At 41.4% G+C, this 288358-nt stretch overlaps 2 protein-coding genes and 1 long non-coding RNA gene across 16 annotated transcripts in view; 1 reads left to right on the top strand and 2 right to left on the bottom strand.

Annotated features, from left to right (window-relative positions):
* Positions 1 to 92590: 92590 nt before the first annotated feature.
* Positions 92591 to 202120, bottom strand: QKI (QKI, KH domain containing RNA binding). 13 transcript variants are annotated; one of them, XM_028723849.2, is made up of 10 exons: positions 201028 to 202113; positions 165634 to 165776; positions 150705 to 150821; positions 136500 to 136643; positions 110985 to 111072; positions 104088 to 104111; positions 103503 to 103775; positions 100179 to 100253; positions 98751 to 98793; positions 92591 to 95639 (listed from the first exon to the last, which is right to left on the bottom strand). In XM_028723849.2, exons 1-9 carry the CDS (start codon positions 201167 to 201169, stop codon positions 98762 to 98764), a joined length of 1038 nt encoding a protein of 345 aa, XP_028579682.1. In that variant the 5' UTR covers positions 201170 to 202113; the 3' UTR covers positions 92591 to 95639; positions 98751 to 98761. The 13 variants fall into 13 exon arrangements, 9 of the variants coding, with proteins under 9 accessions (XP_028579682.1, XP_028579685.1, XP_028579683.1 ...); XR_013392209.1 differs by lacking the exon at positions 104088 to 104111 and having other exon boundaries at positions 100179 to 101010; positions 103503 to 103799; positions 201028 to 202108; XM_028723852.2 differs by lacking the exon at positions 104088 to 104111 and having other exon boundaries at positions 201028 to 202112.
* A 133-nt stretch (positions 202121 to 202253) lies between these two features.
* Positions 202254 to 213640, top strand: LOC114594317 (uncharacterized). Its single transcript, XR_003705954.2, has 2 exons — positions 202254 to 204018; positions 212653 to 213640. It is a non-coding gene; the product is annotated as an uncharacterized LOC114594317 (long non-coding RNA).
* A 45142-nt stretch (positions 213641 to 258782) lies between these two features.
* PACRG (parkin coregulated) overlaps positions 258783 to 288358 on the bottom strand; it is a 223735-nt gene continuing 194159 nt past the window's right edge. For both annotated transcript variants that reach the window (XM_028723846.2, XM_028723844.2), the window contains one exon: positions 258783 to 259106. In XM_028723846.2, the coding sequence (XP_028579679.1) occupies positions 258946 to 259106 (161 nt within the window). In that variant the 3' untranslated portion in view covers positions 258783 to 258945. The remainder of the gene's footprint in view (positions 259107 to 288358) is intronic.

Here is a 288358-nt window from a genome sequence, read left to right on the forward strand (position 1 = left end):
CCATCCATAGTTCTTCAGGCACTCTGTCCACCAAATCTAAATCCTTAAACCTGTTCCTCACTTCCACTGTGTATTCATAAGGGATTTGACTTAGATTGTATCTTACCGGCCCAGTGGTTTTTCCTACTTTCTTCAGTTTAAGCTTGAATTTTGCTATAAGAAGCTGATGATCTGAGCCACAGTCAGCTCCAGGTCTTGTTTTTGCTGACTGTATAGAGCTTCTCCATCTTTGGCTGCAGAGAATATAATCAATCTGATTTCGATGCTGCCCATCTGGTGATGTCCATGTGTAGAGTCGTCTCTTGTGTTGTTGGAAAAGAGTGTTTGTGATGACCAGCTTGTTCTCTTGGCAGAACTCTATTAGCCTTTGCCCTGCTTTGTTTTGAACTCCAAGGCCAAACTTGCCAGTTGTTCCTTTTATCTCTTGACTCCCTACTTTAGCATTCCAATCCCCTATAATGAGAAGAACATCCTTCTTTGGTGTCACTTCTATAAGGTCTTGTAAGTCTTCATAGAATTGGTCAATTTGGGAGCCAGTGTGGTGTAGTGGTTAAGAGTGGTAGACTTGTAATCTGGTGAACTAGGTTTGCGTCTCCGCTCCTCCACATGCAGCTGCTGGGTGACCTTGGGCTAGTCACACTTCTTTCAGCCCCACTCACCTCACAGAGTGTTTGTTGTGGGGGAGGAAGGGAAAGGAGATTGTGAGCCGCTTTGAGACTCCTTCGGGTAGTGATAAAGCGGGATATCAAATCCAAACTCTTCTTCTTATTTTTCCCTTTTCAGGTTGTTCTTGTGATTCGTTTGTTTATGCAAAAAGGAATCATCTGTTTAAGCCAATGAAGTGAGGGAGGAATGCAGGAGGGGAAACATTAGTCAAAGAAGCAGCAAATAGAATTGGGGCTCAGCTAGATTGGTAAAGAAAAAGCGATTTATATGTGTTGTATATGCAATATAGCATTGTGCCACAAGATGGTGCTATGGAGTTCCATTTTTCTCTACCTGTTTTCCCTGTTTAAATTTACAACACGTTTAACTGAAACGCTTCTTTGATGTGCGCTGATCCAGCCTTGGCTGAAGCTGCAGATTCAGTTGTATAGATAAGAGAACCCATTATTTCTTTCTTGGGTAAAAGTCTTTTGGATATTTAAAGCAGAAGGTGTATTATGGAATCTTAAAGTTAAAGCTGATTAGCAAGAAATGTAGTCCATTGGACCACTCGTTGAATCTAGGGGGCCTGGATTCAAATCCTACCAACCACAAGTTTGTAGTGCGACTTTGGCTAATTCTCACTTTGAGGATAAATGTCTACACATAACATGACTAACAGACTGTTATCTTTAGATGTTCCATGGTGATTTCTGGCACTAAGTTTGATCCCCACAGATGCATATTCCTGCATTTCAGGGGGTTGGACTAGATGATCCTAAGGGATTCAAATTCCACGATTCCATGATTCTACTATGCATGATTTATTAAATATTACTATACTGCTTACGGGGAGAGAAATCTCCAAGCAGTTTACAACAGTAAAAATACACATTAAAGCATACTTGTGTGCATGTCAATGGATCAACATTAGCATGTCACCAGTAACACAGATGAAGCTGTTTTTTGGCCGCTTACTCTCAGTGCCAGTTTAGCAGTACTGCTGCAATCATGTGTACACATCAGTGAAAAAGGCTTAGTTCATAACTACATGCTCATCACTTTATGTCTGTCATGTCAAGTGGTTGTTTACTTGAATGAAAAGCCATCACAGATCAAATACCAGAGATAAAACGTTCATCATGTTGTCTTGCATCACCTCTAATGCAATGCTTCTCAGCGGACACAGTTCTCACATTCAGCAGCTGTTCAACCAAGCATAAAACAAAGTAAAAATAAAGGAATGGGAAATCAAGTTTTACAATGCATGTGTGAACTAATTCATGCTGCTAGTAACATGCTTGTTAGATACGTTAATATTTTATTTCAGCTTGATGCCCTTTCTGGCAAGGCCATCTAATGTCAACCAACAGCACTTCTGCATCCTCTTCAGACCTTGAAAAAGCCCACAGCTTCACACTCTGGGTAGAATTTGCTCCTATTATTATGGTCCCTTCCAAAGTTCACTTAGTCCCTTTTTGCCCCTTGCCAGACCAGTCAGCTGGAACCTTTATATATTGAGTTTCTCTTTTCATGCCTTACAGCTGAGCCCAACTGTTCAAGGCACATGGGATTGTCAACTAACCAGGGATCAAAAGAACCTGGATAGGATTTCAGTTTCTTTTGCCCTTGCGGAAGCACTCCAGGATATACCGAAGGGGAAAGGTTAGGGGTGGGGATCCTTGGGAAGTTTTGCTCCTGTGAAAATATGGTTTTTAGGAGCATAGGAACAACAGAAGCTTCCCTCTACTGTGTGAGTCTCTTGATCTGTCTAGATCCGTATTGTCTACATTGACTGACAGCACCTGTCCAAGATTACATGGAGGCATCTCTCCCAGCCCTTCCTAGACACACCAGGAATGGAACCTGGGTCCTTCTGCATGTAGATGCTCTACCACTGAGTAGTAGCAGCAGCAGCAGTTCTGCCTTTTGTCCCTGATGAGACTCAAGGCAGCTTCCAGATAAAAAGGACATGGGTGGCACTGTGATCTAAACCACTGAGCCTCTTGGGCTTGCCGATTAGAAGGTCAGTGGTTCAAATCCCTGCAACGGGATGAATTCCCATTGCTCTTCCCAGCTCCTGCCAACCTAGCAGTTCGAAAGCATGCCAGTGCAAGTAGATAAATAGGTACTGCTGTGGCGGGAAGGTAAATGGTGTTCCTGTGCGCTCTGGTTTCTGTCACAGTGTTCCGTTGCACCAGAAGCAGTTTAGTCATGCTGGCCACATGAACTGGAAAGCTGTCTGTGGACAAATGCCGGCTCCCTCAGCCTGTAAAGTGAGATGAGTGCCGCAACCCCAGAGTCATCCGCAACTGGACTTAACTGTCAGGAGTCCTTTACCTTTGCCTATACCGATTTAGATGGTCCGGCTCTCTGCTGTCTTCACTGATCCACTGTGATTCTCCAGGGTCTCTAAGAGGTATGCCATCACATCTAGCTTGGTTCATAGATCCAAAAACAATAGACAACACTGAGTCTAACCCCCATGTGTGTGTGTGTGGAGAGAGAGAGAGAGAGAGAGAGAGAGAGAGAGAGAGAGATCACTTTGACTTATATAAAAGTAGGGACGTTTTTCTTTAGATGAATGCCTGCTAAGTAAATACCAGGAATGGTGATGGTGGAGAAAAGAAAACAAGTACTGAAAGTACTCAGCCCTGCAATTAACTATGCAGGAGCACACAATTTGTAAAATATAGTGGTGAAAAGCATGACGGTGCACAAATGTCTCAGCGGATTTCACACTGCACACAACACCAACATATGCAAGGCCAGGCTTTCGCTTCTGGTAGTGAATGTAAAATGAGAAAATGGAAAGTCATTTGCTCCCCCACTACTCCCTCTTCCTCAAACAACTCCTAGCTGTCATGTACAGTAACTGGCAATCCCAAAACCTGAGTAGCAAATTAATTAGGACTGAACACGATCTGGACTTTAATTCAGGTATAATGTTTAAAGCACTGCGTCAACACACTTTCAGCCAAAACGAATTTGTAAGTCCTAAGTGACTGTGCAAAGTGGAAGCACAAATGGTGGGTATTTTTGGCCATTTTATATTGCTGAGATTTATTTATTGGACTTATTGGACATTTGTCATCTCTTTCCTTCATATGCTGTTCACTGCTTGGCCTTTGGGCTAAAAAGTGGTATCTAAAGTAAACATAACATTCTGGTGGGTAAAGCTGGAAGCAGTGGGGTAGAGATTCTTCTAGGAAATTCAACCTGATTCACAAAGCACACTCATCATCTGTTATTTGCATTGCCTTTGAATACTACTTCAAGGCAACCTGTTTATTGAGCATTCATCCTGATTTCCTTGCAGAGAGATTAGATAACGTTTGCTCTTTCAGGAGTATTCATTCTGTTTTGCTTGTGGGGAGTAGCTGGGGAAATCCAGCCCGATGGGCGGGATATAAATAAGTTGTTGTTGTTGTTGTTGTTACATGACATTACATCAGTGCAAGTGTTACCCCTCACTTTCTAGTGCATTTACCCATCACTTCTGTTATTGCAAAAACTCTAATCTTTTGGGAAAGGGGGCTTATTGCACAGGAACTCCCAATCAACTATACTTGCTCCATCTGAATTTGCCTGTATGTTATCCCACCATCAGTGGCGTAGCGTGGGTTGTCAGCACCCAGGGCAAGGCAAGTAATTTGCACCCCCTAACCCGTGGATTTGCGCCCCTTAACCCGTGGATTTGTGCCCGCTAACCCATGGATTTGCGCACCCTAACCCTAACCCCCAGATGTTGCGCCCGGTGCGGCCGGCCCCCCCTGCACCCCCCACGCTACGCCACTGCCCACCATTAAACAGTGAAAGTATAGAAGTGCCCCATCTGTGCACCTGAGAAGTTAGTCTGTAAATGGATTGCTGCAAAATTGATCTAAGGGATGTAGGATGTGTACCAGGATGTTAATTGCCCCCAGGTTTTTTTCAAGGGTCTTGCATATATCCTGTAGTTTGAGAAATCTCCAAAGACTCATGTAAATTCAGGGGGTGGGGTGGAGAGTTTCCTTTAAAGGGCCAAAAGAAAAGTGGGGTTTGGCTTCAACTTTAAAAGCAGTCTCAGGGCAGATTACACACACTTTAAGACAGCCAATACAGTTATATAACATTTATCATCACTAAGGCAACAATTTATTTATTTTTTAAAGAAAACCTAAATAGCAATCAAGGCAAAAAGAAAAAAGAAAATTAGCAATCAAGGTCAACAACAATGCTGCAATAGAATTATCCAAACTTGCCCTTACTTTAACGAATGCCTGATTTATGAGGAATAATATTCCAAGGTGTCACTCAGGGAATTAGTCACAAGGGTGACTCAGAAAAGGCAATTCTGATTTTTGAAAAAATAAGTTGGCATCTGAGCAGAGTATGACTAAGGCCAGTCTCCCAGCCCTTTATCCTTTCCTCCTGTTTCGTCTGATAAGTAAAACCTGGGCGGCTTGAGGCATTTTTATAATTAAAATATATTACAGGGTGGGGTTGAGACTCAGTAAATCCAGCAGACAGCCTCTCTAAGGCTGCCAACCTAAGAACAGTTTCTTCAGAGTGGCAAGAAGGTCTCACCTTTCCTGGCAAAAGTGATAAGTGACTAGAAAGTTTGGTTGAAATGAATGTGGAATAACATGACAAGAATGAACAATTCAGACACCAAGAGATTATTATACTGTCAAAAGGATTTGGGCTGCATGCACACCATATATTCAATGTACATTGAAAGCACATGACTTCCTCCAAATAATCCTGGGAACTTAGTTTGTTAAGGGTGCTGGAAATTGCAGCTTTGTGAGGGGTAAACTCCAGCTACCAGAATTCTTTGTGGGAAGGCTTCCTCTTCCTCTTTAGTCTCAGGGTTATTTTATTTATTTTACTCTCTCCCTCCAACTGTGCAATACCATGAGACTAATGAGCTCTGGGCGTTGATGAGTGTATTAGCTTCAATTGCACACTACTTGGCTCTTCCTTAATTTCTGGAGTTTGGTGGGAATGCAAGAGTCATCAAAATGCTCCTGATGCTCAAATATATTGCCATAGATCTGGGGTACCAGAGGCTGATAGTGAATGGTAAAAAAAACTAATGAACAGTAGTATTAAGATATTTCTGGGTTAGCTGATGCAAACCCATATGGTTGGGCTAGCTAACTGCAGAGCCATTGAGGAACAATGGGGAGTCAGGTATTGGGCCATTAAGTGCAATTGTCGATGCAAACAGCTGTCCTTCCCCCCTGCTCCAAGGAGTGGACACAGACAGGAGATTTGGGAGGCTGCCAAGGCGAAGGTGTGTGATGTAACAGGGGAAATGTGTTTCCATTTAAAAGCAGAAAGATTTTGGAGAACACGGAGGGCCCACTTAGCAAAGATTCTTGGGAAGGAGAAAGGAGGAGCCAGAACTCCAGGCAGAGGCCATGCATGGCAGAACCATCTTGACAAACTGGGACAGAGGCACTGCACACAGAGGTGTGCAGGAGATATAATGCTGTGAACTCTATTCCTTCACCTAGACCCAGGTGTATACATGTGTAAAATAAACCATATATCTTTAAACACTACAGTCTCAGACGTGCCTGAATTTCAAATGCAAACACGACTCTAGGTAAGTGCCTGGAACCCCCTGGAATCCTGCAACCACTGGGCAGAGATTGGGGGTGGCTCACAACCTATGTAACAATACCATACTAAAGACATTTAGTAAACGGGTAAGTCAGAGAGCAAAATGCATGCGATTCAGAAAAGAAAATATAGTTAAATCACATATTTCCATACTGTAAAGTGACTTGGCTAGCGATGTAACTTGCATGCATTTTAAATTCCATTTTTTCATTTACAGAGTATTTTGGAAACGAAATAGAATCTGTCCTGAGCACTTGAGCTGATTGCCTGTAGTAAATGCAATACAATATCCTAAACTGATCAGGGATGAGGCATGTTAGCCATGCAGAATTAGAATCTCAGCCCTAGAAAGGCTTTTCTGTTTTTGCAGTGAGTAGATTAAACTTCTACTACCAGAACTGCTGTTCATTTCCAAGCATTAAATTCACTTAATATAAAATTATATATTAAAAAAGCAAATAAACCCCATAATGCAGAATTGATAGAGCATACAAATGTAATGATACTCGTCATAAAGCATTTGCAGTCTCTGAGTTGCAGCCCAATCCTATTCCTGTCTTGCAATCTTTTCAATTATGATAAATCAGAAAGCATTGTTTGGCTTGAGTCAATCACTGGTTCCGAGGATGAATTGCCTTTGATTTGCCGAGTTTCAATTGCAGGGGGGGAAAGCTTCAAAGCAAACCATAAAAGTAAAATAAAAATCCACAACGTATATAGTGAGTTCCATCCAGAAACACTGGCATTTCTTCAATTATAAATAGATATAGAGAGATATATACTGAAGTGTATAATCTGAAGCACAGGTGCATATCAACATATTTTTGGGAAGCATATTGGCTCTGATCTTGCTTACAGCATGTCATGGTCTGGATATCCAGAAAGCCTCCTTAAGATCTCATTACTGCTGCCTCTTAGCAGTCCATAACCCAATTAGGACAAAAGGAGGGTTCACTCTTCGGGCACAAAGACTGCAATTCCCAGCTCTGCCTCCAACACTTCGCACCACCAGCCCCACACCTGATGTTAGCACACCTGCTGGCCACACACCATGATGGCCATGCATTCCACAACAGGGTGTAGGGATCGTTTTAGGGATCCTTTTATCCTGTGAGCCACCCAGAGACCTGCAGGTATAGGGCATTATATAAATTCAGTTAACAATAACAAGCAGCAACAACAACAATATATACAGGGAACCTATGAGGCGCTTCACACATCTCTCTCCCCCCCCCCCCCAATGCATGGCCACTGTCACGTGGCAGATTTTAGACTCTGGACTTGGATTTTAGACTCTGGATGTGGGTGGCGCTGTGGTCTAAACCACTGAGCCTCTTGGGCTTGGAACTGGAAAGTCGGCAGTTTGAATCCTCACGACAGAGTGAGTTCCCATTGCTGTGTGTCAGCTCCTGCCCACCTAGCAGTTTGAAAACACACAAGTGCAAAGTAGATAAATAGGCACTGCTGCGGCGGGAAGGTAAATGGTGTTTCCGTGCACTCTGCTTTCAGTCATGGTGTTTCATTGCGCCAGAAGCGGTTTAGTCCTGCTGGCCACATGACCTGGAAAGCTGTCCGTGGACAAACGCCAGTTCCCTTGGCCTGAAAGCGAGATGAGCGCCGCAACCCCATAGTCGCCTTTGACTGGACTTAACCGTCCAGAGGTTCTTTCTTTTTTACCCTTAGACTCTGGACTTAATGGGCGCATGCCCCACCCCTTGCATGAGCCCATTAAATCCAGTGTCTAAAATCTGCCAAGTGCTACACTGAGTCCAAGCTAAGGAGACAGAAACCTGGCCATAGAACAAAGCCTTGTCCCACATTCGGCTTATTGAAAGGAAGCTTTAATTAAGGGCTTTTAATATATCCGAAGCTGCAACCCAGCCAGAGAAGGAGCAGTGTTAAAGGAGCACAGAAGGATCACAGGGAAATTGCTGAATGATTTTTTATTTTGCTGCAGAAGGTATTATAGTAGAGAGATCAACTCCTGAACCATTCTCCCCTGCCCACCAAGTGATTCTGAATAACTAGGTCAAACAAAGGTGACAAAGGCCAAAATATTAGAAGTAACTGACACAGGGAAAGTAAGCTACGATGGCTGAATGGCATTTACCCAAGAGTTCTAAAAAGATCTAAAATGTTAAATTGTTGAACTTTTAAATATAAGGTGTGAATATGTAAATCAGATTCCTTCCCAGGAGACTGGCAGATAGCCATCCTAACACCTTTCTTTAAAAGACCTCGGGAACTTAGGCAATTAAGGACTTGCCAAGGTAAATTGATGCAAAAATATTATTGAGGCTTTTAGGCCTCTTTTGGATGGTGCCGGCAAGCAAGTAGATGAGGGTGATCCACTATATACTTGTGTTAGGGAAACGCCGAAGACCATTGTAATTTCAAGGAGTTAGATGACATGTCTCTTTCCTTTTACAGCCCCCGGTTTAAAGTTTGCCAATTCACACTAGTACTTGTTTTCCACACACCTGTGTCAGGAGCATCCTGGGTCTCCTGTTCTAAGTGCTGATTGGCTAGTGGGGAGGATACCCAGTTGCAGTGAATTGGGTTGGAGACTCTCAGCTGCTCCGCATTCCTACTGAGTCATTCCTGGTGTCCCGGGCTGTTCATGAGTGTTGCCTGCTAACCAGGTGCAGACAATCAAGTCAATCAAAGCTGGCTATAAAAGTTGTAGGTTGAAGGGGCTCAGAGAGCATCTTCACAGGTTGAGGTACCAGATGCTGTCAGGCTGTTGGCCGGGGTCTCCTGCTGCTCTACCTGGACAGCTGAAGGGGAGATTGTGTGTGATTTCTGTCTGGTATGCAATAATTTGTGTTTTGTATGCCTGCTGCTATCTGTTAACCTTATACAAATAAAGCATTACTTATTCTTCATCCACTGGTGTGCTTATTGGCTCCAGATCCAGAAAGAGCCCTGTCCTTGGCAGAACAACTTGGATTTCCAAAATTCTAACTTGTGGAACTGTGAGAATAAGGAATGGAGATGAAGGGCATGATTTGGGAGGGGGAAGGATAACAAGTTACAATTTTAGACCAATAAAGTATGTGAAGAGGCCCCAAAGTGCTAACATTCCATACAGGGAATCTGTACTACAGAGGGAGGAAAGAGCCCAACACTACCCAAAATGCAATTCATGCTTTGACTGGACTTAACCATCCAGGGGTCCTTTACCTTGTTTACCTTAATTAGCAATTGCAAGAATGGCTTTTTAGAAGGAAAGTTAAAGACAAGGAGCATTGATCCTGATTGGCGCTCTGGCATTGTGGAGAGAGGGCTTTAAGTTGGACTCCTCTAGAGTCCAAAATTTCAGGCCCTTCTTGCTGTGCTCCAAATCGCAAAAATGATTCACCAAGGGAACTTGCAATCTGCTGTCTATAATTAATCTTTTGTGTTGCAGATTTTATCTCAGCAGCCCTTGTAGTCATTCTGACATAAATCAATTTACTAGGACTTTTAACGGCAGAAGACAATTCCCTTCATACCATATTAACCATTTTTTTAATGCAGTATTATAAGTTGTCTATTGGATTGGCCAATAGAATTTTGACTTCATATGGTTCGAGCAAAGACTACAATAGCCACATGGAAAATGCCAAATACCCTTTTCCATTTAATTGTGGAATATCTCAGAGCTGATGGGAGCTTTTCTCTCGATGCAAACAGCAGTTCTAATCAGGAACACAGTGGGAGAAAGGGATTACTGTTAAGTATAACTCTTTAATTGACACTGAAATGGAGAATGGCTAAATGTGTATTGCCAACCACACTTGATCTTAGCCAAAAGGCCGAGAAGCGATCTTACACTTTAATAACTGTTTATTATTGTCTGTGTATTTTAGGTCTATGGACCACAATAAAGCGCTGTGTGTGTGTGTGTGTGTGTGTGTGTGTGTGTGTGTGTGTATTGCTAACATTTAGGGTTTTTCCATGTCAACATACTAAAGGACTCTAAGCTCCTAGGTGGGTTGATAATTAACTGTTGTTGTTCTCTGCTCTAATATTGAATGTTTACCTTTGATCATTTAACAAAGGTAACCAGTTGCAAAGCTCCATTTTGAAAGGGGATTGCCTTTAGTCTTTGTTCTCAGGCATTAGTGGGAGTAACATGCCTCTCCTTGGGTCTGGAATGCTTGTTGAGAGAGAGAGAGAGAGAGAGAGAGAGAGAGAGAGAGAGAGAGAGAGCTAACATAACGCGCTCTGACTAGAAGTTATTTCAGCAGTGCCAACTTGGCCCCATGTGGTTCTCATGTGCCTTGCGCCACCATGATGTGTCCAGTTGCTTCAAGCTATGCAATATTAATATTTGCAATAGAGGAAACCTGTACAAACACACATGCTATGATACTGATCTGACACAGCCCTTCCATGCCAGTAACCAATGCATGAACTATTGTGGCAAGGCTTTCCTGGTCCAGAAATGGCTGTAGTTATGGAACCAGCCACAGTTGCTCAAAGGTACTTCTAGCCACGGAGACTACCTGAGCCTCCAGTGACAGCTTTAGATCCAGAAGCAGCTCCTTCAGGAGGAGTGCAACCCCATCCAGGGTAGGCAGCTGACCCGTCTCTAAGACATGGGAACTCCTCACCCACAGTGCCAGGATTCAAGCTCAGCTTGCTTTTCCTCATCCATATCACCATTGTGCCCAGGCAATGGCTCAGGGATTGCAAGGCCTCTCCTGATTCAGATGTTATGGAGAAATAGAGCTGAGTGTCATCAGTAGACTGTTGACATCTTGCTCTGAAACCCCAAATGACCACTCTCAACTGCTTCATGTTGATATTAAATAGCACTGGAGATAAAATAGTCCCCTTCAGCGGCCTATAATGTAGCCATCAGGGGGCCTAAAGGCCCTTCTCAGTGCTACTCCCTGGACTCTGTCACAAAGGTAGGAGCGGAACCACTGTAATAGTGTCCCCAAATCAGCCCTGAGTGCTCGCAGGAAGAACAGATCCTGAAGCTGAGGCTCCAAAACTTTGGCCACCTCATGAGAAGAGGAGACTCCCTGGAAAAGACCCTGGTGTTGGGAAAGATTGAGGGCACAAGGAGAAGGGGATGACAGAGGACGAGATGGTTGGACAGTGTTCTCGAAGCTACCAGCATGAATTTGACCAAACTGCGGGAGGCAGTGGAAGACAGGAGTGCCTGGCGTGCTCTGGTCCATGGGGTCACGAAGAGTCAGACACAACTAAACGACTAAACAACAATGCCAGTCCAGGAGAATACCATGGTCAAGGGCATCAAAAGCCAACAAGAGATCAGGAAGCAGGAGCCAGGTTGCACTCCCCCTGTCCTGCTCTCTGCAAAGGCCAGTGCTATCCAGGCCAATTCAGTTCTGTGGCCAGGCTTGAACCCAGATTGGAATGGATCTAAATAGCAGAATTGGTTGCAGGGTGTGGCTAGTCGCAGTGTGGGTGCAGTGCCCACAACATTTTCTCTATTTCACGAATGTGTGCCCACAAACCCAAAAAGGTTGACAGCACTGTCCTAGGGTGTGGAGAGCAGAAGAAGTTACACCTGCTGGCTTTGTTCTGTGAGGAAGGCTCCCAGGAAAGGAAGCAAAACTAAAGCAGGCTTCATTCCGTGCAGTTTGCACAGGCTGGAAGTCCTTGTGGCAATACCCATCAATTTAACTTTTGGATGCCTGGCCACCAGCCAGTGAGTGCTCAAGTTCCATATGCTCAGCAAACAGCCCAACAGCCACTATGCAATCCTATTGTCAGGCTAGATAGATAAAATACAGCACAATTCTTTTCAAGCCGGATTCCTTGGACGTGCTGTGTGACATTGACAAGTCACCTTCTAAAATTAGCACACTCCGATAATGAGTCTATATCCTTCTGCTAACAATGTTAAATCTCCGGACATAGCTGAGCAATCTGGCTATCCTTCAGTCACCTAGCCAAGTGTCTGGCCACAGCTTTTTCTCCAGTGGTGAGTGCCAAAGGAGAAAAGTGTTAGGGAAAGAAGACTTCAAGAACAAAGTGCAATTATGAGGTCTTTTTTTAAAGATGACTGAATGAATTGTTTGAACAACTTGCAATGGGAACTGGAGTAAGGGAGAGAGAGGAAGCTCACCAAGAGGCGGGAACAGATTTGCATATAATTTGCATATTCTAATTTATATGAATATATGCAGATTTAGACATTATTGCTATAAATTAAATCATAACAGAATACATCTCCCTAGAGTGGGGAAGACTACGGCCAAGTGACATATGTACCTCATTCTGTTATCCAGGTGTTAACTGTTGATGTGTAACTTTAAAGCACTTCCTTTTTATGGTTCTTCATAAGCAACAAGGAGATCATCTATCCTGGACGTGGTCCTCACCAACCGGGAGGAACTGAATGACAAAGGGAAAGTACTGGGAACCTTGGGTGGAAGAGGTCATGTCCTCTTGGGTTTCATTATACAGATGCAAGGGAAAGCTGAGTATCGTCTGGACATGCACTCTGGAAATGCATTGCTGATTTTAGTCTTGATGGTAGTGACTACCATGACTGATTGATAGGCTTTTGCTCCATGATTATGTCTTATCCCCTATCCACATTGGTGGCCACCACTACATCTTGTGGAAGCAAATTCACTGTGTGAAGTACTTGTCTGTCCTGAATCTGCCAGCATTCAGCTTTCTTGGATGTCCCCAAGTTCTAGTACTGTGAGAGAAAAACTGTTCTCTCTCAATTTTCTTCACAGCATGCATCATTTTATACAGCACCATCATATCCCCACTTACTCATCTTTTTCTGAACTAACCCCGCCCCCCCACAAGCTGCAAACTTTCCTCTTAGGGGAACATAATACATACACAGAGGTAGGGACCCATGGATTGCTCCCATGATGGAGCTTGGGAGGTATCTGTGCAAATGCAATGCAAACTAAATAATGTACCACAAAAACGTGCATGGATAAACCTGTGTCTCATTTCCACATTCTTCTCATTCCTGTTCTGGCCATTAGTGCTTCCATCTTTCAGAAGAATAATGCAAATCCAGTTTCCTCCTCTGCCCTCCCCGCAACCCCTGCAAAAATCACAATAAGCCTTTCCTCACTCCCCTGTTACGAGAACAAAGATGGTGAAATATTAGCAATTTCACACATGCCTTCCCATGTGCTCTGGAGGTAGGCTGGTGTCACAAACAGTTCCATCTGGTTCCGACGGCTGTCCAGGGCTCCTGACGCAGAAAGGCCACGCTTGTTTCACAAACCTCCTCCGAGGCCCGCAGGCTGCCAATGTTCGTGTTGGGGCTGCTTGCATGACCAGTGCAGTCGGTACAGGTGTTGTCACAGCCACTCAAACATTTGAGTCCCAGACCCAAAGCATCTGCATTGCACCTTCCAGGTCATTCAAATCATTGTTTTGTAGCCATTTGCTTAAAGATACCTATAAGCTGGTATTTCCAGGGCTGCATTCTGCACAGCTACTTTAACCAGTGACAGAAACACCCATCAAACAGCCTTCTAACACTGATTGGGAGCCGCCCAGAGTGGCTGGGGAAACTCAGCCAGATGGGCGGGGTATAAATAATAAATTATTATTATTATTATTATTATTATTATTATTATTATTATTTATTATTATTTTAGTGACTTGATCACAGCTGAGATATAGATTAGATTAAAAATAGATGCAATTAATTAACTAAAGCAGCACATTTGTGTTCTTCTCCAACTGACACTTCTAAGATGGGGTTTGCTCTTTGCCTGCCTTATTCCTCTGCTTGGAGGCCCCTATCCTGCTCCTCATAGACGTGCAGCCCAAGTCTATGCACTGAGTTGTGGCTAATGGAACTGAGGAGCCTTCACTCCCAAGTAGGTGTGCAACTAGATAATGGCAGTGGGCCCCCTTCAGGGACACGGGCTTCAGCAGATGCCCAGCAATGCCTACTGTTGATGCTGGCCCTTGGGGAAGGCCAGTAGGCTCAGGAGTAGAACATCCCAAGATCAATACAGTGGTACCTCGGGTTAAGTACTTAATTCGTTCCGGAAGTCCGTACTTAACCTGAAACTGTTCTTAACCTGAAGCACCACTTTAGCTAATGGGGCCTCCTGCTGCTGCCGCGCCGCCGGAGCACGATTTCTGTTCTCATCCTGAAGCAAAGTTCTTAACCTGAAGCACTATTTCTGGGTTAGTGGAGTCTGTAACCTGAAGCGTCTGTAACCTGAAGCGTCTGTAACCCGAGGTACTACTGTACGTAGCATCTCTAGGCAAGGCTAGAACTGTCCTCTCTCTTGTAAAGATTGGTTTGCATTAGCTTCCTTCCCAATCCTACAGTTCAGATGCCAACTTCAGTGAGGCATATTTTTATTCAATGTCAACAATTTAAATTGTTAAATTAAACTCCCAGGTACATATATTTTCAAAACTTGTTAGTTTTGTATTTTTCAAATTGCCAATGTGTGTCATCTCTTGTCAGTTCTGTTTGACTTGATTCTTCTGGCACCCTCTAAAAAACAAATGGTTTTTTAGGTATGGATATCTGTTTATTATCTTCTGCTGTGAATCAGAAGATAATAAACAGATATCCATACCTGTGATATCAGGTATGGATATCTGTTTATTATCTTCTGCTGTGAAGACTGACACAAGCAATTGGTTCAGCTCCTCTGCAATTTCTGTTTCTTCCATGATCATTTCTCACCTTTGTCCAATAACCTCCTGAGCTGATTCCTTTGCTTAAATGTGTTTTTATTGTGTGTCTTAAGGTTTCTAACAACATGCTCCTCAAAGCCATACCTTGTTGAATATTGCAGAGTATATTCGGACTTTCTGGAAGTATCTGGTTGCAAGCTGACATGATGACCAAGAACAAATCGCTGCCCGCTAGTAACTTGGTTACTTAGAGGTTTATTATTTACAGCAGACTCACAAGTTACTATACACAGGATACAGACATGGATCTTAACTCTCTCACTGAACTCAACTTCAGCTAACTCCAAATAGACCGACCAACCACACAGAAGTCATGAGTCATCCTGCCTATATGGGTAACCTCGACCAATAGCAGAGTTGTATCCTCGGCCAACTCACTAATTGCTTCTGTGAGAAAGCTGGATCAAAGCACGTAGGCAAAATCCCAACATACCTATCTGCCTTATTATTGACTTACATTTTGCAGAATTTGTGCTTTTCATATTTTCCTGATTCGTGAAGGGCTTTTAAATGGAAATATTGCCTTTCAAAGCTTCCCTGTCTGAGTTTGTGGACCACACCAGTGTCCTCTTGGTCATTTGTCTATACCCTTCCTAATCTGAGGTGTAGATTCTATTTGTGCTTCTATTGTTGTGCTTTCAAATAATCTCCAAGCATCCTGAAGAGGCATGACCCTCTTGACACTCTCTTTCAACTTCCTTTTAACCATGCCTCTTATCTTTGAGAAGTTTACTCTTTTGAAATTTAATGTGATCTCTTTGGGCCTTCCAGGTGACTTAACACTCACATGCATGTTCAGTTTGACAGCACAGCAGTCACTGTTCCCAAATACTTCATTGCTTATGCTGTGTATCAGGTCTTCGGTACTACACAGTATTAAGCAGGAGCTTGTGTCCCTGCCAGTCAACTCTTTGGCTAACTGATTTCTCAGTGGAGAGACATAAATGGGTCCTTGAGAGAATAAATTGTGCAAAAAGTGGTCACTGGGTGCTGGTAAAAAGCCTGGTTCTAATGTGACTTTCTTTATGTGACTCCCATTTCCATGGAGTGTTGATGTGCAGAGTCATTCTAGGACAGGAAGAATTGTTAGAATCTGCAGAAGGAACTTCCTGGAACGTTCTGGAATTCTGTAGCAATTTTAGTAAATTAGAGCCACATGGTTCATAGATGTTTTCCCAGACTTGGGACCATCTCATGATGGAATACATATGTAAACATGTTGGATGAGTGGCTTAGCTATCAGAACAGCTCCTCAGTATGGATGAACTCGTAAGAGTTCATCCATACTTCACTTGTCCCATGTCTGGAAAGCAGAGGTCTGAGAGGTATTCTGCTTGTCCTGTGCTTTCTAGGCAAAGGTCTGAGTGGTTTTCCTTTTGCCACATCACTTTCCCTGGGGAAACATGTTCTTTATTGCTGAATTGGAGCAAACATCAATCCACAGAAAACCCAGTTGATGTTTGCTCTGATTTAGAGGTACAGAGCAGCAGGACAAGTGCAGACAAGACTTAAGAATAGCAACTGAGATGCCAACCTATCAGCAAACTAGTCCATCCTCAAAGTCATTCATACAATGTGTTTGTTCTTAGAGTTGTTACTCCATAACTGTAAAAGGTCCTAAAGGATGTTGGCCAGATGCCCTCTTGATTATTTTTTTCTTGTACTGTACAGCTCCTAATATGCAAATAAAAATGAATTTCTAGTAACTGCTTGCCCAAAGAATTAAGGGTTGTTCACTCATTTGGCTGATATGGATTCACTAAACATGGAAAACAGGACTATGTTTGCTGCTTTTAATCCCAACATTGCTGTTTCCCCCAGCCATGACCCCACAGTTATCACCTCTGTGTGGTGTAGTTGTACACAGATAAAGCCCTCCACGCACCTGGGATCCCTGGGGGCATTCAGAAGTCCAGATTTCCCAGAGGAGCCTTGCCCACATTCACCAGCTCTGTCAGTCTGCAAGGGGGGAGATGTCTGTTTACAGGCATGGTTTGATTCCAAACCATGGCTGCAAGTGGACAAAAACAGGGCTTGCTGCCTGCTCCAGCCAGCTGATTGGCATTAACAACCAGCGCCTTTGAACTATACAGTAGCACTTTAATTGACTCCATGGACATAGAACAAATGCAGCATCCTGGAATCAATACAGTGTTTCTGTCCATGAACTGCTTGGTTTTATTTTTAAATAGTGTAGACTGACACGTAATTATCCTTCCCTGCCCTTTGGAGTCATAGGTTACACTGATTTCTGAAGGACAGCACTGATAACCAGCTGCGCCTCATGCAACCATCACACAGAGATGTATGTTAAAGTCACCTTGAATGGAGGTTAACGTACTGCATGGTGACAGTCTAGGCTACGGGCCTTAGTAACCTGGCTGTCTTTCTCCCAGAAATTAGGTTGCTGTGACACCTTTTTTTGGCGGCAATTCTGCTTCTTGTGCAGACTTCATATACACTAAGCTATGTTTCTAGTAATTATTCTCTCTTCTGTTCAAACAAATAATCCATTTTGGAATCAGAATAGCTGCACAAATTTATTACTAATGTGGCTTGGTTCAATTTGGTTTTAAATCCTATCCCCATCCCCATGTTAAATAAGAGGGACAAAGGATAGATATCTAGTAGTACAAGCTGCATTATTGTAGTATTCCCACTGACTACCCTCCCTGCTACACTCACAGGCACAGTGTATTAGCTGAACTGACAACAGCTAGGCACAAGCAGGAAGGAATAAGAGAAACATCTGTCTTTCCAATCCAGTGGTTGCAAATATACTTCCTGTATTTTTCAGAGTCCGTCAAGCAGTGTACAGCCAGAGTTTTGATTTGCTGAGAACTCCTGCTTGAAGTTACATTCTGCCGTGGTCTTATTTTTCACACTGGACCTGGTTCCTAGAATTATTTCTTGCCTCATATAGCAAACCGCCCTCTGTTCTCCAAGTTACCAAAAGCATATTTTCCCATGTATCTTAAGCCTGATTTCTGCAAAACTAAAAAAAAAAACTGGCTCAATGTTTTTTTAAAAAAGTTAATTGCACCTAATCAAGGCATCATATTACTGAGGGCCTTCAACCAAAAAGCAACATATAAACAAACAGGAACATAAACTGTTCCTGTTCAAACTGTATCTTAACTGAGAAAAAGTAACAAGACGTGGTAGGTTCCTTTTTATCAAATACTGTGTATGTCTTGATAACTGGAGAGAGATGAGAAGAAAGGATGGGAGAAGCTGCTACATTTCCTCCATGTATTTTTGCCACATAAATGCCAGACCAGAATGCAAAAGTAGGAGATAGTGAGCTGAAAGGTTCCAACTATGTGGAAGGTAGGAGGATAGACCAGGCTGTCTGCCAGGCCATTTTGTAGATGGTGGTGTCATTTAGGCATGAAAAAGACCACCAGAAAACAGGCTTGGCTGAAGGATGAACCCACAAGCATAAGAGGAGGAGGAAGCAGAATTTTGTTGGAGAAAGATGGAGCAAGGCCATGGTCCTAAAGAAAGCAAGGGCATATTTAAAGGAAAACATTGTAGCTACATAGGCTTCCACTCTACTGTGAGAATAATAAGGAGGATATCTCCTTATCCTCCATCCAACAAATCCACATCATTTGCTGTTGGTCTAGAACTGCCTCTCCTCTCTTTCCTGAACACAAAACAATGAAATAGTTGTCCGTATTCAGCCTGATGGGCTTGAGCTGCCACATACTAGTGTTGTCATTGGGTAAAGGTAAAGGTACCCCTGCCCGTACGGGCCAGTCTTGACAGACTCTAGGATTGTGCTCCCATCTCACTCAAGAGGCCGGGGGCCAGCGCTGTCCGGAGACACTTCCGGGTCACGTGGCCAGCGTGACAAAGCTGCATCTGGCGAGCCAGCGCAGCACACGGAAACGCCGTTTACCTTCCTGCCAGTAAGCGGTCCCTATTTATCTACTTGCACCCGAGGGCGCTTTCGAACTGCTAGGTTGGCAGGCGCTGGGACTGAACAACGGGAGCGCACCCTGCCACGGGGATTCGAACCGCCAACCTTTCAATCGGCAAGCCCTAGGCGCTGAGGCTTTTACCCACAGCGCCACCTGCGTCCCTGTTGTTATTGGGTAGCTTCAACTAATTAGTCCTGTCAGCAGGAGCACTACACAAGGAGCTGGTGCAATGGAGCTTTCTCCCAACACACACCCCAAAATTGGCTATGGGAGAAACCCCAGGAGAGTGGGCTTGTTCTAAATGGCTAGGCAAAATGCTTGCACTGAATCAGAAGATCGCAGCACTGAAGTCCTCCTGTTATGCTTGTGGCCGTGCTTTGTGAAACGCCCGTGCCATTCATGCACATCCACATTCAAAGTACAGTGGTACCTCAGGTTACATACGCTTCAGGTTACATACGGTTCAGGTTACAGACTCTGCCAACCCAGAAATAGTACCTCGGGTTAAGAACTTTGCTTCAGGATGAGAATAGAAATCGTTGTCTGGTGGTGCGGCGGCAGCGGAAGGCCTCATTAGCTAAAGTGGTGCTTCAGGTGAAGAACAGTTTCAGGTTAAGAACGGACCTCCGGAACAAATTAAGTACTTAATCCGAGGTACCACTGTAGCTACATTAATGGAATATGTGAGTTCAGCTACCTTGAAACTGGCTACACCATGTACATAATATGACCACCCAACATATGCATGATCACAGCAGAGGTGGATTTAGAGGGGTGCAACCAATTTGCCCACACTGGGCACTAAACTGCAACTGCACTGCACCAATGACAAACAATGGAAGGTGAGGGGCAGGGGGGTTGCCAGTTTTGGCCTTGCCCAGGGTGCTACTGAAATTTCAACGCCCAAAGTCTGCCACTGATAATGGACAGCTTGCATTTGGGGGTAGTGAACCTTGCCTTCGGACCCTGGTGGGATCGTTAAGGCTACTGTTACTGACTGTTCCAGTTAGTTGAAGGAGAAAACTGGAGACCTCACCTTTCTTCTTCTTATAATCAAGTTCATGTTGTGGAAGCGCATGTTTTGTGACAGGCTAGAACTCAGCACGAGGTCAAGCGCTCTCAATTGCACACAGACCTGCCAAAAGAGATCAGAAGGAGATGTAGAAAAACCTGCCTGACAGCAACATTCCTCTCTGATTGTGATAAGACACTCTTCCCCACGGGGCAAGCGAGAGGCTCGGCTAGCTCCCTGTGAGCACTTACCGGCAGCCCTGGAGGAAGCAGGCCTGTAAACACAAAACAGATGCCCCTCACCAGAGACCTCAAGGATTTGCTGTCCCTCCCTGACTCCATGCCTTTTCCTCCTGGGAGTCCAATTCCTCCGCAACTGGCAGCAGGCTGTTGGAAAGGCCCACCTGTCAGAACTAATTGTGCAGCAGACACTGCTGTTATTTGAGGCTGCCGTGGCTTCGGGGATCTGCACGGAACTAAAGGGCATTCAGCAGTGTTTGAAGAAGGAGATAGTGGATCTTTTTTCATTTCTATGATAATGTACAATTGTGGCAAGTTTTCTATCGCGCTGCATAATCTCTATAACCAGTTTTCATTATTAGTCTATACAGCATCCCAGGCCTGTCCTCCTCTATTCACCTAGACTCTCAGGAAATGTTAAAGCTGTTCACAGCAGCATCTCTTACTTCGTTCATGCTTAGCCAGCCTTTGACACATTTGTTTGCTTGGCTCTCTGTCATTTCCCAGTGCTCACCTTATGCTACAGATTGCCACTGTGTGATTTTGCAAGGGATATGCAATGCAGATTGCCACAAACTATGTGAATCGGACCTGCTCGCTGATGGCACCTACCGGTATATACTGGGAGCAAGGGGGCCATGCTACTTCACTGCTCCTCATAGGAATATAAGAGCCTGCCTAATTCTTAGATCATTGCTCTGTCTAGTTCAGTGTGGTCTACATTGACTAGCAATGGCTCCTCTGAGTTTCAGAAGGTGAACTTTCTCAGCCATACCTGGAGAAGTCAGAGACTGAACCTGGGATTTTCTGCATGCAAAGCCGATGCTCTACTTCTCTCATTTCCCTATTTACCTTTCCTGCCCAACCAGATTGATAGGGGTGCCTGTTTATTTCAGTACTCCAGATAGGATCTGTCCACCAATAAGTAACAACATTTTGTATGGGGTTTTTTTATTATAAAAATTAAAACATGTATGGCCTGCCCTTCATTGACTTGTAGGTCACGGTAGGGTACAGTATCAAATAACTTACCAAAGAAAAAGAGTAAAACCAAACCAACTGGCATTCATTGGAGAAATATATGAAATAAAGCTGGAGTCAGAGCCAGTTATATGCACTTAAACTATGTTGCAGCCATATTCTGAATGGGGGGCCGGAATTACCAGTTCTGTATGCTCCTACTTTTACAAGGATTTTATTTGAAAAATGTGAGAAGGTAATCACAAGCCCATCTAAGGAAGAACTATTACAAAAATTCTGGGAGCAGACAAGAATTATTAAATTGTGTTCAAGAACAATACAAATTACAAGACGAATATGCAGAAATGGTGAAATTCAGTGGGTCTGCTGATTGTGACTAAAGTGGGGTCTCACTCTGTGTGAAGCTATATAATAATTTATTTTTTAAAAAATTGAACACACTAGCAAAGGTAACAAAAACAGTCACACAGAAGGCTAAAACAGTCATTAAATACCTTAAAAGTCTGATTAGGGAAGTATGTCTCCATAATAATGTTGGCACCCAACATACCTGAAAGGAGAGGCCATTCCGCAAATGGGAGGCCATCACAGAAAAGGTTATGACTCACGTCCCCAGCAAATATGCCTTCTCTAAATTTCAGTTACTTTTCTTTACACCTGGTTATGCTGTGACTGTTATCCTCATGTTGGTTTAAGTACATACGTGTATTTTTTAAAAAAATCACTGGGGTTTTAAAAATTGGAAAATCAAGTAATAAGTCGTATCAACACACAATAAATGAATATATTTATATGCTACTTCATAAACAAAATCCCTAAAAGACAAGAGGAACCTATTCTTGAGAAAGTTAAAAATAGATGCGATTTTTTCCTCTGTCATCTGTTACCTAGATGTAACACAATTCTTTACTAGACTATAACCAAGAGACTAAGGGAATAGGTAGTCCACAGGGATACTGAGCAGAGTTTGTTTTGTTTTGTTTTTTACATTTAACTTCACGAGAGAGAGAAAATATCAGTGTAAAAGGAAAGAGCCCCACACTCCTCAGAGAAAGAACAGAATAGATGGATCCAATCTAGCACTAAGCCAGGGCACTGTTGGTGAAAGGATTACTGCTAGCACAATGGGAGTGAGACACATTCTACCACCCAGAATATCAGTTTTGACATGAATGCTGGATATTACAATATTAATGCGGTGGCAGTGGTGTCGCAATGGAGGGTGGGGAGGCAGCGTGCCCCCGGTGCCATGTCTGGGGGGGTGACAAGGCACCCTGCGGGGGCTCGTGGGGGCGCAAGCAGCCATCATGCAGCGCATGTGGAGGATCCTCCATTTGCAGCTGCAACTGCAAGTGGAGGATCCCGGCACCGGCAGCAAACCACTATGTACAGCGCATGTGCAGCGTCACACACATGCGCTGTATGTAATGGCGCTGCACATGCGCTGTACATAGCAGTTTGCTGCCAGCGCCACTTGAACGCTGTACGGACAGCGGTGGGATGCCTCCATCACTGCTACAGCCACATGTAGAGGATCCTCCATTCACGGCTGTAGCGTTGATGGAGGGATCCCGGAAGGGTCCATATGGCACTGGAGCAGTGGCACCGGCAAAGCGCTATGTACAGCGCATGTGCAGCATCACTACATACAGCACATGTGTCATACGTAGTGGCGCCACACATGCGCCCTACATAGCAATGCCCCACCCCGGGTGTCACGATGCCTTCATCCGCCCCTGTGTGGTGGTAGGGGTTAAATAGATTTTTAACTAGGATTGTGTGTACATTTGCAAACTGGCATTTCTATGGAGAAGATTTCTTCCAGAATTGGTAGTGGCCATTTCTGAATTTTGGGGAATCCTTCCCCAAGAGAAGACAGTCCTGTTCAAGATCTGCCCATACCTATTAAACCTCTCCTCAAAAATATCCAGGAATCTTTCCCCCTCTTTTTCCAGCAGCGCAATGCAGACAGTTGGCAAAAATATTTAACTAAGAACACTTTCAGAGACTTTAAATAGTTGTAGAGCTACAAGAGTAATTTAGACGGAGCAAAAAAAGAAGAGGAAGTGCTTTATAGGTTAATTAAACACCAAGCATTAAGGCACATCCCACCCATGATTAGCCATATTATAGATATGGACTTATTACATGACTGTTAAACTTGGTGTTTAGCAGATAACTTTCTTATTAGAAAGAGATTAAAAGCCTATTTGAGAGCCTTCATTTTTAAATGTCACCATTCCAATTTTACTAGAGTTCTTGCTGTGCTTAATGCCAACAGAGTGTATTTAAAGTAATAACAAATAAGCCATCAGCTGGAGCAACCATTGTAATGCTTGTTTCACGTAACACAACCCACACAGATCATTCCAGTGCTTTGCTGCTACAACAGCGATGGGGAACCTCAGGCCCAGAGCACATGCAGCCCTCAAAACCTCTATCCGGAGAAGAAACGCACCAACAACTTTACCTCATCAATATTCCAGCTCATCTGGATCTCCCCCCTCAGCTATAGACACCCAACTACTCAGACCAACTACTACACCCACCATTGCTTCAAAAACATACAGGCAGCAAACAGAACTGAGCGCCAGAACCTCACAAATCATACAACTAAGAGGATTGATTCAGCAGCAGCAGCAGCATCCTTTTAAATCGGTCTGCCCAGGTGTTTCAAATTGGCCGCAGCTGGCTTCAATTCTTCCCCTGTGAGGTCAGCCATGACAAAGTAAGTGCCCAGGCCGGCAGGGCTCTTGGTGGGCAGATGGATTAGCCCCACATCAATTTTCACACATATTTTCCTACTTAATGAAAGGCTGTGTGCCATTTGCAATCATTCCACTTCTCTGAGATTCCAGGGGTGCTGTGCTTTCTGAGGTGTGGTTTCCTTTGCAAGGAGGCCACAGGGAGCTTATTGTGTTTAGTAATGTTTGAGTTGATATGATTGTGCAGGTTGATTGTAAGTGGAGAAACAGCCTAGGGGTGGCTAATCTCCTTTGGTCAGAGGACTACATTCACCATTGGCATCCAGGGGTCAAATGCCACCCCACACCCCTTCTCCAGTCCAACCCCCTCCCCATGGCTACTAGCCACAATGACTATCTGAATATTGGTATCTTGGAATCACAGGTGGGGAGAGTGCTGTTGGACTCATGTCCATCTTGCAGGCTTCCCCACAGACTTCTGGGCAGCCACTGGTCAGAATGCTGAACCAAATGGGCCATTGGCCTAATCCAACAGGATGATGATGATGATGATGATGATGATTTTATTGAATTTATATACCACCCTATACTCAGGGGGTCTCATGGCGGTTCACAGAATAAAATCAAGATATAAAACCACAAAATACATAATAAAAATAAAAACAACAACCCAATAGCCCCCCCCCAGCACATTTTAAAATTGCATAGGATGTAAATCAGATCAACCAAAGGCCTGGTTAAAAAGGAAGGTTTTTGCCTGGCGCCTAAAGGTATATAATGAAGGTGCCAGGTGAACCTCCCTAGGGAGAGCATTCCATAGACGGGGAGCCACTGCAGAGAAGGCCTGTTCTTGTGTTGCCACCCTCCAGACCTCTCGAGTAGGAGGGACACAAAGGAGAGGCCTCAGTAGATGATCTCAGGGTCCAGGTAGGTTCATATGGTAAGAGGCGGTCCTTAAGATACCACGGTCCTGAGCTGTTTAAGGCTTTATAAGTCAAAACCGGCACTCATCTTATGTTCTGACAATTTGTAAGAAAAGTAAAGGGAGGCGCCTCGGTGATATTTTGTTCACCCTTTGGCTCAGACTGATTGCCATCGGTGAGACAGGAAAAGAATTTCATTGCTAAAACAGGTTGGCTAGCAGGGGCTACCTTCCACTTGTTGTAACTCTTTCTTGATTCATTTGGATTTTGCATGTTTGCACCTGTTCCCTACCTGTGACAAACTGCAGCCTGGGCTGTGTTGTTTGATGGGGTGAGGGGCTGGCAGATGAATAGTTCTGCCTTGCATAAGCACCTTGGAGTATCTAGCCTCATGTCCCTCTGTGCTTCTGAACTCTATTATTTTAATACAGCAATAAGCAATGAAAAAAATGTGACTTTCAAATGTGCCAAACTTCACCTCTGCCTGCTGGAAAAGCTGAACCTTGTGGCTAAATTTAGGCTGGGCCAGTTTATTCAAAGGCAGTGCCCATGAGGGGTTAAAACACTTGCTGTAAGCAAAGGAGGGTTTTTTGGGGGGCGGGGGATGCAATTGGAGGCCCTGGAATAAGGAAGCAATGGGAACAACAGTTCCTGAAGAGGAAATGGGACTTGCTCATTTGTTTGTTTATTGTTTCAGCAGTTTGTCTGATGTGTCTCATGTACTATCTGCATTCCCCAGCCTCCCACCCAGTTAATTATACAAGGGAAGTTCTGCTTCCTGCAGGGACCTCCTGGGTACTCTCCCATTGTTCACAGAGTTGACGCAGAAGACTGTGACCGTAAAAAGGGCTGTTCGTTTATGAGGCTGTGAGAAACACTCCAGAGATTTCAAGCTCCGTGAATAGAACAGATGGTCTTATTGGCAAAGGCAAATTTCTAGACTAGTGATGCATCTAATAGGGTTCACCCCAAGAAAATCCCAATAAAAACATAAGGAGTTCAGATATATATCAGGTTGTGTTTTGTGTCTGCTTCCCCCCCCCCCCTCTTCCTTCTCGAAAACAAACCTTGTACTGTGTTTACTTCTGGGCACCATATTTGAAACAGAATGTTGACAAACTGGAACGGATTCAGGAGTGAGCAAGGGTCTCCAAGATAAATCTGGAGAGAAAATGGAAATACTGACTTAACGAAAAGTTTCTGAACGGTGTTTAAAATGAGGAACAGCAATTGTTCATCTTTCTACAGAAGATGTTTCATTCTATTCCCATAGAACCACCCACAGGGCAAGGCAGGCCAGTTGTCGAAGTGTCAAGGAAGTCTCCTAGTGAACAGCTTGCTCTGACAAGGATGGAAGTGCATTGAGGCCTTTTAAGTTTCTACTTAATCCATCTCTTTTAGACTCCCCCGCCCTCGCCTTTTGGAGCACTAGAGTATCTTAAAGGGACCACTTTATGGCCTGAAGGTGGGGACTTCTCACAAGTTTCAGTGAAATAATAAACCATAGCATATAAATGAAAATAGAATAAATAATAATTCATGTAATTCACTTTTGAACATGAGATAGGAACACATAATAGATCCCCCCCCTCTATATATGAGTGTGTATAGACATAGTGCAGATATTTTTTCCTGCTTCTCCCTGCTTTTATCCATCTAATGACACAAATGCATGCTAGTTCATGCTGCTGATTTCCACTCTCTCTTAGCTTCCTCTCACCCTGCTTCAGAAAGGCTTTCTGCTTTAAAGACAACAACAGTCAGTTGCTTGACATATTCATCCAGTTTAATATTCATTTGGCACTTTAAAAAGGAGGAGAAGCCAATCTGCATGAGGTTGTTTTGTTTTTTGTAACTTGGAACACAGCCTTAGATGGGCAAGTGAGTGACATCATGATTGTCACATGGGACAACAAGTTAGCAGAGTCATCTTCTGCTGGAAACAGGAAGAAGTGGTTGCTTCTAAGTTCAATTGTCTGGGTAAGGACATGTGTCAGGCCAAAAAAGGATGAATATAGCTCTATAGCAGGCTCACTATTTCAGTCATCCTTGGCTAAATACACACTGTATTTTTCCTGTTCTTTTAAGGTAAGGAGGAAAGTGAAAAGTTATTAAAAGGGAACACTTTTCAAGAGTCTGAACATGCATGTAGATCACTGTGTGAAGATACTCATTTGGAATAATATATACCCTCGTGCTGTCCATGGCGCTCTGTTAGAGTGAATTAATACTAACCACCTTTGTACATCAACCCCATAATCTTGCCAGGAAACAGGTAGCGATGGCCACTGGCATGGCTGGCTTTAAAAGAGGACTATGCAAATTATGCATTTTGGGGAAATTGCAGAGAACAACTGCCTGAGAAAACCACCATCATGAGCATGGTATCTCCCCTGCTAGGATTAGACAGATTCATGGAAGATAAGGCTATGGTGTACCCATGCTGATGGAGGCAATATGCCACTGAATGCCAGCAGCTGGGGAGAGTGCTGATGCACACGGGTCATGTTTGTGGGCTTCACATTGTCATTGGGTTGAACAGCATCTTGGACGAGATGAGCCTCTGGAGGGTGGTTCTTGCGTTGTTAACTGAGCAGCCCCTTCCTAAATAGGGTCTGCTGCTTATATTTCCTTCTTAGAATCTGGTGCTCATGAACTCCCTACAAGAGCCTTGTGACCAGTAGTTTAGGAATCTGACACTTTAATAGGAACATATCTGAAGATTTCAGGGTCTGAGCAGGGTTGAGAATTTGCTTGTTTACTTTGTATAGAGGTGGGATCTTGAGTTTACACAGCTGCATCCTTCTTCCTCACTCCATACGCTCCAAATATTTCCCAGGAATCTGATTCCTGGGCCACATTTGTGGCACACACAGCCCCCCAACACAGAACAGACGAGCAGTTCAAACACAGCATGCTGTTGCATCTCAGTTCTCATGCAAAATCAACATCTACGACTGCTTTAGATTCCATTCAGGCCCTGTAGCAATTGACAATTAGGGGGTCTGGGAACTAGCACTATTTCCTCCTATCCCAATTCCAAAACCGATCTCTCCTTCTGAATGTATTTCTGCATTTCTGTAATATCAGTGTTCTGTCAGTATCCCTTTCAGTAGCAAACATCGGTAATTTGTTACTTTTAATCAGTCCCTTTTGCTATTTCCTAGCAAACACATTCAGCAGATGAGCATCTGTCAAGGCTCACCGTGACGCAGGAGCCAAAATAAATGAAAGAGATGCAGTGTCTGTGTGGGGAAACAGCTCCCCTGCCCCTGGCCTCAAAGAAAGGGAAAGAAAGCAGGAAAAATCTGCAAAGGAAGGAAATCCAAAGAGCACTCCCAGCTGGACTGTGAAAAGTGTGCAGGAAAGCACACAGCCCACTTTGCCTACCAGCCTCAGACTTGAAATAGTAACTTTGTAAAGGGTGGGACTAACTGAAAGAAAAGCGAAGGGAGAGTTTGTCCCACAAAAAGGCTGTTGCATTTATTCAAGTGAGGACAATGGGGATTTTTGACAGGGGATTTGGTTTTGCATTTGGACAGGAGGTAGAACCAGATGAACTTTGGTCTTTCCTAACTTTCTTCATGTTGTGTTGACAGACTTGCCCATCCCTTCTCGCCCCCTTCACACACGTTTCAATGCCGAAACCAGCTATTGTTAATTTCCTGTCACAAAGTATAACCTATTCATAAATCCCTTTGATGTTACCAATGTCATAATCATAATTGATTGCATGCAATGTTAGGGGAGGGGTAGTACCTCTGGTGGGGGGCATGTTGTACTCCTTCTGGGGTAGTTTGCCCACCTTCGGTCCCCACCCTGCACTGAGCTCTCACCTGTGACTCCTTGATGTTGTAAGCATGGGACAGTGGCCATACCCTGGGAAATGGCCTTGACTGGCTGACTAAACCAGGTGAAGGGTACCCAATGGGTCTCAAACCTTCGGTGAGTTAGGGGTTTGTCCTGAATGTGAAGATTCTAGGCTTAGAAAGGAGCTCCCCACATTGTACAGTACAGTCAATACACTCCTGTGTATCTTCCATAAAAAGTGACTTCTTTTTTTAAAAAAATATCATTCTTTTCTATCAGTAGCCTTTTAAAATGAAAAAGCAGATTAAAAAGTCATAAATTATCAAAATCAGAAGAAGAAAATAAGAAAAACCCTGCTGAATCGAGAAAAGGCTCATCTAGTCCAGCATCCTGTTCTCACAGTGACCGACTATGGGAAGCCTATGGGAAGCCTGCAAGATAGACATGAGTGTATCAGCACTCCCTCCTCCTGCAGTTCCCAGGAATATTCAGAGGTATACTGCCTCCAACATGGCGAGTAGAGCATAGCTATTTGCTGTTATTAGGGACGAGGGTGGCACTGTGGTCTAAACCACTGAGCCTCTTGGGCTTGCTGATCGGAAGGTTGGCAGTTTGAATCCCTGTGACAGAGTGAGCTCCCGTTGCTCTGCCCCAGCTCCTGCCAACCTAGCAGTTCGAAAGCATGCCAGTGCAAGTAGATAAATAGGTATTGCTGTGGTGGGAAGGTAAACAGCATTTTCATGTGCTCTGGCGTCTGTCAAGGTGTTTTGTTGTGGCAGAAGCGGTTTAGTCATGCTGGCCACATGACCTGGAAAGCTGTCTGCGGACAAACACCAGCTCCTTTGCCCTGAAAGCAAGATGAGTTCTGCAACCCCATCATCGCCTTTGAGTGGACTTAACCGTCCAGGGGTCCTTTACCTTATTTTCCGTCATTAGCCACATCCTCCATGAATCTGTCTAATCCTCTTTTTAAAGTATTACAAGCTGGTGGCCATCACTGCTTCTTGTATGAGCAAATTTCATTATTCAACTATGCACTGTATGAAGAAGCACTAGGGCAGTTTTATTTTCAATCCCTTTCCTAATGACCCTGAGCGTGGGACTCACCTTGTGCTGCGTTGCACAAGCTCTCCAGTCCTAACAACTTTGTTTTCCCTTTTCCCCACCCAGCATTTTTGTCAACACAAATCCTCAGAAAGGAATTTAACAACGCCAAGAATCGTTGCTTTGGGAAACAGAGCGTGTACGCTTAACCTGGCCCAACCCAACATGTGTGTGTTCAAACGGGTAGATCAGTCCTGATTTGTTACAGATGTTTCATCCAAACCGTACATAGAAGGATAATGAAAGGAAATAGGGAGTAAACAGAGTTGTGATAAATTATAGAACCACAATTAAGTCAGTCCTGTATGCAAATGCTTAACCATGGAAACAACATAGAATATCTAGTTGTCACAGCATGTCAGGAGCTCAGGTCCAAAGACTTGCACGTACTAAAGAAGGCAAACAGGTAGCAGGCAGGTGGTACTCCGGCAGGAAAGAAGGCTGGAGACAAATGGAGAGGGAAGCAGTCAAGTAATCTGAAAGGTAACTGTTGCTGAGAGAGGGTGTGGAGTAGCTCTTTGAGCAGGTGTAGGAAAACTTCTAGGGCTCTCTATCTGGTCCATGTGATTTTCCTCAAGCCACTCCCCTCTCCCCTTGCCACACCCCTCACTGGTCCCACTTCCCACCCTCCTCAAGCCGTTTGGCCTGGCTAGAACTCTGATAGTACTTCTAGCTTACCTAGGTGGGGGACAAATTAAAAAAAAATTTCTCCTTTGAGATCCCTTCAAGGTTGAAATCCAATATACTACAGTGTTCCAGAATCAATCTGTTTGAGCCAAAATTAGCAGTGCTTTTTAATCTCAAAAATGACTTTAAAAGTGAATATAGTCACATTAATTCATTCAGATTATTAAACCCAAATGTAAAGGTTAAATTGGCTCCCCTCCACTTCATTAAGATGATTTGTGTTAGAGTGCTCTGTACTAAACTTTGTACTTTAACAAATTCTAGCAAGTCACAAAAAATTGCAGTGTTTGTGTGGGCAGAGACGATTGGAGAGTAAAGGGGTTTGCAACATCTATCAAGGCAAAGAATATCACACAGCTTCTTAAATCCCCCTTTGTACCTTTCTGCACCAGATTCTTTGAACCCATCTAATGATTCTCAAGGCCAATCCCCTTTTAAAGTGCTGGCGTCTCCTCATCTCCTGTTGAAGATTTTGTGCTTCCCATCCCCATCAGCTGCTTCCAGTCCCAGGTCCTCCTTTCCAGAAGCATCTGTTAGGCCTGAAATCCTTCTCTCTGCTCCTTTCAATCATCTCTGTAACATGTAGATCTGCCATATTATGTGGACTGGATTGTGTTGGCACTTTTCTCATGCAAGTGGTCCCAGTGGAAGACCATTTCTCTCATTCTTCAAATCTTTAATGTCGTTGAAGGGCTCAGTGGCTACAGATGGCACGTTCCTTACCTTCTATCCTCCATGGCATCCCCAAGGACAGGCATCCCCAAACTCAGCCCTAGGAGGACACAGTTACTATGATCTGAACAGGTGTCCTATCTAATAGCACTGGTATTAAGAACACTGCAATGCCCCCCTAACCTAGGAGGTATGGCGTGCTGGAAGTGCAGCAGCAGGAATCATTCAGTGTGCAACTTAAAGGCTAATTCCGTTAGTGTTAAAGTCATCTAAAGAGGGGGAAGGGTGGAGTTGTTGCTTAACAACCAAGAAGAGTGGCATGACCTTCACTGAGGTAGCATGTCTTCTGAATGGCTGTGTAGTTCTGAGGAAATCTTCTTTTGTATCATTGGTCAAATGTCCTCATGCTATGTACAAGGCCTGATCTAAGATCTACGAAAGAGAAAGCCTCTCAGTTCTTCTAAAATTATACATTGTTTTCGATCAATTTGTCTGTTAAGTGTTATCAAGACCTTTTTGGGCTCCATCTGTGTTATTTAAGTGACCTTGCTAACATTGAGTAGTTCCTCCCTGCCTTGATGAGAATAGTCACTCTTAAGGATAGGCATGGTCTATCAGTTTCTCCCTATCGTTCTCTATAGAGCACTCTCACCCCATTAGGACACACAGAAGCTGGTGCAGCAACAGGATCAAAACACTAGATTTCTTTGCGCAATGACCCATGGCTGACTCCTGCCCTTTTCCTGTGCCTCAATCACCTTCTAGTCCATCTATCCCAAGGTGCTTCCACCACAACCAAGAAAACAGCAAAAGTGTGCAAAAGTATTTCAGAGACCAGCGCAAAGAAGCTGGGCAGTGAGATGTGCTGCTTGGGTTTCAGCCAAAGGTTGAGTTGAATGGAGAAAACTAATGCCTGCCACTGTGTTTGGAGGTATTTATAGAAGAGGTTCCTTTGTGTATTATTATCCATAGGGTGGAACAACAATATATACACAGATTAGAACTGCTCCAGCACATGCTCACAAGCTTGACAAATCCCAAGCTGTGTTCTCACATGGCCAAAAATGTCTGCATTGGATTACGATCAAAGGAGTTCCAAACCAACTGAGAAGGTCAAAAGGAGGGGGGGGGGATAGTTTCCACTTTCCAACATGGTTTGTATTCAGGTTTCATTCATGAATGTCCCAAATATGCTTGGCCTCTCTGTACCCGCCGGAGCATTTTGTTTTGGAGAACAGAGTGGCCCTCTCAGCTTCACGCTAACTCCGTTTGAATTGTGTTTTTCATCCTATCCATTGAAAATGACATTCAGTTTTCGGAGTGCGAAAACCAGACAGAGAGAGAACACAGGGGAGGGATCAGGAATTAAGAAAAACCCTTGGAGTTATTTCAATTAATCTGGGTACTGAAGACCCCTAGGGAACTGCTCCTCTTAGAACTACTGAACTAGAACAGAGCATCTCAGGGGCTCAATGGCACATTAAAATAGCAGCCACACAGCAAAAGCCTTTTTCCTTCCCGGCTCATTCATCCTCACAAATGCACTGCAGCTGCGGGTGCCTTTTAGCTGCGAACAGGAGTTTAACCTGACAAATTTGATCAAAATGTGCGTTTGTGCCTTGGCAGAGGGAACACACACATAGGCCATTCCAGCCTCAAACACGCAATAATTCATGGAGCAGAAACACCTCTCCAGGCCTGGCAGTGGTATTCCAAACTGGAGGGATGTCAAAGTTATGTATTCTTTATGCACGGAGGGGGTTGTATTAGTATTATTCTTTTACATCTGGGCCAAATGTTTAAAAAGTAAGTTCTTTAAAAAGAAAAGGAAGGAAGGAAGGAAGGAAGGAAGGAAGGAAGGAAGGAAGGAAGGAAGGAAATATACGCAGCACTACAGTAAAACCCAGGAGGGTGGATTTGACTTGGATATTTTGACCCATCTTTTCCTCAACGGCTCAGGGCAGAGAATCAAAATTAGGAACATGTTAAAGAGAGCAAAAGCAGCCTGTTCAACAGATTCCTAATGTATTGCTTTTTTATTTGCAATGTTTATATGCTGCCATTTTGTCTGACCATGGGTCTCCAAGGCAATGGACAATCAGAGAAAATTAAAATACAATAAATATAAGACCTGGTTCTTTTGCTGTGATTCCTCCCTTGCAGGGGGTTTAACTCGATGACCCTTTGGGTCCCTTCCAACTCTACAACTATATGATCCTGCACATGTACACATACATGGCAGTGGTGACTGAGAGGGTGTCTCTGGTGTGATTTGTTTTATTTAAGGCTTCTTCAGGGGTTGCTGAATGAGATCATGGTGAGCCCCGCAGCTTAGGAAGGGGAGAAGAGCCAATATCAGGAAGGAGCTTTGCTTCATCTTGCAGGAAGGTGTCTAGGCCTCACCAACTCCAACCCCTTGCCTGGGCATACTTACTCAGACATGGCTTCAGTGGGCCTTATTCTCAGCTAAATGTGCATATAGCCATTGTGCCATGCAATCCCACTCAGAATGAGCTGCACTGAGTTCAAGGGGCCTTCCTCCTGGATGAATGTATTTAGGACTGCAGCCTTAAACTGTGCTTTACAAAGGAGAAGGCTGACTGAGATCAGAATGAGGATGGTGGGGCAATGCCCCATTTGCCGTAAAAGACCAGCCTCTAATGACTGTGAGCAACACACATGGAGCTTTTGAAGAGAGCGCTTGACAATTTTGAAGGAAGGACAACACAGGGGGATGGCATTAAAAGAAAAGAAAAGCAAATGCCGTTTTTAATGGAAATCCACTGGCCAAAACAAGGAACTGACAATGCAAACAGAATCCATCCTGTGGGTATAGCGCTTGCCTCATCTTTCGGCCTGCTATCTTAACTCCTCATCATTGCCTGGAGCAAGAGCGTTGGGCTGTTTCACTGACATCAAGGCATCCCCTTGCATACTTGGCTTCCAACCTCCAGAGCATTGAGAAAGAGCCTAGAAGGCAACTTGCCAAGCTCAAGAGATCAGAGAAGCTAATCTATGGGTTTGCTTCGGCGGCAGGACTGTTAATTTCGGTGAGCGATATAGTAACTGATGCTTTACAATTAATTTTTGTTTCACCTGCCAAGCTTTGCTGGGGGATTTTATTTTACAAAATCTATAAGCAGGGAACATTGGCATTTCCTTTTGTACTACAGACATGAAAGAATTAAAGGATTCAAGATTGCAAAGCTTTTCATGAATAATTTAAGCAGCCCTTGCCACATATATTCACTTTGCTAGAGGTGGAAACAGACAACCACGAACCGTGCAATAACCGCTTAAAAACACACACCAAACCAGCCCTTTGCGCATGGCTCTGTCGCTGCATTGAGAGATAATCCTCTGTAGCCTTTAGCACCATCGTGGCCACATTTATTCCCAGAGCCCCCTTCTCCATTCCAGCCAAGGAAAAACAGCCAAGAAGGATGCACAGAGGCACCAAACACATTACAGTGGTGCCTCAGGTTAAGAACTTAATTCGTTCTGGAGGGCCGTTCTTAAGCTGAAACTGTTCTTAACCTGAGGTACCACTTTAGCTAATGGGGCCTCCCACTGCTGCCGCTGCGCCACCGCTGCGCAGTTTCTGTTCTCATCCTGAAGCAAAGTTCGTAACCCGAGGTACTATTTCTGGGTTAGCGAAGTCTGTAACCTGAGGTACCACTGTATAGCACAGTAACTGTAGCTAGGCTGTATCTGTACTGTTGCAGAACCACGGAGAGAGTGTCAGCAAAAGGCATTCTGCTACCCGGGGCCATCTTTACCCAGGGGTGCAAGGGGTGCGGGGCACCCGGGCACCAAATTCTGGGGGGCACAAGGCGCCTGCCACTGAAGCCGCCTAAGCTCTTAACTATCTACCTGTTATGAAATAATAATTTTGATCAAGCTAGAAAAACAAAATACATATATATCTAGGTACTGCATTACCAAAATGTATACCTACTGTTTCACTAAAGGACTTTCAACTTTGTGCACTCATTTATGAAAGAAGTGCTGCACCAGCAGCGGCGCTTGTTACTCACAACAGCGACGCTTGATAGACTCAACCACAGCGCTTGTCATTAACTCTTGAAATTAACTCTTACATCAAAATATTATGTTACGTATTGTATTGTGCGGCAATGGGGTCAGTGGCACCTTTGACACAACTGGTGTTTCTCCTAAGTAGGTGCCTAAACAATACTTATAAGTTGAAGGGTGGTGGTGTTGTACACTTAAGTATAAGTGTATTGTGAATAAATGAGCAAATAAAAAAGTTTGTTTCTTTTCCCTCCCTTCTTTTGTAAACAAGAGATAAAGCGTAAGCATGGTGTCTGACATAAGCATAATAAAAGTTAATTGGGGGCCAAATTAAATTTGGGGGCACTGGGCAGATCTTTGCACCCCGATGGTGCATATGCTAAAGGCAGAGCTGCTGCTACCTGCAATGGAGCCCAAATTATGAGTCCCTTCCCCTGGGCCAAAACTTCAAAAAAAAAAAAATTGCAACACCATTCAGACACCAGTTTGTGCTTTCACCTACTTCCCTCTCCATGGTGGTGCCTGAAGCAGGTTGCTTCATCCTGCTGCTCAGTATGGCCAGAGGAAAATGTACCCCTTTTCTACATATGGTAACAATGCAGCCTGAAATATATGAACAAGGTGGATATATCCTATAGATATGATTGCTGAGGAAACTACTTTGATGATATCCATGCGGCAAGATGTCGGCTTCAGACCACACTCTGCCGCATTGTCCCTCCTTCAGCAGATTCAATATTCACCCTGATCCTTCCCAGATCCATTAGATCTGCAGTGCCTGGACATGGAGACAAGTTCTGGAATCAGAAAGGCCTTGTTGTTGTTGTTCCCTTCATCTGATGATCTCAGGGTGCTTCACGAGGTCTTCTAGTGCTACAAGGCTAGGGAGGGAGTTGCTGCTCAGCACAGAGTAGCAACAAAATCTGCCAAATAAGACGACTGAATTTTTCAAAACTTAGGAATGTGTTGACATCAGCCTTTTGACTCAAACCAGTATTTATGCCAAGCTAGACATGTAAGAATGAAAATGTTTCAGAATTTTCACATTTTTTGATATACAGATTACAGGATTAGCTCAAACCGTTGCATAAAATCAATGGGCACAAGCCAGCGAAAGTGAATAGCTTTCAACTATTGATTTCAACAGGGACAATTTAAGCACTTGCTTAACGCTCCTGTTAAAAACAAGGGGGTGCAACTGGCTGGATTGTGCCCTTTTAAAAAAGGAACATTTCAAACAGAACTTACTATTTGTCTGCAAAATGATTCTCAATTAAAATTTGAACTAATCCTGTAATTAAAGCATTACTTAAACTGAAATTCCAGCCTAACCTCCAGTCGTGTTCATGGGTGGCTGCAAGATACAGAGAAGTGGGTGGGTCCAAAGAAAACTGAACACTCTGCATTGCCATAAAAGGGATGAAAGAGAAAGATGCAGTGCATGCAACCTAAAGAATTTATCATGTAGTTGTTAAGTAAGATTCTTGTGCGTATTCACTTCGGACTATCCATCTGCAAAGGAAACTGGAGGAGAGAGCAGGTTTGGACAAAATGCTTCGCGTCACATAAAGGCTCCCAGGAACCAAGCCCATCCGTACACGATGTCTGAAGAGAGTGCAAGCACAGTAGATCAGCACAATGTAGACATAACAAATCCAGTAAAACGATATTGCTTTCTTTTGTTACTGTTCTTTCTCACTGCCAGCTTAATATGATAGGTTATGGCACTTGTCTATGTGGGAGCTGGAGAGAAAATCTGTCACTTGGGCTTAAATGTCAGCTCCATTTTTATTTATTTTTATGACTACAGGGATATCTTTTTAACTCTTTCTGTGACAAAGTGAGATAGTGTTGCATTCTGCACCTCAGGCAGGTTCTCACTGTTTGGAGGCTCATGCCTGTGTTATAATCCAACCCATTTTTGCTTAGCTACTTCATTCATTCCAGTAATCTCAGGAAGACAAAGAGGGTTTGCTGACCCTTGAGACATTCTATAGACCTGGTAGCAATGCGCCTCCATAGGACATGGCAGTCCAGAGTGGTGTAAGAGCACTTCATCAATCCCAAAGGCAGCCAAGAGGCTGAGTTTGCTTCCCACTTGTGTAAAATCTGGACTTCAAAGAAAAGCAAGTGGCTGGCATATGCACTGCGTATATACCATGTTGTTTTGCATCAACTGCTTCTTTCTGTCTCTCTTGGAAAGAGCTGTGAATGTTTAGCTCAAAGGGGGAAAGACCACCGAGATGCAGAGCAATAGCCATCTGAAGGGATGCCGCATAAATGGAGTAAATTTGTTTTCTGTGGTTCCAGAAGGTAGCACCTGAAATAACACGTTCAAATTGCAAGATGGGGAATTTGAAGTGTGTTTTTCATAGGTACTATGAACATCACACCCTCTGGTCATTTATATTCCCCTTCCCCCAGATCAGCCCACTCAGAGAGAGGGGTCAGAAAGAGAGAAAGACTCTTCCAACCTCCACTCTAGGAACGTTTTAAGTAACCACCCTCACTACCTCATGACCAAGGGGGCAGTGAGGTAGGGACTCAGAGGCTTCATGGGTGTCAGGGAAAGACCTCAAGAATGCCATAGCATCCACAAGCACCACATTTCCACCGGGTCTATAGAATGTCTCAAGGGCCAGGAAACCCTCTTTGTCTTCACATAGCATCCATTAGCACCACCGTAGGGGCACTCAAGAATCTAACTCAAATTGAAAAATGAAGGATTCTGAAGCAGGTTGGGTTCTGTAGCTATACACTGCTCTTCCCTGTTCACACTTTAAGGAATCAAATCCTCTCTCCTTTATATTAGAGACCAACAGGCCTTGGGTGGTTACACAAGGAATCAGTATACCATTTGACCTTCTCTCATGCTATGTGTGTGTATTCATAATGCAGGGTAGAAATTTCCATGTCCATTGAGGCCTTCACATTACAAATTTCAGCCAAAACCAAATTCATTTGGTCTTGTGAAGTCTAACTAACCACACAATCCCACAAGGGCAGTGTTTTTCTTTAGGGGGGTACTCAAGAGTATGCAGTACCGGCACCTCTTTTTTTGTTGTTGTTAAAAAAGTGTGGCACTTACTGTAACAACTTCATGGTGAGTACCAGCACCTATTTTTCCAGGGGGAAAGCACTGCACAAGGGTATATGCCTGAGTACACAAGTGGCTGCAATTGCAGAAGTGGCTCATATTGTTTCACTGCTTCCCATGCCATATCTTGCAAGGAGAGCCCTGGTCACAGAAGGATTGGATCACAGTGCAGTGTCTGGTCTATTTTGTCTCATCTGCTGGAACCTTTGAGAATCCGAGTGAAGGGCTGTATGGAGAAACTGACGAAACTCATCTCTGTATGTAGCATTACTGGGAGAGCCAGGTAAAGAAAGAAGAAGAAAATAGAGACAATTTTTCTCTCTAATCTCTTTCACTTACAGTAGTCTTAAGTGTCACTTGCAACAATAGAAAGTAAACAGTTTTCTCACAGTAATGTGATTTTTCAAGTGAAGAGAGTTCTTTTAAAGCTTAACCCATAGATCACAAATCCAGACTAACAATGGTGCTTTGCAACATTTCCCCATTTAGCAAAGACAGGGCCACAGAGGTTAACACACTGCTGCAGTTTTTAAAAAGGAAAAGAAAGAAATGGGGACCATTCTAAGAATAGAAAGAACAAGTATTGGGTTGGAGAACAGCCATGGGTTTTGGGGGGGGGGGGGCTAAACAAAGTCTAAGTCCAAATCTTACCCCCAACCTTAGCACTTGTGGCTTCCTTTACAGAGCTTCCATCCCCAGGGTTCCCTGAGAGGGGGAATTGATTTTAAAATCACTCTGAGCTCTGTAGCTCTGAGGGGAATGGGAGCCTTGTAACCACTCTTATTTGGGGGAAGCCATGGCTCTTTAAAGTAATGTCATAGTGCTTTAAATGTATGGTGTGAACATGTCCATGGTGTGTATACGACTTACCAAAATAGTGGTGGGAGCACACTAAAAGCAAAGTAAACATGAGTGTGTACACAACCTAACTGAATGTAATGCATGACACATGACCCTCTCCATTACAAATCACACTAGACTCCAATGCATGGCTGGGGTACTGCATATTTGTAGTATTGTTATTATTTCATCTATGGATCACTTCCTATGAAGCATCTCAACACAATTTCACAATACAGTAAAAAAAATTATAAAACAATTGCCTATATAAAAACAGTTAAAACTGCATGTATAAATTCAATTAAAGCAATTACATATATAAAAACATTTATTTTATTATTTTTACAATATTGAAAGTATCTGTTGTGGAAGGTTCTAGTGTAACTATTTTGTTGTTCTGCAAGCTTGTTTGTTTGTTTTTAACTTTTAGGAAGTTTGTTTTTACATGGTACAATCTATTCTATGACCTCAGCCTTCTGCCACCTCATTTCCATCTCATTAGCCTTTGCTTGTCCTCAATGAAGTAATCATGTCACCAATTCCAGTTATATAATGACATCAGTTTCTTTCCTAGGCAGAAGAAGAGCTTTTTTGGAAAACAGAAAAGGACACCTGGCAGCAGCCAATCAGGGCCACAAAGATGTTCCGTTCTAGAATTCCACCAATACCAGAATGTGCAGAAGGACCACACTTGCTCTCCAGCAACAGTTTTGCACACACAAATAAAAAAACACTGGGGATATTTTTCACAGGGGGAGCCAATGTTCATGAAAAGCACCCTTACCCGTTTCATCCCAGCCTTAAAGAAGAAGAATCCTGGAATAATATCCTTCCTTAAAGCATCATATTCTCAGTTTGCCATCATATCTTAGCTTGTGTGGTAACCCCTCCAGGTGTATTTCTGAATAAAAGACAGCATTATACAATCCATAGCTCCCAGAGGAAGGGAGAGAATCGTTTCCTTCCATTCTTTCTTGGATGCCCTACTTTGCCATATAATAGCAATAATCAGTATCGCTTTGTGATATATTCAGAGCAGCTTTAGAGATTGATTAAGAGCTTCAGCTTCACTTCAGCTTTAATCAAAGCTAGCAGATGTTTATTGCTTTTGTGTACTACAAATCAATAGAGCTTATGCCTTACATATACCTTTAAAATAGTTTTCTATACACCACAAGCCCCGCAAAGCTGCAAGCAGCAATTACAGTGTGCAATTATGTCGTATAGAACCAGTGGAGAGTAGTTATTACCCGCCTGCTAAAAATAATGGCACTTGCTCACATTACTTTTCAGATGTAACTAGTTTCTAGTTGCTTATTTGTCACAGGTTCCAGGCATAAAAATAAATGCAGTTCTTTGCAGTTTTGTACCTACAGAGACACAGGATGCATTGGCCAATATGCCGCTTCCCGCCATGTAGAAGCTAAGTATGAACGCAGAAAATTTGCTAGGCAGGATCTTATCAAGGCTATCATCTACAGAATTGTCTCCAAAGGGATCGCAGTGCCAGAAAGAAAATGACAATTATCTTCCCCCCAAAAAGAGAGAGGCAGTTTGGGGATTCTTTGCTTACACTGGAAGCTCCTGCAAATGCAGTATTAGGCAGCTAAAGATTGACTTATTCCCTGAAACACAAGTGCTTGTATCCATTACACACTTGTTAACTTACAGAATAGGGGTATTGACCAGAGGACTGCCAAGGGCCAATTTAGACATTACAAGTGTTCAATAGGGCTGCAAGTAGGGTCACCATGTTTCTGTTTGCAAACCTCCTGCACTTCTAAACTGCTGCATGCCAGGCAGAAATTAAGCGTTTACTATTCCTTCCATGGAGTTGCAACAATGGGTGTAGCATCACCTATTAAATTTCTACCTGAAGTGCGGCCATTACTGAAAATTAGATGTCACAAGCTGGAAGAGGCTTCCTCTGTGTTCATATAGCCATCTCCTTGTCTTTCATCTTTGAAATCTTGTTGGGGTTTTTTTCTCTGCTTTGGCAATCCCTAAGCTAAGAACCCATAGATCTACCAGTCAGAGTGGGGTGCAAAAGACCGTCAAAATTAAAGGACAGGGTTCCTCTGCATACTTTCAGTACTGAACAGAGCTCTCGGCATTTATTCCCAGTTTGCTTTATTCATCTCAGCTGTATAGGTGGGGGAAAGTCATTTTCTTATTGCTTTTATTAAACAGTTGGGAGTCAGGAACCCTCACTGATCTACTACAAATCACCCAGAGGTCTACCAATTGATCCCAATTGACCTTCTGCCCACCCTTGCCCCAAGCTTGCCACAGAAGATGCTAGGCTGCCACTTTCAGATTGCATTGCGTATACAGGTTGCACATCACTGCAAAGCATTCTGGGATACTGTTCTTCAAGCACACAATTTTTCACTGATGCCACCATCGCAATGAGCACTTGAGTGGTTTGTTTTGTTGGGCTGGGCTAGCCTTGATGTGATCTCTAAGTATGCTAGAATCCTGTCACCTCTCTTTGCAATAATTACCTACTATTCCCAGCTGTCTATGCCAACTTGGAGGAAAATCATATGTACACATGAATAATAGGGATGGGAGTCTATATATTTATTATTGGTTTAAGGGGGGGAGAGAGAAAACTCGCATACATAGAAGGGAAGGAACAATTTCAGGGGTAGTTTTTCCTAGGAGATGGTTAGGATATCATCAATGAGAGGAAAGCAGCAGGAGAATTTAGGAGAGGAAAATGAAAATAGAATTGAATAAATATTGACTGTATGGCTAGGTATGGCCACAGATTTATTTTCTGAATTAGGCTGAACATATAATATATAAATGGTTACAGAAGCATTTGCTGAAATTTCTGGTGACAGCCAGCTTGAAATGTACCAAATAGTAGGCTGCACCATCTAAAAATGAGAAGTGGAAATTACTATATCAGTGAAGATGACAGCATAGTGAAAAGCAGCTATGAACTTCCAGTCTATTTGTACAGTCTAGGTTCCTGTACATACCATTCAAAAATAAAAACTGGTATATTTAACGTTTGTAATGGGTTATTTCAGGGTGGGGGAGAGAAAATGTTGGAATATTGCATTGTTTTGTGTGTGTGTGTGTGTGTGTGTGAGAGAGAGAGAGAGAGAGAGAGAGAGAGAGAGAGAGAGAGATCCAGCAATTTATATCTCTATATTTATACCTTCAGAAAGAAATGGAGGCAGAGAGAGAGGGACTGGGGTTGTATGTAGCTAAAATCAGAATAGGCCTACTGAAATTCATAGGCATGCCGAACTTTAAATACAAATCGGTCAACTCTTGAGTAAAAGTTAGGTAGGCACACCTATGTGTGTTGCAGGCTGTTTCATTACAAAATTGGAAAATTCAGTTTTCCTTTTCTGTTCCTGTGCAGTTTCTTTTTCATGTCACTGACCACTGGAAGCATTCTTAGAGAGTCTAAAAGCAGAAACAGTCTTTGATGCTCCTTGCTTACAATATGCAGATAAGGCATTCTTATTAACTCAGTTTCAGGGTTGTTGCTGGGGTTTTTCCTTCATAGGTATAAGTGCTGGGATGTTATTTGCAAACAGGCAAGGTAATTACCATCCAGCAGGGTCCAATTGTTTTCAATTAAAAGCCTAAATGAAGTCTTTAGGTTTTAATACCATTGTGGCCATCTGCTTTCACTGAGGTTCATCACTCAACCTGTGAGCAAAAGCGAAGGCCATATCTGAATGCTGCTTAATTAGAAAGGCAACTCTTTGCTTTAACTTTGGCCCAGGATTTGTTTTTAAGTTGAAGCAAAACTAACAGGGAGTGGTGTTTTGTCCAACACTCAGAAGGAAGAAGGTTCAATTCCAGGTTCAATTCAGTTTTATTCTTACTTTGCAAGAGAAATCCAGCCCAACAATAAGGAAGTGATTTCCACTTTCCCTGTTTCCAATTTGCACCTTTCCCCATTCTGGGAAAGATAATAATAATAATAATAATAATAATAATAATAATAATAATAATAATAATACAGTGTAATGTCAAAAGTCCAGCACTATCAACAAGAAGCCTGCCCAACCATTGCTATTTCAGGGCATACTGGGAAAATTAAAATGGCAGAAGTTTTCCCAGACACCATCCATTAAAGCCACCACTAGGTAAACAGGCAGGCTGAAGAGCCAAAGCAGACACCAGTGTTGGTGAGGTCAAGGCAGACATCAACACCAGTGGGCCCTGCCAGAGTGCTGAGGGCCCAGCAACTACCCCTGGGTGCAGGAGTTGGACCTATAAGAAGCTCAGAATCAGAAGCTTTGGATTTTTTCAGACAGTGAATCAGTTATTTCATACAGAGGAGAGGAATGAACTTACATTTACTGGGATGGAACGGGGGGGGGGGAATCTAATAAATAAGAATGGCTAATATTATCTAGAGTCTAACTCATGTAATGAAATTACACTGAACTCTTCAGTAGCGCCACATGATCCTAAAGTCTGCCTGGCAGCTACTTGGAAGACAGCATTTAGCCTGATAGCATTTTGTGGAATAAACTACTCTGAGAATTGTAGTTCTGTGAGGGGAGCAAGGAGAGAAGGCTTTTCATGGATAGCGTAGATGGGGCCTCAGTAGAAGGCAGCTTCCCATGTCCCTGTGCCAAGATTTGGCAAGATTTGGCAGAGCTGATTTATATGTACAGATGTGAATTTAGAAGTAATCACTAGAGTCTAAAAGAAAAAAAAGCAGTGCATTTCTCCACAGTGAAGAAGACTGACTCACTCTGCTACCTGTTGGGGGCAACTTTTCTTATGATTTTTTATCTTTAAATCAGGCTTGGCTGGGACAGCCCTTTAAATCGAAGGCTCCTTCTAATCATAGAACTGGAGAGCTGGAAGGGATCCAGAGGTCATCTTGTCCAGTGGAAGCCCTTCCAAAAGTAATTTCAGATATGTGGCATCCTACATATGGAAAAGTTTGAAGGGAATTGCTTTGCAATATTGTGACTTCATAGCAGGGGTGTGCACAGAACACTCCAGCAGCTGCAATTCCACTAGGCAAATTTGCTTTGTGCTTGAAAAATGCTTGCATGTGCGCGCGCACACACACACACACACACACACACACACATCTTGTCACTGAGATAATATCAGTATAAAAAGAGACAAGGTCAAACGTTTTGTTTTCATTGGCTTGGGTTTAAGGTACAAATCCTGCATAACCTGTTTTCATTTTCTTCAAATTATTACTACACACTGACCTGACCATAGAATGCAAAAGCTAAGAAATGATTACTACTACCACACACACACACACACACACACAGAGAGAGAGAGAGAGAGAGAGAGAGAGAGAGAGAGAGATTGAGATTGAGCTAAATCATGGGTAGGCAAACTAAGGCTCGGGGCCCGAATCCAGCCCAATCGCCTTCTAAATCCAGCCTGCACAGTCCGGGAATCAGTGTGTTTTTACATGAGTAGAATGTGTGCTTTTATTTAAAATGCATCTCTGGGTTATTTGTGGGCCATAGGAATTCGTTCATTTTTTCCCTAAGATATAGTCCGGGCCCCCCACAAGGTCTGAGGGACAGTGGACTGGCCCCCTGCTGAAAAAGTTTGCTTGACCCCTGAGCTAAATGCATTGAGAGTACTTTGAATAGTGAAAACATCCCCTAACCATTGCAAATAGAGCCCAATTTATTTCCATATCAGTTGCTTCTAAAACGAAAGATAACCTATGTCCTAAATACATAATTACACACCAGACTCCAGCAGTCACCCTGGGAGAAGCATTCAAGTCTAACCAATATGCATTTTGAAAAACAAGTCCAAACAAGTGTTGAGCAAATATTCCTTGCATGATGCAAGCTTTGGAAGAGTGCCTTCATACTGTTTCACATTTATTTATTTAAGAACAGCATTTCAAAAAATCTTTGCCCAGTTCTTTTTCTTTTTAAAAAGATATCATACTGAAAACTTGCAGTCCAGTCCCTTGGACATAAATCCCATTAAGCTAAACGAAGCAAACTCTCAGAACTGCGTATAGGATTGTAACCCAAGTTAAGTACTACAGTCCCCACTCATTTTAATGGATGAGCTTTGTATTTGCATAACTCTCTCCTATCAATATTAGTGATGACTTAAAAGTGCTGGTGTTTGGCTTTTTGTGGTTAATAATGCAGTAGATAAACAGGAACAGTTCTAGGCATAAGCTTCAATAAGCGTGTTAAACAAATGATAACTCAGGTGTGCTCTGAAGACTGCTTCCTCTTATGAGACCCTCCTTGACCATTAGATTATCTGGGGTGGGGTTTTCAGGTTGCCTTCCTTGGACTGAGCAAGGCCAGCATTCACAAGAAGCAGGAGACTTTTAGTGGTGGCACCTTTCTTGTGGAATGCCTACCACATTAGCCCCCTTCACACCTTACTTGTGTGAGAAGGGCACCATGCAACTACTGAAGACCAGGACTGCATCCCTGACCTACCCCTTGGTATAAGGCAATTTCCTATGTTTCAGTTTAAAAAAAAAAAAAGGTTTAGAACACTCCTGACTTAAACCACAAACCTCCACATTTTTAGTCTGAATTGCATTCAATAGAATTTACTCAGTAAGTCTATTTAGGATTGCAACCCTAATTATGGGCTCTACCTAATTATGCACCAGCATGGTCCACCAGTACAACAGGACTTCAGTTTCCTGTCCTCCCCCCACAAATCTGCTTTGGAGGGGCCCCTAATCCCCCCATAGCTGATTTTGAGGGTGCACAGGGATGGGGAGCTGGAAGGAAGATGAAGCTCTATCACATGCATGGAAATCCACTCTGCTAGTGGAGCTGCGGCAATGGATACAATCCTACCAGGGTATATATAGAATAATAGATACTTAAAATTCTGTATTGTAAATACCAAGTCGCTTCCCTATTTTAAAGGTGTACAAAATTTCGTTTCATTCCTAGCTCGCATGGCTGACTCTTGGGGTGAGCCTCGACCAGCTGTAAGGTTTAGCCTAGTGGCACCTCTGGCACCCAGCACACCTCCCTTTTGCTTACGGCATAATTTAATCTGGATTATGTGAGCTAATTGGATGATACGGACTAATTGGATTAGTGGAGTACCTAGCAAATCACATTAGAAATTGTTAACATTCTTCCATTTCTCAGCAGGAGGAACAGCTACTAACTGGGCTTCCTGGAAATATCTGCAGTCTGATTATTTTTGGGAAATGATACCGTTTAAATCATGTGTTGCCACCAACACCACGAGGACTCTGAACCAAGCAAGGCTTGCCTATTGCTGGGCATGAAATGGGACTCATGGAGCTGAGGAGCTGACTGGGCCGGAGCCTAACCGTTTAATAGTTGCATGCAATGTGTTCCGCAAATGGAAAGATACTCCAGAAATGGAAGAGTCTAAACAGGTTTTCCAATATCAGATTGTGAGTTTCACAATTGGACTTTGAGGAGAGAATATTCAAAAATATTTTAAATGTTTTGCTTATTGGATATTTCATGTTTAAATCTTCCAGTTACAGTGCAAATCTATACATGCCTACTCAGAAGCAATTTCCATCATAAGGAACATTGGAAGTGGCCTTGTATTGAGTCAGTCTCTTGGTCCATCTGGCTCTGCATGGCCAACACTGACTGGCAGCAGGTTTTTGATAGGGGGTCTCTCCTAGCCCTTTCTGGAGATGCCAGGGATTGAACCTGGAACCTTCTGCATGCAAAGGAAGTGCTCTACCCCTGAGCTATGACCCTTCCCTGAATGGGACATTCGAATGGGATTACTCTCAGTTAAGCGGGTTTAGAAGATTTCTGGGATTGTACTGACGAGGAGGAGGAATGGTGGAGCTCTCCCACTCCCCTTCTCCTGTAGCTTCCAGAGAGGATGAAGGCAGTCTTGAGTTACAGTAAAGCTTTGAGGATGATAGCAGCTCAGAGACAGGCAAACAGCAGAGTGTTAGGAGGAGGAGGAAGGGAGGCAGAGCAACCAGCTGACACATCACTAGAGAGCATAACCGATCCGCCTTCTCCCAAAACGTGGCGTTCGTTAAGGGTGCTAGAACAAAGAACACAGAGACAATTGTCCACGGACAGATGCCGTAGAAGCAGGTGTTCTTGCTAGAGAGGGAAGGGGGAGGAGCTCAGTGCGAGCAACTCCATTATGGAGGAATGACAGGAATTCTTTGTCTTTTACTGTGATGCCTGAATAAATCATACGTAAGAACTTTCTTGTTTCCTCCCTGCCTTTTGGTGCCATTGGGGGAAAGGAGAGGATTCCTCAAGCCTGACAGAATAGTGTAATCTAAACCACACATTGAAAGGCGACTGAGGGTCAATAGGAAGCAACGTTAAGTGCTGCTCCAGAGCAGTGTCAGATGTTTGAAGGCAGGATGACACTTACACCATCAGAAGTCCTCTGCTCCACAAGCTGGTGAAAAGTTCCACCAGTGCAGATGTTCTGCCAATGGAGCGGAAGGGAAAGGAGTGCAGCGGGATCATGGCAGAGGCAGGCATGGATTCACTGCATCCAATAGCCCTTCATGGTTTATATTGTTACAAGCCCCCCATTCTAGTGCCTGCTCTGGAACTGGTTTCCTTGAATTGAAAGTTACTGGGACTTATGGCCTTAAGGTTTTCATTACACATTTGTCTACCCCAGGCATAGGCAACCTCGGCCGTGCAGACGTTTTTGGGACTACAATTCCCAGCATCCTTGACCACTGGTCCTGTAAACGAGGGATCATGGGAGTTGTAGTCCCAAAACATCTGGAGGACCAAGGTTGCCTATGCCTGGTCTACACTGAGCATAACATGGAAAGTTCATTGCTTTAGCACATCCTACTCTCCCATTAGGTTTCTAAGGGTTGCCAATGCCACAGTAGTCTATTGTTCTCTTTCACACAACAGATACCTTGATGGCATCATCTACTGCCAAGAGAGGGGAGAAGACAAGGACATGACCCTTTCCAGAAGTGTCTACAGTCATTTAGTTTCTATATACAGGTAGGTAGCCATGTTGGTCTGCCGTAGTCAAAACAAAACAAAATAAATAAAATAAAAAATTAAATTAAATTAAAAAATTCCTTCCAGTAGCACCTTAGAGACCAACTAAGTTAGTTATTGGTATGAGCTTTCGTGTGCATGCAAGTTTCTATAGCAACTCATCACCCGTACCTGACCCTCTCTTTAGTTTTACAAAAGCCTAGTCTCCCAACAAAAGGGAATCTGCCAAGCGTCTCCGTCCCATTTGACCTATTGGGCAGTCTCTTTTCATGGTCAGGGCTATAGGGTTGGCAGGGGGCCCCCCAGAAACTGATTTAGTCCAACCTTGGTCTCATTACAATATTTTAGAGCATAGGTGAGTGTCAAAGCTCATCTTTGCAGCAAGTTGTCTAAGCCAGGACTTGTTTTCATTTTGCATTCCAAACTCCACACAAATGTGATTGGCAATGTTTTATATAATCACCTATCTTTGAAGCAATGCTGCTGTACTGCAGCAAATCTTTTCTTCTTCTTTGCTGAAACATGCAGATAATAAGCAAGTGAAAAAGAAGATACTCCCCCAAACTAGTTGTGATTCTTTCTTGTCTCTTTTTGGTAAATAGCCTGCAATTTACAAAAGAAAAAGAAAAAGTAAGCAGGTAACAAAGAAATACAGCAGTACAATACAAACTCCCTGATGCCTGTGCTGGATCACAGATGGTTACCTGCTTTTCTTTGAAATGTGTGTATTTTTTTCCTTGTGAAACTCTTAGGTTCCATTATTATTAGGCTTTGCCATTTTATATAGAATCCAACATAACAGGATTGACAATACTAGCAAAGCCCAGACCTTGGAATATACAAAATGAATAATGGGGGAGAAATGATATTGGTTTATCAGTTTATATTTGTCTACAGTAGTAGTAATAAAATATCTATCTTATTGCTACCTGCAACAGTAGAATGGTGTCCTTTTGTGCTCTTGGTTATAGACTATTTCAGTGAATAGCAATAAAGCCAAAATAGACATCAGAATGCTTAAGCCCCATTTTTCTTCTCTCTCCCTCTTTTAAAAAAGTATGTTTACAGCTTTTCTCTCTTTATTCTTGTGGACATTGCAGCATTTCCTTTCAGAATAAGGCCATTGCAAAGGAGAGGGGAAAACCTGGTTAGCTCTGGTTAATAGATGATTATTGAAATTAGATGGCTCTGATGGGCACATCTCAAAATAGACATTCTAGAGCTGGCAATTCTAGAAAGAGGGCACCACAGTGATCAAAGGGCTGGGGCCACTCCCCTTGGAGGAAAGTTTCAATGTCTGAGGCCTTTTGGTTCAGAAAAAATGCAAGTAAGTGGGTGCATAATGGAGGTAAGATTATTCACAGTGGTTAAAGTAGCTAGAGAGATTTTTTCCCCCTCTTTCATAATACTAGAACCTGGAGTCGTCCAATGAAACAAAAGTGAGTTCTCAGAAGGTATGTATTGTTAATATACTGTGCCTAAAATTATACCTAAAGAACAGGAAGCTTTGCCTACCAGAGTCCAAGGTAACATTCCTGCTCCTCATAAACAGCCTTCATACTGGGGTTTATTAGAATGGATTCATTGGAAGTGGGCAGGTATCACAGGTGTATCATAGAGGAGACACCAAGCCTGCAGCTTGTATTAGGTGCCAAGGAACCCAGTTAAGAAAATACAAAAGATTATGCAGCACCAGTAAGGACAAAAGAAGTGAATGGGGGAAATTATTGGTTGGTGGGACAATTTAGTTTTGAAAACTAGAAAATGATCCTTGGTCACTGATTGTGAATATGTATTTGTTCATTCCCATGGAGTGACCGAGTTGCATTGAAGAACACTTAGAGTATGGAAATGTCACTGGATTACTATAATGCATTGTGCACAGGGCTGCCTTGAAAACAGTTTAGAAACATAATTCGATCTACAATAGAGCAGCGAAATTGCTAGCAGTACATGAGCATATAATGCCACTGCTTTATCATCTGCATTGGCTTCTAGTCATGTAATATGTTGGTTTAAAATCCTAAATAATTTGGGGCCTAGTTACCCAAAGAATCACTTCTATTGCAGGACAGCTTGAGTTCAAGTAATGCTGCAAGGAATAAATGTGTCACCTGACGTCATGGTGACATCATGTGACTGGCAAGTGTGGGGCCCCACCAACTTTTCAAATGCCAACTGATGGGGGTGCTAAGGATCCATCTACACTACAGGCTGAAAAGTTTCAGCACCCCTTCTGTAAGCATTTCTGGATATACGGACCCAGTCCTTTTTTTCTAAAAAAAAAAAAAATATTTAGGGGTGCTCTCATTTTCCTATTCATATTGAAAAACTGTCCCTCAATGAGGCCAAACTTAGAATCACAAAATGTTTAGGGGTATGCCTAGAGCAAAGGGGTGCAGGGGTGCGGTCCGCCCCAGGTGTCATCCTTGAAGGGGATGACAAAATGGCAGACCGCGTGGGTCGGCACTTACTGCGGGGCCTGGTCTGCAGTGCACCCGAGCCATGTGCCTCTCCTGGGCGTCCACCAGGCAGGCTCCATGGGCAGCTCGCTGCGCTGCCCCTTGCCCCTGTCGCTCTGGGTGTCGGAGCAGCTAGCTACGCCCCTGTGCATACACCTGCGTACCCCCATAAAAAAGCACTGTATGGGCCACATCCACAAATTACATTAAAAGCATTCTTATGTAGTCTTGGCTTCGTCCAAATATCCTGGGACCTGTAGTTTATAAATATGCTGAGCATTGTTAGGAGACCCCTGTTCCCCACACAGAGCTACAATCTAGAGGAGTTTAAAAATCAATCCTTCTTCCCAAAAAACTCTGAGAATTATAGCTCTGTGAGGGGAATAGGGGTTTGTAACAATGTTCAGCATCCTTAGCAAACTACAGTTCCCAGGATGCTTTGGGGGAGAACCATGACTTAAAAAGGTATCAGAATGCTTTAAGCATAAGGGGTGGGTGTAACCAGAGTTCACTCAATTAAAAAATACTTTCGTAGGAATGTACCTTAGAAATAAAGACATTGTGGTTGTTTTGCTCACATGAAAGCAGTTTAGTACATCTTTGCAAATAACAACATATACTATATCAAAAATGCTAAAACTCTGGTTCCAGCAAATTACACAGCTAGTTAAATCTTAATTTCAATAATGCTCTAAAGCACCACTAATAAATCTTTGAGCTCTTGCCTTCGTTTCATACACAGAACACCAAATAAGATGCAGCGTAATATGGAATTTGTAAGTCTATTATTTTTCTGTTTGAGCTTAACCATGGCACCAAACAAATGCTACTGCCCCCATCATTTCCAGTCCCTTCCTTGGTGGCACAGAACTATCAAGCAAGCTCCATGTCATCTGAAAGTCAAGCTCTGCTCTCATTTCCATGCATGTAGAAGCTTGGTGCAACTGGAATCTGCTTTTAGAAGAGTTACACAACTTCATAATCGTATAAACAAGCACGGAATATAGCCCCACAGGTTGTAAATCTGAACTTCAGCATACAACCATGAAAGGAAAAAGCCAGGAAATTGTTTTCACAATCAGCCTGGTTCTTGGGAAAGCATCTAGTATAAATATTTTAGTGCAATAATAAATGGAGGAGCATTTGTAGAAGAAACCTTGCAGAATGCATATTACCTTCTTCCTTTAAAAAAACAAACCACTGGTGGCTTTTAGCAACATTCTCCTATTTCACAGCAAGGCGTTTGGGAGTTGCATAGGTCCCTTGCAATATTTGACCTAACTGACAACAGGCACTCGCCATCTTTGGGAATGTGCCACCAGAGCTCCATTCCATTCTTTCATTTGGCGCTTTGTGTGGCAAATATACCACATTCAAAGGCCAAGCGATTCGGAAGCAGATGCCATAAATAATTTAAGTTGCAATCCTATACTAACCCAGGCATAAATCCCATCAAACTCAACGAGGCTGACTTCCTGACAGACATATCTACCCTTGTGCTGTGCCAGATGTGCTCTTCATGGCCTGTTTCCTCCTCCTAATTTCCAGGCAGGTTCTCTGGATGTCCGAACATCAGAACAAAATGAGATATTTGATCCTGGGAGGCGTTCAGGAAACTGAACTGGCAGGATCCATTAGAGGGAAGATGGGGAACTTCAGGCTTGGACATCTCTGTCTGGCACTTGCAACTCTCCTCATACTGTGCTGCCTCCTCAAGCCACACCAACTCTGCCCCAGCCATGCCATTCATCAGCCTTGCTGCATGCCCCTCCATGAGGGCTTTTGCATGGGGAGCCTATGTCAGAAACAGGCTCCTTGCTTCAGATTTTATCCTGAAACATGTGGGGAACCTGGAGACATGCAGCAATGGAGATGAAGCTAAATGCAGAGGCTGGCGGGAGCCCCTTTGGACTTGTGTTGTCCCTTCATTAGAGGAACAGTTTTATTTCTCCTTATCATTTTAAGCTTATCCTAGAGCTGAACTCTGTCTAAGCAGAAAGGCGAGGTGAAGAAGAGAGAAGAAAGCAGAAAATGGAGGGTGGTATTTTCTGAGCTGCTTTGTAATATCCAAAATGGCCCTTGTGTGTCTCCCCCTGAAGTGGAATGTGCAAAGTATCTCTACATTTGGAGCTTGTGTTTCTCATGGCAGGGTTTCCACTTCATTACAAAGAAGAGAACAAGAAGCACAAGTCACTTAGTCATCATGTTCCCTTACAATTGGTGTGGAGATGCAGAAGGATAATGTTCCCTCCTGTTCTTAACAAACCAACTCCCCTTCTATGCTTTTCTGTAACAATAGCTTGCCATTACAGTCAAACTGGGGGTGGCTATGGTTAGCGCTGACCATGACAGCACTAAAATCATGGATTGGAACCATGACTTGTAATTTGGTTCTCATCAATCCTGGCCATAGCCAAGCAAAGTTAGCCCTGCTGTGGGTGCGAAAGCGTCTATAGCTGCAGTCAATCACAGAAGGGAATGTTGAATGTGCATTCCTAATCTCCAAACCATGGCTTGAGGTGACATTTGATCCAGACCACAGTCTTCTCACATTAGAATTGCCAGGTCAGGCGCATCACAGACCCTGAAATTTCAAGACCCAAACTTGAGGCCTATGGTGGATCCATGGTGATGTCACAGGGAACAGGCCCTAGTGATGTCATGCAGCCTGGTGTTTGTTTCTCTGCACTCCCTCTCACCACTGAGCCCTGGAAATTGATATCAATTGGTAAAGGGGAGGAGGCAGGACACCACCACCCCGAGTCAATGAAATAATAACAATAATAATAAGCCACTCTTGTCCACCTGGGGAATTCACGTTTTCCCACCTACTACCTGGAGAGAGCCAGGTAAACCCAAAGACTTTTGGCTGGCCCTGGAGCATTTGAATGACTACTTCACCCTTTCTTCAGCTCCCTTTTTTCAAGGCACCGTTTGAAAACACCCACAAAGCAAGGAAGAAAAATGTTACAAGCCACACTGGCATTTAAACAACGTAACAACTGTAATGACAAGAAGCAAATCCTCATTTGAGTTTCTTCCCCTTGTAGGAAAATGAGTTTCAATAATTAATGACCCTTCCAGACAACTGTTATTGGAGCAAACATCATTTGTCAAGAATGAGGTACATCTTAGAGTCAGTCATACTCAGTAGTATGGGCAGCAGAGCTGTGGCCAATTATTTATTTACCAACTTGGTATGTTAACGGGAGGCTAGATTTAGCATGGGGAGGAAACAAAACAGAGAGTTCACTGAACCACTGAATCTCTCTCTCTCTCTCTCTCTCTCTCTCTCTCTCTCTCTCTCTCACACACACACACACACACACACACACACACACACATATCCTAACTTGATTCATCAAGACTGCAAATTCCTTGTTCTTGGTGTAATAAATTCACCAAAGCAGTGAAATGGGTAGTGGCTCCATGTAAAGTTATCACTAGGGTTCTTTATTCTGAATACTGGAGGCAAATGAAAGTTCTGAATCCGAATGAATGCTTTGAAAAAGTATGAGACATGGTCGCTATGACAAAGTTGATTCATAGACCCATGGTGCTGGGAGGCATCTTGGAGGCCATCTGGTCCATCTTGCTCAGTGAAGGATAAGCAATTCAGGATGCAGTTACAGCATCCCTAGCAGAAGGTTGTGACTGTCCACCTCTGCTTAAGAATATCCTACAATTGGCAACCATTTGTGCTCATCCTGCCCTCTGGAAACAAGAGAGAGCAAGTCTACTCCATCTTCTGCATGACAGTCCTTCTGATATTTGAAGACAGCTATCATATCCAGCACCATCCCGTAATCCTTTCTTCTCCAGGCTAAACATACTCATATTTTTCAACCATTATTCACGGGACTTGGTTTAAATACTCTGCGCCATCAGCATCACCCACTTGTGGACATGCTCCAGTTGGCCAATGTCCTTCCGAAAATGTGGCATCCAGGGGCAGAGCCTGACCCAGTGCAGAACAGAATGGAAGTATTCCTTCTTATGCTCCTGTTAATGCAGCCTAAGATTGCATTAGAGCAAGCATCCCCAACCTGTGACCCTCCAGATGTTTTGGCCTACAACTCCCATGATCCCTAGCTAACAGGACCAGTGGTCAAGGATGATGGGAATTGTAGTCCAAAACATCTGGAGGGCCGAAGGTTGGGGATGCCTGCATTAGAGTGTTGTTCTTTTTAGCAGGTAGCTCATGTTCAGGGTGACACCGAGATCCTTTCCTCATGCACTGCTCTGAAGCCAGATCTCTCCCATGATGTCCACAAGATACGTTGTTTATATGTTATTATATTTCAGGCTATATAGTCTTAAACAAAATAGAAATGGCCTTACTGGGTATAGAAAAGTCCCTAAATAAAATAACTGGAATCGTACTGAAAATGTCTTCACAATTTGGATTCAGTTGTGAATTGCAAACCTGAAATGGTAATAGAAATCCATCCTTCAATTCAAGTGGCATGCTTCACCACCTCCAAAATTCCTTATTATACAAATTAGACACACCAATATATGAAAAGCATAGAATTTGCCTATTACATTTTGATACCTGTAAAAATAAAATTAAAAAAAAACAACCTCTCACACAGTCCCAGATATGTGAGATGCATGCTTACTCACCTGTGGTGACTAACTCGATGATTTGCATACCTGGAGAAGTTAAGCATCTCTGTCTAGAAAGAGCCTTCAAGGATAAAGCCGTCCTTCGGGAAAAATCTTAGGAACAGTTAAGCCTAAGAAGGAGGTGTGGGATGATATGTGTCACATTTTTAATTAGGAGTTCAGTCCCAATCTTAATTTGCATTTGTAGAGATGATATTCTCCAGAGGGATGGGGAAATAAATGTTTGGGGAAAGGTGGCATAAAATGCTATGTGTGCTTCATATGGCGGGGGGGGGGGCGGGTTTCAGTATTTGTCCCAATTTGAAAGAAGAATGTCTTTGTGCTCAAGACCTTCGATTGAGGATGCATTTTATAGCATTTGAGTAGGAATGGAGAGATTCATATGGTGTTTCTCATCCACACTTTGCTGCCATGCTGTCCTCCCACCAGTAATCTTTACCATTTCTATGGGATTTGTCTTGAAATATAATGTTTTACCATTCTTACCCTGTTTTATCTGCCCAACAGTTGGGCATGCCAGGATGAACAATAGCCTGCTATCAGGAGCCACTGATTGGCAGCACAAGTGACCAGCAGCTATTGCTGTGCATCCACAGTTCAGCTCACAGCTGCCCTTGTTTAGTGAGCCTTCAAGGTATGTTCCTTGACACTGACTTCTAGCTGGCCATTGGCGTGATGCCTTGCTCAGCTTTAACAGCTGCCAATGACGTAGCTCTGACACTTGCCCACAGTCACTTGCTCAGCTGAGCAGGAGTATAAATCTGAGTCTCAAACCAGGAAGCTTCCTCCTTGACCCAACAGGAGTGATCCATAGACAACTCACTGCGTCAGGGCCCACTGACGTTAATGGGTGTTGTCGGGCCCTTGTCCTTCAGTTTCATCGACTTTGCTGGATAATGTATGGACGTAATCTTCCATGGTTTGTGCCCAGGGTTATGATACTCATCGGGTGACCTTGGGCTTGTCACAGTCTCTCAGGCTAGCCTACCTCACAAGATAATTGTGAGTATAAAATGAGAAGGAAGAGGGCCACCTTGATCTCCTTGGAGAAGAGATGCGATATAATAAATGCAATAAATGCAATAAAATAAAACCTGCTACTGACCCTCCACTTCCCACCTTTGCCTACACAAGTGAGAGAAAACCAAGCCTGAAAATGAAGACAGGACATGGGACATAGGTATAGAGGGACGAAGAAAGAGTGATGGTTGCTCTGAGCCAAGGCTCCTCTGCCCAGTGACACTTGCGTAACTCAAAACTCTGATGAATGGAGCCATGAAAGTGTACAGGGACATAGAGAGCTTTCTCACTCTCTTTCTGCTTTGAACATGATGATGAGCCTTCCTGAGAATCTGTGACAAGCATGTCCTGGGCAAGGTGGTAAAAAATAAATAATTGTTCTCCTACAAGGTAATAACTTGGCAACTAAGAGATAATGAGAAGCCCTGGCTGTAATTGAGCCTAAGCAGCTATTGCAATGAAATGACTAGGAACCGAGTCTCATTACAAGTGGCTGCATGTTCGGTGCTCCTGAAGCCTCCCTGAGAACACGCACTAACAATGATGTATTTACACTGTTTCATATTCCTGCCGAAGCCATTTAATTCATATAGATGGAAGAGGCCCAAGGGAGGACTTGACCTTGAAGCTTGGCCTGGTAAGTACTCTCCGTCTGAATGAATAAAATGACACCTTTTTCTTCCTGTAAGACCGAGATCCTTTCTGCAGAGAAAAGACAGCAAGATCCAGGCTTGTCAGTGACCTAATTTTATGACAAGTGCTATGGCAGGGAATGAGCTCTCAAGGATGGCAGACTTGCCTTTGGGGCTGTCCAGTCTTACCCTTCCCCAAGTTTGGAGTCAAATGTGACCTTCAGCATCAACAGCGAAAGACTTGCATTTAGCTCTGCCATGCTTATGGGGCACCGGCAAACAAAATTGGAAGACATGGAGCCCTGTCTAGTCACTCCATTCTTGTGTTCATGATCCCATGAGGTCGTTCATTGAGACCACCTCTGCCTCTGACCAACCTACTGATTCTACACAAGTGACTACTATTATACAAAACAATGTCCTAACAACCATTCCACTTTGCTGCAACTAAGGCTGAGGTGAGAGAGCAGGGCCCACTCCACTGGTGTCACCGAGACCACCAGTCATTTGGCTCCTCCTCTCCCAGAACTTTATTTCCTTCTTATGCATTCTCCAACTGAGAAGTTTTGCTGCGTAGACTTGGTTGTTTTTATTTCTTTAGTTTCTTTTTGTACCAGTTAAGAGTCTAACTGCAGCATTTTCCACCAGTCTTCAATGGCGGTCCCATACAGACACTTGGCAGAAATCTAACCTAGATGTTATCAGGGCATATATGATTGTGGCCAGGTCTCATTTTTTTAGTCAAAGCTGATAAAAGGTGTTACTAGGTGTGGACTGTTCCATTTTGAATAGCTCATACCATTAGGAAGTTTAGCCAATATCTGTTACCGGGCAGTTTCTACCCCTTGGTTCTAGTCCTGCGTTCTGGAGCAATAGAGGACATTTTGCTTTGTCTTCAGCATTACAGCCTTTCAGATATTTAATAATTCTATCATGGCTCCCCCAAATCTCTTTTCCATAATAAACATACCCAGCTCTTTTGATTGTTCTGCATAGGACTTGGTTTCCAGGTCTTCTCCAACAGCAGCAACAACACAAGAACAACTCCTCATCTGGTTATCCTCCTCCAAGTTCACTCCAGAGAAGCTGCTCTAATTTAACCATGTCTCCCTTTACTGTTCTTCAAGGCTCATGTTCTGAAGCATTAAAAAATACTCTAGATGCACATCAGTAAAGAAAGAGAGGCTGTGTGTACACTCACATTCACTGCATCCAGTGCACCCCAACCACTGGTTTGGGAAGTAGTGTACACATATTAGCCACAATCCTTATCTAGCCTGTATCTAGCTTGTAATTCCTTATGAAATATTGGGGTGTGATGTGTTTCTCCCTAAAGCAGCATTGATCTGAAAAAGAGTGACCTTGCTGAGTTTTAAGCCGGTAATGTGTACACAGCCAAAGACCACTAGTTTGCTTGCACCATTCCTATTTCACTTGTGTCTTCCATTAACATTTAGCACATGCTGTTACAATGGCAATATAATTGATGACTGAATAGGCTGCCTTTTAATTCACAGAATATTTCTATTCACCTCAACCTGATCTCTTTTTAAACTCTGTAAAATTTATTTATTGGGCAAATTCCAGCATAAATCGTCTTCACAAGTCTCTTTTGAATGTGAGCATGACTGCCCTTTAAAGTGCCCTGCTGGTGGGACCTGTCTTTCTTTGTTTTTATTTTTAATTGTGCAAAGATAATCATTCGTTTCTGACATTGTGAGTTAAATTACTTATATGACCGCTTGGTTGTAAGCAACATGCATGTGTCAAATTCGTGACTTTAAGTTCTATGAAACTGGGGTTGTGTGAAATCAAGGCTATTTGTTATGGAATCATAAAGATAGACCATTGTGGTAAAGCTTGTTAGATGAATTCACTGACAGCTGCACCAGTACAACATCACACAACCATGATGGGTGAACTGGCATTACATCGACATCACATCAGCATCATTAGATGGGTGCTTTGGATCTGGGTAGTAGATTTTTTAAAGAAGCTCCACCTTTCATTTTCTAAAATTTGCCTTTATTGTCTTTTCTCCTTTTATTCTATTAAACATCTCCACACCTCAGGTTTTCTCTGCAGATTCTAAATCAGATGCAAAACAGCTAAGAATAGCTGCAGAGAACAATTATGAGAAGAAATGTGAAGGGATGCTGCTCCCAGTTCAAGAATGTGTTTTGGGGCTCGGTTAAGATGCAGCAGCCAGAAGCAGCTGTGCGAGAGGATGTCAACCAACATTCCTGTCCTAAGAAACACAGACATGCCCCTTTCAATAAAAATTTGCTGTTCAAACAAAATAAAAACAGAGACCTGTGCTGATCCTCAACCCCTACTCATCCACCCTCATGTTAGCGTTCAAAAACCTGTCAGTATAAATTTTCTTTTGTGGAAGAATATCTCATGAGCCTGTGATACAAATGCCTGCATGACCTGGAAAACCCAGAAATAAAAAGCAGAAAATAGCAGAGGACAGCAGCTGTAAGTAGTACACAACTGTAAGAAGGCGGTCTAAGAGGATGTGTAACATGGTTGTCCTTTTATCTTGCAAACATTTTGACGGTGTTGGTGAAGAGAGAAGGATGTACATCCAGTGAAAATGCAACCTGGACATTTCACAGACTCCCATGAAACCTATGCTGGTCCCCTACCTGTATTCCCTAGACCAGTGTCTTCCAACATTGGTTCCCAAAGGTTGTTGGACTACAACTCCCATAATGCCCATCAAGGATGATGGGAGTTGTAGTCCAACAACATCTGGGGACCCAATGTTGGAAAACACTCTCTAGACCAAGTCACTGACAGCTGTGTCTGCTGGAATACCACTTGCTATTCATTAAATGCAGCAGGTTAGCTATCTCTTTGAAAGGGAGATACTTTGTTAATTTCCCTCACTTTGTCTAGAACATGCTCTGAGCAATAATCAGAAGTCAGAAAAAGCCACAACCTTCTCCAGTGAAATTCTCCATATCTTAGTACAATGCCCTGCTGAAGCAGCAAGTAAATCTGAAGTATTTAGAGTCCTTTCATTTGTTCGTTCCCCTAGCATTCCATCACTTTGGCATCAGACTTTGCTGCCTGTTTACATGTTCCCTCTCCAAGAAACATTCAGCAAGCATCCATAAGGGTGCAGCTATGTCACAGCTCTTCACTACCATCATACAATGTTTCCTGGCCAGCTTTTGACAACCACTCCTCTGTTTTCTGATGACACTCATTGCTTACTATCAAAAGGCTAAGTAGGTCATTTCTGCCAAATCCACCCAACTCCCATTTAACATACACTCATCCCAAAATTGTTCCCAAGGGACAGATGAGGTAAAAAGCTGGTGAAGAGTGTATTGTATGAAAGCCTTCTAATTAAAAGTCATTATGTGAGGTCATAAAGTTCCTGGGGTTATGCACAGGTCTCACTCAGAAATGAATTCATGCTACCAAAGATCTGATTAACTTCTTTGCTGCTTTGGTCTGGTTATAAGACTGACTATGTCATTCCAATATTAAAGGCTTGTTACAACACGAAAGACAGGCACCTCAGAGACTGAACACATGCTAATGCTCCACTTAGTTGGGATCAGTGCCTCATGATTATAGGGTGGGGGACAGATTGCAGCTTCAAAAATGTGTAAATAAATGTGGGGGAAATTGTCAGTATATAAAGAATAGAGGTGATTTGGTAGCAGCAAAGTAGATATTTTCTCAGGGTATGGTCTGAAGGCACAGGAAATCACCACCATGTCAAAGCTAAGTAGGCCTGGATCTAGTCAGCGGCTGGATGGGTGACCACCTGGAAACCTTGTGATCGTGGATTCGATGACAGAAGAAAGGTGGGATAGAATGGAAGAAAAATAAATAAAATAATAGTGCTGTAAGTGAGTTACTGAATGGAAGAGATGACTGACTAATTTTGTTCCTGGTAGTGAGATCAAATCAAATATCTTTAATACGGTCAGTGACCAGAAAGCCCTGGTAGTGAGATATTGTGAGGTTTTGGGTCTGGCAGTCAAGAGGCACTCTAACATGGAGTGGGTGGGCCTTTAATGCTTCTGTCGGCTTCTCATTGGACCACATACTCTATACGTATTGCTGCTGTCATCTGCATCTGTCTCCAGATGCGATTATGTGGTGGATTCCCTATATCCCATCCCCAGGACTCTAATAAGTTCTAGTACAGTTTTTTGATGTTCCAGAATTGGTGAATGTTCCTTCACAACTATGTTACTCTAACAGCCATTGCCTTTTGGAAAATAAAACCGGTCATGATAGGATCAATAAAATTCTGCAGCTTCATATCTTTCTAAAGAACTGCCTCCATCACCCCTGTCATCTACTGCCTTGCTTCCATACTGCCTTGCACTGCTTGACTGGGTTGTTTTCAACAAAGGCAAAGCCACAAAACTAAAAGGTTATTTTAGAGTATTTCATTTCCTCTGAGCAAAGAGAAGACGACAATGCGACAGCAGATGCACAGCTCAAAAATGAATATTTCATGATAAACAAGGAACCTTTGTAAACACCAAGTACAGATTTATAATTGATGAAGAATGCATCAGGGACTTTAACATGTTCTGAAACTCTTGACTTCATAAAAAGCATCCAAAAGTGGCCAGTCCCATTAAGCAGGTGGTCTCCGGTTGGTCTCTAGAGAACACATCTTCCAACCATACATTGAACTGCACCAGGCAGCGAGAACCACATGGACTGACGAGAAAAACAAAAATGGAAAACAGACTAATGCTTTGGGTGTGAAACCAATCTTCTCTCGAAATATTCCTTGTACTTTTCAGAATTGTCCTGAATTCCAAATACTGCCAGTGGTAAGGAAAGAACTCTGACCTCTTAACTGGTAATATATTCCATGGCCAACTTCTTCCAGTGGAGTGTTATAGTTATGTGTAAGGTTGCATAATATTTGGTTTTGTGCGCATCATGCCATCCCCTTACCACTTACAGGTACTATAGCAGATACACCCCTACCCCCCTGAGAGAGGAAAGCTATACACTCACCACAGGCATTAACAACGCCAGTGTCACAATATGAGCATTAGAACTACAATAAAGATGATTGTATATTTGAAGCCATGTTAAGAACATAAAAAGAGCCCTGCCGGGTAAGACCAAAAGGTCCATATATTACAGCACTTTGTCCTCACAATGGCCAAACAGAGGGTCATGGGAAGCTCACAAGCCGAACCTGAGCACAACAGCACTCCCCACAATTGCAATTCCCAGCAACTGGTATTCACATTGCCTTTGACAGCTGAGGTGGAACATAGCCATCATGGCTAGTAGACACTGGTCGGCCTCTCCTCCATGAATTAGTCTAATCCTCTTTGGAAGCCATCCAAGTTGGTGGCCATCACTGCCTCCTGTGGGAGTGAGTTCCATCATTAAACTATGTGCTGTATTTACTTTTGTCTGCCCTAAACCTTCCAACAATCAGCTTCATTGGATGCCCACAACTCCTATGATTATGAGACAGGGATTAAAGTGTCTCCATGTCTACTTTCTCTACACCATCTGGTTTCTCACGCCTGTTGCTGCTCTCCTTCTTCTGCCTTGATTACAAAAGAGGAAAAGAAGAACAAAAATGCTTGGTTTGTTTCTTTCCTTCAGAAAAAAGGGCACTTCCTGCGCTCTTATCATTACAAAATAAGAGCAATGCTCCACGTTCAGACCATTTACGTGAGGAATCTGTTGTTTATTATGGGAACACCAAGTACTACAGCAAATCCACTATTATCTCTCATTCCCTGTTGACAAACAGCATGAACAAGTGAAAGAGATTAAGGAGAAGCGCAAAGGTATTCCCAAAGTTATTGACAAATATTCAATACAGAAAGCCTTAGGAACAGAGGAGGAGCCCTGCTAGATCAGGTCAAATGACTCATTTAGTCCAGCTCCCTTTTTCTCAGGGTGGCCAGACAGATGCCCCCAAGCAGGACCTGAGCACAACAGCACTCTCCCCACTTGTGATTCTCATCAACTAGCATACAGAGGTGTAAAAGTGATGCAAGTTTGCAATGTAGACGTGTCACTGTCTATGAATATTGTTTGCCCCTACACCCGGATTTATGCCACCCCTGATAAATCAGTGCTCCAAAAGAGACAGTGTACTACATCCTATGTGCTGATTGTCAGTCCTGGGGTCAAGAGAAAGGTGAGAGGGTGTGTTGTTCTTGGAGCTGTAAATTATCATTTGGCATTGCTTGCAATAATTTACTTGGAAAACATCAGGCAGGTGACAACATGAAGTTGCATTCTGATATGATTAAGGGCTGGAAGGGTGAAGGTTCCCAACTATGTATTTTCTTCCTCAATTCTCAGAAGTAAACAGCTCCTTAAGTTGATGTGAAATTTGACATCCAGTCAGTAAAGTCAGTATGACACAATAGAAGTGGCAGAGAACAACAGAATTATCTGCCGGGTATTGAGAAGACATGTCTCCTTTAATGTGGAAGTATAAGGACCGTTGGTACATCTAGCACAACATTGTCTATGCTGACTTGTAGCAGTCCATCATGGCTTCAGACTGTGGCACCTCCTATCTCTACCCAGAGATGCTGGAGATCAAACCTGGGACTTTTTGTATGCAAAACAGGTACTCTTCCATTGAGCCATGACCATTAGTCTAGGAGTCCTAGCTTGACACTCCAGGAAGCAAAAGCAAGAAAGAATCAATTTTGCATGCCCTTTTGATACCAATATGTGCACAGAAATAACCAGTCACTGCAGAAACACAACTTTAACTGGCATGGTTTCCCACCTCAGAAGAGGTCTAGGTGCTAAATTACAATCAAAATCCCCTCCTCTCCCCATTCCCCCCCCCCCATGTTCAGAGATCCTTTCAGAAAAGAAATGAACATTAAGCCATTTGTCACCAACAATGTAGATGTGCCTTCTTTATTTACTTTGAAGAAAGACACCCTGACATGCCTGCCACCCATACCATAGACCTTCAAAAGTGTTGGAAATTATGGCAGGGCTTTTGATTCAACAGGCACCTACAAATGATACAGCTTTCAAGCAGTGCTTGAATCATGGAGGGCAGAGGTCGGGCCCCTAATGAAATCCATGTACTTCAACTCGCTTCAATTTGAGTCAAATCAAGACTTCCCTATGTTTTACTTTTTTAAAAAGTAAATAAGGGAACTGTTGCAAAGAATAAAGGGGGCTGAGGGCTGGGGGCTGCCCGCATTTTGAGCACTGCTTTCAAGGAAACATTTTTCTCTATTGAGCATAAGGGTGGGCAAATCTATCATTTTTGGTTTCCCACAGTTACTAACTTTTCTAGTCTTTAGTGCTGTTCTCCACATTTCCATATCAATTTGCTTTCTCTTTTTTAAAGTCCTTGTGAAAATTCATCAGCATTTTAAGGGCAAATTTATCCCAATATACACGTTTGTATGCAATTTCTCTTGATGTTTACATTTTTACGAAGCAATTCCACCTCATATTTGTGCACTATTTTCACTAATATATGTATTTTTTATGTACACTCTATTCCAGTAAATGTTTTTGCACTCATTTCTTGGCTGGAGAGCTGCACCGCAAAATTCAGAGATATGAAAATTTCAGTAGATGCAAGCATTGTGGTCCACATATGGTTTTAGAATGTATGAATTGGGTAGGTTTCCTTTAAATTCACATTTAAAGGAATTTCTCCCCCATATCTGGCTGAGAGGAACATTAGCTGCTTGGCTGAAAAGTGAACAGCTGCTGGATCACTTCCTACAATGGTGCTTTTAGATAATTCTAGACTTTGTGTGTGTGGGGGGGTCTCTTTAAATGATAAAGTTTATTCAAAATGTGGCAAGCCAGCTTTGCTCCATCTGGAGCCCCTCCTGTTAATTCTGCTGAGTGGGACCCTAGACCTCTGCCCCAAAATCCTCCCCTGACACCACCACTAGCTTCCTACCCTGATCTGTAAGGCAGACAGGAGACTGGTCAAATACAACCCATCACCTTTGAAACCTGAGGAAAGAGATTCTAGCAAGCTTCCTCCTCAATGGCCATCTGTTCAATGAGTTAAAGACTCACAGAGAGATACAAAACATGATCCACAGCTCTGCCTTTTCAATAACAGGAAAGCATGTTGCATGCACACAGCATCCGCCCTCTATGCTGTTCCCCTTGACCTTTTCTCTTGCATAAGAAGGCTACATACACAGATTGTGCAGGCTGTCATTGCTGTCTAGAGCCTAAATGGAGACGCTCAAGGGAGCTGCCTACCTAAAGGTCTTTTGGGCCGGTTCTCATGCCTGCTTTACAAAGATACTGTGGAAAGCAACTGGGAGAACAGGCCCCCAAGAAAGGCATTTGACGGGGTTGTATCTGGAGATTGGGGTTGCAAGAGTAAAGCTGGCCGGTTTGTTCCGTAAACAGAAGCTAAATGTGGGTGGAATGTCACGTGATCCCACAAAAAATGCAGAAAAGATTTGGGATTTTAAAAATGGGTGCCACAAGTCTTTGTTACTGTAGGAAATTGTCCAGTAGCACAATTCTTGTGATAAGCAAGGCCCTGTGCAGTACAGTTGAGTTGGAAAACTTTGTTTCACTTGAAAAGAAGCAAACTCTGGTGTTAAACAGTTATATCCGCACCCATGTTTTAGTCTCCCTATCTACATCCTACCATCGAATGGCTAGCCTCCTTGATGAGGTGTCACCAGAAAAGAGCAGTCCTCTTTCCACAAAGCTGCTCTAATTCCCTCAGTGGAATCCAAATGCACACAGCAAGACTGGGATTACATTGGTGTATTAGCCGATGGGAACAAAATCTCCTGACAAGCCGTTTGCTCGACCCTGATTGGAAACTATCTTTAATTAAAACACCACATCAAAATCCTAAACCAATTTCATCCCAGCTCAGCTAAGTGCTTTGTACAAAACATTAACTCTAAAATCTCATTACACATTAGCAACCCCTCTGACAAACATAAATGATAATTTAGCTCTAATGCAGTCTAGAGCAAGCCATTTCTTTTATTAAAAAAAGAAAGAAAAGCACCACATGGTCAACAGCAGTGAGCACTGGCTGGAGCAGAAGAGAAAGGCTTTGTCTCTTTATTTGGTTTCTGCAAGCAATTGGTCGGCTGTTGGTTTGTTATTGGTTTGTAATGTGTTGTTCAAATTGTGGCGGTTTTCAGACAAAATGCTATGGCTCTTTTGTTTCTAGATAAGTGTTTGAAATCCCACCAGAAGGTTAAGGCCTTAGGATATTTCAAGCACTAACTTGGGAGAGCGGAGAAGGCCAAGGAAAGGCAAAGCTTAGGAGATTGTTGTCATGCAGAGCTATGGCTAGAAAGAGGAAAATAGATCCTCCAAGGGTCCCTCTTTTCCAGGGATGTCCTTGATTTAGAGAAGCCATCCTGGTTTCTGATTTGATCCTGGAATGTCCCGCTTTTCAATAGGATGTCCTTATTTTCATCAGAGAATATTGGAGTATATGGGAAAACATTTTCAAGATTTGACTGTGTGTGTGCTTGTGTCTGTGTTATTTCATCTGATGCAAAATGTGAGGTTAAAAAATGCCAACAAAAAAACTTCATTGACAACAAAAGGGCAAGGGAAGTGGGGAATCAGGGCTGCCTGGGGAATATATTTTCCACCCAATGGCAGCCTTCACTCAGCCAACTTTTTGAAGGCCACATCTCAGTGACGGATGAGGTCAGGGGCAAAAGCAGAAGCAGGTTTAGGGGAGCGCAACCTGTTTGTCCACACTGGGTGCTGAGCTGAGAGGATGTCACAGGAGGCACCACAACAATGCCTTAGAACAGAAGACAAGAGGCACGGGCACCAAATTTTGGTGTCGCATAGGGCACCCCCGAAATTTGAAAGACCAAAGTCTGCCACTGGCAAAAGCAAGTGGAGCAATGAATCTATTTTTTGCCTTTGTTTAGTAGTCTAGTTTCTATACGCAATCACACATCTCACTCTGTCCTCTGTGAACACTGGGACAATGACAATGTCTTGGCCTCTACTTTCTACAGGCTAAAGAACATGCCGCACAGACTTCTGTGTGACTTCCCCACTACTTTTTAAAACTAAAACATAGCTGGTAGAGGCTGTACAATCAGGAGTGGATAAAAAGAAAAATTAAGATAATAAAAGCAAAGGAATTTTGAATTTGCAAATAAATCAGGGAAGTTGCTGGCTTTGCAACTTAAAAAGAGAGAGTAGACAAAGAGTAATTAATGAATTGATAAAGGATAGAGTATACATAGATAACCCAAAAGAAATAAGACAAGAGTTTCTGACGTTTTACACAGATTTGTATAAAAAAGAGAAAGAAAATCTCAAACTAATAGAGAAGTATATAGAGGAAAGTAAGTATCCTGAGTAGTATCCTGAGAGAAGGTGCAGAACTACTAAATATGCCGATCTCAATGGTGGAAATATACCAGGCAATAAGTAAGAGAAAATCTGGGAAAGCCCCATGTCCAGATGGGCTCTTGGTGGGATACTACAAAAAAAAATCAGGATGTGTTAGTCCCCCACCTAAAAGACATTATAAATAAAGTGTTAGAAATAGGACAAGTACCCGAAACTTGGAAGGAGGCCTATATCACCTTGATACCTAAACAACATAAGGACATGAGAAACCCTAAAAACTTCCACCCGATTTCACTACTAAACTGCGATTATACATTATTTGCAGCAATATTAGCAAATGGACTCAAAAAAATTATGAGCAATTTAATACATAAGCAGGCTTTCTGCCAGCAGACAGTTAAAAGACAATGTCAGAAATATAATCAACGTAATAGAATACTTAGAAGTGCATAACAAAAAACAGGCAGCATTGATGTTTCTAGACGTGGAGGAAGCATTTGACAACGTGTCTTGGCTATTTATGAAAAGAGTTTTGAGGAAAATGGACCTGGGGAAAACCTTTTTAAAGGCCAGAGAAGCAAATACACCACACAACGAGCAAATATTATTGTAAACAATACTATGTGGCTTTGATGGGTGTAGGGTTATGAAATGAACCAAACAAGGATGTCCATTTTCTCCGTTATTGCTTGTTTTTATTTTGGAGGTATTGGCACAAAAAATAAGGAATAATGACAAAATAAGGGGCATAAGAGTGGGTCAACAAAATTACAAGTTAAAAGCAAATGCCGATGATGTTCTCTTGACCCTGGAAAACCCACTAGAAAAACACCAATGTGGTTGTCACCAGTGGAAGCTCTGACAAGGAAAAAATTAACACAGAGACAAATTGGAGTACATACAGTGGTACCTCGGGTTAAGAACTTAATTCGTTCTGGAGGTCCATTCTTAACCTGAAATTGTTCTTAACCTGAGGTACCACTTTAGCTAATGGGGCCTCCCACTGCCACCGCGCCACCACCATGCGATTTCTGTTCTCATCCTGAAGCAAAGTTCTTAACCCAGGGTACTATTTCTGGGTTAGCGGAGTCTGTAACCTGAAGCGTCTGTAACCTGAAGCGTCTGTAACCTGAGGTACCAATGTATAGAGACTTGCTAACTGTCACCAGAGAGGACTATAAATTGAAAGAGTATGGAGAGGTAAAAAATCACGGGACAGATTGGTTAAGTTACTATAAACTGCCCCCAGCTTTTAAGTTAGACAAAAAATATGGATTTGCGGAACAGAGTTCGCAGTTTGAAAAAGTTGTATCAGGATCCAGGGTCAAAATATTATAAAAAATTGTAAAACTTATTACTTGAGTGGGAGACAATGGAGGAAATGCTTGAATCTTAAATGATACATTGGGTTAGGGACGTGGGGCACAATACTGATTTTGCACTATGGGAACAACTGTAGAAAGTAAACATATAGTTTACAGCATGCTACACACTAAGAGAAAACTATGAAGTTGCTGCATAGATGGTATCTGGCACCAAATACACTAACTAAGAAGGGCAATTGCTGGAAATGTAAGACAGCAGAGGGATCCTTTTACCACATGTGGCGATTGTGTAGCATAATTAAAAACTACTGGGAAATTATCTATAATGAACAAAAAATGTTTTAAAAATCCTTCTCTAAAAACCTAGAAGCATTGTTGCTGGGGTTAATAACAACGGAAGTGACAAAAAAAGAGAAATTTGTTCCTGTATGCTTCACGTATATTACGAGCCCCAAAATGGAAAACAGATAAGGTACCAACAGAAGAAGAATGGCATATTAAATGGTTAGAATATGCAGAGTTAGCAGGGATGACCACTAGAATAAGAAATCAAAATGCTGAAAAATATAAGGACTGGATATATATATTTTTATTGAATATATGAAAAAGTATTGTAAACAAAAATTAATCTAGCAAGATGGTAAGATTTTGAGCAGTGTAAGAAAAAACTAAAGTGTATATAAGAAGTTGTGACTGACTGGGTGAACCAAGAAAACGCAAGAAAAAGAGACAAAAGGAACCATGGAAAGAGAGGATGGGAAGACGGTGGAGGAATGATGTTTATTTTTCGATATCCTAAAATTGTTATTTAATTTCTATTTCAGAGGGGAGTTTTTTGTGTCGTTTGCATTGTTTCCATTCATTTCTTTGATATGGAATTGTATCAGAAATGCAAATAAATAAATAAAAAGGAGTGGAGGAAAGGCGATTGTTGGCAAAAAGTTATGCCTTTCCTCCATTCACAGACATACAGCCCCCGTTAGCTGCTCTTTGTTTTTAAAGAGTGTTGTTGAAATGACACAGATCTCTGTGTTGTGTGCGGTTTGGCCCTCAGGCCTGTACCTACTTTCCAGTGATCAAAGGTCTAAGTGTGTTATCAGTCATAAACCAGACCAGTTGAAAAGAATAACGTTGTTTTCTCAGTCTTCAAAGCATGAACATTACAAAATCACATGGGATGGCTTGCTTGCAAGAACAATGGTTACAAATTGAAAGGGATGGATTAATATGCTAAATAAACCTCTTATAAATGAAAGTTAATCTTAAACGCATCAAGCAAGTGAAAGGTATAATAAGATTACAATAGGAAAATAAACTTAACGTGGAGAGATGATTCCTAGCTTTTCTTTTTTAAAAAAAACAACCTCAATTAATTGTTCTTAAAATGTTTTGAAGATTATGTTAGCAGTTAAGAAATAGGAAGCTGAGTTTAAAACAGAAAAGATTTATAATTTAAAATAAGAGATCAAGACTAGTTTTAGCTTGGTCAAGGCTAGTAATACATAGAACAGCTATGTTCTTGTTTCCATTGAAGTTTCCTCTCAGAAGTCCCAGAGCAACTAATAGAAGTCAGTCGCTGCTTTTTCCTTCTATTGAATGAGCCCAGCTTCTCTTCCCTCCATCTCATTTCTCTTGTCTTTCCCCATGCCTACCTTTTAACATTAAAAATATATATGCATGTTTGATCAATCACCAGCCAGATCTTGATCCCAGAGAGGATTCGGTATATTCGACAAGAACATGATGCATATGCTTCTATAGTGAAGCAGCTCCTATTACATATATTTGAATGCACCCTAATTGAATACTGTATAGTCCCAACCACACTTCTCAGATGGCAAAACCATACAAACTATGGATACCAATAGAGTAGCTACCTTATATCTCACCAAAAAAGAGAGATGAAATATACCACCAAAATCAGGGGGTGGGGGGGTGGGACTTGCATAAAATTGGTATGTGCTAGTTTATACCTATATAAACTATATAGGCATCTCAGTGGAATGGGGAAGAATAATATCCGATGACCAGCATGCCTGTAGATTGCCTTGCAAGATTGTTTTATTTAAAAGGCTAGGAATATAAACCATGAATGCATGAATAAAATGTGGGGAGGCAAGTGAAATTGGTTTATGGTGGACATTAGCAAAGGAAGTTGATATTTCTCTAAGGCTACAATCCTGGGATTAAGTGGCATTGAAATCAGTGGGACTGAGTGGGCATATATAGGAAAGATTGTACTTTTAGTAGTTTATGTGCAGTGTTGTGGTACAGTAGTTGCAGGAGAAGAGAAGAGAATAATAATAATAATAATAATAATAATAATAATAATAATAATAATGACATTCTTGTGCCACTGAATAAGAGAAGTGCATGGAGCTTAGGAACTTGGGTTAAGCACTTTATTTGCTGATATTTGATCTTATTGTCTACTATAATATTCTAATGAATTATTGAATATTGTTGTTATCTGAAAATTATGTTTTTATCACAAACTTTTTGTACTGAATCAGTAATATAGAAAGGGGGCATACAAATTAAAAGTAAAATGAAATGAAATATTTGGAGCTGAAGTTCCATGGCTGTCAACTGCAGTGCATTTATATGGAACAGAGTCACTCAGGTTTGTATTGTAACACTGCTTCCTATTACACAGATCAAGAAACGCTGGAGAGGGTAATCTGCTCCACTGAAGCCATATTAAACAAAGTAAGGGTGGTTTTTAAGGCACATCTGAGTGGCTGCAGTGATAGCGGGCTTAATGTTGTTTGCTCTCTCCATTTATTGTTAAAGAGACTGACTAAATATCCTCTGTTCGATTAACAACAACACTCTCAATCTCACTCCAGTCTAAAATGACCTTTGTAAAACTATACCAGTGGTCTGAATTCTAATTACACCAGAATTGATTTCCCTCCCTCCCCTGGGTACAAATGGGAGAACATACACTTAACTTTATAGACCAAAATAACAAGTATGTATTATTACATATGCATAGATTACGTAGTCAATGTGTTTATGGAACCAAAAAAGGATTATTATTTTTTAGAGGGGTAAATTATCAAATTCAGTCATCACTAGATTTGGTTTTGATTTGTCAGCCAATGTCCCCATTCCTGACAGAGTAATACAAACCACAGTGGAAAGTTTGGCAGATTTAATATTCCAAGAATGGTTCTTATGTGAGCTCTGCCTTTCCAATGGAGCTTTGTTACCTAAACAGGGTTGCCATCTTTTTAAAAGCAAAAAAGGAGAAGTCACACATTCCATTCAATGGGTGTTGAGTCTGAATACACAAATAGTTTAGCTCGTACGGTTACTGACATGTACTGTTCAACAAGTGTACAGTGTATGTACCTCTGTACACATAGTTGAGTAGTATAAACCAGCACGTGTATGCTCTTTCACACGAATACTTATGTGTAGAGGTAGTTTATACCTGTGTTCAGTGTAACATGTGAACAAACTTAGAAATTATGGTCCCTGGGTAGGGCCTTGGAAGTAGGCCCTCTGAATCCTGAGGCAGAGCTCAGAGCAAGTCTAGAAGTGGAAATATTAGGACTGGCTCTGCCCTCACGCAAAGCAAGGGAGCTGCCTCAGATAGCTGATTTTGTGAATCTTATTTATTTGCAGAATGTTCATCTTACTGTTCAAGGGGGGGGAATCTCCCAACTTGATTTACTACAACCAAGAGAGTCCCTGCCCTCAGGCTTACATCTTAAAAAGGCACAACACAAAAGGACAATGGATTGGAGAGGAAGGAGGAAACACATAATTCCGAGCAAGCATCGTCCTCTCCCCCTTCAGGCAAGGATCATGGCCCACAAAGAGTATTCTTATTCTACAAAATTAGACAGAGTATCTAGGCTCTTTCCAGTGACCAAATATTAAATTTAGTAGATTGGAGCCTGAGTGGGAAATAGTGATGAAAGCTAAGTCTAGGGATACAATTTAAGCAACAGTAATTTGCAAGGATTAATAGTGCAGATTCAGACACATGTACTCAGAAATAAGCCCCACTGAGCTCAGTGGGTCTTACTCCCTAATAAGTGTGATTAGGCTTGTATTTTCAGTGTGCTAAAGTAGTTTAGGTTAGAAGTTAGTGCAAAACAACAGACTAGCAGGGTTTGCTATCTCACCTTGCAGCTCAGTAACTCATCTGCGTTCGTTCTGTTTATTCACACATACCAGCTGCCTGAGGAGCCCTTTGAATTTAAATCATAGGCATGCAGGGCTAAAAGGAATTTGGAAATAATACAGGCAAGAGTTGCCCTACACAAAACGACAATGCACTGGCAGAGTCATTGTGACGAAGTATAACATTTCTCTCATTAGACAGCAGGGGGGTCCCAGCTAAGGAAGGCGACAGTTAACACACTGAACCATACTAGCTACTAAGTCCCCAAACGCTATGCAGGTGCTATTGATATTTTAAAAAAACGTACCCTGCTTTCCTCTCCATGAAGAAGTTTTCTGAAGCAGCTTACAAATATAAAAGCAAACATCAGAAATTCCTCTGGGGAATATGAGACAGCAACACAGGAGCAGATGCTTGGGAAGTAGGATGGTGCTTAGAAGCCTTGCTTCAGAGCTCCCTGGGAAAGAACAGACGGCCCATGTTCAGCTGCTGAAATATCAAGGCAAAGCTGGGAAAAATTCGTGCTGGAAACACAGAGGGTCTTCTGCCAGTCAGTGCAGGTGTTGAGCTAGATGGAGCAAAGTTCTAAGGCAGCTTCCTATGTGGTGGCGAGATGAAAGAAAAGGGCAGCTAAATCAAAAGAGTTTCAGATGATTTATTGGCAAAATATATCCCTGCTCCAGAATTCCATCTGCAGGTCAGATTATGGAAACCCTATGCTTGAATACAGAAGAATCAATAGCACATGAGTGTCATGGCAATCCTGGTGTGTGGCTGTCTGAACACTTCAGATAATGGAGGACTTTCAGTGAATTCACTCCTTTCTTTCAAAATAACCAGTTCCCACGATGGTTTGAAGCAGGCATGTCCAAAGTCCGTCTCGGGGCTCCAATCCGGCCTGCCAGTCGGCTAAATCCAGCCCCTGTGGCAGTTTATTTCCTGAGGTAAAATCCTCAGGTGTAGGTGAGCCAGTGTGGTGTAGTGGTTAAGAGCGGTAGTCTCCTAATCTGGGGAACCGGGTTCGCGTCTCCGCTCCTCCACTTGCAGCTGCTGGGTGACCTTGGGCCAGTCACACTTCCTTGAAGTCTCTCAGCCTCACTCACCTCACAGAGTGTTTGTTGTGGGGGAGGAAGGGAAAGGAGAATGTTAGCCGCTTTGAGACTCCTTAAAGGGAGTGAAAGGCGGGATATCAAATCCAAACTCTTCTTCTTCTTCTTCTTCTCAACAACTTCAATCCTAAAAAAAGGTTAACAACTTTGGTCAGCCCTTTGGTTGGCCCTCACAGCCCTTCACTTCATCGAATCTGGCCCTCTTTGAAAAAAGTTTGGACACCACTATGAAGCAGTGAAGCTAAGCAGCTCTGGTCCTGTATGTTGCTTGGATTACAGCCCTCCTAAAAACCAACATAGGCCAATCTGAACTCCACAGAGGAAGAGCCGAGTATGTGAAATAAGAATGAGTATGTGAAAAGAAGAATGATTTTTTGCATAGACACCAAATTTGGGTTGGTGTTGGGAAGCAGCCTTGACAAATAAAATTTAGGGAACAGATGGATCTGAACTGGCACAATATCTAAATCAAATCTAAATTTCGAATATCTAAATCAAATCTAAATTTTGAATGTCAAATTCTAAAGCAGAATTATTTTTCCCCTCCAATTTTTTTTCAGTCCTAGCAATCGCTTTCCTCTTGCGCTGGAGCCCTGCAGGACTCCATCTCATTACTAGACGTACATGGATACTAGTGGAGATAGGAAGGCAACAGGAAATGAAGTGTGAATGGACAGCAGATACAGAAGACTAAATCACACCTGGACTTAGCAGCCTCTTTGATTTCCCATGGACTCAGAGACGTAAATGGGAATGAACTGGCTGAAATTCAACCATCACAAAATAATAGATGTTGACAGGTAGGGGAATTGCTTGAAAGAATGAGCAATGGACATACATAAGATTATGCCTAAATATTGCCAGCATTTTGTTTAAGTGGTCAAGAGGTCCAGTGTCTATCAGTGAAGGTGCTCCATATAATACATAATGTAATACAAGTCTAACTATGCCATCCAATAATCTTTGTCAGAGTAATTTGCTGTCTGAAAGCAGTTAATTCATATAGCAATGGTTACAGGTGATGAATATTTGGAAATGGCCACATATTGACTCCCTACGCTCCTAATTCAGTCTGAAGATGATACCTAGGAAGCAAAATCTAACTGGAGCTTGGCGAGGGTCTCTTCAGATGTACCAAACATCACCATAGTTGACAAATGTGATTTTTTGATGAAATTTCCCACTTTGAATCATAGAATTGTAGAGTTGGAAGGGACCCTGAGGATCATCTAGTCCAATCTGCTGAAATGCAGGAAGATGCCGTTGCCTGATACAGGGATTGAACCTGCAACCTTAGCATTATCAGCACCATGCTCTAACCAACTGGCAATTGCTTGCTTTTTTGCCAGAACAACAGACAAACCACAGGATTCAATCTGAGAGAGCATTTCTTTTGAAGCATCCTAATTCTACGCTGACGTCATTTTAATATAGTCCAGTCTATCCCAACCTGGTGCTCTCCAGATGTTTCAGATTACAACTTACATCAGCCCCAGCCAACTGAACTAGAAAGCTGAACTAGAACACTAGCAGGGTCCATGCCTGGATAGTTTAAATTCCATGGCAGAAATATGATGAAAGATAGAATCTCCCAGACTCTTCACAGGCTTTTCATTTGGTGTGGTGGCCCAGAGTGGAATTGTACCATTTAGACCTCTCAGAATGTCTGAGTTTTGTGAAAGAGCCTAATTATCTTCCCCAAACAAACAAAAAGCTATTGCACTCTAGGAGCATCATCATCATCATTTTATTTTATGTCACCTTTCCACAGTTAAAAACAATGCTCAAGGCGGCTTACAACATGACAAGATTTATATAATTACAAAAGTCATAAACAATAAATAAACCACATCAAAAAAATACACAACCAAATGGAAAACAATTTCCACATAAATCAAAATCTAAAACGAAGGATAAAGCATTAATATCACAGTTTAAAATGACATAGGTAAAAAATAACAGCATTTTTTTAAAACAACAACAAAAACAAAAAAAAGAGCCCTCTCTGCCCAGCAGCAGCAGCGGCAGCAGTCCTTTATGGAGCCTGTCAGGCCCCGCCCTAGGCCAGGTGGTGAGTGGCAGGACTGGGGCCCTCAGGATGCTATAGTAACTCCTAAATATAGATTCAGGTAATTAGCCGTGTCGGTCTGACACAGTCGAAATAAATAAAAAAAATTGTATTTGAATAAGTATGCATGCACATGAAAGCTTATACCCAGAGCAAACTAGTTGGTCTCTAAGGTGCTACTGGACAATTTTTTTATTTATTCCTAAATATAGATTTACTTTCCCATCCACATCTAAAGAGGCATCCAGCCAATTCAATGGACTCCAGATGATGAGCATCTCCAATTACACATCTTTACGAGCATCTGCATCAGCTACACACACAAAACCCGGTTTCTACATGATCTACCTTGTGGTTTTGGGTGCCGTTCTTTCTCTTTTCAATCATAAAAGTAAATTTTCTATTATTATTTCTACTAGTACCTAAAAATACTTTTAGATTTACAACTGTGCAGACAATGTATCTTAATGTTCAGGAGGATATCGAGGTCTAAAGAAAATAATAGTATATAGATTGGACACAATAATCAATTGCTCACCAGACACCAGAAAGAAAATAATACCATACATTTATTATTCAAATAAATCATTCTTCTAGTATTACTTCAGGAAAAACATGTATCCCACTTTTTTATGTTTTATTAGTACATTCCAGTCAGAAGCCGTCTAAGGAGGAGAAAATAATTCATTAAACAATCAAGGAGACATTTGTAAGTCAAGGACTTATTATTATCCAGACTCGAGGAAACATACAAGTCTTCAAAAATATATTACGTTTTTATCTATTCCAGTTAAGTTGTTTTACATAAGAGAGAGGAATTTAATCCGACTGATCTATCTCTGTAGCAGCTCAAGGGGAAAGCAATTCAGATTCACTATAATCTGAGTAATAGGTTCAATGCTAGCTTCCTCTTATCATAGGGAAAGGAGCCGTTTTCATTTCACAGTTTATGGTGCCTTCCCTATAGTTAGCTTCTCCCTGATGGCCAGACATAACAGAAGTTCTATTAGTGAAGTCTTTTGCACTTGTGGCTTACGCTAGAGTGGAGCCACCACCCGTGCTTAGCTGAAGTGTGAACACAGCCTCTTGGGGAATAATAGACACTAAATCCTTCATAATTAGATCTCATTGAGGAGGTGAAAATGAAACACTTGCTAGTTGGCTCACTGAATTCTCCCCCAAATCTGGCACATTTGACTCTCCCAAACTATAGAGATGGACAAAAGGGTCTTCTTCTTGGTCCTTCTTTCAATACACACATTTATTTATATCCCAGCTTTCCTCCATGGTGCTTAAGGTGGCATACTTGGTTCCCTTCCTCCACATCGTGTCCTCGCAACCATGGTAGGTTAGGTTGAAGAGATGGTGATTGGCCCAAGGTCACTCAAAGAACTTCCTTCATGGTCTCCCCAGGTCCTAGCCCAACACTAGCCACTGCTCCACACTGGTTCTCAGTTAATACATAAATAGCTTCCAGCACAACACATCTAAGCTATGTGGGGAATGAATGTCATGTTTGACCTAAGTACAAGGATGACTCAAGGTCTTTTGCCTCCTGATGAATGACCTAGGCCATTCCAATGAAGACAGCTGCCCGCTTCCAATTTCAATTGTTTCCCCTCCTGCTGCATCTTGCTGTAGCCAACCTCAAGTCTTTCTGGAGGGTCCCTGATCCTGGCGTGCATGTGCAGGATTAGTGAAGAGAATCAAGTCAGCAATCTCCCCTGTGCAATCAGGGTTCTCCCCATCTAGCCTACTTTGCTGCCCTATCAAAAGGCAGCCTGATTGCATGGAGAGATCAATGTTTACATATTCATGTGAACATTCTTCTCTCAAGAAAACGATTTGAATGAACAAATCATGCAAGATGCATTTTGAGAAAAGTGGTGATCTATGCTTCTCAGCTCCTGGACACTGAAATGAAGAGAAAGAACCCACAGAGAGTCAACATAGGGCTTATGCACACTAAACTTTTCCCCATGTTTCCAGGATTGCTGTAAAGAGTGGGTTTTTGTGAGGAAAGCTCCAGAATGTTCAGACATGGAGCTTTAAGGCATGGATTATGCCTGCAAAGCATGGAGGAAAGCTAAGTGTGGATAGTGGCTGGGAGGAGCGCAGAGAGAAGAAACACCAGGGTGCATCTGCAGCAGCACAACTGGGCACCTACATCTGCCACAGCTGCAACAAAACATGTTTCTCCTGCATCAGTCTCTACAGCCACAGCAGGTGCTGCAACCGTCCAACAGCTTGACCTCACCCCCAAAGGCACACTCCTCCATTGTCTCCTGAGACAGCCAGATGCCAACAGCAGTGGCTGGAGTGTTGGCATGATAACCAGAGAGAGGGATGGATTAAAATTCTCATTCTCAGTCATAAAATGCATTGTGGGATCTTCAGCTAGACACTTAGTTTCAGCCTAACTGGCCCTCCCTACAGGGTTGTTGTATAAGGATAAAGGGGGAAGCTCTGTGCTTTTCTGAGTTACCTGGAAGGAAAAACAGAATATGGATAATTTAGATTGCAATGGAAATAAATCTGTGACAAAATAGACCTCAATTAATAGGAACTTTTAATGGTATGTGTAAATTCTCGTGTTTATTGTGGACAAGAACAGAAACCCAAAACTGTCAGGAGCAGTAGGAACATCTAGGTGCTCTTGGTCTGTGGAATAGGGACTCCAGTACTGCCATCGCACCTCTTCCAGGTTGAAACACAGGTGTGGGAGAAGGAGCATAAGCAACTGAGAACATCAAGGTCTGGAACATCTGCCCTGCCTTGTTGATGGCTTAATAATGGGTTATATTCTCCTTCCTGGCTGCTACCGAATGGAATGTGCTAATAAAACATTATGAAAAAGCAGGATGCATGTATTTCCCAAGGTAATTGTTTAGTCTTATTTTCTTGCTGGTATCTGGTGAGCAATGGATTATTGTGCCCTTATCTTAGTTTGGCTGAGTGACAGCTACTTCCTGGGAACTAATCTGGAAGGCTGCTGCTGGCCTTGGAACGAAGCAACAGCATCAGCATCAACCACAGCAGGAGAAACATCTGCTCTTGGGTGAAGGTATTGTCATCTCAACTCCCCCACATACAACCATTCCTGTGAGAACAGTGTCCAGTGGCTAAGAGCATCAAGGCTTGTAGAATCTGCTCTGCCCGCTCTGGAGGTGTTTTCATGCTGAGAGAAGCAGCACCATCAACTGGGCAATGCCAGAAGGTAGACCCACCCTGTCCCCATGAATGATGTAGTCAACTATAGGGCCTGGATTTCCGGGTCGGGGTGGTTTACAATTACTGGGCCAACGTGGCTCCAAAAAGACCCAGCACCCGGTGGAGAGGTGCAGTAGTTGGCTAATCCCTCATTCAGCAAGAGGGAAACTCACTGTTGCTTTGCCTATGTCAGTAGACATGCATGTGTCCTCAGGTATAGTAAAATCAATAGTAAGTGTCCTTACTGATCTCATTATACTCGCTCCATTTAGGTGAGCGACTCAAAATGAGTAAACCGAACACTTTTATTGGACTAATTTCCATTCAGGACCAAAATATGCACACTTGCAAGCGGCAGAGAACTCATCTCCAGGCAGAATGAGGAAAAAGCTAATTCTCAACTGCGTACAGAGTAATGGTGCTAATGCTAATACCTTTTAGTCATTTCCGGTAGATGGTGTCCCAATTACAAAACTTTTAGCACATCAAATTGTTGTTTACAATATATTAACCAGCAGGGGGGTTACGGGCTTATGTAATGACCCAAGAAACTATTTGCAGCGTAGCGTTTAGCCAAGGTAATCCATGTGATCAGTGAGCCTCCGTGTATCTGAAGGAAGCAGAAGCAGAGTGGCAAGGGAGCTGTGAAAGGAGAGATTGCATTGCCAGGAATAGATTTCAGGCCTGACCCTTGAGATTCCTTGGGCCTCAGTAAAGCAGGCACTCTCTCCTTTAGTCTTCTGTAGTTTCACAGCTTCCAAACGGGGATCAAGGTTGTGTCTGTCGTCTTCCTTTACCAACCTGGCACCCTCCAGATGTTTTGGATTATAACAGCTGTTTTGACTGGGAGTTGTAGTCCATCAGGTTGGCTGTGGGTCATCCAGACTTCGTTTTGTGCTGCATTTCTAGGCACTGGTCTGCATTTTCTCCCATTTGCTCTGATTCAGCAGTAAAATGGGGGTTTTCCCAGGGAAAGTGCCAGGACACGAAAACAACTGTTTGGACACAGAGCTTTAAAGCGCGGACCTCTGCTTCAAAAGCATGGCATGAAAGGAAGTCCAGATGAGCCCTGTAATTCAGAATGCTTGTAACAATGGCTTGAGAGCAAGAATACTGCCCTCAGTAACTCCTACCAGCGATAAATTTACATAGTCATGAGTATAAAAAAGGTAAAGGTACCCGTGCCCGTACGGGCCAGTCTTGCCAGACTCTAGGGTTGTGCGCTCATCTCACTCTATAGGCCGGGAGCCAGCGCTGTCCGCAGACACTTCCGGGTCACGTGGCCAGCGTGACAAGCTGCATCTGGCGAGCCAGCGCAGCACACGGAACGCCGTTTACCTTCCCGCTGGTAAGCGGTCCCTATTTATCTACTTGCACCCGGAGGTGCTTTCGAACTGCTAGGTTGGCAGGCGCTGGGACCGAACGACGGGAACGCACCCCGCCGCGGGGATTCGAACCGCCGACCATGCGATCGGCAAGTCCTAGGCACTGAGGTTTTACCCACAGCGCCACCCGCGTCCCTAGTCATGAGTATACTCGGTTTTAAAAACAGCTGCCCTAACTCTCAGTTCATTTCTAAAAGTGTGTTTGCATAGATAAACATGTGACAGGGCCAGAATGCAATAGCCCCCCTTTGCTGTCCTTAGATCTCGAAATCAGCCCCTAAATTTGCAGGTTCCACATAAACTACCTCAAACAATATGGAGACATAATGTATCAGTGTTTTAGAATTTAGCGAGAATTTGGTTTATAAAGATAGTTTAGAGCACCACTAAGAAGTTACCATATTTTTTGCTCTATAAGACGCACCAGACTACAAGACGCACCTAGTTTTTGGAGGAGGAAAACAAGAAAAAAAATATTCTGAATCTCAGAAGCCAGAACAGCAAGAGGGATCGCTGCGCAGTGAAAGCAGCGATCCCTCTTGCTGTTCTGGCTTCCGGGATAGCTGCGCAGCCTGCATTCGCTCCATAAGACGCACACACATTTCCCCTTACTTTTTAGGAGGGAAAAAGTGAGTCTTATAGAGCAAAAAATACGGTAAATGCCAACCTCATTTCCAAAGAGCCAGTTTTATCATCCTGTCACCCATGCCGTGGCCCTGCCAAGCACATCCCTTGTCAACTGTCCAGACCTTGGCAAGAGTACGTTTCTGAACAACTGCAGCAGCATCACAAGGCATGTCCTTAAAAGGGGTGTGTGTGTGCAAATTATCATGTCCTTACTAATGTGTAGTAACACATCTTGATCCTATGAATAACATATGGAATCCCATATGCAGAAGTGGAAAGGAAAAGCCCCTCAGTACACATGGTCAATAGAAGGATCAGGAGCACAGCTGACCACTGTCCCCTCAGGGGGGTCCTCAGTCCCCTCATATTAAGGCTATATAAGAGTTATAATTTCCTGAGAAATTCTAATTTCCTGTAGCAAAATGCACTTTGATGAACAGAATCCAAAGCTGAGGGAGTTTTTCATTCAAATGTGTTCTTTGATGAAAAGACCCAGCAGAGACCAAATAAAAAGACAAGAGGCCAGTGAAAGGGGTGTGTGTGTGTCTATTTTGCTTTTGAATGTTTGTTGACTTTTATACATGAAACACTTGTCTTATTAGTATGTTCGGCATTGCACAGCACAAAGCAGTGCTTTTTCCACAAAGGCCTTTGTAATGAGGGGCTCTAAAAAGACTTTCAGCAGTGCGGCAAGTTCCCTCAGAGGCTTGGCAAGAATCTGAGGTGCGCAGGTCACCATTTCTAGAAGCAGAAGACATCTGGTTTATTGGAAGTGACACCCAGATCACAGTTAAGAAAGCCACTTAGGAGGATTAGTCGCTGCTCATTTGTGCCTTTTGGATCTTTTCTCATTCAGAAGTTGTGTTAATAATCATCCTCTTTGCAACCTAAAGGAAGAGAAGCACTGGGGAATGGGATTTGCAAAAAATGCAGGGCAAATGTGTGATCTACCAGGCAGGCATGGAAACTTAACAGGCTTGACAAACTTCCCACCTTCGCTGGCCTGCCTCTGTGAGAAAAGACGTCTCAGGCTATGATTTGTATCTGGTGGGCTGCGTCCATGGCATACAAGTTTTGCAGGCCTGCGGTAGAAAACAAAAGTTGTAGGACAAGGAGTGTGTAGTGAAGAGGCCCTATCTTAGCCCCATACTCTGCCTTTTATGTTGGTTACACCAAATGGTGCCAAGAAAGAAAATAGCTATTCCTTATGAATAGGAAGAAGGCAGATGGCTCCATTCCAGGAAGCTTGGATGACCAGGAACACATTTGAAAAGCAATAGGGCTTTCATTGTATATGGGCCAAAGCACTAAATTTCTGGCTTTCCTCAGATCTTTTGTACTTGTTCCCAGGAAACAGAAAATACGGGCAAGGACATAGCTAAGTGGTAGAGCTCTTTGTGGGATGTATCCAGAGATATACTAGTGGAAGACGTGCCGACGGTATGACTGTTCCAAGAACTGCTGCACAATAATTAGCAGAAGTAATTGTACAACACAAGACTCTTATGCTAACTTGTGGCAGGGGCTCTCATGCATAGAAGAGGCTTTCTGTCCATGGAAGGACTCCTGAAGACTTAAACTTAATTTAGGGGTTGCTGACACTGGAAGGCTAGTAGGCTCATTTAGAATTTTGAGCAGGTGCTAAGGGTGCCAATCACAAAATGGCAGCCATGGGCAGTGTAGGATAACAGAAAATGGCTGCTACAGCTAAAAGAGAGGAGAGCAAAATGGTTTGGGCACGCCCCCTCCAATCAGCTGCCCCATAAATGGTCAGGGAGGAGGGAGCCACCGCCATTAGTCACGGCCACATTTTGTGCCTCTGATCTATTCAGAACATAGAATCAAAGAATCTTAGAGTTGGAAAGGACCTTTGGGGGTGGGAATCCCAACTAAAGCATCCATGACAGATAACCTCTGCTAAAAAAACCTCCAAGGAGAGACCACTACTTCTTGTGGGAGTCTCTTCCACTGCCAAACAGCTCTTACTGTCAGAAAAGTTTCCCCCTGAAAGTTTAGTCGGAATCTCCTTTCTTGTAACTTGAAGCCATTGCCTCGAGTCCTACCCTCCAGAGCAGGAGAAAAGATGGGAGGGTGCACGTCCAACCCTGACATCCAATTGTGTGCATGTTTAAGTGTACACATTCAATGCCAAACAGGTTGAGCTAGTGCAGACCAAATGAGCAGGAAAGAAAAGGCTCTTGTGCTTTGTAGATTTCTGAAGTGATATTACTGAGACCATTTGTGAGTGCCACAGAGGGCATTGGCCAGCATGTTAGTGCCTGTGTTTGTTGGAGAACCCTTCCTCAATACATCTAAGGTTCAATATGTGGCACCTCTCCTCAAAACTAGGGGCAGACAAACCTATTTCTGCTCCTTGGCACTTTTACATGTTTCTCCCATAATTCTGTTCTATTTCTGCGCTGATCTTTTTTTAAAAAAAATGATCTCAAAATACACATTTAAATGCTTTCCCCCTTCCAAACATGTAATTTGTACACTGTTACCTTAACCTACTGAGTATTACATCAAAATATTTGGAGATATGTGAATACTGGGGTAGTTAAGTTCTACTTCTCATATTGCAGGAATTTTAGATCAGAAAAAAAACCCATATAGAAATCTACAACGATCATATTCCTCAAACTATCCCTAAAGATATAAATGTTCAGGATTCTCTGTAGCTGCTTGTCCACATAGAAACTACTGTACTGTTTTGACCATGTTGAGCACTGGCCTTTATAAGCAGTAAAACGAGTGCAAAGGGCTTGTTTTCTGTTGCAATCTTTAATTATGATAATGGACTAAGTCAGGATAATAGTTGCCAGGCACAAATAATCATACTTATGAATAAAATAGTTTGTTCTAATGCTGCATTTTGATAGGACAATGTTTTGCTCCAGCCTGGTAACATTTTTAAAATGTCATACTGGATTTGAACAAGTAATCCCATTGTAATGTAAAATATAACTGAATTGGAATGAAGCAGAGTAATTCTGATTGGTGCAACAGATTTTTCTTTTTCCTTTTTTTGCTGCTATGATGATACACCAGCTTTCAGCTCAAAGTTCAAACTCTCCTCAAACAGGGGAGTATTTATTTTAACAGATCAGCTTGACCCAAGAGATGTTGCACATACAAAAATAAAATAAAATGATAAACTAATTTCCCCTTTACAACCCAATTCCATGCCTCCTCCTTGCATCACATGAAGTATCTTTTTGTCTGTTTTTGTACCTTTTACATACCATAGCAGAACTATGCGAGTTGTTAAAGGGTTGCTTTTCTCTGTAAAAGATAACTAGATCTACAATACTCAAATTTTTATTAACATTAGCACCTGAAATTTATTTTTAGGGCGTTCCAGCGTGATCTACTATTAACAACATACACACAGTTGCTCACAAGGGTTATGTTTTTGCCATGAAAATTATTGACTCTTTTTGACAAGCATTGTTATTTTGCTGCTTGACTATGATTGCTGGGCAGGGAGAATAAACACATTAGCTGTTGTGCCTGTCACTCACTTAGCACAGGGGACTCCTCACATCCAGCAGCAAAGGTTGATATTTGTCGTCCAATCTAATTTGCCTGGCCTGCTGGCTCTGATCAGTTCAGGCGATGCTCTTAGCTCTTCCCCCAATTTGTCTCTGCAAGCTCCCCAGCCAAAAAGAGAGAGATTGTGCCCTGGAGGCTGCTTTTCATCTCTCCATCTGCACCTTCATAAAGCCCTGTGAAAAAAGCACTTGGACTTTGAATCACAAAGCCAAGAACAGGGCCACAAATGGGACTGTGCACACATAAAATATGTGAAATAGACTGAATCCCAACATGTATTCAATTTGGATGTGGGAATTTCTGGTTCATGTATTTCCATCAAGAGCACGGGTTCCCACCTTTTTTATATTATAGGTGGCGGTGGCATTTTTTTAAAATAAAAAAAGATCACAAGTCTATGGGTAGGGAGTAGTCAATTAACATTTTGAACAGTTCCAAGAATTTTTAAGCTGGACATTTAAAATGTTCAGAAACTAGGCACTGAATCTGCCACATAGCAAAGATGCCACTATGTTAAAGCAAAGCAAACCCTTCAAAACCTGATTTTTTTTTTCTTTTTCAAAATTGTAACTCCAAACATATCAGCGTAGATCTCAAGGCAGGAAGTTTAGAATATTTTTTAAAATAACTCAGAAAAGAATGTTTCCTTTCCTTTCCCCTTTTCCCCTTCCTACTAGCTCCATGCCACATTGCTTAAAGCAACAGAAATCCTCTGGACAGGGTTGTCTTTTTTACAGCCTTTTCCTTTTCTATTTCTGCCAATGCACTTTCCCACTTGTGGTCATTTGTGTTTTTCATGCTAAAGCTATTGAAGTTTTAAGTTAACTTTGGCTTTTTTTATTAACAGCCCAATCCTTTACCCTTCTCATGCTGGGTAAAAATTACACCCTGCATTGAACACTTTGCTTAGTATCCGGTGGATGACATATACTTGCCAGTTGGGTCTTCATCCTCCAAGTACTTCAACTGGCCTCAGAAGTTGGGGAGAAATCTGGGACGACCAAGCTGTTATTTATTTAGTTTTAAGACTAAGAAAGCTAATCTATGACTAGGCAACACATTCTGTGATGCTTTCAAATTGCAAAGGCTCTCATGTTTGTTGGGACAGTTGACGCATTTCTGAAGTGTAGACTGCAGATAATCCCTACCACTCTTATTTCCTTTCTCTTTTCAAGGACTAAAATATCTGGTGGTTCATGTGGGAGATTCAGAGGCTGGTTGATACATAACATCTCTCCCACAAAGTATTTCCTTTCTGAATAATCACCACAGTAAATCCAGTGTTTCAGTTTAGAGGTGAAAGCACTCCTAATATACATATGCAACATCTGTGCTACTAGTACCGTAAGTGTGTGTGTAGCAAACCTGAAACATTCCATATCCTACAATTACATAGCAAGGGCTGTGTGTTGGGTGTGGGGAGGAAGTTGTGTTCAAACTGTTTCGTCAGCTCTCAAGAGGCCCAAACAGCAAGAGAAAAGCTACTCTTAACATGCTCTTAAGACACAGTCACCAGGAGTGTTGCTAGGGATGGGTCCTTGGGCACAGGCTCCCCCTTTTTCCCTGAGTGCCTCAAGAGCTTCTAGGTGAGTAATTAATTCAAGGAAATAAATTAAGAGGACTATCTAGTAAGATTGGTCGTACTTGAAGAGATCTGGAACAGGATCTGTTGGGAAATTAATTGGGGTCAAGTGAATCTGGGTGATCTAGAGTGGGGTGCAAATTAAGACTTTATTGGGGGCAATTTGTGGATTGGAAATTAATTTGTTTCTGTGATATTTGTATTCTAAATTGGCATATGTAAATATCAGCTTATACTTGAAACTCGGAAGTACTTAGCAATCCACCTGCCATTTATCATGCTCTTGGTATCTCAGCACAAACCACAATGGAGAAAAGGGATTTACTGGCAACCAGGATCCCAGGTTCATAAAAGCACTGCATGGATCTTTGCTTTCATGAAGAATGAGTTTATGATCTGTAGTCCATACGACAGTGCATTTTAACCAGAAGACCAAGCGTTCAGCCTTTTGCCAAAGAAAGGAGTTCAAGTTTCTCAGCAGCACAACTGAAGCATTGTTTTGCACAATTCATTTGTGATATCGCCTGCGATTTCATGCAAAGAACAAAAGCTTTGTTTACATTTGCAACTTTTTCTGGATTATTATCCTCGTGAGCATATTTATTCAGATGAACGCAGGTGTTAACAGGACATGAGAAAATCTTAACACGCAAAAGGATAACGTAGCATATTCTGGAAGGTGCTTAAGCCCTTTATGAGAAGGCTTGTTCCTACACAGGAGGGCTCATGCTCAGAGCAGAGGACACAGCAAAGTAATAGTAAAAAAAGGCAAATAGAGCAAAGGAGTCATGGCTGGAGCCACTAGGACAGCAGCCAGCTACATAAACATTCCAAGGTGGAACCTAAGAAACATTGCTTGTTGTGCCTGTTTCATCCCACCTCTTTCTTTCTTTAGTAATGGCTATTTCAATTAATTCATGTCAGCAACTGACTAAAAGCAGCAGCTCAACAGATCGTGGCTGAGAAGCCTTGAATATGATGGTGGTGCTTGTTTTAATTGTAACTTACTTTTACAATGTGCAGGACAAGCAGATCAAAGGCAGTAGAGCTGAACCAACTGGGGTTACATGATGGTGCCTAGATGAGGTTATGAGAACAAAAACAAGCAAGGAAAAGGTGCGTGCCTTAGGCTACAAACAATGACCAGCCAAAGGAGAGGTGAATATGATCTCCTGTGCTGTTGAGTAGTCTTGGGAAATGGTTTTCCCTCTGGCACCTTGTCCACAGGTTACACACCTGTGGAGGCCATATTGGGTTTAAAAAGCCCAGCAAAACCATTACCTCTCTTTTTGCTGTTTAGATGTAGTTCACTGCAAACTGGACTGCCAGTAATTCAAGCTACTGATCAAAGAACAGAACTGATGCCAGGAATGTTAACTGTATGTTGTCCTCTTGCTGTTGCTGTCAGCAAGTGACAAGGGGAAAGTGATGCTCCCAATTATTGATGCTCTGACCCAAGGCAACTGCAGACTGGATATATAGTTCCCCAGTGCAGGATATACAGTATACTGTATAATTTATGCAATCACAATGTACCTCTTATTAGCATAGCAGCACCATTCAGCTAGAGTTCTGAAGAAGCCAGAGGCCATCTTAGCTGTGAGTCCTGGAAGGCCTGCTCCTTGCCTGGGAGGGATAAAAAGCTGAGGCTACTGTGGAGACTATCTTGGCGGTTTCTTAGTGCAGACCCAGGTCATTAAGTCTGAGCTTCCATGACCACCACTCACCATGATCTACCATTGGCAAGATTGACAGCAACAGCACCAGATGTGTTCTATGCTTGCGACAATGTTTTCTTCTGACATGTTTAATAAAAATGTACTTCATTGTGTTAAATGTACATTCTGTAGTTGACCTCCTTTGTAACATTTTATTTTGAAATCCTCTAATATTTTGGTTTCCTGTTCATTATGCTTTGGATGTATGCTGGCTTTTTTTTTTTTTACTTTCTTCAGTAATGTTTTACTATGGTTTGCTTTATTTGATGTTTTGCAGGCGTAGGCAAGCTCAGCCATCCAGATGTTTTGGGACTACAACTCCCATCATTCCTAGCCAACAGGACCAGTGGTCAGAGATGATGGGAGTTGTAGTCCCAAAACATCTGGAGGGCCAAGTTTGCCTATGCCTGTTTTAATGTGTTGTAAACCACTTCCAAATTTTTTTCTTTAAAATATAAAGTGATACAGAAATAAAATGAATAATAATAAAGCAAAAGAAATTTTTGAGAACACTGAAATGGTGTGACTGAGGTAAGCTGGTTCCCTTAGTGGTCTGTATGATTCCTCAGGCAGGAAACCGGTGAATATTGGGAAGGGATGCAACTTGGGAGAAGGGAAGCAAAGAAATAGGAGGTCATTGTGGAGGGTTGACTTGCTTAATGCTACAACCATCCTGTGCCTCAGCAACCTACAGGAGGCAGAGTGCCAATAACACAGCTGATTGCCCACCTCTTCTTGAGGCTGAAAATATTGACCAGGTTTCCAGAATACCCCCACCAACAGCTGCAACACCCAAGGCATCTAGAGAATCTACCATTTCAAAAACAAAAGCTGCCATTTCCTTAAACCTTCAGAGACAGAGTAGAATAAGGGCAGGGACCTTCATTAAAGCAAAAGGTTAAGTACTCCTGGAATAACATGCCATAAAGCAAGGGAAATGTGCAGTTTTGCTCTTCCTAGGATGTAGCACCTAGCCACGGAAGTTTAATTACCTGTAAGACAAGTACAACATTTATTTATCTTGTTCAATAACTACATGAAACACAAGGATTCTACTTTTCGTTGGACTTTACTCATCCTTGTCTGGTTGTTTAAGGAATATTTCTAAATTAACTCATCGATTACACACACAATTCTGATCTCCTTTGACTGATACAGGCCATCTCACATGTATTTTACAATGAGAATGAATTAGGGAACTAGATGGAGAACTCTGGAATCTCTTAAGGTGTTAGAAACATTAATGACAGTTAAAGAGTGCAAAATGTACATTCTTTATTCTGCCATACATTGATACAGAATAAAATTTGACTTTTCAAAATATAAAAGTATTGACAGCCCTGCAAGCTGTCAATTGGCTTTTGAGGATAAAGCACATATAATTTTTCCAGTTTTTATTGCACATCATTTACAGGCGTGTTTCTTCTTATTATTTACAAGTGTTTGGGCAACACCCATTTTTTCCTAATACACTGTGTTGCACAAACAAAAACTTAAATGATTCAAGCATTCTCACAACAGAACTCAATAGGTTATTTATATATATTTAAAAAATTCTCCTTAATCATTAGTCCTTCAGAAGCAAACCTTTGTCCTGGGAGTAATTTCTCCTGATGCAATTAGTAGTCAACCACTAGCACAACTGGTATCCAGAAGTGAATACTACAAGTAAGCCACCTGCTGCTTCTCAAATACCCACTTCTAAGGCAGGATTTTTACACCTGCAGTTAGTGATCTGGCAGCATAAAAAGAATCAGGAGCACTGTTCTTTAGTTAACCAGTTTGATTCAACATTGATTAGCAGGAAGTATTTCACTGGCGATTGTGTTCACTTCATATATTAATGCTACATCAAAAATAAAGATAGGAATTCCAAGCACAATTCACAATTTGCATCCTGGGAATGTTTTTAGACTGTGGACCTATCTTTATTCTATGAAATATGCTACTTCAGAAACTTGTGTTAACATATACTTATTGTACACAGTTGTGCCTATTACGTGATTATTGTACGGCTGTCCACTTCCACTGGCATTTCCTAATAAAATTACTTCAGTGGTCCCTGCCTCCACTAAAAGTTGTCAATTGGTAATGGTGGTCTACAGTAATGGTTATTTTAAGAAAAGAGTGGCCATCTTTTAAGTGTTCACTTAAAGATCTGGTATTGGAGAACTACTATTTAATCCAACTAGGTTAGGTGCACAAAGATAAATTCTATTTGAATTGACAAAATTATGGCCTAAGGACTATTTTTTGAATATATTTTTTCTGCCTATTTTTAACTTCTACAGGATATCATAGCACAATAATCCTAAACATGTTTACTCAGATACCAGCTTCATCATGGTTAATAGGACTTGTAAGCAGGCTATGAATTTGGTGTTTGACCAGTTTATTCCTTCCAGTTACATATTGTCTTGTATTTAGATGAGCTTGTTTATTCCAGGAAAAATAGCCACAAACTGTCCCCACTTCAGAGGAAAAATCACAGGGACCTGCTGGTAAAGGCCAAATAATAAATTTAATGATAGCTATACTCAAGAGTATAACAGCAACAAGCAGACTTAAGTAACTCGCCCTTATTTCAGTGAACCTTTTCTGGTATGACTTAACAATGGGTACCCCCATCCCCCATGGTAGTAGATTTTTATTACTAAGTAACCAGCAGTGTTTAAAATGTGATTTAAGTCTTTAGAAATAATGCCTAACTCCAATTTCAAATTAAATACATAAGGTGCCATCTCAAGGAACTATATGGCAAGGATCCTGATTTATGAGGTGCTGTGCTTGTGCATGGGTGCTTCCCAACTCCATTGAATGGCAGCTCTTTCAAAAGCCCCTCCACACTCAGGAGGGCTCAACAGGCATGAGCATTTGTCATTGGAATTACATATGCCTTTTGCCTTCACATACAAATTAAATCCTTTCTTCCAGCTCACAGGAAGGTTTGGTTTCTCACCGTAAAACAAGCCATGGTTATTATTACTATTCTTATTTTAAAAATGTGTCTCACTGTTCTATATTATACAAATATTAATGTTGGTTGTGGCTTCAAACAAGTGGGTATGCAACCAGTGCTGCAAGGGAAGACATCCACTTGCACAGCAGGACTTCTGGCCTTCCCCAAACCCTCTGGAGCAATTTTTAGGGTGTGTAGAAGGTTGCATGGGGTAGAAAATGAAGGTGACATGAAACTACACAAGCAAAGTCTGTTCCATTCATGTAGTGTTGAATACAACTCATGGGTCAAGGCTAACATTTGTTGACCACTGAAGCATATTGATGACAGGTATATTGGTGTAATACTGAAGTGGGTTATCAACCTTTATTACAAAACACCCTTTTATTGTTTTATACTTAAGAGCAAACTTTCATATTATCACAAATATTGAGTATTATCTAGTTAAAACTCTGGATTTCAGTATTTTCTACTTTATTATATTATTCATAAAGAATCCTTGAATATGTTTAAAATGTATCAATCTGTCCTAACATAGCCTCTATCTAATAGATGGGATTTTGTTTTTATTATGTGGTGGAACTGACGTATAATGCTTCAGTTACATATATTTTAATGGGTATATTTAAAACTGATTTATTTACTCAGGTGTCATTGTCTATACAAAATCATTTTTGTTTTCAAATGAGTAATAAACAAATGTAATTAACATAGCAGCTATGAATAGGCCACCGAAAGAATGGGTTGTATCGAACAAAGTCACCCCATATTCACACAAGGACATTGATTGTGCAATGGAACTCCCCCTTTCCTCTCTCCATGCACCCCCACAGCATGCTCTGGAGAGACAGGGAAACTTCCCAGAAGAGGTACACATGGGACAAGACAGAGAAATTCGGTTGCACAAGCTGTAGTCCTTCTGTAAATAGGATGAATTTGGGGATATAACCCCAAGTTCTTAACAATTGTTTCCTAGTAGAATGAAGTTCATTGAAAGTAACTTACTACAGCTTGCTTCTCTGAACTCTGATTGCTAAAGTTATCCCTTGGTAACAGTCAACTTTAGACCTCCTACTAAAGAGTTTATTTACTTTTTGCAGTTATTACAAAATGACCTATTCGACTTTGTACAGCTTTGTACTGCCCTGAGCTAAGTGGTGTTCAAACACTACAGTAGATTTAAAAACCCGCAATCCTAAAAGTAGTTAAGCTACAGTGTTCAAGCTGTTTACTGTGAAGCAACCTGCTTGAAGTCAGTACAATTACCTGAGAATTATGTAGTTTGAGGATTGCAACTTAAACCCCTTCAGGGTCACAGTGAAAGTAATTTAGATTCATGTACAAGGGAGAGAGGCAGATTCTGCTAGAGTAAGGGGTGAAAAGTTTCTTGCTTCAAATACATTCAGAAGCATGAACAACACAGGAGAGTTACATATTGAGATGTCTGCTGAATTGTCCTTTTAATCAGTGCTTCAAATCACACTGAATTTGTGTAGCTTCAAAATGGCTCAACAAAGAATCAAACTGGTTCCTCTGGGCACATAACATAATTTACCAATAGATTGGTATCTTTGCCCTTTTGCTGTGAGCTGACAGTGATTATTTCAGAGAAGGAAAGTGTGGAATTAGTAATGCAGATGCTGAAAGGCAAGTGGCAAGACTCTACAAGAATGCCTCCAATAATGCTACTTGTTCCCAACTCTATTGGCACCTACCCCCAAGGTAAGAGGCCAGAATGACCAAAGCCAATTTAATAGTAGTGTGCAGAATGTCAGCCAAACAAACAACATAAAACAAGTCACGTTGTGTTATCGGTGGTCACGTTCTTCAGGGTTAGTCCAATAACTCAAGACTTTACATTCTTCCGTCTTTCCTTGTTTATTTTAATTAAACATGTAAAGGTTAATAAACTGACATAGTCCAGAGTTAGTAGGTTGGTATTATAACATTTATTAAAATAATGCTATGGGTTAATAGAAACAGCAAAGAACCAAAGAATTAAAATGCAAGCTATGTAAAAACCCAACTAAAACCCAGATATGTCTAATGTATTCAATCCAGTAGCTAACTAAAAGCCCAAAGACAACACTCCCAATATAATAATAAAGTACTGCAAAACAATTGGCAATTTTCAGTTATCAAAATTGTGGGTTTTGCATTTTTGTATCCTTTTCTCAATCAGGAAAAAAATTCTTCTGAATGTTATATAACATACATATAAAACAAGATAGAAAAATACATTATAAACTTGTAACAATGGCTGTAAATACATTATCTTACATGTTTCTCATAGGCAATAGGTTGGTTATGGTACATACATAGCATCAAACTAAAGTAAAAGGAATAGACAAATACATGTTGTCTGTATGGTAACATACAAGCGATGTATGTATACCCACTCTAAAAAAAATTACATAATACTGTCAGAAAAAAGTCTTAAACTACATACTTTAATAAAGAAAAATTCAATAAAGAATGATAATACTGAGAACCAAGGCATTCAGAGATTTCAAATGTCATGCTTTAAGTTGATCCAAAATGTTGTCAACTAAGTCTTCAAACTTTTTCAGAACAAACATTACTTTTATAAGTCACACTTCTCCCAAGAAGAGACCTTTGATCAGCATCTAAAAATGTCCAGGTTTATCATAGTTGAGATGAAACTGGATCAAATACTGGTTATGTTTTAGCAATTCTCCAAAATTTTTGAGTGTTGCAAGTTTATTCAACCAAACAAAAATCAAAATGGCACAGCATATACTGAAAGTCAAACCAAAAAACCTATGTGTAACAGGAAGACAAAGCCAGTGGCAAGATAAAATAAAAGCTAGCTGAATACAAAAGGATGTATGTTTATTGCATAGTAAATAAATTGATACTTGTTTCCAGGTGAGACACAATGGTTAGACCAAGTCACCATGCAGGTGCTTAAAAAGTAAGCCCTCTTACCTAACTTACTATTGACCTTTGATTTGGAAGCTGTGAAGATTTTTAGGATAATAAGTTGACACAATGGAGGGGGGTTATCACCTGATCTTTGCCAAATCTGCTCAAAGCAATTAACGTATCACTACTTGCTCATATGTTTTTTTACTTCACCTTTGTGCGTAAAGTGTTTTATCACCACTAGCACAGCTATGCAAATGTTTACTGACTCAAACTGAAGCATAGCTGAACTTCCAGATAGTTAACTGATACTTCTTTTCCTTTTCAGTAAAGCGCAACCGGCAGTTAACATTCATCAAGTAGGAGTTTGATGAGGAGTACACACTATTTGGCATTGTAGATGAAGCACACAAAAACCTAAAACATGCTCAAAGACAGACTGTCTGAATGCTCAGTTTAGTCATGGACAAAATCATCCTGTAGGCAAGTTCACGTTCTGCTGTGTTTTCCCATATCTATTTCAAATAGGGACAATGCAACCTATTCCGGGGGCGGGGGGGCGGGGGTATAACACTTGCTACTGTATAAATAGTGTAATCTAATACTTAGATTTAGAATGAGACTGCATCTTAGAACCCTTTGGTTTAAGGCTGAGCAAGTACTATAAAAATATATTGTCTACAATTGAAGAGGGAACATGTTACAAAAATATTGCGGTTGGCTGTTGGTGGAACAATTCCATATCACAGTTTCAGATCTGACAAAGTTGCATTATGCTATGGCAAAAACCAGGTAATTTAAATGGTCAACTCATTTGTCTTTCCTCACAGCTTCTTTTCACATACTGGGCGACAGAGTGGCATGCATTAACTTGCTGTCTGAGGGAGGAGCGGATTATACGAGACATCTGACTAAATGACCATGAAGAAAATAAGGCACTTTCTCTTCTTTATACTTATTCCAATACTTAAAAAATAAAAAATAAAGACAAAAAGGCTCTTTTGGTCTTTTGTTTCTCGACAACCACCAGAAAAAATCATTTAATGAAATAAAGGGTTTCTTTGTTCTTTTTTCTTTTTTATAACACTTGAAAGTATAAAATGCTACATTTCCAAAAATATATTTTTTCTGCACCAGCACCCTTGTATAGTAAAAGTATCTACTTTTTTTCAATTTGTTTCAATGCACTACACTTTATCTACAATTTCATTACATGTATACAGCAAATAGGCAAGCATGGCTTTTACATCCTTAATGAAATTTCTCTATACAGGGAGGTTTAAAAAAATATTTGAACAGTTTGCCCAGTAATGTGACACATAATGCATGTACCTTGTACTCATGTAATCTTTTAAGGAAGTTGATGTATAGTAAAAGAAAGTATCTCAGGATTAGCTTCAATAGTGTTGCTGTTTAGTTTTATGCATTGATGTAGTTCAAAAATTCAGTAACCTATCTTTCATGGCACTTTTTTTCTTCTTAAAAACACCCAATTTGGCAGGTAATATAAAAAAGGCTGCATCTTCTGCCCTTTGAGGGCATTGGTAGTGACTACACTGCATGTCAAATTTTGAATACTTTTAGGAATCCCTTCACCAATGACATCCCTGACCAAAGGTTCATGCATGATGCATCATCACACAGTACATTCAAAGAGAACTTTGACTTCTTTATGAGAAGAAAAAGATTCCTAGAAGTCTCACAGTAACTGCCTCTGTCATCAGGGAGTTAAGGGACATCTGCCTCCATCTCTCAAGTGAGGCCGTTCTTACCATTCATTTAGGGTGGGACACTAAAAGATGATCAGTGCGGAGGGATGAATTGGACCTTATTGCTTTACTACTATTCAGTGCAGGTTCTAGAACCACTTTCACCCAAACAGGGAAAAAAAGCTGAGTTGGAGGACAACAATTTCTTTTGTCTTTTTGTTAGATGGTAAGACGAACGGACAAGTGCCTCAGCTCGCTGCACTGAAGACAGGCAAGCAAAGGCGATTACCAGTTAACTGATCAGCAGGCAGGCATGGTCAGGTCATCATTGGGTGAAGAGTTCAGAGGTCAGAAGGTCATAGGTTAGTTGCCGGTGGCGGCTGGGTGGTTAGAAACAAAAACAAAACAAAAAGGAAAGAAAGATAGAGAAGAGATTAGTTTCAGCTAGTGACGGCTTAATGACAACATGAAAACTAATCACAACTAATAAAAACAAGCATGTTTAATTCTGACATACTGCTTGACACCATCTACAGAATGCAATAAAAATCATGACAGCCTTCTATCATGATTTGAACATATGAAGGAGAAGCCCACTCCCACAAAACTGGTTAACGAGGAAAAATAGAAATAAAATATATCTAATGGTTAGTAGCAGTCGATGAAAGGGGGGGAAAAACAATGAACAGTTTTTGGAACTTGGTAAAAGAATTTAGAACAGTCAGTGCACCATATCAGTATCTGACTGCTATTAAGCATTAGTATTCTCCCATGTGCAAGCATCAAAGCAAGTAGTAATGATGAATGTGATTATTAAAAACTGATTGTTAAAAGAAATGAATCTAAGGAATTTGATTTGTCATGAACAATTTGGTTTCACATAAACTATGGGCCAAACAAGTTTTTTTGTTCAATATATTTTATTGCTTTTCAATGATTCTATTTACAAACAACATTGAATTTCTTGGCTTCATGATACAAAGCAATACTAAATTGAAGTCTAGAAGTGTAGGCATCATCATAGGGACCAGGAAAAGGCCAAATGTTCTAGCCAGCTTTTCCTGCTGAAAATGCTATTTTACACATATAGGACACTAAGAAAATGCACTTGTATGTAAACACTGTAAAAGTCCTGCCATTTTAAATTCTATACTTAAAATGCTCTAGTTACATCAAAAATAGAGGAAATCTAATTGATACTAATAAGGCATTTTAAAAACTACAAACAGCTCTTTTTTCAAAGCTAATACTCTGCAAATACAATAAAATCTGACATTTCATATACATTCCTGCTTTATATTTTTATATTTTAAAAGAAGCCACCTGTAAATACTATTTTCTTTTCCAAAACACACACAAAAATTACAGTAAAACATAAAAAAAATTCTCAAGTGGAAAGTTATCATTCCCAATGTTCTTGAGCTGTTCCTTCTTTAATGACTCTCTCACATTCTCCTTCAACAACTTGGTCCACTTTACAGTAGTACAAATTTTAAGACTCATTCAACAGCTTTATCATCTCTAATAAATTGAGGTTTGAAAAAAATATTTGTACTGTTGCCATTGACTAAAGCAGAGGAGATGGAAGTGAGAAAGGTATTCAGTGCAAAGTCAGATTTGTGCCATTTTGTAAAATGAAATTCAGTAGGTGCAATGTTCACAGATAGCACACTATTTAATGACAGACATCATGGGTTGGATTCATCTTCACATGTTACATTGTTTCTATGGCCTATCATTTAGGCTACAGTTCATGAACACTAAACATTATTGCTGTAACTTAAATGAGACCTCATGTTCCCTGATTTATTGATTTTTTTGAAAAAAAAATGCTGAGAAGTGGGGTTTAAGCTAAAAATGTTGTCAAAAAATAAAAACAAAATTAAAAAATAAATATTTAGTGTGGCACCATCTTGCCACCTTAAAATGTATACTAGATATCCGGAATCTTAAAGCATTCTTGGTACTTACTACAATTTTGATTAAAATGGTATTACAAATTTTAGATATAAATTATGTGACAATTGGCTTTGAAAACATTCAGTTATGGCCTTAGCATTGCCATTTTTTGTGGTTTATAAAATCAATGCAAGCTATCTTAAGATACCAGTACACCTGTGATACATCCTCTGCCAAGTCCCTGGCCTTCTACAGTACACACAGGTTTGTCAACTGTGCAACACACACCATTTACAGTTTATTACAATTAGATCAGTCAGTCACTCTCGTTACATGAATCAAATTCAGTTTTGTATTATTTATATAGCGGGGCCTTAACCTTGGCAGAAATTAATTAAGTACTGCTGAATTCTTCCATTCTAAACTTAGAAAAAGAATGCTGACAAATTGTGGGCTCTTGCTTTGAATGCAATGCTTACATGTAAGCCAGCATTAAGAATAACAGCTTGCTTAATGAGAGAATATAATAGTAGCATACATAATTTGGAAAAAAGTTTAATCATAGACCCAGTGAATGTACATTCTGCCTCTCATCTTCTTGCAGCTTTTCCTTATGAAGAGAAAGCAATTCGGTTTACTGACATTGTATTTTAACTACCATCAATATTGGACAGGTAATCAAAGTATTATAAATCCACAGCAAGTGTAAATAGAAAGTGCCCACTAATTTTAGCATAATGGAAATGTTCAAAAAGTGAAATTTCTTTTAACTTAGAAGTTGGTTGTATGGAAGCAGTTAAATAAAATCTAAACAAAATACCAATATATGCACACAACAATCCTATTGAGAGAAACAGGTGTAGCACTCAAATCTACTGCAACTTAAAATGAACACAAATACTATATTAGTTTTATGAAATCTTAAATTACCTACAGTGTAAAATAATTACACTTATTTTTGAATCATATAGCACCATTAGCAAATAAGCACAGAAGGAAAAACGTTAAGGAGGTCACCTTCACCTCCTTATATTATATAAAATAGTAGTTATAATTGAGAAGGCACTTTGGGAGCCCTTGCTACTAAAAGGAATTCCAATTCCAAGACTATAGTTAATAAAACTAAAAACCTTGATGCTACATCCTCAAGTTACTTGAAGCCAAAATCTGACCAAAAAAACTTACAAAATATTTTCCAACAGCCACATCTAGTTAGAAGCAAAAGTAAGTGGCTGTCTGTATTAGTACCCAAATGCTCAAACTTTCCAGCTGCAAAAAACAGAAACAAGGACAGTCTGTGGCTGAGTTCAACAATACTTTCCGCTACCTTTTTTCTTTACCAGCAATTGAGTGTGAAATTATTCCTTCCCACCCTATTGACCGGACAAAGCTGTCCTGCTTCCAGCATCCTTTCACATCCCTATATGTTAATAACACTTTAATAGTGTACAAGCATGTAAAATCCACATAATTGCATTAAGCAGAATCATGTAATTTACCCCATTCCTCAAATATGTGAACCAAGTGAACTGGGCCTATGTGCATTCTTTTTCTTCCCCTGCATGTACACCCTGTTCAAATATTATACTCACATTTGGGCAATCTAACAAAGATAGAACTGGAAAGGCACACTATCTGTATGTGATGAGAAAGTAGGGTAGGGGGAAAGATTGTTCAAAAGAAGCTTGTCATAACTAAGTAATGTATTGAGGGAAACTATATTAATTCTGTTGTAGCATTTTAGAAATGCTCCAGATTATTCAACTACTACTCTGGTTTGGAATGTTTGTAGTAACACTGAGTTGCTTTGGTATGAGCCCAAGAACAGGTTAAATGTATGAAAAGGCTCATAGGGTGTTATACAACCTTCTAAGTCTTGCAAGTAGATAAAAGAGCCATTACCTGAATGTTATCAAATGTATCAAACCTACAGAAAACTCTTATACCTCAAGCACTGCAATTCAACACTTCCATTCTAGTTTGTATTTCTGAACTGTACAACACACATTAAGCCCCACAACACCCCTGTGAGGTAGGGAAGGAGGATTTCTATGGAAACAGGCAGTACTGCTACTTATCAAATCCACAAACCAAGCTGATACTACATGTGGGATAAATGCTCCTGAGAATACATAGTCACACTACTGCCAGTAGCATACTCAATGTCAATAAACCGAGAGCTCACTTTTCACAGGAGAATTAAACCATTCACGGGTCCAAGAGTTCAAGGAACATGAATTACATTTCATGTAAAAGGAGAAAATGAAGATTTATTTTCCATCCGTTAGCTAAGCCAAACAGAGTCCAAAAGCAGTTGTCTTTGCTAACCAGAATGTCAAAATTGTAACAAGTTCAAGAAATAAATTTTAGCATCAAATGATATAACTAAAAATTTATATTTTTTAACAGAAGTGAAATATTCTTTATCAGCACAAACCCTAACCAACTTCTGATATATCAATTTTACTGTTGTTGTTTTTTTCGTTTTGTTTTGCTAAATTTAGAGACAGGTTTTGTTCTCAGGTATCTGCTCAAGTTACAGTACAGTGCACAAACCATTTATCAGAAGAGAGGAAACTAAATCTTCAGCTTTCTCCTGTAATAATAAGAAAGCATTTACTTCTATCTCATTAAGCGCCCATCCATTCATTTTATTTTGCAACACCAATCTGATATCTCCAATTAATAATAGTCACATGGGAGGGTCAACTATTAATGCAATACTAAGACTTCAGTCCTGCTTGAATTTAAATCATACATAGTGCTTACAAAAGGAACAAGTTATAGCATTTTATATTGAATACACTGAAGGTTTTTTTTAAAGAAAAAATCATTTAGATGAAAAGAGTACAGTAGTTAACAATTTTAAACCTCTGGAAAAAATATTACTAGCACTTCAATTTAATGTAAAACATCAATATAATGGTCAAAATAGTATTTGGTTAACCAGCTGTGGTGTTGCAAATTTCATGTACACTCAAAGCATTTCTTATAAGCAAGAACTGCAGAACTAAACTAACCTCTGTCTGCGGTCACAATCCTTTGGTAAGGATGGACACGCATATCGTGCCTTCGAACTTTAGTAGCCACCGCACCTAGTTAAATTGCAATTACCAAGACAGTTAGAAAACATTTGATAAAACATTAACAGCAGGCTTATCAAAATGGATTTAAAATGATCACTTTCTAAAAAAAAATTCATTTTAAGAAAGCAACAAGTTAAGGCACAGTAGTTTCAAATTTTAATCTTAATATATGAAGTATACCTGTGCAGATTAATATTGCATTTATTTTAAACATCCGGGCCTTAACCTGCATTATCCATTCATTTACAAACTCAAGATTACAGTTTCATGAAATCTACTAGACCCAAGCACATTTGAGCTTTACTAGTCACATATTCACTGAAGTGCCTTCCTTGCAGCAGGACTACCTTAAATAATGCCATTTTTAATACTGAAGATTCTTTGCTAATTTTAAAACAACTTCCAGTTTTTACCATTTTAAAAAGTTTTAAAGCAATTCCTCAAGCCTACAGACTGTGGTTTAAAACTAAGTCAATAACTGTGAACTGCAATGAATTAGGTGATTAGTAAAGCAAATAGTACAGAATACATAGCAGTCAGTATACTACCATACACTCATAAATCACAGCTAGTTTGTCATAGTACAGGCTATACCAAATTAATAGCATTTTTATTTCTATGTGCAAAAAAGTGCAAGTAAGTCACTGACTGCTAGGCTATGTTTTTTCAAGGCTGCTGAAAACTAAGCATTTGTTAAAGTCAGCTCTGACGAGGGTTCAGTTAAGACCATTCTTGAATTCTTAGCCTTTCGTTGGGAAAGCCATACCTAAAGATAAAAGGAAGGGAATGAAACATTAGTCAACTAAGATTTGATACTATTGCCAATCTTCCTTTCCTCTATCATGTATTTTTCCTAAATCAATCTTTTCAGTACTTTATATTATCTCAGTATGTCACCATTTTACTGCAAATCGCATGTGGATCTATTATGTGCCACTCAAATCAATGAGGCTAACTTCATTTTTCAACACTGCCATTTTGCATTTTCACCTAGTAGCACTGTATACATTTGTCCCAGACCAGGGGCAACTTTCTTTTCCCAATTGTCTCAATGTTGCAGTCCGTTCTTCACATACTCTCTCGAATCACAAACATGGCTCTAATTCTGTGCCCATCCCCAGCGAGAAAATTGGATGTGTTATGGCACCTACAAAGCTTTAAGTTTGGTTGATTACTCTGAATTCACCACATAGGTAAAATTAGTACTTCCACACAATTCTAGTAGTTAAATTGAAAGAGTCTATGGAGGGGAGGGGTTGAGGTCAGCTAAAAGTAATTCACCTATTTCCTTACTATAATACTGTACAATGCTTTATCTTTTACTATAGACTGCAATTATTATGATTACCAATAGTCTGCTCCCCAAAACTAAGCTAATAATGGATTATGGATTAGGCTAGATTAATGCCTATGGAACTGCTACATTTACAATTTGTTATGCATGACTTCCAGTAATCCATACCACAGAAGTGTTAGGATTGGATGAAGTCATGTAAAGAGATTTGCTACCGGTGACAGAATGTGGGGCTAAACTACTAATATTGCTCCTGAAAAGACGGTCTGCATCTGAAATAAAAAAGACTTGCAAAGGAAGAGAAAAGAATATAGGAAAAGTTAGTGTACCAATTGCCCCAAAGCACCACATTGTAGATGTCATTAATTCAAAATCAGGGCTAAGATAAAAGGCAAAGCACTGTGAAGAGCTGAATTGGTTCTACAAAAGTAGAGGCAACAATGAAAAGCAAAAACTTGAGTGCTTAATGTTCTCTTCCTATGACCAAGAAGATGTGAGCTTGTGCATACAGACACACAAGGTCTATTCTTCTGTAAACGAGCACTACTTTCAACATAGTAACTGTTTAGATATGAACCAGCCAAAGTTAAGCACTTGTAAGTCTCATTGATTCCAGCACAAGTGTTTAACAGGGATTTAAATAGAGATTCAAATCAAACAGACTTAAAATGTGCATAACTTTGGCTGGATTATGTTCTTAGAATGTGAAAAACACTATTGCTGACCCAAAGTTAGCAACCAAAGTCCCATAAATCAACAAGATCAGCAATGCCAAGGCCATACATATTTCACACAAAAATATAGGCAGAAAAATATATTCAAAATCATGGGAAGGACACAAACTGCCCTGCAATGCCTGCATTGACCATTTCTTAATTAATTGCTGCTATAGTCTGGCCTTCATCCAGCAAATGAACAGACCAAAGTATCAGGAATGTGAGACATTTCAATCTCCTCTGGAAAAAAGGAGGCAGTAATGTTTTAATTTGCAAGTTCTTTTAAGTTATGTTCTCACCTAACTTCAGTGATTTTAATTACTTTAAAATTGGTGGCACAGTAAAAAGAGATACATATTTTCCTAGTCCCTAGAAAAGCAGGGCAAGTTATTTTACTTGCATCTCTGGGGCAGCCCATTTAGTATTAACTTGTGGTTTCCCACCCTCCTCTGTGCCCAGTCTCAAAAACGAGACGGTGCCTTTTTCAATAATTAGAGATATGCAGCACAGGCTGTGTCAGAGAATTCTAAAATATCCTTCAACCCTCTCTTTCAGTATATATGTATCTAAAATTGTGACTATTTTTCACATTTCAGTGTACCTTGTTACTTCCAACTCTAAAATTCTATAATTTTATCTTGTATGCCTCCATCCAGCAACTTCTGAAGCCAATTTGGTGTCAAACACATTGCTGTGCTTTCCTCTGGACCACATCAGCAAGGTAGAGTGGAGGGCTTGTCATTTGGGCAGACCAGGGCCTCCATACGCACTGTCCAGGCTTGTGCCCCGGAAAGGTCACTTCGGTACTGCTAATGCAGCAAAAACAATGTGGGAGGCAGCAGTTACGAGTTACCAGCTTCTTCAGCCACAGCATGCTCTGTGATTCTCCAGAGGTTTGACTTCATCTCTGGAGGCGCACTCCATTGTCTCTTGGGACAGATGGATGCCAACTATCTTTTCCAACTAAATCTAGTTGTTTGTAACGTAAAGAAGCATGATGCTACCAAAGAAAGAGTTGAACTATGTTTAAATTGATGGTATTTTCAAAATCTGAAAAGGGGACATGGTGAAACGAAACAAATGCCAATGAAAAATTCACCAAGTTGCCCAATATGCTCTGATAACATCATCAGAGGCAAAAAGGTGCTTGTACAATATAGTATGTTTCCTCATACTATATTTATCTTAGTGTAAGAAACTCACCACCTGATAAATTAATATTCAAATAATTATCTAGGAGGAACTTACCTAATACACCACTGGGTTCAATAGGATACTCAAGAATTGATGTAGCAGGAGCCAGTGTGTAGGGATACTCATACGGTGTGTAAATTAAACCAGCTTCAGGTCCTGGGGGAACTATTGCAGCAGTTGGGTGAGGAGTTCCATTTGGCATGACAGCGGTCTGTATTTGTCTGATCAAAGGCATTAAGGTAGGGCCACCTGGCGTAGGGGTACGCAGGGCAGCTGGTGGGAGAACAGGCGCAGGCCCCGTAATAATCCTTGGAGCCTGGGCTGTTGCTGCAAGAGAAAAGGCAAGGGCTGCTACAGTAAGCAAAGAAATTTAGAAGAAAGTATGGAGACAGCAGTGCAAAACATGGAAAGATGAGAAAGTAGGAAAATAGGAAAGAAGAAAAATAAAAGGAAATCATTAGTACATGCATTGATCACACAGTGGCAAAGCACACCATTCAAAAGCAAACAGCTTTTCATTTCCCAGTGTGATTAAGTATGAACATGCAAAACAAAAGCCAATTTAAAATGGTAGAGGAGATTTCTAAAACAGGTTACACAGCACAAAAGCTCAATTTAGACCACATATTTTTTCATTACCTATGCCTTCAAGACTGCATGAGACTGAGAGGCATGCAGGAAACAAAGAAAATACTGTTGTAATTGCATATGGAATATTTTAAAAAGTGAGATTACAGAGTCCACAGAACTTCAGTTAAGCTTAGATATCATACAATGTAACATGTTTAAATTGCAACTCATCATAAAAACATTCTATTTAGTATACAAACATCAGCATTTATTTATAACATTTATCTACTTTCAGCATCAACACTTTTGCCTTTCTGGTATAGTTAGCTACAAAAAAACTCTCTTCCTCTATTTTTCTTAAATGCCAGTATGAACGCTAGAAAAATAGACTCAGGTAGTATTTTAAAAAAACAAGCAAGTTAAGATGTGTAAATGTGCTGTTAATACATAATGCTGTTACTGTTTTTAAATTCACTTAGTGTTTAAGCGTAGCTTTACTGATTCATCAGAACATAATGTCCAGTGATTAAGTATTGTTAATCAGATTTAGACTACAATTCGCTTTTTGGGGAGCCTTTTGGACCTGGTAACAACATGCTTCTGAGAGGCTGCAGTTTAAAAGCACTCTCAAATTGGTGCAGAATGCTGCTGCTAAAATCTTAACAGGGCAAAGTGCTCTATGATCATGTGACTTCATTATTGTATCAGCTGCACTGGCTTGTACCGGTTTTCAAATGCAATTCAAGGAGCTGGTTTTTACCAATAAAGTTCAAAGTAACTTGAAATCAAGCTATTCTTGTGTGAATCTGCCCATCTGTTAAGATCAACTGTTGCTTTTGTCTTGTATGTGTAGGTAACCAACACATAAGAGAGCTTTTTCTGTGGTGGTGCCTCCTTGTCCCAAGAGGTTACGTTACCTTCCTTTTTCTTGTTCACCAGCACATAAACACTTGCTTTTTAAAATCTACTTTTGATTCTGTTGCTGCTCAATGTATTGTCAATGAGTCTCTTAGTGTTTTTGCTGTTTTTAGTTTTGTTAATTTATGTTTTAGTGATTATACTTAATGCTTTTGTGTTTGCTCTTCATTTGTAAGCAGCTTTAAGTGACTCCTTTGTGGAAGGGGAAATGGGTATAAATCTTTTAAATAAATAAAAGTTAGGAAAGGACCAATGAAAAATACCCAACTATTTGCTCATGTCATGGAAGAGTGACCTGAAATTCAGTCTGCTAAGAGCACAGGAGAACATATTTAGGACAGAAGTGGCAGGTTACAGTGTTTTACTGTTCCTGGTTTGACTTTTCTAATAAAACACAGTTATGTGATGGTAAAAAAATCAGTTATGTGGGGGAAGCTCTTTGCTTTTCTCTCAGACCTTGAACCTTTAGTGTTAGTACACAGTTCCCAAAACATCCCATTTTTAGTATGGAAAACCTAAGTTTGGTTAGAAAAGACAGGAACAACCTTGACTCAGCAGAATATTTAGACTGAAATCCTGTGTCTGCTTACTTGGGAGTAAGTCATTGATACATCAAAATAGTTATCTTGGATTTAGGTTTTAAATGACCTAAATTTCCCTTTCTAACTCTTTAGAACACAGCAGCTACAGATTGGGTGGGTAGTAACTGAACTCATTAGCACCTTCTTGGCTTTAGCTGCTCACATCCTAGGTCACAATACAAAAAATAGTAGTAACACAAAACAAAACTCTAAAATTGTCAAATTCCATGGTCAGTTTCCCAGTACCACATATGCAACATACCTTACTAATATCACCTCAGAGATTCAGAGAAAGATGTACAAATAACTTTTTTATCTTGTATCAACATTTTAAAAGTTTCTTAGCCTTAATCTTTTGTATGGAGGAACAATTAAACAAAAAATCCATTGAAACATGAGCTAGGCAGCCATGCCACTCTGCACACAGATTCTGCTGTTGTCTCCCAAAGTATCTGAATGAGGGAACACATCCTGTGGCATTGAACAGGATTGACACATGCTACCAATACAAGTAAGGGATGAAGGTGGCGCTGTGGTCTAAACCACTGAGCCTAGGGCTTGCCGATCAGAAGGTCGGCGGTTCAAATCCCCGCAATGGGGTAAGCTCCCGTTGCTCGGTCCCAGCTCCTGCCCACCTAGCAGTTTGAAAGCACATCAAAGTGCAAGTAGATAAATAGGTACCGCTCCGGTGGGAAGGTAAACTGCATTTCCGTGCACTGCTCTGGTTTGCCAGAAGCGGCTTAGTCATGCTGGCCACATGACCCAGAAGCTGTCTGCGGGCAAACGCCGGCTCCCTTGGCCAGTAAAACGAGATGAGCACCGCAACCCCAGAGTCGTCCACGACTGGACCTAACGGTCAGGGGTACCTTTACCTTTACAGTGGTGCCTCGCAAGACGAAAAGAATCCGTTCCGTGATTCTCTTCGTCTAGCGGTTTTTTCGTCTTGCGAAGCAACCCCATTAGCGGCTAAGCGGCTTAGCGCTATTAGCGATTTAGCGGCTTAGCGGCTATTAAAGGCTTAGCGGCTAAGCTGTTAAAAGGCTATTAACAGCTTAGCGGCTTAGAAAAAAGGGGGGGAAAGCGGGGGGGAAATGGCGAGACTCGCAAGACGTTTTCGTCTTGCAAAGCAAGCCCATAGGGAAATTCGTCTTGCGAAGCGCCTCCGAAACGGAAAACCCTTTTGTCTAGCGGGTTTTCCGTCTTGCGAGGCATTCGTCTTGCGGGGCACCACTGTACCAATACAAGTGAGTGAAGCCTGGCCAGATCATAAGGAGTGTATGCTACTTCTGCCCCAGCTGGGCCTATGAAAAGTGAGAGCTTGAAACATGCCCACCTGACTTCTGATCATTAGGAAGTTACCTAATAATAAAAGGAAAGCCCTAAAGAGAATTCTTAAGTTGTAATTCTGAGAGAATTATCATGGTGTTATTTAGAGAATCAAATGACCAGGCCTTGCTAGGCTAGACTACATTGGTTCAAAGTTAGGTGCCATGGTCAACCGAAGCCCGTAAAAGATATATGACTAGATGGGAGTTTACAAGAGCTATCCTGCTGTTGTTGTTTTAATTCCATTCACTTCTGTTAAGAGGACCTACCTCAGGTGCAGGACTGATCTTGATATAGTTAGTTTATATACTAGACAAGGGCTAGGAAACCTTTTGCCCTCCAGACGTTACAAGACTACAGTTCCCATGACCATTGCCCATGCTGGCTAGAGATTTTGGGAGCTTGAGTCTAGCAACATTTGGAGCGTTATGTGCTCCCCTTCCCTGTGCTAGGCATACTTGTATGAAACAGTAAATAGAATAAGAACAGATTAGCTACAGTGCTGTTGGGGTGCCTCTAAATCTGTATCTATATCTATATTCATATCTAAATTACCCTATGCTAGAACCAACCAGACAACAAGCACCTTGCAAGGTTTGCCTTTACTAAAAAAACATTAACACATGCATCAATTTTATACAATACCTCTCGTTTAAGGGTGCCTGGTCTGAATTTTATCCTTGTGGCCAGTTGCCATAATGGAACCATGAAAAGTGGGGGGGGGGGGGCAGTAAAATACAGCTGAATCATTCTTGCTGTTGGTCATATATGTATGCTGTTACAGCACATACTTGCTTTTTTAAACGCCACACGGTAGTGGTGGCTGCATTTGTAGTACAGTTGGGCATGTGCATGTTGTGAAGCAAATGCAAACACACAAACACTGTGCTCACTCATAGTGAAGGAATAGGCCCTAAGGGGACTGGCACAACTATGAAAACATGTAGCAGCCTAACAAATTATGACACTGGTTCATCTACCCTAGTATTGTTTACTTTAACAGCCTAGGCAGGTCGGACTCGAAGATCAGCCTGGTAAATCAGCCAAAATGTTGGTAGTCTACAAAATGTTTGCTAGCCTGCTTTTTACTCATAAGAAGGGCTAGCAGAGAAAGGCCTATTTTGCCAGCCTACTTAGTTTCTATAGAAGAGAATGGAAGAGAAGCCTCTCCTCTGTGGAGAGGGGAAAACTTGCTCTCTACTCTTAAACTGGGTGGCCCAGGTTCATACTATCTAGACTCATGCCAGCCTAGTTTTAGAACTGAAAAAGCCATGGACACTCTGACTAATGACCTCTATTTCAAGAGAGACAGAGCAGTGTAACTCTGCTGGTCTCCTTGAACTCTCCATTGTTTTTTATGCCATGATCCATGGTGTGCTTCTGGAATGATGCAGGGAGGTGAAAGTTACAAGGCACTGTATTACAATGGCTCTGCTCCAACCAAAAAGTAGCACTAGGACACGGTTGCTCAGCCAATGGCTTTTGAACTGTGGGACCTGCAAGGTACCACTCTGTCTCCAACATTATCCAGCAGCTATATGAAATCATCCAGAACTGTCATGTGGGGATTTTGATCATGATGTCCTCAGCATGCTGATACCATGCAGATCTCTCTCTTCCACCTGAATCAGCAGACACTGTGCAGGTGTTGGATTAGTGCTTGAAGCAGTGACGGGCTAATAAACTGAGGTTGAAGTCTAACCAAACAGAAGTACTGTGGCTGGGTAGTACCCATGTCCAGGAATTATTAGACAGACAACCTTTTTTGTGGGGGAAGGATGGCTGCACTCCACATGAAGGAACATGTTTACACTCTGGGAGTATTGCTGGATTCCAACCTGTCAATGGAGTCCAAAGTGGCTTCTGTGGCTAGAAGTGATTGTGCCCAGCTTAGGCTGATTTGCCTGCTATAGATGTTCCTGGACTGGGAAAGTCTGGCCTCAATTGTCTTTTCTCTAGTGACATCCTCCCTGGACTACTGTAATGTGCTCACTGTGTGGTTATTGAGTGGGGCAATCCAACAGGACCATGTATTACTGGTCCTAAAAGCACCACACAGGCTGCAAGTATGCTTCTTTGCCCAATTCAAAGCATTGTTACTAGCATACAAAGCCCTCAAAACCCTGGGACCTATGTTCCTTAACCCCTGGGAGCTTACCCCTCAGTATCAACTTTATTGTACTGCTGCCCTGGATTTTGGGAGGAAGAGCGGGCTAGAAATAAAAATTAAAAAAGAAATGTGGCAGTGTAGCACATTTAGGGCCACTGCTATCCTAAAGAAGGCAGACAGATTGAAGGAAATTAGATTCTGAAAAAAACCTGGGTAAACAAGGAAGAGCTCCCTTAACCAAGGAAATGCATTCTGCATATGCTCAGAGGCACATAACACTATGTGCCAAATATTTGGTAGAGAAAAAAGCTGCTAACCCTACCTTTAGTTAAGAGTAACTCCCTACACGCCACAGTACAGACCCTCAAATTATATGAACATATGAATGAAGCTACCTTATTTAGTCAGAACACTGATCTATCTAGCTTAGTATTGCCTATAATGACTTAAAGCAACTCTCCCGGTTTCAGACAGGAGTCTTTTCCAGCCCTACCCAGAGGTGCCTGGGAATAAATCAGACTTTACTGAAAACATCAACATAATATTGCTTGCACATTTCCACTATATCTAGAACTACAGCAGCTAGAACCTCCCATCACCACCACTACATCCACTTAAAGAAAGCAAACAATCCAAGGACTGCTAATGTTCCAAGCAAGCTTCAAGATACACGCCTAAAATGTAAGAAAAATTCAGCTACTGGGAAATCTACCTGTAAGACACCCCACAAAAATCACTGAAAATCAGCTGAGCTTTAATTGGATTGCAAGGTCCCATATGCATCAATTAGACTTGTAGGTTTTAACCAATACATATTTACTTAGAAATTACTCCCAAGTATAGACAGGATTTCAGTGTTAAGTTCTTTTAACAAATTTAAGCACATTTTAAACATATACAGATGATATCAAGAGACACTAGAACAGCAGGAAGATAATTTTTTGTTAACATTTCACCTCTTTTCAGTGAAAGCGGTTTTCCTAAATGCATGCATCTGGAGCCTCCAACAAACTGATCAAAGCCTAAGAATAATTTTAGGTCCCCTTAACATACCAGAAATCCATTTTTCTCAGGACAAGCTCTGTGTTAAAGCTAACAGAATGAGCGAACTTAGTTGCATTATGTAAGTCTCTGTTGGGTTTGTTATGCGAGACTGTGGTTCATTAAATGAAAGAAGGCAGTGACAGGAAAAATTATTGCCCATATCAATTAGTGATTAGGCTGACTACTCTTACCCTCAAAGTGCAATGATTTGCCCGTTAATTATGTTTCAAACATGACTGAAATCTAACCCAATTAGTGCAAGACATTTAGTTTTAAGATAACCTTGAATATGCAGTTTCTGAAAACATGCTGAATGAAACTAAGAACCATTGCAAAAAATATATGACTGAACTCATAGCTGAAGAGTTGAAAAAAGAGAAAACATGCCAATAATTACACAGAAAACACTAACTATATATTAAATATCTTAGTCCTTCTTGGAACTAAGAGAGGGTAGCTTATTCAGTGGGTTTTTCCTACAGCACTGGCATATATACCCTTCCTTGCAGGTGCCAATTCTTTTGCCAGCAACCATACAATCAGCCTCAGCTCACTTGGCTAGATCTAAGTTAACCCCAGTCATGCAGAAGCCCTTCTAAGAAAAGTGGGTCTTACACAGCTAGATCAATATTTAAAGATACTCTTAAGGAGAGTTAAGATGTGAAAGAAATGTGCCTAATCCCAATCCTCTCAGCAGCATGCTTTGCTCACTTTGTATGATGCCATGACATTATAAGTACAGCAGTGTCATATTACTACACAAACTGAGTGTGTGCACATTCTGGAAAAGCAAGATAGGGCATGTGAAGCACAATTCATGAGATGTTTTCTGTGTAGGAGTCAAGATTGTGGAAATGGCAAGATCTATCAGGGGTCAGTGGGCTACATATGTAGCACAGGCAACAGTTTGTCTTCCCATCTAGTGCGAACAAACACAACTTAAAAGCATCCTCGCATATAAAGCCCCCACATTTCTGTTGTACTTACGTGATTTGATATTGGCGTCTCTGTAGGTGCCATTGAGAATTGCAAGTTCCATCAACTGCATCTTTTTAAGGCTATCTTCTCCTTCTGCCTGAACAAATAAAGCAGACTATTAGTAGAGTATTTTACAGTATCAATGCACTTGCAAAAGCTTATCACATTTCAATATATGAAGTGGAAACATGTTTGCAAAATAGAGAAACTCCCTCAGATGCTACGCTACCTACACGATGCTACCTACACGATACTCTACCTATTTTTTCAGTCCTAAATCTAAAACACTACTTTCCTTGGACCTCCTCCTACATTCTAAGAACACTGGAAGGAAGCCAGTATTCATAACTTCTAAACAGCACTGAGCTTTTTAGGACAGCATAGTAGAATTGGAGGCTGCTCTCTTTCACACAACATTTTGGATACCATAGACTTTATCAAACAGAGCTGCATGAAAGGCACACATGCAGAGGCAGCCTGTAATGGAAAACTTTATTAACAGCTTTGCATGAAACATGGTTGTATAGTGGAAGCTGCACATGAGGCTATCTTGGGCTTCCATCAAGTCTTATAAAGTAAGTATCTCTTTAAATCCCAAAAGAAAAATAACAATTGGCAGTTGCAAGCAGTTACAGAGTTATTGACGGTAGATTAGGGAAACCATTTAGATATTGTTTCTGCCAGGGACATCTGCAGACAACATATTTCCAAAGTTACTATCCATGCACACAAATGCTGTTTTCCATCTGGATTCAAAGTCCATAGTTCAGTTGCTAAAACTTTAACAGACACAATTTCTACAATTACAGCAGTCTTGTGCTGACAGATCACAAAGCTACAAATAGCAAGCTGTTTAATTCTGTATTTGGAATTATTTTGCAGCTTTAATGGATAGTAAGTATAAACTTATGAAAGATAATCTTATGTGCTGGAAATGCAGCAAATACTGCAACACCCCCCACCTTCCACTTCTATCTTGTCAGAAGGTGGGGTTGCCTATATCACCTGATAATTTTGCTTCTACCATGATACTTATCCATATATTTGGTTTACAAAACTCTCTCTATAAATGTGGCTGCATGGCCCACAATGTAGTTTTTGTTTATTATGCCATCATTTAAAATTAGCTGGTGTTTTTAATTAAATGTTTCATTAATGTTCAAGGATAATAATAATAATAATAATTGTTCCACAGTCTTTTCTTTTCAAATCCTGAAAATTGTATCATTCTTTTTTGTGATCCAGAAAGACAAGTTAAAACAATTTATGGTGTAAAAGCACACCACAATTTTTTAATTGTTTTCTTTGGCCAATACCTCTCCTCTCAATTGACTAAAAAGCATGTTTCCCAATGTCAGAAATTTCTGTAAGCATTCTCCTTCAAAGTAAAGAGGGTGAAACTGAGGGTGCAAAAGGGAGATGAAGAATCTCCAACGGAAATCAGACTACACATAAGTCTGTATCAATGAATAAAGTAATTTATACTGCTAAGGTGCTGCTGTAAGTAGACTTCTGGAAAGTCTGACGAAGCATGGTTTTTATTAGTTTAATATAGTTGGCAAACCTTTTATTGTCTAACTAGCTTTTCTTCTCTAACACACTAAACACTCACATAATTGAAAAGTTTAGTGTTCTTTTTAATAACTGGAAGGGGGGTGGGCAAAGAAATTGTTGAATTCTAGTCTCTAGTAACGTTGAAGACCATATTATATGCTGTTAAGATTTTGCACTGGATTTCCTTTGATACTTTTTACTATGCTATAAATGTTAGATAAAAGCTAGGTGTTACCGAAACTACAGTGAATCTTTTCTTGTAGATCCATACACACACACACGAATATATATACTAGGATCTACTATATATATATTTATATATATTTCATACAGTAAAACCTAGTTGAAATAATTTTTAAACTTCACATGAAAGTATGGGAGAATTCCATGTAAGAGATTTTTTTCCACCAGACAACAAGAGCAAGAATCTTGAGCACATAAAAGTGATTAATCACAAGCTAATCACCCACAGTTGCCCAGCACAAATAACAACAATCAAACAGCTTCCATATAGCATTCATAGAATTGTAGAGTTGGAAAGGACCAAGAGGTCATCTAGTTCAACCACCTGCAATGCAAGAATCTTTTTTGCCTGAAGTAGGGCTCAAACCCACAAACCCGCTCTACTGAATGTGCTATCTCTAAAGTGACTTTTCAACATATGCACTGGAGCTTCAAGAGTACACTGTCATTCCCTCTGTCTACAATGCCCAGACTATGAGTGCTGTTGTTTATGTAGCCAAAAAGGCACCACTCGTGTGCAAGAGGGAGGTACCACCAAGCTTTGGTGGACACTAACCATCTGCAGAAATACAAAAAATAGTTAGGAAAGCGGGGTGATTCCAAAAACAGCCCACGAGCTCTAGGGCTGGGCGATACCTGGTTTCAACAATGCACTATTATCACCAGCTAAATATCACAATATACTGATATATCACAATGTCTGAATTTAGGATGGAGCTTTGTCGAGCCACTGGTTGTCTTTGAGGTTTTCCCCACATTGTGATTTTTGCATAGCATGCACACACCATGAATTGCAATATATTGCCAGGTCAAAAATTATGAAATGTGTATCATGATATAGACTCGAGAGTGAATTTGGGCAATATATCACCCAGTTCTAAAGAGGTCATAGTGTTCTCAGTTGTCACAGTATGCTGACTGCTGGAGTGGCTAGAAGTCGAAACAGCAGCACTCCACACTACAACATTTAGTTGCGAATCCAGTATTATGTTCTAACTTTGAGACAAAAATGTTACACATCATTAAGATCAAAATACAGTGGTACCTCCAGTTGCAGACGGGGTCCGTTCCACAGCTCCGGTTGGATCCCAAGGTTTTTGCAACCGGAGGTGCCTGTTCTGTGCATGCACGCAGTAGAGCGCTTCTGTGCATGAGGAGAAACCCGAAAATATACTTCAGGTTTTGCCACGTGCGTATCCCGAAGGATACGTAACCAGAGGTGTGTGTAAGTAGAGTACCACTGTACTGGCATTTAACTTGCAAGGACCCACAAAAACACTGTGAGAAAACTGTGAAAATGGAACATTGGTATAAGACAGAAAATTATCATGTGGTTTTATAGTTACCAGTACTCTTAACTCAAAACAGGCTGTGACAAAGGAGGGATGCTTGGGAGAGGCTTTTCCCACTCGTTTCCTTGCCCAATTGCAACACAACAGTTCTGCAGTGCTGCCAATGGGTCTTACTCTCTGGAAGTTCCTGCCACCCACTCCTACTTACTGTTGAGATTCCTCATTGCAGGAGGTTAGACTAGAGTACGATTCTATGATTCTTGCAGCCCAGATGGGATGCACCAAAGCAACTTTGGGAACAACTGACTGGTACCATTAAAGATGGAAAAGAGTCATTCAAGAAATGAATTTATGAAGAAAGTTCTGAAAGAAATGTAGCCATTTTAGGAAACAACAGGATTTACTGAAATAAACCCCAATAAGAAAAAGAAATTGTGGTAGGAAATGAGCATGGATTATGTTCAACTAAGTGCACTTGCAGAAGAATAGAAGATAGGAAGGTACCTTTTACTGAGTCAGACCACTGTTCTATATAGCTCTGTATTGTCTACACTGAGTGGCAGGGCCTGTCTAGGGTTTCAAGCAGGAGACATTGCCAGGGGTTGAACCTGCGACCTTCCAATGCTATGCAATAAGCTCTACCACCCTTCCCGAAAGTAAACAAAAATTACTACTAACAGCTAAGAATGGATACCAAATGAAAACAAGACATACTATTTCTGACTTAAACATTTGTGGACACTCAAACTGTCAACCCCGTTGTACTTTTCTGATACAACTTGGTAACTAAAAAAAATAATGAAAGTCAAGTTTGGATCCCTGCAAATACCTCAGCAGGATATACGCACCAAACTAATGATATGGCATACTTTCTTTGGAATAAATCTATGATGCACATTACAGTGCTTAGGCCAAGCAACAGTAAACTGACATCATTATTTTTTAGCCAGCGCTACTGCCTTATCTTTTTCAAAGTAAGCTATCAGTTCAAATGATATGCAAAGACTATTTCACTGACAAATTTAATGGTCACAATGTTAAAGACACACCGAGGGTGGGGGGAGCTAGCATTATCTCCTTGCATTTCTCTTCACTTGGACATTTTCTATTTAATGATACTTGCTCTAATTGCAACTTTCCCCATGATTCCTTTTTCTAGTTATTTAACATGCAACAAGATAAAGTGCCAGGAGTGAATACATTTGTATATGTCCAGGTTCAGAGTCACTACCATGGAACTTATATAATTCTAAATATTGGCTTAGTTTTTGGTAACACTGCTCTACATAAGAGGGGCTAAAAACCATATTCTTTGGGCATGAACACGAGTTAATGTGAGCTGTTTATACAAAAAAATGTATAAACATTTAATCTCACCACACTATTTGCACAGCAACTAAATACCAAGCCCCGCCATAGGAACCCTGCTGATGGAAGCTGAGATACCCATGAAAGGAAGTTACCAAGTTGACTGTGACCCTATTCAAGTACTTAGACAGTTTGCAGTTCTTTGACAGAAAGGCAGGTAGTAAATTGGAGGTATGGTGTTTTGTTTGCCATTTCATATGAGGTGCCATCTTTCCTTTAAAAGTTTGCCTCTGGCAGGCAAGGATACAGGTGTGTCTTATCTGTTTGCTTGTTTTTGTTTTTTAAGAAAAAGGGTGCCCATATTTGGAATTTCTAAGGTACAAAATTTAGAGATTGCTTATTTGGATGTGTGGTCCTACAAATAAATGCTTCTCTTGCAGAATACACCTACGTAATCTAACACAGTTCACTAATTAATCTACGGAATTGGATTCCACAAGAATCAGTGATAATCACCAACTTAAGACAGCTTTAAAAGGGGACTGGGCCAACTCATCGGAAATAAGGCTATTGACTTCACCTGGTGCAGAATTCAGTGGCCAGGTTGTTCACCAGAGCAAGTCATTTTGAGCCTATTACCCTGATGCTGGCCCAAACTGCACTGGCTGTCAATTAGTTTCCAGGGCCAATTCAAGTGCTGGTTTTGACCTAGTAAAGGTAAAGGGACCCCTGACCTTTAGGTCCAGTCGTGGACGACTCTGGGGTTGCAGCGCTCATCTCGCTTTATTGGCTGAGGGAGCCGGCGTACAGGTCATGTGGCCAGCATGACTAAGCCGCTTCTGGTGAACCAGAGCAGCGCACGGAAACGCCGTTTACCTCCCCGCCAGAGCAGTACCTATTTATCTACTTGCACTGGCATGCTTTCGAACTGCTAGGTTGGCAAGAGCAGGGACCGAACAACAGGAGCTCACCCCATTGCGGGGATTCGAACCGCCGACCATCTGATCAGCAAGTCCTAGGCTCTGTGGTTTAACCCACAGCGCCACCCGCGTCCCTAGTCGTTTTGACCTATAAAGCCTTAAATGGCTCAGGACTACAATGCCTCAAGGACTGCTTCTCTCCATATGAACCAACCTGGTTACTGAGATCATCTTCTGAGGCCCTTCTTCATGGACCTCCTCCACAAGAGATCTGGAGAGTGCAACATGAGAACGGGCCTTTTTTACAGTGGCTCCCTGTTTGTGAAATGTTCTTCCCAGTGAGGTTTGTCTGGCATTATACTCCTTTAGGCACCAGGCAAAAACATTTCTCTTCAACCAGGCCTTTGGTTGATTAACACCCAATACCCTTTTGAATGTGTTGTGGGAGGAGTTATTTTTGATTTGTTTTTGTTATTATTTTTATTACGTATTTTGTGTTTTTCATATTGTATTTTGATGTTGTGAACCGTCCTAAGATCTACTCATGATGGGTGATATAATAACGATGATCATGACAACAACAACTAGTAGTAGTGGTGGTGGTGATGGCTACATACTACCTCCAGGATCAGAGACAGCACTACTCTGAACAGTGGAAAGGTCTATTGTGCTCATTTCCTGTTTGTGGAATTTTCATTAGCATCTAGTAAAATGATAGGCTTTAATCTGATTCAGCAGGGCTCTTCTTATGCCATTACTCAAACGTATGCATCCTCTAAACTGCCAGAGATAATACATATTACAGACCAGTGTGCACCCCGTGCAGAAAGAACTTCGTTATAAAAAGGTACATGCACAACAAATAAAGTTACTCAGCTTAAACAAGACAACATTATAAACCCAAGTCAAGTTATTTTCCACTAGTGTTTTGTTGTTACCAGCATATAAATTCCAGAATGATGATAATGCTATTTCTGTTGGGTAGCTACAGCTCATCTTACTTCTGGCTAAGACTTGCATTCAGCCAGTTAAAAATACAGAGTACTAAAGAAAGAATTGCATGTCCTCTCTTTAGAGGACAAATGTGTCAGTCACATGACCTTACATTTGAAAGACTTGACTGCTCGACTGGCAGAGTATGCTGCCAGAGATTTTAAAATTATCTAGCTTTGCATTTACATTTTTGTTTCTGAAAGTAGAAATATTCAGGTAATTTACAGGGACTTTGATAACTTCTTGAAAAAAACTACATGCACTAATGTGACCATTTTAGTCATATTTTTCCTTGAAGGGGAAATAATGTTTTTTCACATAGTTAAGGATGAACTTTGCTTGTTTTGTCATCTAGCTAGCATACCTCAATTTTTGAGTTAATTTTTTCACGTGTTGCAACTTCTGAAACTGGCTCCAGGCAATAGGGAAGTTATCTTTGAAGCTAGCCTTAAAGTCTAGTATTATTTACTAACATCAGGAAAGGAAATTACAACTCTCAGGATTAAGAATTTCTTAGCGCACTGCTCAGTAAAGTGCATTGTGGGCACTCGATATTCCCTAAAACCATATTCATAACTTGTTCCATCTTAGCTTGAAAATATGAGCATTACATGTATAATTCTTAAATCAAGATCAGTACCTGAAAGATCAATACTGAACGTTTTGAGTTTCAATGGACCATATCCAATGCTCCAGTTACCACTGGCACTATGGACTTTAAAGCACACAACAGTTTCCTCTTCCTTTCCTGTCCCCTCCAGCTCTCCATGCATCCTCTGCATGGGGGCCCCTCTACAGCAGATTTTTGGGATGTGTGTGGGAAGGACTGTTATAGAAACAATTTCAAATCCAATACGCACACTGGGATGAAAATCTCCATTTAGGAGGTTTGTTGAAAGTGAAGTCTTCAACAAACCTTGAGAGACACTAGGCAGAGACTAGAGACTCTATGGTAGTTACCTGTGCAAAGCCATTTTTTGAAGAAAATGTGGGGTAGCCCCTAATAAGCAAAGGATTTTAGGTGTACTAAAAAGCAGACCATAAAATGTGATATTACCATGCAAAAATGACAATTTTATTTTGTACAAGTGAACAAATTATGAAATGTCTATCCCAGCCACTTTGCACAACACACACTAAATCTAAATGTGATGGGAGAAATGTCTCTTTTTGTGTCGAACAATCCCTTCCACATCTGGTTCAGTATTTCCTACTTTTATTCTGTGCTTGCTCTTCGTATAACAAAATGTTGAAATTTTTTGTTCACAAATATATGTGGAACAAAAGGGAACTAGATGTTTAAAAGCTTTTTCACCTAATTTATTATAATCTGCAAAAATCTTCACTCAGAATTGGCCGTCTACATTCTTTGAAACATGTTTTTAATGAACCATCACAAGTCACAAGAACAAGTGCATCTTGCTCTTCTGCAGATCGAGTTGTTAATTGTACATCACTACATTCAAAAGGATTCCTTATCCATGCATTTTCAGGATTTGGTGCAGGGAAATAATCTCTGAAGCTAGTTGCTAAACCATGCAAGCGCTCAGTGATGTAATAATTTACTTCTGGTATCAATTCATCGTCAGTGGCCTCCAGAAATGTCTCCAGCGTTGGGATGTTAGTGAGGCTACCACCTTCTACTCGGCATGCCCATAACCATATTTTTTAAATCACTGCCTCAATCTTATCTCCAACTTAAAAAAAAAAAAATTCACATCACTACCTTGAAGGTTTGTGTTCAGAGTATTCAAGTATGTGAGAAATGTCTGCCAAGTAAGCTACCATACACAACCATGCAAAGTTGATCACATGGAAATTTTAAATCTGTCAAAAAAAGTTTTACTTCATCATGTAACTTAAAGAATTGATTCAATATTTCCCCCCTTTACAGCCAACACACTTCTGTATGTAAAAGTAACTGCATATGTTGGCTTTCCATTTCTTCACACAATTTTGAGAAGATCCTAGAAGTCAAAGTTCAAGATTTGATAAAATTAATAATCTGGACAACTTCATGAAGACCTAAACTCAATCATCAGAGGGTGTGAGCTGTTGTGCTAATCATAATGGAAATTTGCTTAGCGATTTCCCCTGTTGGTCTCTCAAGATGGTCCATGTAAGGCTTTCACTGTGCAATTAACAAGGTGAGTCCCTGGCAGGGGATGGTTATTCCGCAGACCCCCAGGGATGCCCTGACCCGCAATGGGAATCACTGTACTAAGAGGTCAAAAACAGGGAGTACTATGGGGAAAACAATGCTGGTTTAACACAATGTAAGCTTTGAGAAAATGGCTGAAGCTCAGTGGTCAAGCATATGATTTGCATACAAAAGGCCTCAGAGGTTCAATCCCTAGCATCTCCAGGTAGGCTGGGAAAGCATCATGGGATAGGCAGTTTTATTTTTCCATCCCTTTCACAATGATTTCTAAAATGGAATTAGCTTTTCTTCACAGCTGCTACACACTAGGTTGCCAACACCAATTCAAAAGCTACTAGTGTATGTGTGAATGCTGTAGAGTTTATATCCACAGATACCAGAGTCCCATTAATTCACTTATTTTCACCATGTTTCTGCTATGAGCACAATACCTATCTATGCTTTTCTTTAAAACCAAGCACCCCTGCCCACCCATCTTGATCTGGATACCTCTAGCATTAGCATTTAAAGATTGGTATACAGTGTATCTCTGCAAATGTCTTTGGCACATATGTTTTAATCTAAAGCAACCTGGATTCTCTGAATGGCTATTATGCCCACCTACACTTGCATTGTCTAGTTCTGCCCTCTTCCATTTGAACATTCAATTGTTTTCACCCTCAACCCTTCAGAATGATATATCTTGAACGTTCATCAGCCTCTCCCAGTTATCAATTTAAAAGCTGCTCTTCCACCTTTTTGTTTTCAAACAGCAACATTTTTGTTCCAGTCTGGTTTAAGTAGAGCTCTCCCAGTTCTACAGGGCTGGTTTATACCCATATGCACCCCCCCGGCAGTACCAAACAAATCCACCACCACCCTCATACAAACATCACTGTCTCATTCACTTGTTGAAGTCCCCCCCCCCCCCCGAACTGTGCCTGTCCAGCTGGCCCTATGAATAGTATAGGTAGTTTTCCAGATAAAGCTACTTTGAAGATTCTAGCTTTCAACCTCCTAACTAGCAAACTAAGTTTTGCATCAATGGGGCCTGTATGCACCCTTTCCGTTGAAAACTCTTAGGCAGGGGTAGGCAACCTAAGGCCCATGGGCCACAAGTGGCCCACAGGGGTCATTTAACCGGCCCACGAGCCGTCCCTGAACCGAGCCGCCCGCTTGGCAAGTCTCCGCGCACTGTGCCAAACTGGTGCAGCGCGGTGCCTTGCTTCCGCAGTGCCAGAAATCAAGTTTGCACAGAAGCCAGAAATCATGGGCGCGTGTGCTCACACACAGGCACAATCCAACCCACGGAGGGATCTACACTGGAGTGAACCGGCCCAGGTGAGGTAAACCTTGCACTTAGGTGTATGTAAGTGTAAAATAAGGGACGCGGGTGGCGCTGTGGGTAAAACCTCAGCGCCTAGGATTTGCTGATCGCATGGTTGGCGGTTCGAATCCCCGCGGCGGGGTGCGCTCAAGTCATTCGGTCCCAGCACCTGCCAACCTAGCAGTTTGAAAGCACCCCCGGGTGCAAGTAGATGAATAGGGACCGCTTACCAGCGGGAAGGTAAACGGCGTTCCGTGTGCTGCGCTGGCTCGCCAGATGCAGCTTGTCACGCTGGCCACGTGACCCGGAAGTGTCTGCGGACAGCGCTGGCTCCTGGCCTATAGAGTGAGATGAGCGCACAACCCTAGAGTCTGGCAAGATTGGGCCGTACAGGCAGGGGTACCTTTACCTTTAAGTGTAAAATAAACCATTTATATTTAAACTCTACAGTCTATGACGTGCCTGAATTTACAACGGAAACATGACCCTGGAACCCCCTGGAATCTTGCCATCGCTCAGCAGAGACCGAGGTGATGTGCAACCGTTGTAACATAACTTTTACTTTGTTGCTTGGCATTTCTTAGGTGAGGAGAGTAGTTTGCCCTGGGCTCCTTGTCCTGCTGCTGAGCTTGTACATCTGCCAGACTAGCGTGCTACAATAATGCTTTATCACTAGGGCTGAAATGCTTTGTCAGTGGGTGCTTCTAATCCTGCTCACAGTGCAGTCTCCATCACTAGATTGCCCTAAATATATAGCTTTGGCTACCTTCCCTCACCTCTTCCTGCAGCCAAGCAGATCAAGAGGTCATTGTTTGAAGAATATAAGGATGTGTGGCTCAAATTGCTGGGCTGCACCAAATTCCAGGGAACAGAAATTTGAAATATGGAGTGTAGGTCCATTTAGCCCTCTAGGGATGTGATTTTTTTTAGGCTAGGAGGCAATGGATGGAATTAAGATAAGGGTGTGCCCTTGAAGCCCTTCAGAAAATGTAAGACTCAAACTCCCTATATAAGTTTTAAAACTGAAGGAGGTGTGGCTGGTTTTGAAATTCAACCAAATACTGAGCTTAACATTCACTGTGTCTCTAACACTTGAAATTTATATGAAGCACACCTTAAATAAAGTCTATACCGAGCATGAACTTATGTTTAAGGTGTAAGTTACTCTCTAGTTTTCACTTGCTTTCATTTTCAAAACTGAGTGAGTTTTTAGCTAGTTCTAACTTGAGCTGAAAGCTGAAACTTGAATCTCAAACTTTGTTTTAGGTTTTAAAGGGCAACATATAAACTGAGACATATACTGGGCTTGATCTGGAAGCTAAGCTTGCAGTTTTATTCTAAGCTGACTTTTTCCTAAGTGCCATGGACATACCTTGGGACTAACACCCATGGAGCAAGAATCTTTAATCAGTTGACAGTCCTTAAACTTATCACACAACACAGGAATAGGAAGCTGCCTTATCTGAGTCAGACGCACTGCTCCACCTACAATAATCAGCAGCAGCTCTCCAGGGTTTCAAACAGAGAATCTCTTCCAGCCCTCCCTGGAGATGCAGGGGAAAAAACATAGGACCTTTTGCATACAAGGCAAATGCCCTGCCACTGAGCTCCAACCCTTCCAACACTATCAAAAAATGATGATGATGATAGTCATTTATTACTTGTACCTCACCCATCTGACTGGGTTGCCCCAGCCATTCTGGGCTGCTTCCAACAGAATATTTAAAAAAGACAATGAAACGTCCGCTAACTTCCATCAGATAACAAAACTTCCCATTACGGGGTTGCCTTCAGATGTCTGAGGAAAATTGTATAATTGTTTTATCTCTTTAGCATCTGATAGGAGGGCATTCCACAGAGTGGGCGCTCTCTGCTTGGTTCCTTGTAACTTCACTTCTCACAATGAGGGAACTGCCAGAAGAGAACCTTGGAGCCTGACATCACAAATATAAGCTGAGGGCCAAACATCTTTTATTTGCACAATACAGGTTTTGAGGATCAAAATCAGCACATGAATGCGGACAGCTGAATCCTCCCCAAATACTTGCCAATCCCAGGCACTTTTCTCCTAGCCTAGTTGATATTGTGTCAGCCAAGGATAATTGTACAGTACCTCAAGAGAGAAAGCACAGCCAGTTTATGTGAGGTACAGTTCTGCCCCTTTCACACACCCCCTAAAATAGTTCTCTCCCTCTCCCTCTCTCTCTCTCTCTCTCTCACACACACACACGGTATAGATAGGAGTGGTAGCTCTGTCACATCCAATTTGGTATCAACAAAAATAAAAGACAAAGGCTTCAATAATAACCATGCTCTTAAAGCCCAGAACAGAACACAAGTTACTGTTACAGCTGATTCATCAAGAACAACTGAAGGTTAAACAAGCATGAGCAATGTTCATTACTTAAGTTATTTACAGAAAGAGAATCTACCTGCTCACATTTAAACAGTGTCAAAGGTGACTAGCAAGTCATTAGGTCAGAGCCCAACTTCTTTAGTGAGAATGAGCATGGTCTCTGCAAATGTTTACACGTGACCCAAAAGAACCAGTTCAAAGTGCCCAGACATCTTATTTGCTTTCAAATGAAGTCTTCAGTGTCCCTTTATCCCCTCCATAGTCAGATTTGACAAGTATTGTAATAAATATTACATGCAGGGAGGAAAGTTAAAATCAAGTTAATGTTTACTGAAACAAAATAAAGAACCATTTTTAATAGTATTACTTGAAAAGAGATCTAATCCAGCAAGGGAAATTCAATTTACATCTACAGCAATCAGATTTTGTTTTTTACTCTAGGGATTTGTTACAAACTGTCTCTCTTGAAATGTGCTTACTGTACAGTATTTAGCAGAAACAGTTTAGCTTTAATAAGCTGATAGTCTGCACGGGAGCATGGATCAACTCGTTCTCATTAAGCATAAGCAGTTTCTAACAGCCTTCATGTTGCTGCTCAGCCTATGCCAGAGAAAGCAGAGATTGCTGCTGCTCTAAAAACCATAATTTATGAGTTTATTCAAACCCTTCAAATTGCTCTAAGTAAACGCCTCTTACGTTTGAAAATTCCCATGGCAACTTAGTTTGGCAGGCAAAGGGACCCAAATTCAATCCTTTTATCCTCCAGCTAAACCATTACAATGGTAATTTTGCTCTGACACTCTGAAGAGACAGCTAATTACTGTACTTCAGCCCTGAGACAGATTTTCTATTCAGATTAAAATGGCCCTGCATGGTTGGAAAGAGTAGCAACACCTTTCTGCACATTGGGGTGGGGGTGGGGAGATGCACTCTCACAGCATAGCTTCCTACTAGAAAGGTTATATTTTACCAAGTCAATATATACCTTCAACTGAAAGATTAAAACCATGTTTTCTAAATAGAATACTACGAGTACAATGTGCTTTGGACCAGTCTAGTTGGAAAGATCAGCTTTCCCCATATATGCCCAACTGGAAGTTTTACAATGTCATGTAATGTTCATTCTCCGCTTGCAAGGAATCAACCTACTGTCTGGAACTTCCTATCTGCTATTAATAGGCAGATCCCTTCACCATATGTAGCAAGGTCTTTGTTTACACTAACCTACACATACTTTAGTAACTGCTGCTTTTCCTTATATTTTGATAAAATGTAACTTATAGTCAAATGTTAAAAACAAGTTACTTGTATCTCTAAATGAGCATTTTATATTCTATGCAAATCTTAGATGTTAAGGATGATTAAGTGGTCTATACATCCTGTTGAATAAATAAATAAGTTCAGCAACCAAGAATTGAGTTGTGTCACAAGACAATAAAAGTAGATCAGCTGCAGAAAAGATTATGGATTCATAAGAGAAAGTCACATTTGTCATCACTATTGTTATAATGTTAAGTTTTATTAATATTTGAAAACTGGATAAGGGATCAGCAGTGAAAATGACAACAGTTAATAAAACCTGTCTACAGTATTGCACTTCTTAAGAGGACATTGTCTAATTCTACTTACAGAAGAAAATAGCTCATATTTTGGGTGGAGAGAGAAATTGTAGAATGTAGAATGCTTGCCAATATTTGCAACTCTTCTAAAATAATTTAATCATTTGTTGTATTAGGTATTTTATAATCTGTATCTGTAACAGATTATATGTTTACTTGAAGCGGCTTTATTTTGTTTTATTAAAATCAATAAAAATATTTTTAAAACACAAAATTCTATATCAATTATCATTTGAAAAAGAAAACAAAAATGTGGAGGCTGGAAATGCAATCTATAGTAATAGCAGAAAAAAATAGATCCACATATAAACAATGAGTATCCTTCTAATTTTAGTAGAGTGATTAGGAATAGGCATTTTATTCTTGAAAGTCAAGTTTGTCACATTCAGATCAATTAAGAAATTTGCATGCATTCTTTTCATTGATTAAAGGTTTACGTGTACAGATCTGTTGTTTCGTAATTATATAAAGCTAATTATTTCATTCTGAAATTTCTCTTCAAGAACCCAACCGAAGTTCAGAAGCCACTGAGGTTCAAACTGTGTATAAGAGAGGTGGGTGAATCATCTCCAAAGCAGCAGGGGAGGGAAAGATCCAGGTACAATTGCTGGCACCCATACTTTTACTACTACGGCAAATAGCCACTGCTGAAGAAGGGGGAGGGGACTTCCACCTATAGTCCCAAACTGGATGAATTCTACTTGCTGCTACTTTCCAAAAAATCAGTGGCAAAGATGCATTCATATACTATCATCATGCCTGGCTTGGCACAGAAGGAAAAGTGCATTTGAATTTCAAGTTCAAGTAGGCACAGCCATTTATATGGATGAATGGATGAACATTTTCATTAATTTAGGGGACATCTGGCCAGGCAGTATTTTCCAAGCATTAATCCACACACTGGGTGGTAACCAACTAAGTTTTACTCAGAGTAGATCCATTAAAATGAATGGACCTAACTTAACAATGTTCATTAACTTTAATGGGTCTACTTTGAGGAAACTTGGTTGAATACCACACATAATTCTTACACCCCATATTGCAACAACGCATTTGCAATAGACTAAATTACCCATGCTACTCTAACTATACTTTTCAAAACTCTTATATTTAAAACATTTAAGATAGTACAAATAAAAAGTCTCCCAAGCAGACTGTCAGCCATAAGTTAATTATTCAGGTTCTCAGTTTAGGCTTTATGACAGGATTCTACCACCAACACCCCAGCACAAATTTATTGTCATAGCAGGTCAATGCTTACGCAGTGAAACATTTGAAATAGTTCCATGCATGTTCTAGACTTCTTGTTATATGCCAACAGAGTTCTCTAATAGATTTAAACATACACTGAAGTTTATTCAGAAGCTCAGCAGAACTTGATGTTTCTTGCTTTACTATGTCATACTGCAAAAATATAAACACAGCACACCTAGCATCATTTGATTAACTACAGTTTATTGCTAACTGCATCAATTAAGAGTTACCACATACATACCCCATTTTAAAAACTGCTTTTTCAAGTCAGTTACCCCAAATGCTTACAAATTAACACAAGTAGTTGTTAGAAGCAGCCATGTGCTTGCACTAGAAAATCTTACTGGTAGACTGAATTTCAAAATCAAAACATGAAAGGTAAATCTTAGGTTATGTTGTCACGCAGTTTAGAACATTAGTTACAAAGCAACATTGTGATCTTCTTTAACAGCAATGCCTCAGAGGAAATGAATGAAAAATTGAAGTATTTAGTCAAGTCAAGCATGTATCACTCCAAGTCAGACATGAGTACTGGGACAGGAGGTGTAACACTACAAGTGGCAGGGGCAGCAGGGAGTTGCAGTATTGCTGGACATGAGCAGGAGAGGATGAAAACTTGGTCATAACTCTACAGCTCACTATAACAAAGGCAATACCCAAGCCAACATTTTAAAAGGATATGCTACACATGTACTGGACAATAGCTCTACTGTATTACACTTAAATCTTGCTGACATGTGGCACATGTGCTCAACTATCATTACTTTAGAGAAAATAATAATTGAAGAAACAGATTTTAAAAGATGTAAATAAGCCAGCAAACAAACATTTCCTTGTTTTCACAACACCTAAGGAGTTATTCAAGATAATTGTACAGTACATTGTAAGAAGGGGATCAGGGACAGAGAACACTTCAATCTGTTTTAAATTAGTTTTGTCTTAATCTTCAATTATGGTTGCTATAAGAGATACATAGAATAGAAAGACAAGCAATGTAAAAAACATGATAGTTAATTTAATTATGAAAAGATCTTGGCGTATTTTCCATTTAAGTTTTTTTAAAACAGGCCTCTTCTATACATCATTTTATGGATCAAAGGAATTTATGGTATCTACAACAGATTATGGGATACTAAAGTTAGGGTAAGCTTTCGAATTAGGATTAAAGACGCATGCCTCAGTTTTAAGATGATTAAAGTAGGCTGGTAGCAAATTAAGTTCTACAAATGGTTAGGGATAAGATTATGATGATCGTCCCCCGTCTTCTATACATCCGCTTTTCTATGATTAAGATTGGTAATCTTATCTTATTGCTGTTTGGGGAAGAAAAGATTTGGTAGCTTATATATACATCATGACAATTCTATGCTTTAAAGGTATTAACCCTCGGACATAAATTTGAATGCTGAACTCCAATGTGATCTCTGTCAAACACTGCAGAGCTGCCCACTCGATCTGTGGAACTGCTATTTCTCTAAGGGCCACGTAATATTCATTCTGCAGATGCAAGGAATGAATCTTTCAGTGTGGCAGCACCTGTACTCCCTGCCTATTCATATTACGCAGGAACATCCATTGTATTGTGTTTGGCACCTGATGAAAAAATTGTTTGCCCAGATGTGTGAATCTGACTTGGCTTTCAACATCTAATTTTATGAGTATTTGTAAGGTAATCTGCTTAGAGCCTTTGATGATTAAGTAGTATACAAATCCTGCTAAATAAAATAAATAATTCTTAGCCCTACCATCCCTCATTTTACTAGGTTTATTCTCCGAGTAAACCTGAACGCTCTCACACACTTTTGTGCCTTCTACCTATCTGATATATTCAATGAGCTCAATTCTCCAGGAAATACATAGATCTTTACTGTACATCACATGTACACACACTTATCTGCCTTATTTCTGAAAAAAATCAAAACAATTAACTGAGTATTCAAAGAACATGCAACTATATATCTTTAGGCAAAATATTTCCTCTATAACCAGGCCTTTGAACTATCTGTGGCCTTTTAGAAGTGGGTGGAGTGTTTTTCATGTATTTCTCCCCTTAATTTTAATGTATATTTGGGGGCATGGGGTATTTGGCTTTTGGTTTAAATCACTTTGGGTTGCCATGGGCAAGATAAAGCAACTAACAAATTTAATGATGATGATGATGATGATGATGATGATGATGATGATAATAATAATAATAATAATGTTTTGCATATTCAACAAGGACTGGATTTCTCAAACAACAGCCATTCCTGCACTGTTCTGAAAACCATTTTTGAAAAAGCCAGTTGTGATTCAACAACAGATCCCAGTGTTCCAAGAAAAAAAAAGTCCAGAACACTCTCAAATTACACTTTACTTTTGAAATGCTGCCTACCTCCCACATGTGAAGCATACAACTGCAGGTGTCAGTACTCTGTCCCATCAGACTGTGGAAAGATTTTCATCCATGGTATGCGGACTAAAAGCCCCTTGGCCTTCTTCTTACTCCAGACTAGCGAGTTCAGATCCCTTTACAGTGGTACCTCTGGTTACGTACTTAATTCGTTCTGGAGGTCGGTTCTTAACCTGAAACTGTTCTTAACCTGAAGCACCACTTTAGCTAATGGGGTCTCCCGCTGCTGCTGCTGCCGCACAATTTCTGTTCTCATCCTGAAGCAAAGTTCTTAACCCAAGGTAATATTTCTGGGTTAGCGGAGTCTGTAATCTGAAGCATATGTAACCCAAAGTGTACGTAACCCGAGGTACCACTGTATCCACATTTCCCCAAGCTCACAGGACTCAGTGTTTTGATAAGGAAAACTCATCTTTGAATAATAGTTACCCATGACTATGAAAGTCTGGAAAACCTATTAGATGTTCTCTAGTTTAGCTTATTCAAAATTTTGCTTATATTTTGCAATATTGTTCTTTCCTGATTCTAAATGAAGTTTCTTAATTTAACCGAGTGATGTTGACTGAGTAATTTGACAATCTAGCCCAGCCCCCACATATCAGAATGCACAATGAATGCTTAGATAAAGGGCGGGTGTGGAGAAGATGGGCTTAGTATGTGTTTTGGAGGTAACGGAATATCAGCCAAGTGCTCCTTCCCCCTGATTGTAACTTAAGATTCCAAATAGCACCTCCTGCATACATGTCTATAATGAAATTTAGGAGGTGGAAGCTAGCATTGACAGATTGATCTATACACCAGTGGTCATCCGGATCTGTAGCAAATTGTCACAATCTCCATTAAATGGATAAATCTGTAAGTTATTTTCCACTGCCCTTTGCTTCAACTAGTACTTTTTACCATCCTTCATCCATTGCTCTGTTTTAATGTGCAAATATCTGCCACAAATATAGCTGAAGCTCAAAAGATTTTACATAATACTCCAGAGTACAGTTCATTGGTTAAAATAACCCAATGCTATGCAGTCAGTGCCAACAGATTGCTGCCACCCACTTATTGCAGAAGTGGTTTCCTAACATCTATTTTGGGAGCAAACCCTCAACAATGTTCTATGCTGCAATGGTATCACGCTACAGTTTAGCCCAGAGCTAACTAATTTTTGTTCATTTCCAAATCAGCCATTGGTGTGGTTTGTTAGCCATCCCATTCTCTTTTTAAATCTTAAAATTTGTTGGTACAAACTATGTGTCTGACATGACAACATTCTATTCCAAACTGCATACTTTATAATAGTCCTAAAATGCATGGGTTTTTAAAATAGAAGTATGATTAATGTACTTCTCATTGTGAAAGAGGGCTTTATCCTAGAGAAAAGAGTCCTTACTATTTATATCAGTAAATGCCTGAACATGAAATGGCACGCAAATGTTCAGCACAACAGACAGATCAATCAAGCCAGACAGCCTGGCATTGTTTGAAGATGACATTGTCATAATTAGAACCTTTTAAATTCACAAATATATTCCATTTAGGATTCCATCTACTAGTCCTTGGCATTTTTAAATTTTATTAACTTAACCACTATTACCTTCAAATATTAGCTTCTCCCATTTACAATGTGTAAGTGCTCAGAAAAAATCCACAAAAATATCATTTTTTTTTACCATTTTAGTGGAATATATAGTATCATGAGTCAGTTTTACCAAGTTACAACTACACAAGTTAAGATGACTTGGAAAATAAAGCAACTACAACTGTACACAGCCAACCCTTTATAAAATTATGAAGAGGCAGAATGACCACTAAATTTCTCTCTATAAATCAGAAAAATCACAACCCAACTTACTTTTTCTGGGAGGGGCTTATCAACCTTTGGAAGACCTGGAACATGACACAAAAACTGGAGTTAGAAAGGGGAAGTCCCTTACCTGTTAGGAGAATTCTTCCTAAGTGACCCTGTCTAGCCAAGTAATAGGTGGGAGCACTGGAACCTTTTAACTACCAATGCACAGGAAGTACCATCCAACACATGGAGATAAAGTCTTTAAAGCAGAGCTACTGCTCAGTCCCTCTGCTTCTCTATCTTTTAGTAAATAAAAAAATATTTCCCAAAAGAGGGAAGTGGTAGGGATACCTGACTAGACAATGGCACTTGGGAAGAACTCTGTTTACAGGGAAGCAACCTCCATTTCTCATTCAGATGGCATAGGGTCCGGATCACAGGCATAAGAAAGATGAAAACAGTATGACCAGGTGTGTCAACCAAATCACTACTAGCAGATAGGCAGCAGGGCAAGCCTTTTAGATTGTGCAGTTTGAAAGACTGAGGCCTACAGGTTTGCAATGGCTCTAGAGAACAGTGTTATCAAGAACTCAGGAGAAAATATGTCTCCCTGCATATGCTACTCAGGATACAAGGCTACTCAGGATACAAGTTATGACCCCTGTATAATTATCAGATAGGAAGCTAGTTATTCTGTGGCTTTATTTTAATAAGCAACAATTTTGCAAGGTAATTTGATGATCAGGGCTAACTAATGAGCTACACAGGTAAGCAAATATCAAACCTGAGTTTCCCATATATTCAAAGTTTTGGTCATTATGCCATTATTTAGTTCTATGGAAGGAGGTAAAATGCCAGAACAACTGGACACAGAATACTTTGTGGTAGTGTCTGCAAAAGTCTGGTGTTATGGCAGCTTCATCATCACTGAAAACAGAAAGCATGTGGAGCAGATGCACAAAACTCCTATGTATTATGCTTTACATTTGCAAATATGATCCTACACTAGCTCCAAGTTCTTTATGCCATCTCTGCTCAAGTGCAGCAACATCAGAAAACAGGTGAGCAGCATCATTTAAAATGCAAACACCACTGCTGACTTTAAGACTGCATGGAATCAGAGCTGGATCAACCTCATCTAGTCCAATTCCTGCCACTGTAGAAAATTCACAATTACAAATGAATATGTTCTTAACATAGTTCAGAAAGTTGCTGTAACAGATTTATGACTTTGTAATTTCCAATTAGGTTCGGTGACTACTAGAGATGTCCTGTTATAATAAGACCACTGTACTAGTAAATCTTATTTTCAGCCTCATTCAGTAATCTGGTCAAAATGTCTAGCAGATTACAAAAGTAAATTTAGTTCAAAAAGAAGAAAGAAAATCAGAGAAGCTTTTTACTTCTGCTTTAAATTAACATATTAGAACTGTCACAGAACACACTGGCGTGAAAGAGAACTATGGCTTGCTTGTTATAAGAAGGAACCATGTTCTTATGCTCCTTAAATATTAAAGCAGTTTCCTTTAATTCTACCACTTCTTACAGATACTCAGCCTGGTTGGCACAACACTATTTTATTGCAGGCCCTCACTACTCACATAGTTCAAGTGAACTTCTGCAACTTAAGCTGATGCAACTTACAGAGCATGTTACCAGGTTCTGTGAATCTCATTTGACCAGAAGCCAAATAAGAGATTGTAGAACCACCTGATTGTTAAAATTAAATCCTCAATGTAAGATGGATCTATTGTAACAGCCAATTCAATTATTAAAAGGAATGCAGAAGTAAAAAATAATTTACAGTTCTCCAACCTCTGTTCCCATCATTAACTGAGAAGCAAGTTCTTTGATTTCACCTGCATTTATGAGCCACAACTACATCTGACATTATACTATAAAGTTTTGACTGCCTGAACTGGCAAATGTAAAACCAAGCAGAGCAGCCAAGTACTACATTTAAAAAAACAGCAAAATACTGGCATCAAATCAGGTCTGAGGTCTTGTGGTGGCTGAGAGGTGTATCAACTAGAGGCCAGTAATAAGGGGCCTAACAAACCAGCACTCTGATTGTAATGCATACTTCAGCTGCTGATAGTTCATGGTTAAAAAAATATTTATGCTGAACAAAACCTGCTTCTGCTATAGGCAGAAAGGCGAGTACATTCCTGACAGAAGAAATGGCCTTATCTCCATCTTTTAGAATGCATTTGGGAACTCTGATTCGCTGGCCTTGATACTTAACTTTAAGAGAAGCAATCAGGATCCTCTAAATCTAAATTCAACGTGTTAAGTATCCCTAAACCCCTACCATTTTATGAGCTAAAGATTTAAATATTCTCCTTGCAACGATGGATATTTCAACTATTCCCTCCGGTGACTGGACTGAATTATTGTTAATTAAACTCAACTGTTGGTGGATACAGATTTAGCTATGTTATAGTAACCAAAACTATGGCTAGAGCCATAGTTCTGTTTATTCAAACCATGCCACTTTCAATTATTTTCTGTTCTGAAACAACTCTTAGAAGTGTGGTGGGATCAGCAGCACATTACCTACACCTGAACCATTTGTGAGGCATTCACCACCTAAGCGGAACCCATGATATTCCAATGAACCCATTCCAGATATTCCTGGATATCTACCACAAAAAGGGTGGAATAAAATTTGACAATATAATCACAGGATGTCATGAGGTCTTCCTTAGGAAAAAATGTAAAGCCTACAAAATTAACAAATTGCTGTCCATGTAAAAACTGTCCAAGAAACCAGATGTTTGATCTGCCTAAACTGCATTAACTATTGTGAATAGTTTATCATTCCCTCTAATAGTAAACTACACGACTGGAGACAAAGCAGAGCTGTTAAGAAATAAGAAGGAAGTATCAGCATATTTGAGCAAAACCTAAGGTATGCAAAAAAACAACAAAGTTAAAAACCAAAGAGGGAGTAACCCCTCCACCAGCAGTCCAGCTAGAACTGATGATGCTCAGTGACCTCCAAATGCAATGTTGTGTGTCTGTTCTATTCATTAATGATCTAGAGTTATATGTCAGCAGTGAGGTGGTTATGTTTGTTGATTACACTAAATTGTTTAAGGTGGTTAAAACAAAAAGAGACTGCAATAAGCTTCAAAATTATTTCTGCAAGGTAGCTGAATGGGCAGATGCTACGTGTGCAGTGATACAGATTAAGGCAAAACCCAATTAAATCCTCATTTCACATATACACAAATGAGGTGTATAGCTTAATAAAAGTGTTCACCCAGTGTGCAACAGTTGTGAAAAATGCAAACTCTAGGAAAGGGATGGGAAATAAAACTGCCAATAACATAATGCTTTTATATAAATCTAAGGTGGAACCACATGTGGAATATGCTGTGTGGCTCTGGTTGCCTCACCTGAAAAAAACATTATTGTAGAGCTGGAAAAGGTTCAGAAAGGGCAAAGTTCAGAAATGGGCTAGATAAATTGCCCTATAAGTAATATTTGTGGGGTTTATAGTTCAGAAAAAGCAGTAAGGGGGAGAACATTGAAAAGGTGGATAAAATATTGGTGTGAAGATGGTATTAAATCTCAGGACAATGAAGTTTAACACTGGAAAATTCAGAACAGACAAAAAGAAGTCTTCACACAACACATAGTAGCACTATGGAGTTCTCCCCTTGACAAGATACAGTGGTAGCCAACAACCTTAAACCTTTCAAAAAAGAATTGCATGGACAAAATGCTATCAATGGCTACTAGCTTTGTTGACTGTACACATGCCTCTGAGCATATGACTTATGATTTGTGAGTCTCTGAAACCATTTGCAAATGCAGTTTCAGACCTTGGTTAAACTAGAACCCCGGTTAACCTTAATCATTTTTAGTATCAGTGCTGTAAAGGCTTGAGGGAAGAGGGATTAAGGAGGAAGAACAAGCAACTATTTCTGAGGTTGACTCCATACTTATAAAGTAAGTGGCAGTTAACATAGAACCAATGTAAATTTACAATGAAACAGAGAACCACTCTTAGCATAAAAAGCATGGGGAGGTTTAGTGGCAGACTCACAAAACAAACCACTTCCATTACTTTAACATCACATTTGGGAAGTCAACCTAGCAATTTATAAAGAGGAATAATCAAGACCAGTATTTATGCAAACTGTCCCTTCACACTTATGACATTATTAATAACAAATATGGTCCTCTCCATGTTCCATATATACAGCAATAGTCATTAACATTTAGTTACAAGGTACTCAAACCACCTCTCCCTTTTCATGACTTTACGAATATTCATTCATAAGCTCCTAAAGCATATAACTTGCAAAGAAAATCCAATACTGAAATGGAGACAGAGAAAAACCAGCATGTGATAAAACAATGAACAGTGTAAAAAAGAATGATTCAAATTATCAAGCAGAATTAAGCAATGATTTACACAAACAAAAACTTGATTTGTAGTGAAATTAGGAGCTGACTGTCTGCAACTTGCATGCATCACAAATACTCTCTCCTTTATGCACACCATATTCTTTATATCCTGATTTGAGCCTATCATTATCTCTGGAGGAGCACATTCATAATTTGAGTAACTTTTCAAAATAAATTTAACACAGCTGACTCCCCAATAAAAGCTGTACCAGTTAAAATTGCTACAATCTTAAAGTCATACACTTCCAAATGCATCAAGATCTGTTCAACTATTTGACTATGCATGCAACACAAACACATACACTTCATTGTCTGACATCAACTGGGTTAAGGTTTAAAGGGTTTTAATCAGCAGATCAGCTAATCATCGTATTGAGTAAAATCAAAAATATATTTTATTGTTCATTAAATTATACATTCTTATGCTTCATGTGCTGTAAAAAGGGCATCTAAGTTGATTTTGTAATACGCAAAAGGTTTTTTAATTTAATCAATTTAATCAGTTCAAAGGAAGATAGCTTCAAGTACAGTACAGTGCAATCAGTTGACAGTCCTAGTATATGTATACATGTTTAATATTAAGGTATCAGTTTCAAATAATCAGTTTCAAAATCAGTTTCAATCAGTTCTATGAAACTATCAACCAGCTACTAAATTGTAGTTTTAAATGATGAAGAAACCAGTTATGTATTTCTGCTCCTTTCTCTCCAATTAAGGTCTAACTAAAGATAACTTCAGTGAAATTTCCTAATGTCTCAATCATTTGTTAAAAATATGAAAACTGTACTCTGAACCATTTTGTCTAGTATAGTAATACCTTAAATTATACTGACCAAACATGTTTTTCTGTGGTACTAATGTATAATTTGTACTTGATACTACTTCTTTCCTCTATATGACAAATACTTCAGCTTCATTTTAAAAACCTATCATTGAAAATTACACTGCATTGTGCTTATCTTCCTTGTAAAAATCTCTCAAATTTCACATAACCTGATAATGTTATATATTATCATACACACATCAAATGGAATTTCTCCAACTCCAAAACTGAATACCCATGAAGTTAATTATGAATTTTTGTTCCATGGAAAATTAGCACTGCCCCTTATAATCAGTGAATTCTGCTCATTCTTTCATGGAAACACTGAACAAGTCAAAGCAAAAACAGTTTGAACACCTGCAACCTTAAAGTGATCTCATTCATACATTTCTATTTCTATTTCCTAGTCTTCTATGTCCTGTTGGCAATATGTAGAATTAGTAAAGACCTATTTAGTAATACCTCACCAAATCAATTTTATAAAAACTTGATTCATCACATGTGGCAGCCAAATAAATATTATGGCCACCATCAAGAAACTGGTGAGGTTTACTTGTAGTTAGATAGGAGTTGTACATTTCCTTAACACTTTGTTAGGCCCCACCCACTTTTTAAATTACACATCTTGCATAGAACCCAGATAGTTACTTTAGGTGTACCCAAGTGTTTTCTTATGGCTTTCTGAACTTTTGACATTTCTTCTCTTAACAACAACCCTCTGTAATGTGCTAAACGTGCTTTTGAAAGATTCACTTTCTAAGTTTCACAAGTTTAAAAAGTAGTTTGCTTTGTTTTTATGTCAACAGCCTCACACATTTCTCTAGATTGTGGTCAAAGATCTCTAAAATGACCCATAGTTTTCAATTATGGGAATGCATTATAAATTATCCTTTTCCATTAGAAGAAATCTGACTTTTGAACAAGTTATAGATTTATTCCTATTAATATCCTTTATGACATTGTAGTACATCATTTAGTAGTACATCAAAAAATACTCCACTATGAAACTACACTCACAAGAATGTAACCTAATCTGAAGATTCTCATTCCCAATTTAAAGAACACATCATAAAACATGAATATTTCAATATATTTACTTACTGCAGGTACCAGTAATTTTTTTACTTCTTCTACAGCCCTCTTCAGTTTTATTTCTGCTCTGTTTTGAGCATCTTCCACAGTGATTAGTACATGCAGGTCTTCATTCAGATGTTCCCAGTTCGGCTTTCCTCTGTTTTGTTCTTCCTGGAAAAAAACACACCGCCATCATATTTATTTTGAGTTGTCTTAGCTGCAACATGTTTTGTTAAGATACCTGATCCATTTATAAGTTATAAAAATACAATTGCATCCAGAGAAGTAACTGATTTCTTGGTAGATGAGAAACCGCAAGAGAGAAATCAATATTGTGTGATCTCCACATAGTTAACTTCTGGTGGAAAGCATGAGGTTGTTGTTGTGTTTGGGGTGGAGAGGCAATAACTATATTCTCTCTTACTTTGTGTTATGTTATGCCAGTGGTGGATTATGGGGGCGCAACTGGTTCACTCACAGCTGGGCACAGAGCCTCAGGGCTGCCACAACTATGATTTACAAAAAAGCACAAGAGGTGAGGGGCACCAAATTTTGTTGTTGCACAGGGCGCTGTTGCAATGGGAGACCCTGATATCCACCCCCCCCCCAGGGCAAACATTCTCTGACTGATGTTCACAGCACTCCCTTCAAAATTCAAAATGTGTCTCTCTCATCTTAAAAGATTAGTGTCCCCTTTTATAGGCAATACATGGCTGTATCCTAGGTCATTGGTTGAAACTTCAGAAGTTTCCCCATCAAATCTGAAGACAAAATGTGGGGTACACTCAATGGCGCTTTCTTCTGAATAGACATACTTAGGAATGGGCTGTATGTTACATACAAATGTACTATACAAGTCTCAATTATGCTATCTGTGAAACATTTACTGAATGTTTGGAAGAAGGCTTTTATAACCTTTTAGTTTGTAAAAAAAATCAACCAATCAGGTTATGGTCAGATGACAAGACAAATGACAAAAAGGCCCAATTCAGATTTAACACAGCTATAGCTAAGCTCAGAAAATAGACAAGAGGGAGCATTTATGCACCAAGGTAGAGGAAGGAGTGTAAGCCACAGATGTTCCCAAAAGCAGGGCATTTACTGTAACAGTAATTGAAATTTATCACTATTATTCTGAACAGCAGTTGACACAACACAGAATAAGTAGCATTACATCTGCACAAGTCAAACTGTCATTCAATTGGAAACTTGGTTTGGAGGGGGAACTTTTAAAGGTTGGTGTGACAGCAGTTCCAAGTTTACTAAGAGTAAATACTTCATGGATACAAAATAATTCTCCCAGAGTGTGACATGACCTTCAAGAATATTTTATCTAACACTTGGGTTAAGGCAGGGGCATATGTGGGAATGTAAGGGACCACTCAGAACAAATAACCACTGCATATTATATTGAACAGAAATATAATAATAATTTGACATTTCACAGTAAAGTACAATCTAAATTTACAGCACAAAAACTCCTATGCAAACAGCCCACATATTCTAAGACATAATTACAAATCAGAAGTGAAAGTCATGGAAAGATCAGACTACTGCTGATGATTTAAAGGATTTATACAACAACTTTGGAAGCAAATAGCTAATTTGTCTACTGAAAAGTCCTATTAAGAACTGTATATAGTTCCATTCTACCCCAGCCTTTGTCCGGGTGCTTCAGAAATTATCCTGATTTTTTTTTAAACAAAATTTAGTAAAAATATGCAAGTGGCTAACATGAACAGCATTTATCATTTAAGCCACATTACTAGTATGTTTAAAGTGCCAGATCTGGTATGCACTGCCTATGTGGGACAGTATATGTATGTGTATGCAGACTTGATGAATGAACCTTCCAAAATGGTGCCAGACCCTTCCATGGTCTTATCAAGGGGTGTAGATGTATGGCATAGAGTGAATACATTTGCATTCACTGCCGTGCAAGTACAGCCATTATTATTCACCCTGCACCTTACAATCCTGAAATTGCCACAGGTAAGCCATGTTTCTTAAATGGCCAACCTAAGAATTGAGGAGCAAGGGCTTCTAACTCTAGGCATTGCTGTCTTGAAATGATGGAACTAAAACCACTTACACAGTGGCTCTAGGTAAAGGTAAAGGACCCCAGGACGGTTATGTCCAGTAAAAGGAGACTATGGGGTGCGACGCTCATCTTGCTTTACACAATGGCTCTATCCATATCAAGGCATATTTGACCAACTGACAGGCTTTGGAACCCCAATTCTATTTTACTTGAAAATTGAAGATATGCAATAAAAAGTTTTGTATCAATACATGGACAGTTAACATTTAACTGTCACATTAGAAGTAAGATACATTATATACATTAAGTATCCCAAAGAGTTTTGATGCAAGTATTGTGTGCCACCATCTGACAAGAAGGCCACAAATTATACACTAAGTGCAGCATTTCCTAATGCAGAAGTAATTCTATAACATGACATTTAAGAACACAGTGATTGTTCTACCCTCTGCTAATGTATTGCTGAAGATGTGTATATTTCACAAAGCAGGTTAGCTGGGATGTTCGCTGCTGACAGGAAGAGTCATCTGCAGAGAGTAACTGTACAACATAAAAGATAAAGCAAGAGAAAACTGGTGTTCCATATACTTATATAATTTAGATGATGGCGTAGAACATGCAATGAAGTGTTTTGTGTGGAGCCAGCCATGCAGTCTTTCAAGTTTCTTCATTATATGACCCTTCCCCATTACTTTCTGTCCTCATCACACACACACACACACACACACACACCCCGGCACTAAGCATTCTGTGGATGTTGAGCATCAGCTTGCACTTGGCTATTCAGGGAAGGTTTTGCTCCCTTATTTTTATTCAACTTGGGATTTCCCTACTCCCAGTTTTGATGACATAGGCATTATAACCAGAGTGGTGCAGTAATCAGAGTACTAGCCTAGGGCCTAGGAGTCAATGGTTCAAATCTATATTTAGTCACAAAGCTCAATGGACCTTGGATAACTCACAACCTAACAGTATTGTTTGGGGGTTTAAAAATGGGAAACAGAATGATACAGTGGTACCTTGGTTTTCAAACTTAATCCATTCCGGGAGTCTGTTTGACTCCCGAAACCATTCGGAAACCAAGGCACAGCTGCCAATTGGCTGCAGGAGCTTCCTGTACTCAATCAGAAGCCGCGTAAGCCGCATTGGACGTTCAGCTTCCAAAAAACATTCGCAAACTGGAACACTCACTTCCAGGTTTGCAGAGTTTGGGAGCCAAGCTGTTTGAGTATCAAGGTACCACTATGCCACTTTTGTTTCCTTGGAGGGAGTGGGATAACTAATACAGTGGTGCCTCGCAAGACGAAATTAATTCGTTCCGCAAGTTTTTTCTTCTTGCGAGTTTTTCGTCTTGCGATGCACGGTTTCCCATAGGAATGCATTGAAAATCAATTAATGCGTTCCTAGGGAAACCGACTTCAGACCAGGTCCGGGGACAGTCTGTCCCCCGACCTCTTCTGAAGGCTGGGGGGGGCGGGGACAAGGGCTTTTCTTCCCACCCCCAGCATTTTAAAAAACCCCGGGACAGCGGAGGGCTTCTCCGCTGTCTGGGGCGATCTTAAAATGCTGGCGGGCGGCATTTTAAAATCGCCCCGGGACAGCGGAGGACTTCTCCGCTGTCCGGGGCGATTTAAAAGCCCCTGGGAAGGCAGGCAGGGGGGACAAAGACTTTTGCCCCCCGCCAGCCTTCAGAAGAGGTCCTGGACCTCTTCTGAAGGCTGGCGGGGGGCGAAAGTCTTTGTCCCCCCTGCCTGCCTTTAAAAGCCCTCCCGGGAGAGCAGAGAAACGCGCTGCGTTTCTCCGCTCTCCCGGGAAGGCAGGCAGGGGGGACAAAGACATTTGCCCCCCGCCCTCCTTCAGAAGAGGTCCAGGACCTCTTCTGAAGGCTGGTGGGGGCGAAAGTCTTTGCTCCCCCCCGCCTGCCTTCAAAAGCTGTCCGGCCAAGGCTTCGCGGACCTTTCCGCAAGCAGCGGCAGCGCTGCCGCTGCTTGCGGAGAGTTGCCGGCATGCCGAAGCCTGCGCGCGCTGAGATCAGCGCGCCCAGGCTTCGCGGACCTCTCCTGCCTTCAAAAGCCGTCCGGGATAGCGGGAAGCGCTTCCCTGCTATCCCGGACTGCTTTTAAAATGCTGGCGGTGGGGAGCAAAGCCTTTCGGCCCCCGCCAGCCTTCCTGGACCTCTTCTGAAGGCCGGAGGGGGGGGAAAGGCTTTGCTCCCCACCGCTAGCATTTAAAAGAGGTCCCCGGAGATTTCCCTATGGGCTTTCGTCTTGCGAAGCAAGCCCATAGGGAAATTCGTTTTGCAAAGCGCCTCCAAAACGGAAAACCCTTTCGTCTAGCGGGTTTTCCGTCTTGCGAGGCGTTCGTCTTGCGGGGTACCACTGTAGTAAAAATTCAGCACCTGGGTTCATTTATTAATCTAACCTGCTATGCTCTTCCCTACCTCATACATCTGTCTTTATAGCCTCAGTAGTATGTCAATTTAACAGGCTCATAAATATTAACCTCAAATCAAGTTAAATCATGAAACTCAAGTTAAAACAGCAACATTTTAATCATGCAGCAATATTGAAAATCTCTTACTGCATATTAATCAAGTGCTCAATTTGGCTATAACATACTAAACACTAGCACCAGCAATTAAAAGGCTGAAGCACATGGCCCAAAATAACTAGAGAAATTTCAAGTACCGTATTTTTTGCTCGATAACACGCACCTGACCATAACACGCACGTAGTTTTTAGAGGAGGAAAACAAGAAAAAAAATATTCTAAACGAAACAGTAGATGTATGATTTTTGTGGTTCATGCTGTGGCCACAGACATGTGATCTGATGGTGAGTTTGGGGTGACCCAGTGCAAAAATCCTGAGGATCCATGTGGAACCGTGCTTTGTAACCACGTTTTAAGTGGGGAGGGAAGGAAAAGCACTCAATGGACAAGGAGCACGCATGGGGGGTGTGGAGAAGGAGCTTTTCTGTGAGCTGAGCGGGGAGGGAAAGAACACTGTTGCTTTAAAGGTATACTTAAGGTATTTGCCCTGTGCCTGGGGTTTTTTCCATTTATCAGTTTGCAGCCTTTTCCTTCTGCTCCTTGTTTTGAGGCAGAATAGATTTGAGCAAGTGAAGAGGACTTGGATTGCAGGGGATTCGCCATTAGCTGTGTAAAAGCCCTCCTCCTTGCAGCCTGAGTGATAAGCAGCCACCAGCAGCAATAGAATGGAGCACAAAAAAGCGGTAGGGGCACTAGGACCCAGACAATGCTCAAATCTATCCTGCCTGAAAGCAGCTGAGAAGCGGGGGATAGCCTTTTTTTTTACTTCCTGGTTTTCACTGCGCTCGTGGCTCAGAGCTCCAGGTTGGTTTTTTTTTTGTTGTTGTTTTTTTGCTGCTGGTTGCTTAAATTTTATCCTTCCTGATCCAAGCCCTCCTGTCCCTCTGCAGCCTCATTGCTCCGTTTAGAGAGCGCGCGGACCTTTGCTAGCTGAGGCTGCAGCAGCTGTTGCTGGCTACTTTAAAAGCGCTTGCTGGCTTTGAACCGCCTGCCTTCTCCCGGCTCGCTATGGCTCCGTCTGTCCCTCCTCCCGTGTAAGTGGCTGCAGCCCGCTTTGCTGCCATGGCTCTCCTTCCCTCCCTCCTCCCTGGCTCCTCCGTAGGTAGCTTTAAAGCAAGCAAAGGAGCCCCTCCTCCTGGCTATAAGGCTATAAAGCAAGCAAAGCTAGAGCCGTGCAAAGCCCTGCAAGCGGCTCCCGCTTTGCTTGACTGACGGCAGCCACGGCTCCGATCCAGTGCATTCGCTCCTTAACACGCACAGGCATTTTCCCTTACTTTCTAGGAGCAAAAAAGTGCGTGTTATGGAGCGAAATTTACGGTACATATTATAGAAAAACACCTGTATATTATAGTATAGTATAGTATAGATTATAGTACATTTTCAAGGTTTTTTTTCTTTACAGCTATAGTGGTAATGAAACCATCTAGAAATGGTCTGGTTTCAAACCAGTCACTACTTAATAGGTGATCAACTAAAATAATAATACATATACAAAGGCTCCTGTTATTTGTTTTAAAGTGGACTTCAGGGGGCTAATATCTGTGCCTGGAAGCAGCTTTACTGGTTTCCAATCTGTTTCACAGCCCAATCACTATTATGCCAGGTATTACAATCCCTTTGTGCACCCAAGCAAAACCGGTGGGGGCGGGGGGGGGGGAGTGTGACCTTTTCTGCTGTGGTGTTCTATCCCTGGAACTTTCTCCCAAGAGAAGCTTTTCAGTTTCAGGTAAAGATTCTATTCACTGAGGCTTTTCAGGGTGTTTAGTTTTGACTGATGGGTTTTGTCCATGATTTTGTTGCTCTTTTGTTTTCATCTTATTCTGCTATGCCTTATAAATCTTTATTACTACTGTATCATTCAACATTTTCTAAACTGCTTTGGGAGTCTGTATGCTTGAAAAGTTTAAAGTAGGGGTAACGTCAACGTGTTCAGGAGGAACTCCCAAAAGCGAAAGAGTTTTGGTCTCCTTATTCTGATAGTTCTAAAGCCACTGAGTTTTGTTACTACCCAAAAACCAAAACTCCCTATTTTCACAAAAATTGAGGGTGCTATCCAATGTTATCCACAATCAAAGTAGACCTATTGAAAACAATGGACTTAAGCAACCTAAATGCATTTATTTCAATGGGTCTAGTTAGATATCAACCTGAGTACTGATCCCATTTACTGTCTTTTCTAGTAGTTCTCAGATCATTAGCGCTCAGCTTTGAATCAGATGCAGCTGCTAGATTTAACTCATTTTGCACCATAATTCCTGCAATAGATTACCGGTACCAAAGTATTTTAGATACATAATGATCAAGGTTCATATGAACTTGAGTCACCTTCCTTACTAATTATCGCTACTATGAAATTTCACAGACCATAGTATCTCCAAGTACAAAACTGACCAAAACTTCATTACAAGTTGAGGTTAGAACAGCTATGAACACATAGTGAGGATTTGGTGCATGGGGGGTGTATTCAAGGTGTCATACTAGGTTAAAAATCATGTTGAAACCCAGGGTAATTCTAACATATGTGGACTCACAAAGTACCTTGATTATCAGAATGGACAACCAAAGTTGTAACAGAAGGACAGTGTTGAAAGCCTATAGCCCATCAAGAAGTGAACCAAGACAGCTTAGTGCTTAGCAACTCAACTGAATTGCCATAGGCAACCAGGGATTCTGTGCATATGAGTGCACAGAACTCCACTAATGAGGTGAGGTGGAAGAAAGCTCCATCCCTTCATCAGCCCTACAGCTGGCTTGCAAGAGATACAATCACTCCAGTGCCAAAGGGAAGGAATATGACACAAAGAGCTGATATGGCGTGTTAACAGACTGGAAAAATCAGACAAGGATTTACCATGTGGCCTTAGTCCAGCCCACCTCTATCAGCCATTAGCTGTCTAGTTGCAATATTATAGCAAACAATTCTACAATTCTGTGAAGAAATCATGTAAGAAAGGCCAGTAAAGACTAGCAAATACTCCTATGGCACTGTTTAAAGCTCTTCGAAAGCACCTCCGGGTGCAAGTAGATAAATAGGGACCGCTTACTAGCGGGAAGGTAAACGGCGTTTCCGTGTGCGGCTCTGGCTCGCCAGAGCAGCGATGTCACGCTGGCCACGTGACCCAGAAGTGTCTCCGGACAGCGCTGGCCCCCGGCCTCTTGAGTGAGATGGGCGCACAACCCTAGAGTCTGTCAAGACTGGCCCGTACGGGCAGGGGTACCTTTACTTACTATTATACTTCAAGAAACAATTGGAAGAGCTTATATGTTAGAAGTCTCGGGTTTTAGCATTGAGTTTTATGACAATGACACCAAGTGTTTTTCCTGCAAAGTTCTTGCACACCTCCAAAAGGAATCTGAAATACAAATTTCTCAGCAAAATAAAACATTCTCGTACATTTCAGAGTATTCTTTGCTGAAAAACCTTTATTGCCAAATTCACATCACTATCAGGAGACCTTAAAGCAAAGTTAATTGCATAATTACTGAGCAGTTCCTCAATTATTCTAGTTGATTTCATGCTTCTAGCCCAGATAGATATCTAACCATTTGCAAACTAAATCAAACATTTTCTGCTCTCTCCATGAGTATAACTATTTCTAGTTCATTACCAAATACCTGCTATCATAAACATGACACACCTTGTAGTAAACACTATATTCACACGAAGAAATGCTGCCTCTAAGCATGCTTAAAATGTATTAAATTTCTTCATCTCCAGAAAAAGAGAGATGGCACTATCAGAGTTTAAAACAAGTTTAACTGAAAGCTGTCACTGGTGGGAAGAAAAGTGCAGAGCCACCACTTCCTTAATCAAACAAAGCAGGTAATTAACAGCCATTCTGACATAGTCCCTTATCACCAAAATACACAACACTACTCAGTTCTCCTCTGTGCCAGTTGCTCTGCAACAACAAAGCAGGGCTGATGTTTCAGGGTCACATTCATTCATTTAATATACAAGCATAACTTTATTTCCCAGACACCTATAATTAAACACAAGAGCCACCTAACTCTAATTTTCAGGCAGGCTTGCATGTGAATGTGATATTTCCCCCATAAATGATTGCCTTTCATTTCGTAGTTTCAAATAACTACAGTTCACATAGTTTTGATTGCATAGCAATTAGATACACAAATAATCAAAAAAATGTGGTTATATTTATTTTTTTAGATTGTAAGCAATCAACCCTATTCTTTTTCTTCTGTACATACAAGCTTCTCATTAGAAGACAATTGTCTCTTACAAAACTGCCAGCAGATGTCTTCTTTTTTAAAGTTAAGAAAATGACTAATAAACATGCAACACCATGGGTAAAATTCAACATAGCACTAAGGATATTGTTCTGCCAGCAGAAGCCTTTCTGCTTGCCCAACGGAATGATCTCTCCTTGTCTGCCCGCATGCTGTTCTTGACATTTTCCTGACCCTCCTGAGTGGATTTGAGAGAAGCAAGGGGAGGGAGGGAATTCCCACTGCACTAGCGGGGAGTCCTTGGGCAGGCTGCAGTTAAGGGGATTGGGTGCTTGAATCTGGCGCTATGAAACCTGCTGTTTAATATGCTTCTGAAATCATTCTAATACTTGAAGGTTGGAATGCACTGGGAAAATTATTCACCATGATTAAAAGCTAGACCTGCCCATCAAAATGCAAGATTCCCCACACCCTGTTCCCTCTTGGCCTCTGAGGGTTTCCACAATCAGCATGGCTTGTCTCTCAGAAAACAAAGGGGGATGAGGGACTGAAAATCCAGCATTTAAATAATGCTTTTATGTGTTTCTAAATTGTTGTTTTAGTGATTGGGGTTGTAATGTTTCAACAATATTGCTTGTTTTTGGGGGGACTGCACACTGCTTAGAGATTTCTGAAATACTGAAGAGGTATATTTCATATATATTTTAATATGAAATATATAAATGAGAAAATGGAGGCCACAGAGCAACTTGGCAGCGTCTAGGCCAGGGCAGTCCAACTTTTAATACCAAGTGTACTTCAGCATGGAACTTGTGGGCCACATACTGCCTTGTCTTGGAGGGAAAGGAAGCACGCCCCAAAATTTGTGTGCCCACCCCACCCCTGCTCTTGTGCTGCCTTCCGAAAGTTGGGTAAGTGAGGCGCCAGGCTTTGGGAAGCAGGTGCAAGGTTCTGGCAGCACAAGGGTCCTAGAGCCCTCCCACCTCCTTCCCAAAGCTCGGAAAGCACTAACTAGACTTTGGGAAGAAGGCAGCAAAAACTCTAGGACCTGGGTCAGAGCTCTATCACACCTTCTTCCCAAAGCCCAGAACCTCAGTTACCCGGGGGGGGGGTGTGTGTGTGTCTGTGTTATTGGTTTTACTGCTGCAATTGAAATGTTTTTAAATGACTTTAATTTGTGGGATTTTAAAATTTTTGGTTTGTTTTAAATAAAAGAAAGATGTGCCTGGAAATAGAGGAGCAGTGGGACGGAGTAGGGGGAGCAATCACAGTGGTTCAGGCTTGAGGAAGGAATGGTGTGGGAAGGTGGGGCTGGCTGGGTAAGGGGCACACAGCACAGACAGTTGGTCATTGTGGCTGTGTGCCAATCCCTCCTCCAACCTGGGGAACTGTAGAAGAAGAAGAAGAGTTTGGATTTGATATCCCGCTTTATCACTACCCTAAGGAGTCTCAAAGTGGCTAACATTCTCCCCCACAACAAACACTCTGTGAGGTGAGTGGAGCTGAGAGACTTCAAAGAAGTGTGACTAGCCCAAGGTCACCCAGCAGCTGCATGTGGAGGAGCGGAGACGCGAACCCGGTTCACCAGATTACGAGTCCACCGCTCTTAACCATTACACCACACTGGCTCCCTGTCAGCCAACCCTCGTGTCTGTGACTGCTGTTGTCAAATGCTAGGCCGTTTCAGAATAAGACCTCCCTCATCTACAATCTGATTGTGGATGAGAAGGCTGATCTGGTCTGTATCACTGAGACCTGGGTGAATGAGAAGGGTAGAGTTGGGTCTCACCCAACTGTGGCTACCCTGGGTATTTGGTGCAATATTAAGACAGACCTGAGGGTCAGAGAGGGGAAATTGATGTGGTTTATAGAAATCACCCCCTCTGTTTCTAGGCTCTCTGTCCAGGGGTGGGGAATAGGATAGACTGGGGGTTCTGCTGGTTTACCGCCTGAGCTAACAGAGCTTTTCTTGGAGGTAGTGTTGAGGACTACAAGACTGCTGGTTTTGTAGGGATTTAACAATCTCTGGACTATCTGAATGGCTCAAGCTATTGACAGGATAGTCCCTAAGCACCCTCTCCCACTTCATGGAGTCCGACTGACTCCCTGTTATACTTCAGAGCCTAGGGTTAGGAAACAAGTTGGGAAACTGCTTGAACTCAAGTGGAGGAAAGATTAAATCAAATGCAATCATCATCGAGCCTACCTAGTGGCAGTGAAAGCAGCAAAAGAGGAATACTTTGCTGCCTCCATTGCATCCTCACTATGCCATCTGGCAGAACTTCTCCAGTAGTGTGGGACCACTTACAATCTGGCCTGAAGGAGGAGGTGGAACAGACAGTAGCTCGCTGTGACTTATTTGCAAAGCATTTTGATGACAAAATTACTTCCATACACCAGGATCTTGACTCCACTGTTATTACAGATGAATCTCAAAGAGTGTCCAGAGCACTGTCTAGACCTGTTGTGCTGGTTTCAGCTAGTAAGGATTAAGGAGGTGGACAGGGTCTGCTTGGATTAATGAGGGCAACCACTTGCTCTCTGACCCCTTGCCCCTCTTGGGTAATAAAAAACTAGCAGGGAGGGGACAGCTGGCTGGGCCAGAAAGGTAATTAATGCCTCCTTGCAAGTGGGGGGTGATCTCTGCTTGCTTGACAGAGGCAATTGTATTTAATAGAAAATAAAGATAATGCATTGACTAAGATGTATAAATGTCTTTTGGAATAGTAATAAAAGACGAGCAGGTGAAATCAGCGATGATACACTGGGCAAAAGACTGGCAGCGTGGGAAAGGTTTTGAATTTCACAACATGTTATACACTGAAATAAAATTATATGAAAATGATGTACAGATGGTATTTAACACCTAGTAAATTAGTGAAAATGTACAAGTCAGATATATGCTGGAAATGTAAAGAGAAAAGGGGTACATTTTATCATTTTATCCTGACGGAGCATCTCCACCCCCATCGTTCAGCCCGGACACTGAGGTCCAGCGCCGAGGGCCTTCTGGCGGTTCCCTCATTGCGAGAAGTAAGGTTACAGGGAACCAGGCAGAGGGCCTTCTCGGTAGTGGCGCCTGCCCTGTGGAACGCCCTCCCAGCAGATGTCAAGGCAATAAACAACTATTTTACTTTTAAAAGACAACTGAAGGCAGCCCTCTTTAGGGACGTTTTTAATGTCTAATGCTGTATTGTTTTTAATATTCAGTTGGAAGCCGCCCAGAGTGGCTGGGGAAACCCAGCCAGATAGGCGGGGTATAAATAATAAATTTATTATTATTATTATTATTATTATTATTATTATTATTATTATTATTATTATATATGGTGGTCTTGTAAGATAGTAAAAAACGTCTGGGAAATTATTTACAATGAACTGGAGAGAAAAAAGTTGAAGGTAACTTTTACTAAAAACAAAACAAAACCAGAGGCTTTTCCTTTAGGGATAATAGGACAGCCTTGCCTGAACCATGGCTTGCCGCAGCAGCGAGGAAGCAGTGGGAAGCAGGACAACTCAAAAGCCCAGTTGGCCTGTGTGGCATAACTTTGGGCAGCATGCTCAGAGCAGGATCCCTGGCTGGGGCAGGCCTTCAGCTTCACTGGCGGGGACCACAGCAAACGGTGGCAGCAGGCAGGAGCAGCAGCTGCTCCTGCAGCCGCCCTTGCGAGGATGCCCACCCGCGGCAGCCTCCTGCAACGGGACAAAGGAGATGCTGCAAGGCGGCCGCCTCAGATCAAGAGAAGGCGCAGGTGTGGCCTCACTCATGTGCCAAAACTTAGCCTGGCGGCAAAACAGCAAAAAAGGCGCTTAGAGAAAAGAGCATTCTGGTGGCGCACCCTGCTAGGCCTTTCTTGTTTCTAAAGGTGCAAGGCCAGCTTTGTCTTGCAACTGGAAGCCTCCACTTCACCCCCTAGCAAGGCTGCTCTCTTGTCCTCCTTTCTCTTCACTGGGCAATTCCCCATCTGCACTTAACAGGGCTGGTTAAGAATAATAAAGAACTAGCAAGTCATGTATGGTGAGCTATTTATGAGAAGTCTCCCCCCAAAAATCTCCTCCAAAACAACTCCAGGGAACCCCCACCCCCAACAAAAGCTCAACAGCTCTGGGCACTCTGTGATAAATAAGTGGGTTTTGGGTTGCAGTTTGGGCACTTGGTCTCTAAAGAAGAATAAGAAATCAAGAAGCAAAGACTTTTAATCAGGAATGGGGGAGATATTAGGATTATTTAAATTACTGTAAACAATTAAATATATTAGCAGGATTAATTTAAAGTCAAGCAATTAAGAGGTGATTTTGGAAGAAATGCAGAGAATAATTAAATAAAAGGAGTTAAGTGGGAGATGCAGTTTGGGAAACTATTTTACAGGAAAAGGGAAGAGGATTGATAATTTGCTGCATATTTTTATTTTGTTTGTTTATATTTCCAATGTAATGTACTGCAGTGTGTGGAGTCTTAAATTGCAATCCATCTAAAGGGGTTTAGTGTTATTTATTTTTAAAAGGAACCAACTGGTGCATGGTTTAAACAGCAACGTAATCCACTGATTCCACTCTGACCTTGATATTAAACCTTGGACATACATGGTTTGTGACTGAACTAAGATTAAGTGAAGGATGGCAAGATTTGTTTCACAGATAGTTAATTGTGAGATTTTCTAGTATCTTAAATATTTTCAAGGATAACAGCTTGTGACAATAGGGCACAGAGAGAAATACCATAGTTGAAAAAGTTTCTTATATTATTTCAAGCATCTCAAGAGTTCCTCTTTCAAGCAACTTTTTAGTTGCAGCAGTACAACACTGAATTCCACAACCAAGTCATTGTCTATTTCAGAATTTAGTATCTAGCTACGAGTTTGCCATCATTATCCCCTGAGATCACCAAATTTTATATTTTAACTAGCTGGAGCTTTGTAATTTGCACCATTTTCAAAATAGGAATGTCATGTGCATCTTTCCACAAGTCACACTGCATTCAGCATGCAGAAGATGAAGCACAGAAAATAATTTAAGCTGTTTACTCAAGTAACCTATTATCATTAGGACTCTTGCTGTTGTAATCAACCACCCAGTCATAATATATCTACAATGTCCCCAAAAGTATGAACTCCAAGCCATGAAAACACTAACGGCCTTAAGCAAGTTCCCATGTCTCAACTCCTCAATTTGCTATAGGGATATTAGTACTGGCCTACTTACAATGATGTTGAAAGGATTATCAAGATAATGCATTTGAAGCTCTTTGAATACTTGATACTGTAGGCACAGTTACGAATTCTAGAGTCCACTCCACCAAGACACACACAGTTCCCATATAACTAAAAGCCTCAAGGTTTATTTAATCAGCATAAAATAATCATATGTACAAACAATGAAGAACATATAAATAGCATAAACAAGCTCTTCTAACAAACTAGGAGTTTTAAAATTATCTTTAAATTATCTTACCTTCTTTTTGTCTCTCATGGACCCTTTGCCTCGGACCATTATCTTACATCCTGTTTCAGCCTCAAGCTGTTTAGCTGTTAGCCCTCTGGGCCCAAGGATTCTTCCAACGAAGTTGAACTGAAATTTAAAGAGGGGGGAAATCACTATTTTCTTCAAAATATAGCAATAAACATTCAGATAACAATCAGCAAGACTGTAGTTTAAGTACAAACAGAATCTTGTCCTAATTACTGCTACTCAATTTCCCAAAGAACAGAATATCTCTCCACCCTATATTTCACTGGTCTGTTGTCATGCTGTAGTTTGCATGACCGACCACAGGTGGCACTAAGTCCTGAAAACTTTAGTGTGACAATTAGGAAGAGGATGCAGCAAGATGAGGCAGGGACTAAAGGAGAAGACTAAGAGGAGGAGGCAGAAGTAGAGCAACCAAATTTAACCTCCTGGTGGGCGAAGATGGGTCCACAGACCAGATATTCTCCAACCCGGAGAGAGTGGATCCTCTGACCTCTGGGGCGTGTAACTATTCCTGCCCGCAATAGTTGTCTTCCCAATTCTAGAGCTGGAGAGGGGAAGTGGGCATCATCCCCACAGTTGCACTGGGCTTTCCAAGCAGATTTGGATATTGCTCCTGCAACCACGCTGCACTGCTAAGACACTTGGAACACCATTACCAAGCACTATGCTTGCTGGGTCAATCTACTCTCCTCAAATTCTTAATCAGAGACAAGACATACTATTTTGGGAAGTAGTTCTAGAAAAGACCGATTTGATTGCCTATTAAGGCCAGCCAAACATTATGGAGCCCCCATATTTTACCTAATGCAAGCATCATTGATCACTCTTGAATGTGCAATTACTTTTGCTGCAATTCTTTTTGCATCACTGTATGCAGAGCTTTGGGAAACAAATTACAGGATTTTAAAACAAGCTGAGCCACCTGCTAGCTATCTTTTCCTGCTTAATACACAAATCTGAGCTATATGTTAATTTTATATTTTATTCTGTCAGCTCTTAAATGTCAGTCAAATGAGAACAATACTACTTTTACATCCTTCACACATCTTAACCATGAGAAAAACTAAAAATCGATAGTCACTTCTCACTATGCTCCATGAATAAAGACTAGCAACTACAAAAACACAAATGTAAGAACAGCGTCAGTGATATACTATGAAGTTAGCAGATGTTCATTTGTTAGAGAATATTATATAGCTACTTCCAACAAATAACAAATACATTCTGAATTGTAAAGTTAAATAGGTCTAGTAAACATTTCTAAATAGTGAATAATCAGATCTGATTATATCATTTATATACAATGTGCTGTTACATGAGTTGTCACCTTCAAAAACAAACAGAGCAGAAAACTACATACTGGAAACACTAACACATTACTATTCTTAACTGTGATACTAACTCACATTAAAATTAATCTACTGTATATATCCAGTGATTTTTTTAAAAAAATTGTGAACTATTTCAACATTGCATCTGTCCCACAAAGGCACTCTAAATAAAGAAATTAAAGGATGTGGGGGGAAATTGTCCACTATTAACAATAAAACAGTGGTTACATTAAACTTCATATAACCATAGAGCAAATTCTTCTGAAACACTGTCCAACTGCTACATTTAACAATAAGCATAATCCAGTCAATTCTACTTATTTCAATAGCTGAAGCTTAAACGCTTAGTACGTCAACAAATCGGACAGTGCCTAAATCAAAGTAGATAGTACTGAAGATAAAAAGTCTTTTACTATAACTGAATTGCAAAAACAAAATAGTTTTAAATAGGCATATAGTTTTATGAAAGCAGCTGATGAATATCTAAAAGCAATGATAGTGGGAAGTCTTAATTGCCTACATGTAATGTTGTTGTTTGTTTCTCTAAGCTCAATACCAAGTATTAGCATAAAACAGGTTTGGGCACAACAGAAGAAACAGTGCCCTGCCATTTACTTCCTGTAGTTATCATGATATGTTCCTCAAAATTTGCAGGAGTTAAACGACCTCACTGGCTGCATGAATATCAGTTTAACATTCCAATTATGTGTGTAGCCTGTCATTATGTCTAGCAAGTAGTAGCAGCAACAAATTCTTTTGTTTCATGCCTATATGAAGAAATAGTTTGAAATCAATCTTCACAAGGGTGCCGAAGCTTAAAGCCAAATAAAGCAGGATTGAGGCAAATTTACTTTCATGTTAGTACGAATTCATATTAAATATCAGTGACTATCCCATCCACACATTCATGTCAATGCAAATGCGTCCTATACAAATGCGTCCCACTTTTTCCTATACAGATTATCTCTGTACTAAAAAAAAAAAGTGTGCATTTGTCTGTGAAATGTAAGGAATCAATGTTTTTGGAAAGCATAACTTGGTGGCTATGATTTATCTATAGACTTCTGGACTATTCCTCCTGCAGAGGAATCTGCTAGAAAAGAAGCAGATAAGAATTCCACAATTAACATCTGAGTTGAGAGTGGGATCACACTGTCCCATTCCATTCACTGGGTGCATTTGTCCCATCTCTGAATTTATGTGTAGCTAGGTAAATGGGAGATTTTTCAGTGCTCCAGCCTCAGGGCCGTAATGCATTGTACACTCCAGGCAGCTGAACACTTGTAGGTACAATCTACAGTTCTAATATTCTACATACAAATCCAGAAACATTTCAAGGCCAACACCTCCTCTCCAACGTGAAATCAAAATAAGACCACCTAATCAAAATTGTATTCCAACAGTATCAAGCTAAAATAATTTACAAGTACTACTTTACAAACCAATTTCATTTCTAATTGGTCCTGGAAATCTGCTGAAAAGCTGTTCAAGTCCCTCCAACTCTTGAATTATCAAATCATATCTATCTTTAGAAATATCACTGACAATCAATTCCAAAAACTGGATTACTGTTTATCACTGCTTCTTTAATCTGGACTAACCAGATTATCTCTGTGATCTTGATAAAAGGAGTATTCTAGATAGCAGCAGGTGCTCTGTGCTTTAAAAGGCAAAAATCTAAAAAAACTAAAAATGTAGTATGAGGTTTAGAATGAATTACTAAATCCTTTAAATCCGCATTATTCACCTCTAATAACCCATGTACCAAAGAGTTGAAGCGTTTAACTGATGAACAGCTTTTCTATCTAATGTAAATATAACAGATCAAATGGAAAAGGCCTGAATGGTTTTCCAGGTCAATCATGATGACGATGACAATAATAAGGGAACAGTGGTAGTAGTAAATAAAAGTGCATGGCTTTTTAAAAAAGACTGGTGGCGTTCTTTAGGAGCAAAGTAATATCCTTCTTACATTTACTTTTATCTGTATGAGGTAGCCCAATTATGTGTGAAATATGCAGAGGGGATTTCAGAAAATAATAAATAGTACTTCCCCACGCAATAACTCCTAAGGACCCCTTCCTAACAAAGCCCCAATTAACTCTCCCAAACCTGCTCCAGAAGTTTGGGAGATCTTCCACAGCAGCTTTCAATCTCACACGAGGAATTATGATTGCACAAGGTCTATTTTTATTTAAAATATTTCTATCTCACTTTTTAATACTGATTCACAAGGTAGCTATCAATATAAACCTAGAATAATTAAGAACAACAGGATAAAAAGAGGAAAACAGAAATGTTTTAACTCTTTATGGTAAAGGGACAAGGTGCCACAAAAAACCAGAAAGGTCCTGCTACCTGTTACCATCTACATTAATTCAGAAAGTGGGACCATTCTCAAGGCCTCTTAAAATGTTCTTAAAAGTTGAGCATGTACGTGTGAGAGAAAAGTTGGGTGCTCTATTTCTATGTAAATTAGGAACCAATCTGATCATTTCTCAAATAGGATTATTTACACTCTACCTACCAAACATAGGCATGTCATTTTCATCTCATGAAAATCTTCTCTAGTTTGCCCAGTTACTCTCAGACTTTGGTTCAACCTATCAGTCTTGGGCATTTCATTTTGTTTGCTACTTTGCTTTTTTGAGGGTGGAACAGGGCCAAGGCAGAGTGAAGCAGAATGGAACACCACTGGAAAGAAGAAGAGAAGAGAAAATTGTCCGTTGCTCAGATTTCTTTGTTCTCACAATTAACACATACTGTCATGGCTGCTTTTCATAAGACCCTATATGACTATATTTCAAAAGCCTTCCTTTTTTAAGAGAAAAAAGGGAAGCATTCAAAATGCACATATATAGTGCAAAGAGATGCAGGACTTTGTTGAAAGAATCAAAGTGTAAATAACATTCTAGTTGTAAATGAAGATTATTTGCACCATCATTCCAGAAAAATGAAGAACTTTCAGTGGGTAACTTGACTTAAACCAATGGTTTAAAATCAGCCTTTGCTTGCCAATTTTGATTTTTACTATTAGTGGTTGCTAACCTTTGGCTCTCTAGATGTTGAACCTTGACTTACATCATCCCTGACTCTTGTTATGCTGGATGAAGCTGATGCAGGTTGGAAACCAACAACATCTAGAGGGCTACAAGTAAGTCATCCTCAATTTAAATTGTTGTTTTAAATCACAATTTAAATAAAGCCACCATCTGCCTGTAGGTCTCCTGCTACCACAAAGTACACCCCAGGTTTCCGTCTTGTGTCCACCCACTCCTGTAGTCTGCTATCCGTGGATTGTCTGGTCCTCCCCACACAGATGGAAGAGAGAGAAGAAAGGAATATACAAACCCAGAGAACTTAACATTGAAGCTGGGAAGGAAGATGAGGCAGTTGTGAAGAGATGCTGGGTGGCAAACACTTGCCAAACAGTATCACTGAGCCTGAAACCCATTTCAATTGTGACCAAACATCATTTGACAAGCAGTGTTCTTTAACAGCTCGTAACATATATTATGTAAGTCTTGCACTAGTTAGCAGCTTCCCCAAAAATTTAGTGCCAACTGTGGTCTCTGAGCTACAAAGACAGGCCAAATCAGTTAATTTTTTTCACTTACTGAGGAAAAGGTTACTCTAAAACCAGAGAGAGAATTTTAAATATACAGTGGTACCTCGGGTCACATACGCTTCAGGTTACAGACTCCGCTAACCCAGAAATATTACCTTGGGTTAAGAACTTTGCTTCAGGATGAGAACAGAAATCGTGCAATGGCAGCAGGAGGCCCCATTAGCTAAAGTGGTGCTTCAGGTTAAGAACAGTTTCAGGTTAAGAACGGACCTCCAGAACGAATTAAGTTCTTAACCCGAGGTACCACTGTATTCAAAAATCTGTTACAGAATTATACTCATAACCCTGGAATCATTTAAAAGCATATTATTACTTTTTGACAGACAGACCAGCTATCACTTTTTCTTCTTATTTTTTTTAAAGAAACACTAGTCTTCCACAGATGATTTGAGACCCATTACTTTGCTGGCATCCATCTGTTTTAAGAGACAATGGAGTACACCTCTGGGGGTGAAGTCAAACTGCTGCATTAGCAGCACTGAAGTGACCTCCCCAGGGCGCAAGCCTGGCAGTGTGTATGGAGGTTCTGGGTTGCCCAGATGAGAAGACCACCCTCTCGGCCTCGCTGGTGTGGTCCACAGGAAAACGGAGAAGTACATTTGGCATCGGTTTGGCTGCAGGAGTTGCTGGAAGGAGGCATACAAAATTTACTCATTAGGCTTTTCTTCTCCCCAGGATATCCTGCAAGGCAGCGGAGGTTTAGGATCAGAGTTTCCTCCCTTCTACATGGGCTACCTTCTCAGGTTGACGACTCCCATCTGCCCCTCACTTTTCTCTGCAGCACATGCAGAAAATGCACTCCCCAGAAGTACCACAATGTGTCCCCCAACCAAAGTACTACCCCTCCCCTAACACCCTGACCCATTGCTATCACCATATTGCGAAATTAAGGAGTAACTGCAAGTTTGTGTTAAAGATGGGGAGCAGGTCTAAAAAAGTTTAAGAGTTTATTTTAAAATCTTAAGTTATTTCCACCTTACATCCTGCATCAGTGTGAGAGATCATCCTAATAATAATAATAATAATTTATTATTTATTCCCCACCCATCAGGCTTGGTTTCCCTGGCCACTCTGGGCAGCTCCCAACCGAATACTAAAAAACACAATACAGCATTAAACATTAAAAACATGCCTAAACAGGGCTGCCAAAGTAAGATAAAAGTAAGCAAAGATTGCTTATTGCTTTGACATCTGACGGTAGGGCATTCCACAGGACAGGCTACCAAGTAGGCCCTCTGCCTGGTTCCCTGTAACTTCACTTCTCGCAGTGAGGGAACCACCAGAAGGCCCTCAGAGCTGGACCTCAGTGTCTGGGCTCAACAATGGAGGTGAAGACGCTCCTTCAGGTATACTGGACTGAGGCCCTTTACGGGTTTAAAGGTCAGCACCAACACTCTGAATTGTGCTTGGAAACATACTGGGAGCCAATGCAGATCTCTCAGGACCAGTGTTATATGGTCTCGGCGGCCACTCCCTGTCACCAGTCTAGCTGCCGCATTCTGGATTAACTGCAGTTTCTGAGTCACCTTCAAAGGAGCGCATTGCATAGTCCCACATAGAGCGCATTGCATAGTCCAAGCAGGAGATAACCAGAGCATGCACCACTCTGGCAAGACAGTCTGCAGGCAAGTAGGGTCTCAGCCTGCATACCAGGTGGAGCTGGTAAACAGCTGCCCTGGACACAGAATTAAACTGTGCCTCCATGGACAGCTGTGAGTCCAAAATGACTCCCAGACTGCACACCTGGTCCTTCAGGGGCACAGTTACCCCATTCAGGACCACAGAGTCCTCCACACCAGCCTGCCCCTGTCCCCCAAGAACAGTACTTCTGTCTTGTCAGGATTCAACCTCAAACTGTTAGCCGCCATCCCTCCTCCAACCGCCTCCAGACACTCACACAGGACTTTCACTGCCTTCACTGGTTCTGATTTGAAAGAGAGGTAGAGCTGAGTATCATCTGCATATTGATGAACACCCAGCCCAAACCCTCTGAAGATCTCTCCCAGCGGCTTCATGTAGATGTTAAAAAGCATGGGGGGGGGGGACGGAACTCTGAGGCATCCCACATCTGAGAGCCCAGGGGTCTGAACACTCATCCCCTCATCCCCCACCACCACTTTCTGGTCATGGCTGAGTAGAAAGGAGCGGAACCACTGTATAACAGTTCCCCCAGCTTCCAGCCTCTAGACGTCCAGAAGGATGTTAGATTTCATACAATTCATTTTTTGTGAAACTAACAGTGGAATCCTAGCAATATCTTACCCTTACATTAGTCTGTATCTTCTAAGGCTGCAATCCTATCATACTAGATGGTATGAACTGAAATAAAGTAAATTCCCTTCTCAGATTATGCTTAGTAATTTTTGATAAATAATTTTCTGGACCTAGTTTATGAATGTATCTTATTGAATTTCAATAAACACAAAGTTGAGCAACATGAAATGAACAAGTATTAGTGTCTTACAGACTATTCTATCAGTCATATTATGTAAAGGGGGTACAAAGGAGACAGGATTAGTGCCAATAAAGTCACATTATTTCACATAGCCTCTCCACAAACTTGCTTGCAAGCCTGGAGGCTTGGAGCCTTCCTGTAGCGTATTGATAAATGTGAGAAAGGGGGCCTGATTTATACATGAGTAATACTCTAAAGAGGAACTACCTTTACAGACCTATAAAAATATGTATGGGCAAATATAAATTCCATATTTAAACTTCTTAGCTGATTCAGTTACCCTGAAGAAATTGAGTATCCAAATATGTTGATTACCCTTTGCATATTAAAATATAATTTATCCAGTTAAAGAATTTTTGCTGAATACCCAGCATATCTATGAGTGGAATTCTAAATTTCACTCTTCTAATGATTGAGTCCACATCAGCATTTCAACTTAACAGACAGAATGATTCCCCCCCCCCTCCTCCTCCTGTGTGCTGTTCTGGGGGGGGGGGAGGCACCATTACACAAGCAGAAGTGCTAGGCTTCTGCTGACAGGATTAGTTAGGTGAATCCCACCCTCAAAGTTTACAACAAACCCTAAAGGTTTACAAAGTCTGCTAGCAGATTTTCTTAGACCATAGAGTTAATCCTGTTTTGGAACCAAAGTACAACATTAAAATATATCTAGCTATCCCTAATACAATCTTTAAGATTCTATTCTGAATGCAACATAAATCCCCTGAGCTCTGGAAGCTGTAGATCTTTTCCATACAAAACTTGTGGCTCAACTTTAGATTTCAATAAGTTCAATATTGGTATAGCTAGCCTTCTTCCCAATAGTTCAGCAACGTTTGAAAACCTTGCCTACTCTCAGATAAGCTTTCAGCTTCATTTCTTTTACACGAGGGTTCCATGAATACAAGGCAATGAAGAATACTCCAGGTTATCTATAATTTCACAAATCTTCACAGTTACTATAGTTTTCATAATTAAATTATTATTTGTTTACAATATAATCCTAAAAATGTGAAAAGCATTCTGAGGCCAATTTCTGCATGAGCAAATGCGAGCATACAACCTGTATACAATAAAAGCAAAATCCTGACAACACCATGTCAGGGGAACCTCTACAGTTTCACCTTTAGTAGATGTAAAGCACTGAGTGTCATCAGCATAATTATTGTCAGCCACTCCAAACTATTTCATGCAGAAGTTGAATTGTATACAGCAGATAAAATGGACCACAGCTTATGCAACACCACTCTTCTTAGCCAGCCAGCCAACAAGTCAGGAATCAAGCCAGCAAAGTGTTGCTCCCTCAATTCTATCTTGGCAACTGGTCCAGAATGATACCAGGGTTAACAGAAGAAACATTTAGTAGGCCTCAGTCCATCTGCAAACTTCTTGAATACTTCTGTTCCGAGTTCTAGTCTCAATTTTTCATATGGAAACAGGTCCTTACATATTTTGCTAAACTTATTTCCAAGAAATGGCTAATCTCTGCTTCTTATATGAAAAAGTTACAGTCATACCTCTAGTCGCGTTAGGTTCACGTTGCGGATTTTTGGGTTGCGAACGCTGCAACCGCGGAAGTGTATACTCCCGGGTTTCGTTGTGTGCATGCGCGCAGAAGCATTCTGCGCGCTTCACGCATGAGCGCTCTATTGCATCACATGCAGAAGCGGCACTCTACTTACGGACATTTCGGGGTGCGAACGGCACCCCAGAATGGATCATGTCCATAAGCAGAGATACCACTGTACTAGCAGTAATTTGAAGAACTGCAATTTGTAAAGGTAAATCAAATTCTTCTACATTAAAAAGCATGCTATAGTAATACTATATTTTAGTCTGCAAAACAGCAAGCAAGAATATATAATCATCTGAATAAATTGCAAGATTAGAAGGCAAACCAATATTTACAGAGGGACATTTCACCTAACAGGTAAAGGAGTGGACATAGAGGTATCTTACCACTTACGTTCAATTTCTCCAAACTCTCTGACCTTCACTGTCAGTAAGCAGAATGACAAGCCCACCAACTGTTTCCCTCCCTGGGCTACAATGCATTCTCTTCCTTTTTAAGGCCAGTGTACCACTGCAACAAACAGCAGGGCTTAAGCCAGCTGCTAGAATGTCACACAAATATATTTAGCTCTGATCTCATTTATTGCCTTCCCTTAGTGACAACCATGTAGTAACCTTCTTGCTCTTGCCTGCTGACATTCTTTACCAAACTGGCACCACCACAATGCAGCAAGATTATCTGTCATCAAGACACATGCATTCGAGGTAGAGTCTTAATGTATTTATTACTTTTTATTTGCTTGAAACTACCTAGGACAAGCTGAAGTTTGGCAAATACTTGGGGCACATCCTTTCCTCACTAATTTCAGTAGAGCTGTGTACAAGTCATAAGTGAAATTCTCATCCTGAATTTTTATAGTTTTGTGTTATTACATATATTGTCATACTATTCATCAATATACCGATCAGATATTAGAAAAGCTACCATACCACAGCTGCATGGGTGCCTTAGGTTGTTTTTGTTTTTTATTTTTTTTTAAATTGGATCAAAAGTGTTGTATCTCAATGTTCTAAGTCATTATTTTGGGTAATGTGTTATCCATGTTCCCTGTTGGGTCATGTATGCAAGATAACTGACTGTTTAGTTTATTTTGTTTATAGTGAAATAAAATTATACACACATACACAAACGCAGCAATTTAACACATTTTATTTCATTCCTCAAGCTTTGTGGAAAAACTGGTCCTTAGAGACAAACTGGAAAAGGTTTGTGGAAATAGAAGTACTTTTATTCCCATCTGAAGATTGCCATATTTCATGATATTTCTGTTGTCATTGTTGTCCCCCCGCCAAAGCTCCTTTTATCTGACATGGGGGAAATTCACAGAACTACATTGGAGGATAATTCCACCCATAACATCCAATTACAAAGTCAACCACAAATAAGGTTTTAAAAAATACATGATTTTAATATTAGCCCGCATTAGTTGAATTCTCAATACTCAAGACTTAGACCTGCTTCAGACATCATTCGATTGCCAGGAACATGTTTTGAACTTTCACTTCTCCCAAATTCCCTCAATCCCTAGCCTCTGGCATGCTTCTTTTGCCATGACATCTGAATGATTCAAACTATGATTCAAACATTAGGGAAACCCCAATAATGTCCAAGTACAAAGATACTTTTATCTCCCTTAGGCTACCCCTTCCTAAACAGCTAAGTGATGAACGAATGAGAATGCTTAAGTAGGCACAGAAACTCTGATGGAGGCGCTGGGGGCGGGGGAGAGAAAAGGCAAGGAGAAGCAAGGGAATATCATGGTAAAGGGGATAGCTGGTTAATTGCCATTCCCAAGCAGGAATGCTTGCAGGTACTACATGTCTGACCTCTGATCCACAACTAATATTCAGTATCCTTTTGTTTAGAAATGCAAGGCATCTACAGATAGATGATAGTCAGCTCATTCAAGTCCTCAAGTAATTGATCAAAGAACTGAAATATATATAATTCCAGCATCCACTGAATGATAAACTTATTCTCAACTAGGAACTAAAGAGAAAAATTAGTAATCTAAATCACATTAAGGAGCAAACACACCATGCAGATTTCTGAAGTTCAAATTGGTCTAGAAAGAGTAGCATGCTCCATGTTCTGTATCAGGATACCTTCATTCTTTCAAAGTCTGGGTTTCATTGCAAAAGAATTCTGTCTTCCAAACTAGTCACAGAAAATTCATATGCTATTTACAGTCAGCCATCAAACAGTGATTTGCTGCTGTAAAGGTACATCTATTTAATATTCCCAATGTATAGACCGAATTAAAGAATTTCAGCAATCCCCAACCAGATTCCAGAGAGTCCTGACTGCAGCTCTTTCTAGTGATGGCATTACTCCATGCTTGAGTACTTCTTCATTTGTTTCACTATCAACTGACAGGATATTTAAACTGTAACCCGATGATCATATTTGATGAGCTCTCTTATTCATAGGAATCTGATCTTATGCAGTCTTTTATTGGCAAGCTGGATTCCGGTAAGGTGCATGAAGTCAGCTTGACCAATTGATCTATCACCCAACTGATGGCAATACTTGTCAGGGATGTGTTCTTTCTCAAGTTAGCAACACACTGACCATGCTCAACCTCTAAACACACATTTTTGAAGACAGGTATTCATGCTATCTCTCTTCTCTTATCAACCAGTAAGTCTCTGCTTCCTTACCCTCTTGAAACCTAGCACAATAATATAATTAAGGGAAATTAGAAAAGAAATATAGATATAAATATCCAAAGCACTGTCAGAAAGAAGTTCACCTTGTTTAGTAGTGTCACAACTTGGAATTAAAAAATGAGGCAGATTCCCTATCATATTTTATAAAAAGGAGACACTTTCAAAGTTTAATTTTTTTTGGAAAAGACAGAAGTTCAATGGGCATGCCCTGACATGACTTTCTGGAGTATTTTACATAGCATCATGTCACTGAACTTCTACACAGGACTAATAAACACTACTAAGGGGGCGGGGGGTGAGGGGGTAATACTGATGAAAGCCAGTGTGGTGTAGTGGTTAGAATGTCAGACTAGGACCTGGGAGACTAGGGTTCAAATCCCAACTCAGCCCTGAGCATGGATGCCCAGGTCTCTAGGGTGGCACAGTTAAAGCTAGTACACCAGCTGCGCCTGTTTCTGGGCACAATTAAAAGTGCTGGTTATGACCTATACAGCCCTTTATGGTTTAGGTCCAAGCTATCTGAAGGAGCGCATTTCCTCATATGAACCTGCCCATGATTTAAGATCTTTCAGGAAGGCCTTCTCTCATTCCCACCACCCTCACATGCATGCTTGGTAGGAACATGGGAAAGGGCCTTCTCATTGGCTGCACCCAGACTTTGGAACTCCCTCCCTAGCGAAGTCAGACTGGCTCCCTCCTTGCTGTCCTTCCACTGGCAGGTGAAGGTTTTCTTGTTCCAAGAGGCTTTTGAGAACTGACTGCTTTTAATGAGAGGACTGGTGCCGTGCTGTTTTTATTGTAATTATCTGTATGGTTTTTATAGATTTTGCATGCATGCATGCGTGCGTGCGTGCACACACACACACACACACACACACACACTTTTAATTTCAAATTCCATCCAAGTTTAATTTTTAAAATGATTGTTCATAGCTGTTATTATCTATAAGCCACAGTGAGCCTGTCAGGGAAAAGGGTGGGATATAAATAAATATATGTACAACTACAACAGCAACATAAAAACCTGCCTTAGACCAGGTCGGATATTTGCCCATCTAGCCTAATATTACCCATTATGACTGACAGTAGCTCTCCAGGGTCTCATCACATCCTGCTGCAGGAATGGAGAACCTCAGGTCTGGTGGCTGAATGTGGCCCTCCAGGCCTCTCCATCTGGCCCTCAAAACTATCTACAGCTCATACCCCTCTCATTGGCCCTACTTTGCACCAGAAGTGCTTTTGCCTGACTGGAATGTGTCCTTGAACTCTGATGATGCCTCTTGCAAGTCTGGATGGAGGATAGGGAGGGCTGTGTGAGTACATGTAGTAAATGTAGTGAGTACATGCCTACTATACAAAGTTTCACTAGCAGCTCTGTCCACTTTTGCTTTTGGTCATATCCACCACTGGCACAAGGCCCTTAGAATATTGCCTAGAAGGGAATGTGTCTCTTAGCTTGAAAAGGGTTCCCCATCCATGCCTTACTAGATACTTTTACCTGGAGATATCAGGGATTGAACCTGGCAGCTTCTGCCTACAAAGCATGTGCTCTACACCAGTGTTTCCCAACCTTGGGCCTCCAGCTGTTTTTGAACTACAATTCCCATCATCCCTGACCACTGGTCTTGCTAGCTAGGGATGATGGGAGTTGTAGTCCAAAAACAGCTGGAGGCCCAAGGTTGGGAAACACTGCTCTACACTATTGAGTAATGGTTTTCTCCCCTGGAAACAGATAGTAGTTTGGGAGGGTGGGAGATTTAAACTGGGAATAGTGTAGATAGCAAGAAAATGGCCCTATGTATTTCAAAGGATTTCGAAGTCTGAAAGCAACAAGAACCAGGAGCTAATAAAAATAGAAATATGACATTCTCATCAGCCCAAATCAGCAAGCAGCATGGAAAGCAATTTCAGAAAAAGCAGCAACTTGGGAGAAGCCCTGTCCCAGGGTTGGTAATTTTTGTTTTGTTTTTGAGTGGGGTGCTCCCCCCCCCCCCGCCCGCCACCGCATTTTCTGGTCCCATGCCCCATTCACTGTATTAAGGCAGTAAATGCTACCCTATCCTGCATTTTAAAAGGTTTTTGAATAAAATTATATGGACTCTGAATTCCTTACGTTTGTTATGTCTTCATTCCATAATTTACTCAACCATTATTAATTCAGGAAGAGCAATATCACAGCTTTCCATTTAGTAGTAACTGTTTTATGTACTAATCATAATTAGTCTGTTACTTAACTGAAAAAGTTACCATTGCTCCTATCAGTATAGTTTCTTTTTTTTTTAACTAAAACATGCATGTATAGACGCTCAACATGCTCAGCTGTGACAAGTATAAAAAACTTGAGCACACTTCCCAAACTCAGTTCAATGTGCCTGCAAGTGCTGTGCCCATAATAGGTAGGGCTCAATCAAATCCCAGATATTCTCAGAAAAGCAACTGCACAGATTGTGTATAATTCCAAAAGCATAGACATAAGATTGGACACGTCTCTCAAAACAAAATGGTCAAATGACCAGTCAATCACATTTTAACGGTTGCCTTCCGTTAAACTATACTGCCACTGTATAAAAAATGAAACTTGCTAACCACATATTTTCCAACTATTAGCAAATCAAAACTTATTACTCAAGATATTTCAGTGTAGATTTAGGTATTTAAAGAGTTGTTGTTTAAAAAAACAACTAATATGTTCATCTAATATGAAGTTTCAATTGTTATTCTGTTGTAGAGGCAAGATGTCATGTATTCTGAAGTGCAATCTCATTTGTTACAGAAAGAAGAGGGTTCTACCAAATTATCATCTGAGCAGCAAGCTAGCCTATGCCTGTTCTTAGACGTAGGAAGGCTCATATATGGGAACATTTCAGAAACATCTCATTGGAGACAGGTGAGCTAATCCTGAGCACACAAACTGCAGGTGCTGTGGGGATGAGTATAAATGGTCTTACCCCTTGGCATCATGATAGAATCATGTAGCTTCCAGAACAGTATTGCTTTGCCAAGCATTTGACAATAGCTAATACCGTTAACAGCTCGTTATACTTTGTGAAGTGACCACTTTCTTAATCTTAGTTTAGTCCAGAAAAACAGCAAGATATAAGCCATAAAATAAAAAATAAAGATTGCTCTATTTATCAGACCTTACACCTCAGTAGTATTCTTGGATCTAGAAAACTGGCAAACATGAAGCCACACTGAGAGGGTATTACACAAGCTATAAGCCAGAAGACAGATTCACCAAAAGAAGGTACTTACATCTGGATATTCTTTTACAGGCACATATAGTTTCTCTTGTAACTGTACAATAGGTCCCACAGCATCAGGTAATTCTGCACTTCTCTTCTCCGTGCTACCATTTAACGTGTCGTTATACATGTCTTTCCGTACTCTGCTAATTTCTGTGGGGAGAAATGTATACTTTGTGTTAATCTCAAGACATTACAATTTCTAAAACATTTATTTATCAATTTTATTGTCATCTTTATGGGACCCCAAAATTTATTTCAATTATAAAACAATTGGAAACTGAATACATATATGCACCTTTTAAAAACATTTCTGCTACTGTCAGTTATACTCCAGGGATGTTTCTTTACATTAAAAAAAGGATGTTGTAGTAAAAAATTTATAGATGTATTGACAAGGAAAACTTACAAATGTGCTAGAAGCTGTTAACTGCTCTTTATTACTGAAATATGTAAAGGGAAATAACCAAGTATTTCATGCATTTCAGAGAGTCCATTATTGAGCACCATGACAAACCATTTAAAGCAACCAGAGTGTCAATTTGTCTTTATCTTTATTCTCAAAGTTACTAGAAAGTTACTAGAACTATTACTAGAATTGATTATGTTTGTAATGTTCTATTAATGCAATTAGAAGGTACTCTGAGGTAGGAGAGGACATTCTGCTATATAATTGATGCAGGGAAACTCATCAATCCCATTTACTACTTCATCATTATATATTTACTCTCTAAAAAATACTCAAAATTGATTAACTACAACTGGAAGTAAAGTTGTAAATACAAAACCTCTTAGTTATTGTTACCATAATATTTTACTTAAGTCCACCTTCAACTTTTAATTCAAGCAAAATACTGAAACCTCATGAACTATTTAAAGCTTTCAAAAATAAAAGTGTTTTTGCTTGCTTTATGAAATCAAATCCAGGATTGATAGGTATCATCCAACATCACACTTCCTCTCCTTATCACTGCGGGGCCCCAAAATCTGCTTCTGAGTGGCGGGGAGCACTCCAGAATAATTATGGGAGGTGGGAGGAAAGGAAATTCCATTGCACAAGTGGAAACTTCATTGCACAATCAGGTGGGAATCATAGGATGTTACCGTAAGGGTTCAACTTCAGAGGAAACTACAGTATAGCAAACAGAAAATTGCTAGGAATTCTAGAACTTCGTTGGGTCCATTGAGATACACATGATCACATCAGGTCTACTGCTCAAGAAACAGTCTGGACAATCTTCTGAAACCTCACCTAGTAGTGATCCAATCATAAATGAAGGAACCAAAAGCCAATAACCTATTTCCAGACCAATGCAACAAACCAAATATTCCAAAAGAGAAAGTAACATCTACATGCTTCAAATGTGGGGCTAGGAACTCAAAAGGAACCATTTTAGATAACACTGACCAAACAGAAATGACTATTCAGCTCTAAAGTAATTCATGTCACACCTCACGTCATGATGAAGTCACAGAATATCACTGCTATGACAGAAATGAACCTTGCATTTACCAAGATCAATCAGCTAGATTTTCACGCAAGTGTTACTGAGGACTGCAGGCTTGAATGTGACTTTACTTTTCTTTTTAAAGGCCCACGTTTTGGCAAGTTAAACAGACACCCATGTGTAACATTAAGAACACAAAATGATACAGATCTCAGTAGCAGCCTCACAAATTCAAGGCACAGAAAATTATTAGTTTCTCTAGCACACCTCCCCTTACAAACCTTACATCTGCCATTAGGGCACACTGGCCCCAACTCTTTCTCAAATTCAAACAGGCTTTCTTGCCTTGTAGTATAGAGAATTCTTCAGTGCCACAGACAACACATATGACTACTTACAGGCTGCTGAAATAAAGCTAAACAAAAATGAAACTTTAAATACATGTACAGGGTGGAGGGGCAGGATCTTCCTAAGTTACTAAACCAATGTTTTGGAAGCATCTCTTAAAGAATAATTTTCTGTCCCACTGCCCTATTCCATTTTTTATATATGTAGTCTTTCATTAAATTTATACATTCTGTTGGTATTCAGTACAACAGAATCTAATTAACTAGTAGTCACTACAGACTGTGGTGTAGAATATTTACTATTGTACCCAAAATGGAAAAGAATTTCAAAGAGCACATCCAGAAACATTTAAGCTTAGTAACAGTAATTTCATTTCTCTACCACAAACTCACATAAAAATACATCTATTCAGTGTACAGAATTCTCAACTAAAACCAACTTTAGACTGAATAGTAGTCTCCCCATGTTAAAAACCAGTGAAGTTTCTAAAGCAGTTTGGAATGTTTTAAGAAAGGGAATTCCACTAGGTAGCATAAAACTGTTACATTACTTTAAGTAGCTCTTTGGATCACATACATTAATAGGATTCACTGCAAATTACTGTTTTCCTTCACACTCATTTCTCGTACAGAGCAGTTCGAAAGCACACCAGTGCAAGTAGATAAATAGGTACCGATGCAGCGGGAAGGTAAATAGTGTTTCCATGCGCTCTGGCTTCAGTCATGGTGTTCTGTTGTGCCAAAAGCAGTTTAGTCATGCTGGCCACATGACCCAGAAAGCTGTCTCCTAGGTCCTAGTCCAACACACTAACCACTACTGCACAACAGATGTGGGTTTTTACTTATTTCTGTGTTCTTTGCGATTTAATTTTTTCCTTCCATCAGTTTCCTTTGTGAATCCAGTTCATAGTGGTTAGAATGACTGGCTTGTCATATGAGACTGATAATATATTTTTAACTATTTGGCAGCATTTCAATTTGGCAGCAAACTCAATTTCATTTCATTTTCTATTATAAAAATGGACCTGCAGGGTTGCAAAGCCCTCACCCCAACTGCAACACTTGTATCAAATGGCTTCAGCATTTAAAGCAACATCTTCCATACACAAACAGGTTTGAATGTAAACAGACTTTCAAACTAACATTTCAAAATTGGTATAGCATTCAATTCACAATTCATAGCAGAATATTTTAAAACTTGAGCACACTGATTAGTTGCTAAAATTCCACAAATTTTACCCAGGGCCCACACATTTTGGAGGGAAGGTACATTTTAACAGGGCCTGAATGAACACGACACAACTGAGAACCAGAGACTCAGATGTTATGCAGTACAAGGCCTTATCACCATATTGCAGCAGCAAGCTGGTCAGCAGATGCAACTATGAAGCTCTGTTTAGTACAATTTTGAAACAACTTTCAAACATCAGTCCTGAAAGTGCTACTTGCTGAGTACTCCAAACACCAGCATTGCGAGCATCATTACCCATTGATACCACTGACTGTTTTATATCTGCAGTATATCTGACAAGATTTTAACATACTATAGTTTAAGTAGCATTTCAGACATTAGTAGCAGAGCAGGTATTTCATAAAACATTTATTGTTCTTAAAACAGTAGCATTCTTCTACTGGGACACCTTGTAGAAATGTTTTCCAAATTTTAGCTTTACCTCAAGCTCCTATTGGCTATTACTATTCTCCTTTTTAGTACTAGCAGATACAAGTGACACAATGAAAACAAAGCAGGAAGCAAAAACTCAAGCCTCCATTCCTACAAAGAACTAATAAGTCTTACAACCTCAGCCAAAGTTCATGGACTGATAGTATTTTATTGCTCAGGGATCATTTTCTTAGGGGGAGGATTGGGAGAGGGATCTGACAGCGATGTGAAGGGATAATGGGCATTGTGCAACAACAGGGCCTGCATGGTGGTTGCATGAAGGAAGTGTTGGCTGAGATTGAGCAGGGAGAGCTCGCAGGAGGGCACTGAGGGAGGAGCAGCTGGGTGCTGCAGCCTCTGGCAAGAGCCTGAGGCGGCGCCTCTTTCCTTTCCTCCCTCTTTCTCGGTCACCCTCCTTCCTCTCTCTCTCTCTCTCCCTCGTATTCCCAACCCCCCCCCCCATTTAAATACTTATAAGTTTATGTTGATTAAAATCGTTCTTCATTTTAAATATTGCATTGTTTTTCCTGTTTTTGTGCACTACAAATAAAATATGTGCAGTGTGCATAGGAATTCATTCTTTTTTCCCCCCACATTATAGTCCGGCCCCCAACAGTGTCTGAAGGACAGTGAACTGGCCCCCTTTAAAAAGTTTGAGGACCCCTGCCTTAAAACATTCAGGGAAAACAAAAAGCAAACATTGTTGTAGTACACATGCATTTCACCTTATTTTTTGTGTGAAAATATTACCAGAATATGCCCCTTTCAACACTTCCCCAGGATTCATCAAAGAATAATTTAAATATTTTTCTTTCACAGAAACACCTATGCCATCTGTCTTCAATGAATATCTACGAGAACGATGGTTTGATATGGATTGGGGGATGAAGAATGTTGCATCCAACTTTCTGTAAGCACAAGGAACCCTAGCACTAGGGAATTCTGTAATACATGTCAAATTGCTTTGGGTAACTCCCAGATCAGGGAACTGGGTTGATTCAGGGGATTTTGGAGTTGCCCAAATTGAAGCAGGGGTCTTCTAAGTGACTTTAACTGAATCAGAGTCCTCCCAAAGATTCCTTACTGACAGAGGTAAACAGACAGACAGATTCAATGTCTGTAAAAGTGTCTGTTTTATTTTGCTCCATATGGGGAAAACCATGTAAGGAGGAAGAGGAGTGCAGATTTGTGACAGGCAGCTCTAGTTTTCAACCAATGAATAATTTTACTAATGCTTTTTTTTTTTTTTTACTTCCAATTGCGGTGCTTATGGGAGGCATGTAGAAGAAATTTATCAAAAAATGTTCCAGTGTTTTTCATTGCTTTTTGTTACTGTGTCTGGCAGCAAAGGCAGGAGTAATCCCCAGAGCCTTAGTATTAGGAGTTTGTAACTCCCTTTGTGGCTTTTTTCAGAGTGACAAATACAAGAACTACCACCATGACAATACGTATCAATGATTAGCTATTTGTGACTATCAGTCCCTGCTCACTTTGCTCTCAAACCCCACTCCCCTAAGACCCCCTACCCTACCCCCACCTTACTCCTCACCAAAGCACCACAGCGCAGACTGCCAACACATCTCCCCTGTGGAATGACCCACGCCACCTCCACAAGTCAATCTCGCTCACCCTCTCCAGCCCCTTACTTGAATTACCCACTGCCACAAGTCCACCTCACTTACCTGCTTACCCACCTTACTCACCCCACTCACTGCCATCAGTAATAGGAGGATGCTTGGAAAAAGCTGTAGCACAATCTGCTTTACATTAACACTGAATGGTTTCAGACTAATGCAGCATGCTTTATTTTGATACACACATGCTGGGCTGCAACCAAGAGATAGGCAAAAATGCTGAGCTATGCAATAGCCCAATAGCACTCAGATCTGACCTAAATGAACCAGCACCTAAAACCAAATCTACCTAGAATCAGTGATGGAGAACTTCAGACCCACCACACCCCTCAATCTGGCCTGTCAGGTCTATCTCAGAAAGCCTCACCCATCTGCCAATCATTCTACATCATTTTATTGAGTTTGGAAATAAGCCCTTAAAAAGCAGGCAGAAGGATCTCACACCTCCAGTCTTTGTACTGAGCAACAAGATGCCAAGATCAGGTTTAAGCCCTCTGTCCACTCTGCAAAAAGTAAAATGCACCATTTCCACCCAAACCAGTGAAGGTGATGAGAAATGCTGTCATTTACTTTCATTTCTGATCTTAGCAATTTGCTGCTTAGCACTAACACCATGTAAAACCCCTTTGCCTCTGTGCCTGCTCAGGCAGAGGGAACTTTCCAGCCACCCAAATCTCACTGCTGGAATGGAGATGGGGAATGAGTGGGCTGAGCATTTGCTAGTGGCCAGGAGGAAGAATTTATTCCACTGGTAGGAATTTTATTTTGCTTTGTTTCTGTCTTACCCACCACTGAACACTTGGAAAGTTGGCCATGTTTGAATCCAGCTCTCAGAGTAAGTGTTTCCCTACCCCTCACCCCTAATTTGAACCAAGCTTAAGACTGTTTTCCTCTATAATGAATGAAGTATAACAACAGATGCCCTCATCACAGCAATATCTTATTTGGTGTAACCTATATAACTGTTTTTTGCTCACTTCTCAGTTTATGGATATTTATCACTTGACATGAATGTTTACTTTACATTTCATGCAAAGTTAAAACACTTATGTAGTAAATGCCAACTCTGAGCACTGACCTAGTCTTGCTCAGTGACTTATCACAGAGATGTAAACTGAAATCAAGGTTTTGAAAACAGTTTAAACACCAGGTGCTGAAGGTTTCCATTTTCCAGCATGTGGGAGTGGGAGAGGTGCCATATGAATATCTACAGGGCTGCTCAATGTATCCACCCCCACATTCATCTAAAAAAGTCAAGTAGAAACAGGGTCACATTATCATAAGCAACCTTCTTTGCAGTTAGCAAGCTTCTAACAAAGCACCTTGTCTTCACTGCACAAGCTGCCTTGTGACAAGTAATTACAGAAGCCTTCCCTAATATGATGCCCTCCAAAATGTTTTGGACTCTGTTTCCCTGCAATCCCAACTAGCAAGACCAATAGTCAGGAATAATGACAATTGCAGACCAAATACCTAGAGGGCACTAAGTTGAAGATGCCTGGTTTAGACGTGCGAAGGCACACGAGCTGGCAAGAACAAAAAGAACTTGACCAAAAGATGCAAAGAATCGTAACTGACTTTAAAAGAATTCTTCACAAAAGATAATTGTTTTGTTTTAGAATAACTGTTTTCATTATGCTTTATAAGGATGAAAGATTATCACTTTTCTCATTTTTGTAAACCAACATATTTCACTATGGGTAAATGCAGTCGATACCCAGGAAACAAAACCTACTTTTAGGTACCTACACCTATGTAACGCAAACCAGTATGAGCTGCTAAAGCAACTATTGTTGAATAAAAGCATATGTTCATTTAAGCACAAAGCTGTAACTTGATGGCAATGTAAGCATAGAAAATATACATTAAAGGTAAAGGGACCCCTGACCATTAGGTCCAGTCGTGACTGACTCTGGGGTTGCGGCGCTCATCTCGCTTTATTGGCCGAGGGGGCCAGTGAACAGCTTCCGGGTCATATGGCCAGCATGACTAAGCCGCTTCTGGCGAACCAGAGCAGCGCACGGAAATGCCGTTTACCTTCCCACTGGAGTGGTACCTATTTATCTACTTGCACTTTTGACGTACTTTCGAACTGCTAGGTTGGCAGGAGCAGGGACCGAGCAACGGGAGCTCACCCCGTCGCGGGGATTCGAACCGCCGACCTTCTGATCGGCACGTCCTAGGCTCTGTGGTTTAACCCACAGCGCCACCCGCATCCCCTAAAATGTACATTACAAATGCAGAAATACTGTATTTACTTGAGCCATCAAATCTAACATACACCTCAATTTTCAGAACCTTGAATCCAAAAAAAGCATTTGCTGTCAAATGTAAATGTGCCATCGAATCTAATGCACACCTTAATTTTCACAACATAATTTGGCCAAAAAAATGCGAGCATTAGATTCAAGTAAATATGGTACTTGCTGACAAAACCATTTGCTTCAATCAACTATTGCATAGCATCTTTACTTCTTGTTTAGAATGCCATATGGACTACCTGATATTACATGCTTTATTTAATCCATTTAAGGCCCTACTGGTCTAAATGAATAGTTTAGCTCCCTATGAAATAATTGAGATATGCAAGAAAATGTTATACTGTGGAGGACTCCTGTTCTGATTCCGAGGTAGCCATGTAATTTTTTCAGATTGAAAAAACAGGGGTTCAGGCGAGCATACAAAGACACAGTATTCGTCACAATGTGCCCTGGAGAAGAGGAGGTTAAGGGGTGATATGATAGCCATGTTCAAATATATAAAAGGATGTCATATAGAGGAGGGAGAAAGGTTGTTTTCTGCTGCTCCAGAGAAGCGGACACGGAGCAATGGATCCAAACTACAAGAAAGAAGATTCCACCTAAACATTAGGAAGAACTTCCTGACAGTAAGAGCTGTTCGACAGTGGAATTTGCTGCCAAGGAGTGTGGTGGAGTCTCCTTCTTTGGAGGTCTTTAAGCAGAGGCTTGACAACCATATGTCAGGAGTGCTCTGATGGTGTTTCCTGCTTGGCAGGGGGTTGGACTCGATGACCCTTGTGATCTATTCCAACTCTATGATTCTATGATTCTACCCACTATTACAAGGCATACATTACATGCAAGCAGTACTCCAGAATCATCACAAGAGAATTCTTGGGAGCGGCAAAGCAGTTGTAGCAAACAGGACTGGAGCCCAGTGATCACAGTTTCAAAGAGAAACTCCTCCTTCAGCCTATGACCTAACAAGGTCCCACTTCAGGCACAAATAGAGGCAACTGCTGTGTGCTGGCTAGATCTCTTCAAAACCGTGCTGGATTATTTGGCAATAGCCTATTTATATATTGAATATACTAGCATTATGGTCACTGCTCCAAACTCGTTCAACAATGGTTAAGAGCGGTAGTCTCGTAATCTGGTGAACCGGGTTAGCGTCCCCGCTCCTCCACATGCAGCTGCTGGGTGACTTTGGGCTAGTCACACTTCTCTGAAGTCTCTCAGCCCAACCCACCTCACAGGGTGTCTGCTGTGGGGGAGGAAGGGAAAGGAGATTGTGAGCCGCTTTGAGACTCCTTAGGGTAGTGATAAAGCGAGATATCAAATCCAAACTCTTATGATCCTCACCATCTTCCTGGTCAGTTTCATGACCAACTGTTATTGGGCACAGTCATTTATGGCATCAATATTTTTTACCTCTTTGTCACATCAGGAACACATGTAGCCAGTTTATGGAATGATAGTTGAAATCAATACTAAATTTCAAATCATACACTCTCCTTTTCTTAATTTATGTGTTAAAGACCCCCTTTTAAAACTGCAATCACTAAAACTGAACACATTTTTATTATTCCAACCATGACACAAATACATTTTTGCTCGCCATGCTCTGTACACAGTCGGCATTAATAAATATCACCAGTTCAGACTAAATTCAGAAAGTTGGTTGTGAGGGGGGAAGATTCTGTTGCAGTTACTAAGCCTCTCCAGAGAAATCCCAAGCTATCTACAGCCTAGAACTCAGGAGAGGCAGCTGGGGCCTCCCACTTTTCATAAGCACCAGTGTAATAGTGGTATCTAGCTACTCTGCAACTTCAGCATGGATGATCTAGCAGCATGTACCCCTCCTTCTGGCCACACAAAAGAACTGTGGGTGTCTCCAGATGATGATTAACAAGCTTCATTGCCTCCCCCCATTCACTCTAGATGTTTGCAAACCATGTGCTAAAATGTATTTTGAATAATATCTGTGCGCTAATCAAGCAGCTTTATGTATTCGTTTAGCAAGATGGCTCAGTATTGACCACTTCAGTCTGCCAACCAATTCACTTAAAAATTGAACTGCAGCTATGACTAGATAATTTTCTAAAAATGGTCTAGTATTGAGGGGGAAATGACTGCAATTCTAGAGACATCAGGGGTTTAAAATTAGCTACACTTAGTAGTAGTCAATTGAGGGCACAAGGAGAAGGGGATGACAGAGGACGAGATGGCTGGACAGTGTTCTCGAAGCTACCAACGTGAGTTTAACCAAACTGTGGGAGGCAGTGGAAGACAGGAGCGCCTGGCGTGCTCTGGTCCATGGGGTCACGAAGAGTCGGAAACGACTAAACAACAACAGTAGTAGTCAAACATTATGCAAGCCAAAGGCTCTTTTCAACTCCAAGATGGGCTTCTTTCATATGACATACAGTGGTACCTCAGGTTAAGTACTTAATTCGTTCCGGAGGTCCGTACTTAACCTGAAACTGTTCTTAACCTGAAGCACCACTTTAGCCTGATGCTGCCACACAGCCGGAGCCCGATTTCTGTTCTCATCCTGAAGCAAAGTGCTTAACCTGAAGCACTATTTCTGGGTTAGCGGAGTCTGTAACCTGAAGCGTATGTAACCTGAAGCGTATGTAACCTGAGGTACCACTGTATTCAGAACACTCCTTTACTACTCTCCTCACTTCTACACAGCTGCAAACCAAGAGAGGGAGACAGAGACTCTTCGACATCACACTAAGCCAGGGGTCAGCAACCTAAGGCCCATAGGCCGGAAGCGGCCCATGAGGGTTGTCTGACCGGCCCACAAGCCACCCCCAAACCAAGTTGCCCACTCACATGTTGCACTAAACTGGCAAAGCGCGGCGCCGGAAATCGCGTCTGTGTACATGTAGATGCTGGAAATCACGGGCGTGTGCACTCTCACACATGTGTGATCCAACCCAGGGAGGGATCTCCGCAGGACCAATCCAGCCCAGCCAAGATAAACCTTGCTGACCCCTGCACTAAGCTGTTCTGAAGCCCAGGACTCTCCCCAGACTTTGCACTGATTTTAAAAAGGCTCAGAAAGTAGCAACAAATTCAGTGGTAGGCCTGCAGCTGTGGGTGGAAGAATTTGCATGGTATCACTGCTTAAGACCTCACTCTCTCAGAAAAGGAAATAAAATATACATTTTTTTACTGGGACCATGGAGGACGCTAGCTCCAACCTCAATATATACTAATCTAACTTAGCCCAGTATAGAGATAACACGGCCAAATTTACTAAGCACAGGAATGTCCAGGATATGCCCCCCCTCTCCCCCACATGCATGTATAATTTCCCCCTCCCCTTCCCTTTTGGAACTAACCATGGGTAACATTATGTGTGCTAACCCTATTTGGAACCAACCATGGCTTTAAAAGGGACACGGGTGGTGCTGTGGTCTAAACCACTAAGCCTCTTGGGCTTGCCGATCAGAAGGTTGGCGGTTCGAATCCCCGCAATGGGGTGAGCTTCCGTTGCTCAGTCCCAGCTCCTGCCAACCTAGCAGTTCAAAAGCACACCAAAAAGTGCAAGTAGATAAATAGGTACTGCTCTGGTGGGAAGGTAAATGGCGTTTCTGTGTGCTGCTCTGGTTTTGGTGTTCCTTTGCACCAGAAGCGGCTTAGTCATGCTGGCCACATGACCTGGAAAAACTGTCTGTGGACAAACGCTGGCTCCCTCAGCCTGTAAAACAAGATGTACGCTGCAACCCCAGAGTCATCTGCGACTAGACTTAACTCTCAGGGGTCCTTTACCTTTACCCTTAATGGCCTTAAAAACTCTGGCATTAGTATCAATCTGCATGCAATAAAAGCAAGAATCATCTCCAAAATGGGGGGAGCCCCTGGGGCATTCTTATTCTCATAGCCTTCATAGGTGGTGGTGGTGGTTGAATTTATATACCGCCCTATACCCGGAGGTCTCAGGGCAGTTCACAGAAAAGTTCAACCAAAAAAACCACTATATAATCAAAATAAAAACAACCCAATAACAACACCCCCCGCGCGCAAAAAAAAAATAGCCGCATTTTAAAGAGCATAGGGTGTCAATCAGATCAACCAAAGGCCTGGTTAAAAAGGAACGTTTTTGCCTGGCGCCCAAAGGTGTACAATGAAGGCACCAGGCAAACTTCCCTGGGGAGAGAAATTCCATAGATGGGGAGCCACTGCAGAGAAGGCCCGTTCTCATGTTGCCACCATCTGGACCTCTCGATGAGGCACATGATGAAGGGCATCAGAAGATGATGATCTCAGAGTCTAGGTAGGTTCATATGGAAAAAGGCAGTCCTTGAGGTATTGTGGTCCTGAGCCATTTAAGACTTTATAGGTCAAAACCAGCACTTTGAATTGGACCCGGAAACTAACTGGTAGCCAGTGCAGTCGGACCAGGATCCGTGTAATATGCTCAAACCGTCTTGCTCCGCTGAGCAACCTGACTGCTGAATCCTGCGCTGGCAGAATGTGAGGTGGGACTTCCTGGATGAAATCTGCCATTAGCAGTCCCTAGACTTCTACAATGTTGAGAAATAAGTTGACATTGTAGCTACAGTATTCTATCCAGCTGCAAGAGAGGTGGCACTATTTTTTTAAATGAAAGAAATTACTCCTTTATAAACTGGGCATGATCAAACCCAAAAAATCTGGTAATGGGGTACCTTTAATACTATTCCAAATCTTAATTTGTTTCATGTTTTACTTGACTCTCCCAATTTACAGTCCCAACTAATTTTAGAACTCTTTGTCAACTTTATACGTACGGAGATCTTGAAAACCTTCATATGAAAAATGTTACAGTGTTGCTTTACAACCTCCTGACATTTCCCCCAAGAATCACTGAAGTTCAGTATCAAGAAAGACCCTTCAAGTCTATCTTGGGGTTAATCTTTAATAATAAATGTTATATTCCAACAGCACTTAAGTGTTGAAAACTTTTTAAAAGAAAACCTGCAGGGAATGAAATTGACAATTTTTGACAAAGCAACCAGCTGGTGTAAATATTTGTTGCCACAATTCTGCATGTTTAAAAAGGACTCCTGACCGTTAGGTCCAGTTGCGGACAACTCTGGGGTTGCGGCGCTCATCTCGCTTTATTGGCTGAGAGAGCCAGCGTACACTTTATTAAAGGAACATTTTGCAAAGTTTCCCATTTAGCAATATGATTAATATGTAAATCAGTAAATTGCACTGTTATTTTTACTAGACAGCATCCAGAAAGGATTTCCAAAGGTAAGCAACTGACTTCAAGTATTAACTTTTATTTGTGGAAATACTACCTTGATTTCTACTGAAATTTAACAAGCCATGTTAAGAAATCTAGTAGGGCACTTTTTACTTTAACGCAGGAAACTGTAACAAGTACTGGCACTACTGTGGCTTGTGCAATTTTATACACAGTATCTAAACATGCCTTTCAGAATATAAATAGCCATTCTCCAGCTGTTATCTGTTCTTAAATGATTTAAGTAGAAAAGCGTGTTAGCCAGTAATTAAAATGCTGCAGATAACCTGTTTGATTTCGAGTAAGAGCTATTTCACACAAACTATTTAACCTGCAAGAAGAACAGCAAATGTGAATAGATAAAAAGATACTGCAAATTTAGAGATATTACTCAAACTCTTGAATAGAAACATAGAATTTAATTTCTAATGGACAGCAGATATTAACTAACTTAGCCAATGTTCATCTTCCACTCCAGTTTGCACCAATGCAAACTAACACTAGGTTACAGGAAATACAGGGAAGAAATGGGGAACCATGAAAGGCCACGACTTAATCCAGATTAGACAGTTGCCCACTGGCCACATTTACTACTAGTTTACTACTAGCCAGCTCTCTAAGGAACACATGCGGGCATTGGAAAAAGCCAGTGTGTGTGCTGCCAAAGTAGGCATTGCCACACTTGCCGCCGCCCCCACCCCGAGAGAGAGAGAAAGACGAATATATGCAACCTACTGGGCACTCACCTACCCTCCAGGAAGACATACAGGATTTGTTTCCAATCCATCTTCATCAGCAAAGTAGTGGAGCAGAATTTTCTTCCCCACATGCTGGACTGGGGGGAGGAAATTATGACTATTCTTCAGAGATTAATCACTAAAGAGCAGCCAGCATTTTTCCTCCCCATTACAGCACTGGGAAGAGACGGACCTCTCCTCCCTGCTTAGTACTTTGATAGGGAAGACAGCTTGAAAATGCACCTTTTCTCCCTCTTGGATGCCGCCATCGCTAGCAGTTCAGAGGTACTCCTTCCTGTTTCTGGAGAATGTGACAGCATGCGAGAGGGAAATCATGTGTCTGTCCAAGGTCAGGAAATGGCATCCTTTAAAATTAGCAGACCTGATCCAGCCCACAAACCATCTCTGATTTACACAGTATTTGTTTTTATGTTGTAAACTGCCCTGTGATCTTCAGATGAAAGGTAGTATATAAATTTAATTAATAAATAAAAATCCATTTGAATGAATGAAGTGCTTTCTCTGGAGTTAATATTACCCATAGTATCAGTTTGTGTCCACTGGCATTATTGTGTGTTGAGACTGAAATCAACACCTATCATCATGGCGTGTAAAGCCATTCTTGTGCAGGCATTTTTAGCTGTGGTACAACAGTTATGTGTGTAACTTTACACATATAAAAAGGTGGTGATAAACTCTGTATTCAGCTTTGGGGAAGGATCATAGGAAGAACCTATAGTAACACTTGGAATATATGGAACATTTACTTTCTGAATGTATGACCAAGGTGATTTCACCTAAGTTTTTTTTCTCTGGTACTGACAGCATTTGTTCACTCATTTATTTCTAAGAATCCAGACATTTCCTTCAAACTACTGCATTCCTGTTTTTTCTTCAGGTATCATACCAGCCTTCAGGTGTGAACTAACATCAAAGTGCTAATGTTTCAACTGTGTTGGAAATATGGGAGAAGAACATACTCACTGCAGCCTTATTCCTGCACCAGTCTGTGCACTGCTTCTGAGGAAAACAGTGAAAAGAGATTTTCTCCCTTCACTCACCAAGTTTCTTCTAGATAGTACTCAGTGAGTAGCTTCTCACCTCTAGGTAGGAATAAAACCAAACTTGGTTGCCCTGGTGAATGACTTCTGCCAGGAAACTGAGCGGGGTTGCAAGCTTATTGGTTCTCTTACACCCCTCAACAGCTTTTGATACCATTAACCATGGTATCCTTCTATATAGTTTATATGAATTGACATTAGGAGGCACTCATCTCCAGTCCTTCCTAAAAAACTGGTGACAGAAGGCAGCCCTGAAGGATTAATGTGACACGCCAGAGAGCTTCCCAAGGTTCCATCTTGTTCTCTACACTATTTAATGTCTACATAAACCATTGAGGAAATCATCTTGTGGTTTTGTCTGCAGTGTTATCAATATGTGGATGTAATCCAGCTCTCTCATTTGTATCTAATAATCACATGGAGATTTACAACACTTTAAATTGTGTTGGAAGCACCTTTGGACTGCATAAGAGTGAACAAGCTAGATATTAATCCGTACAAGATCAAGGATAAACAATCTATGCTGGATGGATGTTTGCAACCATGTCAGACAGGATTGCACTCTTCCTGAAGGTGTAATAAGCAGTTCAGAAGCTCTCCTGCATTGGGCATAAACTGAGTAAGTGCAGGCGGTGCTTTGCTACTATTATTAGGCTGGTGTGCCAACTGCAACCCTATCTGAAATAAACAAACCTCAGCTTAGCTATTCATGCTAGACTACTTCCTGTAATCTGCTTTATGTGGTGCTGCATTTAAAGAGGAGTCAAAAACCTCAACTGATGCAAAATGTGGCCACCCAGGTACTGTGGGGGGCCGGGGGGCAGAACATGTTTCAGTTACTCCAGTTACCAATGCACTTCCAGACCTATAATTCAAAATACTGGTATTGCTTTTTAAAGCCCTAAACTCTGTGGGCTGGTTACCTGAAGGACTGTTTCCATCCATTTAAACACCGATAGCCTTAAAATATATATACATGTTTTTAAAAATTCAGTGTTAGAAACTGGGGTATGAATGCTAGGAGCCATGTAGCTGCTGGGATCTAGGTTGTGGGCACCAAACCAAAATGTCTAGGTGCCTTCTTTCTGCCCTGTTACTAGACCAGGCAGCCCTGCAGCAAAAAATAAAAATGCTGCCAAGTGAAAATCAGGAGGTCTGTAGGGTAGTGCTGCAGCAACCCCGCCAAACACCTGATTCACCTGGCAGCACGTCTTTTGCTGCTGCACTGCTGGGCAAATCAGGTGTTTGGATGGGGGCAGATGTGCGTCTTTTACTACCGCCGTGCCCAGCAGATGAGCTGACTGCAGCCAGGCAGGTGGAGATGCTAGCAGCCAACAGTGGCTCCTGGACATCTCCAGCCAGTTGCAAATCCCCATTCTACCATGTTGCTCATTGGGAACCTGGTGCTATGCAATTTCTTGGACTAACACACTGCACAGAATTATTGTGATGATCAAGTCAGCAGACAGAGAGCTTGTACACGATTCTGAGCTAATTAAAGGATGGATACAAGTGTAATAAATCTATAAAAATACACAATGATATGTGAATGATCCAAAGATAATCAGCAAATTTGTGTACCTGAAATATCCTTAAAATGTCTCAGAGTGAAATACTGGTTTCTGAAACCTTGCTTGGAAAAATTGTTAGCTACCCTAAAAATTCTTCAATATACTGTTTTATCCTTTTTCAACTTATATCAGCATTGCAACTGTGAACTGAGAAAATAATGGGAACACAAGGAACAGGCCTTCACTTGTAATATACGCTTTCATTCATGATTATTTTGAGGCCTAAATATTTCAAAAGCTTTATAAATAGATCAGTTTGCCAAATGCCTTACACGCAAGGCAACAAGGTCATCTTTTAACAAACTCTCTCTAGTTCTTAAATAAAGGAAAAATGAACCATCATCCATCTAAACTAAGCAGGCCCAGCAAATACCCTGCAATTCCTACCCTCTACTCAATGTCGAAATGGGTGGATAAATTTAAAGCCTGCTCTCCCAGGAGTTGCTTTATAGGCAATTTTCTTCTAGTATCAAGGACTGCAATTTCCATTCGACTGCCAGTTTGCGATTAAATTCATCATCTTTATTATAAAAATGTGCTGCACTCTATGGCCTACTGAGCAAGAATAGTAGGAAAGATATTTTTCACTTCTAAAAGCAGCATCATTCTAAAATATCCACCACATCCATTCCAACATTCTCTTCTTCAATATGATGGTAACACATATCATTCACAAAAAGATGTATATTTGAAATTTTCATGTATGTAACATCTTTCCATGCAGATCTAAAAACAATTTATTCTCAAAATCGTCATAATGAATATATTCATTATCTTAAGCACCTTTTAAAAAATGTTATCTATCTGAACAAACATGCTCTTGAACCACCACTCCCATACACATTACTCTCCAGTTTGATTTTTGAAGAACAGGTTCTTTCGAAGGGCTACAGGTATATTTCAAAATATGGAATATTATTTACATGTATGTTTGGGAAAAGCTTATTACAAGGCACATTTATCACTGAATACTAAAGGATTTCTCAAAAATTATGTTGTTAGATAAAGTGCATTAACTAGCACTTTAAAGTGATATTTGCAATTCTAACACACAATCAGGTAATTTTTGATAAGGAATGTCCACACAAGGAATGTAGCACAATCCCAGAACTATGTTTAAAAGTTCTTGATCAAATTTGTTTAAGGGTTATTAAACACACAGAATGGAACCCGTTTCAAAGGGGGACAAAGAGCCCTTTAACACTAGGCTCAACTAACCGAGCACTAGGCTCTAATTTGAACACTAGGAACAAATTAGAAAGGTACTCAAGCCACCTAATCAGTTTTTAAATTCAAATTATGAAGTAAGAAAACTATACAATTATCAGATCCCAAAGCTATTCCTTTTACCCCTTTAGGCCTCTTCCAAAAAATCTGTGGGTAGAAAGTATGTCTCAAGCAACACATCACATTCTCTCTCTGTTAACGTTCAAAGGACTGGCATCACATGACAAGTTGGAAATGTAATGTGAGTGCTGCTTTGAGCTTAGTTTTCCAGTGCATATTTGCAAATATAGCAATCAAATGAGCTCTGCAGCTCCCTATGATATCACAAGACCAAAGTACCAGCAGTGAGGTTACCAGATATCTACAGCCACTTGCCATGACAACTATGAATTTCATTTGGGCTATTAAAACAGGGATGCTGTCATGAGTAAGTATCAGCTGCACTTTGCCACTTTGAGGGGCGAGAGAAATGCCAATATTTTTCTTGTCAAGGTAAACTATGCTTGCCAGATCTGCCTGTCATTGTCAATCCTGCCACACTGCTGAAATCCTCTACAATAGATTAAAAATGGTGCTGCCTGCATCTGCCTATACTCTTTTTATTTCTCACTTCCACGCATATCCTTTCCTCAAGCTCTATCCTGCTTCTCATTTCAAGACCCTTTCCCAAGCCTCTTCCCAAACCTGTCATGTCTGCAGAAGAGTACACTTCCACTGCAAATAAAGAGTTGACCTCTCTTCTGCCCAATCTCCCTCCTCTAAAAAAATAATAATTTTTACACCAACTTAGCCCTAAAATATGCCAGCTATTTTATCCTCCCTACTTTAAAAACAAACTAGCTTGTAACAGAATTGCTGCAAGTAAGGCAAGTTGGCAGAAAGATCTGGACTATACTTCTTGGGAAAGGAGAGTTGGGTTTATTGGTCTTTTTGCATTAATACTGAAAACGAATTTCTACTGCTCTATGCCAATGCACCAATTGGAAAACTGTACAGTGGGCAGGCACAAACTGAAATTCTGCTAAGGTAAGGGAGTTCGTGTGTTTGGAGAACTCACATTTTTGGTAGAGCTGCTGGGAGGAAGATAGTGCTCTTTGGTTGTGCTGAGTATAGAAGAGATGGTGCAATGTTCATTTTCTTCAAAAAAGTAGTGCACGACTTGAGGCTGGGGGAGAATGCCATCTATACTGTTAGCAATTCTCTGATTCTATTGAAAGATGGGACAGCCTGCACTTATGTGGGCAAGTGGGCTATCAAAAACATTTGAGACTAGTTTGTAGATACCTTCAGGTGGGATTCAGTATTCATTAACATGCTGTAACTTAAGTTATATTAAAAAGTACGTTGCAAGTATGCAAATGCAACAATTTAATTTGGTATTCCACACCTGTAAGGAAACATGTTCAAAATTTCAGAAACTCAATTAAAATGGTTAGCAAACTCCTACATGTCCAGATGAGGAAAAGAAGAAAGCTCAACCATCAAGCACTGAAAGTCAAACATATTTTGCCTTTTGCTTGCAGTGAAATGCAGGGCAGCCACTCCAATTAAAAGGGACCAGCTCACTGGAGATTTGTTTAAGAATAATGTTCAGCAGGTTAAGTTTGCATTACTCTATTAGTATGCAGGCATTCAAATGTTATATACAACACAGAACTTGATTAGATTATAGCTGTTCAGTCACTCTACCATACCTTATTCAGTGAAAGCCATAAAAACAATAAATTGCTTTCATCCTGATAAGACCAATAGTAAAGTGTGTGTGTACGCATACACATGGATATTTTGAAGGAGCTAGTGGCACAGCCATTGAAGAAAAAAGCCTCCCCGGGGTATCAGAAAACTACAACCTGGTGGGCAACCATACCCCTCTTTGGACAAGGTGTTCATGTAGGCAGCAGTGGGTCAACTACAGGAATTTTTGGAGGAAAACAATTATCTCTGGACTCATTCCAATACTGGTTCACGTCTGACTTTGGCTAGAAATCAGCTTTGTTCACACTTATGTATGTCCGGGGGGGGGGGGGGGACACACTGGATTTTTTTTTATGTTACTGGCTCCCCCTGACCATTTATAAGAGTTGGGGATAGAAAAACTGTTCTACAATGATTCTGGCTCCTACCTGCATGACTGGTCTCAGAGAAAAGCATTAGGGAAATATGTGTCTGTTATTGGCTTTGATATTTTGTCACTCGCTTAGAGGACTACTTTGGCATTTGTCTGTTAATTGTAATTATAATCCCACCTATCAACACTACCAGACCCACATTTAAGACAAACATTTTGCATGAAGACAAACATTTACATCTCACTTCTACACCCACATTTAAGACAAACATTTTTCACATGTGCTGGTATGTTTCCCCAGTTTTGCTAGAACACTGAATTCTAACTAGTAGATTACTTCGAAGGGCATTTAAAGGCATTTAATGAATTATCCAGGGTAGAACTAGGCATAAGGTCTATCAGAAGATATCTGCTCCTTTTCATAAAGAAATTTAAGTGTACTAATTTGAAAAACTCATCCCATGTGCCTCAAAAAGCATTCTAAAAAACTGTCAAGCTTATTATGTTATTGTTTAGGAATCAGCTTTTTAAAGAAAGCATTATTCCAAATACATTCAACTGAATGGCTTTACTATTATAAATGTATAAATGTATAAATACCACAACACATGCATCTGCCTAGTGAAAAAGTGCTCTGCCTCTCCTTTCACATAATTTTCTTTATCTGGGGCAATTCCAGTTTAGCTGCATTAAAAAGCCAGGCGAGACTATCGAGGCACCTCCATCAGCACAGCTGGGACCAAGTGCCATTTAGTTCCTCCCCCTGCCCTCAGTAGCCTCTCTTGCACTGGCCATTCTACTTGATTATTATGTAAAAGTGGGCTATCAATGTACTTCTTTTTATTATGCCACGTTTTCCTTTTGTATCAAGTCTACCTGATAGTGAATGTTCAGTATTATGATTGCTCGCTATCTACTGCAAATAAGTTTTATTAGTCTAAATAGCCCTACTGTAAAACTATTAAAGCAACGTTGTTTGCCTATTAAAATGAGAGTTTTACAACCAGCTCATACTGTCAAACAAAACAAACTAAACATGGAACTCAAACACGTTTATTTCAAGTTTTAGCACAACCCAGCTACACAATAAATATTGCTATTATTCTTCACCGAGAGATTTCACACCAGGCCAGCCTTCCAGATAAATCTTAAAGCTAACCACATTCCCCTCCCCTCCCCCTTCATTCATCCTTCCATCCTTTACTTCTGTCTCCCTCCTGGCCTCTGAAAATACCCCACTCTTTCCATACCCTTCCTATTCAGATTTCTTTTAAGCTCTGTAATATTTAACAAGAGCTGCAGTACTTTTAAGTCCAAGAAAGAGCTAGGGACAGAAAAGAGATATACACAGCAGCAACTGGAAGCACTCAATCTATAGACCATCATAAGACAGGATGAACATAAGAATAGCCCTTCTGGATCAGGCCAAAGCCCTATCAAGTCTATCATCCTGTTTTCCACAATAGCCAACCAGATGCCTATGTGCAGCCCACAAAGAATATATGAGCACATTGGAGATATATGATGACAGATTCCTTCCTCAATATTTTCTGCTTTAACTATATCCTGCCTTTGGGTAAATTCTCTTGCTCAAAACAAGCTATATACACACACAAAAACCAGACAGAATCCTTTTAATTTCCCCCCATAAGCTTACCTAGATTTGAATTACTTTTGGTGAACTTTAATATCTGAAGTGTTCTTATGCTTTCTAAAATACCAATTATTACTAGTGCTCCAAAGCTTTGATTAGTAGGTCTGTCAGCATTCTAAACACAGGTAATTTATATCAGCATAGGACTACCAACAAGCAACAGCAACTCTGCTCTTTAAAGGCACATTGTCATGAAAGTTGCAAGTACATAGTAGCTTCCTCATTCTTCCTTCTGGCTTGGTAACAAAAATGGAAGACCAGCTTACTATTGGGGATGATACAATCGTGCCTTTTCTTCTAAGAACCAAATGAAACTGAAGCTTACTTGTCCTCTGCAGAAGCTTGTGCCAATGGATCCAACAGGGTCACTCAGCAGAATGGGGAGAGAAGCAGGTTTTGGCAATACTTCCATCTCCATGCAGCTCCTTATACCCCATATATCTACTCTGGAGATTAAAAGACTCACCTTAATAGATTTAAGGAGCACGGAAAGCTGGAAGGGGGAGGGAAAGCACAAAAAATGGCTTCTCTCTCCATTCTCCTGACGAAAGCCTTACTGTCAACAAGGTTAAACACACTGGGTTGTATCCAATTGTGTCATTCAGCTATTTATAATACTGATGAACTCATTTTGAAACCACTGTAATTCTGGTAGTCTGTATTTTAAATGAGACTTATTTTAAACTTATAATTTTTGGAAAGCTATAATATTTTCACTCAAATAGTGGTAGCTTCTGTGTATTAAATCACTAAGAAGAAACTCCCTCCTCCTTCATACTATAACAAGGAATGTTCTTTGAGAATTTAAAAGATGTAAACACATGTTAACTATCTTTTTTTACAAGGAAATAATTAGTTTACAGTCCTGTAAATTATACTGGGGACAGCAACTTCAGAAATAACTGCTGGTTTTAGAAAGAGGAAGGGCACTGAGTTGGTTTCATTTACAGTGGTACCACCTCATGTTACGGACGGGATCCATTCCGGAGTCCCGTCCATAACGTGAAATGCCCACAACTGGAAGTGCTGCATCTGCATGCGCAAAGCGTGATTTAGTGCTTCTGTACATGCGCAAAGCGTGATTTAGTGCTTCTGTACATGCGAACAGCGAGACCAAGAAGTAACCTGTGAAGTACTTCCATGTACTTCCAAGAAGTACTTCCGTGTTGCTGCGGGACATAACACAAAAAGACACAACATGAAGCGGATGCACCACGAGGTATAACTCTACTAATATACTTGGAGGGGTGGGAAGCATATCTTCAAAATTTTGAGTTGCAGATATTAAAAGTATCTGAAGTTGAATAACCAAAGTAGCAGAGCTGGCTTTCTGTTGGCCAAAGAGTACATGATATCATTATGTGATTGGATGATGCACTAACAAAGCCCTGGATACTAACCATACACAACCTGATGATACTTACATTGTTAAATACATTAGATAATACAGACCCCATAACTTTCTGAAAAGCTTTGTGTAGTTGACCTCCTTTATAATGTTTTGTTTTGAAATCTTCAAGGTAATATTTTAGTTTCCTGTTAATTATGTTGCTTTGAATGTATACTTTATTCAGTAATGTTTTATTCTGGATTGTTTTATTTGATGTTTCAATGCATTTTAACCTGCTTTGAGATTTTTTCTTAAAAATATAAAGAGGTATAGAAATGAAATTAATCATAATAAACCACTGGTATCCTACAGAGATGAGAGAACAATGTGATTTGCTACCTCCTTCAATAGCCTCCCTAACAAACTGTGCGAACACAAGAAGATACAACTTTGTTTTAATGCCTATAAGTTTACAATATTTTTAAGCCATTCAAAGATTCAAAGGCAATGTAAAAAAAAGTGAATTACTAATAAAATCCAAAATTTGGCAACATACAAAGACTCTGTTAACACTTCCCTAGGCCCCAAAAGTTGGCAGGAGGGGGTATGAGGAAAGATATCTGCTTAAAAGGGGAGTAGGCAAGATAAAGAGATAAATCTGTTATATTTTTATTTGTTAAAAATCCGCTTTTGTTCCAACTTTGATTCTAAGACTGCAATTCTATTACATATTTACTTGGCAGTAAGCTTGACTGAACCCTTATAGAACTTGCTTCTGAGTAAACAAGCATATGTTCTACTTACAGAACACACTGGGCTTAACAAACTCTTCAACAAGCTGAAATGAAACCTTTAGCTTTAGGTAAGTAATGTGAACTATATTATAAAGGAGTGTTTATCATTTAAACTACTAGTGCAAAGTAAGAGCCCTAAAGAAAAGACCCTTCCAGCTTCTGCATAATTGTTTCTCTCACTCTTTTATTTCTATGTGGGGCCTCCCTAGAGCTTAACCTGGAAACTGCATCTGCTAAAGAATGCAGCAGCTGGATAATTGAATGGGGCATCCTGTGGACACCATATGGAAAGTTAAAGGTACAGGATGCCTGGACAGTTAAGTCCAGTCAAAGGCGACTATGGGGTGCAGCGCTCATCTTTGCAGATATGTTGCAGATTTGTTTTTCTTGTATGGTTTTATTCTTTTGTGCAAATGATTTTATTGCTTTTTGAAACTGTATTGTGTGTTTCTTACTTCTATCTCATACACCACTTCAATGGTTTCTGGCAATTAAGTGGTGTAAAAACTAAGCAAAACTAAGTAGAACTGAGTGACTTAAAAAGGTTGCAAACGTACAGAGGATCATGTTCCACCCTCTATTCCTTCTGTTTTCTTTTTAAGATGGAATCCTTCTTTCCTTGCTTTGTTGCCTTCCAGCTCCAACTGAAAAGGTATCATAACTATTACAACAGTAAAACCTTAAGGGCCCTGTTATCACTTGCATTCACTAGCCAGAGTAGAAAAAGTCTGTCACTAAGAACTTAATTCGTTCTGGAGGTCTGTTCTTAACCTGAATCTGTTCTTAACCTGAAGCACCACTTTAGCTAATGGGGCCTCCTGCTGCCGCTGCAAGATTTCTGTTCTCATCCCGAAGCAAAGTTCTTAAACCAAGGTAATATTTCTGGGTGAGCGGAGTCTGTAACCTGAAGCGTATGTAACCCAAGGTACCACTGTAATTACCCTAGGCAGCAGATTTGACAAAGCCTAGATACTGGCTATCTAACATATAACCAAGGGCCTATCGTTATCCATCAAAACCAACATTGGTCTGTAGCAACTTTCTACTACAGTGGTCAGATAGACAAGCATTTAAGCGGAGGCCTCCTGCAGATTGGCAACTGCAACTTTTTAACTGCCAACAGTTTAACTGTTATATATAAAATATTTTCCATGTTAACACATGTCTTGTGTTAACAGTCCATGGGTTACAGCCGGTAAATGAACTGACCACCTGCCCATTTTGCTCTGCCCCCATTATTACTATTGTGTGCCTAGCTCTAAAGACTGGATGTCAGGGTTCTAATAGTAAAAAAGAAATAAACCCCACAGACCTCATTCTGCCCTCCCCTGTACTGAAGTAACAACTTCGTGTCTAGGTACCCTAAAGTTTCAAATTCCATTCAAGGTCCCTTCATACATGCCCCTTGCTTGCCCTCCAAAATCCTTTCACAAACAAATGCCTTACCCTCCTTTTATTAATTATGCTTTTCCACTGAACCATGGTCACTCATCCACATATTTTCCTTAACAAACTGTCAATTCCACATGCCCCTATAGCTATAGAGCTATCAAGTGGAATGGAAGAGATGCTTATGTTGTGACATGTAACAGTTACTGGTAGCTCAGCCTTCTAGGCTCTAAAAATGACCATGCTCTATGGAATGCTTTAGTAATGGAGTGAAACTGTGGAGACCTAAAGAAGAGGACTGCGTAAGCCCCTGAATCTTACATTCAACAGCCTAGGTTAAACAAATCCTGACTGCACTAAATGGTTTGTTTATTTAACACTGACACCGCAAAGAATCTATCACAACTTACTGCATATTTTGGATATAGCCTTTTGATGTATTTTGGAAAAGTTGCACCAAACATCTATTTCACACAGCTTAATAAAATGCTACACTAGAGCACGCATGTCCAACTCCCAAGAGACTGTGATCTACTCCCAGTATAAAAAAGCTGGCAGTGATCTACCCATTGTCATTGGAGGAAGGAGGAGCATATGTGGGGTGGGTGGATTGCCCAGAGTTGTTGAGCTCTTTTAGGAGGGAAGTGACCAGAGTTATTGGGTTTTTCCCCCATAACTTTTTGTACACAATAAGGACCCCACGATTTACCAGGATCAGCTGGGGATCTACCAGTAGATCACTATCTACTGGTTGGATATCCCTGCACTAGAGCAGTGTTTCCCAACCTTGGGCCTCCAGCTGTTTTTGGACTACAACTCCCATCATCCCTAGCTAGCAAGACCAGTGGTCAGGGATGATGGGAATTGTAGTTCAAAAACAGCTGGAGGCCCAAGGTTGGGAAACACCGCACTAGAGAACTCTCAACCAATACTGGAACCAGCAAGGTCAGCTGCCCCTGTCACGTTGAAAGCAACAGGTACCAGAACAGAACAAACTGCTGCAGTGTTCAGTGACTCCTGTAAAGCCCTCAGTTACAGGGGGGGGGGGGACAGTAGCAGCCACAGCTGTTCTTACAACAGTCCCCTTATTACTCAACCCTTTGTGTTGGTTCAGCATAACTGAAGTAACACACCTCTTCATATCCTTGAAACTAAACTTGAAACCTGCAAGGGCAAGAGGGTCACCCTAAACCTGCCTGGGCTTTTGATACAGTCAGAGTACTTCCAAAGCTGAGTGTGACGCCAAAAGTAATATACAACATGTCCCCTGGATAAGGGGATGTTTCAGTGGCAAGCCCCAATTTTAGCTCATTACCAAGACTTGTATAATCAAACTGAAATACTCCAAAAGGATTACTCCAAACTTGGATGTCATTCACAACCATGCCTTTAGCATCCAAGGAGAACTAGGCAATAATCCTCATTTATTAAGTTAGCAGCACCATCCTGTGTGCATGTTTTGCCTAAATGTTTCACTGAGTTCAGTGGCTTTTATAGAATAAACAAAGCATCTAGGTAGTGAACATAACACTTGCATAGAAATATTTTACCAACAATGGGACAGTGATACACAATAACCAACTGTTGTATTCATCAGAATATGCTGTGTAAATACAGTGGTGCCTCGCAAGACGAAATTAATAGGTTCCGTGAGTCTCTTTGTCTTGCGGTTTTTTCGTCTTGCGAAGCACGGCTATTAGCGGCTATTAACGGCTTAGCGGCTTTAAGAAAAAGGAAACAAACTCGCAAGAAGTTTCATCTTGCGAAGCAAGCCCATAGGGAAATTTGTCTTGCGGAACGACTCAAAAAACAGAAAACCCTTTCGTCTAGCGAGTTTTTCGTCTTGCGAGGCATTCGTCTTGCGGGGCACCACTGTAGAAGATTCTTAAAGTACCAATGGGGCTTGCTTAATAATAATAAGAAAGGAGTTCCGCATCCTAGACACAGACACCTGTGTCATATAGAAACAAGATGAACATCATGTGGTATCGTTAAAAGTGACTTTCTGGCTAAACCCAATGATAAGGCAGGAATATGGGGCAATGCAGTCCCTTAAGTAAACTGGTTCCAACCTGTTCACAACTTTATATAATATGATTTTAGCCATCATATTTTAAGTACGTCTACTGCTTAACATCAGAGTTAATAAGCAAAGAGTGCATAAGAGAACAAAATAAACCTATCTATATTACACAATAGGAACCTCCAAACTGACTCAAACCACTTCTGGGGTAACAGAAGGCTCACTGAGAAGATTAGTTCATACTGTGGCACAATAACTATTATCTATAGTGAGTATTATTATCGCCATGACAGAAAAGGTAGGCAATCGCCACAAAATAGTTGTGAACACACACACAGGGTGGACTGCAGTTATTTGAAAACACTGTCTGGACTGAACTAGATATGGAAATTGAAGAAAAAAGGTTTAGTGTGGAAGCAATCCTTCGAAGCAGATGAGCACCTTAATGTCAAACATAGAAGTGCACTCTTAATCAAAGTCAGCATGCACAATCTTTTTGCCCTCTCCCCAGACCCTGAACAGTGCCCCTGACTCTGAATGCTGAAGTACTGAGGTAAGATTCTACTTGCAGCAGTTGACCTATAAGCAAATGCATCATTGCACAGACATTCAGATTAACTTTCTCAACACCAGAAGTTTCAAAGAATCGGCTACATCTTTCAGATTCTACTTGAAGTCCACAATTATGTGTCTGTTGTAACAATTATACATTAATACAAGTAACTGTTACGTATTGCCATACCACTTGCATCTAATCCTGCATTGTCTGGTATTTATTTCCCATTTCTGCATTGAAAGCAACACACCTAAGAACTAAATGGCTGGGCTATTTGCTTCATTCCCAATACTGTACACTCAACTTTTTAAAAGTAGTCTGCTATGTGCTGGATGGTAGACTGTCATTCAAAAAAAACCAAAAAAGCCTACTTCGCCTTACAGTTTAGTACAGTGGACCCTCGGGTTACGTTTCCTTCGGGTAACGTAACTTTCGGTTTGTGAACGTGGCAAACCCGGAAGTGTATACTTCCGGGTTTTGCCCCGCACACGTGCGCAGAAGCGGCGCCTCTAGGTGCAGACTTTTTGGGGTACGTACGGACCCCCGGAACGAATTAAGTTCATACCCGGAGAGTCCACTGTGGTTCTTTCAATCCCAGTCAAAAGCCTGCAGTACCTGAAAGAAGAGGCTTATTGTTATTGTTACCAGCACTATTTCTTCAGCTGTTCCTTCACTGTTATACTCCAACCACTTCCACCTCACGCATCAGAGCGACAATACGCTTAACCTATGAAAGCTCTTGAAAAAATGACTCTTTCACTCAACAACCAAACACTGTGACATCAAACTGGGAGGTGCAACATTTCAAGTTTTAAGGCCTTTAAGCCTTCTACACAAGCTAGTAGCAGCTATAATGACATCATATATTTTTACACATATTCTACAAAGTAGAACTATATTTGATATTTCAACAGGACAAACAAAATTAATGTATGCGTTGGAAGCAGCAAACATAAAAGTTACTCAAGAAAATTTTGAAGGCCTTCATATACTGCAAATTTAGCATTTTGTTACCACTTGCACATATAGAACATGAAAATTAATGGACGATCTAGAACAACAGGCAAGTAAACTGAAACAGAAGTTTGCATGTTTCACCCTCAGAATTTGAATATTTGGGTAAGGGAAGCTGATTCAAAGTATGCAGTATATGTTTACAAATCTGACTACACCCTCTAAACTGCCACCCCCCCCCAATAAGTAATGCATTTTATATTAATGGCAATGTCCTATAGCCATTCTACACTATAAATAAAAACAATTTTGTATGTTTGATTGCACCTTTTATTTGCTTGCCTGTGTCAGTGTTTCTTTTCATAACTTCATCAAAGCAAGGAGTTTTAAATTATCAGCTTCCTGCTTCAATACAACTAATGTAGTGAATTAGATTCATCACCAATAGCCTCTCTTTCCACAACACACAGAACTATTGTATTTCTTACTCTAGCAGTACATCCAACATACAAATTGGACTTAATGAAGTAGTTCAAAGCCATGTCTTTCAACTGAATTTTCAAAATTACAATCATATTCCAGATTTGTATCACTGAAGTATAAACAAATTTCAAAAAGGGTACCACATGTAAAGTCTCAATGAAAAGTTGTCAACCTAAATGGACTTTATATTATTTCAGAAAAACAGCAAATACATGAGTTTTAAGGAAGAAACATATTCCAATCACAATAAGGTGTCAGGATGACCAAGCAGGTTAGAATATAATGGGCCCGACTGAGTTACCAAATATCAAATTTCATGCTTTCTTAATGATACAGCAGTTATGCTGGTCACAGAATGATAACTAGTAGGCAAATATAAAATTTTCTTATTTGAAAGAAAAGCATAATAATCCATACTGACATGAAATTTGAAATACAATTCTGTATTTTAATAATTTTCAATTACATATTTATAAACCACTTTAAAAACAGAAAAGCTGAACAAAGCCACACAGTTAATTGCAAGTCTAACTTTCAAACACAACTCTTACATCCTACTGTTTGACTAATGAGAGCATTTAAACTACTAGCCACATTAAAATTTTGCATCAGAATTCTAGAATAGTCATTTAACTGTAACATGCACGTACAAAATTCTTCATTAATGTAATCACACTTCTCTAGATAAAGGGTGTTTCTTCCATTTAACAATTATATCAAATATTTCTTCTCAATTTAGGAAAAGCATTAGCAAAGGATAAGCCATTTAGGGAAAGCATAACCACTCTGTGAATATTGTTTAAGAAGAGGTAAGTACAAAAATAAAAAAATAACATGTATGCCTCATAGAATGTTTGCAGGCATCTGGCAAATTACTCTATACATCAAGCAGCCTGAATTTATAATGTATAACACTAGTAACTAGAGGAGCAAGTCTAACTTTCAAACACAACTCTTACATCCTATTTAAATCCCACACATTTCTTTAAACAGAATGTAATAAAGAGAAATACTGTAAATGCAGGAAACATTCAGTAATGTAGAAGTCAGAGCTAGGTAAGTTTGAAAAATGTAATATAGAACAAGACAGATCTAGGTAAGTTTGAAAAATGTAAACAATGTTGTTGTATTTTGTTCCATCCCAAAATATATGAAAACATTTGTAATTATAAAACATTTTAAGTTTTTTAAAAGTTTTAATTACAAATGTGCTAGCATTGGTTATTTTTGGAGCAGTAAAAATGGCTGCCTATAGCTTGTAGCCAATAGGCCACTAACCTCTCTGGGCAAGGGGGCACCATTTGGAATTCTGAGTAAGTGCTGTGGACACCAGTCACAAAATGGTTGCTATAGGGGCGTGGTATAGCACAAAATGGCTGCCACCTTTAAAGAAAATGAGAGAGCCACAAAAAGTGTGGGCATGTCCACCCTCCCATCTTCAGAAATGGCACCTTTCTTATCCATTGCTGCACTGGCAGAGCTCTTTGCACCTCTCCTATGTTCAGAACACAAAAAACATGGGTGTCCAGGCCTGGCTTTCAATTGAAACATAGAAATATTTTAGGATACGTGTTCAATACAGAACCCGCTTCCAGTAGAAACAGGATTGAAGCAGGAAGGCAAACAATCTCTCATGCGTTAAAAGATTTTTGATGGGCTATTTACCTAGACCTTTCACAGGAGCTATAACAGGGACTGGCAGACACACTGGCACCCACAAACACAGTGTGTCATTATAAAATTATAAAAATATCTGGAAGTGTTTGGAAGCTTGATTGCCTATCAGCTTCCTCCCCTCAAAACAAAACTGGTACTCAATCTCACTTTCTTATAACAGAAAGTGACTAAAATGAGTTATGCCAAATGAATCACCAGAGTTTTGCAAGGGTCTTGTGCCACTTTAAGAATCCAGTTAACAGTATTTAACAAACTGGTACATAATTCTTTTTTGTTTTGTTTTTGTCTGGTTTTGCTCCTTATAGTGGTTCAAAATCTGAACTCAGCCTAGATAAGGTTGTATTCAACCAAGTTATCCCAAGTCTGTTTATGCAATTGAACTTCTTTCTATACACATAGCCCAAGCACCCCCAAATCTGCTCTGAAGAGTTAGAAAAACTGCCAGAACAGATTTGTCGTGGCACACAGTGGAGGAAAATTTCCGCTCTACAAGCACATAACAGGACAAAATTGTTGGACACTATACACTTAAAGAGGCTTCATACCTCCTTTCCCTGTATTCTTTTTAAAACTTCTGCTGAAGACGGGATGTGAACTGGAGGTATCAAGAAGAGAGGTATTCAAAGTTCTTTACGGTTTCTTCAAGAACACTTGTTGACTGAACACCAGCTGCAGACCTGACCTTCTGCATGAGTAAGAGGGATCAGAAAGGCTGCCAAACATGCCAGGGGGAGGAAGGGCAGAGACTTTTGTAAAATACACATGTGCCAAGTATACACACTATCAAAGTTTGAGATAATCTATCTGAGAAAGCTGCTACTGTTTATTTCCATGTTTGTCTCCACTGAAGCTTTTGAACAATTTTTACAAAAGACATACATGTTGCTATGCCAAGGTTATAGAAAATTTGGGGGCTACTTCCTACAGATCTTTTCAGAAAATTTCTCCTGAATGTCCAGTTCTGACAGAGAATATATATGTTTCCGCTTGAAAACGATGCCAAAAGTCCTCCCCGCCACTAGAAATATTGGTGGAAAATACCCACAAAGGGTTCCAGAAGAGTCAAGGCCAGAGCTGTACAGTATCTGCCTCACTGATCCCAAATGAACAAGAGCAAATACATATTAGGTTAAGTCCGTGAAAAGGAAAATTCCAATCATAATTTTAAATTCTGTTTTGCAGGATGGGGGGCTTTGTTATCTCTTGCCTTTATTTATATATTTGAATTGTACTCCTAATTTATTAAAGCTATCATTTAATCTTCCAATTCAGTTGAAGTTTCTCCAGAAAATATTGCATACAAAAAATGAAAACAAAAATCCTACAGAACAAAGTTCCAAGAATACTGTATATGTAAGAGACTGAGCTCATACTTCACTATCAATTTAAGAAAATCATTTAAGGTTAAAATAGAAGCCAGTTAAAAACAGCATTTTCTCTAAAATAAGCTTACTAAAGCTTGCTTGGTGGCAAGCTCCATTGAGTTCAATGGAAATTACTTCTTAGTAGACATGCTTAACGCATAGAATTTTGTTCACACACACACACACACACAGCACACTTTAAATAAATAAATACACACACAATTGCTTTATAAATTGAATAGCTTTTATGTAGTGGGATGGATCCAGACTCAGTGCAATCCGTTGCATATTTTCTCAGAAGCAAGCATTAGTTTGCTGAGTGAAGCTTACTCCCAGATAAATGTGCACAGGACTGCAGCCTATTAGTTCAACATGGGTCTTAACATCCTATTGTTTTCAGGTTAAACGAAGGCTGCAATCTTATACCGGCTTAGCTAGAAGTAAGCCCCCTTAAATTGAATGGTGTTTACATCAGAGTAGACTCCATAATTACTTGGGATTCAATCTAATATTTGTAATTGGTTAAAAAAAATACAATTCAAATGGCTATTTTTATACTGAATACTCAGAACCAAAAGCATACCAAGTTTGGCTCCAATTTCTGTTCAGAAACCTGTCTCCACTGTGGAAGGTTGTGCGGATCCAGAATTGGCCTCCACAGTCACCTACGGACACACTTGTTAAGACCATATTCATGGAAGACAATCTTACTCGGCTACGAGTGATCGCCAAAGAAAGAAGATATATACATTATGCGGCAGTAGCATTAGTCATGATGCGCAGGTTAAACATCTTGCTTCTGTGACAGTGCCATTCTGTACTCATTTTAGATTTGTTTGGTTTTTTTAAAAAAAAAATGAACACAGATGTCAATGAAACTTCATCCTACCTGGATATGGGCTTCTAGTAATAATCTCACATAAATGAACTCTGAACATATCTTTGCCGATCTCCAGTTGAAGCGTGATATTTGGCTTGCTCAGCATCATCTTTATTAAATATTTAATCCCCGTGTACTCATAACACAAGGGGAGACAAACAAAAGGAATTCAACAAGTTGCTATTCACATAAAAATATACTTTTTCCTTTCTTTAAAAAATGCATACATGACTAAAATTTGTGGCAATACTTTCAGCAGACAATTGCTGGAAACAAAAGGTTCTTCTAACCTAAGAAAAGCCCTTCCCTCCACTTCCTACAGGCTCCCATAAACCAATAGAAAAGCAGCTTTATATTTATTAAGTTAATTTACATAACTTTGCTGCTGTTTATAAATAAAACAAAAATCAATGATTTTGAGAATCTACACTATTATTGAAGCTTTATCTCTGTGTACCTTTGAATATGAAAAGGTATACACATGATTAAATGTAGAATATTTTGGACGGTATTGATATTTACCCATACAATCAACTGACCTATAAAAATACAGACATTATCTGCAGTTTTCTACAAATACGTATAGATTCCATTAGAATGCTCCAAGCCCTAATATTACTAGCTATCTTTTACACTCTTTGAGCTTGACATAACCGCCAAATACCAATAATAACAGAGGGTGGGAAACAAACTTTCTGCCTCCTGTTCTACAAAACTATCAAATTGCCAGAATGTTTTCTTAGTTTTTGTTAATGTGAATACAATTTAATAAATCCAGAAGTAAAAATGTTAACTGTTTCATGATTAGCAAGCGACTAAACAGCAATTGTAATTACTTCACAGATACTCATTTACTGCACAAACCTTTCTACAATATTTTGAGAAGGGGGTGGGGATTATACCACAATCATAAAACCTAAAGGCACAGTATATGTGAATATGCTTCTTTAAGTTCAACATCTCACATACTTCTTAAATTTTCTGTTTAAGTTTGCCAATTTTGGCAAAAATGTTTATTAAAAGCCTTAAAATCTTCAATCTTTTTTTTCCAAAAAGAAAGAACTGGCGCCCCTTAGTGTTCAAATATTAAAACATTTAGATCATTCATTTAATTTGCATGGAACATTTTTTCAACATTCCAGAAAGTTTTCAGCATTTGCAGTTCTTCCACCCAGGAGCCAACACAAACAGGAAAAGGCAGAAAGAATTAAAGGGGCAGCTGAACTTTTGCCTTGAGCTATCCAGAAAGTGATGGGGAGGGGAAGAGGGGAGAAAAATAAGGGAGGGACAAGAAACCGCTTGATTGTTGAATTAAGATAACTTTCAGATCTTGTTTTGGACTTGCACAAAACAGGGGAGGGGAGATGCCAGTTCAAAGGCTTCCGAAGTTCCAAGGTTATACCACACTCAAAAGATTCAGTGACCTCACATATTCTTCTTGAAATATCCTTTTGACACCAGAGATGTTCTGCTCTTTTGTTCTTGTGACAAAGTCGCTGTGCCTCCCTTTTCCAGATCAAACTGATGATTCAGTAACTTTTTCAATCCATTGTTATAACTGTGCTCAATTTAGTTACTTTAGAAGCTACTGCTCAAATTCGTATCTTAATTTCATACTACGGAATCTTCCTGAAAAAATGTTAACAATCTGAAGCTACTTACTAAATAGCATCCTTTCAATGTCTGTCTCATTTATAGTAGTGTTATCCCAACAAGAGTCAGAAATAAAATTCCAGTTTGTAAATCAACATCCCACAACTATTTACATCAAACAAATGCTTAACAGCGTTTCCAATTCAAGTGCAGACAAACCCTTCAAAGGCCATTTTAAACTATGCATAAACTTTTCTCAATTGGAAAAATAAAATACCCAAAACCATGACTGAAATTAGATGTCAACATCTTTCATATCTAACTACTGAAGTTTTAAACTACCCCCATAAAATTCACAGGACGCCAAAACTCATGATTTCTCGGGACAGGGTTTTGATTTGAGGAGAAGGAATCAGGTTCAGATCCAAGTGAAGTCAACACGTGATTAAAAAATAAGACAAGAGAGCACTGTTTTGCAAAGCCTTTGGGTGTAATCCTCAAGCCATTTGAAAGCATTCAATTAGGATTTTTTAAACAAAAAAACCAAAAAACTTTGAAGTGTGCTAAGAGTTACACCACAGATTACAGTAAAAACTTAGGTCTTAATTCCACAAAAGTGACTTTACAGACTGGGAGTGGGAACAGGAGGATTAGGAGTATGGCCTGGAACGTGCGGTGGGTATTTAACAACGCCACTGGCGTTTTGTTCTTGACACCCGAGTCGCTTATTCTTCAGTGTAAACTCTTCCAAGGCAAAGCCTAGTAAAGTTTGGTCTGTTTACTCACAAACTTGAAGCACAAACTCCTTTTTTGTGACGGAGAAACCACCCAACAGGGGAGGAGAGAGCTAAGCCCTCCAGTCTCAGCAATGGGTTTGCACCACCTCCCTCCCAGGCAAATCTCGACAACAAGAGCGCCCCGTTCCTCATTTCTTCGGGCTGCAAACTCGTTCACAAGTACTTCTATGAATCATGCCACCCGGCCTACTTCGCCTTCGTACTTTTTTTTCTACCGTAATCCTCAGAACTCTCTTTTCCCACCCTTTCCAAAATAAAACCACCTCCCGGGCTCTTTCGCTCCCCTCCCCCCTTCTTTCCCCCCCTCAATGAGGCGGCGACGTTTCCCCCTCGGTTAAAAACGCAGCTACGCAGAAAAAATGAGGGAACGCAACAAAGCCACACTTTATTCCCTCCCCGAGCGTCTCGTCCCCAAAGGCCGAAACTTCTGCGAAGGGACTTCCCGCTTCTCTCCCCTTTGTTTACGGGGGAAGGAAAGGCCGAAAGACGCCATTGAAAGGGAGGAGAGTCTACCCCCCGTTTCGGGACGGGAGAGGGAAGGGCAAAGGGGATCCCGTATAGGGTGTAGAGGCCCAATAGAGAAACAACCGGTTTTCCCCTCACAGCCACGGCTAAAAAGAGAGAGCTGCTCTTGATTTTTCGGGGGTGGGGGTGGGGAGGTGCATTTACCTTCGTCCAACAGCCTCTCGAGGTGGTTGAATATCCCGCAGAAGTTGGGGAGGCTGCTCATGAGCTTCTTGTCGTTCATCAGCTGCATCAGGTAATCGGGGCTCGGTTTGGGCTTCTCCTTGGTTTCCATTTCCCCAACCATATTCCAAGCGCAGGGAGAGAGCGAGCGAGCGCCCGCACCAGCACTCGCCCAACCACCGCACTGGGCGCCCGCCAGGCGGGGAAAGAGACGGGGTGTGTGTTATGTGGGCTTGAAGCGCGAGGGGGGGAGGAGGCCTTTCCCCCCCCTAAAACCGGGGGGGGTGAGAAGGAGGAAAACGAGGGAGCGGGGAAAAGGGGGGCGCCGTCAACGAAGAAGCCACCAAAGCACACGCCACTGGGTCCCGGGCGAGACAGAGAGAGGAGGAAAAAAATAAGAGGGGGAAACTCGGTGACCCCCCCCAACCCCTCCGCCTCCACCACCACCACGGAGGGCTGCGCCCTAGTCTTCCTCCGCCGCCGCCGTTTCTCCCTGTTTCCAGTCGCCGCTCCCGCGGGAAGCCTTTCCCCACAGCGCCGTGCGCCCGCGGCCGGCGCAGTCTCCGGTGTTTCCCTCGCCGCCGCCGCCCGCTTCGCCTCCTCTCACCCGCCGCCGCCGCACACGCAGACGTTGGCCGCGGTTCCTTCTCCTCGGCGCTGCTGCTGCTGCTGCCCCCTGGTCTGTCTCCGCGGCGGGGAAGGGAGGGAGGGAGGCGGGCAGGCAAACGGGGGGCGGGCTTGGCTACTGTTTCGCGAGGAGTCCTCTCCGCCGCCGCCGCTTGTAAGGCTGTTCCCGGCCACCGGTGGTGCTGCTTCTGCTGCTGCTGGTGGTGGTGATGCCGCCGCCTCGCCTCCCGCTCCGCCTGCCTCCCTCCCCTCCCGCTGGTGCCGTTTGCTTGTGGCTGGCGAGTCTCTGTCCTGCCGCCGCCGCCGCGGTGCCTCCTCCTCTTCTTCCTTCGCCTTTCTCCTCCTCAGTTCGCTCCGGAGTTCGCTTCAGTTCAGCGCTGGCGGCGGCAGTAGCAGGCAAGCAACGGCGGCGGCGGGAAGGGGAGGGCGCGGGGGAGGGGCGGCAGCAGCGAAGGAGGCAGGGGCGGGGCGGCCGTTAATCAGCGAGCGGCGGCGGCGGCGGCAGCGCCACTTGGCGGACTCAGGCCGCCCCGCCCCTACTGAGAGACTTGGGGACTCGCCTGACGAAGAACAGAGCGGAACTCGGCGGGGATGGGGGGCGGGGGGGGGTGAGCTCCAAGTACCGCGCGCCAAAAAGAACGCGGCGGCGCTGCGCACACGGATATATACACACACAACGCAATACTGTATATGTGTCTGCTTCGGTGTGACGAGGGCGCGCGCGCGCACGAGCAATCTCGTGCCGCCGCCTTAAGACTACTTTTACGTTCGACATGTATATGAGGGGAGGGGGGGCAAGGTGTTGTTGCTTTTGGCGCGCGTGCGCGTTACCATTGGCTGGCGCCTCCCCCCACCACCACCGCCGAATTTCTACGAAAAATCGTCTGAGCGCACGAGATTAGAAACTCCTTAAAGAAACTCTTGTTACTTCACCGATCTTACGTTGGGGCGGGGCCCTGTCACGTGCCGGTGGCGGGGGGAAGTCCTGGTTGTGTCGCGGTTCTAACTAAGACGCATGCGCCTAGAGGGATACGGATACGCGCGCTCCCTCGCGCGCGCTTTCAATTGTGCCGCGGCCCTGCCCCTCTCCCTGTTTCTCCCCAAGCGTTGGAATGGAATGGGAGGGGCGAGGCTGAATGGAGCCCGTGCGCCTGCGCAGAGCGAGAGACCAGAGTAATTTTGTTCTATCCCCTTGAAGCGGCATGGGGGAAGAGCGGTTTCTCCGTGGGGGAAAGGAGCTCGAGGCACATGCGCCCGTTGGCGAACTCTCCTTTGCTCGGCTCGCGTTCACTCTCCACCGACGTTGCGATATGTTGTGTGCACGTGTCGCCCGCTGGCTCTCCTGACGCGTGGAGCTGCGTCGTCCTTTTACCACAGGATCGCAGCACAGCCGAGCCAGCCGCTCGTGGCAGCGCGATGCTCGGCCGTTGGCGCGCCTCGCGGCCAACTCAGCCCTCCCGCGCGCTGCTCGCGGGCGCCTCACGCGGGGACTTTCCCCGCACGAGACTGCCTTTTGCTCCCGGGCCTGCTGGCCTCTGCCTGGCGGGATCCCTCCCCTCAGGAGCACCTTTCCTTCCCCTCGGAGGCGCCGGTGGAGCGGCAGAGTGGCGCTGTTTTAACGACCACACGGGGCGAGCATCCTTGTGAATGAGGCGGAGGCAGGAACCTGCGTGTGGCTCGCCTGCCCCCACACCCACCCAGAGGGCCTCGGCTCCCCCCCTCCATGGGCGCTCTCCCTTGGGGGCAAGCCCGTGCGGAATGACGCGGGGGTCGCTCCCAAGCCCAGCACGCAAGGGCTTTCTCTTGGTGTCCCTGAAGTCTGGCGTGCACGGCAGCCGCCGCACAAAAACAGAAGCCGACCGCGGCCCCGTTGTCTGCATCCTTTAAAAGGGGTGGGGAGTCGCGCTGGGTAGGCGCGGACCGTTGCTTTTCCATCCAGGACCGCCCTCTCCCTCCAAGCGCAGAAGCCCGTCCTCGCCTTCCTCCCGGCTCTTGCATGCTCGACCAAGGAGGCAACTTGGCATACGAAACGAAGCCCGTCACCTGCTGCTCCCCCCCCCCACGAGGTTTTCAGTGCTTAAACCTCTCCTAAGCACCCCCCCCCCCCGCCTCTTTCAGCCAAGGACGGGTGTTACCTGATCCTGCAACTGTCATTGTGGTCCGCGGAATTTGCAAGCCTCCAGACCGCCCTCCCTCACCCACCCAAACGGGCTGCACGGATTCTCCCTTCTCTTCCCCCACCCGCTTCTCTTTCTCAGGGTTTCCAACGCGTACCGCAGCCGCATCGACGCCACAAGTTCTCTCTCCTTTTAAATTCACCCCTATTTACATCAAATTTACGTAAATGTGAATATAAGCAGTATTTCAGAGGGCAGACATTGTCTTTCTTTCGTTGTTCCAAGGTGGACGCCTTTTTTGCTGCTTGTTCAGCCGCAACACACGTGAAACAGATCATACAGAAGTAACCGGATTCCTTTTCTTTTCTCAGTCGTCACACCCACATACCTCTGTATGATCATGTATTACTTTTTTCGGTGTTAACATTCATGTTGGTTCCCTCCTTATACAGTGATGTTCCACCTCCCCCCCAAAAATGCCTTAAAAATAGAATCAATCCCATACACACTTTCATGGAAGTGTTTATTTACTTCTCTGAAGCATTCTGAGAAAATGTACACAGGATCAGACTGCAAGACAGATTTCTATTCTAGGTGAGGCATATTTTCCTGAAAATAATTCAAATAGACTTGCCAAGCACGTGTCCCCTATTTATTCAAAAGCATGTTGCACTTTGTTCAACAAGTCTTGCCCTACAGAAGTGTGCTCAGGTTTAGAGTGTTACTCAGAAATTCCTACTAAAAATTGATGTGTAAAACACATTAAGGTAAATATGAGAGAAGTTCTTGTTTGTTTATGCAGTTCTCCATATTTAAACAAAGGGATATTGATAATATTTATTACGTGGCAAAGCTATTTTAAAGAACTGCATTTATACAGTATTATCCTTATGAATGCATCCAATTATTTTGTGAATCAAAATATGGTACTTCCCCCAAGAACTGATGTGAGTACTAGTGCTTTACAGGGCTAATGTCAAATTCAATGAAACATCTGCCCTGAAATTTAGAGGGAAGTTGTGCATATGGAATATTATTTGTTTTCAAGTGTAAGGTACTCTTTTTTCCTTCTTTTTGCATCTGCTTAATATATATGATAGAAAAACAAACTTTACAAATGTATAGGCTAAGCTTTTAAAATGTTTTCTTTCAATGTGGCTTCTTCTTTTCAGATCTAGAAAAAACAGTACCTCATAGCCCCATCCTAAACATGCTTGCTTAGAGGTAGCCAGAGATAAGCACTTTAACAAAATCACATGTTAAAACATGTACTACAGGGCCAAACTAGATGTGACAGTAGCAGCCACATCTGGCTATTCATGTCTGCCCCATTTTCATCTAAAACCACGAGGGTCCACTTTTTACAATGAGAGGGACCCGTGGGTGAAAATAACATCCCTACGATTGCTTACCATCACCACCACCCACTCACTCTCCATCACTTCAAACATTGTTTCTTTCCATCGTTTCTCACATGTTTTGTGATTGCAGCCAGGCTGGGATAAAAATGTATGTGGCAACAGTAAGATGGAGCATTCAGCTCAACTTTTGTTGTAAAACCCACTTTGCATACCCTGTTTTCAGACATGACCCGTTAGCATGGTGGATCCCATCATGTCTAGTTTGGCCCTTTTTGTTTGTAGCTTTAGAAGTATGTGAAGAGGCCTGAAGCACCAAACAGAAAGTCTTTGAACTGATCCTTCAGAATTCAGCTGATTTAATACAGCTGGGATAGGGACGCGGGTGGCGCTGTGGGTAAAAGCCTCAGCGCCTAGGGCTTGCCGATCGAAAGGTTGGCAGTTCGAATCCCCGCGGCGGGGTGCGCTCCCATTGCTCGGTCCCAGCGCCTGCCAACCTAGCAGTTCGAAAGCACCCCCCGGTGCAAGTAGATAAATAGGGACCGCTTACTGGCGGGAAGGTAAACGGTGTTTCCGTGTGCTGCGCTGGCTCTCCAGATGCAGCTTTGTCACGCTGGCCACGTGACCCGGAAGTGTCTCCGGACAGCGCTGGCCCCCTAGAGTCTGTCAAGACTGGCCCGTACGGGCAGGGGTACCTTTACCTTAATACAGCTGGGATAGCTCAGCTAGTACAGCATGAGACTCTAAACCTCAGGGTCATGGGATCAAACCCTACACTGGGAAAAGGATTTCTGCATTGCAGAGGGTTGGACTAGATGACCCTTGTGGCCCCTTCCAACTCTACCATCTATGATTAGTGTGATCAATGATCATTGTTTAGGTTAAAGACCTCTGTCTGTGCCTTGAAACACACAAGTACTTCTGCAGGCAATCTAAAAGGCATTTGTTTAATCTAGAGTTCTGTTCTTTTTACCCCTCTGTTGCTTTGTTTATGGATCCAATGGCATATTCTTTCACTCTCCTCCATGTGGCTACCCCTCATTTACACATGTGCACAACTTGCCTGCTCTCATGTTCTTTTCAGGAAGATCCTGATGCTTTCATGAGTCTTGTTTAATATTGTCACTAGGCAACTGCTCAAATTGCCATGGGATTAGTCTGTTCTTCCCATTGAAATGGCAACAAAGGGGAGACATAATTCTCCATGTGACCTTGTCGCATCAAATCTGGTGATCACACATTCCCTGGGTGTGACCCAATCTCATAGCTTTGTTTTGCTAGCTTCCTTCCTTTTCCTACCCTAAAATAGAAAATGGCTCCGGTTTGTAATAATCTTTGCAGAATTTGCCAGCTAGCTGAGGCATTAATAGTGGCAAAGTGCAGGTGCCTTGAGGGCCACATTCTGCACCTACCTAGTCTATCATATTCTGTCTTCTTTTAAGTGCTTCTCAAGAGTGCTTTCTTCACTGTTGCAACTCACACAGGGTCACACACAAAAAAATAAAAAAGGAACTGTGAGCATTTTCTGGCTTCATTTTGATCATTTCATCTGCCAAAAGTCTATTGACACTCTTGAAACATTCCTCTGACTTACTACAAGTGCTGACCTGATTTTCAGCTTTGTTCCACATTTGGATGGTCAAATTTTTAGCAAAGTGGCAACTCACTTCACACAGGCCGCCAAATAAATCACCTGCTAGGATTCTTTGCAAAAATGTTTATTGTTACTGTGTGGAGACTTAAATATAAAAAAAATTATTCTATAGAAAAAAGATAGTGGCTGTTCTGTTTTTGGATGAGAAAGGGGAATACAATATATTGCTCATGTAACAGAAGAACCAGCTTCTAGAGTTCAAATTTAAAATGAGTGTGTGTTGTGAGGTCCTTCCTGTTTGTTTGCTTTAAGCAAGGTTTTCGTTTGTTGTTTGAATGTATGCCTTTCACATGGTCATCTGTTCACTTACAGAATTAGGAAATTGTTTTAGAAATCCAGTCTCCTGTGTGATAGTAATAAATGTAATTTTATACCACCCACCCCCACCAATTGATGCTTGGGTATATCACAAAATACAATTATCAAATACAGTGAAAAGCCCATTTCTACTTGTTTATTTAAAAAATCTTTGTACCTTATAACAACCTTCAGTTTTATAGTCTCTACCTGATGCAAAAAAAATGAGTGTTTTCACTAGTTAGACTCTATGGCAATGAAGTTCCACAATTCAGGGTATCTTCTCCACAGGCACTTGCTTCAGATGACAGAAGCACCTGAAAAAGATAGTAATGTGCAGACAGGTTAATGCTCCCTCAGGTGCCCAGGTTCCCACACCATGTATGGTTTTAAAGTTTAGCATCAGTGCTTGAATAGTGTTTGGAGATGAACCTGAAGCCAGAGGAGGCAAGTTATATTCCTAATGTTCAGTTCCATTTTTGTTGCCTAGCTGCTGTATTCTGAATGGTGCCATATCAATCTTCAATGGCAGCTTCAAGTACAGAATACTGTAGTACCTAATTTGGAGATTACAAAAACATGGCTTATATATTTTTATCCTGGAAGCATAGCAACCGGTAGGACAAAGGTAAGGTACGTCCAGTCGAATTCGACTATGGGATACGGTGTTCACCTCCACTTTCTTGTCATGACTGAGCTTCAATTTGTTCACCCACATTGAAGTCATCTGGACACTAATTCAGTACTTCTGTTGCCTCATCTGAATCTTATATAAAGGAGAAAGAGAGTTGAATGCTACCTCTCAAAAGATTTTATGTAGAAGAGGACAAGATAATCTTGTGGGATGCCATAGCATAAATGCCACAGCATTAAACAGTATTTCCCCAGCACCATCTTCTTGAATTGGCTCTGCAGGTATTGTTGTTGTTGTTGTTGTTGTTTTAATTAATTAATTAATTACTACTATTACCCATTCTTCACTCCAGGGTCCCATGGTGGGTATCACCAATATTAAAAATAGTTGAAAGCAACTTAAAATTAGAGAAACAAGATTGGCCCTACAAATATACATCTCAAGCTAGGGTAAAGGGTTGCATCTTCAGCATTTGCCAAAAGCTGCATAATGATGGTGCCAGATGCAATTCTATGAGAAGTGAGTTCCACAACTTAGAGGCTGCTGAAAGCAATGTTCCCTCTTTGGCTCCCCACCCCACCCCAGAGGTTTCTAAGGGTGGCGGAACAACCTGCGTTCTTGGCACCTGAGATATGGAAAGAGAACCACCAGCAAAACACCATGCCATCAACTCCCTGTATAGAAAGCCTGCCCAGAAGGATTCCATGGTTGATAGTATTGAAAGAAACATAGAACTGGGAAATTAGTAGAGATGTACTCCCGATGTGCTTCTCCATAAAGGCAGTTTCCGTGTGAAAAATGGGTCAGAAACCAGAACAAATTGGTTCCAAATAATTGAAGCTGTATTTACAGTGCTCTAGATTTCTGTTTTCAGTTAGCCAAGCGCTTGTCATATACACTTTTAGTTCTAGAATGATGTAACCTTGGATTCACACCACCCCAAATGGCATTGACCCTATTTAGAGGTTTAAGAATATTCATAATGTCCAGGTTCAAGCACTAAATATGTAAGTAACCAAGCAGATTGGATTTCTCCAGTCATGTGTAAACTGATTCAGAATCAAGAAATCAGCACTCCCATTCTGATTGATCTAGACATATACCGCTTTTTCTGAGAAATGCTGATAGCAGTACTGGGCAAATAAATAGTTTATTTCTGTACTGCCTTTTTGACAAAAAGACCCCCAAGGCAGCAGGTGGTTTATGCACAAAAACAAATTTCAAATAAAAAAATGCAGCTTAGAAAAGTTTAGGATAACAAATACATTTTTTTATAAAAAACTACAATCAAAATACATTCATAATCCTGCTAAAGGCAAAGTTTTAGTTCCCACAAAAATGTCAGGGAGAGCAGGAGAAAACCCTTAGGGAGCTGCTCTTTCTTATTAAGGCCCCAGTCAAGGGGTGGGGCAGACAGATGGAAAATCTTGCCCCTTGGTGGTCCAGCACAATCTCTCCCCTGCATATTCCATGATGATTCAGAAAGTTGTGACTTGTGACCTTGAATACAACTTAACTACATGTGTCTGCTACTCCCGAGTCCCAACACAAATGAAGAAAGACTTCTAGGACTTAACTATAAGTCTCTCTCCATGTTGGACTGTGAGTAACAAAAGCACACAAAGTGGTATTCAACTAAGTTTTAATCAGAGTAGACCCACTGAAATTAATGGACCTACTTAGCCATTTTTCATTCATTTCAGTTTGTCTGATCTGAGCAAAACTTAAGTTGAATATTATCCACAAGGTAAATCCAGACATGCCCTCCTTGTGCAAATGAGTGGACTCTTCGAATCCAACATGTTCCCAGTGGCAGAAGGGGAAGGGATTATTGCCTCTAAATTCGTCTTGCAGGCCCAAATGCCCCTCCCACTTACAGAAGGTTCTCTTACATTCCAGAATAGACTTTCAGAAGCAACGGGTTGCATGGAGAAGGGGGAATTCATGACAATATGTTTTTCAAAATCATCTCCCTTCTGCCAGTGGGAGTGTCATGTAGCAGAACTCCACTGCTCTAAAGTCTGGCTCCAAGTATTTGTATAAAATCTGTTTTTATACTAATACGAACAAAAAACCCATGTATCTTCTCCACTGCATTTGTCAGTTCTCTTTCCATTTTCCATCATGCCAAGAACTTGGATAGTCCCTTCAACAGCTTTGAATCATTTTGAGGTGGTTTCTGTAGTCCCAACACTGCTGAGCAAAATGTTTTCCTGAAATAAAAGAACTATGCAACCAGTTGTATCAGCTGAAGAGTGCTCTAGACTTTGTTTTTCTCAAATACCTTATGCCGCATGGCAAACTTCTTTTGAAAATGAGAGGAGTTTCGAAAGCCGTGACATTGGGGTCAGCTATTCAAACAAGGATGGAAGTCCTTTGCATGAATCTTAAGCAGCTCTTTAGATTCCAGCCATTGTACATAGTGACAAAATGAGATTTGCAAAGGCGTGTATAACATCACATTCCTACACATATGAAACTCAAAACGCACAAGTACAAGATGGGGCATAATAAGCGAGAAAGCAACACTTCCAGAACGATTTTAGAATTCTAGCAGATAAAAAACTGAACAGGAGTTGGTGATATAGTGCTGTGGGAAAATGGCCATTGCCATTTAGATTGTATCTATGGACAGGTGACTGCGGAAGTAATAGTACAGCTCTACTGAAAACTGGAAAGGGCTAATTTGGGCTACTGTGGTGTGTGTGTCTCCTGCTTACAGTTCTGATTCAATTTGTCTCCCAGGCAGTAAACATGGAAGTAATAGATTTGAACAAGGGCTGGTCTTCACATGCACATTCATCATTCAATTGTAACATCAAATACTGAGTTCCTTTGTGTAAATCAACCATCGTGCATCGTCACAAATAGAGTTGACAACCTCTGTGGTGACAGTTCACATGCTCAGTTCAAAGTCTTCACATTATTTATTGCTCTATCACAGGCATGTCCAAAGTCCGTTCTGGGGGCGCCTAATCCGGCCCCCCAGCTGGTTTTATCCGGCCCCTGTGGCAGTTTATTTGTCGGGGTCAAATCCTTAAAAAAGCTCAACAAGTTTGGTCGGCCCCCATGCATGTTCACTTCTTCAAATCTGGCCTTTGAAAAAATTGGGCACCCCTGCTGTATCACATCTGTAGGCCACCCAAGATATTTGAGACAGCATATAAAGAGTTACTGTGCATATTATCCTCAGAGCAATCCTGCAAGGTAGGGTAGACCAAAAGAAAGTAATTTTTCAGGGAACTTCACAGGCAAGCAAAGTTTTGAACCCTGTTCATCCCAGATTGCAAGAGAAACCCTGCAAATGCTTTGGGGCAATTTGAAAGTTTTGAATATATAGAGCTAAGCCAATTCAGAGTATAATATAAATACAAATTGATGTGTGTGCATTAAGTATGTTTCATGCTTACTATCTGATTTATGCTGTGGCATTATTCTACTGTAGCATGGCACATATTCTTGGAACAAACCCTCATTAATCCTCTGTGTGAAAGCAGAATATCAGTTCATGTTAATTCTCAAATAAGCATAAGTATTTGTTACTGCCTTTGTTTTCTTGTAAGTACCAGAATAAGATATAAATCACACGAGCTAACTAAGGTTTCTGCAAAGGTGGATATTTTCTATTGCATTTTTACTTATATCACTGTGAGAGAAGAACTACCTGCATTTTTTGTAGTTTTGTTTCATATTATAGATAACAGCCATTTCTAAGTTATTTTCAAATTGTACTCATCAGACCATGTAATCTAACTCCCCCCCCCTCCAGCATTAACTACTAGTGTCCAAGAATTTCTTAATGTGGACCCTTTGGGTTGATGCATGTACAGTTGTGGGCAAAGATGCCAATTTGTAGAGGAAGGAGATAGCAAGCAAAAAGAGGGGGCATGCAGTAAAGCCAAGCAACTATTCCCAAAATGTAAAGCATTTTACTTTACTTTTTTTTTAAATGCCCTGCACGATGGGACAAAATACACAGTCCTTTGCCATATTGTCTTTGCAAAGCCTGTCTGTTTGGTCATGCGCAGAAAGCAGCTAGGCAGTGAGAGTGGGATGTATTGACAAGAACAAGATGAATGACCCCCTGGAGACTGCGGCTTTGTATGCTAGTTTCCACCACCTTTTCATCCCTTTGTAACCCATTTTGGTTCACATGCAGATTAATTTTGACCAAGTCCTTACCAAATGCTCTCTTCTTTTCCAGCCACTTAGCTTTGGAAGGTAGACTGGAGAATCTAAATATTTATGAGGTCTTCTTTCTCTCTCTCTCTCTCTCTCTCTCTCTCTCTCTCTCTCTCTCTCTCTCTCTCTGGTTTATGATGCACCGTTGTTGAATGTAGAGGAATTACGTTAATGAATGCATGCCTGCACACACAGACACAGAAACCAGGCAAAGGGGGAAAACACACACAAAGCTTTGTCAGCTCTAATGTCGGCTCTTACCAAACAGTTCCCATGGAAAAAGAGAGAGAGAGGCAAACAGATTCAAAATCTTGCCAGGAGAAAAGGTTGTACAAAAGATGAACAAAGTTGCGTCTTTGCTTTCCTTGGCTATAAAAGTGCCTTGTTTCATATCGGGGAGGAGGGTGGGGGGAAGCCGAAATGAAACACATTCATATACAAATTAAAAGTTTGTTTAAAATGCTGTAACTGATTTGAGCTGCTCAGTAGCACAGAGAGAAGTCCTATATTGTGCTTGGATCAATGCAACCCCGAAACAAAAAGTTAACAAATGGCACAGATCTTTTTTGCTTATCTTCTTGCATACTTTCTTTGTCTCTGAGGATTTTGTATACAAATAAATATCAACTGGACAGGATTGTATGACATATGGTGTATGCTGATGTTCTTTCTTCCCTTGTGCAATGTTTGTGAAACTGGTCCATGCTTGACTAAGACTGTCATTCTGTATATACTTAGGAACAAGCCTCATGGAACTCAATGGCTCTTACTTCTGAGTAGACATGCATAGGATTGGGCTAGAAGCTCATGCTCTGGACACCTCCTCCCTTGACTACTGCAAGCCTCCTTTCTCAGACTTTCCCTTGTCGTGCATCAAACCTCTCCTTGCCTCAGAACTCTACTGCCAAAAATGATAAACCTTTCTAGTCACTCAAACTATAGGACACTATATTTAACTATATTTAAGTTAAAATACTTAAATTGGCTTCCCATATCACTTATGTCCACAACAAACACCTTCACCTGCAGTCCTGTCAGGCTTCCTGTGTGTATTCTCAGGTAGATAGGGAACAACTTGCAGTAACTAGTCCTGTGTACACAGTTTCTCACCTGAATCAAATGGCTGGAGCTACTTAATGGGAAACTACCCCCCCCCAAAAAAAATAGGAGGTATTTTCTAATTTGACAGCATAACATGTTTAAAAGTGGTCTTCTATCTTTGTAATTTAATTTAAACATTTAATATGGGTTCAAAACCATATATTACAATGAAATTGCAGAATTTTACACACAGATGAATGCATTTTATTAAAATACTGGAACTGAAATATAGACTGCTTTACTTTATGGCAAAAGACTAATATTTTTAATCTTTAATTGTCACTGTCCTTCCTACCTCCACCCTTTTTATTATTTGGCCTTCACAAACTTAAGCAGAAGGTGGTACAAATTTTCTCTGTTTCCTTTCACAACAGAGCAGTAGGACATGGAATTTTAAAACATGCTGTCTGTGTTAGCATTTTAAAAATGGTTAGGCAATGGCAGAATGTTTGCTTGTTCTTTGAATACAATAGGATTTTTACTATCTAACTCCTATTTATATTTATGTCTGTTGGGATTTCAAAAACAGTTACCCTAATAAATGTGTTCCAGTTTTTATTGTGCTTTGTTTTCAAGTTGTCCAATTTGATATGTAATTGAATCCAATAAAGCGATCTACATTTCATTTGTTCAAAGGCTATCATTTATGTCAGGCTCAATATTGACACTGCCATTTACATTTACATTGCTAGGGACTTTGTGGAATGAAAATTCGCTCCGAGCTAGATCCAATGCAAAATGAACTTACTGTGCAGAGTTTGCTGCACACCAGGGGCCTGCAGTGGAACTATTGCAATGCCTGATAAGTCTTAGCAAGATGGGCAAGAACCGTTACAGTGGCCGGGTTCACACATTACACTGAGCCAATGTTAAGCCATAGTTTCTTAAAACAAATCTTGCTTAAAGCACCAGTTGCCCCACAGAGGATTAAAAAAAATCAATGTACGTTCACAAGTTGTAAGTGAGGTTTGAAGATGGTGGTGCATCATTTAGCATGTAGGAGTTCAGAGTCTCTGCTGAAAGAAGTCTGCTAATATTAGGAATAAATACTAGTCAGTGCTATTACTCTTGACCCCAATGAGAAGCTGAGTATTACAAAAATAAAAATGAATAAGCAGCATGTTTGTTGGGACTATCACAGCATTGGTAGAACATGGTCCACTGATGGACCACTGGGCAACTTCAGGTGGGCCACCTGGTGCCTGCTGGTTGCTAAAACTCTTGCAAGGTGTGTTGGACAATTCCCTTGATCTGATCCAACAGATAACATCTTAGGTTCTTAAGCAAGAGTTCATTCTTGGAATCTGTTAATCCAGTTTAGCTAAGCATTAAGTGTACAGATATCATTGGTGAACTACAGGGATTCTAGATTTTTTTTTATATTATACAATCTAATTCCTGACATCATTTCATGCTTGACTTGAATTTAAACATATTTTTCTGCATTGTACTTTCCCCAATTGAAAGTTTTTATCGGTATTCTCCCATATATATGTTTTCCTAGTTTTTCTTGAGTTGCTGAATACCAAAGAGAAGTTTGCATAAACCTCAATTTGAGCATTATTTTTCTATTAAGAAAGAATTGAGTCTTTCAAAACTACATGAGTGGAATTTGTTTGCATAAATGTAATTCCACAAATGTCAGTGCTCAGAAGCTGAGTGCTAATTATGTGATCTAATTTTGGTGATTTTTTTTAAAGAAGAAAAGTTAATGTCAGGAGTCACCCATATTTCCTTTTTACTAACGATTTATCTACCCAGTTATTAACACATTTGTATCCCACCCTTCTACAATACAGCTCACAGTCTGAATAAAATCACAGTAGAACAATAGCAGCCATAAGAATTATGAAGGGAAGAGATAAAAGGACTGAGGCGGCAGCAATCAACAACAGATGTCAAATCAGGAATACACTACAGAGGAGCACATCTGAACAGGAAGGTTTTAGCTGACTTCTAGAGGGAGATTTTAAAAACGTGCTTACCCAAATATCATGCAGCACGCAGCTTCCTTAGCTTGGGTACAATTGTTAAGAAGTTATGCTCTCCTCAGGTGGTGTGGAATACAGAGTAAGGGCCCCCTCTAAAGTATGAATCTGCATGCAGGCAGAATCATATTATCAGTGGCAACCCTTCTGGTGGATTGTCTTAATTTTCACTTAGAATCACCAGGCAGAAGCAAGGAACTTTTAACATTCTGATGGTGGCCAGAGAGAGAAAACATTCAGGAGACAATGTTGAGCACCTTTCGCTATGCCTGTTCAACACCACCTCCTATCTTTGTCCATATTCCTTTAAAGCACAGTGGGGAAACCTCAGATCTGGGAGTCAGATGTGTCCCTCCAGTTGTCTCGGTCTGGCCCTCACATCTCCTCACAGACCACACAGCTCACTGGTCCTGTTTCATACTCTCCTCAAGTGTTTTTGCCTAGCCAGAATTGTTTGTGACCTGTGATAATGCTTCACACCTGCCTGAATGGAGAATGGGCAGGTATGTAAGGTGGGGGTTAGAAACGCCTGATTTCGCATGGCTGGAATGAGACCTGTTGTGTGAAAGGTCACAAGCCGCTCTACTCATATTTCCTTCTGGCCCTGCCGCCTTTGCATCCAGCCAGGCCACCCATTGGCATGTGCCCCCCCCCCCCCCCGTTTCTCACCTGTGCTTTAAAGAAATAGATATGAAACAAAATACATCATATACAGTTCCTGAACCTCTTAAGCATGTCTTTATGAGCAATTACACCCAGTACTCACAGAGCAGGGCTCCCAAGTTTTGTAAGTCCCAGTACCTATCCCAAAGTACCTATCCTGCATTGTTTGATGCCCATCTCCAAATGTCTTTGAAACATTAAAAGATTATAGCAACACTCCACAGAAGCCATTTCAAAATAATAGCACAGAATTTAATAACGCCTTCGCTAAAGCAGCGGTAGCCAATGTGCATTCCAGATGTTGTTCTATAGCTCCCATCAACACTGGCTATTGGTCATTCTGGCTGGGACTGAGGGGAGTTGGAGTCTTGAAGATACCACATTAGCTAGCTCTGTGCTAAAGCATACAAAATAGGGCTCACAACTCATACTCAGCTCTTGGTCTTGACAGAAGCTTTTACTTAACCAATCACAGGAAATACTTTGGCAAGGTAAAAAGCGATATGGCAGACCCAGCATATAAATATTTTTCTGTAGACTACTTGGAGGTTTTCTTACAATCAATCAGTACATATATGATTTTTGTTAAATAAACAAATAGAATTTGAGGATTACATATCATTGAGTATCTTTTGGGGGTCCTTTTAGAATATACTGCCACCATTTCATCTGGGCAAACATTTGTCTTGGAAGGTAAACTTTTTAAATGTCTATTTTGCTATTATGTCAGCAAAATCCAATTCAAGTGAAAGCTTCCAGACCCTCATTAAGACCCTTCAGACATAGTTAAACTCAAAGGAGCAGAAAGCATTTGCTTGGCTTTAATGTAAAATATGCAGAGCAAACCCATCCTTAATTAGACACACATGTCTTTCAAGATATCAATAAATGTTTCCTTTTTTGATAAGTGTGGTTTAATAAAATGTAATAACAAGAGAGTGAATGCACCGAAGACATAATTTAATAGAGATTAAAATTAACAGACACAAATTTGCAAACCTCAGCAGTGGCTAACAGTCCATTTATTTAAAGAAAATAGCTAAATTCCAGTTTTACTGTCAATTGGTCAAACAGGGATGGGGAAGAACTCTGGAATTTTATTGTAACTCATTTTGGAATATCAAATGGTACTTCCTCCTCTGCTTTATATACCATATTCCAAGTCTATAGAAGAGTGCACCAAAATTTGATAAGTTATGTTCATTTGGCGTTCAGTTTGGAGGCTGTCACATTGCTGCTGCCTAATGTGTTCTGACTTCCTACAACTTTCCAAGGAGGTTTTGACCCAGGGGTTGCAAACCCTTTTGGGCTTAAGGACACATTGGCAAACCAACCAAAGGAACTATTGTGGGCAGCCCACACACCCCACAACTACGCACACATTGCAACGTTGTCTATCAGCTGCAATGGAATGCTTCCCCCCAAAAAAAATCTAATTTCAGTGGGAGTAGAGTTGGAAGAGGAGGCCCTGTGGGCTCCAGAGAAAGCCTCTGGGCACACGGGTGCCCTGGCCCACCATATTGGCAGCCCTTGCTTGACCTATGAAATGAAAAGTAGCTTGGAAGGAACCCATATGTCTAAGAACGCTCTTCTCCCATAAAGACCACTATTTTGGATCAAGAGCACTCACTTGGCTATCAGCTGACCCTAACCTAAAGGAGAAGGGAATATGTGGACTTCTTCCATCTTCAGAAAGGATCCAGCGATAGTGGTCCAAATATGGAGTTATCATGAAATATGGATCTGTGGGCTGTGATGTTGTTTTAACAAAATGAAATTAAATACCTGCCTATTGGGTTTCTGCAAAGTTTTAAATTGGTTTCAATTCCATTTCTAATACCATTACCTTAAAAAAAGATTTTTGATTTCCCCCCCTTTCAAAACAAGTGTACCTGTCAGAAAAAAAATCAATGTTATCCTGAATAACCTGAAGTTGCCATGTGAAAAACTTGTGTTATAGAAGCCATATGGTGGTGGTGAGGATATGGAGGATAAAAAAAGGTTTTAAGAAAAGGTTGCACAGAAGAAGAACATTTTTGGAACAATAGTACTTTCGTTTGAATCTCCAAAGGCAAAGAAATCTACTTTTGCACAGTAGCTACAGACAAGGTGCATGTCTGAAGCAGAGGCTTTAGGAAACCTCAAGAGGAAGAAGTCAAAGCTGTATTACACATACCATCTTTTAAAAAGTATCGTAGCTTCTCTAAACCGAACACTCAACTTTACTGGTAGCCTGTGTAACTCAAAGAGAACATGCACAACTTGCACCACAAATTTGATGCCATGCATTATTTTACACTAGGAAATTGACTGTGCAGATCACAGGACAGCAGTGTCAGGTAATCTTGAAGAATCTCTCAAAATCAGAGGCGTACAAAAGGGGAGTCATGTACCTTCCAGAAATGCTTCATTCCCATGCAGACTTTTCTTCAGTCTCATTCTTCACATTGACAAACTGATACTGTGTGTGTGTACCAATGCAACATTTAGGATTGTTGGAGGGACAATTTTCTTCCCGCTCTCTCATATTTCAGAAATGAGGCATCAGAAATATCTGTATCTCTGTGGGCCACTTAGTAGTTCTACAGATGGAGTTACCATTTTTAGATTTACGTAAATGTTTATATAAATACCAGATGCGTTTGCCAAAGGATGTGTGGATGACTTTGATATACTCAATATACTCAGGTTTCTTTTCAGATCATATAAATATTTCACCTTTTTTACTCAATATGAGCTAAGAAAAACCACTACCACAACCCATCCTATTACAATTCACAGCTTCTTTGCCATTGAATCTTGAACATATCCAAGCTCAGGTCTTTGAGCCTTACAGTAAATTAATCCTCCCTCAAAAAATGAAAAAGTAAAGTGAGAAACAGCCTTCGATCATATTCTGTTTTGCTGAGTCTTACCCCTATCATGAACTTACCTTGTGGTCTTAGGCAAGTTAATCTCTCAGTCCAATTTGTGTATTCATTAGGTGTTGGCATTAAGTAGCCTGGTGGAAGACTGGCAGAAGCTCCACCCCTCTACCACCACACAGATAACCTCCCATGTGATGCAAATGGCCAATCAGGAGTGGCTCTGTTCACATTCTTTCTCTTCCACCATGTTGTTTCTGCATGAGGTCCTGGTGAGTGTATGAACCAGAGCTCAGACTTCGCTTCCTCAGGGTTATAGTGAGGAATGTAAAGTGCTTCAGACGTTCCAAAGCATTATACCAACCCCAACTTAGTGTTCTCCAGATAGCATGGCCAATGGTCAGGGATGATGGGAGCTGAAGTCCAAAGGATCTCGATGGAATCAGTTTGTGGAAGGCTGTGCTATATATATGACAATGGTGATGATGATTTAGAGTGGCCATAGCATTGACAGGAGATGATAAAAACTGATGGGTGATTTGGCTGTTCTTCATGTAAAACCATTCTGGAACTTCAAATTACTCCAGTGTTGAAGGTGGGAAACCCAGGGTAGCTTTTCTTCTGTGACTGAGGAATATTATGAAAATAAGAAAATTTGACACTGCTCTAAGGTTTTATGTTGGAAGAAGCAGGTATGTTGGAAAAAGCACAATGTGTGATTAGTCCCTTAGTTCTTTCCTTCTCTGCCAGTGGCACTGGTAGAAGAGACCTTGGGGACAGAAATCTGGGAGACAAGATGAGTGCAGGGAGAGAAGCAAACAAGAGCTTTAAAACACATGAGGAGGAGGAATGCTGATGGGGCAATACCAAAGGCAATACCAATAATACTCCACTGCCCTGAAGGCCTACAAGAATCTGGAGTAAGCCTTACAAATCACTATCTGAAGGGGAGCACTTGTATGTCCAGAGTAAAACAGGGACAGTCAACATGGTGTCCTCCAGATGTTGCAGGACCACAGTCACCAGCATCCCTGACCATAGCCATGCTGGCTTGTGCTGATGGGATTTGGAATCCAACAACATCTGGAGAGCACCACACTGGCTAGCCTTGGATATACAAGCACACGAGTGTCCACTGTTGAAATTCAGAATGGAAACTCCTTGGACAGGGAGCTTGTCTCTCTTGCTTACACCAGCCTCTAAAGTGGTTATTAGATGTTTTAGACGGATTCCCTCTAGGCCTCTCCTCCAAGCACAGTGTTGCCTCGCTGGGTGCAGTTGGTGGGAGTTGTAGTTCAAAACAGCTATGAGGGCACCAGTTTAGGTAAGCCTGGTTTATACTCTTCAGCAAACTGTGAATAATGGTGCTATCTATAAAAATAAATAAACAGATTTATTTCACAGGTTAATTTAGGGCAATGTGAAGCCATTCCTAACCTTCTGTACCCCTCTCAATTCAGTAGACTATACACTGCCAGGCATCAATAGAAGTGCTTCAGTGGAACAGCTGCATAAACAAGAATCAGAGGGAGAGTTTATATAAACAAATTAATTACTGCTGTAAAAGGGAGGCATAGCAGTCTGACCGTGCCGGGTATAGCTTAATCTAAGAAGGTATAAATCAATAGCAAAACATACATTTCATCTTGCATACGGTTTGCCTCCTCCAGGACAAGTTGAATCCAGACCACTTACTGTAGCCTTGCCTGTTACTCAGTCAGCGTGCTGTTGTTGATGCCATTTACAATTTCCAGGATTTTTTGCCTCATAACACTTCTCAAATGTCCCCCTGAAAATTCTTTTGCCAGCCACACATTCACCAAAGCTATAATAACAGATGGAGTTTTATGCTCAACTGGCTTTTTTCTCTAGTTGATCAAACTGAAAAGCCAGACAAGATGGAAATTTGCTGAAATTTAGATTTCTTCCTGCAGTTTTACAGATCTTATAAGTTATCATTCATTGATTATGCGAGCTCCCTCGTCTCCAGCATCTGTTTGCTGCATATGGAGGAAAGACGAATTCATTTTTTAAAAAAACACCAGAGCACAAGATGGAACACAAATACATATCACAAACAAACAAACAAACAAAAGCGGCAATATAGAAAATGTGTGCAGCTTTCTCCATTCTCTTCCCTCCACCTCACCCAATGATTCCCAAACTGTGTGCTAGGGCACAGCAGCATGCTATAAGAAGGGTTGAAGTAATAATGCTCAACTTTTGTATAACTTTCAAGTCCTCACAGTGCATCACATGCATTATCTAGCTGTAATCCTGACAAGAACCCTGTAAGATCAGTCTCCAATGTTGTCTCCCATATTGCAGATGGCGTGGGGGGACTGAGGGAGTGTGGCTTGCCTAAGGCTACTCACTGGGTGCATGGTGGAGACAAGATTCAAACTGGGGACTTTCTGATTCTCAGCTCACTCTCGTAGCCATTATGTTACATTAAGCTACCATCTCTGAAGCTTCCATAGCCCTTGGTCTTCCATGAATATGGTTTTAACAGTGTGTCCGTAAGTGGGGTGCTAGGTGGAAACATGAATAGACAATCCCACTATTGCAAGGCGAGTGCCTGGCCATTGTGCTGGAGCCTCTGGTCTTCCACATGGTGCTGCACTACAACTCACATTATTATTGGGCATCCTGGCTAGAGCTAATGGGAGAGCCAGTGTGGTGTAGTGGTTAGAGTGTTGGACTAAGACCTGGGAGACCAGAGTTCAAATCCTCACTCAGCCACAAAGTTCACCTCGTGGCATTTGGCCAATCACTCACTCACTCTCAGCCTAATCTACCTCAAAAGATTATTGTGAAGATAAAAATGGGGAGGAAAAGGAACTATGTGCCATCTTGAGGACAAATGGTATCAAAATGTAAACGAATGAATGGAGCTGGCACTCAACAGCATCTGGAGGGCTGCAGGTTCTCCACGCTGATCTATCTTTTTTTGAGCGCAACACAGAAATATGCCTCCAGTTTTAAGCTGGGGTGGGGCAATGGGATGACAACCCGAGGAGCTCTGATAATGCAGGGACCGCGACGAACGTGGTTTTAAAAATCCCCTTCAGACCTTTCTCAATCAACAAGAGGTAGTCAGGGACTGAGTAGGTGGCGCCAGAAGCATTGCAAGGTAGGAAGCTCCCTTATAGCGAGCCAGACCATTAGTCCATCAAGCTCAGTACTGCCTACATTGGGAGACAGCAGCTCTCCAGGGTTTCTCAGCCCTACGTAAAGATCTGAAATCTTCTGCATGTGAAGCAGTTGAGCTACAGGGCCAGCATGTATGGCCCTGTGCCTCCTGCCTGCAGAAGTGGCTCTCTGGGTGGTGTGGAGTCACTCTGATAGCTTCCAAGCAGGGATATCAATGCCAGTTACATGTACAAGCAGGAGCACCAGGTGGCCTCTGGTGATGCGTTCGTGCTGCACCAACCTCCCCACTACCTCACCCCTCTGTCTCAGTGAACAACAATGACTCACCTACCCAGAAGCAAGTGCAGTGGTTCTGCACCAGCCAGAACCGCTTCTGCCTCTCAGTGTTAATATTACCTGCTCATATTTCCTATACAACTGTGATGGGCCGTCCATGGACAGAAATATGGTGAGCCGGCAATCTGTAGAAAGATTCTGACATAGTTCTCAAGAAGTACCCAAGTCCTTCCTTACCCGGCAATTGTTCCATATGTTGTACAGATAATCTAGCTCTTTGAGGTGGGTAGGCAGGAACTGTAGACCATGTATATTTAAGGATCCTGAAATTCATGGATTTATTCTTCGTCATCCCATGGCATGCTTGCGCATTGCAGTACTTCATTATCCCCACTCCAGTTCACACGTTCTGCCTTAAAGACTCAGCTATTTGTTTCACCTTATCAACTCTGTGGTCATCTGAAAAGCTGAACTAAAAAAAGAAGAAGATTCCTCTCTCCTCTCCTGGCTACTAAAATGCCAACCATTGCCATTTAAAATGTAACATTTATTTAAGAAAAAAGTTATGCTAATCAGCAGTAGCAGTAGCACACCTGCTGAATATGTATTTGTGCAAGTAGAAGAAAGGTGGTCATGGACAATTCAAGGGTTTTTCTTTCCATTAGCGAGATTCAGTTGACAGTGTTCATAATAATAATAAAAGTAAACACGGATGGTCCTTTATCAGAGTAAATAGGCCTCAGAGACCTGCCATGTACTCTTGTTATCAGCGCTGCTTCCTTCTCTGCCTAAAGGACTTAGGTAATGTGCTTGGTACAGCTTTTAGACACCCCCGCCCCTGCTATGTTCGAAGTCCTGTCTCTACTCATTCCCTTTACAAAGCATTATATAATGAGTCGGATCCAGGCTTAGTTTGTTGAACTTAAGTCCAATTGAAACTAATGGGACAAATTAGCTTTGACTTATCTTTAAGGCCCATTGATTTCAAAGGGAATCAGGTGCAACTAAAGCTGTGTACACATTAGCTGTAGGGTTGCCACCCATCTCTAGAAAAGCAGTGGCAACTCTAAATAGCGGCTTAAAATGCAGCAAGATAGTTCTCTTCCCACCCAAAAAAACCCACTAGTAGTAGTAACAGTAAATTTAAACTAATAAAATAAAACAATAGCAGCCAGAGTATTTCAGTGAGGCCTTTGTTGTTGTTTAGTCATTTAGTCATGTCCGACTCTTCATGACCCCATGGACCAGAGAGCGCCAGGCACTCCTGTCTTCCACTGCCTCCCGCAGTTTTGTCAAACTCATGTTGGTAACTTTGAGAACACTGTCCAACCATCTCATCCTCTGTCGTCCCCTTCTCCTTGTGTCCTCCATCTTTCCAAACATCAGGGTCTTTTCCAGGGAGTCTTCTCTTCTCATGAGGTGGCCAAAGTATTGAAGCCTCAGCTTCAGGATCTGTCCTTCCAGTGAGCACTCAGGGCTGATTTCCTTAAGAATGGATAGTTTTGATCTTCTTGCAGTCCATGGGACTCTCAAGTCTCCTCCAGCACCATAATTGACTGCACCCTTAAAACAATACTGGTATGTCTAAGGTTGAAAGACAGTGGCTTGCTGCATTCATCACTTAGGTGACATTTGAACTAGGGACATTGTAATTCACATTCATTACCTGGCAGTAACCACTGCAGAAATCAATCTACCTAGGTTGTAATGCTCAGTAGGTATGTATAAGTTTGCACCTTTAAGTCTCTATCCTATACATTCTTTTAAATTGCAATCCTAAATGCCATACCTAACAAGGGAGCAAATCCCAGTGAGCAAAAAAGGGTTTTCTAAGTACCCTTGCATAGCATTGCACTATCATGCACTGGATCAGGTTTGCAAATGCTCTACTGCTAACCTATGGCCCTCCCAATGCTATGGACTCCAAATCCTATCAGTCCCAGTCAGCATGGCCAATGGCCAGGAATGATGGGAGTTGTGGTTCAGCTACACCTGGAGGGCCACAGGTTCCCCACTCCTGCGCAAGCTATCCCAGCAGAGTAAAAACTTTTCTCTCTCTTTAAAACTTACATTATGAAACAAACATAGCTCTCTTAAAACAGCAACGCTGTAGCTCTAGTTTAATGTAAGCTACCAAACGCCTGGGCCTTACGTATTCCAATTTTAAACTAACCCATCAATTTAAAGGAGGAAGAGAGAGATGGCAACAGCAAATTACTTCCCAGTGCCTATTTATATTTACTCCTATGAACAAGACGGTCTTTTGCAAAACCGGCAAAAGGGGTGGGGGTGGGCTGGGGGGCAGGGGAGAGATGAGCTTTTGTATCTAGAATCTGCTGGGTGCTAATTTGACATGGCAATGAGATGAAAGTTGGGCTCCTGCTAGTTTCAACATCAGAGGATTGGAATGCAGCCTACTTAGCATAGAAGTCAAACAATTCACTGGCAATAGATTGCTTTCCACTTCTAGATCTGCTAAATAAATAGAAAACTAATTAACAGTGTGGTACAGCAGATGTAGCAGGTTTGAATTTCATTAGAGCCCTGGCTAAGAAGAAGGGAAAGAATCAAGAAACCATTCTACGACTGATGGATCTTTCTCTGCTGAGGGGCAGGCAAAAAATGTTATCTGTGCAAGAAAAAGTCACCCCTACTTCCACTTTTCTTCTTCCCTCTTTTAAAGAAAGCTTTCAAAATAGCTCATGCTTTGGAAAGGAGTCTACACGCTCTTCTCATCTAACTCCCTAAAATTCTTTGGAGTTTAAAACATCAAGATTGTGTTTCACAAGCAGTTGCTGGCCCTTTTCTTCAACTTTGTAAAATACTTTACTTTTGGAATTGGTGGTGGGGCGTCTGGGGAAAGGTGTTTGCAAAACTCTTTCTGCATAGCTGTCAACTTACAGATTTGAAAATAAGGGACCAGCAGCCTTGAAAATAAGGGACCAGCAGGCAAAATAAGGGACCTGCAGCCTCACCTGTTCCAGGCACTCCAGTCTTCCTGTCCTCCTGCAGTCTGGTCAAACTCATGCTGGTAGCTTTGAGAACACAGTCCAACCAACTTTCTAACCAGAGGTTCAACTGAATAGAATCTGAATCGCATGCACCACAAGGCCTATGCAGCCTCAACTTCAGATGGCTCCCCGGCCTGGCTTTACACTGCAAAGTTTGCAGCAGCACGTGCACCAAAATGGCGTCCAGCATTCAACACCCCCCCCAGCTTGCATTAACTAGCCACACACAAGACATGCAAGCTACACCCCCCAGTCGTTCTTAGACTTCTTATTGGCTGAGCAACACAGCCAAGCAACACAGTTGGAGCCTCCCTCCTCCCTGGCCGGCAGGGAGGGAGGGAGAGGAGCTGCTTCCTTTGAAATTTAAGGGATATCATGTAAGGGACATTTAAGGGACACCCATCAATAAGGGACAGCAGCGGGACATGGCACTGGAATAAGGGACTGTCCCTTCAAATAAGGGACACTTGACAGCTATGCTTTCTGTGTTCTGTTTGTCTCTATTTCTTTTCCATTGATGAAATGTCCATTGGTCACATCCTTCGCCACAGTTGGAAACAAGAGTTTTAACTAAGGAAAATGTAAAATGATGTTTGTATGACATTTATTTTTAGCCAGCATTTCCCCACTTGCACACTCTGGACTTCCCATATCCAGATTTGCATAACCAGATTTGGCAGCATTTATTAACAATCAAAGTAGTGTTTCTCCTCATAAGGATCAATAAGATAATTATGTTTCTTAGGAAATGGGAGTCATATGATTTTGCTTTGGGTGCATAACGAACAACGCAAAGTTCTTTGTAGCGAAAAAGGGAACTTACAAAACAAACTGCCCTGCCACAGAAATGGAGTGGCCACTTAGACGCTGCCAAGAAAGGGGAAATTCATAATAATAAAAAAGAGAACAAATGAGGGTATGTATTTGCATGAAAAGAACATGCTGATTTGTATGCAAATCTAAAAATAATTACTATAATTTAAATAGAGATACAATACATCCCAGCACAGTGTGGTCTAGTGGTTACAGTATCAGACAAGAACCTGGGAGACCAGAGTTTAAATCGCCACTTGGCTGTGAAGCTCCCTGGATGACCCTGGGCCAGCCGCTGCCTCTCAGCCTATCCTACCTCACAGGGCTGTTGTGGGGCTTGAATGAGGAGTGGGAGAACCATATACTCCATGTTGCTCCTTCTAGTCCAGGATTCCTCAACCTCGACCCTCCAGATGTTTTGAGACTACAATTCCCATCATCCCTGACCACTGGTCCTGCTAGCTAGGGATCATGGTAGTTGTAGGCCAAAAAAACATCTGGAGGGCCGTGGTTGAGGAAGCCTGTTCTTGGAGATAAAGGAGGGATGCTATAATAGATGGTGAAAGTCTGGGCCCAGGTGACTTGTGTGTCAGCCATCCAGGTGTTAATGGACAGTTTCAAAGCTCTTGCAGTTCTTGATATTCCATGATATTCCAAATGGACTTGTACTGGACAACCCTTCAAATAGATGCTTCCTTCCAATGGAGTGCTGCCCTCTGAAAAATGGGTCCCATCGCAGACCTTTCCTGAAATTATTTAGCAAAAACCTACAACTTCGGCTACTGAGCAAGAACCTCCCATTACTAGGTCAGTATACGAGAAGTGCACACAACTGCTTAGCAAGCAGTGCATAAATGCCCACCGCCACCTACTTTGTGAGATGCAGTGTTCATTTTTTTTATTTGCTGGTATGTGGGAGGTTATCAAAGGCACTTCTGATATTTGGACCTAAGAGTATTTTTTGCCACACTTCACATAGCTTCATTTCAAGTGGCCATTATCAAAGCAAAGCACTGTACATAAATATGCATGAGAGGCCATTATGGCCTTGAGATGATACTTAAAAGGGTCAAGTGTCTCTTACCAAGATTTTTCTACTTGCTATAAGACAGGAAAGTGAGCGCTTCATGTTCTTAGCCATAAGCCATCCAGATTTGTTTTCCTAAATATGACCCATTTCTCTACAAGAAGCTGTGACGCATCCCCATGCAGCATCTTCCTAACCATACGCAGTGCATTATTCCCCAAATAATGTCATATCTTCAGCCCTCAAAGCTTCCCTTTTTATCCAGATGTGTGAGGAATGGGGTTGGTCTTTATTCAAGGTTTCTGAGGCATTTAACAACTTGGGTATCGCCTGATCCTTTGTATATCCCTGCTCAATCACTGAGGTCTTCTGGGGAGTCACTCTCAGTGGTGCCCCATGGTTGAGGTTGTGGTTGTTGTTGATAGTTCAGATGCACAACTCCTATCTTCCAGGAGTCATGCCTTTTGAGCCCAGTTGAGCTCCCTTCCAGTTAAGAACAGACCGCTCCCCCCCCCCCACTTCCAACACTTATTGAATACTTTTATTATTCCAGTGGACTCAAATTTCAAAGTTTTGACTCATATTTTGCCTTCTTCTCATAGACACCACTTAGGAACAAGTGTGATTAAACGGTATACAAATTGTTCAAATGAATGGCTAAATATTTGCCCAGTGGTAAAATGAAAGCGTTCTACACATGCTCAAAAGCCTGTCTCAATTTTATTACAGTGGTACCTCAGGTTAAGTACTTAATTCGTTCCGGAGGTCTGTTCTTAACCTGAAACTATTCTTAACCTGAAGCATTACTTTAGCTAATGGGGCCTCCTGCTGCCACCGTGCCACCGAAACACTATTTCTGTTCTCATCCTGAAGCAAAATTCTTAACCTGAAGCACTATTTCTGGGTTAGCAGAGTCTTTAACCTGAAGCGTGTGTAACCTGAGGTAGCACTGTATTACTTTCTATGTGCAGTAGCATTGAAAGGAGTTTCCAGGACAAAGCTATCATCAATCTAGCACAAATTAACCCCTGTCCCTTGCTCTCCATTTTTGACATTTTCCATTCTGGATGTTTATAGTCCGCATTATTCTTTCATATGGATAAACCTGGTGGTTCAGTTATAGCCCAAAACATCTGGAGGGCACCAGGTTGGGGAAGAGCTGCTCTGTTGTTTGAGACAAAACATATAATGGTATGCGCTCACCTACACTTTCCCACTAGGTGCCCAGCGGGCCGGCCAGCTACACAAGGGCAGGAGAGAGAAATAAAGGTTACTCCTAAAGCTGTGTTATTTTCAAGAGTCTTCTTTGGTTTATTAATTTCCTTGGAGAAATAAAAGCATTGGTTTAGCCCTGAAACCCTTCTTTGAATGCCAAGATTCAGCCTCGCTCTGCGAAAAGTAATAATAAAGAACTTGTCTTCAGCACCAGAACTCAACTCTTGAACATATAAAGTAATAAGGAAGAGTTCCTTTTCCTCCCTGCTGAGGCATTAGCAGCAGCCAAACACATCTCAGATTAAAGATAAGAACTCCCAAGCCACAACGAATGGCTGCTAAGGAAGCATTATTTGTTAATTACTCTACTGACATCCCACAGAGGAGGTTACAGGGGTGTACAGGGATACACAGCATTGCCTCCCTGCCCACACGTATTTCAAGCATGCTGGGGGGAACACATACATCTCCAGCCAGCCCACTAGTTGTTAACAACTGAATGTCCATTGTTACAAAAGAAGAACTGTGGAATCCTATGTAGGTCTACTGAGAAGCAAGTCCCACTGAGTTCAGGGGAGCTTGATCCCAGGTAAATAGTCAAAGGATGGCAGCCTAAACGTATGGTGGCCATTTGAAGGCACCCTCTGGTTGAAGAGTTGTCTTGGCCAAGTCCAGTTGAAAGGTTAAGAACCCAAAGAAAGAGGAGGAGGAGGAAGGGCCTTGGAGTTGCCCACCCACCATGATCACCTAGAGAGCAAACTGAGCAGGGACACAGCCTGCCTGGTCAAAGTCTTCTAAACTGGACTAATTATTTCTAAATTTGCATTGATACATGCAAGTTTGCTTCTGCAGACCTGATGTTCTCTTTCTTGATGCAGTTCCTGTTTTTTGGTTGCCCCAAACTACAACAAAACCAGCACTGGAAACAATCTCTGCTGATCCAGTTTACAATGACACAACAATTCTAAATGCTAGAGGGTTGCTTTCTCCTATCTCTTCTCTTCTTCTCCTTTCTTGGATGAGGGTGATCTTTGAAATGCTTAGAAGGAGGAAAGGTCTGAACCGCAGGTGCTTGCACTTTACTGAACATATTGGGAAAGCATTTTTAAAAATATGCTGACCATGAGCAAGCTGTTCCCCAGCTGATGCTGTTCCTTTCCCTTCAAGCCAGTTTAGTCACATCCTCAGCTAACAGATGACTGACTAGGGATGGGGACACCTTTGGCATTAGTAACTTCTTAGCTCTTGCCGGGGAAGCTATGTCATTAGCTCACCACTCTGAAAAATCTCTGTTCTTATGATGTCTCCTGAAATATCCATCTCTTTTGTCCTGAAATATCTTCATTGGCTCCCAGTGCGTTTCTGAGCACAATTCAAAGTGTTGGTGCTGACCTTTAAAGCCCGAAATGGCCTCAGCCCAGTATATCTGGAGGAGCGTCTCCACCCCCATCATTCAACCCAGACACTGAGGTCCAGCACCAAGGGCCTTCTGGCAGTTCCCTCACTGCAAGAAGTGAGGTTACAGGGAACCAGGCAGAGGGCCTTCTTGGTAGTGGTGCCTGCCCTGGGGAACACCCTCCCAGCAGATGTCAAGACAATAAGCAACTATTGTACTTTTAAAAGACAACTGAAGGCGGCCATGTTTAGTTTGATGCTGTATTGTTTTTAATATTTGGTTGGAAGCCACCCAGAGTGGCTGGGGAAACCCAGCCAGATGGGCGGGGTATAAATAAATTATTATTATTATTATTATTAAATAGCCTCTTTAACTAATTGAGATTTCTCTTTCTTTGTCATGGATCAACAGTGCAACTAGACAGGACATCAGAGGGACCCAAACTGAGTACTGCCAATTTCTTGTCAAGTGGTGTGCATATATGTGCATGTATGTGTGCATGGATGAATTCAAGTGAAGCAAAGGCAGGTAGAATTGGCAAGCTGACCCCTCCCATGCCTTTCAATGGCTTTTTAGACATTGCTATCCCTGGTGACTTTCAGTCACAGAGACCCACCAGGAGAAAAACGGCTAAAAATTAGTGTAGGGAGCATTGTGGGGAGGACTCAGCTCCCCTCCCCCCACCTATGCTGCACTTTAAGTCTCTCTCTCTCTCTCTCACACACACACACACACACACACACCCCACTCTACAGCTTTACAGTTGCTTTGCATCTTTATTGTTGCCATCACATCAAAGACAGTCAAGATGGCCTGCTTAGTGACCTTTGATCCTGATTTGCTTGCCCAAAGTTCTATGGAGGTTCTACCATACCTGGTCTTGATTTTTTAAATATTTATATTGATTTTAGTGCAAAACAGTATAACAGTATAACACAAAACAGGATAACACAAAAAGAAAAAGAAAACAGGAAACAATAAGGAACCACAGGAGAAAAGGATGGCCCCAATCAAATGTTGCATTCTGTGACAAAAGGAAAGTTAACCCAAAAGTTCCAGATTTCACAAGAAGCTGGTGTAAGTTGTTGTTGTAAGCGGTATTCTTCATGTACAAAATAAAACTCCACCAGACATCTTAAACAGCATCCACTATAGTTGTGCCTTGCAATGTTTGAAGATGGAATGTAACTTTTTCCAAAATAACAACATTCCAAACAGTCTCGTACCAACGAATAAGCTTGAAGTCCTGTCATGTTTTCCATTTCTGAGTGATGGACAAGTGTGCAGCAACCATAAAAAATATTACTAGATCTTTTAATGTAACCATTTTATTATTATGTCCAAAAACAGGAGAGGAAGAAGTGGGGACAACTGAATTGACTCCTTAGTAACTGAAGCAATTTCTTTGAAAACCAAGAACCAAAACATACAGACCTGTAGGTGGAAGTACATTTCCCTAGCATCACAGGCCTATTAGAATTAGGTTGACCATTCAGAGAAATGTATGTACTTTAAGAGCAGTTTGGCAAGAGAACCAATGACCTAGAAGGGTTGTGGGCTCTCCCTTCCTGAAGAACTTCAAATAGAGGTTGGACAGCCATGTGTTCATGACACTCTAGCTCCGGATTTCCTGCATCAAGCCTCTCCAACTCTATGATTCTATGATTCCAATCAGCTTGTCAAATAACTGACCTTGAATTGACCTGTGTATAATAGGCAGACATTTACTTTTGGTTAAAACCAGAAATCCATCTAAGAACAGTCTTATTAACATCTCTCTCTTCTCCCTGACATCTCTCACTCTATTCCTCCGATTCAGGGACTCCTGCCTACAGAGTAATCTCATATTATGCTGGCCTTCTTCGCATGGATGGCTTTTTATGGTTATCCAGTATGAAAAGGCATCCTGCAGCTTCTAAAAAATGGAAAACATAAGTTACTGAAGCTCCTCTATGTCAGCTGACAGGGGAGTGAGTTGGCACATTCATTTAAAGAGGAAGCAGATTATGTCCAATAATTGCTTAAAAAACACCTCTCATGCCCTCTCATCTGAACAATTACCTGCTTATCCCGGATATCTTAGAACAGACTTTAGTAACTTGGTGAGTAAAGGATACCAATGGTTGAAATATATGTGGTCAGAGCAGGTGTGCCGGCTGCTATAATTTGTGGCAGCATTCCTATGTATTGTTTTTAGAATTGGGGGTGAGTTGTGTTGTCTAAATGGAAAATGAGGGTTTAGGACTTATGGGTATCACCAAGGTCTCACCTTTGAGCACAAAAAGGAATTCCAGACATGATGAGAGACATTCATTTCTTTATATGAGCTGCCCACAAAATTAACTCTTGCCTTTAGTAATGGACCACCCAGCAAAGGTGCTTGGATCTATCTATAGAGGAATATTCTCTCAAGTCAATAAATCCTGAGAACGGTGCTCAGTAACGAGACTGTCAACTGATCCGAGTTTGAAGAGCAGTGATGATTTTATGGGTTTACCCCTGAGCAGCTCAAGTAACTGCTGACAATTTCCTTGCCGCCGCAAACCAGTTGTCAGTGGATAAGGCCAATAATATACATTAAGGTCTGGAGAAAGAGGAAATGACACAATCTGCGCAGGGACCTTCTTGTCCTTTTGCACAAAGGCAGTGTGGTTAGCAACAGAGGGTGAGACAACACTGCACAGGCAGCAAAAGGTTCATTAGGTTTTTGAGTATGCAACCCCAGCTTTCTCCCACAGAGCAGCAAGGTCAGCCTTCATGGCTAAAGCCATGGGAAATAAATCTTGAGCCAGGGGAGATGGCTCCTAGCTTCTGGCTCCAGGGGAAAACGACATCCTGTTCTTTGCACACTGTTCATTTTAAACGCCTCTGTGGGCTCATCACTTGAGCCAAGAGAGAAACTCTTGACTGAGCACTAGGTGCATTTTAGGGAAATGAGATGTTGACACCCCCTCTCCCCAATAATAAAAAAGGGAAATGAATCTTGCCAGCTTTCATTTGCTGCCGCTTTCTGCCTGTCTGAAAGAAGTTTAAAGCAAGTACTCAAAACTTTTTTAAAAAAAACACCATGCTTTTAAGTGGAGCATTATTGCCTAACTGTGCATGATGCTGACTGCATTGCTGCCAACCATATCGGCTTATTTAAGAGTTGGTTTATTTGAAACAACCTCCTGCCCCAGTTTTATCAGGACCACAACATACAGGAAGCATAGGATTTCTCCTTTCCTCGCTATCTATTGGCTCTGCAAAAGTCGCCCCCCCCCCCCCCGCAGCAATGGGAACTTTTCAATTATTATGAATTGCCATGTGAGAAGAGTCACAATTTTCCTTAATATCACAAATGGGGGAAAGAAGGGTAAAACTTTCTCTAAATCCCAGCATGCTGTGATCATTATAAAAATCCTCCTTCTCCTGTGCTTACTATTAGATACATTAAAACCTATGCTGCAATTGGCACTGACACATTTAGCATCACATGTTTTCAAGCCCGAAAAATGTGGGGCAATATTCATATTTCTAGGGGTACCCCTGGCATCTTAGGTCAGAAACTAATTTCTCTTATCATGTCTTTTGCCAAGGAATTGGCGGTGCTGTCTGCTCCACTCTTTGTATTGCCTGCATCCCAAATTAGTGAGAATAAATGCCTGATCTACAGGGTTGTGCAGTGAATTAATGCATTTCTTGTTTGAGAATGTGCTCGGATAATATGAAATTTCCCAGGTTGAAATCAGCCAGAAGGTTGAAAGCACTTTGTTGGTATATAACTAAGCACAGGATTTCAGGTCAGTGCCAAGCAAGGGTGGGTGAACTATACTGACCTCAAAAACTACCAGGAGGGCTGCTAGCAAACAACAGTCCATTCCAACAATTGGGCCTTCCTTGTTTGATGAGGGGAAAGCTCCATCTTCACCTATAACCATCTCCATCAGTGGCCAGCCCAATGATCCCGAGGTGAGAAGCTTACAAACAAGGCAATATGTTGACGGATCCTGCACACTTAAAAAAATAAAAGCCACGTATTTTTATGTATTCAAATGCCCCGACCAATGCAAGCTTGACAGTGCCTTTGTTCCCTTTGAGGAAAATGAGAAGCTCCATTAAAAGACTGTTTCAAGGCACACAGCAGCTGACCAGAGCAGGGGACAGAAATGGAATCAAGTGCCGAGGGTTGGAATGCTGTTGACGACTGGAGGGAACACGACTGGGATCGAAGGCCAGCCAATGAGTCAGACCAGGGCACAAGCAATGTAATCTGAGCTAGCCCAGACGCTGTGAGGTCAGACCTCACGCCAAGGTCGGAAAGCCAAACCATGTCAAGAAGGCAACAGGAGACAGAGCCAAGAGAGAAGTGGGAGCCAGGAAAATGGAAAGAGGGCTGAGACAATGCAGAACAGAATCGGAAAGCAATAGTGAGGCAGAGAACATAAACTTGGGCAACAGGATGGGCAACAGATGAGGCCACAGCTGCAATTTACCAGTTTGCTGCAGGCCCAGTTTCAAAGTTCTTGTGTTAATTCATGAAGCCCTAAGCTGCTTCATGGATCACCTGATGCCTTCTGCTGTTCCTCAGTCACTGAGAGCATCTGATGGAGCACTTTCAATGGCACCGTCCGTGTCCCTGAGGTTCACTCAAACTGCCCCAGGGACTGGTGCCTGTAGCATGGCAGGCCCTGCTCCATGGAACTCCCTGCCTGTAGAGCTCCAGCAGCAATAATCTCTGCCTTCTTTTAGACATCTTTTGAAAACTGTATTATTCAGGCAGGCTTTTGAAATGGGAATTTATTTTTACCAAACAGTATTTATCAGTTGTTTTATTGATCTTGTTGTACAACATAAAGACAACATTACATCAGCTTCCTAGCCTAAGAACAGTTAATTAAATCCTATGCACACTTACCCTGTAAGTAAGCCCCGTAGATCATAGTGGGACTTACTTCCAAGCAAGCATGGATAGAGATGGGGCTGCACAAACTTGATCCCACAGCCACTTAGTTTCACTCAACAAGGCTGTTTATATAGTGGCCCATGGCCTCTCAAGCATGGATTGTGATCCAAGTAACCATAAAAGCTGCGGTGATAGAGTAACATCCTTTGTGCTGAAGAATGGCCTACCCAAGTCTGAAATTAGCTCCTTCCCAGAAGAAATCTAGCATGGTCCTCTTGTTCCTGAGGTAAGATATGACCTGCCTTGGGGGACTTTGGGCCTATACTGCTCTTACTATGAAGCAATGAGGGTAAACTTCTAAAAAACGAAGTGTAATCCTTTATAATATCTAAACTTTTTGAGATATTAAGATGATTTTTGGAGTTTCAGGCTATGAAATAAACCATTCAGAATGGGAGTAAATGAATTACAGGCAACTAATGAAAATTAGCGAAGAAATATAGAATTAAATAGGATGATAAAGGAATGTCATATTTGGGAATTTGGTTAATATCAAATCTTAATGAGTTGTTTATTTAGGAACTATTACAGCAGTCATTGGCAAAAGCCCTTAAGAAAGGGTTCCAGATTGAATTGTCCTGGTTAGGAAAAATTGCATTTAAAATTAAAGCTGTGAAAGGGTACACTGTTTGTTTAAAAATGTCTTTGCAAAGATTGATAAAATCATGCTGCAGAAGTGGCAAAAAAAGGCACAAAATTTTCTGTGGGACAGCCAAAGATCTTGAATTCCCATGACAACCCTAGAGAAAAGTTTTAAGGAAATTGGAGTACAAAATAATTAATAATAATAATTTTAAAAATAAAATTCTCACAGATATTTAACCTGAGTGGAGGCTGCGTCATCCTCAGAGCTTCATTTGGAAGCTACACAGAGAAGCAGTCCCTTATACATATGTATTATATGCACACAGGAGCCAAAATAACAGCCTAACATATGCATCCCAGAAGATAGATGGAAGCAGGTCAGCAGTAGCGCTAGAAAGACAAGTTCCATTAGAAAAGTTGACACTAGCAGAGCTAATGAAGATTCTGGTATCTGTTTTTGCACAGGATACAAAATATCAAGTAACTGGATTACAGAAACATAGCAGTGATCATGTATTTCGTTTTTCTGTCTTTTCACGACAAGGTAATTACATTTGCAGTTTAATAGTAACAGTGTTTGATGGCTGGGGTGGGTGGGTGAAGGCCATGTGATTATTCCCCTGCTGTTTCCTTTTGCTTGAAGTATGTCTGCTTCATTCTCTTCCTACACAACAGAAGAAGTAGCCACCTATTTTCCCTCACTGTCAGCTCTAGAGCAAACCCTTTTCATCGGACTCTTGCTGGACTTTCAAGTTAGTAAGGCCAGTTTTAATCATTTCACCCCTCATGGAATTATATTTTGAAATGAAGTTACAAATAAGGGCACAACAACAATAAGCATAACACACATGCAGCAATACAGTAAGATCTCCAAAGAAACGAAGAAAGTGACTGATAAAAGTCCTTAGTTAGCATATCACGCTTGTGGGGTGGGACAATTGGAATAAAATAACTTCAAGCAGTAGTTGGGAACCTCTGGCCCCTGGGCATAAATCAGTCCAACAAAAGGCTTAATTTGGCCTGTGAGGTTGTTTCCCCTGAATAATAATAATAATAATAATAATAATAATAATAATAATAATAATTGTATTATTTATACCCCACCCATCCGGCTGGGTTTCCCCAGCCACTCCCAGTGGCTCCCAGCAGAATAGCAAAAACAGGATAAAGAAATCAAACATTAAAAACTTCCCTAAACAGGGCTGCCTTCAGATGTCTTCTAAAAGTCAGGTACAGTGGTACCTCAGGTTACATACGCTTCAGGTTACATCTGCTTCAGGAGGCCCCATTAGCTAAAGTGGTGCTTCAGGTTAAGAACAGTTTCAGGTTAAGAACGGACCTCCGGAATGAATTGAGTACTTAACCCGAGGAACCACTGTAGTTGTTTATTTCCTTGATATCTGAACCACATCCACCTGCCCCATAGCTAACACCATAAGCGATGTGAAGTGCAGTGGCAAGTAATTACCAGATAGTTAAGATAATATCACATTATGGTTGAAATTATTACTAAGCTGCTCTGTCCTATATGTTACCTAGAGGACTGTGGAAGTAAGAAATGTTCTGCGGAGGCGGCAGGGGGTGGGGTTACATACTATTTGAAGAGAATGTGGCAATTTTTACATCAAAAAAGCTTCACTTGTCAATGCAGTCAATGAACATCCGTTGAAATGATGGCAACATCATTAAGGATTTGCAGATAACAATTAAAGCAATTTTCATGTCACTTGTAAAATAAATCCCCACCGTTTTACATTTTTAAAATAAACATAGGAAGAAGAATGCATTGTCTAATTCAGAAACCAAATTCAGATCACCCAATGAAGGTGATCCATACGAGGTTCTGGTGATGTGCCATATTTCTTCACACTACTGGGTACCATTTTAGATTTTTACTGTGGAGGGGGCAGTTTTAAGCAGAAGCCTACAGGCTGGCTCTCGCTTGGATTCTTTTAGAGTCTGAATATAAAGAGTAATCCAATTGTGCAGAGCTAGTTTTTGTTCTAATTTATTCTTATTAAAGGTTTTCTTGGTTTACAAAAGTACACGCCTTGTCTCTTTTTTCAGGTTATACAGTCTTTCTTACAGACAAGTTACATTTGTTGTGAGGCCTTAGTGTTGAGTACAGTATAAGGTTAGGGTTAGTTTTTGTTGTTCTTTTTGAGGACACTACCTGATGTGGAAGAAAGGGAGATGCTTTACAGGAATATTTAAACACCCTCTGTACATCCAGATTTTAAAAGCTCAACACAAATGTGGGTTTCTGAAGGGACTTTCCTTATGCTGCCTGCTTTGAATAAACATCCATTAAAAAAAAATCATCAAAAGAATGAAAATGCAGTAGCCCTTCTGAATGGAAGAAACTACAATAATACTTTCTATTTTGCTTTAATATCTTCTTTTAGTGGTGCAACAGGGACAATAGGGGGCTTGTCCACCCCAGAGTTTACTGTTTTGAGTTCCCATTTAATTTGCTTAGTCCACATGATATTACCCTCAAACAACAACAATCCTGATGCTTCAGGTTTATCCAGTCAGTTGGAGGAAATTGGGCTCCAAACTGTTCTGGGGTGACAGACTATTTGGGTGGGTGGATCAATAGCCACTTTCTGCTACTCCCCTTTCCACACCCACTGCTTAATGCTTTCATTTCTTTTCTGGCTGTGCTCATTACTATTTCCAGTGTGCAGCTGAACAGAGCATGATATATATTTTCTATTGCTATAAAATACAAAACCAGTAAACTGCCCAAGCAAACTACATTAGAAACTGTGTGCTGAGAATTTATAGTTATCTGACTTGGTGTTTTTGTGCATTTCCTGGGCAGGGATTTATTTATTTTTTTAAAAAGTGCCCCGTGCATGCCCTCTGGGTACTTAATCAACAAAGTATAATCAAGCAAATTAGAATGTGGGAACAAACACAAAGGAAAGACTAGAGCTGTTCCGCATACTACATAGAGATTCAATACGTGCAGGTTTGGACCACAGCAGTCCAATTCAAGTCCTGAGGGGAAGTGGATTAACAGCTAAATAGTGCTCAAATGCAGACAAGTCTTGATTCCTTTGGGTGCTGTAGCTCTGGGCTTCAGAGCGCAGAGAGAGAATTTAGTATCTAACAGGGGTTTTCTACTCCACCATGTCACACCTGACCTGGCCTTGATTAGTTAAACTCAAAGGTCCACACACTGATTCCAACAAAGTAGTAAGAGGAGTTTTGAAACCTTGCAGGGCCTAGAATAAGACAAGGGAGAAAGGGACCATCTGTTCTGAAGGCTGACTTTGTAAGGCTGTAGAAATCCTTCCTGCCACTCCTGGGACTCCAGGAGCTTCAGTTCCACTGTACACTTCTTTTGATCAATGCAAACTAAGGTTGCAATCCACATCACAGTTAATGGCAAAGCATACATTGATTTAAATCTCTGGATTTCACTCTAGATGCAGGGCAAAGTTTGACCTTTGCTATTTATTGCGCACCTCAATTGCTGGTTGAGATGTTAATGATAGATAATGATGCACAATGGTGTAGCTCAATCTCTTGGACACAACACACTGTCTTTGCTACATCTGTCCAAAGAAAGTGACACCTGGGAAAGAGGATGTGAGAGTACTTCTTCACTTGAAGCTCCTTAGATGAAAGGCAGTATATAAATGTAATAAATAAATTAAATAAATGCCGGCCTAGTATTTCCCTTATGGTGACTTTCTTATTTCTCAGTAGTTCCTCACTCTTTCAAATAAGGCTCAAAGCACATTTTACTCAGAGTTCTCTATTCCTCCCCTCTGTTTTTCTTTTTAAAAAAAGGAAGGTCAGCACTTCATGAGTTGGGGAGAGAAGCTACTTAACCCTTTCCCCTGCAGCCTTTTGCTCAAAAGCACCCTCTCCAACTTGCTTCTTCAACAAATAAGGAAAATATATAGGGTAGGGTCCCACTCCTTTTTCCCTGCAGGTGAAAAAACAGTTTTAGGAAGGTGATTAGAGTTCATTAGCTTTAATATTTACACTATGATTTTCTATTAAAAGAACGCTCAAAGCGACGTACAATATAAACCAACAAAAATATAAACTACTAAAACTGCATATTCAACATAATAATGTCAACAACAAATTCTAGCTGCTGTTCCTCTTGCTGCCCCCAACAAAGCAGAGTCTCTGGGACTCTGACCCTGACCCAGATCCCCCTCAAAAACCACCCTAAATTGCTGTCCTTTCCCTTAGCCTCTGTTTGAAGATTCACATTCATGGTCAACCTCAGGCCACTCTGGTCATTGCCTGGCCTGACAGTCTATTCACTATAGGGAAAAGGGTTAAGGCATCTCTCTCTATCCACCTCACCTTCCATCAAAGTGTCTTCAGGTTAATTTTGCTTTTTTAAATACATGCAATGGAAGAACAACACTGAGCTCTCTTTGGGTAATTTGAGCTTAAGTTTAAACTCATTTCTAGTTTGGAAGGGGGGAAGTGAGAGAGGCCTTGTTCCAAGTGCAAATCTTATGGACACATTTAACAAGGTTTGTTTTTGTAGTATCTCTCCCCCTCACCCATCTCTATAGGTACAAGAAGACAGAAGTACAGCGGTACCTCGGGTTAAGCACTTAATTCGTTCCGGAGGTCCGTTCTTAACCTGAAGCACCACTTTAGCTAATGGGGTCTCCTGCTGCCGCCGTGCCACCGGAGCACTATTTCTGTTCTCATCCTGAAGCAAAGTTCTTAACCCGAGGTACTATTTCTGGGTTAGCGGAGTCTGTAACCTGAAGCGTATGTAATCCGAGGTATCACTGTACAACTAATTCAATTATTGCAAGTAAATAAATATTAACTAAGTAATAGGTACTTAAAGGGACGCGGGTGGCGCTGTGGGTAAAAGCCTCAGTGCCTAGGGCTTGCCAATCGAAAGGTTGGCGGTTCGAATCCCCGCGGCGGGGTGCGCTCCTGTTGCTCGGTCCCAGCGCCTGCCAACCTAGCAGTTCGAAAGCACCCCTGGGTGCAAGTAGATAAATAGGAACCGCTTACTGGCGGGAAGGTAAACGGCGTTTCCGTGTGCGGTGCTGGCTCGCCAGATGCAGCTTTGTCACGCTGGCCACGTGACCCGGAAGTGTCTCCGGACAGCGCTGGCCCCTGGCCTCTTAAGTGAGATGGGCGCACAACCCTAGAGTCTGTCAAGACTGGCCCGTACGGGCAGGGGTACCTTTACCTTTTAATAGGTACTTACAGTGCATAGAGAGATTTTGAAGGGCTTGTTTTTAAGAGGAGGTAGAAGAAAGAGGGGGGAAGAGGGAGAAAGGAGAAGGACAAAAGAGTAACAGAAGGAAGAAGTTGAGAGACGTGCTCTGAAAACTTAAATGTGTTGTAGGTTAGAGTTTAGCATGGGTCCCAGGTCTGAAAAGTATGGAGTACAACAGAAACCTCTCAAGCCTGATTTAATGCTAAGGCTCCCTGCCAAGTGATGAGCTGTTAATATAAGGTTCTGCACTCCTCTTGGCATCCTGCGCTTGCATGCACAGACAGGAACAACATGTTTGCATAAACAGTTATTTACAGCCTAACCTTATGTACTTAAAAGGGATCCCCACTGATCACAATGGGGCTTCGACCCAAGTAAGTGTGCAGTAAGACTGCAGCCTTTTTCTGTTCAGCTGTCACCAAACAAGAGACAAGAGCAAAGGGAATATGCTACTCCTGAACATTTTTTGTTCCTGGAACTGCTACAAGACTCTATCCCACTCCGCCTCTCCTAAACTGCCTCTGTTCACCACATAGCGGGGTGGAGAATCTGTAGCCATCCAGATGTTTCCGGACTACAGGTTCCATCATCACCACTCTCGGGGCATGGCAGCTGGGGCTGACAGGAGTTGCAGTCCAACAATATCTAGAGGGTGACAGGTTCCCCATCCCTGACATACAAAGGAAATTTTACTTCCTTTATGAGAGTGGAGAGGTTGAGAGTTGTTAGCCTCCATCTGTCTCAAGAGATGATGGACGGCGCCTGCGGGGGTGACGCCAAAACTCTGGAGAATCACAGCACCTGCTGTGGCTGCAGAGAGTGGTAACTGGTAACTACCTCCTTCATTGTTTTTGCCATGTTAGAAGCACCCAAGGGTCTTCCTCAGGGTACAAGCCAGGATAGTGTGTATGGAGGTCTTGGATTGCCCAGACAACAAGACGCTCCCCTCCCACCGGCCTCACTGATGTGGTTCAAATGAAGATATCCCACGAGGCAGAAAATGGGCTACCTTCACAGGTTGATGAGCCCCATCTGCCCATCACTACCCTCTACCACATGAACAGATACCACCTTCTTGACCATTGGACCCACTATTGGTCTTTTCTGTTCAATGCACCAGAGCCAGTGTTTGCATGCACGGGAAGTCCCTAACTCACTGATGGTTTGAGACCCATCGCCTGCCCTCACTTGGTTTAGCTGGCCAGTTGAACCATTCCCATGCTGATGGTTTCTAGGAGCCACTGGTAAGAGCTAAGTGGGGAGCAAATGTTGACAAACTACCCCAGAAGGTACGGCATGGCCCCCACCTGGTGTACTACCCCTCTCCTAACACCCCATACACCCCAGAAGGCGAGGACTCAGATATTACTGCATTTGTAGCACAAACCTATACACATCAACTCAGAAGTAGGCCTCGCTGAATCCTGTGGCTCATACTCCCAGTGTGCATAGATGTCTCTCTTTTTGAGAGAAGTTATAGACCATGCATATAGACCATGTGTGAACAGGACCAAGCCGTGACACATCCTTCCAAATTAATAATACTTAACATTTATATAGCATTTTTAAATTTCACAAGCATTATCTTGTAACAATCCTTACCACAGAAATAGGAGATAAGTCCCAAAAGTGCATACAGTCTCAAGGGCAACGCTAGAGAGGAGTCAGGCAGCCCAGTAATCCAATACAGGCTCAGGTCCAATGCAACGTGAAAGGCTCAAAAACAAATTTAAGGCCAGGTTCCCATCTCCAAAGAAGATCCAGGGTTGGCATCCCAGGGTGAGTCCCAAAAGCACAGTCCAGTGGAGTTCCCAAAGCAGTCAAGCTGTAGTCCATCAATGGTGGAAGTTGAGCAGACATAGAGTCTCTGCCTTCTCTTTTGTTCCTTCCAATCTGACTTGATGCACCTGAGCTTGCTCCAGCTGAGTAGCTGAGTCTCTCCACTTACTGAAGCATGCGATCCTCACCTGCTCTGAGCTGAGTGGCCACACACCTCCTCCCAGACCAAACAAGCCTAGTGATCTTCATCAGATCAACTAGTAAGCTGGGCTGTATTCTCTTGCCTGCCTCAGTCTCTTAAGGTACACTGCCCACTGCTTTTGATGCTGCAGGGGCACCTCTGATTCTGGTGATATGACCATTTCCCTTGGCTCGCGTGAACTGGCAGCTGCCCCTTTGACGTCCTCTGATGTCCCTTAACTACCTCCTAAGTCTCCAACCTCCCCTTTCCCATCTTCAGCTTGTCCTGATGTGTACCAATCATGTGTGGCTGGACAAGCCTTCCCTGATAGCCACAGGGTCCCTGTCCCTGACCCCCCCATGCTGAACTTAGGTTTGAAATAAGAACTATATATAGCTACTAGAGGGGGGATGTTGTTGTTGTTGTTGTTGTTTAGTTGTGTCTGATTCTTCGTGACCCCATGGACCAGAGCACGCCAGGCACTCCTGTCTTCCACTGTCTCCCGCAGTTTGGTCAAACTCATGCTGGTATGAGTTTGGTGTAGTGCTTAAGAGAGCTAGTCTTGTAATCTGGTGAACTGGGTTCGCGTCTCTGCTCCTCCACATGCAGCTGCGGGGTGACCTTGGGCTAGTCACACTTCTCTGAAGTCTCTCAGCCTCACACCTCACAGAGTGTTTGTTGTGGGGGAGAATGTTAGCCACTTTGAGACTCCTTAGGGTAGTGATAAAGCGGGATATCAAATCCAAACTCTTCTTCAAACTCTTCTTCTTCGAGAACAATGTCCAACCATTTCGTCCTCTGTCATCCCCTTCTCCTTGTGCCTTCAATCTTTCCCAGCATCAGGGTCTTTTCCAGGGAGACTTCTCTTCTCAAGAGGTGGCCAAAGTATTAGAGCCTCAGCTTCAGGATCTGTCCTTCCAGTGAGCACTCAGGGCTCCATTTCCTTCAGGGCTCCATTTTCTTCAGAATGGATAGGTTTGATCTTCTTGCAGTCCATGGGACTCTCAAGAGTCTCCTCCAGCACCATATTTCAAAAGCATCAATTCTTTGGCGATCAGCCTTCTTTATGGTCCAGCTCTCACTTCCATACATCACTACTGGGAAAACCATAGCTTTAACTATACAGACCTTTTTTGGCAAGGTGGTGTCTCTGCTTTTTAAGATGCTGTCTTAAAAGAAGGGGAATAGATACCTTTAAATCAATATCAGTAGTGAAAGTGTGGGGTGATAAGAAGGGGAAAGGGCTGCAGCGAAAGGAAAAAACCAATCAATTTTTTCAACTGCATTTATTTTATCACTGAGCCCCCTTCCCCCGCTGCTGCCATGGTTCTCCCAGTAGTAAGACAATGGGATCCCTTATGTCAGAGGGACACTTTATTTCATTTCTTTAAATCCTGCAAAAAAAAAAGGTTTTTATTTGTTTATTGCAGCCATAGGTTCAACACTTGAAAATCTAAGTTGGCGCTACACCTAAGCTTTGCTCTGTATCTCTAACCCAAAAGGCTTGGCTGCTATCTCTGTGACAATATCCATAGATACTCTTCTAGTGAGTCACCCTAATCTAGCAAGTACTTGGGATCCAAATGGAAAGAAGACTTTCCGAATAGGAACATGCAGAAAGAAATGACACCCGGCAATTAAATCCTAGCGGTGCATTTGAAAACGGCATAACGCAATCCGTTGATAGCATCATCAGTCACCGAGACCTACAAAGTGCTGGTGTTTAGTACACAGTATTTATATTTTATGAATGTTAACAAGCAAGAAGCCCCACACAACCAAGCAGTTATGAGCTCAAAGGCTTTGTGAGATATTTTCTCTGAGGGCTCATTAATGTGGTCTTTTAATGGAGTGCTTGCATATCGGAACCTTTAACTGTAGCTATAAATAGAGTTTATAAGTACTTGACAGTGTGTGGCAAAGTAGTATTAGCAGTGCTTGCCCTCCTTCTCCTCCCATTGCACTTGCAAAAGAGGATATTCCCACCCCCCCAGGGGGAGACAGGAGTGAAAGGTAGCATGGAAAAGCTTTTGGAAACTTGTTTAAATATATGAGCATCCTAATACTGATGCATTTCTAGGCTCCTTACCTAATGCTAGCTTAATTTTGGGCCAACATTGCTTACTCAGTATTATTGTTTTGTCCCAGGCTGGGAAACTGAGGCACTGAGTTGCAAGATAAATATGGGCATCGTCATTTATTTCATTCATTTAGCGAGATTTATATACCACTTAATTATCATAAACTGTTTACCGTTTAAATAAGATATCAAATATACATTAAAATGATTGATAATTAAGAAAATTGCATGTGCATATAATTTCAGGTGTGCTCAAATTGCATCTTTGTATACTTTGAGAAATGCTCGTGTTTGGCAGCCCAAAATCACTGCCACCAATAAACTGCAGAAAAGTTCCCATAACCAGTTTATTCTCTTTGGCATTTGTAAGGCTGAATTCTGCTGTCAGCTACCCTGATGTCCTCTAGAAAGCATTCCATGAAAAAAAAGAGGGATTAATCTGGACCAGGATCAGCTGCTCATGACATCTTTGTATTTATCATAGTCTATTTATCAGTCCTTTTCTCACCTTTCCCACATGTCACATTCTGAAATAAGAGTCAGACATCTCCAGCTGTCTAATCTTGGTGGCCAGTTTAGAACAGCTTCTTTTTCTTTTCACACACGGCACAAAACAAGAGACTGCAGTGAGCCCCAAGTAAGCAGCAAACAGAATATTTTGGCTTAAAGTACTCTGCAGAATTGTGGTTTTATGATGATACAGTAAAAGCCGCTGGAGCATCATGACCTTTCATAAATCAACATATATTATTAGCCATTAAAAAGGCAGTTACTGTGTACTAGAGAAATTGTGACAGATCTTTTATTTATTCTGATCTGTGGGGAATGTGAAGACTCAGTACCCCTACAGCCTCTCTTCATTCCTGCTTCTCACCTATCTATATAGGCTTGGATCATCAGTATATGCTGATATACTGATATTGTGCTTTCCAATGGAATAATAGATAACCAACAAGTAACAATCTTTATGCCTGTTATTTTTGTCCATGGAGTTTTATTGGCAGGGATACTGGAGTGGTTTGCTGGTTCCTGCTCCAGGTGGATCTCGTTTAGTCAACTCTCCACTATGACCTGTCCGTCTTGGGTGGCCCTGCAAGGCATAGCTCATAGCTTCTCTGAGTTATTCAAGCCCCTTCGCCATGACAAAGCAGTGATCCATGAAGGCTCTGGTCCATGGGGTCACGAAAGTCGGACATGACTAAACGACTAAACAACAACAACAACAATCCTTATGTAGTTTTCCCAGTTCTATTTGGCAGATTGAAAGGGCAGATAAATAAAAGATTCATTCAGGAAAACAGCAATTTCAGGTGTATTAAAAGAAAGAAAATGCAATTCCAGTAAACTTTAATAAACTGAACAGGAATTAGGATTATTACCTTTAAAAGTTTCATAAACTCATCCTGTTTGGCACTTTGCCACTCTGATGTAGCATTTCACAAGAAGCATGTGGTCTATGTGCCTGGTCTGTGAAGAACAAGAATATGTGCATGGCCTGGCATGACCTTCTGAGGAAGGACAGAAATACCTAGTAAAGATTATATCAAGTGGGGGTTTTAAAAAAATCTTGTTAGCATTGGTCACTTACGTATGATGTATGTGTGCTGCATCTTGTGAGCAATTATGCAGGGCAGGGCATATTTAATATTTAATTCAAGTTGGCACCCCTGCAATATGGTGTTTAAAATGTGCCATAGCTGAGTGGTGGAGCTCACAATTAAAATGTAGACAGGCCTAGGTTCAGTCTCAGGAATCTTCAGGGCTGTGCAAGATTCTTGTGTGAAACCCTAGAGAGCCACTGCAAGTGTGTATAGAGAATACAGGACAAGAAGGTCCAATCAGCCAACTTAGTATAAAGGCCATCCTATCAGCTGTCTTCCCACAGCAGTTACTCTTGTTCCTCCTTCTTGTCTAGGAGGCCAAAGTGCAGGGAAGATAACTGACTTGTTCCAAGGCACACAGCACAGTTCTTTCAGAGCCAAGACACATTCCTGTCTTCTGCTTCAGCCACTGGAGCTCTTGTAAATGTTGGTCTGTGGTTTCCTGACATTTCTCAGACTACCCATTGGAACATGACAGGGAAGTGAGTCTTTCATCAAGTAGCTTGGGCTGTGCACAGATACTAGCTTTTCATAGAGCTGGAAGGAGAAGAGCAGGCAACGTCCAGTTGCACACAGTTATGCGTTGGTTTGCTTCTGGTGTCCCAGCTTAGTGAAATGGATTTTCAAGGCTTTCAGACCAATTCACCTCATTCAAAAACCAACCGGATTATCAAAGGATAACTGCAGAATTCTTGTTATGTGACACCATTTTTCTAGCACAATACTGCCTCCGGAATCATGTACAGAACAGATGTATATTATTATTGTTATTATTGTTGTTGTTTTTGTTGTTGTTGTTATACCCCACACATCTGGCTGGGCTTCCCCAGCCACTCTGGGCGGCTTCCAACAAAATATTAAAATACAGTAATGCATCAAACATTAAAAGCTTCCCTAAACAGGGTTGCCTTCAGATGTCTTCTAAAAGTCTGGTAGTTATTGTTCTCTTTGACATCCGGTGGGAGGGCGTTCCACAGGGCGGGTGCCACTACCGAGAAGGCCCTCTGCCTGGTTCCCTGTAACTTGGCTTCTCGCAGTGAGGGAACCGCCAGAAGACCCTCGGCGCTGGACCTCAGTTTCCGGGTAGAACGATGGGGGTGGATAATATATTTATTATTACTACAACCACAACAACAATTCCTGCACATTCAGAATCTTCGCATACATTAACATCAGGCAACCTCATGTTCTGTAAGCTAAATCAGTAAAATGATCCCCAAATTGGAGAGTTGCAGTACATGGAGTCATTTGATAATCAAGTCCTCTTTCCCAGGAAACACTGGAGATTATAACACTTATAAAGGGAATAGAGGTCTCCAACCAACTCCCAGCACTCTTTACAGGTCATATTATTCATTACCTGCCCTTCACCCTAAGGTCCCAGGGCAGGTTAAAATTAAAATGTAACATTAATATTGAAATGCATTATTAGACAATTTTGAAAACAGTTTAAAACAACTTAAAATTACAAGAATGAAGTGGGTCCTAGAAATATACATCTCAAGTGTCAAAAGCCAAAAGCTGTATAATGAAGACACACGTCTGTGTACAATATGACTTTAAATGTAGAGTGCATATGGGGCCTTGGATCGCAGCCTTAATGACCCCCCCCAGCACACCACAAACTAGTGTATCTGTGAAGAATAAATAACCTACCACCCAGCTCACAGACATAGAGCAAAGTTGTTTCATAAAACCCAGGCAGAGCAAATGAAAGTGCCTATATAATTCAGGAGCAATATTAAAAATTTCATGAGAATCTGAACTCGATAGGTAAAATTAAACATCAAAATGTGACTGAGCAACTGCTGTCCCTCACCTTCGCCTCTTTATGTCGCTCCCCTGGAAATTAAAAAGTGCTGTTTGTATAATTGCCTTCTATTGATCAGGTTATAAAACGACAAGTGGCTGAAAGAGGAAAGGGAGGGAAATCTAATATAAAGACATGGGAGATGCAAGAAGGCAGCCAGACACTACATGATGGCAATAAAAAGTCAGAAATATTTGTAAGTATGAAGGGAAGGTGGCAAGTGGAGAAGTGACCAGATTCAAGGAATGCTGGGGGGGGGGGGGGGGATAACAATAAAAGAAGGCTGGGAATGTGAGTTGGGAATCATGGATTCCCTGTTTGGCTCAAGAGAGTGCGTCATTATCATGCTGTGGTATTGTGTCCAGTGTGGTATTCCTCCTCTGTCACAAACACTCAGTTCAAGACTGCTGTGAATACAGCAGTCTGGATCATGCCATTGTTTCTCTTGGTACACCAACAGTTAATTGGAGGGGGGCAAACTAGATAGTATGTTAATTGTGTAATTGCATTTAACATGTCTAATTCCCTCTTGTAAATAACAGTGGGGGGCATTAAGACTGTGGCACAGAAGGAATAGGATCAACCCTTTCCCCTCCACCACTGTACGAATAAAAATACTCCCCCCAGAAGCTGCTATTAGCCCCAAGAGAGAAGCTTCCAGTGGATGTGATTCAGTGGGGAAACCCGACACTTTATATGCATTCACACATGTAATGTCACATTTAATTTCATCCTAAAGCTGTTGTGCACAATGTACCCGAGGGAAGGGATGGGCAGAGGTGGACCCGGATTTACTAGTTACACCTCTGGACAATTTGCAATAGATCAACAAGAGTTTCTGTCTCTGCTATTTGACAATAACAACCAAAAAGCATTTCCCCCCTTCCCTTTTTAGAATTGTAATACCTGATCTGTAAGGACTGAAGTGTAGATTTCCATTTGTGTGTTAAGGGCATTCCAACGTGTGGCTCATAGGGTGTTGCTGGTACTGCGCTTTGTTTTGTTTTTGCAATCGTTGATGCCTCCCCCCGTCACCTGGCCTGATTGATGGACCTTGGGCTCTAGTAAAAACACAGGAGATCTCACGAGTCTGAAATCTGCCCAGGTCTGGCCTGGACGAGAGTGTTGACATACAATGGAATGACAGGGACAGTGCCGTGGGCAACTGGGAGATGAGTGGGCTGAAAATGCAAGAACAATAATAGCTCTGCTCCTTTGGTATATGGTTTGGTATGTGGCACTGAGTGGAAAGATTTATGTGTTGGAATGACACTGACCCATGTGGTGTAGTGGCTGGATTAGGACCTGAAAGACCTGTGCTCAAACTCGCAAGACTGGGTGAGTTTCGGGCCAATCGCTTTCATTCAGCCTAACCTATATCCCAGGCTTTTTATGAGAATAAAATGGGGTGAAGAGAACCATGTGAGCTGTGTTGAACTCCATGTATAAAAAGTGGACTGTAAATGTAATAATAAATGTAGAAAGAGAAGTTGTTTTGACCACCCACCAATGCTGTAGATATAAGATGCATTCTGGACTTTCCCCATTGGCCTATGAAGGTGGATTTGCATGGCAATGGTAGCTAATACTCAGCAACCATCACTGGTGGGTGGGTTCAAATGGCTGCTTTTGGAAACCCCTGCATCCATGATAGATGTTTCCACAGCAATTCAAGAATTTACTGTTGGACTGGGGTGATGAGCTGGGTGGGAGGAGCAGCAACACTAGCCAGATAAAAGCATTACATAAAGTCTACTGCTAACCCATTGCGTTGGAAAGGACCTGTGTTGTGTAGCATTGCTGTGTGCTTTGGAAAGATTTTGCAATATTTTGCTTTGGTTTAGCAAGCTGCAATAAAGGACAGTAAAACCTTGCAGGATCTGCGCGGCTAGATCAGTGGCAACAAGGTCACAGCAACATTGCAAGCTCAGATCTAAGGTATTGTGAGCAGGCCAGCCTAGATTAGCTCATATCTTGCAAACAGAATACTTAAAGCCAGTGCTTTTTTTCTGGGGGGATGCAGGGGTAGACATACCCCTAAACATTTTGTGAATCTAAGTTTGGCCTCATTGAGGGGCAGTATTTCAATATAAGTAGGAAAATGAGAGTACCCCTAAACATTTTTTTAAGGGAAAAAAAGCACTGCTTAAAGCAGGACCTCATGAAGCATTTGGATATTTGGGCTTTTAATAGAATTCATAAATCTTTAAATAAATAACTTTGTGATGTAAATAAAATGGAAACATCCACATACCCTGCTTTTCTTTATTTTGTCACTTAGTGGACTTTAGAGCTTAGGCACATCTGAGCCAAGTTGTGACCCAGAGAACTGGACTCTAATCACAACGATGTAACATTCCATCCAGATTTTGTGCATGTTTTGTTCAAGAAAATCTTACAGTGATCAACTGGCCTTAATCTTAGATAAACCTGCATAGGATCGTAGCCCTCATAGCAGTCTTATGTATGCTTACAAAGAAGTAAGCCCCACTGAGTTCAATGGGACTTACTTTCAGGATTGCAGCCGGTTTTCTTCCCTGTAATGAAGATTTATCCCCTCTCCTCCTGCTGATAAGGGAGAGATCTTATTAATGAAGCCTCCGAGGTGGTTAGATTTGCTACTGTCACCCTCTAAAAGATGTCTACAATTTTTCCCCTGGAGAGGGTTTAACTGCTTTGTAGCTCCATAAAGATATTTCACAGAGAAAGCTTTATTCAATTGGGGTTCTTAAACCTCCTTTGTGAAAAGTGGTGGCATTTCGGGAGATATGTGGCCTTTGCCACGCATGTGATATGGCTGGGGCTTCCGAGCAGGAGAGTTCAAGGGCTGAAGATCCTTTTCAATCTATTAAGCCAACTGCCAATAGCAGCACTTGAAAAGGACAGGAGAGAATAAAAGTAAAGCAAACCATTTCCTGTATAAATTATAGTGCAATCCTACTCAAATGCAAGCCCTACTGAGATCAATGGGGCTTATTAACAGGTACATTGGTCAAGCATTTTAACAACTGTTTATTAAGAGAAGCCCATTTAGGTAGCAATTTGCAATCCTATACACTGGATAGGACAGCAGCCGGGAAGTTGACTGGGAAAAGTTGTCAAAAAGTTAGATTTAAAAACAAAAAACAACAATCCAAGGGTTTGGTTCTGGAATGTCTTTTCAGCCTTATTTGTCTTATTGGTACATTCCTTTGAATGTGGGCTGTGCCTACTAGCTTGCTAACAGGTCTACAAATGCAGCTTAATAAGCTGAAGCTGAATGCGGACTGGCCTACGTCTGGCTTGCAAAAAATGCATGCTTTTCAAAAATAACATTTTTGACAGATTTCTCTGCCTCTCCTCCATTCTTTGCATTGCATTTTTACATCTTTGCACACCCCAGGAACACGGAGGAGTGAACAAAGGGCCTTTTCAAAGGCAAACTTTTTGAATGATCCTATTGTGTTCCTTCACTGAATCAAAGCACACATGAGCTTGATTGTATGCAGAGAACATCTTCCAGCCCCTCTGTTGGTTTTCAAGTTGTCACACATACTTTAGGCCAAAGTCCTGCACAGTGGCAGCAAAAAGCTTTAAATCCCTGATCACATGACTCCTGGAATGATGCACAACAAGCAGGGAATACATGCAAGAAGTTTGCAGCACCAGATGTTCACCTTTGGATTCTGGAGGCACTGCACTAGCAATTTCTTCTTTCGTTCTTAAAAACAAAACAAAAAGGATGCTGCACTATTACAAATAGGGAAGATTTTGAACATACACTTCTTAGAGGGAATAGCTGAAAAATAAAACAAACTCTGTGAAATGGCGCATTGAGCACAAACGTTTCCAGGTTCTCTTCCCAAGAATACAATAGAAAAGGTTATAGATCATGCAGAGACGAATTTAGTTAAGCTTGATTTTTCTCATTGCTCATTTTCATTCCACAGCAGAATTCATTTAGGTGCCTCCCAAAACAAGGGCTGGGGCTGGTCAAAGTGAAGTGTTTTGCTGTGGGGCTTGATTATGCTACTGCAATCTGATGGCTGAGCTGTGGAGAAGTTGGAAGCCTGTTCCATTTTGCTCTAGGAAGGGATCTTTCTTCTACAACTGGTGGGAGGAGGAATTTGGGAGCTCTAAAGCAGAGTATGCAGGAAAACCCCCAAGTGCAATCCTTGGCATCTCAAATTAATGGGTTTCACAGGGCCCTGCCTGAGTATCCCTGGCCAGAGTTGACAGTACAGAGCAAGATCTGGGCCTGATTCAGTATAAGGCAGTTCACACACTAGCCTCGCAATCTAGCCCCATATGAGTGCAGAAGCAAGCTTCCATGTTTGTATTGTTACCTGAATGCGGGATACCAAGTCAGACTACTGGTCTAGCTAGCTCAGTGTCTAGACTCAGAAGTTGCTGCTCTCCAGATGCCCATCCAAGCTTATCTGGCCTGCTGCCTTGGATGTGGTGGAGGATGATATCCTATTACCAATGTCAAAGTAAGATCCAACTGCCCATCCAGTTAGCTTCTGTACATGGAATTAAGGATGGGGTACCATCTCAGGCAGCAAAATGTCTCCAACCGGCACAGCCTAAACCATGGAGAATCATGTGCACAATCTGAGTAGGCATTATCTCTTTTGTCTTGCATTCAGCCACATGAAATTAGCTATGCACTTTACCCTTAATCATGGTCCAAATTCCTCCTCCTCGCTCTCATTCCTAAGACTGGAAGAAACCCTGTTTCATTTGGGCCAGGGAGGTGTATAAAACCCGGTTAAATGAATAAACAAACCCATTTGTTACCCACATCTGTGTGGAATCCAAATTAGTAGACAAGGTTCAATAGACACCACAGTTGTGATTCCCCAGCCTTGTCCAGCAGCCAGTGTTTCATGCACATAGCTTTGTGAGCTCATAAGAAATAGCACCGACCAGCTGTTCAGCAGCAAGAAGAAGGGGTTGGATTTAGCTCCCCCTAAACAGCTTATCTCTGTGATGGCCGATTATCTGACAGTGATATGCTGCTCACAGTCAGCACAGGGCCTATAAGTATTATATCTGTTCAACCATAGGGAAGAGATCGGGAAAGTGGCTCTACAATCCTGTAAAGCTGTGAACCATATATGAAAGGAGAGAGGGAATTGGAGGTAGGATGAATCATAGAAATGTAGAGTTGGAAGGGACCACGAGGGTCATCCAGTCCAATCCCCAGCAATGCAGGAATCTTTCTGCCCTATTCTCAGGGCTCGAACTGACAACCCTGAGAATAAGAGTCTCATCCTCTACCAACCGAGCAATCCCGATGCAAGAGGGGAGACTGCATTTGTACTCAGGTCCTTTCAGGCTTCCCATCAGCATCTGGTTGGCCTCTGTGAGAACAGGATGCTGAACTAGCTGAGCCTTTGGTCAGATCCAGCAGGTCTCTTTTATGTACTAATTGGGGGGGGGGGAGTGTTTGTGTGTTTGCATTTTTCTGGCATTGTGGTCTTTAACAGTTTCTTCTATTTTGTTATTACTAATTATGATCATTAATTTGTTTATACTCTGCCTTTTCCCTAACAGGGACTCAAGGTGGCTTACAAAATAGTTCCTGTTGTCCACTGAGCTCCAAACTCAATTCTTCAATGGCTTCATAGCCAGTGGGCCACACTGACAGTCATGCTGCTAGGAACTTAACCAGCATGAATGCAACGCATACAGACTTGAAACAGGAAACTGATCTCTACCTTTGTAGTAAAAGCCATGGGCTTTACTGTTGTTTCTGTCCTGATCTTGGGGTAGGGATCTAAGACGGGATCTAAGAACATCCCACTATGACCTATATTCATCACAAGCAGCACTGTTTCTGTTCCGCTACAGTTCAGTTTCCATCGAGCACCACATTATCTGCCTCGCTGTCTACCATCTTTATCACAGCTTGTGTAACTATTTATGTAGCTTGCATTCATTTTAATATAAAGGAAACATCAAAACAACATTTTAAAAAGCTGTTCATAATATATAATTTGTGGGCTTAACAAACATCACTCAGTGATATGAGTGAATACTGATCATATTCACTTAACTAATGTCCATTCCTGGCCACAGGTGAACATGTGAACTGCCACAATTTCTACTTCCTTCTCTGTTTTTGTTGAAATTCTCTGACATCCTTCTCCTGGAAAGGTGCCCTTAGAAGCTGAATGCTCTAAGATTGTAGGTCTGTTGAAAAATATAGCTCACAAGCAATTTTTAAATAGGAAATTTGGGTGGGACCTAGAGTGCATAGTCTAAGTCAACTCATGGCAACTAACATTTCCTTTTCAACTGGAGGAGCAAGACCCAGCTCATAAGGAGCAAATGATGAATCGGTTTATTATATTCCTGACCAGCTCTTATGCATTTTATAGCATACAATGTGCACACTATTAAAATCATTTGAAGTACAGGCAACTGTTCACAGACCATATATTTATACTGGAATGCTTCTATAATATTGCATATGAATTGGTAATCTTGTACAGTCAATGAAAAAAATTCACCCTGCATTAAATGTTAAGTGTAAAAAGACTTTTGTTTCTAGCCAGAGGGAGAAACTGGTCATCCAGCTGATGAAGGACAGAGATAATAAATTCTTCCAACAACCAGAAAACATTCTGAACATTCAAGAGACAGAGAAATTGGAACCTCGGGCTACACCAAAAAACCCCACACTCATTCATTCAACACGTTTTTCCATACAATTAAAGGAACATTTTTCTAGATGAGTAATTAATGTTAACCCGCCACAAGGAACAGCCTGCCCATCACAAAACTAATGGTATTTGAAGTCTGCAGCTGACTCCCCTCCAGGGGTTTAGGAGGGTGGGTGGGCACAAGATGCCAAACCCAGTGGCCAAATGAGCTTGTTAGCACAGAGTTGATAAGTCAATGGATATTAATAGCAACAGTATAAATATATATATTGTCAATTGGAATGTGTGGCCGGCGCAGGTCATGACGTCCCCTCCCATAACAGGTTGGAATGCACACACAGTCATAAGAAGATCAAGTTTCCAGCCCTCTTAGATCCAGCCACAATAATGGATGCACTTGAGGCATTTGTAGCTGGGAGTGCAATTTCAATTGAAGTGCCCACTGCATCCATTTCTGGATAGAGCTGATATTGTGACCATCATTCATGCTGCCTAGGCATCATGATTACTGCGATCTATGATACATGGTGCTGCCTCTGAAAAGTGTTTGGCAACTGCAGCTGACCCAGAATACACGGAATACAGCAGGACCCACCATTTATACTTACTAGTGTTAAAGGTTCCTCACTGGCTTCCACTTGGTTTCTGGACAGTTCTAAAAAAACCCATCAAGAGCATAGGGAGGACAGCAGAGGAAAGTCCCATTCCATAAGCGGAAGTCCTTGTGCCAGGCTTCCACTGACAGGACTCATTAGTTGAGTCAGTGTATAGCCATGATGATGAACAACCATTCAGGCCTGACCCCACACCAAGCATTTCAGGGCGTTAATTGGAACTAATGCCTTGCCTGAGCCTCCCTCCCTTGTGCCTGCTGCTTCTTGGACCCTGAAATCCAGAGCCAGGCCTACAGTTACCGATCGCTGTATCCGTCATGAATTTGTGTAACCTCTTTGGAAGCTGTCAAGGTTGGTGGCCATCACCACTTCTTGTGGAGTGCCATGGTTTAACTTTCTGGTGTATGAAGATGTATTCCTTTTTGCCTGGCCTGAGTCTGCCTCCACTCAGTGGATGACTCCCTGGTTCTAGTATTAGGAGGAAGGGGAAAACTTATTTGTATTTACCCCCTGCAAATCATGCATAATTTCATCTTCTATCATGTCCCCACTTTCTATCACTTATTTGAAAGCAAATAGCCCCAAACATTGCAACCTTTGCTTGTAGGGGTGTTGTTCCAACCCCATGATTTTCTTGCTTGCCATTTGCTGTGCCTTTCCCATCTCTACAATATATATTCTTAGATGCAGCAATCAGTACTTTAAGTGATGGGGCTCTATAGGTTTATATGAAGGCAAAGGCTTTGAACCAAGGTCTCTTAGGTCACCCCTAAGAAGTTTATCATGATTTATAAATCGCCTCCTAGCTCGCCAGGGCCCTAGATGCTGTTGTCATCTAGGCTGTAACGAAGTTTCATGGGAGCCCAGCTCTGTACTGAAACACCATCTGGGCACATCACTCAAACCAGCGCACATCTCAGCTTTGGCAGTGCATTTGTTGAGAAGCACACTGTGGAGGAGAGGGGCAGGCCTCTCTCTAGCCTTTCCTCTCTTGCTCATCAGTTCTATTTTTGTAAGGGTGATGTGTGCCGATTTCCTTCTGTGCTATGGAACAAAGGGGGGGGGGATACTTGCTGAGGGACATACCAACCTGTGATTGTAATCCTCCCTGCCCATCAGACTAGTCCAGCTGCTCGAAATTTGTCCAGTGGGCTCTTTCTATCCTCTAATATCATTTTAAAAAAACAAACACCATTATACTTTTGACTTTGTCTGTCCTGTTTGTATCTTACCATAAAAGTGTTTTAAAGGACATTCACGAAAAAAGCCGTAACTAGATCTGAGAGCCATTATTATAACTAACTATTCTCTCTTTGTCCAGCGGACTTAAGCAAATGGATTCCTCCTGGTAGCATTATTGCATTTTCACAGACCAAAAAAATAAGCCTACAATATTAGTGAAAATGGAACAGTGAGGATTCTGCTGTTTTATATGCGCAAGTGGTGATAATTCAGACAGCTAAGTACTTTTAAGTCCCTCTGACTTCAGTGGGAGAGTTAAAACATACTGAACACTCCCATTTGATTTAACAAGACTTTAAAATACTAAATGTTAACTGGCTTGTGTTTTAACTACTCTCATTCATTCAGGCACTGTGTGCAGGTTAAGCGGTGTTTTTAAAACAAACTTTGCAAGCGTACAAGGACCTTCCCTATTCTCATGTTTTCTTTAAGATTTGGGTTTAGTGTTAGTTAGGACTTTGATTCCAGTCAGAAACAGTTCATTTCCACACGTTAGTTATCTGTCATTCAAAATATTTTGAGATTAGCTGGGGGGGGGGGGACAGTTCTCTATTGTGAGATCTTTTTTTAAGTTCTCCATTTGCATGTATGTTCCCCGCATGGGCCATCAGGGAAAAACTGCCAGAAAGGGTGTGCCCTGAGGAATGTTTATTGCTTTGGCAGCCCCAGCACTACCAGCCTCCATAATGTACATGCAGTTCCTCTGTTGTGAATGCATTGATTCTTCTGGGCCTGGAGGCTTTTAGCATGAAAAAAGAGCTCTGTTCGCAGCAAAAGCTGGTGCAGCACCTCCAGTGTTTTACTTTAACCCGCCCTGCCCAATTTCAGAATCAGGAACTGGGGGCCCACCGGATTTACATGCATCACATTTTGAACTGGCACTTCTGTTGCAAATGGGATGGGCAGATGGGGAAAGAGGGCCAAAAGCTGAAACAGACCCTTTGCCCTAAATACCAATGTGTGTGGGGGGGGGGGTTAAAGGTAAAGGTACCCCTGCCCGTACGGGCCAGTCTTGACAGACTCTAGGGTTGTGCGCTCATCTCACTCTAGAGGCCGGGAGCCAGCGCTGTCCGCAGACACTTCCGGGTCACATGGCCAGCGTGACGAAGCTGCTCTGGCGAGCCGGCACCAGCGCAGCACACGGAAACGCCGTTTACCTTCCCACTATAAAGCGGTACCTATTTATCTACTTGCACTTAAGGGTGCTTTCGAACTGCTAGGTGGGCAGGAGCTGGGACCGAATGATGGGAGCTCACCCCGCCGTGGGGATTCGAACCGCCGACCATACGATCGGCAAGTCCTAGGCACTGAGGTTTTACCCACAGCGCCACCCGCATCCCCTGGGGGGGGGGGTTAGTGCCTAGCTTTTCCTACGGTTCTAGCCGTATACTGTTCTATAAACTATGTCACTATGTAATATTAGGGCTGAGAATTGGTAGATGCAAGGGTCAGCATTCCTTGCGACAAAGAAAGTGGGGGGTGGGGACTCCTGTATTCTTTTAATCAATTTTCTTGTTTTCATAGCAGAAGAACAGCTAAGCAATGCATGTGAAAGAAGCACTATGAAAAGGGGTTTTAATGTGTTAAGTACCTGAGCCTTGCCTTTGTACTTTGTAAAGCACCTGAGTTATGCTGTAATTGCTTAGGAAAACCCTGCCTGTCACAGTTACATAGACATTGCCAAGATTAGCAGCTCTTCAGCCAGTCTGCCTTTACATTACCTAGCTAGCGTGTAATCCTTTAAGGTAGGGGGATGGGTAGGGGGGAGAACCCTGTGGCTCTCGATGTTGCTTGACCATCAGCCCCAGCAAGCATGGTCAGAGCCACCACAGAATGTGGATGGGGCAGGATCAGACATGGTAAACTTATGCTTTTTGGATGTATGAAAGTGCAGGCGTTTTTTTACTCCACTGTGTTTAAAATTTTTGACGTGGCTGCCAGGTGCCACACAAAATTGCTTGGGGGTTTGTTCTAGTCCACAGGCAAGGCTATCGGAGAAAACGATTGTGAGCACATTATGGGTACAAACCAAACCAAATCAGTGGCAGTGAGAGGGGTCCTCTGGGGAGCAAGTGCTACAAATAGCCGGTCGCAGAGACAGAAACCTCTTGAAAACCCCAACTGCCCTTTTAGACAAATAATGGTGCAACATTTCACTACTATCACATTTTGTTTTAAGGCCCCCTAACCCCACCTTGCCGTGTTTTCTTATTTTAATTAAATACTGTAGAAGTAGGAGCCTATATTCTGTGCTGAAACATCTGGAAGCTTCGATGGCACGTGTGCACAAATCATTAATTAAGTTTATGAAGGCACTTTCTAATGGGCTACACAAAAATCCCTCCTGTAATTGGTATAGATGCTCAAAAGTTTTATTGTGAGTCAGAGACCATTATTCTGACCAGCTGCTAGAGAGTCACTGCTGAACCGCTGTTTCTCCTATTAAGCAGTCAGCATAAACTCTCCTCGTTACAGTCTCTGACATCGCCCCCAGGGCAAGAGGACACAGAAGAGCAATTGCCAAAATGCGTACGAAAATTATAGTTTTATTGTCCATACAACTGAAGGTTCGACTCTGGCTCCTGCTCCACTCTGCTTTTGTGATAAAGAAGCAATTCACAGGACAAATAAGCACAGTACACTATTGTAATCAAAGAAACAGGCACTATTTATGTATTGGAAAGACTGGTTCACAATAGTACCACACAGTCTAAAGGTCCAGAAGCTGCTGTTTTAGTAGATGCAGGGAAAGAATGAGGAACAGAACATTTGACAGAGCTGGAGAATGTAAAAAGCTTCACTCCTTCTGTTTGTTAGTTTAACAGGCATGATTGGTAAGTTGGAACCATGTATTTAATGTTTATGTAGGCATCTTCACCACCATAGCGCTCAAAGGCTTCCAGTGTCTCTTGAATCAAGTCTCCGATATTTTCACGCTTCTGCTGACTGTAGTCAATGCCATCTCCCGAATTAACTGATTGATTAAAAAAAGAAAGAATATATTAGGCTAAATGGTCTTGTGGAGATATCACAGCGCAACCTTTGCTCTAGAAAATCATTATAAGCAGTGTAAACTAATGGTAAATTCATCTTCATCTGAAAATATAGGAGGTGCCCAACAACAACAACAACAACAACAACAACAACAACAACAACAACAACAACACCCTGGTTCTGCTGCACACAAGTTTGTCAGAAAGCCTTCCATGCAGACTTCATCTTATCAGCCATACGTACCAGCAGGAGACCATGTTCTGCCAAAGTAGCTTCTCTCTGCACAGTAGACTGCAGATGCACTGGCATAGCACATGTGCCATTGGAAATTAGAGCCATCTCTATGTGCCCTAAGGCTGCAGATTTTTGCTGCAGCAATAACATAAGGGCAGAATCATGAAATCTTAGGGATCTATTTACAGAAAGAACCCGAGCCTATTATTAACCTGAGCCAGTTATTTCATCTGTCCACTGCTGGTTTCTATCTTTGGGGGGACACTGCAGCTGGTGTGGTCCTACGTGTCTATACCTATGAAAGGGGAAGCCAATGTTCCGCTTTGCCGATGTTGCTGGACTCCAACTACAATCAGTCCAGCCAGCCTGGTCAATGGTCAAGGATTATGGGAACTGTAGTTCAACAAATCTGGAGGGCACAGTGTGGGCTACCTCTGCTCTATGAAGTCCCTGTTAGGATGATGAGCTGAGGTAGGCCAAGCTCAGGAGCCAAGAGAGAATGGATGTAATACTCTCTCAATTAGGTAATCACAAAAGATCAGGTACCTGGTTTTAATGTCTAGTTTGGCCAATCAGGAGGCTGCCTTATTAACTAAGGCGCTTGTGTTGGGTCTACCTATTTCCTACCAGCCTGAAGAGGACTTGAAGGCCTGATCCCACACAACTCTGGATAGCTCACCAGGCAGTCTTTGCCTCTCTTTCTGAAGCTGCATTCTAACTTGACGCTTCTGAGAAAAGGGAAAAGGGCTGAACACATTACAGATTATTCCAAGGGGCCAGTCCCTGCCAAACACCAGATCCATTTGCTTATTGAGACTGGAAGAAAGGGAGCTGTGGTTTGTTGCAGAACAGTCATTTTGAAGAAAACCACACAACACAAGCAATGTTGGGGTTCTGGGAAAAAATGTGTTAAATTAAGTCAGCACCAATAGGGCAAATTATTTGAGTCCTTATATGGAATAACAGTCTTTTCCATTTACTCTGCTGCGAGGCAGCTTGGGAAGTAACTGGTAACACGTATCTGAAGTCAGATAGTATATCCGTTCTTGCAAGAAAGAAAGTCTAGATGCCTGTGGAAATATGGAACAAATGTAAAACTTGGATACATAATCCTTCGCCCAGGACTTTGATGAGACTTGCGCTCTGATTCTAAACATATTTATTTAGAAGTAGGCCTCACTGACTTCACTGGAATTGCTTCCAAATTATTTTCCAAGCCCTTACTTCAGTGTAATCTCAATGGAAAATAATGTGACTACTCTGGAGTAAAAGGTTAATATATCATGGCCATATAAGGGAACATCCTACAACCCCCTTCAGCATGAATATATTCAGAATCATACCAAAGATAATTTGGCAGTAAGTACTGGATGATTTAGAGGTTTGGCAATAAGACAGAGTTTTTTAGTCCCGTATATCTCTGGCTCTAACCCAGCCTGGATATATAGTGACTGAAAACAGTGATTGCCTGAAGGTTATTTGGTGGCTCATGTGACATTGGTTGGGCTCACTTTTGTTAATAGCAGACAGGTGTCCTCACCATAAAACTCAACGTCCCTCCTAACACTATTTATCCATTCTGTTGACAGTGTCAGAGAAGCCAGAAGAATCATGTAGGAAGCCAAATAATCTTCTCCTTGCTTGACATTCTCTTCGGAGCCAAGAAGCAGTGAGGGTGCAAGGACAGTTTTCTTTCAGTCGTGTCTCTTGAAACATTAGTCCATTAGATCTGATCTATGAGGCTTCACTTCAGGGACAGATGCTGCTTTGCACATTTAAAGCATAGGACTTCCCCTAAAAGAATCCTTGGAATTGTGGTTTCCCCCTCACAGAGCTATAGATTCCAAGCACCCTTAACAAACTACAGCTACTATGATTTTGGGGGGAAGTCATGTGCTTTAAATGTGCATTGAATGTGCTTTAAATGTATGGTGTGAAATTGCCCTAGGTCAGGAGTGAGAATCAGGCTAATGAATTCTCTTACTGTACTCAGAAATTAAGCAGGAGATTCCATGTCTATTTGAGCACAGGATCTTCTCAATTTATTACTTTCTTCCTTTGCTTGCAAAGGAACAAAGCAGCATTTTAACAGTTCTTCCCTCCAGCGGCAGCTGATTAGTAGGTTGATTCTGAAGTGGGTCTCTTGAGTTACATGCCCAAAATAAAACACATGCTTCTCTGCAAGGAGCTGAGCCACAATGACACATAGTGTGAGATTTTGCTATATTACATCAACAATGGTTATTTCAATGCACTTTATTGGAGGCCTAGACCAATGGTTGCTTTGTTCCCTCCCAAACACATGTCCCAAGCATGATGTCAGCAACCTCTGATTCCCTGGATGTTACTGCTTTTCAGCACTCCAAACCCATCCAACACTTTCTGACATTACAATAAATCACATGAGGAGCAAATCTCATGGAATTATCCATTCCAATGTCAATGAAATAGGTTCTTATAAACCTCATGAGAGAACATAAGGAATTGAACATTTTCACATTAAGAAGACACAACAATGTTATATCAAAACTGGGTCAGTGAGCACAGGCAAAAGGAATGAACTAGAAAACCAGTCCGGAAGATAAACAGCTCACAGTTAAAAGGTGTAAACATAACATATAGATTATATGCAACTCCCAGGTCTAATGTGACAAATTCATGATAGTGAGAGCATGACCAGATGCCATTTGAAATAAGCATTTATATGGGCTTTCACAAACAATTTATGTCAACACCTTATTAGTGATTTTCCAATCCATTCCTTGGCTTTATCTGTGCCAGTGCAAGTCATGAGTTGCATCTTCATACCTAAATGGGGTCACCAGTGCAATGTAGAATTATGATGATATTCCCCCAAAGTTGATGGGCATTGCCATTCAATTGGTGTGTGCACTGCATCTTGTGACTGATTATGCAGGGTGGAGGTACCTGCCCCCCATATTTTATTCAAGTTGGCACCCCTGGCATTTGATGATGATCGCAGAGTCCGGGATGGTTTAAATGTCACCCTTCCTTGAAGAGAAACTCTGGCAACTATTATTTATTATTTGAACTTTCACAAGGAAAATTGCTGGTCTTAATTCTTGAAAGGAAAGCAGTAAAATACTGGTATATTCTCTGTTTCCTTCACATTATTAGTTCTTTTTTAAAAAAAGTTGAACATGGAACCCTCTCAGGTGCCACAAAACTCAAGCTCATGTTAGGCACTGGATCTCTGCACCACTGGAGCTGTGGAACAGAGGAAGGAAGGACAAAGAGTTCCACATTAGGGCAGTCCCACAACAGTGAAATCAGGTGCCACTGAAGGGTCAGTCTGGTGCCGCTGGCTAATTTTGGCCTTCGTGTCATCCATGGTTCTCACTGGCCCTTAGGCTTGACCACTGCATTCACCCTTAAACATGTGTCTGCCTTAAAAAATGGTTCTGTTTGCTCTTTCAAAACATTTACCACTCTAAAATAGCAAAGACACAAAGCTAGAGATTTGGGTTAGCTCTGGGTAAGATAAACATACTTTGCAACTGTGCTGATGGTGAGACATGGTGATAGCTTGATCTGATGCAGACAAAAATCAGTAAGGATGCCAGGCTAGCAAAATAATTCTACAAGAGATGACGGCTCGGAGGACCGAGTAAAAAAATACTCCAAAAGGGTCAGGCATAAGAGAATGAGCTATAAAGGATGGCACAAAGTGATGCACAGACTATCATTACTGACAATGCATGCCACATGCAGAGCTCGTATCCTCAAGACAGCCATTGTTCCTTCTAATTTCATGACACAGTTTATAAGTGATGCTACTGAAAGGCTATTTCAGCAAAGAAGACTCCCGCTATGCTCCACAATAGTTGCCCTACACAGCTACAGGAATTAGCAAATCTTTCAGGCAAAGATGGGGATGATTACCCATCAGGACAACATCCACCCCTGCATTTGCCAGCATTAGACAGATGAGTCATACTGATTTCCGCAGCACACCTAAGGCTAAGTATCTAGTCATAATAATAATTAGAATGAGTACATGGAGGGGTGGGGGAACCCTCGCCACTGGTGCGCAGCAGTCTCAGCCTGCCCTTCTCTAGCGTAATGTTATTTTCGTGTTATTTATTGTATAGCGAACATGTGGGCAACCACAGAAAAAGCTGTACGTAAGATGCCAGAACCTGGATTGGATTCAAGCTGTTTATTGAAGCTTCCCTTAGTGGCAGAGAATTAATCAACATGAAGGAAATTTCAGAGAGCACATCTGTCATGCCACACTCCCCAAGTGAAATGTCTTGCAGACGCAGCATGCAGGAAAGGGCTCTTGTCCTAGGAAGCAGCAGTGTTATTATTACTGTGCATAGGGAAAGATTTTGCTCAATGCTGGGCAGAACTGCTGATCTAGAGAACTGGAATTAGAAATGGTAGGAGCTAGAATTACAAGTAATTCCCAGATTAGGGCATCAGGCTTCTGTCTGTTATTATCCACATAAAGGTACTTATTATATTAAAAGGTGAGTTTGCGTTTTTATATCCCTTAAGAGCTCTTGCAGATGATGGTACCAGAGGTGAGGCAATTCTTCCATTGTGATTGTGGACAGCCAGTATGATGCAGTGGTTAGAGATCTGGATGCAGGCCAGGAGACCCACACAGCCATGAAGTTCACTGGGTGATTTTTAAATATATTTATTTATTTTAGGCAATTCTATCTTTGGGCCATGAAAGCTCCCTAAGGTCCTTAGGCCAGTCATTGTGTCTCAGCCTATCATACATCAAAGGGCTGTTGTGGGAAAATAATGGGATAAACCCCAGGTATGATCACTCAAATCCTTTGAAGAAATGTAAGATAGTGTGAACACACACAAAAAGCAGTACTTCTTCACATAGCACATAAGTAAACTATGGAATCTGCTTCCTCAGGAGGCAGTGATAACAACCAACTTGGATGACTTTAAAAAAAGGATTAGACAAATTAATGGAAGAGAGCTATGTTCTACCTCTGCTGTTAAATACAGAGAATTAAAAATGGGGAGAGTGCTGCTGTGCTCAGTCCCTACGCCTTCTCCTGGCAACTTCTGCAGGCAAGCTGGTGCCAAACATATTTCTCTGCTTTCCTTTGGACCACAAGAAGTGAGGCCAAGAAGTGGGTCTTGTTGTCTGGGCAACCCAGGACCTCTATGCACACTGCCCCGATTTGCACCCCAGGGAGGTCACTTTGGTGCTTCACTGCCGGAGGCACACCTCATTGTCTCTCAAGACAGATGGATGTCAACAACTACTTGCTGGCTTCCCATGGGCATCTGGTTGGCCACTGTGAGAACAGGATGCTAGGCTAGATTGGTCATTGACCTGATCCAGCAGATTGTTCTTATGTAAACCAGGTCAAATGCTTGTGATATTGCCTGATGTAGAAGGAGGACCCATTACCTGTCAGGCTAATAATGGAGGATTTTAAAATGCTTCAAAATTTTCAGATTTTTGTCTGGGCATTTTTCTAAGAATGAATATTATTATTTTTAAGTGTTCATAAATACAACAAAACCTTGATTTTTGTAATATAGATCACCTATTATTGTAGAGATCAGAAATGGAATGTATCTGAAAAGTCTGGAAGGGCTATAAAGGCTCAGCCCACCAGTTCCATCACTATCCAACTACAATCCAATAAACATACATGACAGTATGAAGGCTATGGTTACCAAATCCTCCTCTTTTTCTATGGTTCCTATGCAAATACTACCCTGCTCTCAGTGCCACAAACCCTGCTCCTACATTCTCCTTTCTGGGCAATGAGAAGGAGCACTGAACAGCTACCAGGCATGTCAGTCTTCCCTTTGCCGTCTCCAATAATAGGTTGGGGGGAGGGAGAGGAGTTTTTGTTTCACATAGCCCCTGGATGAAAAGTTCCTCCATCTTAGGAATGTTCCTATCTCAAGAGGAAAGTGACCACCTCTTTTCTTCATCTTCTGGGGCAGAGTCATTTCTATTGCTAGAGACTCCATGGATCCTGCATTACACACATCTTCCCAGTCTTTCTTCAGACCATAGTAGAAGAAATGCATGCATGGCACTTGGCTGAGTTAGAGGAAACAATCTGCAGGAGTAAATGAGATCTATTCATAGCTATGGAAGTTCTTGATGGTTATAAAATGTACTACAGACTTTTCTGTGGCTTATTAGCTTCCACTTCTAAGCAGAGGCAGCCGTCTCTATTCAAGATGTTTTAATCTTTTGTATGTGTTCAAACACCTCTATTCAAATCAATGATATATACGTGCCCTTGAAAAGACCTTTCCTCAAGGTCTCATACTTCATGGAAGACATAAATTGAAACTGGAATGGCTGTGTAACCAGAAAGGTAGAAAAAGTAACTTCCCAAGATTTTAATAGTTCAAATCTGCCCGGGGTCTTTTTGAAAAGAAAGAGATTCAAAGAGACTACTGAAGATCCTTTGAAGCAGGTGCTAGAGTTCCAGCTTAAATCCTTTTGTCAAAGACCATTCAACCATTTCAATGGAGAAGGCACAAAAATGTGTTCTGTATTGGTCTTGCTCCTCAGAGGCTGTATTGATCGTGGTCATTATTATCAACACTGAACAATTCTGTTCAAGGCATGTCATGAAACATGTAATTAAAACAAACAGAGATGCACACAAAGCACAGAGAAAGATCAATTCCTCAACTTCATGCATCAAATCAGGACAAATCAAGGCAATCTTTCGTGCAAAGATAACTGCTATCATCAGATGCCTCACAGCTTATGCCAGCTAGATTCTCTCTCTCCTCAACTACCTACTGGCCATGAGTACTGTTGCCGTCTGTGGCTTGGATCCTAAGGTAAGGAGCTCTTACCTTAAGCAAGTTTACAGAAATGAAGTTCCCTGTGTCCTACTGCACTTCCCAAAATTTAATAGCAGCTGAACAAGTAATGTTTTTGTGGATGTGTGGGAAGCCTTGTGCTACAGTTTTCAAGCTTCCACTCAAATTAGCATGCTGCATAAATATATTCAATGAACAAAAAACCTTTCAGTTTAATGTGTTGTGTTAGGGGCTTTCCACATTCACTCAAGCTCCAAAATGCCTGGAAATTACACTCCAAGCTCTACAGCCCCTTCCTCAAAGCTTTCCCCCCCTTTTATTCCAAAGGTGATAGATATCATGATATGAGATCAGGATTTCAATGAAAGTTTAGGGAGAGAAGCACCTTCTACTTATATCAAGTATGTTTAGTTGTTCATATACCTAATTTCTGAAAAGGCAAGACTGGTCAATGATACAAGCTAACACTGCCATTTAATGGAAAGCTATTCTCAACTCCAGTTCCTTACATTTGGTTTATATTTAGCACAGTCTGAATATTTCCAATGCAGTTTAATAACCAATAAAGTCCAAAACTTGAATCTTTCCTGTACTATAGACTTAAAAAGAACTTTGCCAAAATCTTCACCCTGCCAGGGAAATCGGTGATCTTCCCATTTAGATGCTGAAAACACAAATACAAAACTGACTCATAATGTCAGAAGGCAATTCTTCCCTTATCAAACTTGTATTTTCTCTGTAGAAACTAGGAAAACTAAGATTGAAGACATGATCAGCATTGTTTAAACCGATCCATTGTTTATGCTGATCAGTTTAAATTGGTCAAAGAATCAGTGATACAGAGTGCAAAGGTCAGCCCTAAATGCACAGTATGTCATGTATTTATCATCTAAAGGAGACGGATACATTTCTGCACATGCAACCTCCATTCAAACAATTTACATGAAATTCTTGAGTCAGACCAGGACACTAGGGGTTCAAGAAATAGGTTGTATGTGTTGGTACAGATACATTAAATATATACCGTAAATATACAATAATTAACTTTGCTTAGGCACACTTTTTCTCATTCTTTTTCAAAGTCACCTAAGCTAACAGACATCGTCACACTTTGTTGTGTGTGGAGAAGTGCTTTTAAAATTGTTTTTACTGTGAGAGTTGGAAGTCTTTATCCACAGTCTCTGAACTGTGCATACCTTTTAGAGATGCCAGTGAAGTTCTGAGCCCAGGAAATAACTGAAGGGGCTCATTAAAGCCCAACTCAAAGGACATGAGCTTTATGACCCCCCAAATTCTTTGATTCACATTAAAAGTGGAGCAAGAGAAGAGTTGCCAGCTTCTCAGGTTCTTAACCCTCATTAATGCAATGGAGGAATTTGCTCCATTACATTCAATAGGCTAAAACCAAAAAGCTGCAAGGGCAAAATTCAGGAGGAGTGGGAGGAAGGAAATCCATATACAATGCCCTTGCCCTTAGGGTATTTATGGAGTGTGGAACATGTATGGAATCGACTCTTCTAGGACGGAGAGACAGCAGAAAAAAAGAAGTTTGCCAAAATGGTCCATGAAGCTGCTTTATACCGTCTACCCAGTATTGCCTAGATCAACTGAGAGAGGCTCTCTGAGGTCTTTCCCATTACTTGATCCTTTTAATTGGAGATGTCAGGGACTGAACCCATGATATTCTGCATGCGAGCCACACCCTGTACCACTGAGCTACCCCCAACTGTGAGGTCACTCTTTCTTTAACCAGACTTATAAGCAGGATGGGGGAAGGGGGACCAGCAACTTGGTAAGGAATTACAAAGAATTCTTGGTAAATAGTTGCAATGCCTTATGGTGTTTTTGGTTAACAATGTGAGTGCACTAGAAATAGTTTTTAACTATTTGTAAATGGCTGCTGTTTAAACAAAAATCTTGAAAAGGAGCCAGGACAGCAGCTGTTATCATAGCTTTCCATTTCCAGGAAACATTAGCAACATCACATGCAATCCATTCTAAGCCCAGAAGTCCACCCCCCTTTTTTCTTAATTGAGATACTAAAATGAAAACAAAGCCACATATTTTTGTTAATGACACATGACATATGCAAACACGTCTGTCCCAAGAAGAGACCAGTTGGGAGGGACAAGGTCTTCCTAAAATGATTGTCATTTAGAGTATTTGCCCTTCTCCAGCAATCTCAGCCAAACAACATGCTCAGCAGGAGACAGAATCATGAAGCAAAAATCTCAGTGGCCTTGGTGCAGCCTTTGTACTGTTGCAAAACAATGAAGTAAGGCACAAATCCCACTTAAAGGACCAAAGGGATCACGTTTTGTCCCTGTATGTTATCTGTTGGAATTCATACAAAAGAAGAAAAACCTCATATACAAAAGCTACACAATTTATTTATATGGACAAAGACTGAATGGATTTAATTGCCCATGGTTTGAAATGCCTTTGTTGCATATTATGTCTGATACTATGTTCATTTGTAAATGGAGCTGAATTAATTTGTAATTAAAAGCACACAGTACAAAAACAACACAAAACAAGCATTATTCATTTGATAATGTAAAATGAAGCAACAAAGCATAAGGTCCATTTAGGGCAATTGGTTTCAAAGGAAACCAGAATTGTGCAGAAACATTATAATCATTTTTTTAAAATGCAAGTGCTCTCCCTTGGGATTCCATAAATTGGTTCTTATAAATTGGTTAACCCAATGGCAGGTGAAATGCTGTAGTGCTGCTCCCTCTCACAGAGCAACAGAAGACGCCTCAGGCCACATGCCAGGAGACTATAGTGCAGTACCTCCTCATATCAATGTTACCCCAGATTCCAGAGTGCCATTGACACTCAAGTAACATAAGAACCTGCTTTAAGATGAATGGTGCCTCTTCTCTGTAGACTTTATTGTTCCTGTGCTACATGGAATGCTGATGGAAAGAGTCCTTCAGTTTGGGCTCTGTTGTAGGATGCTGGCAGCTGATCAAGTGAGGAGAAGAAGGTGCAAACACGTAAAGTTGTGGGAGCAGGTGATCTGGAAGCATTGATAGCTAAGTCATGCTAGGTGAGTCCAGAAGAAACTAGATGGGTGTTTCTGGAGCTATGTTAGAGCCAGGGAAGTCAATAATGCCCCTTATGCATTTGTTTAGCAGCCTCTGAGTGGCTCACCACAAGGAACGGCTCTGCATAGATAGGAGTCATCTAGTTAAGAGTCCTAGCTGAACTTAAGATGATTTAGCAAGAACTAGTGTGCAACCTCCATGCCCTCACCCACAACGGAAACAGCAAAGGAGCCAGTACATACACTACTAAAGCAATTGGACTAGCAGATGGGTGCCTTGTAAAATTGAAGATATCTTCAGAAAACAGGCAAGATCAGTAATTTGTTTGTTTAAAAGGGGAATGAAGGTCCCATTAGCAGGGCTCCTCTGATTCCAGCCTATACACATAATTTTGATCTACTTCTCTCTCTCTCTCTCTCTCTCTCTCTCTCTCTCTCTCTCTCTCTCTGTGTGTGTGTGTGTGTGTGTATTACACACAGTTATTAAGAATTGCTACTATTTCCAATTTATCATTATTTTCAAATCACTCAGGGAGGGTAGGAGAGACATGAACCTAAGAAGCTTCCTTGGGAGCTTAAGGGCATCAACTTTCTGAAAGATATGGCTGCACAGAATTTGAGACCTTTTTTTTTTTTTTTTTTTTGCCAAAGCACAGGACCAGAATTGAACACTTCTACTTAAGAAGGTTAAAGAACTGGCAGCAGTAGAAATTTACCCCGCTGATTTATCTTCAAAGCAGGTATAGTCCAGACAGCTGCAATATGAGTTTCCTTATAAATCCACAGCATAACCTTAATTCTGACCTCTGTGGGTGGGCAAAAAGGATTGGCATTTAATTCCTTACACCGTTTTCCCTTTATATTTTGTTATGGGCTTCTGCTTTTGCTTTTCAACAAAACCAGTGCATGTAATATGTCAGAAGTAGGCAGCCTTCACTAGTCTGGTTTATTTTGGGAGCAAAGCGAGAGTCATGATAAAGGGATGATGACTCAAATTTGCTGCTTTTCTTTTCTTTTTTGGGAAGACATTGATTTTCCTTCTAAAAAGCTTCCATTCCAAATTGCCTTTCTTTTTCAAATATAAACTCTGTGTATGCACACTTTACCTCCGAGTATATGACAACACAGTGCTTGTTTACAATGGTGGGTGTCAATTAGCAGGCTGCTCATAAATTACTGAGGAAACTCTTGTCTGTTGTCTATGCCAGTCCGCAACCCCTGAACCTTTGAAGCACCATGAGTGGAAGGGATGCAACCCAAGTTCAAGCCCTTGTACTTCTCTATCCTGCATATCCCAGAGCAAGCTCCAGGCAAATCCTGTCCAATTAAGCTTAGTGGAATTTATATCCATGTGAGGGTGAGCTATGCTTTAGCTGTAATTTCTGTATATAAATATCCAAATATATATGGGGGTGGGATTGAATTTTCTACATTTCCCCACAACATTAAATTAATGTTTAAATATATGCTTAGACCAGGGATGGGGAAACCTGCAGTCTTCAAGATGTTGTTGAGCTCCCATCATCCCTCTGTCTTGCCCATGCTGGCTGCAGCTAGTGGGAGTTGCAATCTAACAACCTCTGGAGGGTCACAGTTTTCTGCACTCCTGCTTTAAACAATGCCTCCTTAATTACTAATTAATAGTACCTTAAAAAGTAAAGGTAAAGGACCCCTGACAGTTAAGTCCAGTCGCAAACGATTCTGGGGTTGCGGTGCTCATCTCGCTTTACTGGCCGAGGGAGCCGACGTTTGTCCGCAGACAGCTTCCGGGTCATGTGGCCAGCATGACTAAGCCGCTTCTGGCAAAACCAGAGCAGCGCACGGAAATGACGTTTACTTTCCCGCCAGAGTAGTACCTATTTATCTACTTGCACTTTGACGTGCTTTTGAACTGCTAGGTGGGCAGGAGCTGGGACAGAACAAACCGCTGACCTTCTGATCAGCAAGCCCAAGGCTCAGTGGTTTACACCACGGCACCACCTGCGTCCCTAATAGTACCTTATTCCAGATTAATAGATTAAGAATTCCATTTATTATTTTATCATTGAATTTATAAATGTGGACAGAAGTTGCACACTTTATACTTTAGGCTATGTGATCATGATCAGCTTGGGCTAAACATTACCATCACATATCTATGTTAGCCAATAACATCGATAAAATAATGGCTGAGACAGAGACACTGGTGCAAAATGCTAAAATAGGCACTACTGCCCAATTCAGTTTCACTAAAATATATATTGTAGAGTTAAAATAAGGCTAAAACATGGTGAGGAAATGACAGAGGATGTTTGTCTTCTCTTGGAGAGAGCTGGCTGGGATCCCCCCCCCCCATGACCCTCTGGGTATCATCCAAAACTGGCCTAGTAGCTTAGAGGACAAATTTTGCCACAGCTCTTCATCCTTATGAGAAACCCCATAAGAAAGGAGTCTGAAAAACTGCTTGGAAAACTGAGGTCAAGCCTCTGACCTGAACAATAAATAGCTGATTCCTCCCTGCACCCCAATATCTAGGATCTCATCGTCACACTCATTGTGATAGAAGGTACAGAAGAGGGTGAAGTGTCCAGGAGAGGTCATTGTAGTGTAGAAAGATTGGAGGTTGACTGTGCCATCCAAGTCCCCACCTATTCTTGGAAAGAAGGGAGGGTCTCCCCTCCCCTACTTCAGTGCGCACAGAGTTGATAAGCACAAGGAAGCATTGGGGAAGCTGCAATTCCTTCTGGCAACCCCATACAACAGAGCTTTCCCAACTTTTCACGTTGGTGACACACTTTTTAAAGACATGCATCCTTTTGCAACACAGTAATTCAGTTTTACTAGCCAACCAGAGATTAGAATAATCCCTTTCTAGCCCCGGGAGGAGTGCGGGAAGTGTTTGCATGGTACACCTACACACTGCAGCCGACACACTAATATGCAGTTTGAAAAGCTCTGCCACAGCAAGAACCTGTGACCCCCTTGCTGTTGTCAGACTATAACTCCCAATATCCCTGACCACTGGCCAGGCTGCCGGGGACTGATGGGAATTGGAGCCCAACATCCCCTGAAGAGCCATAGGTTTCCACAAATTTTGAAAGATATATTTGTACAACCAGTGCCAGGCCTGGGATCCTATTCAAATGTCAGTCTTTAATAGATCTCAGAAAGAAATGGTAGCCATGAACCCATGAGCACTGCTGAAACTCATCACACTAATGTGACCAGAATCAACACCTTCCTTCGTTGTTAAGTTTCTGGAACCTTTTCCTGTCACAAGACATCATGTCATTTCCTCCCAGACACTGGCACTTGTACAGAACAACATACCACTCTAGAAATATTTCTGATACCAGAAGAACATATGCTTTGGCGTATAAGTCAACACACTGTGCATATTGCTTTCTTTCATTTCATGTTTATGGAAGGGCCTGCAATTTACAAACTGGATCTGGTATTCAGAGACTTCGGTTCTGCCACCCATGATAGAGTGAAGATAAAATTTGTACACCCCCCTCCACACCCCATGCATTGGTGAGAAGCACAGAGTGATGTGGATGACTGCTTTAGGTCAATACTGCCTAGTTTCTAGCAGTCAGGAAAACCACTAAATAATACCACAGAGTGCAATCTGTTTGAATATTTGTCAGCTTAAGGTTTCCCATCTTATAACACACAAAAAGTATGAGCTGTCAAGGAAATCTACTGACTGGAAATATGCTTCATTACACTTGGAAGATCATCCTTGGGCATGCATAAGCCTGCATTAGAAGCAAAAGAACAGCTATTCGTGTAGACATTTAAGTTTTAATAATAAATGCTAGTAAAGCAAGGCTAGTTCAAATGGTTTTTAGAAAGCTAATTCTTCTGATCCCTTCATGAGAATATTTAAAAGTCATAATATTGTATTATACTTCCCCTGCCTTCTTTGGGTAAAAACTGCAAAATATTTATAATGCCCAAGAAAGACACTCATATTGAATGCAACTTACTAAGAATGCTGGAATTGCAGTTCCAAGTCATTCAGAGGGAAGCATTGTATCGGAAAATATTAATAAAGATGAGTGAAGAGTGAATACAGCAGCTGATGCAGAATGGTGGCCTTTGGAGGCAAAAAGTCAATGAACGTTATACTAAAGAGGAAGGAACGAACTATGCAAGTCTCTATGGATTCATGTTACTAAAGCCAAACAAAGAGTCGTAATTTCCTGACCACTCAAGACCAAGATATTTCAAGACCATTCATCAAGATTGTTCATGTTACTAAAAGCAGAAACTAGGATTGCCACTTTCTCCCTTTGAATTTGTGTGTCTTTAAAAGGTTGTGTGACAGACAGAAATTCAACTGGATCTTTCTCCACCATTTTATCTTTATAGCTGGGGGGAAATGAAATCTGTTGCAGAAAGTGGGTGAAGCATTGCTCTTGGGGTTTATTTATTTTATTAACTGCATTTATCTACCACTTTTTTTCCCCCAAAACACCCAGAGCGATTTACAATTAACAATATCAGAATAAATAAAAAGCTACAAAATATTGTCAGGGCAATTTCAAGAGTTGATTGCACAGGCTCCCGGGGCAAGGCCTCTTCGGCTTTGTGGCAAAGTAATAAGATGACATGGACCAGAATGCTGCTGCCCATCACTGCCACAGGAGGAGGTCCAACAGATGGCATCTTGCCATGCCCGCCCCCTCAAACATGGAGATGATCCTGAGCCTCCTATTGAATCACTTTGCTCATTTCTGTAAATCAAAATGTTTCTTTCAAGAAACAGATTTAAAATGTACTGACAGAAGAGCAGAATCTATGTGAAGACACATGCATAAAAGAGAAAGGACTTAAATCCTTTTAAGGACATTTTAAAAATAAAATAAAAGTGGTAATATATGGAGACCAAGGTCACGGCTCCCAGAGTAATAATTTTGTGGGACAGAAAACACAGCATCAGAATCCCATGATCACACAGTTTTCCTGTACAGTTTAATTGCTTTTCAATGTAAATGAGGGGGGGAGGGAATAATGATTACACATCCATAAAAAGAAACAGCTACGCTTCCATGTAGTTCTGCTATCTTTGTACCGAGAACGACAATTTTAAAATTCAAAGAACCTATCATATAAACTGCAAGCCACTTAATGAAAACAAAAAAATTCCTTCCAGTAGCACCTTAAAGACCAACTAAGTTAGTTCTTGGTATGAGCTTTCGTGTGCATGCACACGAAAGCTCATACCAAGAACTAACTTAGTTGGTCTTTAAGGTGCTACTGGAAGGAATTTTTTTGTTTTGACTATGGCAGACCAACACGGCTACCTATCTGTAACTAAGCCACTTAATGGTTAGTCTAAAAGAATTTTGAGAGAACTACATAAAAGTCAAGGGAAATGAAGAAAGAGCCGGGGGAAATAGACTAATACGGTTTCATAGTAGCCAACCAGAAGCCTATCAGAAGCCCATAAAGGTAACAGCCTACTTCAGTGATCCCTATTCCAATTTCAGAGGCAGAGCTCAGTTCAGATGCTTGTACAGTATCTGCCTACTATGAAATCAACAGATTAATTTTCAGGAGAAGCTGGATCAAGCCCAATGATGGTGCCTAGTGTTCCATTTTAGTATGCATGGGTGAACATTATCCTTGAAGCTTGAGGTTCTAAAGGAGAATACCATTTGAGAGCATCTGAGTAAAAATAAAAGGAGAGGTAACTAATAGCCATATCCTTATAGGAGTCTGCTACAACCTGGCGAACCAGGCAACCAAGACTTAGATGATGCCATCCATGATTAGATTACCAAATTTTCAAAGAGAGGCACAGTGGTAATGAGAGGCTTCAATTCAACTTGTTCAGGCTTGCAAGAGATGTTTACAAAAATGACCAAAAAAAAGTTTATTTGGCTATGTCTGGAAAAAGAGGAAGAAATGAACAGGTAGCTTCGCTGAAAGGAGAACATGGAGAAATGTTAGAGGGTGATGTACAGAATGCTGCTTAACACCTCAGTTTTCTCCCACAAGGAAAACTGTGCTGAGCCTGGCAAAAAGAGATTGAACACCAAAAGGAAACAGCCAAAATTAGGTAAAGAAGGGGCATAGGAGTACTTAGCCACTCTGAATTAATTCAGGCTGATGAATGGTCTGATGAATCAAAGAATCATAAAATTGTAGAGTGGGAATGGATCCCAAAGCTCACCCAGTTTAACCTCCTGCGATGCCGGAATCTCAACCAAAGTATCCATAACAGCTATTTTACTTTTCAGAAACTCCCATTCATCTTGGACTCCCTTCCTTTTGAGTATTTCTGACCATCCAGTGGTTCCTTAAGCTTTCTGAAATCAGCCTTCTTAAAATTTGGAGTGCACTCAACTTTCCCTTGGCCCTGTATCATGAAACTCAAAATGACATCACTTCCTCCCAAGGTTGTCAGTATTTCCACTTTGTCAATCAGTTCTTCCCTGTTGGTGAGGACCAAGTCCAAGATAGATGATCACCTTGTTGCTTCTCCCAACTTTTGGGAAATGAAACTGTCAGTAAGACAAGTGAGGAATTTGCTGGAACTTACATTCTTGGCAGAGTTTGAGTTCCAACAGATAGCAGGGTAGTTGAAGTCTTTCATGACTGCTACTGCTCTCCTTTTTGAATGTTTGGTAATTGCATCCTAGGGTACGAAAGCAACTTGCTGGTGTGATTTCAGGGTGTCTTCTATAAATTTTGAAGAACAGGTGAACTGCCACAATATGAAGTGCCATATAGCCTGGCAAATGCCACCCCCATCTTCAAAATGGGGGAAGGAGAAGATCCAGGCAACTGCAGACTGGTTAACTTGACAATTATAATTGGAAAGGTTCTAGAGCAGATTCTTCAGCAGTCAACCTGGGAGGCTTTAGAAGAACCCCCACTGTGCGGTTATGAAACCAGCATAGGTTTCATAAGAAAAAGTCATGACAGGCTAAAATTTTCTCCCTTTTTAGAGTGACTAGTCTGGCAGATCAGTGGCAGATTCTTGATGATCTGGGGTAGGTGGTCATATGAGACCCCACTTTCAACACTATTTGTGCCTATCTCAGGAGAACCTGGCTATCTGTTATCATCTTTCCAAATGGTAAGGAAGGCTTTTACCACAAGTCAGTTGCATTTGTGTGGCAAAATGTATTCACCTGATCCCTCTGAGCAAGCTGTGCTCCAAGCTCAACTGAGTGCAAGATGTAATACTGAATTTAAAGAAGTCCACTGTTGTTTGAGAGCACGAATGCAGGCAGCAGAGAAAAGGCAATAAAGTGAAAAGTGTGTTCATCAACGGAGAAAAATGTTGTTTTACCACACAGATAAGAGTTCCCAGAACTTATTTTATTTGGAAATTACTATATCCAATTTTTACCTGACAAAAAATTGATGCCCAACTGGTATATTAAATATTTTTATGCCACAGAAGGGGTAATTTAATTTTTTTTTAAATTACCATTACAAATGAGCAAGAGCTGTATACATTTGAAACTCATTTTATACTGTGAATTACGAATCAGGACTAGGCATCAATTATATTCTCCTTGATTCCTTCCAATCCTATTATCTAATCAGTGTAGCATCCACAGGACTTTATAATTGATCTTCTGGAAGAATAATATTTCTGTAATTGTATTACTATAGAGCACGATGTGATATCGTTGTCTAGAGGTACTTTCTTATTAAAATCTAACACTAAAACAGGGCAAACCAAAACCAAAACCAAAACATCACCACCTTTGACAAGAAGTATTCATTTCCTCATCTAATTAACTGTTTAGGTAAGGGTACTAAGTCCAGGCTCAGTGGAAGGACAGATCCTGCTCACTGGAAGGACAGATCCTGAAGCTGAGACTCCAATACTTTGGCCACCTCATGAGAAGAGAAGACGCCCTGGAAAAGACCCTGATGTTGGGAAAGATGGAGGGCAAAAGGAGAAGGGGGCGACAGAGGACGAGATGGTTGGATAGTGTTCTTGAAGCTACCAGCATGAGTCTGACCAAACTGCGGGAGGCAGTGGAAGAGAGGAGTGCCTGGCGTGCTCTGGTCCATGGGGTCACGAAGAGTTGGACACGACTAAACAACTAAACAACAACAACACTAAGTCCAGAGAAATTCTAAGATGTTGTTTATATCCATCTGTCTCAGGACACAGTGGAGGAGTGCGCCTTTGCAGGTGAAGTCAAACTGTTGGAAGGTTGCAGTGCCTGCTGTGGCTGTAGAGAATGATACAAGACAGACATGGGGCAGATATCTGGCATTCAATTGTACTGCTGCAGATGCACCACAACGTTTCTGTTGGATATTGCAGAGTATACACAGACTTTCTGGAAGTATCTGGTTGCAAGCTGACAGGATGACCAGGAACAAAATGCTGCTCACTAGTAACTTGGTTACTTAGAGGTTTATTATTTGCAGCAGACTCACAAGTTGCTATATACAAGATACAGACAGGGATCTTAACTCTCTCTCTCTGAACTCAAACTTCAGCTAACACCAACCAACCAACCTCGACCAATAGCAGAGTTGTATCCATGGTTCAAATATCATCTGGCAGAAAACTTCTCTGCTCAGACTTCCTGGCCTTTGGCCAACTCACTAATTGTTTCTGTGAGAAAGCTGGATCAAAGCACGTAGCAAAATCCCAACAGTTTTTTCTCTCTGTGCTCCTCCCAGCAGCCATTCCTCCTCTGGTCACTGCTGTGGATACATGATCTGACTGTCTGTCTTCAGGCACTGTGGTCATCTGCAAGGGATTCCCACGCTGTGGAGTTGATGTCAATCTTTGTAACAAAAAGTGGGTCTGCCAATGGACCTGGTGCCTGAAGCCAGCTTCCTGTAGAGCATGTCCTTTGGGGATCCTGCCATCTTCCATTCTGTGGACATGACGAAGCCAGCATAGAGACTGCTAAGACAGGAGTGTGCTGGGAATATGAGCTTGGGAGAGCACACCTTTGTTTGAAACTCTGTCCTGCAGTGTGATACCCAAAATCTTCCTGAAACAACACATGTAGAAGGCATTGAGGCATCATTCTTGACAGTTGCTCATGACTCACTTCCATAAAGCAGCATGTGCAGCATGGTAGACCTTCACCTTGGTATTGGTTGTTAGCATCACATTCTCCCATACCTCTTTGGAGAGGTGACCCATAGCCGTAGCTGACTTCCCAATACACTTATCCAGGTCAGCCGTGTTGGAGAGGCTGCTGGTTATAGCAGAACTCACAGAGACAAAATTGTCTACCACCTCAAGCTTGTGGTCACCAATGATGATGGCATGGAGCAATGGTGACATCCTGACCCGGGTCGTTGGTCTTTGTCAGGCTGATAGTAAGGCCAAACTCCCTGAAGGCTTGGGCAAAATGGTTGGTGAGTCTCTGTAAAGCTTCCTCAGAGTGTGCTGTCAAGGCTGCATCATCTGAAAGCAACGTTTCTCAGATAAGAACCTGGTACACTTTTGTCTTGGTGTGGAGACCAAGGTTGAACCAGGTTGAACAGATCGCAGTCACTCCTTGAATGAGCGTACACACCATCTTCAATCAAGCTGAAGGCACAGGAGAGCAACCAGGAGAAGAATACGCCAAAGAGATTTGGGGCGAGAACACAGTCTGCTTCACACCGCTCTTTATAGGGAAGGCATCGGAGGATGAGCTTTCATATTCAACAGGTAATGTTGATGGGTAGATTTAAGTGCTCTTAGTATGATTGAGCAATAGCTCTGTGTAGGAACAGGTCTTCAATTAGTTGCCAGTGTAGTATAGTGTAGTGGTTAAAGCATGTCAAATTAGGACCTGGGAGGTGAGGGTTCAAATCCTCACTCAACCATGAAGCTCACTTTGTACAAAGGTGATTATGACAGCAGCCTAAAATTAAGGCCCATGTTGATTTTTCCAAAAGGGGCCCCTTCCCCTGTTGAGGAGTAATGGTAATTAACAAGAGTTTAACTTTCTTTCCTTATCTGTATTTTATGGCCCTGTAAATCTGCAGAGCGCAGGGGAAAGAGACAGCCAGATGTGAACCTCTTTTCCAAGAGACTCATATTTTTTGTCATCAACACAGAATAATCCCTACATTTAATTAACTCCTTCATTCTCTTCTGATAAACTATGAATTTTTATTAGATAATAATCTCCTGTACTTTATGAAAGTCACACACCTATTAGCATTATCCCCTCTTGTCTTTGTTCTGTTTTGATACTTTTAAAAGTATGTGTGTTAGCAAGCAAGTGTCTTGTTTTGCCATCATCCTCAGAATATTTCTTGGATTACTTTTACAAGATAAAGATCAAAGAATGATATGCTGAGCAAAGTATATTCAGTTCCTGTTTTCAACACATTCAAGTTTGATGTGGTATTTATTCTATATCTACAATGAGAAATTAGCATCTCAACATATTTATTTACAACTGGCACTGAAGTTATTTCTTCATACAAGGGACTTTATTAATTTGGTTAGGAAGGGTACCCCATTTTATGGGTCCATTACCCCATAATATATTGGGATTCCTTAGACTCCTGTGCTTACAAGTGGAGACACTGGTGCACAGAACACTGAAACTTGTCTGTTACTACCAGAGACTACCTACATTATGAATTTCAGACATCCTCCCAAGCTGGGTTATTGATCTTATTCATGTTTACTCAAAAGTAAGCTTCAGTGACTTCAATGAGACTTACTTCTGGGTAAGTGGGTACAGGATTCCAGCCTGTAACATTATTTCCCTGGAAATCATCACAAGCAATTTGAAGCCACTTTCTGATTGCTAAGTAGCCAGAAGCTGTCAGCTCCCCAGTTAACTTAAATTCTATAATCTTATTACTCTTTAAGTTTCTAAGCTCTCCATGGAGCTAGTCTTAACCCTAGAAAACATTTCATTTTTAATAGTGAAAACCCCTACGGAAGCTCTGTGCTTCGATAACAACTGAAGCCATTCCATGTGCTAATTCTTTTTGGGGGAAGATTATAAATACCATAGAAGAAACCACTGCATAAAACTATCCTGATCTTAAATAAGATGGTATAGAAAAAAAACCACATTAAGTCCCAAAAGGTTTGCGAAATTTTGGGACATAGACTAGTGTCCCAAAAGCTGTAACATGCAATCTCTCTCTCTCCCCCTCCCTCCCTCTGTATTTTAGAGATCTGCATCATATACCGGTACATGACAATTGCTAGGGTACATTGTATATGTTTGAGAAAACCAATACAACACTTTGAAGCTACTTCTGTTAATGGAAAACCTATGAGTGCTGGTGTTCTTCCATTAACAGGGTAAAGCCCAGTTCAGACATAAGAAGATACGATGGCATCCCATTTTATGAACAAGAAGCCTCAGGTTTGCCCTTCCCCACTTACTTCTTGTAACCACAAAGAGGAAATAAGAAGCGTTTGCTTCCAATTTTGCACAACTATAGTTCTCTCCAATACCCAAACTTGGAAACCTATGGTTTGTTTGGTTAGCCAGAATAGGTCAGGATCAAACAGTGGTTTTTTATAGTGGCTTTTTCAGGCATTTTAGTTTAAATAACAGGTTTATCAAAAATAACTTCAGAGAAAACAGGAAAAAATGAAACTGGTGACCCTTTGAAAACAAAGGTACAAATGTTTTTGTATGGTTCATTTAACTAGAAAATAATCCATGTAACAGAAAATGAAGTACTTTATCAGATTTGCATTTAAATAATAGGCATTAAGCAATTAATATACTGATGAGTGTTGTTTTTTTTAAAAAAAAACTATAATCACAACTGAGCACTTGACTGCAAACCACAATAACATATTTTTAAAAAGAGTGCTGTGAGGTACGTAAATGTGCTGTTTAAAATGCACGTATATTATTTGGTGTTTGTAATAAGATATAGATTGCAACTGTATAATTGACTGACATTCAATTAGAACGCTTAAAATTAAGTGAAGCTGGTTGTTTACTGAACTGTTTCATTTCAGTGGGTTTTTCTTGGCAAATCCTCAGTTTTTTGCAATGCTATACTATGGGACTGTAGAGTCATAAGCAGAGGACAGCCAAGGGACTATCTATTCCTTGGTTCTGCTCTCTTGGGTGATGCATAGTCATGTGGTGTGACTAGACTCAGCAAAACAAAACGAAAAATATTGAACAAGAGGTTAGATAGAATTTGTATAAAGATCTCCACATAATAAAAGGTTAGGTCAGCTGCTAATGTAAGTGCTCCTAGGTTTCCATTAGTCATGTTTATTTAGGCCCTGCTGCACCTCCAGTCTCTTCTCACGGATGTCATCTTTGGGCTCCAGGGAGGCAGTGGCGGAGCTTCATGCTCCAGCACCAGGGGGGGGCAGAGAGCAGGCAGTGGCAGGGCTGGCGTGTGTCCTGGGGGCATGGCGTACCGCCCGTAGGGGCGGGATGCACACCCTGGGGACGTGACGCCCAGCACAGGCAGGGGAGCAGCCGCAATGGCACCCTGCCGGGATCGCGCTGCTGGGGGTGGTGCGCTCCCCCTGCACACCTTTTCCTCTGCCAGTGCAGGGAGGGTCTCCTCATGAGCCACGAGGACACTCCAGCTCTCTCTCACCATTTCTGGGTTTGAATTGGTTTATTTAATTATTTCCTGGTGCTGCACATATACATGGTCGTGCACAAGTCAATCATGCATAAGTACTTTAGATCTAGGTATCTTAACTTAAGTGTTTGTTAAAGCTAGAGCTGCAGTCATAGAAACGATTATGTAGTAAATATCATACTCATTATTGGCTCTAAATTTGCTCCTCTGCCTCTCCAGTATCTCTGGCTTATCAGGTGCTAGTTGATTCTTATGTTAGTTTGGAAAAGCGAATTAATGGAGGAAATTGTGCTGCTGGTTTTTCTGCTTCTCATCTAATGACTTCAGAACTAGTGCAATCCAAATCTATAGTTAAGCAGCGAATAAAATACTTAGATGTGCATGAGTCACTCCGGCTAGTGGGCCACACACTCCACTGCCATTGAGAGCGACTTAGTTTGCTTCCAATAACTGTACGCCATACTTACATTTTCTATTTCACTGGCCCATTTTAACCTCTGACTTTCAAAGATTTTAGACTGCAGATTTGCTAAAATTCCCTTCAAAGGCAGATGTAGTCAATGTCAGGCTGCCGCCAGCGACTCCCAGCCAGTTGCCCAGGAATAAACCAAGACAAGACAATGTTTCTTACTGTCTGCTATTTATTCAGTATTTACAGAGAGAGGCTATAGAACCCAGTGAATCTCCACCGCCTGTCTCTCCCACTTCCTCATTCGTCAATTTCATTGTCTCTCCTAGGGGTGCTGCTAAGTGCCATCTGTCTTTGAGCTCTTTGCTCTCCTACTTTTAAGGCTCGTCAGGTTCTGGAATATTTCTAAAGATACTGTGTCTGTCAGCTGTAGCCCCTCTGGTGCTTCCTCTTCCTCTTCCTCCTCTCTCTCAAACCCATGTTGTAATTCTAAACTGTCTTCCTCTTCCTCCTCCCTGGAAGGGCCAAGCTGGGGAGACGGTCTCCATAACTCCTCCTCTGCCCAGTCCCTGATAGTCAGGGAATTTAAAAAACCCTGAAAAAGCCTTTCTGGGGCTCAATGTTGATTTAATAAGTATGAAACTGATAATGTTTTTTGCTAAATAGTGGCCAATTTGACTGATGATGTTGCAGAAAAAATTTGATCCCCGTTAGCAGACATAAAAAGGAGCCAATAATTATATCATAAGATACATAGATGAAACTAGTGCCAGTTGCACAGATCCCCAGCCCATATAATATGTTGTCCAATCTGAGTATTTTACACTTGCCTAGCTCAAAATTAGCTCATCTAATTTTATCAGTAAGTATTCTTACATTTTCCACTGTACAGAATTATGCAATGCACAGGTGGCATGCGTATCACCACGTCAACAGTTTTGATACCCCTATTTATTGCGCTTAACAGAGGGTTGAAAGAGGTTAGCAGATATTGCTTCTGGGGGCATAGGAAGCAATAGTCTATGGTAAGGCAGTAGGAATAATTTGAGTCGGAGTATAACAGATATAAAAATGTCAAATTCTAAAGTAAACACAATTTATAGTCCAGATATAATATAGTCACTGGATTATATTGGAAAAATTACCAATGCATTCTCATTGTTATGAGAAAACAAAATGATAGGGGGAAATTGAACACACTGTAAGCAATAATAACCTCTGGCAAGGAGACAAAGAAGTATGACCTGACATGTAGGGATGGATGGACCTATTAAAGTCTGATCTGTCCCACTTCTGCATGGAGACGAGACCAAGTCCCTCCTGTACACTGGATAATACAGTCCGATGGCTGCAGCATTGCCTCTGTCTGGTAGCAGGGTGCTGTTGCTCTTGTTTGTCTTTTAAAAAGGTCCAAACAAGTCACCCACAGCCTGGAGCTCCTAGCATGTGGGGCTGTTTGTTGCCACAAGCAGTTTGAGCTGCCCCCCTGAGAACTAAGGGGATTATGTTACATCCCATTCAGTGATATTTGTGGGGTGGTGGAATGGCTGCCCTCCGATTTTACATGGGATCTGTGGGTGAGCCAGAATCCCGACCTCTTTCTCATTCATAATGAGACTTTTGTTGAAATTTAACCAGTTCTTTTTACTAAGATCTCGCCTACATCATTCTGAAAGCAGAACCACCTGTGTTATGGATAGTACTTTTTATCAACATTTTCAGGATATCCCAGGCAACTCCATTTATTAACTCTAGAAGTAATTTCATTATGTGAGGTTAAAGGCGGCGGGGGTGGAGAGTCTGTTTAAAAATTGATGCAAATATTAGTCAGCTGTCAATTTCCTCAATGTAGTTACAGCTGACGCAGTGTCCTAGTCAATTATGAATACCAAAGATCTGCTGCTGCTGCTGCTGCTGCTGCTGCTGCTGCTTTTCAATGCAAGATCAAGTCAGATATGTTTGCATGGCTTCATATCCCAATTTGATGCAGCATAAACATCAGCTTGGGAAAATAACAGAAGTTTAATCATTCAACCTCACTAATAGCCCTTGAAATGTATTGGGATCTGGAAAACTCAGAAAGTGTGTGAATAACTTTTAGTTCTGCTTCTATACTTTCTGTTTCCATGGCAAAAATGGGTGGGAAGTTTTTTCCCCAAATTTTATAATGAAGATCAAATGCTGCATTAGAAACCGTTATTGATGTGGTGGTTTTTTTAGTGCTTCCCATATAGCTGCTAGCTTCATGCTTCTGTTGAAGTTAATGTTTCCTCGTTTTCATTACCTGCATCCTTTTTCAGCTTACCTCTGAAATGTTGCAATAGCCTTTTTAAAAAAATATGTAACAGTACATGCATCTGTCTTATCTTTGAAGCTGCAACTGCAGATCACAGGCAACAGAGCTGGGCATTGCTTCTGTAAGTCCTTACTCAAAGGTACTTCTTCATTCCCAATGACAGTGTGTGGGTTAAAAGCACATAGGGCTTCAAGTGTTGCTTCTATGGACCTTTTGACATGACACGAATAAGTCTCTGCATTATTTTGAGATGTTGCTGTGGTTTCTTCCATAGGCCATGATAAGTACACCTCTCGTGTAGTGACATCTACATCACTTATGTATATCAGAATCTGATCATTCTTCAGCATATTTGCTTTTGATATTCATTTCAAAGCTTTTCATTGTACACCTAAATAACTAGTGCTTCACTCCTTCATATGTCTAGTCTTCTATTAGGCAGAATATGTCTTCATTTTCAACTACACCTGTTCCTATTGAGTTCCTATGTGTAAGGGGGAGAAATATTTGATACAGGTGTTGGAGGCCCCTGTAGTTATATTTCATGTATTTCTAATATAAGTCACCTAGGGAATCCTCGGGGGTTGAAAGGTGGGATAGAAATCAAAGAAATGACTAGAACAAGTGGTTACAATGAAATAGGTTGAGTAGCAGATGTCCATGTCAGGTTGATTGATGGAAGTTCACAAACTGATTTTTGTAGCCATTTTGCTACAGTCTTTTGGAACAGACTGATGGTTCTGCAGTGATATTTCATTATCAATGGAACATTATCTTAGCACGTCGTTTTGGTCTGTTGAGGCCATAGCCAAATTTGGGTCCAAGATGAAGCTTAAGTATCTGAGATTACCTCGGTGTGACCCTATGCCGAACCTCGTTCTTTTAAAATTTTGCACAGCTCAAAACACAGTTGTGTTCTCTTAACATATTCAGGAATAAAAAATCCACAGTATCTGTTTCAGGGAAAGTTAAACACTGGTAGCCTGATCAAAATGATTGTGCCTGCTATGCAAGAATATCCTGACAAGGGAATAGTATTTGCTTCTTTGTCTTGTGGGAAAACTAGAAACATGACATTTGCTCAGAAAAGCAGGAAGTACCATAATATGTTTCAGTGGACATGACTTGTGTCTTTTATTCATGCACAACCCAAGATGGCCAGGGAAGGGAGGAAAGACACTCTTCTTTGTCAGAGAAGGTGCCCAACATGCATTTCAAAACAGTAACTTACCACCAAAAAGAACCCTTCTGGACTAAAAGTATCCGCCATATTCACACCCTCCTAGTCACACTGTCCTTTACAGATAAACATCAGCTCTACTCAGGCATTCAAAAATATGTGGGAGAGAGAGGTTGGGAGGGACTGCATTAAATGAGTCCAGGGGTTCCTGAGGTGACTATACTCACCAGGGCTGGCCCAATAAATTTTCATACCCGAAGCAAACCATAAAATGGTGACCCTCTCCCCTACCAGAGAAGAAGGGGTGAGCAAAGATCTACATCAGGAACAAAGGTGGGAGGAGACCAGTAATGCTTCCTGTTTGTCATGAGGCCACTGTACAGGCAGCATGGGGAGGCTGCTGAGAATTTCGTTAATTTAAAACGAAATCTTCCAACTAAGTACTTTGTGGTCATGTTGGACCATCTTTCCTCCTAAAAATGCCCACAAGAATGATGCAATGTCATTACTTCACACTGATCCCATGGGCTATTCTGTCCCAGGAATGTTTCCAAGCTACAGAGGACAGTGAAACCTCTGTTGGAAGTGATGGAAAACTTTTTTTTTTTTTAGGGAAGGAAAGAGGCTGACCCTCAACCGCCTTGTCTTTAAATTTAAAACCACATCCTGAAAATTATTAAAATTTGCCTGCCCTGAGAATTGGAAAGAGTAGTGCTCCAGTGAAAGGGAGGGTATATTCAGCCCAGCTTTACTCCATGACCTCGGACTATAGATATCTGAACTAATACAAAATTCAAACTCTTTCAGCATCTCTTTCAGCATAAGCAACATTCAGCATGACTGAATTTGGCAGAAACCCACATTAAACTGGCTGCTCAATAGTTCTTATGGCATCAGTGCTTTGGCTGCAAGATTTGGCAGATCTGAATTATGAACTCTTAAAGCTCTGTTACTGTAGAGCCTCCTCCCAGTATATCAAGTCTCTGTTGATGCTGGCAAAACGACAAGCCAGCCTACAGAGAAATTCTGAGTGAGGAGACAATTGAAAAAGACTAGCATCCCATGTGATACTGCTGTATGCAAAAAAGGAGAATAACTGTTACAGGTTTCCTCTATTTCACAGACACTCTGGAGGTTAATGAAACACAAAAGCTGACTCAAGAAAAATATTACTTAACTAGCCTTGAATATTTCCCAACAATACGAGATGAAGTTCACCAAAGCTTATTCCCAAGGCCAAATCTCATTCACATAATGAAATCAGTGACCTGTACGAAAAGGTAAATCAATGCCTGGAGGAAGAATATGGCTCAGCATCACTGTAGACTTCTGATAGAATAACATTAATATGAAGCGGGAAGATATAAATCAGAGAAAACAACACAGGTGGCTTATCCAGTATATTGATGTACTGTTATTAGCCTTTCATGCTGCAAAATGGGAGACGGAATTGTTCCTCCTCACCCTGGGACAGGTATGACCACTGTTAATACCAAACAGGAATTAATTTACATAGACACAAATATTAACACTATTCACAGTGGAGCACTGAAGCTGAGTTTTACCAAAACAAAAATCAAGTCGTACACAAAAAGGATTTGTAGCAACCAACAATATCATATTTTCTTTTATTTCACAGAATTTATATACCACTTAAGCATCCATGTCCATGTGGCATGCCTAACTACTAAAGTAAATTCTAAATACAGCATGCTTTAATCTAATTTTTGTTCATTTTTAAAAATCCAGTAAAATAACCACAGCTTTCTTCTCATTCAACATGATTGGCAACTTTCACTGGAGCATCAGCTTGTAATCTGGAATAAAATAAATTTCAGGCCAAGACTGAAAAGACAATGTCACAATCTTTGCAGCATGGAATTTGGCCTTTGAATGAAATCTTAAATATGCATCTCAGCATTTTTGCCTGGGGCTCCATTGTAAGATGCCTCCAATGTTGGCCCAATATCACATTCTGTACACAGAAATATACTCCCTGTTAAGTATATTTTTATGCAAAAGTTCTTTCAGAGTCTAGTAACACCTGAATCTGTTGTATTGTGTTCTATGTGACATGTTTCCCTTCCTAAAGGGAAGCTGCCTTTGCTGCTTTTATATATGACAGCTCTCTTCCCTTGCCTCCTAATAACATGTTTTTCACCCTTCCATAGAGTGCACAGCAGCTTTCCCAACCATCTGTGATATGGCAATTATTTTATCTTGTCCCTCTCAAGCCACAATGGATAGCCTTTCATTTCTCAAAAAGCACAGACTGCCCATTCACAGAAGAGATATTATATATATTTTATAAGACAAACAGAACAAGAAATGCAACCCACAAAACTGGGAGGCATAAAAGGCACTACAAACATAAACTGCTTTGTTTTTGAAGTTTGTGGACAGTATAAAGGGAAAGATAGGTAATGTGATTTTAGCAAAGAAATAGTAAAAGAAAGCACCTACACAGTAAAACTTAGGGGACACAATGATGAATGCAATATTGGTTGTGCTGTATACTTTTGGCATGAGAACTCTCAAAGGGTCAATCTACCAGAAATGTTCATTTCACTGGAGACTGCTGAAGAGATGTTTCTGGAGGTTTGTGTCTAGAAAAGTTCCACTAAAATACTATTTATGTGTATTTCCTATCTAGGACACAAAATGAAATCATAGAACTCTCATGCCATAATTTTCTTTTGAAAGCTTGACCATTTAACATTCTCAAGTAGTATTCTTGGTAAATGAGCATTAAA

The sequence above is a fragment of the Podarcis muralis genome, chromosome 3, assembly GCF_964188315.1.
Source record: "Podarcis muralis chromosome 3, rPodMur119.hap1.1, whole genome shotgun sequence".
Taxonomy (NCBI): domain Eukaryota; kingdom Metazoa; phylum Chordata; class Lepidosauria; order Squamata; family Lacertidae; genus Podarcis; species Podarcis muralis.

Excerpts from the sequence above, each read along its gene's own strand:
- QKI (XM_028723849.2), bottom strand. The coding sequence starts at position 201,169 with ATGGTTGGGGAAATGGAAACCAAGGAGAAGCCCAAACCGAGCCCCGAT. Across the intron at positions 150,822-165,633 it reads CTGTAAAAGAATATCCAGAT|TTCAACTTCGTTGGAAGAAT; the intron begins GTAAGTACCTTC and ends TTTAAATTTCAG. Across the intron at positions 103,776-104,087 it reads ATGCAGTCTTGAAGGCATAG|CAACAGCCCAGGCTCCAAGG; the intron begins GTAATGAAAAAA and ends TTTCTCTTGCAG.